Raw genomic sequence first — 267,965 nt, 5'->3', positions numbered from 1 at the left:
AAATTTTATAGGATATTTATGTTTAGTAACCAGTAATTCAGAGATTGGTATTCATGGTTACTATAACGAGGCTGTAGAAACGCACCCTTTCTTCTTTGCAAATGGTCCTGTATTTATGTCTAAGCCGAAACTGGAACCTCTGAATAATTTAGATTTATTCTTGTTATTTTCTAAAATACTTATCTACAGTATACCATAAGGAATGATACCATATCGCACCTAATCAAGTGCCTTAAGAAACATCAACAGGATATCACAGTAAGTAATCCCTTATCGACAGATATGTAAGTAAAAGTTATGTGTCATTGTTATACACAATTATGTGTTAGTGTTATACACAGTTATTTATCATTTTCTATTAATTCAGTTGTAGCCACTACAATATCTATGACACTGGTAGTAATTATAAGAACAATAATGATGTTCTATAAGAGGAAATGATGATTAGGAACAAAAACTTACAGGTAAGTCAAAGTATATGTTATTTGCCATTTGAAAAGAAAGTTACTAACTTGGAATTTTTTGATAAATAATAATTGTGCAAAATATATTGGATTTCAAATTTGTCAAAAATTGATATTTAAGAAGCATTGTAATAATATAACATTAATATTTTGATTTTTCAGAAGATATCATGCGGTGGATGGATAATATGCAAAAAATATTAAGCAGTATATGAATTTTCCTATTGCGTAGAGATAACAAAATGAATTTTAAAAAATGTCGACACGGTAATAAGAAATAGCATCGTGACAAAGAATATATAAAGACAGTTTCATTTTTTATAAATAAAAATTTGTTGTTCCAGATTTTGAAATACAGTGAAACGTTTAATTAGTATCTTAATATCTTTAAATAATTATTATTTTAGAATCAATTGTAATTGTATCATACGTACTTTTGAATTCGTGCAAGAACATATGTAATTTTGAAGTAGTTATTATTAGGAAACTGTTAGACGCGAACAGTATGCGAAAAGTTAGTATGCAGTGTAATAATTATCAATCAAAACACAAGAATTAAATTCTTGAGGAAAAAATTTCCGGAATTTCTTATTTACATGATTATAGAGAAATCCATAATAAAAAGGAGCTGCTTTCTAATACTTCGCTTCCTTGTAATGCCTACGTTAACAATAACGAGGTTCGACTTTTTGTTTTTAGAGGGATACTGGAAAATTTGAAAGTACAGTACCATTGGGAAGAAAATCACGATATTGAAAACGATATTTGCAAGTAAATTTCCAAAAAATCTGTTTTCAAATTTTCGCTTTCTATTTCACATTAAAAGAAAGGGAGGGCTGCCTTCTTTTTCTGCAAGACAAAACAAACATTCTGAATCTCGTATCAATGAATGATGTCAATAAGTTATTTTTCTTTTCAGATTGAACAATATTCCAGATTTATTCATAATTTCATACTACGCGAAGAATAGACTTTCATAGGTATATAAAGGAAATATTAAGTATAGGAAAACTCTTTTTCGTTGTAGGTGACATATGCTTCACGGTTGAACACATGTATTTTTGAACACATATAAATGAAAAAGTACTCTTATGGAGAAAAAGAATTGATACCTTCGATTGACATTAGATAATGTATATAAACTTATGAACAATCACTATCACTATCAGTTTGTATTTTAGGTGCACACGCAGATTTGTTGGAGTTCTTATAAAATGTACTTCCTGTACGAACGTTTTATTCTTCCAAATTTTACGATACTATGTCTCATATGATAACTATATGGATTAAACGTAATATAAATGATCCGAAAATAGACTCGAACGACATTAATTGTCTTTCTATTTATACCAATATCGAAAATACAAGTAAAGCTGGAGCAATAGTATGCAAGAATGGACTATTTATTATTTTAAACCAAATCATAGCATATTCAGAATGCACAGTATTATCATGAAATGTAAATGAATCAGTTGTAAACGAACGATTTTACTGTAAAATCGTTGCCGCCTTTTTTTCATCTGAAATATAGCAGCAATGAGTACATTCTTTTAATATATAATAAAACGAGATATCTTTATAAAGTTACATATGTCATCACTGGTAACTGTTATCTCGTATGACACCAAATATACCGTTAGTATGGAATGATATTTTTATGAAGATATACTTTAATGATAGATTTTATGAATGAAACGTTATATAAGAAAAATTATCTCTTGTTATTCTATGAAGTGTAGTAGCTAATGAAGATTAATTTTACGAAGTATTAGAGCAAAAGAGAATTAAAAAATTAAAAAGATCTAAATAAGATTGTTCGTGTGGCTTAATTATCTCAATTCTGGTACACCACTTGTTACATTTTAACTAATTAGCGCTAAACAATAACTTGCAAATATTAAAGATATTAACACCTAAAGGTTTTCAGGAAATTTTATAATATTTGATTATTGTATATCTAGTCATTGATTGATAAAATTTCTTGTATAAGCATAGATCGAGGTTGACGTCATACGCAGATTGCATATCATTGACAGGTATCGTTTTAATTTATTTTATGGCTAGAATCGTTTGAATATTATACGAATAATTATTTCCATTCGAACGATTAATAAATCACGTACCTATAAAAGATATATTACGAAAAAGAGGTGACGAAACAAAAAAATATTGGAAATTCCGTTGTCATTAGATCAATTACTTTTGCAATGATTTTTATTTCCATGTAATTACATATGAAATGGCTAATTCATTAACATCTCTTCGAATCGAATATAATTCGTTACACTTCACAACGATTCAAATAATGGACGGGAAATATATAATAACTTTCCTGTCCTTGCGTTAAAATAGTACTGTACAAATCAGATGATACAACCTAACCCCAACCTAACCCCAAAAAACCCAATTACATCCACATTGCATGACAGCACACTTGCAATGGATTTTTGTGATTTCAATGTCACAGACAATGACACAACTAATCAGAACACGTTCGAGGCTATAGACATTGAAATTACCGCGTGTTTAATACGTTTAAAGCATAAATCTAAATTTCACGCGATTATTTCTTTGTACATTGTGAAACTCTTAAATTATCTTAATCGAATAAATAATCCTAATGTAATAAAACATCTTGAAATAGACCTAGATATCTGAAACAGAAACTCGAAGGATAAGAAATCCTAAAAGGTACTAATCCTAAAATAACAAACTCCTAAATAATAAACAAGTGATAAAACCTGTTATAAATAATAAACCTTACCTGGAATAATCAAATCCTAACTAATCGAAAATAAAATAAGGCAAGCAATTCTTAATCTTTCAAGTAATTTTTCCGAAAACACAGAAAGATAGAGAAATTAAAAAGACGCAGCACAAATTGCAGCACAATGAAAGTTTCGGAGCGATGAATACGATCGTATTAAACTAAATAATTTTCAAAAGTGAAATTACACTGAAACGTATATCGATGATATTTGTCATTTCTACGATCTGTTTCGCTTGATCGTGCTTCTTTTCTGATGTAAATTCAATTTATAATACGAACTAAGTTTCCTTTATTATTATTAGTCCTGCGTCTTTTTAATTCGTCACTTCTTTTATTTCAGAACAATGACGGGCTCCAAGATGCTGTTCGGATGTTTGGCGTTAATTGCTTTTCTGCATCCATTAGTTCACGTTTGTACTTCGAGTAGTACAGCTCAAGGTTTGTACTTCGAGTTGTCTTTTTCCATGCACTTCAAATTCCAATACGATCTGGTCACGTGGCCTTCGTACAATTTCGAAATTTTACCTGTTTGGTAATCGTCAATGAAAAAAGAAGTTATGCGTGACCTCAACACATTGAAACAATTTTTATGATTTTTTATTTGCCGGTTGGTCAGCAAGTTAATGGAAAAATTTCACTTAACTATTCGCGTTAATCTCTTCGGTTTAACTTTTGGGAAATGCTTCGTTAGCTTCGGGAATATTCCAACGATTCGTTTTACGTACAAAATAAGCATGATAAATATTACATCACGGTAATGTAATATCGGAATATATTAAAGGTGTAATTTTGTTCGATTAATTATAATTTATTAATAATGGATTGAAAATACAGATATTAGTTAGACAGAGAAACGATGTTTGATTAACAGGAAAACTAAATGCAACGCTCGTATTTACAACAAATAACTTGACAACTATTTGGTAACTCTCTCTCTCTCTCTCTCTCTCTCTCTCTCTCTCACTAGCAACTCTAACACTCGACAACACTCGCAACTCAATTCTAACGACTCTATGCTTCGACGTCTCGATCAACTCTGATTCTCGCAACACGCACACTTTTCGATTCGCTTTGGATAGCGAAACCGTCCTTCTTCTAACGTTGTCTATTGTTTCCCTCATACCTATGTAAGAACTACCAACTACGTGCCTTTAGTCACGTAGGCACTCTTAAATGTAAACGAACCACAGAAACACGACGTACACGGTTTTTCTATTTTCAGCCGATCTCCAATCAAAGCTATTCTACGATATTACAATCGGCCTTTCCTGACAATCACATCTGCCCTCAGATGTGCTCATCATCGCCGCTCGCACTTACATCACTATCGTCAGCATTCCACCATTTCATGTGATCGGCTGCCGTGGAAGTTGTACGTGGCCCTTCGTGCTCCCCCTCTCGCTGCACTATGCATCGGTCATTTCGCAGGACTTTTATCACCCGATACGGTCCAAGAAACTTCGGATGCAGCTTTAGCCCGGGACCCCTCTGCATCCTCTCGATTGCCACTAGATCTCCCGTCCTGTATGCTGTCGCCTTCTTGCGTCTCCTGTTATACGCCCGCTTGTTTCGGATTTGGATCTCCTCAATCCGTCTCTTTGCGTCCGCACGCAGCTGATCTCGTTCCTCTTGGAACACCGCGGCCTGTTCGTCCTCGATGCTACTGCTCCTCTTTCGCTCTTCCTCTATCTTCCTCTCCGTTGTTTGTTTACCCATTTCACTCTTGTCAGGGGCTTTGATCGTCGTGGCAGCATCGTGACATTTTCGTAGGCTCGGTTCGTACATGGAAGACGTTAACAACTTACCATCTACCGAGACTATGATCTCTTCTTTTTCGAAGGTCTTCACGTTCATCGTGTCCTCGACAATCCCATCGTCGTCCTCGTCATCCACATCCTCTGTATATCGATATTATTGGAGGGATTCCGCACGTGCGACTTCCCTTGTCTTTTCGTTCGCCTTGCATTCACTCTCTTCGAGTCTATCCGAAAACTTGAAACAACCCTCACATCCGCAACGCTATCCTTCTCAGTAAATTCGCAAATATCATCAACAACATCCTGTTGCTGTTGTTTAGCCAGATTCTTCCTCCTCGTGATGTTCGCTAAGTCCTCCTGCTGGCCGCAAGAATCCGACGAGGACACCATCTCGTGGTCCACTTTACCAATCACCACGTGTCTTGCCACTATTCTCCGTTCCTCCGACACTTGCTGCACAGCTGCCCGATACTTCTTCAAAACTTCTGCTAACTCTTCTTTATTTTCTTCCAATTGCGACAGTAGCTCAGTTCGTTCGCGACTAGCTACATTAACACGATCTTCTGCTTCGGAACGTTGCCGCAGTACTTCCTGCAACGAAGCCTGCGTCTCATTCGGTTCTTGCTCCAGTGCCTGTTTCGCTTTAACTGCAACTGCTCTAGCGCATTCTGCATCTTCTAACTGGTTCTTCAGCTGTCGTAAAGCTGCTTTACCCGTCGAGTCACCTTTCGATCTCTCCAGCATCGTTTGAGCGTCTCTTAGCAATGCTTTGGTTCTCTTCAAATCTCTTTTTAGCCTATGTTGCATGTCCTTAACGTGTGACAAATCTATCTCACTCGCCTGTGTCTCTACATCTATCTTGAGGACTTCCGGACACTCATCGGGATTTTCGTCCTTTATTCTACTAATAAAAGATTCTCCCCCTTTTATACTTATTTCAACAGTGTCCAAAAAGTCTGCGCCAATAATAAGCGAATGTTGCATCACTGTGTCTGGAACTACGTGTATGGTTATACAGTACGACTCATTGTCTATAATAATGTTCGTGGAAAATTTCCCGAGCGTAAAATTCCTTCCGGAACCGACACCGCCAAATCCAACGATTTCCCGACTTAATCTGGGCGCTCCGATTTTCACATGCTGATCTGCTCGCATTAGAGTCAGCTCACTACCGGTGTCTATCAACGCGCTCAATTTGAAATTTTCCATCTTAACATCCTTACCACGCCTTGTTTGTAACGACCGAAACACGCTGTAAACTTTTTTTGAGGGCTCACCCAAATTGTCGCAACTTGATGCGATGTGTCCGTACTCCCTACATTTGAAGCAATTGTAGCATCGCGTCTTCCTCGCATCTCCAGATCGACCGGGTTCCTTGTTCCTCTCGGTTTCGGACAGCTTCGCCACCGGCTTTACCCTGTTACTCTTCGGCTCCTCAAATTTCGTCCTCATCTCCATATCTCTTTTTATCGCTTCGTAGCGCCTGAAACGCTCTTTTAATTGCTCGATATTCCTGGCTCCGTATAGCACAGTCTTGTTCGCGACCTCGTCGGGAATGCCTTGAATAATGTAGTCTATCAAGGATTGCGTATCAACCCTTCCTTGTTTTGCAATCCCGCACATGTGATACATATATTGTTGCAGACTCTCATCTGCTTTCTTCTTTCTATGGGATAACTCGCCATGTATCTGTTGGTCGCTTACTACATTTTCAAACTCATTCCTCAACGCCTTTTTTAGCTTTGCCCAGGACTTCGCGCATCGTTTTTGTCGTACGAAGGCCTGAGCGGAGCCTGCGAGTAATTTCTTAGCATAGGCCACCATGTGGGCGTCTGACCAACCCCACACTTCTGCCATTTCCTCGAAGTCTTCCACCCACTGATTTACCCTCAGCAGATCATCCCCGCTGAATTTCTCTAATGAGTCTTCCACGTCTTTAAGACTCAACATCGAACCGACGCATACCTTCTGCTGCTACTCATCGCGGTCCTGATACACCGCTCGCGTGCCTCTCCTGTATTCTCGCGCGCCTTGTTTATCGTCCTCGCCTTCACTTTCGTCGGAGCTCTCTTCTTCCGACGATACATCGTCTCCTTCTAGGGCCGCCTGTAGCCGCGCGCGTAGTTCGGATTTTCTTCCCGTTACCTTCAACCCCAAGCTAACGAGACGCGCTCTCAGCTCTTTCGTCCTCAGCTTCTCGAGGTCTTCCTCTCCCTCTTGACTGCGTTCGGCTCTCTGCTTGCTTCTTAGATCTCGCTGGTTTGTTGGTTCTTCGCCACGCTTCGAATCCTTAGGAGTAGATCGACCAGGTTTGCACGCTCTGTTCAACCTGGCAACCAGCACTGATCTCGCACCGGATATAGGCAGATTCATCTGTGCGAGCTTACTCCTCAGCTCCTCCAGCGTCAAATCCTCTTCACCCGACAATCGTTCGTCTTCAACGTTTGCCATTTTATTCTATTCTTTTCTACTCCCGCAGAAATAGCTCCGTTAAATCGTATCGTTTCTCTGTCTTATTCAATCCCGGACGAGCCCCCACTTGTAATATCGGAATATATTAATAATGGATTGAAAATACAGATATTAGTTAGACAGAGAAACGATGTTTGATTAACAGGAAAACTAAATGCAACGCTCGTATTTACAACAAATAACTTGACAACTATTTGGTAACTCTCTCTCTCTCTCTCTCTCTCTCTCTCTCACTAGCAACTCTAACACTCGACAACACTCGCAACTCAATTCTAACGACTCTATGCTTCGACGTCTCGATCAACTCTGATTCTCGCAACACGCACACTTTTCGATTCGCCTTGGATAGCGAAACCGTCCTTCTTCTAACGCGTTTTTAATACGCGATGACGCTATCACTTTCTAAAAGCGTCGTCTTTACATTTCCGATGGCCACGGGCACATCCGACTGCCAGATATACAATGTGTTATAAGAGTATCATTACCATACTTTTCATGAAAAGAGCAATTTTTCTTGATAACTATACTCTGTAACATAGATTGAAGTCGCTGATTTGATCCCTCTGATATCGTTGTCTTATGAGAGTCTCGTCTGGTCTTGATTGGTTCTGTTGACTCTTATCGTTGTGAAAAATCGATTCGTTGTGTACCTTTTTTGTATAGAGAATTATTTTGTGGTAGAATATAATGTTGTAATATTTGTGGTCTTTACTTTACTAATTTTGTCACTGAGCCGCTCTTTGGTTCGTTGAGCGATTCATATTCCGCATATATTCCGTACTTGCTTCGCTTGGTACTTTTATAATTTTCGCAGTTACAATAAAAAATTTAATTCTTAACAGATTAAAGATTTAACCTCTTGCTTTATAGTGTACAATAATTTTTTTTTTTTTTTTTTTTGTATAGGTTATGTGATCCATAGTTTGAGTAAGTAGTACAATATATATAATATATATATATATATATATATATATATATATATATATATATATATATATATATATATATATATTTAAGATTAATATTTTATCAGTTTCTGTTCGTAACAACATCGAAGTAGTCAATAAGTTTGAAGAGTATAATTAAGGAAGTTATGAAGCAAGAGGTTAAGAACAAATTCTGAAAGAGGTTATGTACAACTCAGTAGTACTGCTTTACATTACTTTGCGAATTACTTTTCAAGCATAAAAATAGTTTAACAGCCACTTATAGTTACTTCCTTACCATTACATTCATTAAATTCGTTTGATTTTGTAAACAAAATAACCACGCTGACCAGTCTCTTATTTAAAATAGAATTATTTTGTCATATATCCAACAGTTTACTTTCTCTTCGCTTTGTCTCGTATTACGACTTTATAACGGTGTTTCTTTAAACTTTAAACGATCGTAATAAATGTATTTACGGACGATGACTGATATCTGGTCTGTCTTAAAGTTGCAACTAATTAGTGCCCCGTTACTTTGGACGTTATGAAATGTTGTATAACCAAAGACTTATCTTCTCTTTTGGTAGTTGCATAAGAGAAGACTGAGCCGTTGAAACGCTCGAATAGATTAGCTGATTCGCTTAACGTATTTTTACTTCCGACGAGCTAAACACAAGAGCAGAAAGCACATAAGGAATAATACAGAAACGTCAAACGTATACAGAAATATATTTCGTAAAAGCATTAGTACGTAACATGTCTTTATAATTCTATTTATGTATAGTAAAATGGCTTGTATCCATTTTCATGAATTATAACTGACATTTCAAAGCATTCATGTAGATATGTAACTCTCGTTAATTAATAATTTAACAATGCGTCATGAAACGTATCATTTTCGTTTCTTCCTTTGTTTCGTTATACACAGGAACGAATTTGTAAATAAAGATGTATAATCAACGATAACATATGACAGCGAGTATAATAACTGTCAGCAAAGGAAGAGGTCGGTAAAATGATTGTGGTTGATTTCAGTGTATCGGTAAATAAGCTTTGACAGACGTTGCCGGGGGACTCGGTGTCGGTGAAACCGCGTCGATGAAATGATTGTCAGTAATTTAAAGATAACCCAATTTATTGATCTGTCTCCCCTTCATGGCGTTGTACGTCTCTCTATAAAACATATTCTACCTCGGAGGGCTGAAAAATTTAACTTGGTCTCACTGGACTGGACTGTAAGTAAGAAAATTGAAATGCAAAATCCACGTGTGAGCGCAACGGTTTAGATGGAAAGTTCGATAGGACAATTATGTATATTAGCCTGAAAGAAAGCTCGTGGCTTCGCACGCAACACGTAATTTCCCTCGCTGAAATAATCCTATTACAACGATACGATTTAAAATTTTCCTTAACAGACCTCGCAATGTAATTCTTCATCTACAATTTTTTATTCGGCCTGAAACAAGAGACTTTCGAAGCCTTATAGAGTCTCGCGAATCTAAAAGTCAGGTTTCAACGTATTTTCGCGTCTTATTCTATAATACTGAAGACATTAAAGGTGTTAACGATTATTGTCTCACTATGTACGTACATCAAACGAGTACTTACGTAAGAGACGAATGGAAATGGAAACAGCCGAGAATAATTGAAGATAATTTGAATACGTTCCAGGCTATAATACAATTTCTCGTGAACCGTAATTGATTCGCAGAAGGGAATTGCTGCTTCTCACGACTAGCAAAGTGTTTCGCAAAAAAAGAAAAAAAAGAAAAATGGTATCGGAAGGATAGAAAAAAAGCGGTGGCCTACATCAAGCAATCTTCATGCCGATAATGCATTTATTATTCAGTTCGTTCATTTTCTATCGCGTAACAGACACTGGGATAACTGACAGAACGAGCGTATAAATCTTGCATCTCTCAACCTGACTTCTCCCAATTCGCATACTTCCATCCTTCGTATAAGTGACAATGAATCAGAAGAGTTTCATAGCAATATTGAACAACATACAGTCAACTACAACACCATTAGATACATCCACCATACAGTCAACTACAACACCATTAGATAACAGCAATACAATAGATTATAATTTTCTACGTGTCATTGATTCATCATCATCATTTTCCATTTTTTTAGCATATGTAAAAACGTATCTGACGTAATCTTACCTCGCTCTTTGAGTAAAAAAATCCATTCAAATGAAACAAAGGGAAAAGAAATAAGAAAACAAACACTCACATATGAATCTTCATTACATAACTGTATGTACTCCTCGAGGTATAATTACTCAGACACGTTACAGCGTACCTTCTTCGTTCCCTGATGGCTGATGTTGATCGTTGACGTTTATAATGAAAGAATTTCGTCAACGGCGCCATCTGGATCCTTGTTGAAAAATTAAAATAGCCGCAACAGCACCATTAAGCTCATCACCCAGAGTAGCTTTTGTTGCTGAGTCGTGGAGGAATTATTATCATCAACGACATAAACTTTACCAGTTCCGGTAATGTTCTTCATGTGGTCCAGGCATTCGAACTCGCAACATCGCTCTCCAACACGGAATTTCTTGCATGTCTGTAGTAAAAAGAAATCAATGTCATTCCGACATATATATCCACCGAAAATGCGCTCTTGTAGACAAACGCTCGATTCGCGTCATAGCTTTTAAAGCTTGTCGCATCTCAATCCGTTGGAAAAAGTTTTTCCTGTAGCATATTTTATTTTTACGAACCAACAAGGTCTTTGTTTATTTCCTTCTGCTTTTGCTCCAATTTCCCCATTGTTTTTTCAAGGATAGTATTTCAGAGCCACTAGTCAAGTTTATTGTAACAATAAACGTACGTTTCGGAAACATTTTGTGCTGTGAAACAGAATACACTAAAGTTTGAAGGTCACATCGATTTTCGAAAGTTTATAAATGGAGGTGTATGACAGTATCACCAGCTGTTGCTGTCCAAGTAACTCCAACATCGAAATACTACAACGATTCCAATCGAAAACGCTAAGAGCCTTAATAGACGCACCTTGGTATGTTACCAACGAAACCATCCATCGCGACCTCAAGATACCTACAGTCAAAGAGGAAATAGCAAAATATAGCGACAGATATAGCAAAAGAGTCAACAAACACCGAAACCCCCTAATCACTGGACTACTCGATACGACGGACCAGATTCGATTTCTTTTTACTACAGACATGCAAAAAATTTCGTCTTGGAAAGCGATGTTGCGAGTTCGAATGCCTGGATCACATGAAGAACATTACCGGAACTGGTAAAGTTTATGTCGTTGATGATAATAATTCCTCCACGACTCAGCAACAAAAGCTACTCTGGGTGATGAGCTTAATGGTGCTGTTGCGGCTAGTTTAATTTTTCAACAGGGATCCAGATGGCGCCGTTGACGAAATTCTTTCACTATAAACGTCAACGATCAACATCAGCCATCAGGGAACGAAGAAGGTACGCTGTAACGTGTCTGAGTAATTATACCTCGAGGAGTACATACAGTTATGTAATGAAGATTCGTATGTGAGTGTTTGTTTTCTTATTTCTTTTCCCTTTGTTTCATTTGAATGGATTTTTGTACTCAAAGAGCGAGGTAAGATTACGTCAGATACGTTTTTACATATGCTAAAAAAATGGAAAATGATGATGATGAATCAATGACACGTAGAAAATAATAATCTATTGTATTGCTGTTATCTAATGGTGTTGTAGTTGACTGTATGGTGGATGTATCTAATGGTGCTGTAGTTGACTGTATGTTGTTCAATATTGCTATGAAGCTCTTCTGATTTATTGTCACTTATACGAAGGATGGAAGTATACGAAATTGATAAAATTATTAATAATATTTACGAAGAGAAAGTAAACTGTTGGATATATGACAAAATAATTCTATTTTAAATAAGAGACTGGTCAGCGTGGTTATTTAGTTTACAAAATCAAACGAATTTAATGAATGTAATGGTAAGGAAGTAACTATAAGTGGCTGTTAAACTATTTTTATGCTTGAAAAGTAATTCGCAAAGTAATGTAAAGCAGTACTACTGAGTTGTACATAACCTCTTTCAGAATTTGTTCTTAACCTCTTGCTTCATAGCTTCCTTAATTATACTCTTCAAACTTATTGACTACTTCGATGTTGTTACGAACAGAAACTGATAAAATATTAATCTTAAATATAGATTGAAATGAAAGCTTGTCACGTAAATGTGTGTGTGTGTGTGTGTGTGTGTGTGTGTGTGTGTGTGTGTGTGTGTGTGTGTGTGTGTGTGTGTGTGTGTGTGTGTGTGTGTGTGTGTGATTGTGTGTGTGTGTGTGTGTGTGTGTGTGTGTGTGTGTGTGTGTGTGTGTGTGTGTGTGTGTGTGTGTGTGTGTGTACTGCTTACTCAAACTATGGATCACATAACCTATACAAAAAAAAAAAAAAAAAAAATTATTGTACACTATAAAGCAAGAGGTTAAATCTTTAATCTGTTAAGAATTAAATTTTTTATTGTAACTGCGAAAATTATAAAAGTACCAAGCGAAGCAAGTACGGAATATAGGGATATAGGAAGCGATGGGGAACAGCAAGTAACTCCAACATCGAAATACTACAACGATTCCAATCGAAAACGCTAAGAGCCTTAATAGACGCACCTTGGTATGTTACCAACGAAACCATCCATCGCGACCTCAAGATACCTACAGTCAAAGAGGAAATAGCAAAATATAGCGACAGATATAGCAAAAGAGTCAAGAAACACCGAAACCCCCTAATCACTGGACTACTCGATACGACGGACCAGATTCGCAGGCTGAAGAGGCACTACCCGCTAGACCTAAACGTTAGATTCATTTAATTATCCAAATTAAGCTAATGCACTTACTTATAATACTTATAAATTATACCTATCTATAATAAGTATTAACTTATTGTAAATAAACAGCCATGTCACTGCGCCACGCCAGAAAAATTACTGAAAATTCTCAACGCGAGAATTGATTGTAATTCCAACAAATAAATAAAAAAAAAAAAAAGCTGTTGCTGTCCCCAAGCGCCAAAATACGTTCTGACTACTATTTTATGTATCTCACAGAAGTATGTCTTCATTCATCATCTCCCATGCCATCCACCAACGTGTTCTTAACATGTTATCTCCTAGTAAAATATTGATATTGAGTCAGATATCCAACTGAATAATCTTTTCGGTGTCTACTATAAGACATTTAAAACCAAGGCTCGTACACACGTGTGCTTATACGTCAGATGTAATACTTAACACGAAACCTGCTTATATTAATATTAAATTTATGCATAGTAGGATGTTCGACCTTTGTAAAAATGAAATTATAATACATACAGTTTCACCGTGGAAAAGTGAATCTTTCTAGCATGTCCACGCAAATGCAGCGGAGGGGAGGACTGTGCATGCACCAAACAACTTTACGTTCGTAATTTTTCACACAAATGTACAACTGTAGGGAAATAATTATCTCTGATTTTTCGGATGTTAGGAATCGACAATATCGCATAACGGAATGCTGTGTTCTACGTATTCTATTTTTGTTACGAAAGTGGTACAAACGAAGTCCACGTAAGAATAGTACAACAAAATCGGTTGAGGTTAGGTTATCGTGCAGATATCGCGGCTTTTGCATTGGAAATCACGCAACTGCCAGTCTCGTCGTTCCTTGTAAACGAAAGAAAGGTATTGTAATCGGTCGGAATTAACATAAAACTCGTCGCATGCGACCATATGGCCTGAATGTTGAATAAACGAGAGTAGAGCGCGAGCTATGTGATTCTAACCGTTTAGGCGGAAACTAATGATTGTAACCAGAGCCGAGATATATGCCAATATTACTTTGCTCGACAAAGCGTATAAGATGAGGAGAGAATCGCGATAAGGTAGAACAAGAGACAGATATTCTCTACGTAAAGCAAGTCTGTCAACTAGATTGAAATCCTATAGCTATAACTACAGTGAATCCATATTCTGGCGAATTGTCTTTTCACAAATGAAGCTTCTGAAGAACGGAATTGATACAATAACTACTGTTCATTCATAACTACTGTTGTAAGAATCTATATATTTGTCTATCTATATCTATATATATCGATCTATATATATTTGTCAGAATGTCATTTTATCAAAAAACCCATCCTCTGTAATCATAGTTTAACGAAGCATAATTAATAGAAGAGGTAGAGCGTTAAGTGGAGATGATTTAATCACAGTTAAGTAGATAAATCTCTATATTAGTCTCTTTAATTAAAATGTCCTACGTTTTATTTGCGTCATTTTTTTTCTTCATCCAATTTAAAATGTTTAAATAACAATAGCCTATACAATATAATTTTATGTAAAAAAATTGATTATACCATGTTTATTACAGATATTTAACATTTTTGTGTACATACAAAATTTAGATTATACCTCGCTTGAGAACAAAAATTCTATTTGTTTTCCTAACATGTACTAATAATTATTGATCAAACTAGAAAAAGCTGGAGGAGATTACTTAGGAAGATTACTTAGCATCTTATATTCCTGGCAAGAGAAAATGAAAAATTCGTTTCTTCTCTTTGCTTCCCTGTTCCTTCTTTCCTCCTTTTTCCCTTTTTACATCGCGTTGTTTTACATCGCAATTTACATTTATTTGTAAAGTTTGAATCTTCTCGATATTGAAGATGTTGAAGCTGCAAGTATGTATTTCATTTTAATCCATTCGAGACCGAGATTTAATTGTAAGACGATACCTAGGTGTCGGTACGATCTGAATGTTTAGTTAGAATGATTCTGTGTTTTACTCTCTCCAGGGTATCCTTTTCATACTTTGATTTTAAATCGATGACAATCTTAAATAGTATGCCTCATATTTTTAAAATATAAAATTATATACTATGTTATTCTATAATGTATTATGTACAGTCATATATATATATATATAATAATTCTATATTGAAAAAAATATGAAATTAACATGATATATACATTACTACATAAGTTATATATAAAATATGTATACTATACCCTTGCCTACTGACTGATATGAATTTCTTTCGGTCTCGAATGCGTTAAAAGAGAGCGCAAAGAAGGCGAAATTACTTATTGTAATTAGTAAAACGACCTGAGAGGCAGACAGATACAAGAAAGAAGGAATATTATATTAGCGGCATTATCATGTTTTTGCTCTCTTTAAGTCTTTCATCGAGACAGACAATCTACAGGTATTAATCGACCAATTTCTCCAAGCTGATAACTTCGAATTGATGTTTCTATATAAGAAGTGTTATGTGTTAATCTGTCTAAATGTTTAAAAGGTGTTATAAATTAAATGTTGTTAAACGATACGTAATTGCCTTTTGATCGTAAATTTTACTATCAAGGGGTCTTTTATGTATGCGTAATCATTGTGAATTATAACAATTTATGTGATCGATATTAAAGGTGTTTAAAAGCATGTAGTTTTTTTCTATATTACTATTCTCCTATATTATTATCCTATATTATTATAGCATTCCTATATTATTATAATATCCAATTACATGTTGATACACAAGATATACAGATTATTATTTATAACGTTTTGGTTTTCTTAATTGAGTCATTCATTTAGTACAAATGATAAGAAATTAGTAATAATTCACAAAAAAAGGATATCGTAGTAGAAATATTATAAAAAAACATTTTCTGTTTTAGTGTAGAGTTACTCCTTCTTACAGACAGTGTCGTACAAATCTGTACGTCTCTGAGAAAATGTAGGTATCTGAGCCCTTACTTCCTCAACAACTTTTAGATCTGATAGAAAAAAGAAACATACGAAGTAATAAGTAATGCTTACTAATAAATTCAACAAATACAGAGGAAGATGGCTAAATCGATAAATTAACGAGACTAAAAATTAATTACATCATGGATCTCTCGCTTTTAATTTTAAGCTGTAAATTACCGATATCGGTGACTGCCATATTCTCTTGAGTTTCCAAATCGTAAAGAATCTTTCCCCAGGGATTGGTCAACTGTGTATGTCCCCATGCGACGTAACTTGCTTAAGGAACACGAGCCGGTGATATGCAGGCAACGTATAATTGATTATCATTCGCTCTGAAACGCTGAAGTAATGACCAGTGCAGTGGTCCAGTGGTCATATTGAATGCCGCTGGATATATCAGCATTTGGCAACCTAACCCAGAGAAGCAGGAAATATGAAGCCACCGAATACCAATTAACTTCGTAGTTGCACGGTTCACATTCCATCATTTCTGAATATGCGAGGACAGTCCTCTTATTGTGCTTTTAATTCTTTTATTTGTTTCATTTTCAGCAAATATACTGGTTTTTTAAATTAAGCTTCTTTTTATACAGAGTTACAGATTATATTAATTTTATATAGAATATATTTAAGAAAGATATTTAATTTTTTGCTAGTTAAGTATTGATCGATTAAGTTACTGTACCTTTGTTCCGATAAATGCGTGCCATTTCCTCGAATCTAATATCATAGCAAATGCCAATACCTATTTTGCAGCCCTTCACATCGAACGTCGTTAGGGAGTTACCAGGACTGAGTGAATCACTCTCTCGAAAAGTAATCTTATTAGGAATGTCGATGTCGAATAGATGTACCTAATAACATAAAAATGTAGTCGCTAATTCTATTGCTGCAACTTTTGTAATTTAATATCAAAGTTACCAACTCCTAAACTTTAATTATTTTTTATTTAATAACTGACAGCGTTTTTATCACTTTCTTTTATTAAAAAATCCTATCATTTAATAATGTTTAAAAAGGAGAAAAAATAAGTATAATAATATTTTAAGTATGTGAAAAATTTATACAACACAAACACATTACAACAAAAATGGGCGTTTCCCGTATCATAACGTATTTTATAAACCGTAAATTATAGAATTGGTTATAGTATACGTATGTACATATGTATATTCCTAAATTATTCCTAGATAGAGTCACTTTCTTCGCCCCAATATTTTCAAATTCAAAGCCATAAAGGAATATATTACTTACCTTTCGGTGTTTTGCTATCAAAGTTCCATCGGGACCCCAAATAGTACAGGTATTGTACAATTTATCGCCCCCTATTTCAGGCATCGTACCACCAACTACATAGATGTTGTTTTCTTTAGCTGCGTTCGATGAAGCAACGCTCGTTTCACCATCAGGAATACTCTCGGCGTATTTTGGAAAGTACTCTGCATTGCAATATTTCAATTAATGAAAAATAACTGTCTTTTGTTCCAACCATAAATTAAATTGAAATGTTTGTCAGTTTTTTATTTTTTAAATTATTAAAATAACTAAGTTTTATATTTCGACTTAATTAAATATGCAATTACTTAGCTAATAGTATATATAATAAATTGTTTCTACAGGTTCAAAATGAAAAATGAATATTTAGAAATATTTAATTACGACAATGCTATTTGTGTTAGCATCAGTGGCTTGTTACTCAACGACTTTGCTAGTACTTTTTCAAACATAAAGTTAGTTTTCAATTAACACTTATACTAGAGGCGGAATTATAAATGCAAAATAATTGATAATACTAATTTATAAGTACCTAATTATTAGTATCTTAAAAAATATATTTATACAAAAATCACGATAATCATGAAAATGGGGAAATCCTATATTCTCGAATCAATTCACAATTTATTTTGCATATTAATTAGATTCCGCGCTCATCAGTACGTACTCACTGGCGACATCGAGAAAATTCCTGTATCGGCAATTCCTCGTACGACCAGAGGATCGGAAATATCAAAGGATATTATGGCGCAGCGCGAGTGGAGAAACAGAAACATATGAGCTTAACACCGTAATACTCTTATCATAGAAATAGAAGCAGTCCTCAATTCCCGCCCGCTAACTCCTATCTCCACCGATCCAAATGATCTCCTAGCCCTCACTCCCGGACATTTCCTCATTGGCGATTCATTAATGTGCTTACGTGATCGAGATTTCAGGGACATTCCATCGAACCGACTCTCCAAATGGCAGCATATCCAACAGCTTAAACAACATTTTTGGAACCGCTGGCATAAGGAGTATTTGAACGAGCTAACCAACCGCAATAAATGGAGCAAGGGTGGACACAGCATCCAAAAGGGCACAATCGTCATCCTCAGAGAGGACAACGTTCCCTCCATGCATTGGCCTCTGGGCCGAGTTATCAAGATTCATCCAGGCGCCGATGGTGTCATCCGGACAGCTACAGTTCAGACGGCAAAGAGCATTTTGGATCGGGGCGTCAAAAGGCTTGTCCCACTGCCAATTCAACCCGATCTCGAGAAACCCGAACAACTAGCCACCGAGACGAAATAAGATGGGAACTTCAACCACACCTCCCTAGTTTGATCGGTACCCTCTCAACGGGGGGAGAATGTTACGCCATGCGGCTTACCATAGGTCATATTCTTAACTATCGATCGCGGCACTATAATGTCGCAGACGGATCGTCGTGTCTGCCCGGCAAACAAACATTGTAGTGGCAAGCGCATGGTTCATTAAGCAGGGCGACTTCCAGAAACGTCGACTCGTGGCCCGTATTTTACCTCGCGTAAAAGAATGTGGCGTGATCCGAACGTAGTGGGGGTCGCCTTCCAGAAAAAACGAAAAAAATCGAAAGGCGTTCAGAACTTTTCGAGATGTCGAACCGTCAACACATGTGGTATGTCGCGCATTACTTATCAACCAAAACGCAGTTACATTTTTTTTGTTCCATTTATATCTTTCTAGTTAATAAGTTGTTGAAATAAACATTAATTTATTTGTGTTAATTCTGTGGAATTTCGTTGAACTACCCTTATTATCATAATCGAAATAAGGGGATCGATCAGTTCGTGGCGTCGATTATTTAATCGTAATGGGAACTTACAACTCTCGTTGACGTGCTATCTCGCGATCGCGTCTCTCCGCGAACGGTCGAAACAAAATGATTCACTAAAAACTGTCCTGAATTCCTAAGAATTTATTTACCGAAAAACTGACAAAGTGTTTATTTAAAAAATGAGGTTGAAGGTAGTCCTTTTCTTTCATTTCATTCATTTTCATTTTCTTTCTTAAGTATGGCTAACACAATATCTAATCAATTAAAATTTTATATTTTCACGTGAAAAGTTTCTTTAGATAATTATTATCAACATGATGACTCACTCTTACGGATTAATACGTGTCTGTAGGGCAATCCGGTGGACTTGATCGGCTTTTTACTTCGAAAGTTGAGTAATCGGTGTCGCTTTCTTACGCATCTTTGAACTGTATAAATGTTTTAAAATTGTTTGATCCAGAATGTACCACACCGAACAATCAAGAAGGCAGGTGCCTTGACTACAGAAAATGTAAACCTCTGCAAGAAATATGGCAGATACAGTACCGTACAGCCACCGATTTTTATAGACGATCAGTGTGCAGATACCAGGGCAATGTTACGATCGTTTGCTGTCCGAACGATCCAAACAAAGAGAAGAGAGAAATTTTAATAAAAACTGTGTATAAGTATAAGGCTTTGCGACCACCATACTGTGGTTTTAGCAACGTCTCTCATACCAGGGTGGTCGATGGTAAACCAGCTGAACTTGGTACGTTTTATGTCTTTCTTTCCGATTAATAATAAGCCATTTACTGCAAAGAATGAACTTTAAAGGCATTAAACAGCACATCAATGTACATTTCAATTAGACTAAATAATAATGCTATGATTTTATCGGTAGTAACTTTACTTATTAACTTGAATTATTTCTTTCTTTTACTTCATGTTAGGAAGAGTATCTTTTTGCTTGAAATAAAAAATTGATATAGGAGTAATAATATGGATAGAGATCAAAAACTGTTAGGGCAGAAATTACACGTTTGAACTTTATAGTTCAGTATAGTTCAAATAGAAATTATATAGAATTATTTAATAATTTGTATTCCACTGGAATAAAAATTTAATTTCTGTCTTTATCAAATCTCTATTTCAGAGTATTTGTACGTATGTACTTATCGTCTGCTGTATGATCGAATATCGAATAGGTAATAATCGTTGTTACCCGTTATGTGAGAAAAAATTATGTATATTCACAACTATGACTATTGCATTTTAGGCGCTTGGCCATGGATCGCTGCATTAGGTTTTCGTAATCCCCGAAACCCAGACAAACCACTATGGAAGTGCGGAGGTTCCCTGATATCGGCTAGGCATGTTTTGACCGCAGCACATTGTGCACATATGGATGGAATAGAAAACATACACAATCATAATATTGTCATTCTTAGATTGGTGGAGGAGGTGCCATTTTCGAGTAAGTCCTCAAATATATATATATATATATATATATATATATATATATATATATATATATATATATATATATATATATATATATATATATATATATATATATATATATATATATATATATATATATATATATATATATATATATATATATATGCTATTGAGTATTACTGAAGTATCATATCCTGAAATTTCTTACTGTACACATATATTGTGTCATAAAGCGTGTATAATTCTTTCTCATACTTTTGGTCATTCGTTTCCTGCATTTTCATTTATTTTTTTATTTTTCAGGGTACGTATATCCCATTTGTACGAAAGAGCCCCTACGAAAGAGCAACTTCGTCGGCTATAACCCCCTTGTTGCTGGATGGGGAGCATTAAGATATAGTAAGTGATATCAATTTTATAATAAAATTAAATAGTTCCAGTCTTAAATATCTTTCTTATTTTCTTCGTAGGACGACCACGACGTAATGCATTAATGGAAGTACAAATGCCAGTGATTAAGAACGCCGAATGCAAAATAGCTTATTCCAAATTTCCTAATGCACCTGATATCACTGATGGTATAATATGCGCCGAACATGCTCAGGGTGGAGAGGATTCTTGTACGGTAATTAAGTTACAGAGTTACTACAAACTATACGGTATCTGAAGACACGTCGATTCGAATTAACATCAAATCGACGTCTTAAACATTAAAAATAATAGATAAACACAATTTAATAGTTTTGCCCACTTCTCACACCTCGTTATGGTATTTAATCTAATTTCCTTCTAATCTTAGTTTTGCTCAAAATACATATAACATGTACGTTATAAATTGGAGTATTTCAATACACAAATCAATAGAAGATTATTACTGTATATAAGTATAATTTCAATACAATTCGATCGATATATTTCAGTATCTTTGATTAAAAATTTAACGATCCTTTCAGGCTGACCGCGGCGGACCACTGCTGATACAACATGAATTAACCTCGTATTTAATAGGTATTGTGTCTTATGCTTATAAGTGCGGCACAGCTGGGTATCCCAGCGTTTACACTAGGGTCACATCGTACCTTGACTTCATTCTCCAAGCGATGCAATAATATGATATTACTGTTCCATAAATATCATTGTGTAAAAAACGTAAAGTTGGATTTTCTTATTGTGGAGATAAGAAACAGCTCAAATTTACATTGTTTTGTACGTTACAAATTATAGGCTTAAAATGTACGAAATGTAACTTTGAAACGACACTAATTTTTTACGCACGATAAACCTCCACGACTTAGGTATGTAAAGATGATAAACGTGTATTAATTCTATTAATTTGGTAATAATAAACCAACTTTCTGAGAAGTTCTGTAAATTTCGTTTCTGTTGTATCAAGAGAATAATGGAATATTCCACTTAGATCGTATACTTCTTGTACGTACGTACAAAATTTTCCGGCTAATCTAAAACACTTCATAAGATAGAGAGCTTCTGGAAATTCGGACACAGAGAGTGCATAAAATACAAGATAAGTCTCGTGTCTTTCAAAATTATTTTTTATTCGCTAAAAACGTCCTGTGTACTCATGCAATCACATGCAACCTCGAAACTTCACTTATTTTTTATCACTTTCCAATTCAATACACAGTTTCAGCATTTTTGACTATATGTAAGAGAAATTTCCATTCAGCCAAAGGTGTACTTACAGATTATAGATTCCTATACGACTCTCAGTAAAAATTTATCCGCACTCCAGATAGTTAAAACTTCTGTCGACCGTATTGATCCATCTGCACTCTTCGTATGACGTCAATATCTGTTCAGTGCTGCTGCGCAGGTTTCTTTGTGTTACGTCAATTCGTTTGTGACCGTTGCGCGAGTAATGGCGCTTTGCAATGGTGATTTGCAGGAAAACAGTGCAGGATGCTGTGATTCGTTTCTTGTGGTCGGAGGTTATGTTTGATGCCTATATTTATCAAAGATTTAATGCACATTATGGAGAAAGTGTTTTGTCACGAAGTGTGTTTGAATGGGCACAAAAGTTCAAAGAAGATCGCACGAGTGTTATGAAAAAACAGCTGGACGCCCGTCCACATCCACGATGACAACATTGAACGTGCTCATGAACTTATGCTCTATGGAATAGACGAGTGACACTGGATAATGTGGCAAATCATTTGCAAATCAGCCACGGCTCTGCTTATGCAATAGTGCACGACAGATTTGGATTTTAAAAAGTTTGTGCGAGATGGATGCCGAAAAAGCTGATGAAAAGGTGAAGACGACGATGCATTCGTGGTTCGCAGCTCAGCCCAAAACATTTTTTAATGAGAAAATACAAAGGTCCTTCGGCAAATGGACAAAGTGTATACAGAAATCGAGTGATTATGTCAAAAAATGATGTATGTCTTTTTTGACAATTGCTTAAAATAAATTCTACACCGACAGAGCGGGTAACTTTTTACTCACCCTCGTAAGACACTTAAATTTCCAATCTATTATGATGAATAAAAGAGCTTATACTATTAAATCTAATTGTATTTTGTTGCATGAGAGTACACGTGTATGTGATGTACATTACCTTTATATCCCCTTGAACGCTTCAATATTGCGCATATATACTATATTTTGTACAGCTTCTATAAAATTTCGTATGTTTGTTTAGGCTGTTAATCTAGAGGCTGGAGTACAAAGAAGTGGCACAATGATGTGGGCTGATGACATTTATAATTATCAAGGAATCACCCCTACATTCGCTCAGGTATATATCGTTGACTATAACGTATTTAACATATATGATTGTTAGAATATTAATAATTAATTTTTAATTCTATCAGAATTTTAATGAAACTGTCCCTTGGGAAGGAAGAACTGATACCTTGATATCACGGTTTGTACATCCTATATATACGACAAATTTTAGAACATTATATAACGAAGAACCAGATCGTCGTGGCCATGTGATGTGAATAAAAGGACTTGAATTTGATGATATTTTTATAATGTTAGATAACATAACTAAGTATCTTCACAGTAAGATAGGATGACATGGTTTACATGATCTTAATGTTGTTCACTCGAGTGATGATATTATAAGGAAAAGCGTAATATCACAGGTAGGATGATTCATAATTTAGAACTACTAACTCATGTATGTATTAAAAATTAAAGAAATATATTAAATTTTATAGGATATTTATGTTTAGTAACCAGTAATTCAGAGATTGGTATTCATGGTTACTATAACGAGGCTGTAGAAACGCACCCTTTCTTCTTTGCAAATGGTCCTGTATTTATGTCTAAGCCGAAACTGGAACCTCTGAATAATTTAGATTTATTCTTGTTATTTTCTAAAATACTTATCTACAGTATACCATAAGGAATGATACCATATCGCACCTAATCAAGTGCCTTAAGAAACATCAACAGGATATCACAGTAAGTAATCCCTTATCGACAGATATGTAAGTAAAAGTTATGTGTCATTGTTATACACAATTATGTGTTAGTGTTATACACAGTTATTTATCATTTTCTATTAATTCAGTTGTAGCCACTACAATATCTATGACACTGGTAGTAATTATAAGAACAATAATGATGTTCTATAAGAGGAAATGATGATTAGGAACAAAAACTTACAGGTAAGTCAAAGTATATGTTATTTGCCATTTGAAAAGAAAGTTACTAACTTGGAATTTTTTGATAAATAATAATTGTGCAAAATATATTGGATTTCAAATTTGTCAAAAATTGATATTTAAGAAGCATTGTAATAATATAACATTAATATTTTGATTTTTCAGAAGATATCATGCGGTGGATGGATAATATGCAAAAAATATTAAGCAGTATATGAATTTTCCTATTGCGTAGAGATAACAAAATGAATTTTAAAAAATGTCGACACGGTAATAAGAAATAGCATCATGACAAAGAATATATAAAGACAGTTTCATTTTTTATAAATAAAAATTTGTTGTTCCAGATTTTGAAATACAGTGAAACGTTTAATTAGTATCTTAATATCTTTAAATAATTATTATTTTAGAATCAATTGTAATTGTATCATACGTACTTTTGAATTCGTGCAAGAACATATGTAATTTTGAAGTAGTTATTATTAGGAAACTGTTAGACGCGAACAGTATGCGAAAAGTTAGTATGCAGTGTAATAATTATCAATCAAAACACAAGAATTAAATTCTTGAGGAAAAAATTTCCGGAATTTCTTATTTACATGATTATAGAGAAATCCATAATAAAAAGGAGCTGCTTTCTAATACTTCGCTTCCTTGTAATGCCTACGTTAACAATAACGAGGTTCGACTTTTTGTTTTTAGAGGGATACTGGAAAATTTGAAAGTACAGTACCATTGGGAAGAAAATCACGATATTGAAAACGATATTTGCAAGTAAATTTCCAAAAAATCTGTTTTCAAATTTTCGCTTTCTATTTCACATTAAAAGAAAGGGAGGGCTGCCTTCTTTTTCTGCAAGACAAAACAAACATTCTGAATCTCGTATCAATGAATGATGTCAATAAGTTATTTTTCTTTTCAGATTGAACAATATTCCAGATTTATTCATAATTTCATACTACGCGAAGAATAGACTTTCATAGGTATATAAAGGAAATATTAAGTATAGGAAAACTCTTTTTCGTTGTAGGTGACATATGCTTCACGGTTGAACACATGTATTTTTGAACACATATAAATGAAAAAGTACTCTTATGGAGAAAAAGAATTGATACCTTCGATTGACATTAGATAATGTATATAAACTTATGAACAATCACTATCACTATCAGTTTGTATTTTAGGTGCACACGCAGATTTGTTGGAGTTCTTATAAAATGTACTTCCTGTACGAACGTTTTATTCTTCCAAATTTTACGATACTATGTCTCATATGATAACTATATGGATTAAACGTAATATAAATGATCCGAAAATAGACTCGAACGACATTAATTGTCTTTCTATTTATACCAATATCGAAAATACAAGTAAAGCTGGAGCAATAGTATGCAAGAATGGACTATTTATTATTTTAAACCAAATCATAGCATATTCAGAATGCACAGTATTATCATGAAATGTAAATGAATCAGTTGTAAACGAACGATTTTACTGTAAAATCGTTGCCGCCTTTTTTTCATCTGAAATATAGCAGCAATGAGTACATTCTTTTAATATATAATAAAACGAGATATCTTTATAAAGTTACATATGTCATCACTGGTAACTGTTATCTCGTATGACACCAAATATACCGTTAGTATGGAATGATATTTTTATGAAGATATACTTTAATGATAGATTTTATGAATGAAACGTTATATAAGAAAAATTATCTCTTGTTATTCTATGAAGTGTAGTAGCTAATGAAGATTAATTTTACGAAGTATTAGAGCAAAAGAGAATTAAAAAATTAAAAAGATCTAAATAAGATTGTTCGTGTGGCTTAATTATCTCAATTCTGGTACACCACTTGTTACATTCTAACTAATTAGCGCTAAACAATAACTTGCAAATATTAAAGATATTAACACCTAAAGGTTTTCAGGAAATTTTATAATATTTGATTATTGTATATCTAGTCATTGATTGATAAAATTTCTTGTATAAGCATAGATCGAGGTTGACGTCATACGCAGATTGCATATCATTGACAGGTATCGTTTTAATTTATTTTATGGCTAGAATCGTTTGAATATTATACGAATAATTATTTCCATTCGAACGATTAATAAATCACGTACCTATAAAAGATATATTACGAAAAAGAGGTGACGAAACAAAAAAATATTGGAAATTCCGTTGTCATTAGATCAATTACTTTTGCAATGATTTTTATTTCCATGTAATTACATATGAAATGGGTAATTCATTAACATCTCCTCGAATCGAATATAATTCGTTACACTTCACAACGATTCAAATAATGGACGGGAAATATATAATAACTTTCCTGTCCTTGCGTTAAAATAGTACTGTACAAATCAGATGATACAACCTAACCCCAACCTAACCCCAAAAAACCCAATTACATCCACATTGCATGACAGCACACTTGCAATGGATTTTTGTGATTTCAATGTCACAGACAATGACACAACTAATCAGAACACGTTCGAGGCTATAGACATTGAAATTACCGCGTGTTTAATACGTTTAAAGCATAAATCTAAATTTCACGCGATTATTTCTTTGTACATTGTGAAACTCTTAAATTATCTTAATCGAATAAATAATCCTAATGTAATAAAACATCTTGAAATAGACCTAGATATCTGAAACAGAAACTCGAAGGATAAGAAATCCTAAAAGGTACTAATCCTAAAATAACAAACTCCTAAATAATAAACAAGTGATAAAACCTGTTATAAATAATAAACCTTACCTGGAATAATCAAATCCTAACTAATCGAAAATAAAATAAGGCAAGCAATTCTTAATCTTTCAAGTAATTTTTCCGAAAACACAGAAAGATAGAGAAATTAAAAAGACGCAGCACAAATTGCAGCACAATGAAAGTTTCGGAGCGATGAATACGATCGTATTAAACTAAATAATTTTCAAAAGTGAAATTACACTGAAACGTATATCGATGATATTTGTCATTTCTACGATCTGTTTCGCTTGATCGTGCTTCTTTTCTGATGTAAATTCAATTTATAATACGAACTAAGTTTCCTTTATTATTATTAGTCCTGCGTCTTTTTAATTCGTCACTTCTTTTATTTCAGAACAATGACGGGCTCCAAGATGCTGTTCGGATGTTTGGCGTTAATTGCTTTTCTGCATCCATTAGTTCACGTTTGTACTTCGAGTAGTACAGCTCAAGGTTTGTACTTCGAGTTGTCTTTTTCCATGCACTTCAAATTCCAATACGATCTGGTCACGTGGCCTTCGTACAATTTCGAAATTTTACCTGTTTGGTAATCGTCAATGAAAAAAGAAGTTATGCGTGACCTCAACACATTGAAACAATTTTTATGATTTTTTATTTGCCGGTTGGTCAGCAAGTTAATGGAAAAATTTCACTTAACTATTCGCGTTAATCTCTTCGGTTTAACTTTTGGGAAATGCTTCGTTAGCTTCGGGAATATTCCAACGATTCGTTTTACGTACAAAATAAGCATGATAAATATTACATCACGGTAATGTAATATCGGAATATATTAAAGGTGTAATTTTGTTCGATTAATTATAATTTATTAATAATGGATTGAAAATACAGATATTAGTTAGACAGAGAAACGATGTTTGATTAACAGGAAAACTAAATGCAACGCTCGTATTTACAACAAATAACTTGACAACTATTTGGTAACTCTCTCTCTCTCTCTCTCTCTCTCTCTCTCTCTCTCTCTCTCTCTCTCTCTCTCACTAGCAACTCTAACACTCGACAACACTCGCAACTCAATTCTAACGACTCTATGCTTCGACGTCTCGATCAACTCTGATTCTCGCAACACGCACACTTTTCGATTCGCCTTGAATAGCGAAACCGTCCTTCTTCTAACGTTGTCTATTGTTTCCCTCATACCTATGTAAGAACTACCAACTACGTGCCTTTAGTCACGTAGGCACTCTTAAATGTAAACGAACCACAGAAACACGACGTACACGGTTTTTCTATTTTCAGCCGATCTCCAATCAAAGCTATTCTACGATATTACAATCGGCCTTTCCTGACAATCACATCTGCCCTCAGATGTGCTCATCATCGCCGCTCGCACTTACATCACTATCGTCAGCATTCCACCATTTTATGTGATCGGCTGCCGTGGAAGTTGTACGTGGCCCTTCGTGCTCCCCCTCTCGCTGCACTATGCATCGGTCATTTCGCAGGACTTTTATCACCCGATACGGTCCAAGAAACTTCGGATGCAGCTTTAGCCCGGGACCCCTCTGCATCCTCTCGATTGCCACTAGATCTCCCGTCCTGTATGCTGTCGCCTTCTTGCGTCTCCTGTTATACGCCCGCTTGTTTCGGATTTGGATCTCCTCAATCCGTCTCTTTGCGTCCGCACGCAGCTGATCTCGTTCCTCTTGGAACACCGCGGCCTGTTCGTCCTCGATGTTACTGCTCCTCTTTCGCTCTTCCTCTATCTTCCTCTCCGTTGTTTGTTTACCCATTTCACTCTTGTCAGGGGCTTTGATCGTCGTGGCAGCATCGTGACATTTTCGTAGGCTCGGTTCGTACATGGAAGACGTTAACAACTTACCATCTACCGAGACTATGATCTCTTCTTTTTCGAAGGTCTTCACGTTCATCGTGTCCTCGACAATCCCATCGTCGTCCTCGTCATCCACATCCTCTGTATATCGATATTATTGGAGGGATTCCGCACGTGCGACTTCCCTTGTCTTTTCGTTCGCCTTGCATTCACTCTCTTCGAGTCTATCCGAAAACTTGAAACAACCCTCACATCCGCAACGCTATCCTTCTCAGTAAATTCGCAAATATCATCAACAACATCCTGTTGCTGTTGTTTAGCCAGATTCTTCCTCCTCGTGATGTTCGCTAAGTCCTCCTGCTGGCCGCAAGAATCCGACGAGGACACCATCTCGTGGTCCACTTTACCAATCACCACGTGTCTTGCCACTATTCTCCGTTCCTCCGACACTTGCTGCACAGCTGCCCGATACTTCTTCAAAACTTCTGCTAACTCTTCTTTATTTTCTTCCAATTGCGACAGTAGCTCAGTTCGTTCGCGACTAGCTACATTAACACGATCTTCTGCTTCGGAACGTTGCCGCAGTACTTCCTGCAACGAAGCCAGCGTCTCATTCGGTTCTTGCTCCAGTGCCTGTTTCGCTTTAACTGCAACTGCTCTAGCGCATTCTGCATCTTCTAACTGGTTCTTCAGCTGTCGTAAAGCTGCTTTACCCGTCGAGTCACCTTTCGATCTCTCCAGCATCGTTTGAGCGTCTCTTAGCAATGCTTTGGTTCTCTTCAAATCTCTTTTTAGCCTATGTTGCATGTCCTTAACGTGTGACAAATCTATCTCACTCGCCTGTGTCTCTACATCTATCTTGAGGACTTCCGGACACTCATCGGGATTTTCGTCCTTTATTCTACTAATAAAAGATTCTCCCCCTTTTATACTTATTTCAACAGTGTCCAAAAAGTCTGCGCCAATAATAAGCGAATGTTGCATCACTGTGTCTGGAACTACGTGTATGGTTATACAGTACGACTCATTGTCTATAATAATGTTCGTGGAAAATTTCCCGAGCGTAAAATTCCTTCCGGAACCGACACCGCCAAATCCAACGATTTCCCGACTTAATCTGGGCGCTCCGATTTTCACATGCTGATCTGCTCGCATTAGAGTCAGCTCACTACCGGTGTCTATCAACGCGCTCAATTTGAAATTTTCCATCTTAACATCCTTACCACGCCTTGTTTGTAACGACCGAAACACGCTGTAAACTTTTTTTGAGGGCTCACCCAAATTGTCGCAACTTGATGCGATGTGTCCGTACTCCCTACATTTGAAGCAATTGTAGCATCGCGTCTTCCTCGCATCTCCAGATCGACCGGGTTCCTTGTTCCTCTCGGTTTCGGACAGCTTCGCCACCGGCTTTACCCTGTTACTCTTCGGCTCCTCAAATTTCGTCCTCATCTCCATATCTCTTTTTATCGCTTCGTAGCGCCTGAAACGCTCTTTTAATTGCTCGATATTCCTGGCTCCGTATAGCACAGTCTTGTTCGCGACCTCGTCGGGAATGCCTTGAATAATGTAGTCTATCAAGGATTGCGTATCAACCCTTCCTTGTTTTGCAATCCCGCACATGTGATACATATATTGTTGCAGACTCTCATCTGCTTTCTTCTTTCTATGGGATAACTCGCCATGTATCTGTTGGTCGCTTACTACATTTTCAAACTCATTCCTCAACGCCTTTTTTAGCTTTGCCCAGGACTTCGCGCATCGTTTTTGTCGTACGAAGGCCTGAGCGGAGCCTGCGAGTAATTTCTTAGCATAGGCCACCATGTGGGCGTCTGACCAACCCCACACTTCTGCCATTTCCTCGAAGTCTTCCACCCACTGATTTACCCTCAGCAGATCATCCCCGCTGAATTTCTCTAATGAGTCTTCCACGTCTTTAAGACTCAACATCGAACCGACGCATACCTTCTGCTGCTACTCATCGCGGTCCTGATACACCGCTCGCGTGCCTCTCCTGTATTCTCGCGCGCCTTGTTTATCGTCCTCGCCTTCACTTTCGTCGGAGCTCTCTTCTTCCGACGATACATCGTCTCCTTCTAGGGCCGCCTGTAGCCGCGCGCGTAGTTCGGATTTTCTTCCCGTTACCTTCAACCCCAAGCTAACGAGACGCGCTCTCAGCTCTTTCGTCCTCAGCTTCTCGAGGTCTTCCTCTCCCTCTTGACTGCGTTCGGCTCTCTGCTTGCTTCTTAGATCTCGCTGGTTTGTTGGTTCTTCGCCACGCTTCGAATCCTTAGGAGTAGATCGACCAGGTTTGCACGCTCTGTTCAACCTGGCAACCAGCACTGATCTCGCACCGGATATAGGCAGATTCATCTGTGCGAGCTTACTCCTCAGCTCCTCCAGCGTCAAATCCTCTTCACCCGACAATCGTTCGTCTTCAACGTTTGCCATTTTATTCTATTCTTTTCTACTCCCGCAGAAATAGCTCCGTTAAATCGTATCGTTTCTCTGTCTTATTCAATCCCGGACGAGCCCCCACTTGTAATATCGGAATATATTAATAATGGATTGAAAATACAGATATTAGTTAGACAGAGAAACGATGTTTGATTAACAGGAAAACTAAATGCAACGCTCGTATTTACAACAAATAACTTGACAACTATTTGGTAACTCTCTCTCTCTCTCTCTCTCTCTCTCTCTCTCACTAGCAACTCTAACACTCGACAACACTCGCAACTCAATTCTAACGGCTCTATGCTTCGACGTCTCGATCAACTCTGATTCTCGCAACACGCACACTTTTCGATTCGCCTTGGATAGCGAAACCGTCCTTCTTCTAACGCGTTTTTAATACGCGATGGCGCTATCACTTTCTAAAAGCGTCGTCTTTACATTTCCGATGGCCACGGGCACATCCGACTGCCAGATATACAATGTGTTATAAGAGTATCATTACCATACTTTTCATGAAAAGAGCAATTTTTCTTGATAACTATACTCTGTAACATAGATTGAAGTCGCTGATTTGATCCCTCTGATATCGTTGTCTTATGAGAGTCTCGTCTGGTCTTGATTGGTTCTGTTGACTCTTATCGTAGTGAAAAATCGATTCGTTGTGTACCTTTTTTGTATAGAGAATTATTTTGTGGTAGAATATAATGTTGTAATATTTGTGGTCTTTACTTTACTAATTTTGTCACTGAGCCGCTCTTTGGTTAGTTGAGCGATTCATATTCCGCATATATTCCGTACTTGCTTCGCTTGGTACTTTTATAATTTTCGCAGTTACAATAAAAAATTTAATTCTTAACAGATTAAAGATTTAACCTCTTGCTTTATAGTGTACAATAATTTTTTTTTTTTTTTTTTTTTGTATAGGTTATGTGATCCATAGTTTGAGTGAGTAGTACATATATATATATATATATATTTAAGATTAATATTTTATCAGTTTCTGTTCGTAACAACATCGAAGTAGTCAATAAGTTTGAAGAGTATAATTAAGGAAGTTATGAAGCAAGAGGTTAAGAACAAATTCTGAAAGAGGTTATGTACAACTCAGTAGTACTGCTTTACATTACTTTGCGAATTACTTTTCAAGCATAAAAATAGTTTAACAGCCATTTATAGTTACTTCCTTACCATTACATTCATTAAATTCGTTTGATTTTGTAAACAAAATAACCACGCTGACCAGTCTCTTATTTAAAATAGAATTATTTTGTCATATATCCAACAGTTTACTTTCTCTTCGTAAATATTATTAATAATTTTATCAATTTCGTATACTTCCATACTTCGTATAAGTGACAATGAATCAGAAGAGTTTCATGGCAATATTGAACAACATACAGTCAACTACAACACCATTAGATACATCCACCATACAGTCAATTACAACACCATTAGATAACAGCAATACAATAGATTATAATTTTCTACGTGTCATTGATTCATCATCATCATTTTCCGTTTTTTTAGCATATGTAAAAACCATCCAATTTAAAGTGTTTAAATAACAATAGCCTATACAATATAATTTTATGTAAAAGAATTGATTATACCGTGCTTTAAAACCGTGCTTTAAAATCGATATACGCTGAAACAATACATCCCTCTGCGCTTCCAATTTGTTTTCGCACGAAGAATCAGTCCACTCATTCAAGGACTACGAAAGTTCTACTGGGATGAATGAAAACTTTTGTCTGACCCGGTGTGTATACACAAGATGCGCGAATCTCGAGTACAGCTTGCATTAATTAAAGTAATTGGTTGGTTTGGCTCTATATATATTCTTACTCTATATATACTTATATGTACTCTATATATATTCTCTATCTTATATATACCATAAAATATTTCGTGAAATCGCGTATTCGTGTCTAATGTCAGGGATTCTCTTTCCATAAGTCTGCGTTTTCTATATTATCTTTCTTCCTTATCAGTAGGCATTCTCACAATTTGTGATTAATACTGCTCGTACAGGAATGTTAGGTTTTTGACGTTGTAAAATTTCACGTGAAATAATAATGCCTATATATTGACTAATTTATCAATTAATTAAATCCGTGTATATCAAGTTTTCTATAATTTAGTACTTTCGTGTAACTACAGAAATTTGATGCAATATAAAACTTGATTAAAACAGCGATTCATTGGGAAACGAGAATAATGATGCAAATATCTTTGTATAGTTTTTATATAGGATTTCGATCGCATAATTAATCAGTATCTACTTACCAATCTTTAACTGAAGAATGTGAAGAAGGGCTGGCGGTATATAGACCGCAATTACGATCGTTTTCATGTAAATTGCCAAGCTGCTGTACATGTTTGTTATTCGTAAAAAGTTGCTATGACAAGCGGAAAGAAATAGACAATCCAGAAGTATCTGCAATAGAAATCAGAATACACTCGTTTTCGCATGGTTGGATCAATTTCGCGTGGGACTAACCTGATTGAACCTAACGCGGGATAATTGTGTTAGGGAAGTGATACATTTACACTGTACATGAGAGTGTGTGTGTAAGGGCCAGAGGGCGTCAAGGTCTTAGTGGAGACAAAAGACTGTTGCCAGATGTTAGAAGAATCTAGGATAGTCGGTTGGCGACAAGCGTGCGTGCAAGACGTTCTTCAGAGTGTAATATAGATGTATAACTGTTGCGTGGGAAATATAGTCAATTATTTGTATTCCCAAATCCTCGAATTTCCTTAACATGGTAGCAGAGCGTGGTTACTAGTTTTGCAAGATATTTAGTGCGTGGTTACGATCTTGCGAGTGAGTTTTCAGTAAAGAAAAAAAAACTTTCAGAGGAACAAAATATACTTCGAGCACGTAGGAACGCTTGAGTAAGAAAAGAAAAAAAAAGAAGAATCAATTAAAATGGAGAGATCGGAAATCATGATACCTATATTCGATGGTGAGGATTATGGAATGTGGAAGCAAAGAATCACGATGTTTCTCAAATATAAGGAATGCGAGGTTGTTACAACTAGAATGAAGAACGAAAGAGACGATGAAGACTGGGACAAAAAGGATTTGAAGGCGATAAATATAATTTATAGTGCAATATCGAACAGACAATTGGAGTATGTTAGGGAAGGAAAAACGGCGTATGATATAATAAAAAGGTTCGATGAAATGTACTTGAAAGAGTCGACGGCACTGCAGATCGTATGCAGAAGGAGATTGGAAAACATAAGACTGGAGAACTACACTGATTCAGCATCATTCTTTAACGATTTCGAAAAATTAATAAATGAATTAAAAAGTGCGGGCGCACAAGTAAGTGAGAGGGAAAAGCTGAATTACATGCTGAATACGTTACCCGAAGAATACAGCTACATAGCGGACATAATAGACGCATTGAAAGAAGAGAATCAAACGGTAGCGTATGTGAAAAATAAAATAGAAATAGCAGAGAAGAAAAATAAATCCAATCGAGGAGAAAGGCAAACCAACGCCTTTTCTGCAAAAAAGGAAGGATGCTTCAGATGTGGAAGATTAGGACACTTTGCGAGAGAGTGTCAAAATGGCGTCCAAGCGGGAAGCAGTAACGGCTATTGGCATGGGCCAACACGTGGTCGAAACAGAGGAAGAGAGAACAAAGGCAATACGAGCAGAGGACGTGGAAACTTTCATCGTCAATCAAGAACCGGCACGGGCGAGCATGGAAACTCAAGAGCAGGCATATGGACAGCAACGGCGCACGCAGCAAACAGCAGTGAGACGAATGAAATAAGTAAGAACGAAATAGTGTGGCTATTAGATAGCGGTTGTACCGATCACATAATTAATAATATAAATTATTTCGATAAATCTATCGACCTAAAAGAACCGGTAAATATATATTTAGGCGATAATAGACCGATAAAAGCGACAAAAGTTGGGAATGTTATAAGTTATTTTGAAGCATTCGGAAAACAAAATAAAATAAATATGAGGAAAGTATTTTACGCGAAAGAAATGTCCGCAAATTTGATTAGTTTAGGTAAACTAACAGACAATAAGAATACGGTTATTTCCAAACGAAATATTGCGAAAGTAATAGATGAGGATAATATACTTACAGCTGTAGCGTTCAAAGAGAATGGGACATATAGAATAAAAAGTATATTGAAAGGGAAGAAGCACTTAGTAAACAGCGCCGAACGTAGTGGTATGAGTAAAAAGGAAAGATGGCATAGGATGCTAGGACACGTAAATTTTAAATATTTAGAGATTTTGGGTAAAGAGCAGCTAGTGACTGGCATACCGAATGAATTTGAAAAGGAACTTTTGAAATGTAGGGTGTGTATAGAAAGCAAAATGCATAACTTACCTTTCAAAAATAATCGAACTAAGGCTAGGGAAATAATGGAAATTATTCATACGGACGTATGTGGTCCCTTTAAGACTACCGGATTCAATGGAGAAAAATATTTCATTTCATTTATCGATGATTATAGTAAAATAGCTAGGATCTATTGTATAAAATCAAAAGATGAGGTCTTTGATTCTTTCGTACAGTTCGTAAATGAAGCCGAAAATTTAACGGGCAAGAGGTTAAAAATATTAAGATGCGATAATGGTAAAGAATATTTAAATAATCGAATTTATAAATTTGCTAGGGATAAAGGTATAAGAATAAATAATTGCCCAACATACGTACATGAATTAAACGGGACAGCGGAAAGGTATAATAGAACAGTGATGGACATGGCGCGTTGCTTGTTAGCGGAAGCGAAAGTACATAAAAGGTACTGGCCGGAAATAGTTTGTACAGCGGAATAACACCAGCTCAGATAAATGACCCTCTAACTTACCTTTGTCCTCGTCGACGTCAGTGATTTTAAAGCTAGTTATAAAGTGCACTTCTCAGCCAGCGTCCACGGCAGTCAATATTATTTAACGGGTCTTAACGCGATGTAAAAAGGGAAAAAGGAGGAAAGAAGGAACAGGGAAGCAAAGAGGAAAAACGAATTTTTCATTTTCTCGAAACTGGATCAAGTTTCAGGCTGCTCGCCAAAGAGTCTGTAGCTAACGAGACAAGATTAGACAAACCACGCTTTAAAATCCCCACAGAACTATAATAATCCTCGAAATCAATACGATTCGTCGATCCATCGCCTGATTAAAAAATGAGATAGGATGAAGCTCACTAGTCGGCCTTTGAACTTTCAATAGTGATTCTCTGTAAATGCTTGAAATTGACGCTTGGATTCTTTCCAGATTAACTAGCTTTGCCCCTCCCTCCCTTTATCTATTTTCTTAGATCGACTTAGACTGCCACAACATATTATCTTTCTTCTTTTCTTTTCTTTTCTTTTCTTTTCTTTTCTTTTCTTTTCTTTTCTTTTCTTTTCTTTTCTTTTCTTTTTAGTGGTTAGAGATAAATTTTTCATGTCCTGACTGATAGTTATTTAAAAATACGATATCGCGATTGCTCGTCAAATTTTAAGCCAAGATCTTGACGTAATATTACACAAACTAGCCTCGCTATGTGTAAAACAAAAATAATTCATGCCCGTAATAAAACCGCTGAAAACGAGATCGATGTCAATGAAGTTGACAATGAGGTACGTGGTAGTGATAAAAGTCGATTAATCTTTCTTTTCGAAAATTCAGAGATTCATCCGTTACGGGTTCCCTACGTACTCGTACAAAAAAAATACAGGACAGTTAGAAGTACAATTAATTGATCCTAACATCGCCGTACAAGGAGTCCTAATAGACTTCGCGAGCGCAGAGTAGTACGTGATAGAACAAGCGACTTAATTACAGCCAAAAATCATAAAGCCTAGTAATTCACCGTTCGCGAGCCCCGTGTTACTCGTGAAGACGAACAATGGTTCAGATAGATGATAGGTAGATTTTCGAGAACTAAATAAATATACGGTCGCGGATCGGTATCCTTTACCCCTCACTGCGGATCAAGTCGCGAGATTGCAAAAGCGAGATATTTTATTATTCTGGACATGGCCGGTGGGTTTCTCCAAATCCCTATTCATCCTAATTCTAGGAAGTATACAGCATTGATTACCCTCGATGAACAATTTGGATAATAAGTTGTTGTTTTCTTCGAATTCTTTTGTGCCTTTGTTCGATCCATTCTAAGTTGATCTAAGAAAATAGATAAAGGGAGGGAGGGGCAAAGCTAGTTAATCTGGAAAGAATCCAAGCGTCAATTTCAAGCATTTACAGAGAATCAAGCGGGCTGGTTAAGGTCGTGAGTTGAGCAATTATCCCGCGTTAGGTTCAATCAGGTTAGTCCCACGCGAAATTGATCCAACCATGCGAAAACGTGTATTCTGAGTGTATTCTGATTTCTGTTGCAGATACTTTTGGATTGTTTATTTCTTTCCGCTTGTCATCGCAACTTTTTACGAATAACAAACATGTACAGCAGCTTGGCAATTTACATGAAAACGATCATAATTGCGGTCTATATACCGCCAGCCCTTCTTCACATTCTTCAGTTAAAGATTGGTAAGTTGATACTGATTAATTATGCAATCGAAATCCTATATAATGGCTACAAAAAATATTTGCATCATTATTCTCGTTTCCTAATGAATCGCTGTTTTAATCAAGTTTTATATTGCATCAAATTTCTGTAGTTACACGAAAGTACTAAATTATAGAAAACTTGATATACACGGATTTAATTAATTGATAAATTAGTCAATATATAGGCATTATTATTTCACGTGAAATTTTACAACGTCAAAAACCTAACATTCCTGTACGAGCAGTATTAATCACAAATTGTGAGAATGCCTACTGATAAGGAAGAAAGATAATATAGAAAACGCAGACTTATGGAAAGAGAATCCCTGACATTAGACACGAATACGCGATTTCACGAAATATTTTATGGTATATATAAGATAGAGAATATACATAGAGTACATATAAGTATATATAGAGTAAGAATATATATAGAGTATATATAAGTACCAAAAATACATCCTAAGACGTGTATGCGATCTACGCTGTATGGGACGTGTTATAAATGGTTTCCGCTACTCAACCGCATTTGAATTTGTGAACACGATCGAACAATTGACACGAATTATTAATTCCCGTCTCTACTCTAGTAACGATTTGCTTTGGAACGAGGTCGAATCGTTCTGATTCCGCGCATGATTAACAAATAAGTACAGAGGACATCAATTACTTGGATGGCCTTCCTGAAACTTGATCCAGTTTCGAGAAAATGAAAAATTCGTTTCTTCTCTTTGCTTCCCTGTTCCTTCTTTCCTCCTTTTCCCTTTTTACATCGCTTTGTTTTACATCGCAATTTACATTTATTTGTAAAGTTTGAATCTCCTCGATATTGAAGATGTTGAAGCTGCAAGTATGTATTTCATTTTAATCCATTCGAGACCGAGATTTAATTGTAAGACGATACCTAGGTGTCGCTACGATTTGAATGTTTAGTTAGAATGATTCTGTGTTTTACTCTCTCCAGGGTATCCTTTTCATACTTTGATTTTAAATCGATGACAATCTTAAATAGTATGCCTCATATTTTTAAAATATAAAATTATATACTATGTTATTCTATAATGTATTATGTACAGTTAAATATATATATATAATAATTCTATATTGAAAAAAATATGAAATTAACATGATATATACATTACTACGTAAGTTATATATAAAATATGTATATTATACCCTTGCCTACTGACTGATATGAATTTCTTTCGGTCTCGAATGCGTTAAAAGAGAGCGCAAAGAAGGCGAAATTACTTATTGTAATTAGTAAAACGACCTGAGAGGCAGACAGATACAAGAAAGAAGGAATATTATATTAGCGGCATTATCATGTTTTTGCTCTCTTTAAGTCTTTCATCGAGACAGACAATCTACAGGTATTAATCGACCAATTTCTCCAAGCTGATAACTTCGAATTGATGTTTCTATATAAGAAGTGTTATGTGTTAATCTGTCTAAATGTTTAAAAGGTGTTATAAATTAAATGTTGTTAAACGATACGTAATTGCCTTTTGATCGTAAATTTTACTATCAAGGGGTCTTTTATGTATGCGTAATCATTGTGAATTATAACAATTTATGTGATCGATATTAAAGGTGTTTAAAAGCATGTAGTTTTTTTCTATATTACTATTCTCCTATATTATTATCCTATATTATTATAGCATTCCTATATTATTATAATATCCAATTACATGTTGATACACAAGATATACAGATTATTATTTATAACGTTTTGGTTTTCTTAATTGAGTCATTCATTTAGTACAAATGATAAGAAATTAGTAATAATTCACAAAAAAAGGATATCGTAGTAGAAATATTATAAAAAAACATTTTCTGTTTTAGTGTAGAGTTACTCCTTCTTACAGACAGTGTCGTACAAATCTGTACGTCTCTGAGAAAATGTAGGTATCTGAGCCCTTACTTCCTCAACAACTTTTAGATCTGATAGAAAAAAGAAACATACGAAGTAATAAGTAATGCTTACTAATAAATTCAACAAATACAGAGGAAGATGGCTAAATCGATAAATTAACGAGACTAAAAATTAATTACATCATGGATCTCTCGCTTTTAATTTTAAGCTGTAAATTACCGATATCGGTGACTGCCATATTCTCTTGAGTTTCCAAATCGTAAAGAATCTTTCCCCAGGGATTGGTCAACTGTGTATGTCCCCATGCGACGTAACTTGCTTAAGGAACACGAGCCGGTGATATGCAGGCAACGTATAATTGATTATCATTCGCTCTGAAACGCTGAAGTAATGACCAGTGCAGTGGTCCAGTGGTCATATTGAATGCCGCTGGATATATCAGCATTTGGCAACCTAACCCAGAGAAGCAGGAAATATGAAGCCACCGAATACCAATTAACTTCGTAGTTGCACGGTTCACATTCCATCATTTCTGAATATGCGAGGACAGTCCTCTTATTGTGCTTTTAATTCTTTTATTTGTTTCATTTTCAGCAAATATACTGGTTTTTTTAAATTAAGCTTCTTTTTATACAGAGTTACAGATTATATTAATTTTATATAGAATATATTTAAGAAAGATATTTAATTTTTTGCTAGTTAAGTATTGATCGATTAAGTTACTGTACCTTTGTTCCGATAAATGCGTGCCATTTCCTCGAATCTAATATCATAGCAAATGCCAATACCTATTTTGCAGCCCTTCACATCGAACGTCGTTAGGGAGTTACCAGGACTGAGTGAATCACTCTCTCGAAAAGTAATCTTATTAGGAATGTCGATGTCGAATAGATGTACCTAATAACATAAAAATGTGGTCGCTAATTCTATTGCTGCAACTTTTGTAATTTAATATCAAAGTTACCAACTCCTAAACTTTAATTATTTTTTATTTAATAACTGACAGCGTTTTTATCACTTTCTTTTATTAAAAAATCTTATCATTTAATAATGTTTAAAAAGGAGAAAAAATAAGTATAATAATATTTTAAGTATGTGAAAAATTTATACAACAACAAACACATTACAACAAAAATGGGCGTTTCCCGTATCATAACGTATTTTATAAACCGTAAATTATAGAATTGGTTATAGTATACGTATGTACATATGTATATTCCTAAATTATTCCTAGATAGAGTCACTTTCTTCACCCCAATATTTTCAAATTCAAAGCCATAAAGGAATATATTACTTACCTTTCGGTGTTTTGCTATCAAAGTTCCATCGGGACCCCAAATAGTACAGGTATTGTACAATTTAGCGCCCTCTATTTCAGGCATCGTACCACCAACTACATAGATGTTGTTTTCTTTAGCTGCGTTCGATGAAGCAACGCTCGTTTCACCATCAGGAATACTCTCGGCGTATTTTGGAAAGTACTCTGCATTGCAATATTTCAATTAATGAAGAATAACTGTCTTTTGTTCCAACCATAAATTAAATTGAAATGTTTGTCAGTTTTTTATTTTTTAAATTATTAAAATAACTAAGTTTTATATTTCGACTTAATTAAATATGCAATTACTTAGCTAATAGTATATATAATAAATTGTTTCTACAGGTTCAAAATGAAAAATGAATATTTAGAAATATTTAATTACGACAATGCTATTTGTGTTAGCATCAGTGGCTTGTTACTCAACGACTTTGCTAGTACTTTTTCAAACATAAAGTTAGTTTTCAATTAACACTTATACTAGAGGCGGAATTATAAATGCAAAATAATTGATAATACTAATTTATAAGTACCTAATTATTAGTATCTTAAAAAATATATTTATACAAAAATCACGATAATCATGAAAATGGGGAAATCCTATATTCTCGAATCAATTCACAATTTATTTTGTATATTAATTAGATTCCGCGCTCATCAGTACGTACTCACTGGCGACATCGAGAAAATTCCTGTATCGGCAATTCCTCGTACGACCAGAGGATCGGAAATATCAAAGGATATTATGGCGCAGCGCGAGTGGAGAAACAGAAACATATGAGCTTAACACCGTAATACTCTTATCATAGAAATAGAAGCAGTCCTCAATTCCCGCCCGCTAACTCCTATCTCCACCGATCCAAATGATCTCCTAGCCCTCACTCCCGGACATTTCCTCATTGGCGATTCATTAATGTGCTTACGTGATCGAGATTTCAGAGACATTCCATCGAACCGACTCTCCAAATGGCAGCATATCCAACAGCTTAAACAACATTTTTGGAACCGCTGGCATAAGGAGTATTTGAACGAGCTAACCAACCGCAATAAATGGAGCAAGGGTGGACACAGCATCCAAAAGGGCACAATCGTCATCCTCAGAGAGGACAACGTTCCCTCCATGCATTGGCCTCTGGGCCGAGTTATCAAGGTTCAACCAGGCGCCGATGGTGTCATCCGGACAGCTACAGTTCAGACGGCAAAGAGCATTTTGGATCGGGGCGTCAAAAGGCTTGTCCCACTGCCAATTCAACCCGATCTCGAGAAACCCGAACAACTAGCCACCGAGACGAAATAAGATGGGAACTTCAACCACACCTCGCTAGTTTGATCGGTACCCTCTCAACGGGGGGAGAATGTTACGCCATGCGGCTTACAATAGGTCATATTCTTAACTATCGATCGCGGCACTATAATGTCGCAGACGGATCGTCGCGTCTGCCCGGCAAACAAACATTGTAGTGGCAAGCGCATGGTTCATTAAGCAGGGCGACTTCCAGAAACGTCGACTCGTGGCCCGTATTTTACCTCGCAGTAAAAGAATGTGGCGTGATCCGAACGTAGTGGGGGTCGCCTTCCAGAAAAAACGAAAAAAATCGAAAGGCGTTCAGAACTTTTCGAGAAGTCGAACCGTCAACACATGTGGTATGTCGCGCATTACTTATCAACCAAAACGCAGTTACATTTTTTTTGTTCCATTTATATCTTTCTAGTTAATAAGTTGTTGAAATAAACATTAATTTATTTGTGTTAATTCTGTGGAATTTCATTGAACTACCCTTATTATCATAATCGAAATAAGGGGATCGATCAGTTCGTGGCGTCGATTATTTAATCGTAATGGGAACTTACAACTCTCGTTGACGTGCTATCTCGCGATCGCGTCTCTCCGCGAACGGTCGAAACAAAATGATTCACTAAAAACTGTCCTGAATTCCTAAGAATTTATTTACCGAAAAACTGACAAAGTGTTTATTTAAAAAATGAGGTTGAAGGTAGTCCTTTTCTTTCATTTCATTCATTTTCATTTTCTTTCTTAAGTATGGCTAACACAATATCTAATCAATTAAAATTTTATATTTTCACGTGAAAAGTTTCTTTAGATAATTATTATCAACATGATGACTCACTCTTACGGATTAATACGTGTCTGTAGGGCAATCCGGTGGACTTGATCGGCTTTTTACTTCGAAAGTTGAGTAATCGGTGTCGCTTTCTTACGCATCTTTGAACTGTATAAATGTTTTAAAATTGTTTGATCCAGAATGTACCACACCGAACAATCAAGAAGGCAGGTGCCTTGACTACAGAAAATGTAAACCTCTGCAAGAAATATGGCAGATACAGTACCGTACAGCCACCGATTTTTATAGACGATCAGTGTGCAGATACCAGGGCAATGTTACGATCGTTTGCTGTCCGAACGATCCAAACAAAGAGAAGAGAGAAATTTTAATAAAAACTGTGTATAAGTATAAGGCTTTGCGACCACCATACTGTGGTTTTAGCAACGTCTCTCATACCAGGGTGGTCGATGGTAAACCAGCTGAACTTGGTACGTTTTATGTCTTTCTTTCCGATTAATAATAAGCCATTTGCTGCAAAGAATGAACTTTAAAGGCATTAAACAGCACATCAATGTACATTTCAATTAGACTAAATAATAATGCTATGATTTTATCGGTAGTAACTTTACTTATTAACTTGAATTATTTCTTTCTTTTACTTCATGTTAGGAAGAGTATCTTTTTGCTTGAAATAAAAAATTGATATAGGAGTAATAATATGGATAGAGATCAAAAACTGTTAGGGCAGAAATTACACGTTTGAACTTTATAGTTCAGTATAGTTCAAATAGAAATTATATAGAATTATTTAATAATTTGTATTCCACTGGAATAAAAATTTAATTTCTGTCTTTATCAAATCTCTATTTCAGAGTATTTGTACGTATGTACTTATCGTCTGCTGTATGATCGAATATCGAATAGGTAATAATCGTTGTTACCCGTTATGTGAGAAAAAATTATGTATATTCACAACTATGACTATTGCATTTTAGGCGCTTGGCCATGGATCGTTGCATTAGGTTTTCGTAATCCCCGAAACCCAGACAAACCACTATGGAAGTGCGGAGGTTCCCTGATATCGGCTAGGCATGTTTTGACCGCAGCACATTGTGCACATATGGATGGAATAGAAAACATACACAATCATAATATTGTCATTCTTAGATTGGTGGAGGAGGTGCCATTTTCGAGTAAGTCCTCAAATATATATATATATATATGCTATTGAGTATTAATGAAGTATCATATCCTGAAATTTCTTACTGTACACATATATTGTGTCATAAAGCGTGTATAATTCTTTCTCATACTTTTGGTCATTCGTTTCCTGCATTTTCATTTATTTTTTTATTTTTCAGGGTACGTATATCCCATTTGTACGAAAGAGCCCCTACGAAAGAGCAACTTCGTCGGCTATAACCCCCTTGTTGCTGGATGGGGAGCATTAAGATATAGTAAGTGATATCAATTTTATAATAAAATTAAATAGTTCCAGTCTTAAATATCTTTCTTATTTTCTTCGTAGGACGACCACGACGTAATGCATTAATGGAAGTACAAATGCCAGTGATTAAGAACGCCGAATGCAAAATAGCTTATTCCAAATTTCCTAATGCACCTGATATCACTGATGGTATAATATGCGCCGAACATGCTCAGGGTGGAGAGGATTCTTGTACGGTAATTAAGTTACAGAGTTACTACAAACTATACGGTATCTGAAGACACGTCGATTCGAATTAACATCAAATCGACGTCTTAAACATTAAAAATAATAGATAAACACAATTTAATAGTTTTGCCCACTTCTCACACCTCGTTATGGTATTTAATCTAATTTCCTTCTAATCTTAGTTTTGCTCAAAATACATATAACATGTACGTTATAAATTGGAGTATTTCAATACACAAATCAATAGAAGATTATTACTGTATATAAGTATAATTTCAATACAATTCGATCGATATATTTCAGTATCTTTGATTAAAAATTTAACGATCCTTTCAGGCTGACCGCGGCGGACCACTGCTGATACAACATGAATTAACCTCGTATTTAATAGGTATTGTGTCTTATGCTTATAAGTGCGGCACAGCTGGGTATCCCAGCGTTTACACTAGGGTCACATCGTACCTTGACTTCATTCTCCAAGCGATGCAATAATATGATATTACTGTTCCATAAATATCATTGTGTAAAAAACGTAAAGTTGGATTTTCTTATTGTGGAGATAAGAAACAGCTCAAATTTACATTGTTTTGTACGTTACAAATTATAGGCTTAAAATGTACGAAATGTAACTTTGAAACGACACTAATTTTTTACGCACGATAAACCTCCACGACTTAGGTATGTAAAGATGATAAACGTATATTAATTCTATAAATTTGGTAATAATAAACCAACTTTCTGAGAAGTTCTGTAAATTTCGTTTCTGTTGTATCAAGAGAATAATGGAATATTCCACTTAGATCGTATACTTCTTGTACGTACGTACAAAATTTTCCGGCTAATCTAAAACACTTCATAAGATAGAGAGCTTCTGGAAATTCGGACACAGAGAGTGCATAAAATACAAGATAAGTCTCGTGTCTTTCAAAATTATTTTTTATTCGCTAAAAACGTCCTGTGTACTCATGCAATCACATGCAACCTCGAAACTTCACTTATTTTTTATCACTTTCCAATTCAATACACAGTTTCAGCATTTTTGACTATATGTAAGAGAAATTTCCATTCAGCCAAAGGTGTACTTACAGATTATAGATTCCTATACGACTCTCAGTAAAAATTTATCCGCACTCCAGATAGTTAAAACTTCTGTCGACCGTATTGATCCATCTGCACTCTTCGTATGACGTCAATATCTGTTCAGTGCTGCTGCGCAGGTTTCTTTGTGTTACGTCAATTCGTTTGTGACCGTTGCGCGAGTAATGGCGCTTTGCAATGGTGATTTGCAGGAAAACAGTGCAGGATGCTGTGATTCGTTTCTTGTGGTCGGAGGTTATGTTTGATGCCTATATTTATCAAAGATTTAATGCACATTATGGAGAAAGTGTTTTGTCACGAAGTGTGTTTGAATGGGCACAAAAGTTCAAAGAAGATCGCACGAGTGTTATGAAAAAACAGCTGGACGCCCGTCCACATCCACGATGACAACATTGAACGTGCTCATGAACTTATGCTCTATGGAATAGACGAGTGACACTGGATAATGTGGCAAATCATTTGCAAATCAGCCACGGCTCTGCTTATGCAATAGTGCACGACAGATTTGGATTTTAAAAAGTTTGTGCGAGATGGATGCCGAAAAAGCTGATGAAAAGGTGAAGACGACGATGCATTCGTGGTTCGCAGCTCAGCCCAAAACATTTTTTAATGAGAAAATACAAAGGTCCTTCGGCAAATGGACAAAGTGTATACAGAAATCGAGTGATTATGTCAAAAAATGATGTATGTCTTTTTTGACAATTGCTTAAAATAAATTCTACACCGACAGAGCGGGTAACTTTTTACTCACCCTCGTAAGACACTTAAATTTCCAATCTATTATGATGAATAAAAGAGCTTATACTATTAAATCTAATTGTATTTTGTTGCATGAGAGTACACGTGTATGTGATGTACATTACCTTTATATCCCCTTGAACGCTTCAATATTGCGCATATATACTATATTTTGTACAGCTTCTATAAAATTTCGTATGTTTGTTTAGGCTGTTAATCTAGAGGCTGGAGTACAAAGAAGTGGCACAATGATGTGGGCTGATGACATTTATAATTATCAAGGAATCACCCCTACATTCGCTCAGGTATATATCGTTGACTATAACGTATTTAACATATATGATTGTTAGAATATTAATAATTAATTTTTAATTCTATCAGAATTTTAATGAAACTGTCCCTTGGGAAGGAAGAACTGATACCTTGATATCACGGTTTGTACATCCTATATATACGACAAATTTTAGAACATTATATAACGAAGAACCAGATCGTCGTGGCCATGTGATGTGAATAAAAGGACTTGAATTTGATGATATTTTTATAATGTTAGATAACATAACTAAGTATCTTCACAGTAAGATAGGATGACATGGTTTACATGATCTTAATGTTGTTCACTCGAGTGATGATATTATAAGGAAAAGCGTAATATCACAGGTAGGATGATTCATAATTTAGAACTACTAACTCATGTATGTATTAAAAATTAAAGAAATATATTAAATTTTATAGGATATTTATGTTTAGTAACCAGTAATTCAGAGATTGGTATTCATGGTTACTATAACGAGGCTGTAGAAACGCACCCTTTCTTCTTTGCAAATGGTCCTGTATTTATGTCTAAGCCGAAACTGGAACCTCTGAATAATTTAGATTTATTCTTGTTATTTTCTAAAATACTTATCTACAGTATACCATAAGGAATGATACCGTATCGCACCTAATCGAGTGCCTTAAGAAACATCAACAGGATATCACAGTAAGTAATCCCTTATCGACAGATATGTAAGTAAAAGTTATGTGTCATTGTTATACACAATTATGTGTTAGTGTTATACACAGTTATTTATCATTTTCTATTAATTCAGTTGTAGCCACTACAATATCTATGACACTGGTAGTAATTATAAGAACAATAATGATGTTCTATAAGAGGAAATGATGATTAGGAACAAAAACTTACAGGTAAGTCAAAGTATATGTTATTTGCCATTTGAAAAGAAAGTTACTAACTTGGAATTTTTTGATAAATAATAATTGTGCAAAATATATTGGATTTCAAATTTGTCAAAAATTGATATTTAAGAAGCATTGTAATAATATAACATTAATATTTTGATTTTTCAGAAGATATCATGCGGTGGATGGATAATATGCAAAAAATATTAAGCAGTATATGAATTTTCCTATTGCGTAGAGATAACAAAATGAATTTTAAAAAATGTCGACACGGTAATAAGAAATAGCATCATGACAAAGAATATATAAAGACAGTTTCATTTTTTATAAATAAAAATTTGTTGTTCCAGATTTTGAAATACAGTGAAACGTTTAATTAGTATCTTAATATCTTTAAATAATTATTATTTTAGAATCAATTGTAATTGTATCATACGTACTTTTGAATTCGTGCAAGAACATATGTAATTTTGAAGTAGTTATTATTAGGAAACTGTTAGACGCGAACAGTATGCGAAAAGTTAGTATGCAGTGTAATAATTATCAATCAAAACACAAGAATTAAATTCTTGAGGAAAAAATTTCCGGAATTTCTTATTTACATGATTATAAAGAAATCCATAATAAAAAGGAGCTGCTTTCTAATACTTCTCTTCCTTGTAATGCCTACGTTAACAATAACGAGGTTCGACTTTTTGTTTTTAGAGGGATACTGGAAAATTTGAAAGTACAGTACCATTGGGAAGAAAATCACGATATTGAAAACGATATTTGCAAGTAAATTTCCAAAAAATCTGTTTTCAAATTTTCGCTTTCTATTTCACATTAAAAGAAAGGGAGGGCTGCCTTCTTTTTCTGCAAGACAAAACAAACATTCTGAATCTCGTATCAATGAATGATGTCAATAAGTTATTTTTCTTTTCAGATTGAACAATATTCCAGATTTATTCATAATTTCATACTACGCGAAGAATAGACTTTCATAGGTATATAAAGGAAATATTAAGTATAGGAAAACTCTTTTTCGTTGTAGGTGACATATGCTTCACGGTTGAACACATGTATTTTTGAACACATATAAATGAAAAAGTACTCTTATGGAGAAAAAGAATTGATACCTTCGATTGACATTAGATAATGTATATAAACTTATGAACAATCACTATCAGTTTGTATTTTAGGTGCACACGCAGATTTGTTGGAGTTCTTATAAAATGTACTTTCTGTACGAACGTTTTATTCTTCCAAATTTTACGATACTATGTCTCATATGATAACTATATGGATTAAACGTAATATAAATGATCCGAAAATAGACTCGAACGACATTAATTGTCTTTCTATTTATACCAATATCGAAAATACAAGTAAAGCTGGAACAATAGTATGCAAGAATGGACTATTTATTATTTTAAACCAAATCATAGCATATTCAGAATGCACAGTATTATCATGAAATGTAAATGAATCAGTTGTAAACGAACGATTTTACTGTAAAATCGTTGCCGCCTTTTTTTCATCTGAAATATAGCAGCAATGAGTACATTCTTTTAATATATAATAAAACGAGATATCTTTATAAAGTTACATATGTCATCACTGGTAACTGTTATCTCGTATGACACCAAATATACCGTTAGTATGGAATGATATTTTTATGAAGATATACTTTAATGATAGATTTTATGAATGAAACGTTATATAAGAAAAATTATCTCTTGTTATTCTATGAAGTGTAGTAGCTAATGAAGATTAATTTTACGAAGTATTAGAGCAAAAGAGAATTAAAAAATTAAAAAGATCTAAATAAGATTGTTCGTGTGGCTTAATTATCTCAATTCTGGTACACCACTTGTTACATTCTAACTAATTAGCGCTAAACAATAACTTGCAAATATTAAAGATATTAACACCTAAAGGTTTTCAGGAAATTTTATAATATTTGATTATTGTATATCTAGTCATTGATTGATAAAATTTCTTGTATAAGCATAGATCGAGGTTGACGTCATACGCAGATTGCATATCATTGACAGGTATCGTTTTAATTTATTTTATGGCTAGAATCGTTTGAATATTATACGAATAATTATTTCCATTCGAACGATTAATAAATCACGTACCTATAAAAGATATATTACGAAAAAGAGGTGACGAAACAAAAAAATATTGGAAATTCCGTTGTCATTAGATCAATTACTTTTGCAATGATTTTTATTTCCATGTAATTACATATGAAATGGGTAATTCATTAACATCTCCTCGAATCGAATATAATTCGTTACACTTCACAACGATTCAAATAATGGACGGGAAATATATAATAACTTTCCTGTCCTTGCGTTAAAATAGTACTGTACAAATCAGATGATACAACCTAACCCCAACCTAACCCCAAAAAACCCAATTACATCCACATTGCATGACAGCACACTTGCAATGGATTTTTGTGATTTCAATGTCACAGACAATGACACAACTAATCAGAACACGTTCGAGGCTATAGACATTGAAATTACCGCGTGTTTAATACGTTTAAAGCATAAATCTAAATTTCACGCGATTATTTCTTTGTACATTGTGAAACTCTTAAATTATCTTAATCGAATAAATAATCCTAATGTAATAAAACATCTTGAAATAGACCTAGATATCTGAAACAGAAACTCGAAGGATAAGAAATCCTAAAAGGTACTAATCCTAAAATAACAAACTCCTAAATAATAAACAAGTGATAAAACCTGTTATAAATAATAAACCTTACCTGGAATAATCAAATCCTAACTAATCGAAAATAAAATAAGGCAAGCAATTCTTAATCTTTCAAGTAATTTTTCCGAAAACACAGAAAGATAGAGAAATTAAAAAGACGCAGCACAAATTGCAGCACAATGAAAGTTTCGGAGCGATGAATACGATCGTATTAAACTAAATAATTTTCAAAAGTGAAATTACACTGAAACGTATATCGATGATATTTGTCATTTCTACGATCTGTTTCGCTTGATCGTGCTTCTTTTCTGATGTAAATTCAATTTATAATACGAACTAAGTTTCCTTTATTATTATTAGTCCTGCGTCTTTTTAATTCGTCACTTCTTTTATTTCAGAACAATGACGGGCTCCAAGATGCTGTTCGGATGTTTGGCGTTAATTGCTTTTCTGCATCCATTAGTTCACGTTTGTACTTCGAGTAGTACAGCTCAAGGTTTGTACTTCGAGTTGTCTTTTTCCATGCACTTCAAATTCCAATACGATCTGGTCACGTGGCCTTCGTACAATTTCGAAATTTTACCTGTTTGGTAATCGTCAATGAAAAAAGAAGTTATGCGTGACCTCAACACATTGAAACAATTTTTATGATTTTTTATTTGCCGGTTGGTCAGCAAGTTAATGGAAAAATTTCACTTAACTATTCGCGTTAATCTCTTCGGTTTAACTTTTGGGAAATGCTTCGTTAGCTTCGGGAATATTCCAACGATTCGTTTTACGTACAAAATAAGCATGATAAATATTACATCACGGTAATGTAATATCGGAATATATTAAAGGTGTAATTTTGTTCGATTAATTATAATTTATTAATAATGGATTGAAAATACAGATATTAGTTAGACAGAGAAACGATGTTTGATTAACAGGAAAACTAAATGCAACGCTCGTATTTACAACAAATAACTTGACAACTATTTGGTAACTCTCTCTCTCTCTCTCTCTCTCTCTCTCTCTCTCTCTCTCTCTCTCTCTCTCTCACTAGCAACTCTAACACTCGACAACACTCGCAACTCAATTCTAACGACTCTATGCTTCGACGTCTCGATCAACTCTGATTCTCGCAACACGCACACTTTTCGATTCGCCTTGAATAGCGAAACCGTCCTTCTTCTAACGTTGTCTATTGTTTCCCTCATACCTATGTAAGAACTACCAACTACGTGCCTTTAGTCACGTAGGCACTCTTAAATGTAAACGAACCACAGAAACACGACGTACACGGTTTTTCTATTTTCAGCCGATCTCCAATCAAAGCTATTCTACGATATTACAATCGGCCTTTCCTGACAATCACATCTGCCCTCAGATGTGCTCATCATCGCCGCTCGCACTTACATCACTATCGTCAGCATTCCACCATTTTATGTGATCGGCTGCCGTGGAAGTTGTACGTGGCCCTTCGTGCTCCCCCTCTCGCTGCACTATGCATCGGTCATTTCGCAGGACTTTTATCACCCGATACGGTCCAAGAAACTTCGGATGCAGCTTTAGCCCGGGACCCCTCTGCATCCTCTCGATTGCCACTAGATCTCCCGTCCTGTATGCTGTCGCCTTCTTGCGTCTCCTGTTATACGCCCGCTTGTTTCGGATTTGGATCTCCTCAATCCGTCTCTTTGCGTCCGCACGCAGCTGATCTCGTTCCTCTTGGAACACCGCGGCCTGTTCGTCCTCGATGTTACTGCTCCTCTTTCGCTCTTCCTCTATCTTCCTCTCCGTTGTTTGTTTACCCATTTCACTCTTGTCAGGGGCTTTGATCGTCGTGGCAGCATCGTGACATTTTCGTAGGCTCGGTTCGTACATGGAAGACGTTAACAACTTACCATCTACCGAGACTATGATCTCTTCTTTTTCGAAGGTCTTCACGTTCATCGTGTCCTCGACAATCCCATCGTCGTCCTCGTCATCCACATCCTCTGTATATCGATATTATTGGAGGGATTCCGCACGTGCGACTTCCCTTGTCTTTTCGTTCGCCTTGCATTCACTCTCTTCGAGTCTATCCGAAAACTTGAAACAACCCTCACATCCGCAACGCTATCCTTCTCAGTAAATTCGCAAATATCATCAACAACATCCTGTTGCTGTTGTTTAGCCAGATTCTTCCTCCTCGTGATGTTCGCTAAGTCCTCCTGCTGGCCGCAAGAATCCGACGAGGACACCATCTCGTGGTCCACTTTACCAATCACCACGTGTCTTGCCACTATTCTCCGTTCCTCCGACACTTGCTGCACAGCTGCCCGATACTTCTTCAAAACTTCTGCTAACTCTTCTTTATTTTCTTCCAATTGCGACAGTAGCTCAGTTCGTTCGCGACTAGCTACATTAACACGATCTTCTGCTTCGGAACGTTGCCGCAGTACTTCCTGCAACGAAGCCAGCGTCTCATTCGGTTCTTGCTCCAGTGCCTGTTTCGCTTTAACTGCAACTGCTCTAGCGCATTCTGCATCTTCTAACTGGTTCTTCAGCTGTCGTAAAGCTGCTTTACCCGTCGAGTCACCTTTCGATCTCTCCAGCATCGTTTGAGCGTCTCTTAGCAATGCTTTGGTTCTCTTCAAATCTCTTTTTAGCCTATGTTGCATGTCCTTAACGTGTGACAAATCTATCTCACTCGCCTGTGTCTCTACATCTATCTTGAGGACTTCCGGACACTCATCGGGATTTTCGTCCTTTATTCTACTAATAAAAGATTCTCCCCCTTTTATACTTATTTCAACAGTGTCCAAAAAGTCTGCGCCAATAATAAGCGAATGTTGCATCACTGTGTCTGGAACTACGTGTATGGTTATACAGTACGACTCATTGTCTATAATAATGTTCGTGGAAAATTTCCCGAGCGTAAAATTCCTTCCGGAACCGACACCGCCAAATCCAACGATTTCCCGACTTAATCTGGGCGCTCCGATTTTCACATGCTGATCTGCTCGCATTAGAGTCAGCTCACTACCGGTGTCTATCAACGCGCTCAATTTGAAATTTTCCATCTTAACATCCTTACCACGCCTTGTTTGTAACGACCGAAACACGCTGTAAACTTTTTTTGAGGGCTCACCCAAATTGTCGCAACTTGATGCGATGTGTCCGTACTCCCTACATTTGAAGCAATTGTAGCATCGCGTCTTCCTCGCATCTCCAGATCGACCGGGTTCCTTGTTCCTCTCGGTTTCGGACAGCTTCGCCACCGGCTTTACCCTGTTACTCTTCGGCTCCTCAAATTTCGTCCTCATCTCCATATCTCTTTTTATCGCTTCGTAGCGCCTGAAACGCTCTTTTAATTGCTCGATATTCCTGGCTCCGTATAGCACAGTCTTGTTCGCGACCTCGTCGGGAATGCCTTGAATAATGTAGTCTATCAAGGATTGCGTATCAACCCTTCCTTGTTTTGCAATCCCGCACATGTGATACATATATTGTTGCAGACTCTCATCTGCTTTCTTCTTTCTATGGGATAACTCGCCATGTATCTGTTGGTCGCTTACTACATTTTCAAACTCATTCCTCAACGCCTTTTTTAGCTTTGCCCAGGACTTCGCGCATCGTTTTTGTCGTACGAAGGCCTGAGCGGAGCCTGCGAGTAATTTCTTAGCATAGGCCACCATGTGGGCGTCTGACCAACCCCACACTTCTGCCATTTCCTCGAAGTCTTCCACCCACTGATTTACCCTCAGCAGATCATCCCCGCTGAATTTCTCTAATGAGTCTTCCACGTCTTTAAGACTCAACATCGAACCGACGCATACCTTCTGCTGCTACTCATCGCGGTCCTGATACACCGCTCGCGTGCCTCTCCTGTATTCTCGCGCGCCTTGTTTATCGTCCTCGCCTTCACTTTCGTCGGAGCTCTCTTCTTCCGACGATACATCGTCTCCTTCTAGGGCCGCCTGTAGCCGCGCGCGTAGTTCGGATTTTCTTCCCGTTACCTTCAACCCCAAGCTAACGAGACGCGCTCTCAGCTCTTTCGTCCTCAGCTTCTCGAGGTCTTCCTCTCCCTCTTGACTGCGTTCGGCTCTCTGCTTGCTTCTTAGATCTCGCTGGTTTGTTGGTTCTTCGCCACGCTTCGAATCCTTAGGAGTAGATCGACCAGGTTTGCACGCTCTGTTCAACCTGGCAACCAGCACTGATCTCGCACCGGATATAGGCAGATTCATCTGTGCGAGCTTACTCCTCAGCTCCTCCAGCGTCAAATCCTCTTCACCCGACAATCGTTCGTCTTCAACGTTTGCCATTTTATTCTATTCTTTTCTACTCCCGCAGAAATAGCTCCGTTAAATCGTATCGTTTCTCTGTCTTATTCAATCCCGGACGAGCCCCCACTTGTAATATCGGAATATATTAATAATGGATTGAAAATACAGATATTAGTTAGACAGAGAAACGATGTTTGATTAACAGGAAAACTAAATGCAACGCTCGTATTTACAACAAATAACTTGACAACTATTTGGTAACTCTCTCTCTCTCTCTCTCTCTCTCTCTCTCTCACTAGCAACTCTAACACTCGACAACACTCGCAACTCAATTCTAACGGCTCTATGCTTCGACGTCTCGATCAACTCTGATTCTCGCAACACGCACACTTTTCGATTCGCCTTGGATAGCGAAACCGTCCTTCTTCTAACGCGTTTTTAATACGCGATGGCGCTATCACTTTCTAAAAGCGTCGTCTTTACATTTCCGATGGCCACGGGCACATCCGACTGCCAGATATACAATGTGTTATAAGAGTATCATTACCATACTTTTCATGAAAAGAGCAATTTTTCTTGATAACTATACTCTGTAACATAGATTGAAGTCGCTGATTTGATCCCTCTGATATCGTTGTCTTATGAGAGTCTCGTCTGGTCTTGATTGGTTCTGTTGACTCTTATCGTAGTGAAAAATCGATTCGTTGTGTACCTTTTTTGTATAGAGAATTATTTTGTGGTAGAATATAATGTTGTAATATTTGTGGTCTTTACTTTACTAATTTTGTCACTGAGCCGCTCTTTGGTTAGTTGAGCGATTCATATTCCGCATATATTCCGTACTTGCTTCGCTTGGTACTTTTATAATTTTCGCAGTTACAATAAAAAATTTAATTCTTAACAGATTAAAGATTTAACCTCTTGCTTTATAGTGTACAATAATTTTTTTTTTTTTTTTTTTTTGTATAGGTTATGTGATCCATAGTTTGAGTGAGTAGTACATATATATATATATATATATTTAAGATTAATATTTTATCAGTTTCTGTTCGTAACAACATCGAAGTAGTCAATAAGTTTGAAGAGTATAATTAAGGAAGTTATGAAGCAAGAGGTTAAGAACAAATTCTGAAAGAGGTTATGTACAACTCAGTAGTACTGCTTTACATTACTTTGCGAATTACTTTTCAAGCATAAAAATAGTTTAACAGCCATTTATAGTTACTTCCTTACCATTACATTCATTAAATTCGTTTGATTTTGTAAACAAAATAACCACGCTGACCAGTCTCTTATTTAAAATAGAATTATTTTGTCATATATCCAACAGTTTACTTTCTCTTCGTAAATATTATTAATAATTTTATCAATTTCGTATACTTCCATACTTCGTATAAGTGACAATGAATCAGAAGAGTTTCATGGCAATATTGAACAACATACAGTCAACTACAACACCATTAGATACATCCACCATACAGTCAATTACAACACCATTAGATAACAGCAATACAATAGATTATAATTTTCTACGTGTCATTGATTCATCATCATCATTTTCCGTTTTTTTAGCATATGTAAAAACCATCCAATTTAAAGTGTTTAAATAACAATAGCCTATACAATATAATTTTATGTAAAAGAATTGATTATACCGTGCTTTAAAACCGTGCTTTAAAATCGATATACGCTGAAACAATACATCCCTCTGCGCTTCCAATTTGTTTTCGCACGAAGAATCAGTCCACTCATTCAAGGACTACGAAAGTTCTACTGGGATGAATGAAAACTTTTGTCTGACCCGGTGTGTATACACAAGATGCGCGAATCTCGAGTACAGCTTGCATTAATTAAAGTAATTGGTTGGTTTGGCTCTATATATATTCTTACTCTATATATACTTATATGTACTCTATATATATTCTCTATCTTATATATACCATAAAATATTTCGTGAAATCGCGTATTCGTGTCTAATGTCAGGGATTCTCTTTCCATAAGTCTGCGTTTTCTATATTATCTTTCTTCCTTATCAGTAGGCATTCTCACAATTTGTGATTAATACTGCTCGTACAGGAATGTTAGGTTTTTGACGTTGTAAAATTTCACGTGAAATAATAATGCCTATATATTGACTAATTTATCAATTAATTAAATCCGTGTATATCAAGTTTTCTATAATTTAGTACTTTCGTGTAACTACAGAAATTTGATGCAATATAAAACTTGATTAAAACAGCGATTCATTGGGAAACGAGAATAATGATGCAAATATCTTTGTATAGTTTTTATATAGGATTTCGATCGCATAATTAATCAGTATCTACTTACCAATCTTTAACTGAAGAATGTGAAGAAGGGCTGGCGGTATATAGACCGCAATTACGATCGTTTTCATGTAAATTGCCAAGCTGCTGTACATGTTTGTTATTCGTAAAAAGTTGCTATGACAAGCGGAAAGAAATAGACAATCCAGAAGTATCTGCAATAGAAATCAGAATACACTCGTTTTCGCATGGTTGGATCAATTTCGCGTGGGACTAACCTGATTGAACCTAACGCGGGATAATTGTGTTAGGGAAGTGATACATTTACACTGTACATGAGAGTGTGTGTGTAAGGGCCAGAGGGCGTCAAGGTCTTAGTGGAGACAAAAGACTGTTGCCAGATGTTAGAAGAATCTAGGATAGTCGGTTGGCGACAAGCGTGCGTGCAAGACGTTCTTCAGAGTGTAATATAGATGTATAACTGTTGCGTGGGAAATATAGTCAATTATTTGTATTCCCAAATCCTCGAATTTCCTTAACATGGTAGCAGAGCGTGGTTACTAGTTTTGCAAGATATTTAGTGCGTGGTTACGATCTTGCGAGTGAGTTTTCAGTAAAGAAAAAAAAACTTTCAGAGGAACAAAATATACTTCGAGCACGTAGGAACGCTTGAGTAAGAAAAGAAAAAAAAAGAAGAATCAATTAAAATGGAGAGATCGGAAATCATGATACCTATATTCGATGGTGAGGATTATGGAATGTGGAAGCAAAGAATCACGATGTTTCTCAAATATAAGGAATGCGAGGTTGTTACAACTAGAATGAAGAACGAAAGAGACGATGAAGACTGGGACAAAAAGGATTTGAAGGCGATAAATATAATTTATAGTGCAATATCGAACAGACAATTGGAGTATGTTAGGGAAGGAAAAACGGCGTATGATATAATAAAAAGGTTCGATGAAATGTACTTGAAAGAGTCGACGGCACTGCAGATCGTATGCAGAAGGAGATTGGAAAACATAAGACTGGAGAACTACACTGATTCAGCATCATTCTTTAACGATTTCGAAAAATTAATAAATGAATTAAAAAGTGCGGGCGCACAAGTAAGTGAGAGGGAAAAGCTGAATTACATGCTGAATACGTTACCCGAAGAATACAGCTACATAGCGGACATAATAGACGCATTGAAAGAAGAGAATCAAACGGTAGCGTATGTGAAAAATAAAATAGAAATAGCAGAGAAGAAAAATAAATCCAATCGAGGAGAAAGGCAAACCAACGCCTTTTCTGCAAAAAAGGAAGGATGCTTCAGATGTGGAAGATTAGGACACTTTGCGAGAGAGTGTCAAAATGGCGTCCAAGCGGGAAGCAGTAACGGCTATTGGCATGGGCCAACACGTGGTCGAAACAGAGGAAGAGAGAACAAAGGCAATACGAGCAGAGGACGTGGAAACTTTCATCGTCAATCAAGAACCGGCACGGGCGAGCATGGAAACTCAAGAGCAGGCATATGGACAGCAACGGCGCACGCAGCAAACAGCAGTGAGACGAATGAAATAAGTAAGAACGAAATAGTGTGGCTATTAGATAGCGGTTGTACCGATCACATAATTAATAATATAAATTATTTCGATAAATCTATCGACCTAAAAGAACCGGTAAATATATATTTAGGCGATAATAGACCGATAAAAGCGACAAAAGTTGGGAATGTTATAAGTTATTTTGAAGCATTCGGAAAACAAAATAAAATAAATATGAGGAAAGTATTTTACGCGAAAGAAATGTCCGCAAATTTGATTAGTTTAGGTAAACTAACAGACAATAAGAATACGGTTATTTCCAAACGAAATATTGCGAAAGTAATAGATGAGGATAATATACTTACAGCTGTAGCGTTCAAAGAGAATGGGACATATAGAATAAAAAGTATATTGAAAGGGAAGAAGCACTTAGTAAACAGCGCCGAACGTAGTGGTATGAGTAAAAAGGAAAGATGGCATAGGATGCTAGGACACGTAAATTTTAAATATTTAGAGATTTTGGGTAAAGAGCAGCTAGTGACTGGCATACCGAATGAATTTGAAAAGGAACTTTTGAAATGTAGGGTGTGTATAGAAAGCAAAATGCATAACTTACCTTTCAAAAATAATCGAACTAAGGCTAGGGAAATAATGGAAATTATTCATACGGACGTATGTGGTCCCTTTAAGACTACCGGATTCAATGGAGAAAAATATTTCATTTCATTTATCGATGATTATAGTAAAATAGCTAGGATCTATTGTATAAAATCAAAAGATGAGGTCTTTGATTCTTTCGTACAGTTCGTAAATGAAGCCGAAAATTTAACGGGCAAGAGGTTAAAAATATTAAGATGCGATAATGGTAAAGAATATTTAAATAATCGAATTTATAAATTTGCTAGGGATAAAGGTATAAGAATAAATAATTGCCCAACATACGTACATGAATTAAACGGGACAGCGGAAAGGTATAATAGAACAGTGATGGACATGGCGCGTTGCTTGTTAGCGGAAGCGAAAGTACATAAAAGGTACTGGCCGGAAATAGTTTGTACAGCGGCATACTTGAAAAATCGAATATTAGCGAATACTATAGAAAGAAAGACACCTTTTGAAATATTCTTCGGGAAAAAACCAAGTGTTAAAAATCTACATCTATATGGAAGTAAAGCTTTTGTAAGAAGGCCAGAACAAAAAAGAGTTTCCAAATGGGACAAGAAGGCAGATATGGGAATTCTATTAGGATATAGTGAAGTAGGATACAGAGTCTTATTAGGTGGGAAAATAACAATAGCTAGACATGTAGAGGTCATAGAGACAGACACTAAATGTATCGGTTTTGAGGAAAATTCATTAGAGGCAGATAGAAATGATAGCGAAGATAACTATTCATTGGATGGTATGGATAAGGAAGAGTTAGAAGGTAGGAAAGATGAAAATAATAGTAGTATTAAAAGCTCAAACACTCCTAGGAGATCTACACGTATTAAGAAAACTCCAGTAAGGTATCCAGAAAAGGAAAATATTTGCGAGATTCATGCAAATTATTGTAAAGTAGATATCCCTCGTACATTTGAGGAGGCGATTGTTTGCGAAAATAATGAAGTTTGGAAACAGGCTATGGATAAGGAAATAGAATGTCTCTATAAGAATAAAACTTGGAAATTGGTAGAAAGGGTAAAAGGCAAAGAAGTATTAGATGTAAAATGGGTTTACACGAAAAAAATCAGAGGACAGGTATAAGGCTAGATTAGTGGTAAGGGGATTTCAACAAAGAAACGTAGCCGATGACATATATTCTCCAGTGGCGAGTAATCAGACCTTTAAGATATTGCTATCATATTGTTGTCAAAATGGATTAATAATTGAGCAAATGGATGTAGAAACTGCCTTTTTAAATGGTGAAGTAAGCTCGGAGGTATATGTAAATCAACCAAAGGGATATGCGGACGGAACGAATAGAGTTTGTAAATTATCGAAAGCGCTTTATGGGTTAAAAGAAAGTCCGAGGGACTGGTATGAGTATTTTGATAAGTATGTGACGAGATTAGGTTTTAAAAAGAACAATATAGAGCTGTGCCTATATACTTATGGAGAGGGAGAAAATGTTGTTTATTTGTTAATATACGTAGACGATTTGTTGATTTGTAGTAAAAACAAAGGGAAGATACATAGTGTAAAAAAAATTATTAACTGATAAATTTGAAATGAAAGATTTAGGTGAAGTAAAAGAATATCTTGGAATAAATATAGAGTATGATTATTTAAAAAATGAAATGAGATTAAGCCAAAAGAAATACATAGAATCATTAGCAAACAAATATAAATTACATAACAGCAAATTGTACTGTACACCTATGGAGACCAACTTAAAAATTGAAAAAGCTGAGATAAATAGAGAGGACATTGGATACAAGAATTTAATTGGCGCATTGCTGTATATTAGTGTAAATACCAGACCCGATATAAGTTATAGTGTGAATTATCTGAGCAGATTTCAAGATTGTTGTAACGAGACACATTTTAAATATGCCTTGCGAATATTGAAATATTTGTACCGGACTAGAGATTTAGGGCTACATTATAAAAGAAATGAAAAGTGCGAAACGATAGATTGTTATGTGGACGCTGATTGGGCAGGAGATCATATAGATAGGAAATCGACTTCTGGGTATGTAATTAGATGGTATGGAAATGTAATTGGATGGAAGTCTAAAAAACAAAGGTGTGTGACAAAAGCCTCGACGTATGCAGAGTATGTTGCTCTATCGGAAGCGGTGAGCGAAGTAATGACTATCAGAGAACTAATGAAAATCTTCGATGTAAATGTAGACGATAACCCTGTAAAAATCTATGAGGATAACTCTGGAGTAATGAGTATAGCAAAATACGGAACTTTTACAAAAAATTCTAAACACATCGAAGTTCATTACCACTACGTTCACGAGTACGTAAAGGAAAATAAGATAAACATAATAAAAGTAAGTACAGAAGAAAACACTGCGGATATTTTTACGAAGGCACTGTGTAGAGAGAAATTTGAAAGGTTTAGGTCATGGATGAATGTAAAATAAGAGAAATGTAAATAAAGCGATAAATGTTAAATATTTTGTTAATTCGACAAGTATGTAAATAAAATTAAGTGTACAGTATAAATGTAAGGAGGCGTGTTAGGGAAGTGATACATTTACACTGTACATGAGAGTGTGTGTGTAAGGGTTAGAGGGCGTCAAGGTCTTAGTGGAGACAAAAGACTGTTGCCAGATGTTAGAAGAATCTAGGATAGTCGGTTGGCGACAAGCGTGCGTGCAAGACGTTCTTCAGAGTGTAATATAGATGTATAACTGTTGTGTGGGAAATGTAGTCAATAATTTGTATTTCCAAATCCTCGAATTTCCTTAACATTTACTTCATTTATTTTCCCTACGTATGGACAGTGTGTTGTTAAATGCTTCGTATCGTATCTTGTCATATTGCTTATTGCTCTTGTTTGGTGACCAATTTTTGCTAATTCGTCACTTAATTTTTTTTTGTGTTAGTTTTTGAATGTAGTCCTCTTATAACTATTTCGTAGCTCCTTTCCGTTTTCAGCTGGTATGTGTGGTACACAGCGTTTTTTCTTTTAATTCTTTTATCACTTTCCTATAATTTTCTGGGGTGTTTATTTGAATTTTTACTTGTTCTAATTTTGTTTGTTTTATTGTGTAGTTTTCCTTCCCAACTATATCGTTTAGTCGATCAATAAGCGGGTCTATTATCTGGGCGTCGACAAATATTGGTGGTGGTTTTGTAGTTTGCGTTGATTTAGTTGTGTTTTTGGTTGTTGGGTCGTCTATTTCTTCCGTAAGTGAGCTGAAGGAGTTTCTTAATGGTAATTCTTGCAGCCATCGCTGCTTTTCTGTATCTGAATTTCCTGTTATTTTTCGTTTCTTGTTATAACTTGCCACCTTCCAGCTTTCATCCTGTTGGGTTAATTCGTTATTGGTAATATTCTCTTCATTGTTTGGTATTGTTTCCATATCAACTTCGTTTGTAGCTGAGCATTCCTGTTCTTCGTTTATTGGTTGGCTTGGTTTTGATGTGTTTGTTGTTTTATTTATGTAGTATTGTTCGTCTTTGTTAATTATTTTTATCGGTGGGATGTGCTTTTTCATTTTAGTTTTGCTTGTAGTCTTCTTAGTAGAAGACACGAGTTTCCACCATTTAGCTATGGGCGTTGCCGTTCGTAACTTTCTCTTCCCCACTTGCCGCACTTTTTCTGAAGCACTGTTTTACACGTCCGTTTGGCTCGGTTGCTCTGGCAGAACTCGATTTACAACATTGAGAACATTTATATCGAAAATTCTTTCTCGCATGAAGCTTCTGTATTAATACAAAAGGCACAAATTAAGATATATGATTGTTCACAAGTATTAGAGCACTTGCTGATCTTATAGATTTTATAGAAAATGTGATACATGATTGACCAAGATTATTAAGAAAATGAAGTTTACATCCGTATGAGATTAACGATCCGAAATACACACTTTGTGAAAATTCGTGACAGTTGGAGGAAAAGTAATGAATTAACGATTATGTGACAGCAATTAAAATCCGTCGATCTAAGGTCTTTATTAAATTAAATAGTTCAAAATCGTTTACATATTAGGTGATCCCATAAGTTTTTGTGTATATATTTATACACTTTTGTGTATATATTTCATGTGTCGATTTCTAAACATACGGCGATACGGGACCAATGCACTTGAGCTTAGCTGATCGAGAACAGGCTAGAGTAGATCTTCGTGGGCATAAGATCGTAATATAGTGAACACAGTGACTTCTAACAGTAAAAAATCACGAGTGAAATGCGTATCCATTTTCGACATCTCATGTTATATGAATTTCGGAAAGAAAGTTCGGTAACAATTGCCAGGAAAAACATATGTGCTGTTTACAGAGAAAATACGCTTTCATCTCGCACCTGTAGGAAGTGGTTCCAACGTTTTAGAGCTGGGAATTTCTGTTTAGAAGAGGAGGTACGCTCCGGGCGTCCTCCTCAGACAGACGGAGATAAAATTCGGGATCTTGTTGAAAAATCACCAAGTTTGACAGTTCAAGAGATGTCAAATGTCCTGAAAATACCTAAGACAACGATTCATAGGTGTTTAAAAAAAATGGGGATGGTGTCAAAGTTGAACGTTTGGGTGCCCCATAAACTTACGGAACGGAACCGAAACGGAACGGAACGGTTCGTTGAACGAACGACAGCGTGCATGTCATTAATTGCACGTAATAAACGTGAACCATTCCTTAAACGCCCCTGGTAACTGGTGATGAAAAGTGGATACTTTTCGAAAACCCTGAACGGAAACGTAGCTGATCCCAACGAAATCAGCCACCTGAACGCTGTGCAAAACCAGGGTTACATCCACGTAAAGTTCTTTTGTGTGTATGGTGGGATTATAAAGGAATACTCTATTTTGAACTTTTATCTAGTGGTGATACCATTAATTCAAACAAATATTGCGCTCAGTTGGAAAAATTAAGAGAAGCACTAGCTGAAAAACGGCCAGGTTTAGTGAATAGGAACAACGTTATCTTCCATCACGACAATGCTAAACCGCATGTCGCGAAAAGCGTTACAAAAAAATTGTCTGAATTTAATTGAAAAATTTTACCACATCCCCCATATTCCCCAGACATTGCCTCATCTGATTACCACCTGTTCAGAGCATTACAACACTTTTTAGTAGCTAAAAAATTTGAAAATATTGACACTCTCAAAAATAGCATAGAAAATTATTTTAAAGAAAAACAAGAGAACTTTTATCGAGACGGAACCTACCAGAAAAATGGGAAGAAGTTGTACAACGAGAGGGGGATTACATTTTTTCATGAAACTGAAAGGTATGTAAACGATCTTAACATATATAACCTCTCGAAAAACGGCACGAACTTATGGGATGACCTAATAATTAAACAACTATAAATATATCAAAAGATTATAATAAAAGAATGTAATAGAATATCTAATGTCCGTACTTGTAAATACAACGAAAAACGTAACGTGTAGATTCCAGATGTTTATGAATGTAAAATTTGCGAAAAGCATATGAAAGTTATACACATAAAATATACAAATATTGATATATGCACGAAAACTATGCGTATATGCACAAAGATATGTACAATTTATGAGTAATATGTCTAATATTGATTTATTAACGTTATGTGAATTGATACAAAAGGATATTTAACAATTTCGTTTTAAATAAAAATCTATTTATGACGACGCGCCAAAATTCGCATTACGATAAATTACGATAAATTATAAATTGCTTTTCCGTATCTGCAGCACTCGAATTGTACAAGTAATGTGTGCGTTTGAGGGCCCGACCTTTTGGTCGACCGCGCCATACCTGCAGTAAAAACGCATACTGGCTTCGCATTTAGATGTTCGCGTTCGACTTGGGAATGGCGCGCATAGATGGTCGGCGCGCGACTTGCCCTCTCCTTGCGGATCATTGGACAAGTTAAACCTACCCTTTCGGGCGGCAGCTCGCTTAGCTGGCGCCACGCGATACCTGCCACCATATAGCTCGGTCCCAGCAGGTTGGCTCTCCAGCCGATTATTCCTGCTCGACAACCATTTTGTATGCTTACCGCTTGCACCGACGGTCACAGGTTTCCTCTCCAGCTCGCACGCTTCGTGCTTTTTTCTGCGCCCCGGTTCTTCGTTACTGTTGTTTTCTTGGTTCTATCTTGTTTATTGTTCTATCTTCGATCCAGTGTTCTGTTGTATCCGTTTATTTCTTCGTTGCGATTCTTTGTTTGGTTGTTGTTGTTGTCTCTATAAACTTGAAATATAAATGCAATTTCCTTTTAAATACAGTAACGAGGTTTATTCAATTTCGATAACATTGTATTAGTAAGATATCGAAGCTAGCAACTTTTCGTTGAAGTTTATTTTATATTTCTTAAATTATTCGGGTAAAGATAACTCCACACTGACGGCCTATTGTCCACAGACAGATGTCGTAGTAATCGGCGGACAATGTCTGCCAGTGAAACTTAAGGCGCGTACGGGCAGACTACAGGCGTCTGTAGACATTGCCTGCCGACAACACATGCCAAAACATGTATATAAACTGCCTGCAAGCAACGTCGCTTGTCCACTAGAAGTTTGCCAGGTATCACTGCGTATCGATGAGTCGAAGATGCCTTGGAGATGCAACACACGGATCGTTTAAATCTACCTGTAATCCAATCAAGCTAGCCTAAAAAAAAGACAAATTCAACATTAAATTGTATCGGACATTTTGCTACAACGCTCAACTGATAGAAATCATGCTCAGGAACAAATATATGTCTTTGCTAACTTTCTAAATATATGTAGACGACGTTTTAAATTGCTAGTAGTTGAAACAAACAATATGATATATTTTTGAGTGATTTATAAGGATTTACAGGCCCACTGGGAAATCTTATTAGTGTTCTCTTGCACTATGTATTAAAGCGCATCAACACCGATAGAAGCACTGTACACGCGATATCGTCGCAGTGTCTCCTGAAAATCGGCGATAAGTCGCTCGAAACTTTACTGGAAACATTTCTCCATGTTCTACTGACAATCACATAGCATGTGTCATTGCTGGAATTTGATAAATTTGGTTGAGAACACGAAAGAATTTTCCGTTTACAATAAAGCAAGGGACTATCGAGTTGGAACAGTTCGTGTTTGAAAATAGCGTTCTATGCTAAAATAGCGGTGGAAATTATACTACATGTAAAAGTGAGTCATAAAAACAAATACAATTTTCTTATTTTCTATCTTTTTTACTTTTATCGCAAGTTTGATTTCTATACATATAACTGTTTTCAATTTAAGGAGGAACTTATTTTCTTAAGGGCTTTTCATACAAATTTGAAAAATAACTGTTGTTTTTGATCCCTTATCTCTATCTTTATCCTTCTATTTTTGTGAGACTGTATCGGTTATTTATTCTTAACTTTTACAATCCGAAGTCTAATTTATGTGCCGTATTAATTTTCTGTGAATAATTTAGAGATATGTGAAATCTTGCTATATATATAACCTGTTTGGTACCTATTAGAAGTGCGTTCGATCTAATGTGGAAAATTCTTAATTTTAATAAAATAGTTTCAAATTGCTAAGGCTGGGGCAAACTAAGAAGTTTCTGGAATATACAGGGTAATAAGTTGCTTCGCAAATATGTGTACATCGGGACAATATGTTACATATGTAATCCCTTACACAGTTTCATATTATCTTGTAAAATAATCATTCTTCTTTTAATATCAGTTGGTTTTTGTATTTTTATTTCATTTATCTCATAGATTATAATTCCTTTAGGAAATTTTTGCAAAAATTTTCGCTGGAAATTTTCAGAAAACCTTATTCCTGAACAAAATTTGTTTTGTACTACGAACTGTCGCATTTAAATAAGAAAAATTCTATTTATGTAATTTTGTTATTAAGCTTGTTCATATCTAACTTCAAATTATCTGTAGCTTGTTTATAATTAATTAAGTTTGAAATGTTTGTTTGTTAGTTATTACAAAAGGGTCATAGCTAAGTTTTTGAGTTGTGCTCAGGTTATTATAACTTCAGTTATTATGCTCTGAGCGTCATGTTGTTTCTTAATAAAATTCTTTAGTCTCAATAATCAATTTTCTCTGTTCGTAAAGATGGTGGTTGTTTATTTTAAGAATTTTGTTCTTAATTCCAAATATTGCGGACATTCTTTTATTATGCATTAGTTGGTATCCAATCTTCTTGGATAGGACGTATTGCATATTCCATTTTTATTTGTTTTATATTTTATCCTGTTTCCTAGACTCACTGCACAATCACGTTTGTCTCTCTGCTAATCTAACTTGTACTATTATTCTTTTAGTTATTAACAATAATTTCATATCTAAGCAACTCACTTCAATTATGTTTTCTGAGTCGTTAGTATATTTATATACTTCACCGTTGATAATCCTGTAGATTATTCTATTCTCTCCGTTTATTACGCCCCAAGGCTTACTATAGGCCGTGTTCCTAACCGTCGCAAACAGATCGTCTTACATGACCGTCGAGATATACACAAAGTAGCGATAAACGCATAGTTGTCGTCAAGCAACGAGTTCCAGAAACATCTATTCGCCTTTGGTGCGTTATTTTATCCGCATAAAGAAAGAAGCTGGTATACGTGATCATAGGTGCGAACGGTGACGTGATCCGAGCGTAGTGGGGGTCGTCTTCCAGAGAAGACAACGAAAAGGATCGAAGAGTAATCGGTCCCTTCTGAAGAGTCAAACGTTATAAATTGCTTAGTCTAACGAATTCATTGAGAGATATCGCAAAGTCGGGTCGAATTCCTATAACATATCAACTGTATTTATCGCTAAATAATTCGTGACGTCTTTATTATTACATTCATTATTTTTAAATATACAAGCTATATTAACTTGTTAATACAGTGTTAAATTCATTGAACCACCCCTATTATCGTAACAGAAATCAGGGGATCGATCAGTTCGTGGCGTCGGTTATCTAATTGCAACGGGAATTTACTACTCCCGTTGACGTGCTTTCTCGCGATCGCGTCTCTTCGCGAATGCTCGAATAAACACGGATTGCTTTTTAACTAAACATATTCATACCCTGTTTTCTCAAAATCGAAAGCTTAAAACATCCGTTCTTACTGATGTTATTTCAATTATATTTATATCGCGTTATTTCAATTATCTAATATATTTTTTACTTTTTTCATGTAAAATCATCATTTTACCAATTGTACCATAATTATTAGGAAGCTCTGTTAGAATTTAATCTTGGAATTAAGATTAATAATCTGTGGAAGACACAATGTTTGTGTTGAAACAATATAATGTGATATTTATTAAACAATTATTACAGGAATTATAAGTGTGTGTGTTCTGGAATGTAGTCAGTTGGCTAGTTATTCACAGACTGACTGGCTTAGTGACCCATGGCCCTTGAAAAGGTTTTGAACCCCACTCTCTATGCAGTAATGAGTGTGACCTGTGTGGGTGTCTGTGTGGCGTCACATGTGCCACAGAACCTTCTAGTAGCTTCTCGACGTGCCCATCGGGAATGTTCCATCCATATTCCTACGCTTCTTCCGCCGAATTCTCGAAAGAGCATGCACGTGCTAGCCGCCGTGGTACATCTCACGAACGCACGCTAATGAGGATATCGCTGAACAACGAAGGAAAGAATCCGTTCGATCAATCACCTCATCTGTATGCGATTAATATCGTTGTATTCCAACAAACTCTGAACAATAACTTAAACACGAAACTGTAATTTGTGTCTTTATAATTTGCAACGTTGTTAAAATTTTGTATCTCCCTTTGCAAATGCAAATAATTTAAATGAAAAAATACATGGTTTTTAAATCGTTTCTCTTATATTCGTAATAATAATTTCGTTCTACAGTGAATGCATTTATTATTCAACGACGTGATTTTCGGTTGTTTATTGGAAAGTTATAATGCTGCTGATCTATAGAATTAGTACTGACTGTTATAGTAATATGCACAGCGAGTCATTTGTAATAAATTGTAATTACTTGTAATGTATATCGATTGTAATTACTTGTAAACCACTCAATTCATAAATGCATACATATATGGCGGCACTCGACAGCACAAATACGACAACTCGACACTAACTAATACCAGACAACGGCAGCGCAGTGGTTAGCGCCTCAAGTTACGAACGTTCGGGATCTGGGTTCTTAAATCCCGGCGACCGTAGTCCGATTTTTCTTCCACGATTCTTAAATGAAAAGAAAATACAGCAGTACCCTAGCAGCGACATCTACAGCCAGCAGCTACAATTATCATTTGTGTCTTTGTTCTCTCCTAAAGGCCGTCCAAGGCACTTGAGAATGCAAAGAAGAAGTGCTGCAAGAACATAACAAATATATTTACAAACCAAAACCAATTCATTACAACGCTCATCCTTCAATTACATCCTCCATCGCGAAAATCCTCCGCTTCCTTTCTGTCAATCCATCTTGCCCATATGTGGTTCCATAGCTGCTGAATCGTATATAGACAAACAACAACTTGAGTAAGCAAGGGGGATGGATGTAGAGCCGACAAATAAAGGAAAAGGAGAGAGAAGTGTTTCGTCCTTGAGTTTATCATATTGTGGTGGCCGGGGGATTCAACGCTATGTCCTCGATTCGCTCTAAGTACTCAGGTTCTAGACACCCTTGGAGGGCGGTAGATTTTTCTTCATCGCCCGCGATGCTCGCCGCCGCGAGCTATCTCTCTAGTAAGGAGAACCATAGCACTATTTTCTAGGGCATCGTCAAAGGCACGCGGACTCTTCACTGGTCGTAACTGTTTTATTCTTGTTTGACATATCGTTAGCGCGCCCGGAATCACTATAATTGAAATCTCATTAGCTCGATCACGTCGGGGTCACTTACACCTCACATATTTCAAATAAAATCTGCATAATTCTGAAGGAAACACAACTACATTTGGGTTATCTTGTTTTCACAGAAACCTGAGAATTGCTCAGAGTATTTTAATAAAATATTCAACTACTTTAAAACGCAAAAAATATTGCAGAGGAAAAATCGGATTCGTCGAGGACAATCTTCGTTCAGAAAGTAAGGGAAATTGGCATTGCTGCTAATTGGTCAATTTGTATATCGGTGGTTAGAAAAGGATGCTAGCCGCTCTCGAGAGAAAGTCTCTAGTGGGAGACGTCGTTCATTAAAAAATAGGCGTTTCGACCGTTCGCGGAGAGACGCGATCGCGAGATAGCACGTCAACGAGAGTTGTAAGTTCCCGTTACGATTAAATAATCGACGCCACGAACTAATCGATCCCCTTATTTCGATTATGATAATAAGGGTAGTTCAATGAAATTCCACAGAATTAACACAAATAAATTAATGTTTATTTCAACAACTTATTAACTAGAAAGATATAAATGGAACAAAAAAAATGTAACTGCGTTTTGGTTGATAAGTAATGCGCGACATACCACATGTGTTGACGGTTCGACTTCTCGAAAAGTTCTGAACGCCTTTCGATTTTTTTCGTTTTTTCTGGAAGGCGACCCCCACTACGTTCGGATCACGCCACATTCTTTTACAGCGAGGTAAAATACGGGCCACGAGTCGACGTTTCTGGAAGTCGCCCTGCTTAATGAACCATGCGCTTGCCACTACAATGTTTGTTTGCCGGGCAGACGCGACGATCCGTCTGCGACATTATAGTGCCGCGATCGATAGTTAAGAATATGACCTATGGTAAGCCGCATGGCGTAACATTCTCCCCCCGTTGAGAGGGTACCGATCAAACTAGCGAGGTGTGGTTGAGGTTCCCATCTTATTTCGTCTCGATGGCTAGTTGTTCGGGTTTCTCGAGATCGGGTTGAATTGGCAGTGGGACAAGCCTTTTGACGCCCCGATCCAAAATGCTCTTTGCCGTCTGAACTGTAGCTGTCCGGATGACACCATCGGCGCCTGGATGAACCTTGATAACTCGGCCCAGAAGCCAATGCATGGAGGGAACGTTGTCCTCTCTGAGGATGACGATTGTGCCCTTTTGGATGCTGTGTCCACCCTTGCTCCATTTATTGCGGTTGGTTAGCTCGTTCAAATACTCCTTATGCCAGCGGTTCCAAAAATGTTGTTTAAGCTGTTGGATATGCTGCCATTTGGAGAGTCGGTTCGATGGAATGTCCCTGAAATCTCGATCACGTAAGCACATTAATGAATCGCCAATGAGGAAATGTCCGGGAGTGAGGGCTAGGAGATCATTTGGATCGGTGGAGATAGAAGTTAGAGGGCGGGAATTGAGGACTGCTTCTATTTCTATGATAAGAGTATTACTGTGTTAAGCTCATATGTTTCTGTTTCTCCACTCGCGCTGCGCCATAATATCCTTTGATATTTCCGATCCTCTGGTCGTACGAGGAATTGCCGATACATTTTCTCGATGTCGCCAGTGAGTACGTACTGATGAGAGCGGAATCTAATTAATATACAAAATAAATTGTGAATTGATTCGAGAATATAGGATTTCCCCATTTTCATGATTATCGTGATTTTTGTATAAATATATTTTTTAAGATACTAATAATTAGGTACTTATAAATTAGTATTATCAATTATTTTGCATGTATAATTCCGCCTCTAGTATAAGTGTTAATTGAAAACTAACTTTATGTTTCAAAAAGTACTAGCAAAGTCGTTGAGTAACAAGCCACTGATGCTAACACAAATAGCATTGTCGTAATTAAATATTTCTAAATATTCATTTTTCATTTTGAACCTGTAGAAACAATTTATTATATATACTATTAGCTAAGTAATTGCATATTTAATTAAGTCGAAATATAAAACTTAGTTATTTTAATAATTTAAAAAATAAAAAACTGACAAACATTTCAATTTAATTTATGGTTGGAACAAAAGACAGTTATTTTTCATTAATTGAAATATTGCAATGCAGAGTACTTTCCAAAATACGCCGAGAGTATTCCTGATGGTGAAACGAGCGTTGCTTCATCGAACGCAGCTAAAGAAAACAACATCTATGTAGTTGGTGGTACGATGCCTGAAATAGGGGGCGATAAATTGTACAATACCTGTACTATTTGGGGTCCCGATGGAACTTTGATAGCAAAACACCGAAAGGTAAGTAATATATTCCTTTATGGCTTTGAATTTGAAAATATTGGGGCGAAGAAAGTGACTCTATCTAGGAATAATTTAGGAATATACATATGTACATACGTATACTATAACCAATTCTATAATTTACGGTTTATAAAATACGTTATGATACGGGAAACGCCCATTTTTGTTGTAATGTGTTTGTGTTGTATAAATTTTTCACATACTTAAAATATTATTATACTTATTTTTTCTCCTTTTTAAACATTATTAAATGATAGGATTTTTTAATAAAAGAAAGTGATAAAAACGCTGTCAGTTATTAAATAAAAAATAATTAAAGTTTAGGAGTTGGTAACTTTGATATTAAATTACAAAAGTTGCAGCAATAGAATTAGCGACCACATTTTTATGTTATTAGGTACATCTATTCGACATCGACATTCCTAATAAGATTACTTTTCGAGAGAGTGATTCACTCAGTCCTGGTAACTCCCTAACGACGTTCGATGTGAAGGGCTGCAAAATAGGTATTGGCATTTGCTATGATATTAGATTCGAGGAAATGGCACGCATTTATCGGAACAAAGGTACAGTAACTTAATCGATCAATACTTAACTAGCAAAAAACTAACATAATAACATTTCACTTTAACGCATTTAACCAATATTAACATTTAACATTTAACCAATATTATACGCATATGCACATAATGTTACTGTTACATATAATGATATATACGTAGATATACACGTTAATTAAATCCTCTATATGGTATTTTTACTTTGCTATCTTGAATAGATAAATAATCTCGAATATAGACATACTGGTACACTTACGTTGATATACACCTTTGTACATTTGTTTTGCCATTTTGTTTCGCCTTTCAGGAACGATATGTTTGGAAATGATATGATATTGAAAACAAATAGGCCATTAAACGAGAATGGATGGATTCAAACGGAATTAAGTGATCTCAATTCCACAGCTTTGGCGGCTGAACGTGTTTTCCTTTCGAACGGTTTGCTCGCGTCAAATGGTGCAAATTTCAACAAGTATCCACGTGTTTACTATTAAATTCATTTATTTCTTTTTTATTTATTTATTTATTATCTTTTTGGCTCGGTTACCTTCGACGCATTTTGCGTATTTCTTGAGCAATTTTTAAGGTATTATTTCCTATATTATTGAAGAAAGTAATGATTTTTAGATTACCAATAAAAGGTGGATTTAAATTTTATACAAATTGGCATACATTGGCAATTGGCATAATTTAAGGAAATTGGCATACTGAGATGACAAATTACTGACATTCCTTTAGTATGTTATGGAAAATTTGTAAAGGTTTAAAAATTGTTGGAACACTTTGCATGGAATATATATTCTATATAGAATACGAATTCTTTCTCTTTCCTAATTATCGTTTACGTGATAAAATAAGGCGTTTCAATTTGAATTCATTAAATGTTGTCTTAAATATTCAATTTGAAAATTCTTTGGAGAAAATCGAAGAAGATTTAGAACTATTTTTTAATCGATAAACGCTTCAAGAATTGAGAACCACTGACCTAGGGGAACTTGATTAATCGAGGGATACGAATAGTTCCATGATATTGCAGAAGCCATTTACTGCGTTCCCCTAATATGATTACATCGATAAAAGAGAGGTCACTACTTCTTCGCCATATTTCATACGTAAAAATAAAAATCTTATATCAAAGCAAAAAAAGGAGTCACTTTTTTTTTTTTTTTTTTGGACCAGATCGCCATGTCATTAAATCGAGCACAATAATTAAATTAGAAAATTGAGACACCGATTAACACGAAACAGCCACCGTCAACCGAATCTTATGGACGTCTTACAGATTAGAGCGTTTCATTTACTTGAAGCAAAACGAGGATTAACTCGTAGCAACTGAGCAGTAGCTCAGTGCCGAACATTTATCTTCGTTCTCGCCAGTACGGGGAGTGCAAAAAGGCGATTTGCGAAGTCAAATTTGTGCATCAATTTGAGCGGCTTTTTCAACAAATCGAAATTCGAAATGTTGTTAAATACGACTTATTCGGAGACAATGAGGCGAAGATGATTATAAGATTCCATGAAAATATTATGTTAGATGAAAGCTGTTGGTGCCTATTAGTATGGTCCTTCTGTAGTATACACACGTATAATAGAATAATAATAATTTACTACGAGTAAAAGAAACATTTATACGTATCCATAGGGCTTTCGATTTATGAAAATTGAAAAGAAGATATATTCCATTTGGTCGTCGATTCTATTTAAATTCGTTAGTATTCGTTCCAGTTACGTCATTAATAAAACATTTTTATTGATAAGCTACCTAACAAAAAGACCTTTTTGTCACCCCAAATTGCTTCAAAAGAAAATCCCTTGTCAAACAAACCATGTTCCTTGTACGAAAATCTAAAAAGGATTTTCCAAAAAGATGTATTCAGTAAACCGTGGCTTGTGACTGGTGAGTTTGAAAAGAGTTGTTGAAAGTTAATATTCGACCAAGCTCTTGTGACATCAATCACATCTCAACCTACATCAGTGATAATACATCGACACCCGACCTTCGGACACTTTTGGACACATCACCACCTTATCATCATAGCATACACCAAGGCTGTGACGCACCTCCGTCCACATCAGAGATAGGATATGGACCCCCGACCTTCGGACACTTTTCTACATCATAACCTACACCTTTTTTTTTTTTTTTTCGTGGAGAAATCCTCACGGACACCCGCTAGCGGGTAGTGTCGGACTCTTACCGACTAAAACTCCACGGTGGCCTGTCCTGACGCCTGAGTCGAGATGCACCCGGGATCTCTCCCGAATTACTACCGGTTACCCCCGGGCGTCTATCTCTCCTTTCCTCGAAGGGAGGCGTCCTGCTCTTCTTGGACCGCTAGGGGGGGGGGGGGGGACCACGCCCCCTAGCGCCTCGCTCCTGCTGCGTCATCCTGGGGACCCCGTCCCCTGACGCCTCTTCCTGGTTCTTCGCGCTTCTACGGTGGCCGCGGCGGCGCCGGTGGCGGCGTCGCGCCCCTGTGGCGCGTTGTGTTTCTCGGGTGCTGCGATGTCCTGGACGGATCGCGGGCTCGTTCCCGGTTTCTTTCTGCCCGCTCCTTCGCCAGCATGACCTGCTCGCAGTAAGTGCGGATGGCGGCGAACTCCTGGCGCCCTCTGAGCATGGCCGCGACGACCGCTTCGGGGGCTAAGCTCTCGCCGATTTCGAGTCGTAGGACGCGTCGTGGTTCCGCCCACGCCGGACAGAACTCCAGCGTGTGTTGCGCCGTGTCCTCCTCTTCCTCGCAGTGGTGACAGATGGACGTCGCCTCTCGCCGAATCCTTAGCAGGTACTCGCCGAATACTCCGTGGCCGGTGAGCACCTGCGTCATCCTGAAGGTCAGTGGCGCTCCGCCTCGATCCCTCCAGGCCTCCCAGTTGGGAAGCACGGCGCGAACGGCCCGGTGCGGCCGCACGGCGTCCTCCTGGATCAGCTGCGAGCGCCATCGTTCCCATGTCTCCTTCCTCGCTTCCTCCCGGATGTTCGGGGCCGGCTGGCTGGCGGTGGATGGCGTCGGGCTCCTCTGGTGTTCGTATACGCGTTCGAGCGCCAGGGCTTGCAGCTCGAACGGAGGGGACGCCGCCAGCACGGTCGCCGACGCGTACGACGTCGTCCTGTAGCCTCTCGCTATGCGGATGGCGGTCGTCCTCTGCAGCCTCCGCAGCAGTGTCAGGCTGCGGCGACTGGCCGTCAAGCTTCTGGCCCAGACGGGTGCCCCGTAGAGGACTCGGGACCGAACTACTCCCTCGTAGAGTCGGCGGACTCTCGATCCTGCTCCGCCGATGTTCGGTTGGAGGCCGCACAAGGCGTTGGCTGCGGCCGTCGCCTTCGGGACGAAGGTCCGCCTCTTCTCCGCCGATGTTCACCGACAGTCCGGGAGGAGATGTTCCTCTTCGTCGCTGGTCGAAGAACCACAGTGCCTCGCATTTGGCCGGCGACACCGTCAGGCCGAGCCTCCGAATTGCGCCCACCGCGCATGCCACGGCGTCCTCCGTGCGATTCGCCGCGTCGTGCCACCACCGTCCCCCGGCCAGGACCAGGGTATCGTCGGCGTAGCACACCATGCCTGCTCCCGGGGGCATCGGACATCGGAGGACGGAGTCGTAGGCCGTGATCCAGAGTATCGGTCCCAACACCGACCCCTGCGGAACGCCGCGCTCGATCCGTCTTCTTTCCTCCCCGTACTTCCCGGCGTAGACGATGTATCAGTCGGTCAGGTACGCTCGGATGATCCCTACTAGGTACGCCGGGACCTTGAAGTGTCGCAGGGCTTCCACGATCCTGGCTCAGGGGATCGAGTTGAAGGCGTTGGTGACGTCGAGCGATACCGCCACCGCCACCCCTTCTCGGGAGACTTTGTCCTCGGCCATGGTCTTCAGCCTCTTCACCGCGTCCACGGTCGAGCGGCCGCGGCGGAATCCGTATTGGCTGTCGTGCCATCCGGGCGTCCTCTCGGTCATGTGGGCCTCCAGCCGGGCGGCGATGATCCTTTCGAGCATCTTGCCCACCTCGTCCAGCAGGCATATCGGCCTGTACGCGGACGGCGAGTCCGGCGGGCGGCCCTCTTTCCGCAGCAGGACCAACCTGGTCGTCCGCCATGTCCGGGGGTAGGCGTCCTCCTCCAGGCATCTGGTGAACAGGTGTCGCAGGCGGGGAGCCATGGTGACGATCGACTCCACCCACGCCCTGCCAGGTATTCCGTCGGGGCCCGGCGCCACGTCGCGGGATGCCGTCATCCTGGCTGCTTCGAAGAGTTCTTCGTCGGTCACTTGCAGTTCTTCGCTCCATCCCGTTGCGGTCGTCGTCGTTGACGGAGGGGGAGGGTGGCGCCGGTTGGCTCGCGTCCGTGTCTTCCGGCGGGAACAACGTCCCGATGACGTTGTCCAACAACGCCGGATCCATGTCCGAGGTCAGCGGGGGCGCCGAAGGTCGTAGCTTCTTCGTGACTATTTTGTAGGGCCGTCCCCACGGGTCGGATTCGACCTCCTCGATCAGTTCCGTCCAGCACCGAGCTTTCGCGGTCTTGATGTCCCGCTGAAGCGTGCGTCTCGTCTCTCTGTACTCCTCGCAGCAGCTGGAGATCTCTTCCTCGTCGCGCGTCAGTCTGCGACGACGGGCCCTTAGGAATCTGCTGCGGGCCCGAACGCAGTTCTCTCGCATCTCCGCGATCTCCGGAGTCCACCAGTACGTTCCCTGGTCGCGTCCACCCCCCGGGACGGAGCGTGGCATCGAGGCGTCGCACGCCGCGGTCATGTATCTTCGGAGCTCCTCCGCCTCCTCGTCGATGCTTCCCTGCTCGGTCGTCCGTCGGGCGTCCCAGCTCCAGGCGGACACGATCGTGGCCGCCCGTAGCATCTCCTTGTCCCTCTCCTTGAGACGCCATCGCGGTGGCGGGCGGCGACGGTTTTCTCCCGGTCGTCGTCGTCTCCCGGCGTCGTCTTCGGCCCCCAGGGTCACCTCCATCAGTATGTAGAGGTGATCGGACAGCGTTTCCACCCCCTCGGCCACTCTCCAGTCGTGAATTCGCCTGAGCAGCTCCGGGGTAGCCCACGTGATGTCCACTACCGAGGATCCTCTCCACGCCACGCAGGTGCTCGCCGAGCCCCTGTTCGCCAGCAGGAGCCCCAGACCCGCTGCCCAATCGGTGAGCATCCTTCCTCGGGAGTTGGTCCTGGGATTTCCCCATTGCGTCGAGTGGGCGTTGAAGTCCCCGAGGACGAGTACCTGGCGGGGGAGGCATCTTCCGATGCACTCGCCGACTCGATCCAGGAAGTCCCCGTACGCGGCCAGGTCGATGTTCGGGGAGACGTATACCGCCACCACCGCTGCTCCCCGCCACTCGAGACGAAGCCGCTGCCACGGTCCAGCAGGACGCCCGAGGCTGACGTCCACGTTATCCCCGCGGATCCGTCCAGGTCCCCGATCCAGTTGGGCGAGTCGGGAATGCGATGCGGTTCGGCCACCGCCGCCAGGGTGACCTCGTTCTCCCGGATGGTCTGGAGGAGCAGATCTTGCGCTCTTCTCGACCTACCGAAGTTGCATTGCAGCAGGCGCTTGAATTATGCGGTCACCTCCATGGCCTCCTCCCGGCCATCCGCCGCTGCTGGTTCGGCGGCGCTTCCTGGCGTCCCTTCCGCGGCTGCTGCTGCTGCTGGTTGGCGGATCGGTCTCTTCCTCTTGACTTTGGGGGGGGGGGGGTGCATGCCTCTCCGCCCATCCTGTGATTCGCGGGCGCTCCGAGCGACTCGCACAGGGGGCACTTGGGAGCGGACGCGGGACAGTCTCTGGCGCGGTGTCCGCTCCCGCCGCACCTGTAGCACAGGTGTCCTCGGTCTTCGCCGGATACGCAGGTGGCGCGTACGTGCCCCAGTTCCAGGCACCTGAAGCACTGCAACGGCCGCTTCGGGATGGCCCTTATCCTCGCGGTTGACCAGCCCAGGGCTATCTTCTCCGCCTGGGCCAGCTTGCGGGCTCCTGCTGCCGGACACTTGATCCATGCCGACCCGAGGCCGCCTCTGGTGGCGCCGATCTCGCCCACCTGCACCTCCGCGCTGCCGCATCCTGCCGCTGAGGCCAATGCTCTTCGCAACTCCTCCTTCTTGACCGAGATGTCTATACCGGTCACGCGTAGCTCCACCATCCTGGTCGGTGTGGCGATTCTCACCGCCGTCGGGTCCAGCGTCTCGGGCAGACGCGTCGCCAGTAGCGTCGCCTTTCCCCTGTCCTTGTTTCCGGGGACTTGGATTATGATGGCACCCGTCATCGCCTTCTTCATCTCTAAGCGCTCCATGCCGAGCTCCGATAGCGGGATCCTCGTTCTGGCTGCTTCCAGGACGTCGGCGTACGACATTCTCGCTCCCTCGTTCAACGTCAGGGTCACCGCGGATGTTCGCGGTGCGCGAGGGGGCGTGACCGCCTTGGGTGTCCGCGGTGGTCCTTTCTGCGTTGCGGGGGCGCTCGCTTTCGGTGCGCCTGTAGTCCTGCCGGGCTGGGGCTGCTGCCGTTGTGCTCGCGTCGGTGGTAGCGCGGTCGATCCTTTCCTCGCCGCCTCTCCTCCGACGGCGGCGGCTGCTGTCTTCGTCCCGTTCGTCTTCTTCCCCCTTCTCCTTCTTTTCTTCTTCGTCTCTGCCAGTTCCCATCCCCCGTCCTCCTGCTCCCTTGGGGGACTCCGCAGGGAGGATTCGCTTTTGCGAGTCTATGGGGGCTGGCAAACCCACGGTCCCGCAGCCAGGGAGGACCGTCGGGACAAGCGTCCCGCTTACGTGAGTCCTCTATGTACACCGCAAGGAAGGTTGCTGTGGTGTAAGACAAAGATCTTCCCCACGGAGCCTTGGGTAGTAGCGCACCCACGATCCTGATGCCAAGGGTGAGACCGTCGGGAGAGCCGTCGAGGTACGTTTCCTCAACTCCCGCTTACGTGAGTCTCATCTGGGTCTGACTGCACGGTGTGCAAGTAAACCGTGCAGCAGAGACGTGGCGGTACATCCACACGCGCGGTCCCACCGTTGACATATGAACGGTACCACGGGCGGTCGAGTGTTAGCTCTGAGGGAGTAGCGAACCCTCGGCTCGACCAATTATGGGTATGGACTCGTGGTGGCAGTGGTTGTGGCCAAGTGCTGGCAAGAGGGCTGGTTTAAGGGGGACAAAGTCCTCCGAGTGGCCTTCGGCGTGTGAGCAGCGTCCCACCTGCTCCGGATACCGTCCCGGCAGACGGAAGGGCTTGGAAAGGGCCCCGTTCGACCTGAGACGAGAGTGCCTCCTGCGGGCGATTATTTGAGGTAACCGGTACTGTGTACCGAGTGCGCTGGTTGGGCGTATCCCAACTCCGATGGCTTCTAGGGTTGCCCGGGTGCTGTATACGATACTAAATCTCAGGAAAGTACCCGACACCAAGAACCAGACTACATGCTCCCTTGGGGGCGACGTTGTTTGGGCAGCGCGGGGATCGACGGAGCGGTCCTTGCTCGGTCGTCCTTCGGGGGTGTGTTGCAATCGCGTGCCCCCGAATCGTTCCTCCACGATCCTGAGAATGGAAGGTCCTAGTTCTCGGACTACTCTTTCCAGGGCGTCTAGACGCGTCCTGTCGTTTCCCCCTTCCCGCGGAGGACGGACGTATTCGGGCGTCGCGTCGGTGCATCGCGGGCACTCGTGGACGCGTGCAGCCAGTCTCCTCAGTTCCTGGCGGAGGGCTGCGTTCTCCTCTTCCAGCACGGACAGCCTCGTGTCGGTGTCTCGCGCTGGCCTCGTCCTCCTCGAGGATTCCGTGTTCCAGGCGGCGGTGATGTAGCTCGCCGCGTTCTTCAGGGATCTGATGTAGGTCCCCTTGAGGTTTGACGACGTCGTCGCGACGTGCATTATCTCGGACACGTGCATCGTCAGGCTCGCGCTGATGTCCGCCGGGGAGCTCGTCCTCATCTGCGCCTCCAACTCTTCGGACACCTCCGGGGTTGTTGCTGCTATTCTCCTCCTCTTACCCCTGGACGCCATCGAAGCCTGCGACGAGCGCGAGGCGATCGAGGCGACCGACTATCATAACCTACACCTAGCCCCTCAACATCCTAAAACCAAAACGTATATAAACCGAGACTTCACCCAGCTTGGACAGTTCTTGTTCCTCTTCTAGTTGCTGTGCTCATACAACCCCTATTCTCCGATTCGGTGTTATTTTGTGTTTATAATAAAGTTTTATAAAGGAAAATAAGTAGTTGGGTTACGACGCAGCCTTCTTACTACCACCCAAGTACCAACTTTACGTGACATTTTGGCGATCCGTGCCAGGATCCATCAACTTCAAGAAAGCGAAATTACGCATTTCGGCATACGTGCATCATTGAAGATTGAGGGATCAGCGGACCTCTGCAGATCAGCTCACTTTGCGTGAAAACGACTTCTACGGAAAGCGGACTACGGTCATCACCAAAATTGAAACTGGTCACGAAAAGAAGAATATTCAGGTAAAGAACTGGATTCTTTTAAATATTATCGTACTCGTCGCAATAGCTTCGCTAGTACAGACTCCAACAACAGTACAATAACCACTATGAGCAAAAAATCAGAAGACACATCTTCTGTTAGCCCTATGGCTACTGGTGTGGATCCAAGTATTCGGGCCATACTAGACGCTATGCAGAAGCAGAACGAAATCAAGTTAAGAAAACTGTTAAAGGAGACTATTAAAGCAGCGACTAGTCGGAGTTATCAGGGTAGTTTAGTTTCTAATAATTTGAACAAAAGCTTGGAGAAAACAGACGTTACTGTAGGAAATGAAGAAATGGTTTTGAAAGAATTTTCAAAAGAATTGCAGTCTAATGTAGAAAATTCTTATGAAAAGAAAGTATCAATTGACACCGCTTCACAGGATTATATTTTCATTAAAACAGACTTAATGTTTGATGTCAATAGCTCAACAGAATACCAGAAAGAGTCTGTGAAACGAAGGAAAGAAGATATTGCAGTATTGTATAATGATTTGTCACCATCTTCGTCACAAGATACTCAAAATTTACAAGAACGGTTCGACAAAAAAAGTAAAAGTTTAGGAGAAGCAGAAAAAGATCATAACAAGAAGGATAATATTTCAATGAGAAATATTTTGGACGGCGATACAAATAAAGAAAACCAAATTGAAACGAAGGAATTAGAAGCAGTTAGTAAATCAACTGCTGAAAATGATACAAAATCAATAGACAACGTTGAACAAAATATATCATTAGAATCCATACAAAAAGCAAGAGATAATGCTTACAATAATGAACATTTGCTTATAGAAGAAGACCAAATGATGACAGCGAAAAATGCGTGTGACACTACAGAATAAAAAACTTCAGCAGATCTTATGTCGAGAAATTTAGATGCTAATACACAAGAGAAGTCTTTAGAGAATAAAGATGACAAGAATCCATCTCCATCTATGTTAGATAGTAGTAAACGGAGCAGTCGTTATAATGTTGCTGCAAAGCCTGCTACTTCGCCAAAATTTGAAGAAATTGTTTATAATCAAACCAGACAATCAAACACAAATAAAATTTTGCGAAGCGCTTTAAAGACGAAATTAATCGAAGACAAGTCTGAAATAATTAATAAACAAAAGGCATCGGAAAATGTAGAAAATAAATTTGCCAAAGAAGAAAAAAGAGGTGTTAAACAAAAATCAATTTCAGATAGTGAAAACGAAACAACTGATAAGTTCGTCAACGAAGGGAAGTTCTTTTAACGAACACAGCTAGTGATAGCGATAGGTATAAATCTGTAGAAAATGATAATGCAGTAACGGGTGTAATAGCAACTGATGAAGCGAAACATAGAGGCAGACCTAGGAGATCGGATAAAGTCGAAGTTAAAGAAGATGAAAATACAAGTGTAAATTCCGACCAATTGCGGGGAGACGTAACCGCGAGGAGAGACGTCAACGGGGGTCGTACGATTATATCAATCGACACCACGAATTGATCGATCCCCTGATTTCCGTTGAGATAATAGGGGTGATTGAGTTTGTATAACACTGTGATTCACTGAATTATAAATTATATATTTCCAACACTTTACAGATTACACTGACGTAGAGAAATAAATAGTTAACAACTTGTCGCACGAAGATGTGATAGATATGTACGCTAGAGCAGGGCTCTTATAATGGAGATTAATGTATTAATGTACTTAGCACTATAATATATTTAGGAGAGAAGATGTATGTTCGACAACACCGAGAACCGACAAAAGATTTTCGTAAAGTATGCGACTCTCGCGCTATGTGTAGACTGCCGCGTTAGGCGTTAGTTTTTAGACTGACTGTCGCTCTTTTTCTAATACAGAAGAAAAGTTCGGTGTGGGTATGCCCCTGTGCCTAAAGAACGCGGATTCGTTGTCCCCACTTTCGTTAGGAAAAGTGAGGGTAACGAACCGCGGTGTCGATTGGTCATGACCTGCACTACTGCTCGAAGGGATGAGTAGGAAGTCTCCTACCATCGTGGTGGATAGATGACTGTGTGCGTGAGGAAAACATAGCTTGTTTTATTAGAGGGCTATTCGGATTTTCCTAATGGGTGCATACCCGTTTTCTCCGTGTTTTAAGTACGTCTAATAAACCCAAGGACCTCTCTAAAAACCGACTGTGTTTCGAGAATATTTTTAAGCTTTAGAAATTCTTCAAGACAAACGGATTGAAGACACATGGCGAAACACTACAGGGAAGTGAAAGTTATGGTGGGTCCTTAGGTTTATTGAGGGTCGAAGTGACGTTACGCAGGCTGGTTGTTGTCCGGTGGTGCGAGCTGACGCGGGCTGGCGTGCAGATGTTTTAGGCGGCGTAACAACAAGGAAGATCCTAGAAAATGAGAAAGGTGGATTAGAAGAACGAAGAAAACTCGAAGAAGATACAGAAGAAGAAACTACAGAGACAGAAGTCAATTCAAAAGGTATATTAAATAATAAGTGCGATTTACTTGATACCGAAAGAGCTATTGAAATTAATGATACGGTTCAAGATATTAAATTTACTGAAGGTAGAAGCCGCACTCAAAATGATATGGAAGATGTAGTAGAAGATTCACAAGAATTATCTAATAAAAGTAAGTTATCAGAAATAAGGATTGCACTTAACAAAATTGAATATACAAAAACTATTTTACGGAATAAAAAGAATTCATTAGAAAGAGAAAGAGGAGTAAGGGAAAAGAAGAAAATGTACAGACAGAAATTATTTAAAAAAATATATCAGATGATAAATGTGATTTGCTTTAGAAAAAAAAAAAAAAAGAAATATTATCCACAAACTACATTAGGAATTTATCTATTTTAGTGAGGAGAAAGAGAAAGGATAGAGGAGTTGATCAATAGACTGTGGATTTTGAAGCGTTTATGAAAAACTTACAATTTTAATAAAATATTCAATGTAAAGTCTTTGTTATAATATTCAGATAGATAGATGAAAAAAAAACTGAATTTGCATAATTACTCATGGCTTATTGATCAATCATGCGACTCGTTCAGAGGTAACTCGAGTTGTAAAGGCGACAATTTATTAAAAATGGTATATCTGACGTACGATGCATTTGTTCGTGTAAAACTATTTAAATAAGTATAAAAATCACGCGAAAAAAAATCTACTGAAAATAATGTTGAACTAGTTAATAATAATAAATCATATAGTGAAACACAAACCTTAAATCAAGATTTTAAGTTCAAGAAAAAAAAAAAAAGAAAAAAAAAGAAGAAAGAAGTTGATAAAATGACAGCAACATGTAGCAGCAGGCGAGAGAAAATAGGCCAAATTTCTAAAAGAAGAAACGATGCTCAAGAACTCGGAATTTCTCGAGTGGATATGCTAAACAACGAATTTAATGAACAGTTGAAAGAACGTGAAACAGCAATAGAAGGCTTACATCAAATGTTAAAGCATCAATCGGAAATTCATAAAGTTACCTTAAATGAAGCAAGTTTGAAAATAGGAGAACTGCAGAGTGCAGTGTATCAATGTGCACTAAAAATGCAAGTAACGTGACGATTACTTTTAGAACACCACAAGCACCACGAAAACACAATCAAGACCAAACAAGATCAAGTTCAAAAGTGAAGTTACGTGAGCTTATTACTGCTAACGACCAAAAATTGAATTACGATCCCGAGCATCAACTCGCTGATCTTCAAGTAGAATGTTCCGACAAAGACAGGACGACACAAGAGTTCGAGAAACACATAGAGGACATGAAGGAGGAAGTGCAAAAATTAGAATTGCAACTCGACGAGTTACAAAAAAAAGAAAAACACACACGCACGTAAAAAGAGTTCAATCTTTTGGAATACAAATTGAAGAACTAACAATAAAATTAGAAGAAATAACACAGAAGAAATAAGTCACAAATATGAAATTGCCTGATGGCTGATGTTGATCGTTGACGTTTATAGCGAAAGAATTCCGTCAACGGCGCCATCTGGATCCTTGTTGAAAAATTAAACAAGCCGCAATAGCACCATTACGCTCATCACCCAGAGTAGCGTTTGTCGCTGAGTCGAGGAGCTGGAGGATTTCTTATACTCAAGGACATAAATTTTACCACTTCCGGTAACGTTCTTCAGGTGATCCAGGCATTCGAAATCACAACATTCTTTTCCAAGGCGAAATTTTCTGCATGGCTGTAGTAAAAAGAAATCGATCAATTGTACAGATCAATCGTCACTCGACTGCTCGAGAATTCAGGTCATCCAGAGAATAGAATAGAGAAAAATGTAGAAAATGTGGAAAAATGTAGTGCGATCATCACGGTGGGAGGAAATAGGGGGATAGGGACCAAATGAATGAACGAGATGTTAAGGACAACTGACGATAAGTTCTTCTTTTGTCGAGAATTGCATGTTTGTGAATGGTTTGTGGGTGATTAGGTGGAGAGAATTGAAGAGTTTGGAGGTGACTGGAAGAGTGTTTTGGGCAAGGTAGATTGCAGAATGGTTGCGGTAGCATTGTGTTAATTATGGGTTTGTACATGTAATCTTTGTATGTATCACTACATACAACCTAACGTATATTTTTAATAATACATCAGAGTTTTAGTTATTTCATAGCTATGAATTTTATACTCTATAATCTTGACGTTTTATTTCACAGAAGCGTTTGAATATCCATAAAAATTAAATGAACCAATGTATTCATTATCTTATAGAGAAGATATATTATTTTTAATTATGTTCCAATTATTTATCATGATCCTGATTTCCTTATTCTGAAAATTTGAAAGGAAGTTTTGTAGTTTGATACTTTCAGCGACAAAGGGTCAATATTGCTTTAGTATATTTCGTCACATATACATGTATATCTATATATCCACCGAAAATGCGCTCTTGTAGACAAACGCTCGATTCGCGTCATAGCTTTTAAAGCTCGTCGCATCTCAATCCGTTGGAAAAAGTTTTTCCTGTAGCATATTTTATTTTTACGAACCAACAAGGTCTTTGTTTATTTCCTTCTTTTTTTTGCTCCAATTCCCCCATTGTTTTTTCAAGGATAGTATTTCAGAGCCATTAGTCAAGTTCATTGTAACAATAAACGTACGTTTCGGAAACATTTTGTGCTGTGAAACAGAATACACTAAAGTTTGAAGGTCACATCGATTTTCGAAAGTTTATAAATGGAGGTGTATGACAGTATCACCAGCTGTTGCTGTCCCCAAGCGCCAAAATACGTTCTGACTACTATTTTATGTATCTCACAGAAGTATGTCTTCATTCATCATCTCCCATGCCATCCACCAACGTGTTCTTAACATGTTATCTCCTAGTAAAATATTGATGTTGAGTCAGATATCCAACTGAATAATCTTTTCGGTGTCTACTATAAGACATTTAAAACCAAGGCTCGTACACACGTGTGCTTATACGTCAGATGTAATACTTAACACGAAACCTGCTTATATTAATATTAAATTTATGCATAGTAGGATGTTCGACCTTTGTAAAAATGAAATTATAATACATTTCATACAGTTTCACCGTGGAAAAGTGAATCTTTCTAGCATGTCCACGCAAATGCAGGGGAGGGGAGGACTGTGCATGCACCAAACAACTTTACGTTCGTAATTTTTCACACAAATGTACAACTGTAGGGAAAAAATTATCTCTGATTTTTCGGATGTTAGGAATCGACAATATCGCATAACGGAATGCCGTGTTCTACGTATTCTATTTTTGTTACGACGAAGTTGTGGTACAAACGAAGTCCACATAAGAATAGTACAACAAAATCGGTTGAGGTTAGGTTATCGTGCAGATATCGCGGCTTTTGCATTGGAAATCACGCAACTGCCAGTCTCGTCGTTCCTTGTAAACGAAAGAAAGGTATTGTAATCGGTCGGAATTAACATAAAACTCGTCGCATGCGACCATATGGCCTGAATGTTGAATAAACGAGAGTAGAGCGCGAGCTATGTGATTCTAACCGTTTAGGCGGAAACTAATGATTGTAACCAGAGCCGAGATATATGCCAATATTACTTTGCTCGACAAAGCGTATAAGATGAGGAGAGAATCGCGATAAGGTAGAACAAGAGACAGATATTCTCTACGTAAAGCAAGTCTGTCAACTAGATTGAAATCCTACAGCTATAACTACAGTGAATCCATATTCTGGCGAATTGTCTTTTCACAAATGAAGCTTCTGAAGAACGGAATTGATACAATAACTACTGTTCATTCATAACTACTGTTGTAAGAATCTATATATTTGTCTATCTATATCTATATATATATCGATCTATATATATTTGTCAGAATGTCATTTTATCAAAAAACCCATCCTCTGTAATCATAGTTTAACGAAGCATAATTAATAGAAGAGGTAGAGCGTTAAGTGGAGATGATTTAATCACAGTTAAGTAGATAAATCTCTATATTAGTCTCTTTAATTAAAATGTCCTACGTTTTATTTGCGTCATTTTTTTCCTTCATCCAATTTAAAATGTTTAAATAACAATAGCCTATACAATATAATTTTATGTAAAAAAATTGATTATACCATGTTTATTACAGATATTTAACATTTTTGTGTACATACAAAATTTAAATTATACCTCGCTTGAGAACAAAAATTCTATTTATTTTCCTAACATGTACTAATAATTATTGATCAAACTAGAAAAAGCTGGAGGAGATTACTTAGGAAGATTACTTAGCATCTTATATTCCTGGCAAGGCTCGAACGTTTTATCTTCCTTTAGATTTTCCTAAGTTTCCATTTCTCTGACTTGCTATTTTAGTTAGCTTAGTATACGTGCTATACATAGGTATGTATAGTGTCATGATCGCGACAGTCGTGAGTTACCCACGCTTTATCCTCCGTAAACTATTTATAAGAGAAGAACAAATTACATGTTAGAACTTTCATTCAATTTACCAATACAAATAATTTTAAACAAGAAAAAAGACCTAATGCAGTGGTTTCAACTTAAACATATCCAACAGTTATTTACGAATAAATAGTATAAATCTTTTAGCAACATGAAATTCGCGATATTTATTCAAATATTTATATTTACAGTGCGCCATCGGCAAAGAAAACGTGTTTATCGATTTTATGCTTTTGCCACGCAAACAGGGAAATTGCAACTCAAAATTGAATTCGCACTGCAAAGCGTCGACGTTACGACATCAATTACATACTTCAAAAACACCGAAGGTATCACACGGAATCAGAGAGATTCTATGAGAAGTTAAACGCATAGTCACCCTATTGGGAATAGGATTGCTTTGATTCGAGCTCAAACATAGGGAAAGCTGAAAGAATCTTTTGCGGATCTTCCTTCTTCTCTACGTTGGATTTTATACAAAACGACTTTAACCTTTTCAAGGAAATACGGAAATAAGGATTTTAGATAGAGAGAGATTTATCTGGAAGGAAATGGATAGAAAACGTAGAACCAGTTCTTGTTGGTTGAAAGATTTTTTCTCTTCGCAGAGATTCAAGCTTTAAAGAACGATCAAATATGTGCGCAGCTGACTTACGCGTGAAATTATTATTAAAAAAAATTGTTGCATTTAAAAGGATAAATATTAATTTAAATTTAAAAAAATTGTTAGTTCAATTATCATGTTTAATTTAAATTTAAAATAATTGTTAGTTCAATTATCATAAGTTTAAAGATATGTAGATATTGTATTTACATATCGAAAATCAGACAGCAATATTAATTAACACACCTAGTCAAACGCACACGTACTTTAAAACCGTGCTTTAAAATCGATATTCGCTGAAACAATACATCGCTCTGCGCTTCCAATTTGTTTTCGCACGAAGAATCAGTCCACTCATTGTTACCGTCACCATCTCTACCGTAATCTATATTACTCGAATAAATTCTATATCTTGATTGGAAAATCACATATTTTAACGAACTTCCTTATTTTTTGTTTTTTATGACTTTAATTGGCAATTTCCATAATGTTCTATAACTTGACAATAGACTGATAATATTTCAGGATATATATACATACATCATGTTTTTGAGGATTCTGTAGTAAAATATATTATAATAAATTATAGGAAAAACAAACTATTTAAGAAAAAATTACCACCTTCGAGTAATAAATTATAGAAGGTTACCAATGTAATTTAAAACTTAAAACTTAAAAATAATCTATTACACGTAACAAAGAAAAAGATTTCTTCGCAAACGGTAACTCGAAAATTACAGCCATTGCTGTAGAAACATAGTTTTACAGGGAGAAGAATTTCGCTAGAAACTCTCGACGATGTCACATCAAGCGAAAATTCAATAAAGCGATTACTAACCATACTACCAGCGGCAATCGTGTTACGGCAATTCGTAAATAAGTTAGTCTTCTATTTGCAGAAACGTCTCTGGCAATATCGTCACACTCTTGATTACGTCGGCGCTATCAAATGGTCTTTGGAAGAAAGTTTTCCATTATCTACTTTTGCCCATGGCGTCGTTCCAACAAATGAATTCGAGTTCTGAATCGCTTTGTCTCGTATTACCGCTCGTATTACCGCTCGTATTACCGAATTGCTGCTTCTCACGACTAGCAAAGTGTTTCGCAAAAAAAAAAAAAAAAAAAAAAAAAAAAGAAAAAAAAAGAAAAAAAAAAAGAAAAAAAAGAAGAAAAAAAAAGAAAAATGGTATCGGAAGGATAGAAAAAAAAGCGGTGGCCTACATCAAGCAATCTTCATGCCGATAATGCATTTATTATTCAGTTCGTTCATTTTCTATCGCGTAACAGACACTGGGATAACTGACAGAACGAGCGTATAAATCTTGCATCTCTCGACCTGACTTCTCCCGATGGAAAAATATTTACTGGTCTGGAATCGTGCATCGCTAATTAGTAAAAAGGTAATAAGCAAGAAAGCAATTATACTACCGGATTGGTATTTCTATTTTATTGGAGATTAATTAACCTGAGTAAACCAACAAAAACTTATCGAAAATCAATCGAAATTAAATCACCTTTTCAAACAGGCTATAAATAGCCAACTAATATTTGCAGTAATAAACTTCACTTTCGAATAAAGTATACGCTCTATAAATTGTAAATTGATAATTTCGTTATTATATCATTTTTCTTAGTCTAAACTGGATTCAGTGAAAAGAGCTTTCAATTGAATTACACACTTCATTAGTTTATGAATTATATTCGTTACCATACGTACAAAAGAAGGGTGACTGGTTTAAAAATTCAAAGGGTAGAACCTCCAAGCTCACGATTGGAAACAGATTCAGTTCAATGGTTTAATTTGCCATTTAATTGAATTCTCTGGCAATTTCAGCGAACTGTGGGCTTTAGAAGTGTCCAGCATTCAAAGGCAAGACCTCCTCCATCTTTCTCTTTCTTTCAGTTCCAACCTCAAGTAATTGACCTGTTAATTCGACGCTATATTTACATGCTCGCAAGGGATTCAGACGACTTCATTGCGTTAAATTCGCAATTTAGCAAACACGAATGTCTCAATCAATTTGTAGTTCGAAACAAATAAAAGATAATCAATTTTTCAAAATAACAATCGATATGTTCAATGCATTTGTCGATGCGTTTGATCGTTATGTTCATTTAGCATTTTTATAATAAAAGCGTAGAACACATGTACATACACATAATATTCCATGAAATGATTTATACAGACTATGAGTCTCGTTTTATCATATTATAAAAGAATGAATTTTTCCCAATAAATGTAACTTCATACAAAATCTCGTTTAAAAAATTCAGTTTTTATTCTCATCAAATTAATTTAATATCGGAATATGTCATTTTAGTCGTTATAAAAATTTTATGTCAAAAAGCGTTCACAGATACATATATAAATAAATGTCCAATCCTATGCATTTATTTAAGCTGAAATCTGAACTTAAATATTTATTAACAATATTCTGACGAATATATAATGAAAGATAAAAGCAGCTTTATTTTTTTTATAGGATGGCTCATGCTTTTTATTCATTTTATGTTTTTCGTTGTCAGCGCGTAACTACCTATCAACCGCATGAATGCCAGGTTTTACTACTCAGAATCGAAGAAGCGAAGAAGTAAATATACGTTAGCTTGCATGGAAAAACGTTAGATACATATAAAAGTCATAACGTAGCTATTTACACCTATTTACATGGGGAATATTTATTTTTGTATGAAATATTTTTGCTTCTGAATTCTCATTATAAATGTACGTCCATTTCCTACGTTAAAGTACGTCTCTGCTTTGAAAACCTTCATTTAAATATAACGGTTAACAAAATATTATTAGAGAAATATTAAAACGAGACGCTAAAAGAACATTTTAATAAAGTACAAATGATTATTTGTTCTTTATTAAATTGCACTGCTGTAACTCTAATTTTATTAAATTCAAAATGAATCATTTATAAACTGAACCGGAATATAAAATTTTATTCCGCAAAAATCATAAAGTTGAAAGTTAGGAACGAATAACAAATGAATAACCTAGTTTCATTAAAAGGCACGTATACGCCAATCCGCGTAATAACTTTGACACTCCAATTATTATAAAATATGTATCCTTAAGGGATTCTTTTGCGCGAATGCAAAATACTTTTCATACGTGCAACTGAATAAATGGCGCGTGATTTTCAATATTTCTTTTTGTAGAATTTATAACAAAGTAACTTTTTCACAAATGTTTTCGCTAACATTTTTACAACGTAAATGTCTTCTTTTGTAATTAATAATTTCAACATTTCTCTGAACAGTTTCGTTGCGATAAAAAAAATATACAAAGCTTATGACGTACTTGTTTAAAAATATTTATACGGAACAAGACTTTGAATTTGTCAGACCAATCGTTCTAACGAACGAATAAATTAAACGACTCGTAACAAAAAATTATTCCTGTCCATGTTTCTCTTTGTAAAAGTAATTCAAGGCAAGTTAGATGAATCGTTGTGTACCCTATTCGCGTAGCATGTGCTTTAACGACCAGCGTGCAAGCGTTAACGGTGTGCTTTAGTTTCTCTCTGGTTGTGTTAAGTGTTTAAGTAATGAGCATATACTCACTACGGGCGGGTCGCATACGATCGACTGGCACCACTTCAGCCTCGAATTATAGCAGGTGCAGAAACTGCAAACCGAAGGTCCCGGCTCAAACGTAAGATCATGTCGAATGGTTTCTCCTTGAAAGTCAACACAGCTGTTTGTAACATCTGAAAACGATTCTCAGCTTGAATATCTTTGCCATTCGACGGTCGTACGCGCAGTTACGTTAACCGTTTCAACGCCACTCAGCGTGATCATGCTGTACACGTAGTGTGGTGAACTGTGTCGCGATGTTTGGTTACGATTGTCAATTCACAACGCGCTCGGTTCCGAACGTAGCTTGCCGCTAGTCTATCAGAGTTTCCTCTCGTAATTACTTTTCTTTCAAATAATCGTAAACCAAATAAAGAAAAAACTAATGTATAAATTACCTCTTGAATTGGAAAACCAATTACAGAACGTCACACAAACAAAAGGTAAAGCACGAATATTTGGCAACCTTTTGACTCTTTAGTGTAACGTTTCTGATATAGCTGATGAAGTGAAGCGTGAACGCGTTGAACGGTATGTTTCGACAAAAAAAAAAGAGCAGTGCAATCGAGTTGATCGGCACTTCTCGTAAATAAATAAACGAAGCGCTATTGCGCTTCATGGTACAATGCTTCATGGTACAATCCGATACGGATTTTTAAAACATCCCTGATACTGAAACGGCTAATAGCGTTACGAAAACGATCGCGCCAGGAAATTTTTGTTCAACGGATCCGCATTGCGGCTGCCACGATGCTTTTACGTAGCATTGATGCTTCATCGATGAAGCACGATTGAAATTGGATATTCGATTTCTTACTGGGGAGAGAGTTTTCATATCGTGTTTACTGTTTCACTTCGCAAGTGTGCTTTACAGTATACGTTAGAACTTGAAATCGAGCTATTTGAGTTAAAGTAGCTTGTAGCTTGAAATCACGTTTAAAGGATATAAGAATAGAAGGCTAAGAAGGCTAAAATTCAAAAGTGTATATATACATTACTAATATATAATGCCTATAATATATAATATAATAAATAATAATGCCTATATATTGGCTAATTTATCAATTAATTAAATCCGTGTATATCAAGTTTTCTATAATTTAGTACTTTCGTGTAACTACAGAAATTTGATGCAATATAAAACTTGATTAAAACAGCGATTCATTAGGAAACGAGAATAATGATGCAAATATTTTTTGTAGCCATTATATAGGATTTCGATCGCATAATTAATCAGTATCAACTTACCAATCTTTACAAACTGGAAAATATAAAGAAGAACCGACACTATTATGATTACCGCAATTATGATTGCTTTCACGTACACGTTCATTGTTGGTAAAAAATTTCGATGACAAGCGGAAACAAATCAACAATCCAGAAATATCTGCAACAGAAATCAGAATACACTCGTTTTCGCATGGTTGGATCAATTTCGCGTGGGACTAACCTGATTGAACCTAACGCGGGATAATTGCTCAACTCACGACCTTAACCAGCCCGCTTGATTCTCTGTAAATGCTTGAAATTGACGCTTGGATTCTTTCCAGATTAACTAGCTTTGCCCTCCCCCCCCCCTCCCGTTATCTATTTTCTTAGATCGACTTAAACTGCCGCAACATATTATCTTTCTTCTTTTCTTTTCTTTTCTTTTCTTTTCTTTTCTTTTCTTTTCTTTTCTTTTCTTTTCTTTTCTTTTCTTTTCTTTTCTTTTCTTTTCTTTTCTTTTCTTTTCTTTTCTTTTCTTTTCTTTTCTTTTCTTTTCTTTTCTTTTCTTTTCTTTTCTTTTCTTTTCTTTTCTTTTCTTTTCTTTTCTTTTCTTTTCTTTTCTTTTCTTTTCTTTTCTTTTCTTTTCTTTTCTTTTCTTTTCTTTTCTTTTCTTTTCTTTTCTTTTCTTTTCTTTTCTTTTCTTTTCTTTTCTTTTCTTTTCTTTTCTTTTCTTTTCTTTTCTTTTCTTTTCTTTTCTTTTCTTTTCTTTTCTTTTCTTTTCTTTTCTTTTCTTTTCTTTTCTTTTCTTTTCTTTTCTTTTCTTTTCTTTTCTTTTCTTTTCTTTTCTTTTCTTTTCTTTTCTTTTCTTTTCTTTTCTTTTCTTTTCTTTTCTTTTCTTTTCTTTTCTTTTCTTTTCTTTTCTTTTCTTTTCTTTTCTTTTCTTTTCTTTTCTTTTCTTTTCTTTTCTTTTCTTTTCTTTTCTTTTCTTTTCTTTTCTTTTGATCTTTTAAAGCCCTAAATCGCTGGCTATTATATTTTGTACACTCAATTACTCTGTAAGTCATAAGTACATATGTTTTACAACGTTATTTGTCATATTTCAGTTAAACCCCAGAAAAGCCAGAAATATATTTGCAGCGTGTTTTAACGCATCCCTGGCAAAGATCTCAAAAACGAGTTGCGACACAATTTAAAGCGACAAATAGCACCGCGTGTCTCGTTGTGGTAACACACGGTTCGCCAGCTTTTTAAAAGCGCTCTCCGTTTGCTTTTTCCTCTCTTCCCTGTCTCTTCGTTTTTTTCTTCACGAGCAAAACCATTTTCGCGAGGACGAGAGTACGGAAATGACGTACTGGCAATTTTGTTTTGTGATAATACAAGCAGCTCGGTTTCAGTGAATTAAACTTGGCCCCAAGCTTCTACTTATCCCTACCTTCCTTTCCTTTATTTTCCCTTCTATATCGGTTTTGCGGTTTTCCACATTTCCATCACAATAAACCATGTTTTTTCTCGATTTTACATGTTAGCCAATGATTCACGGCAAAAGCGTCGACTGTAAAAATATTTGTAGTTGCAATAGCAACAAGTATGTTTTCTCAAATAGAAAATATTGGGAGCGTACACGCTGGCAAAACAATTCATGAATAGCTCGTCCTCTGCTTGTTATTTGTTTCGATACTGTTAGCAAACAAATTCATGAAACATACTGGTATAGCGTAAAATGAACATAAAAGTTTTGCGTACACTTGAGAGCTGAACTTTGGCTGTTATACGTATATTATATATATACGCACACAGTTATGTATATGTATATATATATAGAAAATTCCTTAGAACTTTGAGCTTAATAACATATTAAAATCATTAACATTAAGGAGGTGAACTTTACTTACTAATTACCAAAGTTTCTTCCGCCAAATAATACATAAAAATTGAAAAAGATAATGTAACTAGTTTTAACTTTTTTTTGTGTTATAATTTGAATCACTCGATTTATCCGACTGAGGATGGTCGATCGCAATCTCAATTTATACATATTCTCATCGCATGAAATAGATCACATGAGGGATTTTCAAAAGTCGATGGAATATTAATGGCGATTAATTATTTACAGGTGTATTCTGTGCGGCTAGAGCAGTCTCCTAATGAATGATTGAGTACCAGGAATGTTAGCGGTAAACAGGATTACGGCTATGAATGATTCTCTAATGTGTATATTAGAGATGAATTTGATAATTTATCCTCATAATATGCAATCCGCTTTTAAGTGGAAATCATAATTAACAATTTCTGTTTGATCAAATATGAAGAGCAGATAAATCGATACGCTTAAATCAATATCAGAATTTCTTAACATTTTTATCAAATATTTTAGCACTTTTCCAATTTAATATAAAATAATATAGAATAACATAACTGTCATTTCTTTATAAAGCGAAAGAAACTTGGGACAACCTAATAGGAATTTACTTTTATTATCCATTATAAAAATGGATTGTTAATCCTCTAGGAGATACGAACAATATAATTGCAATTAATAAGGAATAAGCTAGCATAACTTAAACCAGCTTTTGCAGAAAGCTATTAGCTGAAGATGTTTATTAAACAATGACAACATGAATTTTCTTAAGTACCCCATTTGCTACTTAATCTACTTCGTAAGTACTGTGTGTCCTAGCCTTCAAAGGATGCAATTTTAACCAGAATGTTTCACATTACCTACAATTACCGTATTGTTTCCTTGTAATATAATTTATATTTACATTATCTACGTTACGTTACATTCTACGCGTTAATGTAATGTGATTTTTATTTCTAATCGAAGTTATTTAAAATTTGTAGTATCTGAATAAAAAATTAACAGCCTGCAAAAACTTCACAGAAGCATTAGTATCTTCGAAACTATTGAATTCAAATGGCTAATATTCTTTAACAATATGCACTCGACGACGTTTATCGAGAGAAGTATGTGACGTAATAGTTAAACTTTCAATTCATATACATATATCGTTTATGAAAAAGTAGTCATTCTGCTTTTGTGATCTGTGACACACTATAAATTCTCATAAGCTAACTAACGCGTAATCTTCTGTAACGTATTAATATAATATAGGTATGTATATCTCGACTTTGAGCAACCAATTGGTGATAAATAAGCTTTAGTACATACACGTACTTTCTTACACGTAACAAGAGACCAGTTAACATCTCTGCTCTTAAAAGAAAAACGAAAGAAACTGTGAAAAGCTGCAGAGTTCAGGTCGAATAACACCAGCTCAGATAAATGACCCTCTAACTTACCTTTGTCCTCATCGACGTCAGTGATTTTAAAGCTAGTTATAAAGTGCACTTCTCAGCCAGCGTCCACGGCAGTCAATATTATTTAACGGGTCTTAACGCGATGTAAAAAGGGAAAAAGGAGGAAAGAAGGAACAGGGAAGCAAAGAGAAGAAACGAATTTTTCATTTTCTCGAAACTGGATCAAGTTTCAGGCTGCTCGCCAAAGAGTCTGTAGCTAACGAGACAAGATTAGACAAACCGCGCTTTAAAATTTCCACAGAACTATAATAATCCTCGAAATCAATACGATTCGTCGATCCATCGCCTGATTAAAAAATGAGATAGGATGAAGCTCACTAGTCGGCCTTTGAACTTTCAATAGTGCTTACGGCTCGTATACTCTAGTTTGAATGCTACAATGTAAGCCAAGTCAGCTGTAACTAGCGTTCGCGTGATTGTCGCTATCTATTATTCACGCGTTACACGTTCACCAGACAAACGCGTCTACCGGTTGACATTGTTTTCTGTCCTGAGTTTCAAAGCAATTATGTTGCTTCGTGTAATCAAATCTCGCCAAACTAACGATAAGTTCTTGTTTGATCTTACACAGTTACTAAAACTATACAAGTTAAACCAATCTAGCCTAAACAAGTAATGTCGTTATATATTCTTTTTTAAATCTATATATTGTTTAATAAATCGTGGTTAGGATATAGTAGCTGACAAAAATATTCGGACAAATATATTTGTAGAAACATTTTAGGAGTGTATTATGCATAGTGGCACCATTTAATACTGTACTGTGACTATCATGGTCGTGTTGGTATTATTCGAAACTAATCTGAAAATCTGTATGGAATTTGTAAGATATTTAGTACGAGTACTGTGCATTACTGATATGTACACAACCGAGACGAGATAACGAAGGTATTGCTCTCCATCGTTCATCGCTACGCGTTGCCAATAGCAACGTATAATGCATATATATCTCGCAAAGACCATAAAAGTACCCAATGGAACCACGTTTAATATTTGATAATAATGTCCCATTACAGTTTCGTCATTTTCAATTAATTAAACACGATCCTCTCTTTAAAAATTAGAAGATAAAATACGTAATACAAATCTACTCGAAATCTTTTAAACCTTACGGACGACTACTTATGGTCTTTAAAAGCAGCAGGGATTAGCAGAATATTAACTGCGGATTTTTCTTGGACCGCAGCATGCAATATGGAATATGGTTATTAAAATGTACACTGAAAATTTCATATCCATAAGATACTCGTGCTTGTAGAACCTTGAAAATGAATTCTTAACCCAAATAGTCGACCGCGATACTCGGGAAATTTTGTGAAGCTGACGTCAATACCAATATGTACCGTCGTTGTGCTATTATTTCGTGATAAGCCGTATTGATTGCACTTCCATTTCACGGAATTAATTTTTCCACACAAAAAGTGATAACGATAATCGAAAAAAGAAAAATATACTACCACTTTTCGTATCAGCATACACAAGCGCACTCGATTTTACACGAGTATACAATTTGCAAATTCGACGGAACGATCGGATTTAATTATTTTTTCGATATTTCAGGCATCAAGTTCTATTTACACATCGAACGTTGAAATACGGCGAAATACAAAATGTACAAACCACTCTGGACATTAATTAACTTTAAACGTTATTGATTAATTAAAGAAACCAACCATTGTGTTGATTTTTACATTTTGAAAAATTGTTATCCACTTTTGCTTTGTTTAAAAATTGAAAAAAAAATACGTTTATTGTAAGTCACGAGTATCTCTTTTATTTATTTAAACTTTAGATCAAATATTACAATTTATAAATATATCATTTATTTAGATATACTTGTAATATCTGTTTTATAAGTTTCTACAACCATTTATCTATTTATCTATTTTATTTGCACATAATCTTTAAAGACTGATTTTGTAAAGAATAAAAAATTGTGATTCTATTTAAAAACGATCGTGTCAGACTCAAGTGATAAGCGATATATATTTCAGCGATATATATATTCAGATTTCACCATCACATAAACGGTGCATAAACGGTGCTATTGGAAACGTTTCACAATGGACGTCTTACAAGCGCCTGCGATGTCCGTCATATGTAAAGCTATACCACTGAATCACGGCCGACATTTAGTGATTAAGGTCGATCACTTAGAGCTGTTAATCCGACATAATGGCGAGCAATACATCGAAGACATTATTGGAAACACAGTTACAGTTCAATTTCATTGAGCTTATTTGCAAATAAATGTGTACAATATATTTTAGAGGTTTTAAATATTATTGCTGACTAAACTTCGCGTCTGCGCATCATCTTTCTTTAACTTTTTTTGCATTTTCTTATCGACGCATGAAGACGAAATGCGTAAATTTTATTATTTATTTAAACATTACTATATTGTGCTCAAAGTAGCGGAATATCGTTTTATTATCAATATATGAAGAACTAAAAGAATTAAAAAAGAATTAAAAAAATATGTAGTTCAATCAATACTTCGTGTATTTTTCTATCTCCACAAGACAATATCCGGACGCTTACAGTTACGCTTACAGTATCAACAAAGATTTGTCCAGCCATACGGAATAAGTCGTACTCGGTAAAAGTTTAAAAGTATTAACCGCACGAACTCCAGAAACACTTTTCAAGTAACTTTCGAACCAATAAATCCCCGAACTAAGAACTGTCATATTTCGTCTCTATTTATCGAATATTGTTAGAAAATGCAACAAAAAAAAAAAAAGAAGTTAAATAGAAAAAGTACTTGGAAACTTAAAAGAAAAAATCTCGAAAAATCTCTTAATACTTTTTACTGTCGTCTTGAGACGCACCATATGTTAAGCTTCTTCGTAGTTACAACTTTTACCGCAGATGTAACGAACTGACAAATGCTTCGAATGGCGCGCGCGCGTCGACGCCTACACTTAAATTTTAAATAAATGTTTTTAAATAAATGTTTAAAATAATACATTAAATGTATCAACTTTGTTGCGCAGTTTCATTTAATTTCTTACGATATGGAGGGTTTAATTACGTTTAAGATATCTATTTGAATCTTTTAAATTCGAAGTTTTTTAAAAAATTACCCTAAACTTTATAAAATTAAATCGTCTTTCCACTTTGTTGTATCATAAAACAGTTACTTAAATTCAAACCTTACCGTCGTCTTAAAATATTCTATATTTTCCTCGTCTTAAAAAATCTCCCTACAGAAAGAATAAAGAAGAATAAATTCCCATACGTTAAATTTCGCGTGATTGATGGAATACATAACGATAACGAGAACTAACTAGCGACAACAAGCAACCATTAGCAAGGACAACTGGCGACTATAACTGACTATAACAGCGTTTTTATCACTTTCTTTTATTAAAAAATCCTATCATTTAATAATGTTTAAAAAGGAGAAAAAATAAGTATAATAATATTTTAAGTATGTGAAAAATTTATACAACACAAACACATTACAACAAAAATGGGCGTTTCCCGTATCATAACGTATTTTATAAACCGTAAATTATAGAATTGGTTATAGTATACGTATGTACATATGTATATTCCTAAATTATTCCTAGATAGAGTCACTTTCTTCGCCCCAATATTTTCAAATTCAAAGCCATAAAGGAATATATTACTTACCTTTCGGTGTTTTGCTATCAAAGTTCCATCGGGACCCCAAATAGTACAGGTATTGTACAATTTATCGCCCCCTATTTCAGGCATCGTACCACCAACTACATAGATGTTGTTTTCTTTAGCTGCGTTCGATGAAGCAACGCTCGTTTCACCATCAGGAATACTCTCGGCGTATTTTGGAAAGTACTCTGCATTGCAATATTTCAATTAATGAAAAATAACTGTCTTTTGTTCCAACCATAAATTAAATTGAAATGTTTGTCAGTTTTTTATTTTTTAAATTATTAAAATAACTAAGTTTTATATTTCGACTTAATTAAATATGCAATTACTTAGCTAATAGTATATATAATAAATTGTTTCTACAGGTTCAAAATGAAAAATGAATATTTAGAAATATTTAATTACGACAATGCTATTTGTGTTAGCATCAGTGGCTTGTTACTCAACGACTTTGCTAGTACTTTTTCAAACATAAAGTTAGTTTTCAATTAACACTTATACTAGAGGCGGAATTATAAATGCAAAATAATTGATAATACTAATTTATAAGTACCTAATTATTAGTATCTTAAAAAATATATTTATACAAAAATCACGATAATCATGAAAATGGGGAAATCCTATATTCTCGAATCAATTCACAATTTATTTTGCATATTAATTAGATTCCGCGCTCATCAGTACGTACTCACTGGCGACATCGAGAAAATGTATCGGCAATTCCTCGTACGACCAGAGGATCGGAAATATCAAAGGATATTATGGCGCAGCGCGAGTGGAGAAACAGAAACATATGAGCTTAACACCGTAATACTCTTATCATAGAAATAGAAGCAGTCCTCAATTCCCGCCCTCTAACTTCTATCTCCACCGATCCAAATGATCTCCTAGCCCTCACTCCCGGACATTTCCTCATTGGCGATTCATTAATGTGCTTACGTGATCGAGATTTCAAGGACATTCCATCGAACCGACTCTCCAAATGGCAGCATATCCAACAGCTTAAACAACATTTTTGGAACCGCTGGCATAAGGAGTATTTGAACGAGCTAACCAACCGCAATAAATGGAGCAAGGGTGGACACAGCATCCAAAAGGGCACAATCGTCATCCTCAGAGAGGACAACGTTCCCTCCATGCATTGGCCTCTGGGCCGAGTTATCAAGATTCATCCAGGCGCCGATGGTGTCATCCGGACAGCTACAGTTCAGACGGCAAAGAGCATTTTGGATCGGGGCGTCAAAAGGCTTGTCCCACTGCCAATTCAACCCGATCTCGAGAAACCCGAACAACTAGCCACCGAGACGAAATAAGATGGGAACTTCAACCACACCTCCCTAGTTTGATCGGTACCCTCTCAACGGGGGGAGAATGTTACGCCATGCGGCTTACCATAGGTCATATTCTTAACTATCGATCGCGGCACTATAATGTCGCAGACGGATCGTCGTGTCTGCCCGGCAAACAAACATTGTAGTGGCAAGCGCATGGTTCATTAAGCAGGGCGACTTCCAGAAACGTTGACTCGTGGCCCGTATTTTACCTCGCGTAAAAGAATGTGGCGTGATCCGAACGTAGTGGGGGTCGCCTTCCAGAAAAAACGAAAAAAATCGAAAGGCGTTCAGAACTTTTCGAGATGTCGAACCGTCAACACATGTGGTATGTCGCGCATTACTTATCAACCAAAACGCAGTTACATTTTTTTTGTTCCATTTATATCTTTCTAGTTAATAAGTTGTTGAAATAAACATTAATTTATTTGTGTTAATTCTGTGGAATTTCGTTGAACTACCCTTATTATCATAATCGAAATAAGGGGATCGATCAGTTCGTGGCGTCGATTATTTAATCGTAACGGGAACTTACAACTCTCGTTGACGTGCTATCTCGCGATCGCGTCTCTCCGCGAACGGTCGAAACAAAATGATTCACTAAAAACTGTCCTGAATTCCTAAGAATTTATTTACCGCAAAACTGACAAAGTGTTTATTTAAAACATGAGGTTGAAGGTAGTCCTTTTCTTTCATTTCATTCATTTTCATTTTCTTTCTTAAGTATGGCTAACACAATATCTAATCAATTAAAATTTTATATTTTCACGTGAAAAGTTTCTTTAGATAATTATTATCAACATGATGACTAACTCTTACGGATTAATACGTGTCTGTAGGGCAATCCGGTGGACTTGATCGGCCTTTTACTTCGAAAGTTGAGTAATCGGTGTCGCTTTCTTACGCATCTTTGAACTGTATAAATGTTTTAAAATTGTTTGATCCAGAATGTACCACACCGGACAATCAAGAAGGCAGGTGCCTTGACTACAGAAAATGTAAACCTCTGCAAGAAATATGGCAGATACAGTACCGTACAGCCACCGATTTTTATAGACGATCAGTGTGCAGATACCAGGGCAATGTTACGATCGTTTGCTGTCCGAACGATCCAAACAAAGAGAAGAGAGAAATTTTAATAAAAACTGTGTATAAGTATAAGGCTTTGCGACCACCATACTGTGGTTTTAGCAACGTCTCTCATACCAGGGTGGTCGATGGTAAACCAGCTGAACTTGGTACGTTTTATGTCTTTCTTTCCGATTAATAATAAGCCATTTACTGCAAAGAATGAACTTTAAAGGCATTAAACAGCACATCAATGTACATTTCAATTAGACTAAATAATAATGCTATGATTTTATCGGTAGTAACTTTACTTATTAACTTGAATTATTTCTTTCTTTTACTTCATGTTAGGAAGAGTATCTTTTTGCTTGAAATAAAAAATTGATATAGGAGTAATAATATGGATAGAGATCAAAAACTGTTAGGGCAGAAATTACACGTTTGAACTTTATAGTTCAGTATAGTTCAAATAGAAATTATATAGAATTATTTAATAATTTGTATTCCACTGGAATAAAAATTTAATTTCTGTCTTTATCAAATCTCTATTTCAGAGTATTTGTACGTATGTACTTATCGTCTGCTGTATGATCGAATATCGAATAGGTAATAATCGTTGTTACCCGTTATGTGAGAAAAAATTATGTATATTCACAACTATGACTATTGCATTTTAGGCGCTTGGCCATGGATCGTTGCATTAGGTTTTCGTAATCCCCGAAACCCAGACAAACCACTATGGAAGTGCGGAGGTTCCCTGATATCGGCTAGGCATGTTTTGACCGCAGCACATTGTGCACATATGGATGGAATAGAAAACATACACAATCATAATATTGTCATTCTTAGATTGGTGGAGGAGGTGCCATTTTCGAGTAAGTCCTCAAATATATATATATATATATGCTATTGAGTATTACTGAAGTATCATATCCTGAAATTTCTTACTGTACACATATATTGTGTCATAAAGCGTGTATAATTCTTTCTCATACTTTTGGTCATTCGTTTCCTGCATTTTCATTTATTTTTTTATTTTTCAGGGTACGTATATCCCATTTGTACGAAAGAGCCCCTACGAAAGAGCAACTTCGTCGGCTATAACCCCCTTGTTGCTGGATCGGGAGCATTAAGATATAGTAAGTGATATCAATTTTATAATAAAATTAAATAGTTCCAGTCTTAAATATCTTTCTTATTTTCTTCGTAGGACGACCACGACGTAATGCATTAATGGAAGTACAAATGCCAGTGATTAAGAACGCCGAATGCAAAATAGCTTATTCCAAATTTCCTAATGCACCTGATATCACTGATGGTATAATATGCGCCGAACATGCTCAGGGTGGAGAGGATTCTTGTACGGTAATTAAGTTACAGAGTTACTACAAACTATACGGTATCTGAAGACACGTCGATTCGAATTAACATCAAATCGACGTCTTAAACATTAAAAATAATAGATAAACACAATTTAATAGTTTTGCCCACTTCTCACACCTCGTTATGGTATTTAATCTAATTTCCTTCTAATCTTAGTTTTGCTCAAAATACATATAACATGTACGTTATAAATTGGAGTATTTCAATACACAAATCAATAGAAGATTATTACTGTATATAAGTATAATTTCAATACAATTCGATCGATATATTTCAGTATCTTTGATTAAAAATTTAACGATCCTTTCAGGCTGACCGCGGCGGACCACTGCTGATACAACATGAATTAACCTCGTATTTAATAGGTATTGTGTCTTATGCTTATAAGTGCGGCACAGCTGGGTATCCCAGCGTTTACACTAGGGTCACATCGTACCTTGACTTCATTCTCCAAGCGATGCAATAATATGATATTACTGTTCCATAAATATCATTGTGTAAAAAACGTAAAGTTGGATTTTCTTATTGTGGAGATAAGAAACAGCTCAAATTTACATTGTTTTGTACGTTACAAATTATAGGCTTAAAATGTACGAAATGTAACTTTGAAACGACACTAATTTTTTACGCACGATAAACCTCCACGACTTAGGTATGTAAAGATGATAAACGTATATTAATTCTATAAATTTGGTAATAATAAACCAACTTTCTGAGAAGTTCTGTAAATTTCGTTTCTGTTGTATCAAGAGAATAATGGAATATTCCACTTAGATCGTATACTTCTTGTACGTACGTACAAAATTTTCCGGCTAATCTAAAACACTTCATAAGATAGAGAGCTTCTGGAAATTCGGACACAGAGAGTGCATAAAATACAAGATAAGTCTCGTGTCTTTCAAAATTATTTTTTATTCGCTAAAAACGTCCTGTGTACTCATGCAATCACATGCAACCTCGAAACTTCACTTATTTTTTATCACTTTCCAATTCAATACACAGTTTCAGCATTTTTGACTATATGTAAGAGAAATTTCCATTCAGCCAAAGGTGTACTTACAGATTATAGATTCCTATACGACTCTCAGTAAAAATTTATCCGCACTCCAGATAGTTAAAACTTCTGTCGACCGTATTGATCCATCTGCACTCTTCGTATGACGTCAATATCTGTTCAGTGCTGCTGCGCAGGTTTCTTTGTGTTACGTCAATTCGTTTGTGACCGTTGCGCGAGTAATGGCGCTTTGCAATGGTGATTTGCAGGAAAACAGTGCAGGATGCTGTGATTCGTTTCTTGTGGTCGGAGGTTATGTTTGATGCCTATATTTATCAAAGATTTAATGCACATTATGGAGAAAGTGTTTTGTCACGAAGTGTGTTTGAATGGGCACAAAAGTTCAAAGAAGATCGCACGAGTGTTATGAAAAAACAGCTGGACGCCCGTCCACATCCACGATGACAACATTGAACGTGCTCATGAACTTATGCTCTATGGAATAGACGAGTGACACTGGATAATGTGGCAAATCATTTGCAAATCAGCCACGGCTCTGCTTATGCAATAGTGCACGACAGATTTGGATTTTAAAAAGTTTGTGCGAGATGGATGCCGAAAAAGCTGATGAAAAGGTGAAGACGACGATGCATTCGTGGTTCGCAGCTCAGCCCAAAACATTTTTTAATGAGAAAATACAAAGGTCCTTCGGCAAATGGACAAAGTGTATACAGAAATCGAGTGATTATGTCAAAAAATGATGTATGTCTTTTTTGACAATTGCTTAAAATAAATTCTACACCGACAGAGCGGGTAACTTTTTACTCACCCTCGTAAGACACTTAAATTTCCAATCTATTATGATGAATAAAAGAGCTTATACTATTAAATCTAATTGTATTTTGTTGCATGAGAGTACACGTGTATGTGATGTACATTACCTTTATATCCCCTTGAACGCTTCAATATTGCGCATATATACTATATTTTGTACAGCTTCTATAAAATTTCGTATGTTTGTTTAGGCTGTTAATCTAGAGGCTGGAGTACAAAGAAGTGGCACAATGATGTGGGCTGATGACATTTATAATTATCAAGGAATCACCCCTACATTCGCTCAGGTATATATCGTTGACTATAACGTATTTAACATATATGATTGTTAGAATATTAATAATTAATTTTTAATTCTATCAGAATTTTAATGAAACTGTCCCTTGGGAAGGAAGAACTGATACCTTGATATCACGGTTTGTACATCCTATATATACGACAAATTTTAGAACATTATATAACGAAGAACCAGATCGTCGTGGCCATGTGATGTGAATAAAAGGACTTGAATTTGATGATATTTTTATAATGTTAGATAACATAACTAAGTATCTTCACAGTAAGATAGGATGACATGGTTTACATGATCTTAATGTTGTTCACTCGAGTGATGATATTATAAGGAAAAGCGTAATATCACAGGTAGGATGATTCATAATTTAGAACTACTAACTCATGTATGTATTAAAAATTAAAGAAATATATTAAATTTTATAGGATATTTATGTTTAGTAACCAGTAATTCAGAGATTGGTATTCATGGTTACTATAACGAGGCTGTAGAAACGCACCCTTTCTTCTTTGCAAATGGTCCTGTATTTATGTCTAAGCCGAAACTGGAACCTCTGAATAATTTAGATTTATTCTTGTTATTTTCTAAAATACTTATCTACAGTATACCATAAGGAATGATACCATATCGCACCTAATCAAGTGCCTTAAGAAACATCAACAGGATATCACAGTAAGTAATCCCTTATCGACAGATATGTAAGTAAAAGTTATGTGTCATTGTTATACACAATTATGTGTTAGTGTTATACACAGTTATTTATCATTTTCTATTAATTCAGTTGTAGCCACTACAATATCTATGACACTGGTAGTAATTATAAGAACAATAATGATGTTCTATAAGAGGAAATGATGATTAGGAACAAAAACTTACAGGTAAGTCAAAGTATATGTTATTTGCCATTTGAAAAGAAAGTTACTAACTTGGAATTTTTTGATAAATAATAATTGTGCAAAATATATTGGATTTCAAATTTGTCAAAAATTGATATTTAAGAAGCATTGTAATAATATAACATTAATATTTTGATTTTTCAGAAGATATCATGCGGTGGATGGATAATATGCAAAAAATATTAAGCAGTATATGAATTTTCCTATTGCGTAGAGATAACAAAATGAATTTTAAAAAATGTCGACACGGTAATAAGAAATAGCATCGTGACAAAGAATATATAAAGACAGTTTCATTTTTTATAAATAAAAATTTGTTGTTCCAGATTTTGAAATACAGTGAAACGTTTAATTAGTATCTTAATATCTTTAAATAATTATTATTTTAGAATCAATTGTAATTGTATCATACGTACTTTTGAATTCGTGCAAGAACATATGTAATTTTGAAGTAGTTATTATTAGGAAACTGTTAGACGCGAACAGTATGCGAAAAGTTAGTATGCAGTGTAATAATTATCAATCAAAACACAAGAATTAAATTCTTGAGGAAAAAATTTCCGGAATTTCTTATTTACATGATTATAGAGAAATCCATAATAAAAAGGAGCTGCTTTCTAATACTTCGCTTCCTTGTAATGCCTACGTTAACAATAACGAGGTTCGACTTTTTGTTTTTAGAGGGATACTGGAAAATTTGAAAGTACAGTACCATTGGGAAGAAAATCACGATATTGAAAACGATATTTGCAAGTAAATTTCCAAAAAATCTGTTTTCAAATTTTCGCTTTCTATTTCACATTAAAAGAAAGGGAGGGCTGCCTTCTTTTTCTGCAAGACAAAACAAACATTCTGAATCTCGTATCAATGAATGATGTCAATAAGTTATTTTTCTTTTCAGATTGAACAATATTCCAGATTTATTCATAATTTCATACTACGCGAAGAATAGACTTTCATAGGTATATAAAGGAAATATTAAGTATAGGAAAACTCTTTTTCGTTGTAGGTGACATATGCTTCACGGTTGAACACATGTATTTTTGAACACATATAAATGAAAAAGTACTCTTATGGAGAAAAAGAATTGATACCTTCGATTGACATTAGATAATGTATATAAACTTATGAACAATCACTATCACTATCAGTTTGTATTTTAGGTGCACACGCAGATTTGTTGGAGTTCTTATAAAATGTACTTCCTGTACGAACGTTTTATTCTTCCAAATTTTACGATACTATGTCTCATATGATAACTATATGGATTAAACGTAATATAAATGATCCGAAAATAGACTCGAACGACATTAATTGTCTTTCTATTTATACCAATATCGAAAATACAAGTAAAGCTGGAGCAATAGTATGCAAGAATGGACTATTTATTATTTTAAACCAAATCATAGCATATTCAGAATGCACAGTATTATCATGAAATGTAAATGAATCAGTTGTAAACGAACGATTTTACTGTAAAATCGTTGCCGCCTTTTTTTCATCTGAAATATAGCAGCAATGAGTACATTCTTTTAATATATAATAAAACGAGATATCTTTATAAAGTTACATATGTCATCACTGGTAACTGTTATCTCGTATGACGCCAAATATACCGTTAGTATGGAATGATATTTTTATGAAGATATACTTTAATGATAGATTTTATGAATGAAACGTTATATAAGAAAAATTATCTCTTGTTATTCTATGAAGTGTAGTAGCTAATGAAGATTAATTTTACGAAGTATTAGAGCAAAAGAGAATTAAAAAATTAAAAAGATCTAAATAAGATTGTTCGTGTGGCTTAATTATCTCAATTCTGGTACACCACTTGTTACATTCTAACTAATTAGCGCTAAACAATAACTTGCAAATATTAAAGATATTAACACCTAAAGGTTTTCAGGAAATTTTATAATATTTGATTATTGTATATCTAGTCATTGATTGATAAAATTTCTTGTATAAGCATAGATCGAGGTTGACGTCATACGCAGATTGCATATCATTGACAGGTATCGTTTTAATTTATTTTATGGCTAGAATCGTTTGAATATTATACGAATAATTATTTCCATTCGAACGATTAATAAATCACGTACCTATAAAAGATATATTACGAAAAAGAGGTGACGAAACAAAAAAATATTGGAAATTCCGTTGTCATTAGATCAATTACTTTTGCAATGATTTTTATTTCCATGTAATTACATATGAAATGGGTAATTCATTAACATCTCCTCGAATCGAATATAATTCGTTACACTTCACAACGATTCAAATAATGGACGGGAAATATATAATAACTTTCCTGTCCTTGCGTTAAAATAGTACTGTACAAATCAGATGATACAACCTAACCCCAACCTAACCCCAAAAAACCCAATTACATCCACATTGCATGACAGCACACTTGCAATGGATTTTTGTGATTTCAATGTCACAGACAATGACACAACTAATCAGAACACGTTCGAGGCTATAGACATTGAAATTACCGCGTGTTTAATACGTTTAAAGCATAAATCTAAATTTCACGCGATTATTTCTTTGTACATTGTGAAACTCTTAAATTATCTTAATCGAATAAATAATCCTAATGTAATAAAACATCTTGAAATAGACCTAGATATCTGAAACAGAAACTCGAAGGATAAGAAATCCTAAAAGGTACTAATCCTAAAATAACAAACTCCTAAATAATAAACAAGTGATAAAACCTGTTATAAATAATAAACCTTACCTGGAATAATCAAATCCTAACTAATCGAAAATAAAATAAGGCAAGCAATTCTTAATCTTTCAAGTAATTTTTCCGAAAACACAGAAAGATAGAGAAATTAAAAAGACGCAGCACAAATTGCAGCACAATGAAAGTTTCGGAGCGATGAATACGATCGTATTAAACTAAATAATTTTCAAAAGTGAAATTACACTGAAACGTATATCGATGATATTTGTCATTTCTACGATCTGTTTCGCTTGACCGTGCTTCTTTTCTGATGTAAATTCAATTTATAATACGAACTAAGTTTCCTTTATTATTATTAGTCCTGCGTCTTTTTAATTCGTCACTTCTTTTATTTCAGAACAATGACGGGCTCCAAGATGCTGTTCGGATGTTTGGCGTTAATTGCTTTTCTGCATCCATTAGTTCACGTTTGTACTTCGAGTAGTACAGCTCAAGGTTTGTACTTCGAGTTGTCTTTTTCCATGCACTTCAAATTCCAATACGATCTGGTCACGTGGCCTTCGTACAATTTCGAAATTTTACCTGTTTGGTAATCGTCAATGAAAAAAGAAGTTATGCGTGACCTCAACACATTGAAACAATTTTTATGATTTTTTATTTGCCGGTTGGTCAGCAAGTTAATGGAAAAATTTCACTTAACTATTCGCGTTAATCTCTTCGGTTTAACTTTTGGGAAATGCTTCGTTAGCTTCGGGAATATTCCAACGATTCGTTTTACGTACAAAATAAGCATGATAAATATTACATCACGGTAATGTAATATCGGAATATATTAAAGGTGTAATTTTGTTCGATTAATTATAATTTATTAATAATGGATTGAAAATACAGATATTAGTTAGACAGAGAAACGATGTTTGATTAACAGGAAAACTAAATGCAACGCTCGTATTTACAACAAATAACTTGACAACTATTTGGTAACTCTCTCTCTCTCTCTCTCTCTCTCTCTCTCTCTCTCACTAGCAACTCTAACACTCGACAACACTCGCAACTCAATTCTAACGACTCTATGCTTCGACGTCTCGATCAACTCTGATTCTCGCAACACGCACACTTTTCGATTCGCCTTGAATAGCGAAACCGTCCTTCTTCTAACGTTGTCTATTGTTTCCCTCATACCTATGTAAGAACTACCAACTACGTGCCTTTAGTCACGTAGGCACTCTTAAATGTAAACGAACCACAGAAACACGACGTACACGGTTTTTCTATTTTCAGCCGATCTCCAATCAAAGCTATTCTACGATATTACAATCGGCCTTTCCTGACAATCACATCTGCCCTCAGATGTGCTCATCATCGCCGCTCGCACTTACATCACTATCGTCAGCATTCCACCATTTCATGTGATCGGCTGCCGTGGAAGTTGTACGTGGCCCTTCGTGCTCCCCCTCTCGCTGCACTATGCATCGGTCATTTCGCAGGACTTTTATCACCCGATACGGTCCAAGAAACTTCGGATGCAGCTTTAGCCCGGGACCCCTCTGCATCCTCTCGATTGCCACTAGATCTCCCGTCCTGTATGCTGTCGCCTTCTTGCGTCTCCTGTTATACGCCCGCTTGTTTCGGATTTGGATCTCCTCAATCCGTCTCTTTGCGTCCGCACGCAGCTGATCTCGTTCCTCTTGGAACACCGCGGCCTGTTCGTCCTCGATGCTACTGCTCCTCTTTCGCTCTTCCTCTATCTTCCTCTCCGTTGTTTGTTTACCCATTTCACTCTTGTCAGGGGCTTTGATCGTCGTGGCAGCATCGTGACATTTTCGTAGGCTCGGTTCGTACATGGAAGACGTTAACAACTTACCATCTACCGAGACTATGATCTCTTCTTTTTCGAAGGTCTTCACGTTCATCGTGTCCTCGACAATCCCATCGTCGTCCTCGTCATCCACATCCTCTGTATATCGATATTATTGGAGGGATTCCGCACGTGCGACTTCCCTTGTCTTTTCGTTCGCCTTGCATTCACTCTCTTCGAGTCTATCCGAAAACTTGAAACAACCCTCGCACCCGCAACGCTATCCTTCTCAGTAAATTCGCAAATATCATCAACAACATCCTTAGCCAGATTCTTCCTCCTCGTGATGTTCGCTAAGTCCTCCTGCTGGCCGCAAGAATCCGACGAGGACACCATCTCGTGGTCCACTTTACCAATCACCACGTGTCTTGCCACTATTCTCCGTTCCTCCGACACTTGCTGCACAGCTGCCCGATACTTCTTCAAAACTTCTGCTAACTCTTCTTTATTTTCTTCCAATTGCGACAGTAGCTCAGTTCGTTCGCGACTAGCTACATTAACACGATCTTCTGCTTCGGAACGTTGCCGCAGTACTTCCTGCAACGAAGCCTGCGTCTCATTCGGTTCTTGCTCCAGTGCCTGTTTCGCTTTAACTGCAACTGCTCTAGCGCATTCTGCATCTTCTAACTGGTTCTTCAGCTGTCGTAAAGCTGCTTTACCCGTCGAGTCACCTTTCGATCTCTCCAGCATCGTTTGAGCGTCTCTTAGCAATGCTTTGGTTCTCTTCAAATCTCTTTTTAGCCTATGTTGCATGTCCTTAACGTGTGACAAATCTATCTCACTCGCCTGTGTCTCTACATCTATCTTGAGGACTTCCGGACACTCATCGGGATTTTCGTCCTTTATTCTACTAATAAAAGATTCTCCCCCTTTTATACTTATTTCAACAGTGTCCAAAAAGTCTGCGTCAATAATAAGCGAATGTTGCATCACTGTGTCTGGAACTACGTGTATGGTTATACAGTACGACTCATTGTCTATAATAATGTTCGTGGAAAATTTCCCGAGCGTAAAATTCCTTCCGGAACCGACACCGCCAAATCCAACGATTTCCCGACTTAATCTGGGCGCTCCGATTTTCACATGCTGATCTGCTCGCATTAGAGTCAGCTCACTACCGGTGTCTATCAACGCGCTCAATTTGAAATTTTCCATCTTAACATCCTTACCACGCCTTGTTTGTAACGACCGAAACACGCTGTAAACTTTTTTTGAGGGCTCACCCAAATTGTCGCAACTTGATGCGATGTGTCCGTACTCCCTACATTTGAAGCAATTGTAGCATCGCGTCTTCCTCGCATCTCCAGATCGACCGGGTTCCTTGTTCCTCTCGGTTTCGGACAGCTTCGCCACCGGCTTTACCCTGTTACTCTTCGGCTCCTCAAATTTCGTCCTCATCTCCATATCTCTTTTTATCGCTTCGTAGCGCCTGAAACGCTCTTTTAATTGCTCGATATTCCTGGCTCCGTATAGCACAGTCTTGTTCGCGACCTCGTCGGGAATGCCTTGAATAATGTAGTCTATCAAGGATTGCGTATCAACCCTTCCTTGTTTTGCAATCCCGCACATGTGATACATATATTGTTGCAGACTCTCATCTGCTTTCTTCTTTCTATGGGATAACTCGCCATGTATCTGTTGGTCGCTTACTACATTTTCAAACTCATTCCTCAACGCCTTTTTTAGCTTTGCCCAGGACTTCGCGCATCGTTTTTGTCGTACGAAGGCCTGAGCGGAGCCTGCGAGTAATTTCTTAGCATAGGCCACCATGTGGGCGTCTGACCAACCCCACACTTCTGCCATTTCCTCGAAGTCTTCCACCCACTGATTTACCCTCAGCAGATCATCCCCGCTGAATTTCTCTAATGAGTCTTCCACGTCTTTAAGACTCAACATCGAACCGACGCATACCTTCTGCTGCTACTCATCGCGGTCCTGATACACCGCTCGCGTGCCTCTCCTGTATTCTCGCGCGCCTTGTTTATCGTCCTCGCCTTCACTTTCGTCGGAGCTCTCTTCTTCCGACGATACATCGTCTCCTTCTAGGGCCGCCTGTAGCCGCGCGCGTAGTTCGGATTTTCTTCCCGTTACCTTCAACCCCAAGCTAACGAGACGCGCTCTCAGCTCTTTCGTCCTCAGCTTCTCGAGGTCTTCCTCTCCCTCTTGACTGCGTTCGGCTCTCTGCTTGCTTCTTAGATCTCGCTGGTTTGTTGGTTCTTCGCCACGCTTCGAATCCTTAGGAGTAGATCGACCAGGTTTGCACGCTCTGTTCAACCTGGCAACCAGCACTGATCTCGCACCGGATATAGGCAGATTCATCTGTGCGAGCTTACTCCTCAGCTCCTCCAGCGTCAAATCCTCTTCACCCGACAATCGTTCGTCTTCAACGTTTGCCATTTTATTCTATTCTTTTCTACTCCCGCAGAAATAGCTCCGTTAAATCGTATCGTTTCTCTGTCTTATTCAATCCCGGACGAGCCCCCACTTGTAATATCGGAATATATTAATAATGGATTGAAAATACAGATATTAGTTAGACAGAGAAACGATGTTTGATTAACAGGAAAACTAAATGCAACGCTCGTATTTACAACAAATAACTTGACAACTATTTGGTAACTCTCTCTCTCTCTCTCTCTCTCTCTCTCTCTCTCTCTCACTAGCAACTCTAACACTCGACAACACTCGCAACTCAATTCTAACGGCTCTATGCTTCGACGTCTCGATCAACTCTGATTCTCGCAACACGCACACTTTTCGATTCGCCTTGGATAGCGAAACCGACCTTCTTCTAACGCGTTTTTAAAACGCGATGGCGCTATCACTTTCTAAAAGCGTCGTCTTTACATTTCCGATGGCCACGGGCACACCCGACTGCCAGATATACAATGTATTATAAGAGTATCATTACCATACTTTTCATGAAAAGAGCAATTTTTCTTGATAACTATACTCTGTAACATAGATTGAAGTCGCTGATTTGATCCCTCTGATATCGTTGTCTTATGAGAGTCTCGCCTGGTCTTGATTGGTTCTGTTGACTCTTATCGTTGTGAAAAATCGATTCGTTGTGTACCTTTTTTGTATAGAGAATTATTTTGTGGTAGAATATAATGTTGTAATATTTGTGGTCTTTACTTTACTAATTTTGTCACTGAGCCGCTCTTTGGTTCGTTGAGCGATTCATATTCCGCATATATTCCGTACTTGCTTCGCTTGGTACTTTTATAATTTTCGCAGTTACAATAAAAAATTTAATTCTTAACAGATTAAAGATTTAACCTCTTGCTTTATAGTGTACAATAATTTTTTTTTTTTTTTTTTTTTTTTTTTTTTTTTATAGGTTATGTGATCCATAGTTTGAGTAAGTAGTACATATATATATATATTTACGTGACAAGCTTTCATTTCAATCTATATTTAAGATTAATATTTTATCAGTTTCTGTTCGTAACAACATCGAAGTAGTCAATAAGTTTGAAGAGTATAATTAAGGAAGTTATGAAGCAAGAGGTTAAGAACAAATTCTGAAAGAGGTTATGTACAACTCAGTAGTACTGCTTTACATTACTTTGCGAATTACTTTTCAAGCATAAAAATAGTTTAACAGCCATTTATAGTTACTTCCTTACCATTACATTCATTAAATTCGTTTGATTTTGTAAACAAAATAACCACGCTGACCAGTCTCTTATTTAAAATAGAATTATTTTGTCATATATCCAACAGTTTACTTTCTCTTCGTAAATATTATTAATAATTTTATCAATTTCGTATACTTCCATACTTCGTATAAGTGACAATGAATCAGAAGAGTTTCATGGCAATATTGAACAACATACAGTCAACTACAACACCATTAGATACATCCACCATACAGTCAATTACAACACCATTAGATAACAGCAATACAATAGATTATAATTTTCTACGTGTCATTGATTCATCATCATCATTTTCCATTTTTTTAGCATATGTAAAAACCATCCAATTTAAAGTGTTTAAATAACAATAGCCTATACAATATAATTTTATGTAAAAGAATTGATTATACCGTGCTTTAAAACCGTGCTTTAAAATCGATATACGCTGAAACAATACATCCCTCTGCGCTTCCAATTTGTTTTCGCACGAAGAATCAGTCCACTCATTCAAGGACTACGAAAGTTCTACTGGGATGAATGAAAACTTTTGTCTGACCCGGTGTGTATACACAAGATGCGCGAATCTCGAGTACAGCTTGCATTAATTAAAGTAATTGGTTGGTTTGGCTCTATATATATTCTTACTCTATATATACTTATATGTACTCTATATATATTCTCTATCTTATATATACCATAAAATATTTCGTGAAATCGCGTATTCGTGTCTAATGTCAGGGATTCTCTTTCCATAAGTCTGCGTTTTCTATATTATCTTTCTTCCTTATCAGTAGGCATTCTCACAATTTGTGATTAATACTGCTCGTACAGGAATGTTAGGTTTTTGACGTTGTAAAATTTCACGTGAAATAATAATGCCTATATATTGACTAATTTATCAATTAATTAAATCCGTGTATATCAAGTTTTCTATAATTTAGTACTTTCGTGTAACTACAGAAATTTGATGCAATATAAAACTTGATTAAAACAGCGATTCATTGGGAAACGAGAATAATGATGCAAATATCTTTGTATAGTTTTTATATAGGATTTCGATCGCATAATTAATCAGTATCTACTTACCAATCTTTAACTGAAGAATGTGAAGAAGGGCTGGCGGTATATAGACCGCAATTACGATCGTTTTCATGTAAATTGCCAAGCTGCTGTACATGTTTGTTATTCGTAAAAAGTTGCTATGACAAGCGGAAAGAAATAGACAATCCAGAAGTATCTGCAATAGAAATCAGAATACACTCGTTTTCGCATGGTTGGATCAATTTCGCGTGGGACTAACCTGATTGAACCTAACGCGGGATAATTGTGTTAGGGAAGTGATACATTTACACTGTACATGAGAGTGTGTGTGTAAGGGCCAGAGGGCGTCAAGGTCTTAGTGGAGACAAAAGACTGTTGCCAGATGTTAGAAGAATCTAGGATAGTCGGTTGGCGACAAGCGTGCGTGCAAGACGTTCTTCAGAGTGTAATATAGATGTATAACTGTTGCGTGGGAAATATAGTCAATTATTTGTATTCCCAAATCCTCGAATTTCCTTAACATGGTAGCAGAGCGTGGTTACTAGTTTTGCAAGATATTTAGTGCGTGGTTACGATCTTGCGAGTGAGTTTTCAGTAAAGAAAAAAAAACTTTCAGAGGAACAAAATATACTTCGAGCACGTAGGAACGCTTGAGTAAGAAAAGAAAAAAAAAGAAGAATCAATTAAAATGGAGAGATCGGAAATCATGATACCTATATTCGATGGTGAGGATTATGGAATGTGGAAGCAAAGAATCACGATGTTTCTCAAATATAAGGAATGCGAGGTTGTTACAACTAGAATGAAGAACGAAAGAGACGATGAAGACTGGGACAAAAAGGATTTGAAGGCGATAAATATAATTTATAGTGCAATATCGAACAGACAATTGGAGTATGTTAGGGAAGGAAAAACGGCGTATGATATAATAAAAAGGTTCGATGAAATGTACTTGAAAGAGTCGACGGCACTGCAGATCGTATGCAGAAGGAGATTGGAAAACATAAGACTGGAGAACTACACTGATTCAGCATCATTCTTTAACGATTTCGAAAAATTAATAAATGAATTAAAAAGTGCGGGCGCACAAGTAAGTGAGAGGGAAAAGCTGAATTACATGCTGAATACGTTACCCGAAGAATACAGCTACATAGCGGACATAATAGACGCATTGAAAGAAGAGAATCAAACGGTAGCGTATGTGAAAAATAAAATAGAAATAGCAGAGAAGAAAAATAAATCCAATCGAGGAGAAAGGCAAACCAACGCCTTTTCTGCAAAAAAGGAAGGATGCTTCAGATGTGGAAGATTAGGACACTTTGCGAGAGAGTGTCAAAATGGCGTCCAAGCGGGAAGCAGTAACGGCTATTGGCATGGGCCAACACGTGGTCGAAACAGAGGAAGAGAGAACAAAGGCAATACGAGCAGAGGACGTGGAAACTTTCATCGTCAATCAAGAACCGGCACGGGCGAGCATGGAAACTCAAGAGCAGGCATATGGACAGCAACGGCGCACGCAGCAAACAGCAGTGAGACGAATGAAATAAGTAAGAACGAAATAGTGTGGCTATTAGATAGCGGTTGTACCGATCACATAATTAATAATATAAATTATTTCGATAAATCTATCGACCTAAAAGAACCGGTAAATATATATTTAGGCGATAATAGACCGATAAAAGCGACAAAAGTTGGGAATGTTATAAGTTATTTTGAAGCATTCGGAAAACAAAATAAAATAAATATGAGGAAAGTATTTTACGCGAAAGAAATGTCCGCAAATTTGATTAGTTTAGGTAAACTAACAGACAATAAGAATACGGTTATTTCCAAACGAAATATTGCGAAAGTAATAGATGAGGATAATATACTTACAGCTGTAGCGTTCAAAGAGAATGGGACATATAGAATAAAAAGTATATTGAAAGGGAAGAAGCACTTAGTAAACAGCGCCGAACGTAGTGGTATGAGTAAAAAGGAAAGATGGCATAGGATGCTAGGACACGTAAATTTTAAATATTTAGAGATTTTGGGTAAAGAGCAGCTAGTGACTGGCATACCGAATGAATTTGAAAAGGAACTTTTGAAATGTAGGGTGTGTATAGAAAGCAAAATGCATAACTTACCTTTCAAAAATAATCGAACTAAGGCTAGGGAAATAATGGAAATTATTCATACGGACGTATGTGGTCCCTTTAAGACTACCGGATTCAATGGAGAAAAATATTTCATTTCATTTATCGATGATTATAGTAAAATAGCTAGGATCTATTGTATAAAATCAAAAGATGAGGTCTTTGATTCTTTCGTACAGTTCGTAAATGAAGCCGAAAATTTAACGGGCAAGAGGTTAAAAATATTAAGATGCGATAATGGTAAAGAATATTTAAATAATCGAATTTATAAATTTGCTAGGGATAAAGGTATAAGAATAAATAATTGCCCAACATACGTACATGAATTAAACGGGACAGCGGAAAGGTATAATAGAACAGTGATGGACATGGCGCGTTGCTTGTTAGCGGAAGCGAAAGTACATAAAAGGTACTGGCCGGAAATAGTTTGTACAGCGGAATAACACCAGCTCAGATAAATGACCCTCTAACTTACCTTTGTCCTCGTCGACGTCAGTGATTTTAAAGCTAGTTATAAAGTGCACTTCTCAGCCAGCGTCCACGGCAGTCAATATTATTTAACGGGTCTTAACGCGATGTAAAAAGGGAAAAAGGAGGAAAGAAGGAACAGGGAAGCAAAGAGGAAAAACGAATTTTTCATTTTCTCGAAACTGGATCAAGTTTCAGGCTGCTCGCCAAAGAGTCTGTAGCTAACGAGACAAGATTAGACAAACCACGCTTTAAAATCCCCACAGAACTATAATAATCCTCGAAATCAATACGATTCGTCGATCCATCGCCTGATTAAAAAATGAGATAGGATGAAGCTCACTAGTCGGCCTTTGAACTTTCAATAGTGATTCTCTGTAAATGCTTGAAATTGACGCTTGGATTCTTTCCAGATTAACTAGCTTTGCCCCTCCCTCCCTTTATCTATTTTCTTAGATCGACTTAGACTGCCACAACATATTATCTTTCTTCTTTTCTTTTCTTTTCTTTTCTTTTCTTTTCTTTTCTTTTCTTTTCTTTTCTTTTCTTTTCTTTTTAGTGGTTAGAGATAAATTTTTCATGTCCTGACTGATAGTTATTTAAAAATACGATATCGCGATTGCTCGTCAAATTTTAAGCCAAGATCTTGACGTAATATTACACAAACTAGCCTCGCTATGTGTAAAACAAAAATAATTCATGCCCGTAATAAAACCGCTGAAAACGAGATCGATGTCAATGAAGTTGACAATGAGGTACGTGGTAGTGATAAAAGTCGATTAATCTTTCTTTTCGAAAATTCAGAGATTCATCCGTTACGGGTTCCCTACGTACTCGTACAAAAAAAATACAGGACAGTTAGAAGTACAATTAATTGATCCTAACATCGCCGTACAAGGAGTCCTAATAGACTTCGCGAGCGCAGAGTAGTACGTGATAGAACAAGCGACTTAATTACAGCCAAAAATCATAAAGCCTAGTAATTCACCGTTCGCGAGCCCCGTGTTACTCGTGAAGACGAACAATGGTTCAGATAGATGATAGGTAGATTTTCGAGAACTAAATAAATATACGGTCGCGGATCGGTATCCTTTACCCCTCACTGCGGATCAAGTCGCGAGATTGCAAAAGCGAGATATTTTATTATTCTGGACATGGCCGGTGGGTTTCTCCAAATCCCTATTCATCCTAATTCTAGGAAGTATACAGCATTGATTACCCTCGATGAACAATTTGGATAATAAGTTGTTGTTTTCTTCGAATTCTTTTGTGCCTTTGTTCGATCCATTCTAAGTTGATCTAAGAAAATAGATAAAGGGAGGGAGGGGCAAAGCTAGTTAATCTGGAAAGAATCCAAGCGTCAATTTCAAGCATTTACAGAGAATCAAGCGGGCTGGTTAAGGTCGTGAGTTGAGCAATTATCCCGCGTTAGGTTCAATCAGGTTAGTCCCACGCGAAATTGATCCAACCATGCGAAAACGTGTATTCTGAGTGTATTCTGATTTCTGTTGCAGATACTTTTGGATTGTTTATTTCTTTCCGCTTGTCATCGCAACTTTTTACGAATAACAAACATGTACAGCAGCTTGGCAATTTACATGAAAACGATCATAATTGCGGTCTATATACCGCCAGCCCTTCTTCACATTCTTCAGTTAAAGATTGGTAAGTTGATACTGATTAATTATGCAATCGAAATCCTATATAATGGCTACAAAAAATATTTGCATCATTATTCTCGTTTCCTAATGAATCGCTGTTTTAATCAAGTTTTATATTGCATCAAATTTCTGTAGTTACACGAAAGTACTAAATTATAGAAAACTTGATATACACGGATTTAATTAATTGATAAATTAGTCAATATATAGGCATTATTATTTCACGTGAAATTTTACAACGTCAAAAACCTAACATTCCTGTACGAGCAGTATTAATCACAAATTGTGAGAATGCCTACTGATAAGGAAGAAAGATAATATAGAAAACGCAGACTTATGGAAAGAGAATCCCTGACATTAGACACGAATACGCGATTTCACGAAATATTTTATGGTATATATAAGATAGAGAATATACATAGAGTACATATAAGTATATATAGAGTAAGAATATATATAGAGTATATATAAGTACCAAAAATACATCCTAAGACGTGTATGCGATCTACGCTGTATGGGACGTGTTATAAATGGTTTCCGCTACTCAACCGCATTTGAATTTGTGAACACGATCGAACAATTGACACGAATTATTAATTCCCGTCTCTACTCTAGTAACGATTTGCTTTGGAACGAGGTCGAATCGTTCTGATTCCGCGCATGATTAACAAATAAGTACAGAGGACATCAATTACTTGGATGGCCTTCCTGAAACTTGATCCAGTTTCGAGAAAATGAAAAATTCGTTTCTTCTCTTTGCTTCCCTGTTCCTTCTTTCCTCCTTTTCCCTTTTTACATCGCTTTGTTTTACATCGCAATTTACATTTATTTGTAAAGTTTGAATCTCCTCGATATTGAAGATGTTGAAGCTGCAAGTATGTATTTCATTTTAATCCATTCGAGACCGAGATTTAATTGTAAGACGATACCTAGGTGTCGCTACGATTTGAATGTTTAGTTAGAATGATTCTGTGTTTTACTCTCTCCAGGGTATCCTTTTCATACTTTGATTTTAAATCGATGACAATCTTAAATAGTATGCCTCATATTTTTAAAATATAAAATTATATACTATGTTATTCTATAATGTATTATGTACAGTTAAATATATATATATAATAATTCTATATTGAAAAAAATATGAAATTAACATGATATATACATTACTACGTAAGTTATATATAAAATATGTATATTATACCCTTGCCTACTGACTGATATGAATTTCTTTCGGTCTCGAATGCGTTAAAAGAGAGCGCAAAGAAGGCGAAATTACTTATTGTAATTAGTAAAACGACCTGAGAGGCAGACAGATACAAGAAAGAAGGAATATTATATTAGCGGCATTATCATGTTTTTGCTCTCTTTAAGTCTTTCATCGAGACAGACAATCTACAGGTATTAATCGACCAATTTCTCCAAGCTGATAACTTCGAATTGATGTTTCTATATAAGAAGTGTTATGTGTTAATCTGTCTAAATGTTTAAAAGGTGTTATAAATTAAATGTTGTTAAACGATACGTAATTGCCTTTTGATCGTAAATTTTACTATCAAGGGGTCTTTTATGTATGCGTAATCATTGTGAATTATAACAATTTATGTGATCGATATTAAAGGTGTTTAAAAGCATGTAGTTTTTTTCTATATTACTATTCTCCTATATTATTATCCTATATTATTATAGCATTCCTATATTATTATAATATCCAATTACATGTTGATACACAAGATATACAGATTATTATTTATAACGTTTTGGTTTTCTTAATTGAGTCATTCATTTAGTACAAATGATAAGAAATTAGTAATAATTCACAAAAAAAGGATATCGTAGTAGAAATATTATAAAAAAACATTTTCTGTTTTAGTGTAGAGTTACTCCTTCTTACAGACAGTGTCGTACAAATCTGTACGTCTCTGAGAAAATGTAGGTATCTGAGCCCTTACTTCCTCAACAACTTTTAGATCTGATAGAAAAAAGAAACATACGAAGTAATAAGTAATGCTTACTAATAAATTCAACAAATACAGAGGAAGATGGCTAAATCGATAAATTAACGAGACTAAAAATTAATTACATCATGGATCTCTCGCTTTTAATTTTAAGCTGTAAATTACCGATATCGGTGACTGCCATATTCTCTTGAGTTTCCAAATCGTAAAGAATCTTTCCCCAGGGATTGGTCAACTGTGTATGTCCCCATGCGACGTAACTTGCTTAAGGAACACGAGCCGGTGATATGCAGGCAACGTATAATTGATTATCATTCGCTCTGAAACGCTGAAGTAATGACCAGTGCAGTGGTCCAGTGGTCATATTGAATGCCGCTGGATATATCAGCATTTGGCAACCTAACCCAGAGAAGCAGGAAATATGAAGCCACCGAATACCAATTAACTTCGTAGTTGCACGGTTCACATTCCATCATTTCTGAATATGCGAGGACAGTCCTCTTATTGTGCTTTTAATTCTTTTATTTGTTTCATTTTCAGCAAATATACTGGTTTTTTTAAATTAAGCTTCTTTTTATACAGAGTTACAGATTATATTAATTTTATATAGAATATATTTAAGAAAGATATTTAATTTTTTGCTAGTTAAGTATTGATCGATTAAGTTACTGTACCTTTGTTCCGATAAATGCGTGCCATTTCCTCGAATCTAATATCATAGCAAATGCCAATACCTATTTTGCAGCCCTTCACATCGAACGTCGTTAGGGAGTTACCAGGACTGAGTGAATCACTCTCTCGAAAAGTAATCTTATTAGGAATGTCGATGTCGAATAGATGTACCTAATAACATAAAAATGTAGTCGCTAATTCTATTGCTGCAACTTTTGTAATTTAATATCAAAGTTACCAACTCCTAAACTTTAATTATTTTTTATTTAATAACTGACAGCGTTTTTATCACTTTCTTTTATTAAAAAATCCTATCATTTAATAATGTTTAAAAAGGAGAAAAAATAAGTATAATAATATTTTAAGTATGTGAAAAATTTATACAACACAAACACATTACAACAAAAATGGGCGTTTCCCGTATCATAACGTATTTTATAAACCGTAAATTATAGAATTGGTTATAGTATACGTATGTACATATGTATATTCCTAAATTATTCCTAGATAGAGTCACTTTCTTCGCCCCAATATTTTCAAATTCAAAGCCATAAAGGAATATATTACTTACCTTTCGGTGTTTTGCTATCAAAGTTCCATCGGGACCCCAAATAGTACAGGTATTGTACAATTTATCGCCCCCTATTTCAGGCATCGTACCACCAACTACATAGATGTTGTTTTCTTTAGCTGCGTTCGATGAAGCAACGCTCGTTTCACCATCAGGAATACTCTCGGCGTATTTTGGAAAGTACTCTGCATTGCAATATTTCAATTAATGAAAAATAACTGTCTTTTGTTCCAACCATAAATTAAATTGAAATGTTTGTCAGTTTTTTATTTTTTAAATTATTAAAATAACTAAGTTTTATATTTCGACTTAATTAAATATGCAATTACTTAGCTAATAGTATATATAATAAATTGTTTCTACAGGTTCAAAATGAAAAATGAATATTTAGAAATATTTAATTACGACAATGCTATTTGTGTTAGCATCAGTGGCTTGTTACTCAACGACTTTGCTAGTACTTTTTCAAACATAAAGTTAGTTTTCAATTAACACTTATACTAGAGGCGGAATTATAAATGCAAAATAATTGATAATACTAATTTATAAGTACCTAATTATTAGTATCTTAAAAAATATATTTATACAAAAATCACGATAATCATGAAAATGGGGAAATCCTATATTCTCGAATCAATTCACAATTTATTTTGCATATTAATTAGATTCCGCGCTCATCAGTACGTACTCACTGGCGACATCGAGAAAATGTATCGGCAATTCCTCGTACGACCAGAGGATCGGAAATATCAAAGGATATTATGGCGCAGCGCGAGTGGAGAAACAGAAACATATGAGCTTAACACCGTAATACTCTTATCATAGAAATAGAAGCAGTCCTCAATTCCCGCCCTCTAACTTCTATCTCCACCGATCCAAATGATCTCCTAGCCCTCACTCCCGGACATTTCCTCATTGGCGATTCATTAATGTGCTTACGTGATCGAGATTTCAAGGACATTCCATCGAACCGACTCTCCAAATGGCAGCATATCCAACAGCTTAAACAACATTTTTGGAACCGCTGGCATAAGGAGTATTTGAACGAGCTAACCAACCGCAATAAATGGAGCAAGGGTGGACACAGCATCCAAAAGGGCACAATCGTCATCCTCAGAGAGGACAACGTTCCCTCCATGCATTGGCCTCTGGGCCGAGTTATCAAGATTCATCCAGGCGCCGATGGTGTCATCCGGACAGCTACAGTTCAGACGGCAAAGAGCATTTTGGATCGGGGCGTCAAAAGGCTTGTCCCACTGCCAATTCAACCCGATCTCGAGAAACCCGAACAACTAGCCACCGAGACGAAATAAGATGGGAACTTCAACCACACCTCCCTAGTTTGATCGGTACCCTCTCAACGGGGGGAGAATGTTACGCCATGCGGCTTACCATAGGTCATATTCTTAACTATCGATCGCGGCACTATAATGTCGCAGACGGATCGTCGTGTCTGCCCGGCAAACAAACATTGTAGTGGCAAGCGCATGGTTCATTAAGCAGGGCGACTTCCAGAAACGTTGACTCGTGGCCCGTATTTTACCTCGCGTAAAAGAATGTGGCGTGATCCGAACGTAGTGGGGGTCGCCTTCCAGAAAAAACGAAAAAAATCGAAAGGCGTTCAGAACTTTTCGAGATGTCGAACCGTCAACACATGTGGTATGTCGCGCATTACTTATCAACCAAAACGCAGTTACATTTTTTTTGTTCCATTTATATCTTTCTAGTTAATAAGTTGTTGAAATAAACATTAATTTATTTGTGTTAATTCTGTGGAATTTCGTTGAACTACCCTTATTATCATAATCGAAATAAGGGGATCGATCAGTTCGTGGCGTCGATTATTTAATCGTAACGGGAACTTACAACTCTCGTTGACGTGCTATCTCGCGATCGCGTCTCTCCGCGAACGGTCGAAACAAAATGATTCACTAAAAACTGTCCTGAATTCCTAAGAATTTATTTACCGCAAAACTGACAAAGTGTTTATTTAAAACATGAGGTTGAAGGTAGTCCTTTTCTTTCATTTCATTCATTTTCATTTTCTTTCTTAAGTATGGCTAACACAATATCTAATCAATTAAAATTTTATATTTTCACGTGAAAAGTTTCTTTAGATAATTATTATCAACATGATGACTAACTCTTACGGATTAATACGTGTCTGTAGGGCAATCCGGTGGACTTGATCGGCCTTTTACTTCGAAAGTTGAGTAATCGGTGTCGCTTTCTTACGCATCTTTGAACTGTATAAATGTTTTAAAATTGTTTGATCCAGAATGTACCACACCGGACAATCAAGAAGGCAGGTGCCTTGACTACAGAAAATGTAAACCTCTGCAAGAAATATGGCAGATACAGTACCGTACAGCCACCGATTTTTATAGACGATCAGTGTGCAGATACCAGGGCAATGTTACGATCGTTTGCTGTCCGAACGATCCAAACAAAGAGAAGAGAGAAATTTTAATAAAAACTGTGTATAAGTATAAGGCTTTGCGACCACCATACTGTGGTTTTAGCAACGTCTCTCATACCAGGGTGGTCGATGGTAAACCAGCTGAACTTGGTACGTTTTATGTCTTTCTTTCCGATTAATAATAAGCCATTTACTGCAAAGAATGAACTTTAAAGGCATTAAACAGCACATCAATGTACATTTCAATTAGACTAAATAATAATGCTATGATTTTATCGGTAGTAACTTTACTTATTAACTTGAATTATTTCTTTCTTTTACTTCATGTTAGGAAGAGTATCTTTTTGCTTGAAATAAAAAATTGATATAGGAGTAATAATATGGATAGAGATCAAAAACTGTTAGGGCAGAAATTACACGTTTGAACTTTATAGTTCAGTATAGTTCAAATAGAAATTATATAGAATTATTTAATAATTTGTATTCCACTGGAATAAAAATTTAATTTCTGTCTTTATCAAATCTCTATTTCAGAGTATTTGTACGTATGTACTTATCGTCTGCTGTATGATCGAATATCGAATAGGTAATAATCGTTGTTACCCGTTATGTGAGAAAAAATTATGTATATTCACAACTATGACTATTGCATTTTAGGCGCTTGGCCATGGATCGTTGCATTAGGTTTTCGTAATCCCCGAAACCCAGACAAACCACTATGGAAGTGCGGAGGTTCCCTGATATCGGCTAGGCATGTTTTGACCGCAGCACATTGTGCACATATGGATGGAATAGAAAACATACACAATCATAATATTGTCATTCTTAGATTGGTGGAGGAGGTGCCATTTTCGAGTAAGTCCTCAAATATATATATATATATATGCTATTGAGTATTACTGAAGTATCATATCCTGAAATTTCTTACTGTACACATATATTGTGTCATAAAGCGTGTATAATTCTTTCTCATACTTTTGGTCATTCGTTTCCTGCATTTTCATTTATTTTTTTATTTTTCAGGGTACGTATATCCCATTTGTACGAAAGAGCCCCTACGAAAGAGCAACTTCGTCGGCTATAACCCCCTTGTTGCTGGATCGGGAGCATTAAGATATAGTAAGTGATATCAATTTTATAATAAAATTAAATAGTTCCAGTCTTAAATATCTTTCTTATTTTCTTCGTAGGACGACCACGACGTAATGCATTAATGGAAGTACAAATGCCAGTGATTAAGAACGCCGAATGCAAAATAGCTTATTCCAAATTTCCTAATGCACCTGATATCACTGATGGTATAATATGCGCCGAACATGCTCAGGGTGGAGAGGATTCTTGTACGGTAATTAAGTTACAGAGTTACTACAAACTATACGGTATCTGAAGACACGTCGATTCGAATTAACATCAAATCGACGTCTTAAACATTAAAAATAATAGATAAACACAATTTAATAGTTTTGCCCACTTCTCACACCTCGTTATGGTATTTAATCTAATTTCCTTCTAATCTTAGTTTTGCTCAAAATACATATAACATGTACGTTATAAATTGGAGTATTTCAATACACAAATCAATAGAAGATTATTACTGTATATAAGTATAATTTCAATACAATTCGATCGATATATTTCAGTATCTTTGATTAAAAATTTAACGATCCTTTCAGGCTGACCGCGGCGGACCACTGCTGATACAACATGAATTAACCTCGTATTTAATAGGTATTGTGTCTTATGCTTATAAGTGCGGCACAGCTGGGTATCCCAGCGTTTACACTAGGGTCACATCGTACCTTGACTTCATTCTCCAAGCGATGCAATAATATGATATTACTGTTCCATAAATATCATTGTGTAAAAAACGTAAAGTTGGATTTTCTTATTGTGGAGATAAGAAACAGCTCAAATTTACATTGTTTTGTACGTTACAAATTATAGGCTTAAAATGTACGAAATGTAACTTTGAAACGACACTAATTTTTTACGCACGATAAACCTCCACGACTTAGGTATGTAAAGATGATAAACGTGTATTAATTCTATTAATTTGGTAATAATAAACCAACTTTCTGAGAAGTTCTGTAAATTTCGTTTCTGTTGTATCAAGAGAATAATGGAATATTCCACTTAGATCGTATACTTCTTGTACGTACGTACAAAATTTTCCGGCTAATCTAAAACACTTCATAAGATAGAGAGCTTCTGGAAATTCGGACACAGAGAGTGCATAAAATACAAGATAAGTTTCGTGTCTTTCAAAATTATTTTTTATTCGCTAAAAACGTCCTGTGTACTCATGCAATCACATGCAATTCCAATTCAATACACAGTTTCAGCATTTTTGACTATATGTAAGAGAAATTTCCATTCAGCCAAAGGTGTACTTACAGATTATAGATTCCTATACGACTCTCAGTAAAAATTTATCCGCACTCCAGATAGTTAAAACTTCTGTCGACCGTATTGATCCATCTGCACTCTTCGTATGACGTCAATATCTGTTCAGTGCTGCTGCGCAGGTTTCTTTGTGTTACGTCAATTCGTTTGTGACCGTTGCGCGAGTAATGGCGCTTTGCAATGGTGATTTGCAGGAAAACAGTGCAGGATGCTGTGATTCGTTTCTTGTGGTCGGAGGTTATGTTTGATGCCTATATTTATCAAAGATTTAATGCACATTATGGAGAAAGTGTTTTGTCACGAAGTGTGTTTGAATGGGCACAAAAGTTCAAAGAAGATCGCACGAGTGTTATGAAAAAACAGCTGGACGCCCGTCCACATCCACGATGACAACATTGAACGTGCTCATGAACTTATGCTCTATGGAATAGACGAGTGACACTGGATAATGTGGCAAATCATTTGCAAATCAGCCACGGCTCTGCTTATGCAATAGTGCACGACAGATTTGGATTTTAAAAAGTTTGTGCGAGATGGATGCCGAAAAAGCTGATGAAAAGGTGAAGACGACGATGCATTCGTGGTTCGCAGCTCAGCCCAAAACATTTTTTAATGAGAAAATACAAAGGTCCTTCGGCAAATGGACAAAGTGTATACAGAAATCGAGTGATTATGTCAAAAAATGATGTATGTCTTTTTTGACAATTGCTTAAAATAAATTCTACACCGACAGAGCGGGTAACTTTTTACTCACCCTCGTAAGACACTTAAATTTCCAATCTATTATGATGAATAAAAGAGCTTATACTATTAAATCTAATTGTATTTTGTTGCATGAGAGTACACGTGTATGTGATGTACATTACCTTTATATCCCCTTGAACGCTTCAATATTGCGCATATATACTATATTTTGTACAGCTTCTATAAAATTTCGTATGTTTGTTTAGGCTGTTAATCTAGAGGCTGGAGTACAAAGAAGTGGCACAATGATGTGGGCTGATGACATTTATAATTATCAAGGAATCACCCCTACATTCGCTCAGGTATATATCGTTGACTATAACGTATTTAACATATATGATTGTTAGAATATTAATAATTAATTTTTAATTCTATCAGAATTTTAATGAAACTGTCCCTTGGGAAGGAAGAACTGATACCTTGATATCACGGTTTGTACATCCTATATATACGACAAATTTTAGAACATTATATAACGAAGAACCAGATCGTCGTGGCCATGTGATGTGAATAAAAGGACTTGAATTTGATGATATTTTTATAATGTTAGATAACATAACTAAGTATCTTCACAGTAAGATAGGATGACATGGTTTACATGATCTTAATGTTGTTCACTCGAGTGATGATATTATAAGGAAAAGCGTAATATCACAGGTAGGATGATTCATAATTTAGAACTACTAACTCATGTATGTATTAAAAATTAAAGAAATATATTAAATTTTATAGGATATTTATGTTTAGTAACCAGTAATTCAGAGATTGGTATTCATGGTTACTATAACGAGGCTGTAGAAACGCACCCTTTCTTCTTTGCAAATGGTCCTGTATTTATGTCTAAGCCGAAACTGGAACCTCTGAATAATTTAGATTTATTCTTGTTATTTTCTAAAATACTTATCTACAGTATACCATAAGGAATGATACCGTATCGCACCTAATCGAGTGCCTTAAGAAACATCAACAGGATATCACAGTAAGTAATCCCTTATCGACAGATATGTAAGTAAAAGTTATGTGTCATTGTTATACACAATTATGTGTTAGTGTTATACACAGTTATTTATCATTTTCTATTAATTCAGTTGTAGCCACTACAATATCTATGACACTGGTAGTAATTATAAGAACAATAATGATGTTCTATAAGAGGAAATGATGATTAGGAACAAAAACTTACAGGTAAGTCAAAGTATATGTTATTTGCCATTTGAAAAGAAAGTTACTAACTTGGAATTTTTTGATAAATAATAATTGTGCAAAATATATTGGATTTCAAATTTGTCAAAAATTGATATTTAAGAAGCATTGTAATAATATAACATTAATATTTTGATTTTTCAGAAGATATCATGCGGTGGATGGATAATATGCAAAAAATATTAAGCAGTATATGAATTTTCATATTGCGTAGAGATAACAAAATGAATTTTAAAAAATGTCGACACGGTAATAAGAAATAGCATCGTGACAAAGAATATATAAAGACAGTTTCATTTTTTATAAATAAAAATTTGTTGTTCCAGATTTTGAAATACAGTGAAACGTTTAATTAGTATCTTAATATCTTTAAATAATTATTATTTTAGAATCAATTGTAATTGTATCATACGTACTTTTGAATTCGTGCAAGAACATATGTAATTTTGAAGTAGTTATTATTAGGAAACTGTTAGACGCGAACAGTATGCGAAAAGTTAGTATGCAGTGTAATAATTATCAATCAAAACACAAGAATTAAATTCTTGAGGAAAAAATTTCCGGAATTTCTTATTTACATGATTATAAAGAAATCCATAATAAAAAGGAGCTGCTTTCTAATACTTCTCTTCCTTGTAATGCCTACGTTAACAATAACGAGGTTCGACTTTTTGTTTTTAGAGGGATACTGGAAAATTTGAAAGTACAGTACCATTGGGAAGAAAATCACGATATTGAAAACGATATTTGCAAGTAAATTTCCAAAAAATCTGTTTTCAAATTTTCGCTTTCTATTTCACATTAAAAGAAAGGGAGGGCTGCCTTCTTTTTCTGCAAGACAAAACAAACATTCTGAATCTCGTATCAATGAATGATGTCAATAAGTTATTTTTCTTTTCAGATTGAACAATATTCCAGATTTATTCATAATTTCATACTACGCGAAGAATAGACTTTCATAGGTATATAAAGGAAATATTAAGTATAGGAAAACTCTTTTTCGTTGTAGGTGACATATGCTTCACGGTTGAACACATGTATTTTTGAACACATATAAATGAAAAAGTACTCTTATGGAGAAAAAGAATTGATACCTTCGATTGACATTAGATAATGTATATAAACTTATGAACAATCACTATCAGTTTGTATTTTAGGTGCACACGCAGATTTGTTGGAGTTCTTATAAAATGTACTTCCTGTACGAACGTTTTATTCTTCCAAATTTTACGATACTATGTCTCATATGATAACTATATGGATTAAACGTAATATAAATGATCCGAAAATAGACTCGAACGACATTAATTGTCTTTCTATTTATACCAATATCGAAAATACAAGTAAAGCTGGAACAATAGTATGCAAGAATGGACTATTTATTATTTTAAACCAAATCATAGCATATTCAGAATGCACAGTATTATCATGAAATGTAAATGAATCAGTTGTAAACGAACGATTTTACTGTAAAATCGTTGCCGCCTTTTTTTCATCTGAAATATAGCAGCAATGAGTACATTCTTTTAATATATAATAAAACGAGATATCTTTATAAAGTTACATATGTCATCACTGGTAACTGTTATCTCGTATGACACCAAATATACCGTTAGTATGGAATGATATTTTTATGAAGATATACTTTAATGATAGATTTTATGAATGAAACGTTATATAAGAAAAATTATCTCTTGTTATTCTATGAAGTGTAGTAGCTAATGAAGATTAATTTTACGAAGTATTAGAGCAAAAGAGAATTAAAAAATTAAAAAGATCTAAATAAGATTGTTCGTGTGGCTTAATTATCTCAATTCTGGTACACCACTTGTTACATTCTAACTAATTAGCGCTAAACAATAACTTGCAAATATTAAAGATATTAACACCTAAAGGTTTTCAGGAAATTTTATAATATTTGATTATTGTATATCTAGTCATTGATTGATAAAATTTCTTGTATAAGCATAGATCGAGGTTGACGTCATACGCAGATTGCATATCATTGACAGGTATCGTTTTAATTTATTTTATGGCTAGAATCGTTTGAATATTATACGAATAATTATTTCCATTCGAACGATTAATAAATCACGTACCTATAAAAGATATATTACGAAAAAGAGGTGACGAAACAAAAAAATATTGGAAATTCCGTTGTCATTAGATCAATTATTTTTGCAATGATTTTTATTTCCATGTAATTACATATGAAATGGGTAATTCATTAACATCTCCTCGAATCGAATATAATTCGTTACACTTCACAACGATTCAAATAATGGACGGGAAATATATAATAACTTTCCTGTCCTTGCGTTAAAACAGTACTGTACAAATCAGATGATACAACCTAACCCCAACCTAACCCCAAAAAACCCAATTACATCCACATTGCATGACAGCACACTTGCAATGGATTTTTGTGATTTCAATGTCACAGACAATGACACAACTAATCAGAACACGTTCGAGGCTATAGACATTGAAATTACCGCGTGTTTAATACGTTTAAAGCATAAATCTAAATTTCACGCGATTATTTCTTTGTACATTGTGAAACTCTTAAATTATCTTAATCGAATAAATAATCCTAATGTAATAAAACATCTTGAAATAGACCTAGATATCTGAAACAGAAACTCGAAGGATAAGAAATCCTAAAAGGTACTAATCCTAAAATAACAAACTCCTAAATAATAAACAAGTGATAAAACCTGTTATAAATAATAAACCTTACCTGGAATAATCAAATCCTAACTAATCGAAAATAAAATAAGGCAAGCAATTCTTAATCTTTCAAGTAATTTTTCCGAAAACACAGAAAGATAGAGAAATTAAAAAGACGCAGCACAAATTGCAGCACAATGAAAGTTTCGGAGCGATGAATACGATCGTATTAAACTAAATAATTTTCAAAAGTGAAATTACACTGAAACGTATATCGATGATATTTGTCATTTCTACGATCTGTTTCGCTTGATCGTGCTTCTTTTCTGATGTAAATTCAATTTATAATACGAACTAAGTTTCCTTTATTATTATTAGTCCTGCGTCTTTTTAATTCGTCACTTCTTTTATTTCAGAACAATGACGGGCTCCAAGATGCTGTTCGGATGTTTGGCGTTAATTGCTTTTCTGCATCCATTAGTTCACGTTTGTACTTCGAGTAGTACAGCTCAAGGTTTGTACTTCGAGTTGTCTTTTTCCATGCACTTCAAATTCCAATACGATCTGGTCACGTGGCCTTCGTACAATTTCGAAATTTTACCTGTTTGGTAATCGTCAATGAAAAAAGAAGTTATGCGTGACCTCAACACATTGAAACAATTTTTATGATTTTTTATTTGCCGGTTGGTCAGCAAGTTAATGGAAAAATTTCACTTAACTATTCGCGTTAATCTCTTCGGTTTAACTTTTGGGAAATGCTTCGTTAGCTTCGGGAATATTCCAACGATTCGTTTTACGTACAAAATAAGCATGATAAATATTACATCACGGTAATGTAATATCGGAATATATTAAAGGTGTAATTTTGTTCGATTAATTATAATTTATTAATAATGGATTGAAAATACAGATATTAGTTAGACAGAGAAACGATGTTTGATTAACAGGAAAACTAAATGCAACGCTCGTATTTACAACAAATAACTTGACAACTATTTGGTAACTCTCTCTCTCTCTCTCTCTCTCTCTCTCTCTCTCTCTCTCTCTCACTAGCAACTCTAACACTCGACAACACTCGCAACTCAATTCTAACGACTCTATGCTTCGACGTCTCGATCAACTCTGATTCTCGCAACACGCACACTTTTCGATTCGCCTTGAATAGCGAAACCGTCCTTCTTCTAACGTTGTCTATTGTTTCCCTCATACCTATGTAAGAACTACCAACTACGTGCCTTTAGTCACGTAGGCACTCTTAAATGTAAACGAACCACAGAAACACGACGTACACGGTTTTTCTATTTTCAGCCGATCTCCAATCAAAGCTATTCTACGATATTACAATCGGCCTTTCCTGACAATCACATCTGCCCTCAGATGTGCTCATCAGCGCCGCTCGCACTTACATCACTATCGTCAGCATTCCACCATTTCATGTGATCGGCTGCCGTGGAAGTTGTACGTGGCCCTTCGTGCTCCCCCTCTCGCTGCACTATGCATCGGTCATTTCGCAGGACTTTTATCACCCGATACGGTCCAAGAAACTTCGGATGCAGCTTTAGCCCGGGACCCCTCTGCATCCTCTCGATTGCCACTAGATCTCCCGTCCTGTATGCTGTCGCCTTCTTGCGTCTCCTGTTATACGCCCGCTTGTTTCGGATTTGGATCTCCTCAATCCGTCTCTTTGCGTCCGCACGCAGCTGATCTCGTTCCTCTTGGAACACCGCGGCCTGTTCGTCCTCGATGCTACTGCTCCTCTTTCGCTCTTCCTCTATCTTCCTCTCCGTTGTTTGTTTACCCATTTCACTCTTGTCAGGGGCTTTGATCGTCGTGGCAGCATCGTGACATTTTCGTAGGCTCGGTTCGTACATGGAAGACGTTAACAACTTACCATCTACCGAGACTATGATCTCTTCTTTTTCGAAGGTCTTCACGTTCATCGTGTCCTCGACAATCCCATCGTCGTCCTCGTCATCCACATCCTCTGTATATCGATATTATTGGAGGGATTCCGCACGTGCGACTTCCCTTGTCTTTTCGTTCGCCTTGCATTCACTCTCTTCGAGTCTATCCGAAAACTTGAAACAACCCTTACATCCGCAACGCTATCCTTCTCAGTAAATTCGCAAATATCATCAACAACATCCTGTTGCTGTTGTTTAGCCAGATTCTTCCTCCTCGTGATGTTCGCTAAGTCCTCCTGCTGGCCGCAAGAATCCGACGAGGACACCATCTCGTGGTCCACTTTACCAATCACCACGTGTCTTGCCACTATTCTCCGTTCCTCCGACACTTGCTGCACAGCTGCCCGATACTTCTTCAAAACTTCTGCTAACTCTTCTTTATTTTCTTCCAATTGCGACAGTAGCTCAGTTCGTTCGCGACTAGCTACATTAACACGATCTTCTGCTTCGGAACGTTGCCGCAGTACTTCCTGCAACGAAGCCTGCGTCTCATTCGGTTCTTGCTCCAGTGCCTGTTTCGCTTTAACTGCAACTGCTCTAGCGCATTCTGCATCTTCTAACTGGTTCTTCAGCTGTCGTAAAGCTGCTTTACCCGTCGAGTCACCTTTCGATCTCTCCAGCATCGTTTGAGCGTCTCTTAGCAATGCTTTGGTTCTCTTCAAATCTCTTTTTAGCCTATGTTGCATGTCCTTAACGTGTGACAAATCTATCTCACTCGCCTGTGTCTCTACATCTATCTTGAGGACTTCCGGACACTCATCGGGATTTTCGTCCTTTATTCTACTAATAAAAGATTCTCCCCCTTTTATACTTATTTCAACAGTGTCCAAAAAGTCTGCGCCAATAATAAGCGAATGTTGCATCACTGTGTCTGGAACTACGTGTATGGTTATACAGTACGACTCATTGTCTATAATAATGTTCGTGGAAAATTTCCCGAGCGTAAAATTCCTTCCGGAACCGACACCGCCAAATCCAACGATTTCCCGACTTAATCTGGGCGCTCCGATTTTCACATGCTGATCTGCTCGCATTAGAGTCAGCTCACTACCGGTGTCTATCAACGCGCTCAATTTGAAATTTTCCATCTTAACATCCTTACCACGCCTTGTTTGTAACGACCGAAACACGCTGTAAACTTTTTTTGAGGGCTCACCCAAATTGTCGCAACTTGATGCGATGTGTCCGTACTCCCTACATTTGAAGCAATTGTAGCATCGCGTCTTCCTCGCATCTCCAGATCGACCGGGTTCCTTGTTCCTCTCGGTTTCGGACAGCTTCGCCACCGGCTTTACCCTGTTACTCTTCGGCTCCTCAAATTTCGTCCTCATCTCCATATCTCTTTTTATCGCTTCGTAGCGCCTGAAACGCTCTTTTAATTGCTCGATATTCCTGGCTCCGTATAGCACAGTCTTGTTCGCGACCTCGTCGGGAATGCCTTGAATAATGTAGTCTATCAAGGATTGCGTATCAACCCTTCCTTGTTTTGCAATCCCGCACATGTGATACATATATTGTTGCAGACTCTCATCTGCTTTCTTCTTTCTATGGGATAACTCGCCATGTATCTGTTGGTCGCTTACTACATTTTCAAACTCATTCCTCAACGCCTTTTTTAGCTTTGCCCAGGACTTCGCGCATCGTTTTTGTCGTACGAAGGCCTGAGCGGAGCCTGCGAGTAATTTCTTAGCATAGGCCACCATGTGGGCGTCTGACCAACCCCACACTTCTGCCATTTCCTCGAAGTCTTCCACCCACTGATTTACCCTCAGCAGATCATCCCCGCTGAATTTCTCTAATGAGTCTTCCACGTCTTTAAGACTCAACATCGAACCGACGCATACCTTCTGCTGCTACTCATCGCGGTCCTGATACACCGCTCGCGTGCCTCTCCTGTATTCTCGCGCGCCTTGTTTATCGTCCTCGCCTTCACTTTCGTCGGAGCTCTCTTCTTCCGACGATACATCGTCTCCTTCTAGGGCCGCCTGTAGCCGCGCGCGTAGTTCGGATTTTCTTCCCGTTACCTTCAACCCCAAGCTAACGAGACGCGCTCTCAGCTCTTTCGTCCTCAGCTTCTCGAGGTCTTCCTCTCCCTCTTGACTGCGTTCGGCTCTCTGCTTGCTTCTTAGATCTCGCTGGTTTGTTGGTTCTTCGCCACGCTTCGAATCCTTAGGAGTAGATCGACCAGGTTTGCACGCTCTGTTCAACCTGGCAACCAGCACTGATCTCGCACCGGATATAGGCAGATTCATCTGTGCGAGCTTACTCCTCAGCTCCTCCAGCGTCAAATCCTCTTCACCCGACAATCGTTCGTCTTCAACGTTTGCCATTTTATTCTATTCTTTTCTACTCCCGCAGAAATAGCTCCGTTAAATCGTATCGTTTCTCTGTCTTATTCAATCCCGGACGAGCCCCCACTTGTAATATCGGAATATATTAATAATGGATTGAAAATACAGATATTAGTTAGACAGAGAAACGATGTTTGATTAACAGGAAAACTAAATGCAACGCTCGTATTTACAACAAATAACTTGACAACTATTTGGTAACTCTCTCTCTCTCTCTCTCTCTCTCTCTCTCTCTCTCTCTCACTAGCAACTCTAACACTCGACAACACTCGCAACTCAATTCTAACGACTCTATGCTTCGACGTCTCGATCAACTCTGATTCTCGCAACACGCACACTTTTCGATTCGCCTTGGATAGCGAAACCGTCCTTCTTCTAACGCGTTTTTAATACGCGATGGCGCTATCACTTTCTAAAAGCGTCGTCTTTACATTTCCGATGGCCACGGGCACATCCGACTGTCAGATATACAATGTGTTATAAGAGTATCATTACCATACTTTTCATGAAAAGAGCAATTTTTCTTGATAACTATACTCTGTAACATAGATTGAAGTCGCTGATTTGATCCCTCTGATATCGTTGTCTTATGAGAGTCTCGTCTGGTCTTGATTGGTTCTGTTGACTCTTATCGTTGTGAAAAATCGATTCGTTGTGTACCTTTTTTGTATAGAGAATTATTTTGTGGTAGAATATAATGTTGTAATATTTGTGGTCTTTACTTTACTAATTTTGTCACTGAGCCGCTCTTTGGTTCGTTGAGCGATTCATATTCCGCATATATTCCGTACTTGCTTCGCTTGGTACTTTTATAATTTTCGCAGTTACAATAAAAAATTTAATTCTTAACAGATTAAAGATTTAACCTCTTGCTTTATAGTGTACAATAATTTTTTTTTTTTTTTTTTTTTTTTTATAGGTTATGTGATCCATAGTTTGAGTAAGTAGTACATATATATATATTTACGTGACAAGCTTTCATTTCAATCTATATTTAAGATTAATATTTTATCAGTTTCTGTTCGTAACAACATCGAAGTAGTCAATAAGTTTGAAGAGTATAATTAAGGAAGTTATGAAGCAAGAGGTTAAGAACAAATTCTGAAAGAGGTTATGTACAACTCAGTAGTACTGCTTTACATTACTTTGCGAATTACTTTTCAAGCATAAAAATAGTTTAACAGCCACTTATAGTTACTTCCTTACCATTACATTCATTAAATTCGTTTGATTTTGTAAACAAAATAACCACGCTGACCAGTCTCTTATTTAAAATAGAATTATTTTGTCATATATCCAACAGTTTACTTTCTCTTCGCTTTGTCTCGTATTACGACTTTATAACGGTGTTTCTTTAAACTTTAAACGATCGTAATAAATGTATTTACGGACGATGACTGATATCTGGTCTGTCTTAAAGTTGCAACTAATTAGTGCCCCGTTACTTTGGACGTTATGAAATGTTGTATAACCAAAGACTTATCTTCTCTTTTGGTAGTTGCATAAGAGAAGACTGAGCCGTTGAAACGCTCGAATAGATTAGCTGATTCGCTTAACGTATTTTTACTTCCGACGAGCTAAACACAAGAGCAGAAAGCACATAAGGAATAATACAGAAACGTCAAACGTATACAGAAATATATTTCGTAAAAGCATTAGTACGTAACATGTCTTTATAATTCTATTTATGTATAGTAAAATGGCTTGTATCCATTTTCATGAATTATAACTGACATTTCAAAGCATTCATGTAGATATGTAACTCTCGTTAATTAATAATTTAACAATGCGTCATGAAACGTATCATTTTCGTTTCTTCCTTTGTTTCGTTATACACAGGAACGAATTTGTAAATAAAGATGTATAATCAACGATAACATATGACAGCGAGTATAATAACTGTCAGCAAAGGAAGAGGTCGGTAAAATGATTGTGGTTGATTTCAGTGTATCGGTAAATAAGCTTTGACAGACGTTGCCGGGGGACTCGGTGTCGGTGAAACCGCGTCGATGAAATGATTGTCAGTAATTTAAAGATAACCCAATTTATTGATCTGTCTCCCCTTCATGGCGTTGTACGTCTCTCTATAAAACATATTCTACCTCGGAGGGCTGAAAAATTTAACTTGGTCTCACTGGACTGGACTGTAAGTAAGAAAATTGAAATGCAAAATCCACGTGTGAGCGCAACGGTTTAGATGGAAAGTTCGATAGGACAATTATGTATATTAGCCTGAAAGAAAGCTCGTGGCTTCGCACGCAACACGTAATTTCCCTCGCTGAAATAATCCTATTACAACGATACGATTTAAAATTTTCCTTAACAGACCTCGCAATGTAATTCTTCATCTACAATTTTTTATTCGGCCTGAAACAAGAGACTTTCGAAGCCTTATAGAGTCTCGCGAATCTAAAAGTCAGGTTTCAACGTATTTTCGCGTCTTATTCTATAATACTGAAGACATTAAAGGTGTTAACGATTATTGTCTCACTATGTACGTACATCAAACGAGTACTTACGTAAGAGACGAATGGAAATGGAAACAGCCGAGAATAATTGAAGATAATTTGAATACGTTCCAGGCTATAATACAATTTCTCGTGAACCGTAATTGATTCGCAGAAGGGAATTGCTGCTTCTCACGACTAGCAAAGTGTTTCGCAAAAAAAGAAAAAAAAGAAAAATGGTATCGGAAGGATAGAAAAAAAGCGGTGGCCTACATCAAGCAATCTTCATGCCGATAATGCATTTATTATTCAGTTCGTTCATTTTCTATCGCGTAACAGACACTGGGATAACTGACAGAACGAGCGTATAAATCTTGCATCTCTCAACCTGACTTCTCCCAATTCGCATACTTCCATCCTTCGTATAAGTGACAATGAATCAGAAGAGTTTCATAGCAATATTGAACAACATACAGTCAACTACAACACCATTAGATACATCCACCATACAGTCAACTACAACACCATTAGATAACAGCAATACAATAGATTATAATTTTCTACGTGTCATTGATTCATCATCATCATTTTCCATTTTTTTAGCATATGTAAAAACGTATCTGACGTAATCTTACCTCGCTCTTTGAGTACAAAAATCCATTCAAATGAAACAAAGGGAAAAGAAATAAGAAAACAAACACTCACATATGAATCTTCATTACATAACTGTATGTACTCCTCGAGGTATAATTACTCAGACACGTTACAGCGTACCTTCTTCGTTCCCTGATGGCTGATGTTGATCGTTGACGTTTATAATGAAAGAATTTCGTCAACGGCGCCATCTGGATCCTTGTTGAAAAATTAAAATAGCCGCAACAGCACCATTAAGCTCATTACCCAGAGTAGCTCTTGTTGCTGAGTCGTGGAGGAATTCTTATCATCAACGACATAAACTATACCAGTTCTGGTAACGTTCTTCAGATGGTCCAGGCACTCGAACTCGCAATATCGCTCTCCAACACGGAATTTCTTGCATGTCTGTAGTAAAAAGAAATCGATCAATTGTACAGATCAATCGTCACTCGACTGCTCGAGAATTCAGATCATCCAAAGAATAGAATAGAGACGTGGAAAAATGTAGTGCGATCATCGCAGTGGGAGGAAATAGGGGGATAGGGACCAAATGAATGAACGAGATGTTAAGGACAACTGACGATAAGTTCTTCTTTTGTCGGGAATTGCATGTTTGTGAATGGTTTGTGGGTGGTTAGGTGGAGAGAATTGAAGAGTTTGGAGGTGACTGGAAGAGTGTTTTGGGCAAGGTAGATTGCAGAATGGTTGCGGTAGCATTGTGTTAATTATGGGTTTGTACATGTAATCTTTGTATGTATCACTACATACAACCTAACGTATATTTTTAATAATACATCAGAGTTTTAGTTATTTCATAGCTATGAATTTTATACTCTATAATCTTGACGTTTTATTTCACAGAAGCGTTTGAATATCCATAAAAATTAAATGAACCAATGTATTCATTATCTTATAGAGAAGATATATTATTTTTAATTATGTTCCAATTATTTATCATGATCCTGATTTCCTTATTCTGAAAATTTGAAAGGAAGTTTTGTAGTTTGATACTTTCAGCGACAAAGGGTCAATATTGCTTTAGTATATTTCGTCACATATACATGTATATCTATATGTCGGAGATGAAAGGACACCGGAACCTTTGGATAGCCCCGCAACATTGCAATCTAAAGTCTACTATAACTGTAACTAAACTATTGTAGTTATTCAATCCGATTGTAATTGTTCGAGATTAGTGACGGTGAGCTTTGGCTCGAGGTGACAGTCTGTCGCCCAACGTAGCCGCGGTCAAGGGATGAACGCTTTGCCTAACAAAGGTATGGAGTAATTCTATAGCTCTCCTTAAAAGAAATATTCGTGGCGACACGCGACAGTAAACATTCCCACGGTTTCTGTCCCGTGGCTCGCCACACGCAGACCCTATTCTTCGAGTAAGATGATTGCCAGATGTCGATGCGTCTCCGCAGTACATGTTCGGCTAGCCCGAGGGCCCGTTATAAATCTTAAGGTTTAGTTAACTAAAGTCCTTCAAACAGACAAACAGTCTTTGTCCCAACTACGGGAAGATAGGGGAGACATATTTTTCAACGAGCGGCGTCTCCCACTAGCAACTTTCCCTCGAGGGCGGCTACCATCTTTTTCTAACCACCGATATGGAGATTGACCAATTAGCAGCAACGTCAATTTCCCTTACTTCCTAAACGAAGGCTTTCCTCGACGAATCCGATGATCTCGTGTCCTTAGACACACCCCATTATAGTTTTCCTCTGTGGCATCATCGGGACGGGACGGGCATTCTTTTACGCGCTCCCGTCGACCAAAGAGTAACGTCTTTACGCTCAGCAATTATTTTTACGAATCAGACTTAGATTCAGCGAGAACGCCCATCTGTCATCCCGTTGGCCGCGGATTCGTTATCGAACCGGAGACCATTGTCACTAGTGTCGCGGACGTCTCACCGCCGTGGTAGATTGTCAAACCTGTGTTATTCATACCTGTGTCAATAAATCGTATCTTCGTTACACCGCAACGATGGCTACCTTCAATGAAGACTCCTCAAACACCGACAACCCTATCCCCAATGTCATTCCGACATATATATCCACCGAAAATGCGCTCTTGTAGACAAACGCTCGATTCGCGTCATAGCTTTTAAAGCTTGTCGCATCTCAATCCGTTGGAAAAAGTTTTTCCTGTAGCATATTTTATTTTTACGAACCAACAAGGTCTTTGTTTATTTCCTTCTGCTTTTGCTCCAATTTCCCCATTGTTTTTTCAAGGATAGTATTTCAGAGCCACTAGTCAAGTTTATTGTAACAATAAACGTACGTTTCGGAAACATTTTGTGCTGTGAAACAGAATACACTAAAGTTTGAAGGTCACATCGATTTTCGAAAGTTTATAAATGGAGGTGTATGACAGTATCACCAGCTGTTGCTGTCCAAGTAACTCCAACATCGAAATACTACAACGATTCCAATCGAAAACGCTAAGAGCCTTAATAGACGCACCTTGGTATGTTACCAACGAAACCATCCATCGCGACCTCAAGATACCTACAGTCAAAGAGGAAATAGCAAAATATAGCGACAGATATAGCAAAAGAGTCAACAAACACCGAAACCCCCTAATCACTGGACTACTCGATACGACGGACCAGATTCGATTTCTTTTTACTACAGACATGCAAAAAATTTCGTCTTGGAAAGCGATGTTGCGAGTTCGAATGCCTGGATCACATGAAGAACATTACCGGAACTGGTAAAGTTTATGTCGTTGATGATAATAATTCCTCCACGACTCAGCAACAAAAGCTACTCTGGGTGATGAGCTTAATGGTGCTGTTGCGGCTAGTTTAATTTTTCAACAGGGATCCAGATGGCGCCGTTGACGAAATTCTTTCACTATAAACGTCAACGATCAACATCAGCCATCAGGGAACGAAGAAGGTACGCTGTAACGTGTCTGAGTAATTATACCTCGAGGAGTACATACAGTTATGTAATGAAGATTCGTATGTGAGTGTTTGTTTTCTTATTTCTTTTCCCTTTGTTTCATTTGAATGGATTTTTGTACTCAAAGAGCGAGGTAAGATTACGTCAGATACGTTTTTACATATGCTAAAAAAATGGAAAATGATGATGATGAATCAATGACACGTAGAAAATAATAATCTATTGTATTGCTGTTATCTAATGGTGTTGTAGTTGACTGTATGGTGGATGTATCTAATGGTGCTGTAGTTGACTGTATGTTGTTCAATATTGCTATGAAGCTCTTCTGATTTATTGTCACTTATACGAAGGATGGAAGTATACGAAATTGATAAAATTATTAATAATATTTACGAAGAGAAAGTAAACTGTTGGATATATGACAAAATAATTCTATTTTAAATAAGAGACTGGTCAGCGTGGTTATTTAGTTTACAAAATCAAACGAATTTAATGAATGTAATGGTAAGGAAGTAACTATAAGTGGCTGTTAAACTATTTTTATGCTTGAAAAGTAATTCGCAAAGTAATGTAAAGCAGTACTACTGAGTTGTACATAAACTCTTTCAGAATTTGTTCTTAACCTCTTGCTTCATAGCTTCCTTAATTATACTCCTCAAACTTATTGACTACTTCGATGTTGTTACGAACAGAAACTGATAAAATATTAATCTTAAATATAGATTGAAATGAAAGCTTGTCACGTAAATGTGTGTGTGTGTGTGTGTGTGTGTGTGTGTGTGTGTGTGTGTGTGTGTGTGTGTGTGTGTGTGTGTGTGTGTGTGTGTGTGTGTGTGTGTGTGTGTGTGTGTGTGTGTGTGTGTGTGTGTGTGTGTACTGCTTACTCAAACTATGGATCACATAACCTATACAAAAAAAAAAAAAAAAAAAAAAAAAAAAAAAAAAAAAAAAAAAAAAAAAAAAAAAAAAAAAAAAAAAAAAAAAAAAAAAAATTATTGTACACTATAAAGCAAGAGGTTAAATCTTTAATCTGTTAAGAATTAAATTTTTTATTGTAACTGCGAAAATTATAAAAGTACCAAGCGAAGCAAGTACGGAATATAGGGATATAGGAAGCGATGGGGAACAGCAAGTAACTCCAACATCGAAATACTACAACGATTCCAATCGAAAACGCTAAGAGCCTTAATAGACGCACCTTGGTATGTTACCAACGAAACCATCCATCGCGACCTCAAGATACCTACAGTCAAAGAGGAAATAGCAAAATATAGCGACAGATATAGCAAAAGAGTCAAGAAACACCGAAACCCCCTAATCACTGGACTACTCGATACGACGGACCAGATTCGCAGGCTGAAGAGGCACTACCCGCTAGACCTAAACGTTAGATTCATTTAATTATCCAAATTAAGCTAATGCACTTACTTATAATACTTATAAATTATACCTATCTATAATAAGTATTAACTTATTGTAAATAAACAGCCATGTCACTGCGCCACGCCAGAAAAATTACTGAAAATTCTCAACGCGAGAATTGATTGTAATTCCAACAAATAAATAAAAAAAAAAAAAAAGCTGTTGCTGTCCCCAAGCGCCAAAATACGTTCTGACTACTATTTTATGTATCTCACAGAAGTATGTCTTCATTCATCATCTCCCATGCCATCCACCAACGTGTTCTTAACATGTTATCTCCTAGTAAAATATTGATATTGAGTCAGATATCCAACTGAATAATCTTTTCGGTGTCTACTATAAGACATTTAAAACCAAGGCTCGTACACACGTGTGCTTATACGTCAGATGTAATACTTAACACGAAACCTGCTTATATTAATATTAAATTTATGCATAGTAGGATGTTCGACCTTTGTAAAAATGAAATTATAATACATACAGTTTCACCGTGGAAAAGTGAATCTTTCTAGCATGTCCACGCAAATGCAGCGGAGGGGAGGACTGTGCATGCACCAAACAACTTTACGTTCGTAATTTTTCACACAAATGTACAACTGTAGGGAAATAATTATCTCTGATTTTTCGGATGTTAGGAATCGACAATATCGCATAACGGAATGCTGTGTTCTACGTATTCTATTTTTGTTACGAAAGTGGTACAAACGAAGTCCACGTAAGAATAGTACAACAAAATCGGTTGAGGTTAGGTTATCGTGCAGATATCGCGGCTTTTGCATTGGAAATCACGCAACTGCCAGTCTCGTCGTTCCTTGTAAACGAAAGAAAGGTATTGTAATCGGTCGGAATTAACATAAAACTCGTCGCATGCGACCATATGGCCTGAATGTTGAATAAACGAGAGTAGAGCGCGAGCTATGTGATTCTAACCGTTTAGGCGGAAACTAATGATTGTAACCAGAGCCGAGATATATGCCAATATTACTTTGCTCGACAAAGCGTATAAGATGAGGAGAGAATCGCGATAAGGTAGAACAAGAGACAGATATTCTCTACGTAAAGCAAGTCTGTCAACTAGATTGAAATCCTATAGCTATAACTACAGTGAATCCATATTCTGGCGAATTGTCTTTTCACAAATGAAGCTTCTGAAGAACGGAATTGATACAATAACTACTGTTCATTCATAACTACTGTTGTAAGAATCTATATATTTGTCTATCTATATCTATATATATCGATCTATATATATTTGTCAGAATGTCATTTTATCAAAAAACCCATCCTCTGTAATCATAGTTTAACGAAGCATAATTAATAGAAGAGGTAGAGCGTTAAGTGGAGATGATTTAATCACAGTTAAGTAGATAAATCTCTATATTAGTCTCTTTAATTAAAATGTCCTACGTTTTATTTGCGTCATTTTTTTTCTTCATCCAATTTAAAATGTTTAAATAACAATAGCCTATACAATATAATTTTATGTAAAAAAATTGATTATACCATGTTTATTACAGATATTTAACATTTTTGTGTACATACAAAATTTAGATTATACCTCGCTTGAGAACAAAAATTCTATTTGTTTTCCTAACATGTACTAATAATTATTGATCAAACTAGAAAAAGCTGGAGGAGATTACTTAGGAAGATTACTTGGCATCTTATATTCCTGGCAAGAGAAAATGAAAAATTCGTTTCTTCTCTTTGCTTCCCTGTTCCTTCTTTCCTCCTTTTTCCCTTTTTACATCGCGTTGTTTTACATCGCAATTTACATTTATTTGTAAAGTTTGAATCTTCTCGATATTGAAGATGTTGAAGCTGCAAGTATGTATTTCATTTTAATCCATTCGAGACCGAGATTTAATTGTAAGACGATACCTAGGTGTCGGTACGATCTGAATGTTTAGTTAGAATGATTCTGTGTTTTACTCTCTCCAGGGTATTCTTTTCATACTTTGATTTTAAATCGATGACAATCTTAAATAGTATGCCTCATATTTTTAAAATATAAAATTATATACTATGTTATTCTATAATGTATTATGTACAGTCATATATATATATATATATATATATATATATATATATATATAATAATTCTATATTGAAAAAAATATGAAATTAACATGATATATACATTACTACATAAGTTATATATAAAATATGTATACTATACCCTTGCCTACTGACTGATATGAATTTCTTTCGGTCTCGAATGCGTTAAAAGAGAGCGCAAAGAAGGCGAAATTACTTATTGTAATTAGTAAAACGACCTGAGAGGCAGACAGATACAAGAAAGAAGGAATATTATATTAGCGGCATTATCATGTTTTTGCTCTCTTTAAGTCTTTCATCGAGACAGACAATCTACAGGTATTAATCGACCAATTTCTCCAAGCTGATAACTTCGAATTGATGTTTATATATAAGAAGTGTTATGTGTTAATCTGTCTAAATGTTTAAAAGGTGTTATAAATTAAATGTTGTTAAACGATACGTAATTGCCTTTTGATCGTAAATTTTACTATCAAGGGGTCTTTTATGTATGCGTAATCATTGTGAATTATAACAATTTATGTGATCGATATTAAAGGTGTTTAAAAGCATGTAGTTTTTTTCTATATTACTATTCTCCTATATTATTATCCTATATTATTATAGCATTCCTATATTATTATAATATCCAATTACATGTTGATACACAAGATATACAGATTATTATTTATAACGTTTTGGTTTTCTTAATTGAGTCATTCATTTAGTACAAATGATAAGAAATTAGTAATAATTCACAAAAAAAAGGATATCGTAGTAGAAATATTATAAAAAAACATTTTCTGTTTTAGTGTAGAGTTACTCCTTCTTACGGACAGTGTCGTACAAATCTGTACGTCTCTGAGAAAATGTAGGTATCTGAGCCCTTACTTCCTCAACAACTTTTAGATCTGATAGAAAAAAGAAACATACGAAGTAATAAGTAATGCTTACTAATAAATTCAACAAATACAGAGGAAGATGGCTAAATCGATAAATTAACGAGACTAAAAATTAATTACATCATGGATCTCTCGCTTTTAATTTTAAGCTGTAAATTACCGATATCGGTGACTGCCATATTCTCTTGAGTTTCCAAATCGTAAAGAATCTTTCCCCAGGGATTGGTCAACTGTGTATGTCCCCATGCGACGTAACTTGCTTAAGGAACACGAGCCGGTGATATGCAGGCAACGTATAATTGATTATCATTCGCTCTGAAACGCTGAAGTAATGACCAGTGCAGTGGTCCAGTGGTCATATTGAATGCCGCTGGATATATCAGCATTTGGCAACCTAACCCAGAGAAGCAGGAAATATGAAGCCACCGAATACCAATTAACTTCGTAGTTGCACGGTTCACATTCCATCATTTCTGAATATGCGAGGACAGTCCTCTTATTGTGCTTTTAATTCTTTTATTTGTTTCATTTTCAGCAAATATACTGGTTTTTTAAATTAAGCTTCTTTTTATACAGAGTTACAGATTATATTAATTTTATATAGAATATATTTAAGAAAGATATTTAATTTTTTGCTAGTTAAGTATTGATCGATTAAGTTACTGTACCTTTGTTCCGATAAATGCGTGCCATTTCCTCGAATCTAATATCATAGCAAATGCCAATACCTATTTTGCAGCCCTTCACATCGAACGTCGTTAGGGAGTTACCAGGACTGAGTGAATCACTCTCTCGAAAAGTAATCTTATTAGGAATGTCGATGTCGAATAGATGTACCTAATAACATAAAAATGTAGTCGCTAATTCTATTGCTGCAACTTTTGTAATTTAATATCAAAGTTACCAACTCCTAAACTTTAATTATTTTTTATTTAATAACTGACAGCGTTTTTATCACTTTCTTTTATTAAAAAATCCTATCATTTAATAATGTTTAAAAAGGAGAAAAAATAAGTATAATAATATTTTAAGTATGTGAAAAATTTATACAACACAAACACATTACAACAAAAATGGGCGTTTCCCGTATCATAACGTATTTTATAAACCGTAAATTATAGAATTGGTTATAGTATACGTATGTACATATGTATATTCCTAAATTATTCCTAGATAGAGTCACTTTCTTCGCCCCAATATTTTCAAATTCAAAGCCATAAAGGAATATATTACTTACCTTTCGGTGTTTTGCTATCAAAGTTCCATCGGGACCCCAAATAGTACAGGTATTGTACAATTTAGCGCCCTCTATTTCAGGCATCGTACCACCAACTACATAGATGTTGTTTTCTTTAGCTGCGTTCGATGAAGCAACGCTCGTTTCACCATCAGGAATACTCTCGGCGTATTTTGGAAAGTACTCTGCATTGCAATATTTCAATTAATGAAAAATAACTGTCTTTTGTTCCAACCATAAATTAAATTGAAATGTTTGTCAGTTTTTTATTTTTTAAATTATTAAAATAACTAAGTTTTATATTTCGACTTAATTAAATATGCAATTACTTAGCTAATAGTATATATAATAAATTGTTTCTACAGGTTCAAAATGAAAAATGAATATTTAGAAATATTTAATTACGACAATGCTATTTGTGTTAGCATCAGTGGCTTGTTACTCAACGACTTTGCTAGTACTTTTTCAAACATAAAGTTAGTTTTCAATTAACACTTATACTAGAGGCGGAATTATAAATGCAAAATAATTGATAATACTAATTTATAAGTACCTAATTATTAGTATCTTAAAAAATATATTTATACAAAAATCACGATAATCATGAAAATGGGGAAATCTTATATTCTCGAATCAATTCACAATTTATTTTGCATATTAATTAGATTCCGCGCTCATCAGTACGTACTCACTGGCGACATCGAGAAAATTCCTGTATCGGCAATTCCTCGTACGACCAGAGGATCGGAAATATCAAAGGATATTATGGCGCAGCGCGAGTGGAGAAACAGAAACATATGAGCTTAACACCGTAATACTCTTATCATAGAAATAGAAGCAGTCCTCAATTCCCGCCCTCTAACTTCTATCTCCACCGATCCAAATGATCTCCTAGCCCTCACTCCCGGACATTTCCTCATTGGCGATTCATTAATGTGCTTACGTGATCGAGATTTCAAGGACATTCCATCGAACCGACTCTCCAAATGGCAGCATATCCAACAGCTTAAACAACATTTTTGGAACCGCTGGCATAAGGAGTATTTGAACGAGCTAACCAACCGCAATAAATGGAGCAAGGGTGGACACAGCATCCAAAAGGGCACAATCGTCATCCTCAGAGAGGACAACGTTCCCTCCATGCATTGGCCTCTGGGCCGAGTTATCAAGATTCATCCAGGCGCCGATGGTGTCATCCGGACAGCTACAGTTCAGACGGCAAAGAGCATTTTGGATCGGGGCGTCAAAAGGCTTGTCCCACTGCCAATTCAACCCGATCTCGAGAAACCCGAACAACTAGCCACCGAGACGAAATAAGATGGGAACTTCAACCACACCTCCCTAGTTTGATCGGTACCCTCTCAACGGGGGGAGAATGTTACGCCATGCGGCTTACCATAGGTCATATTCTTAACTATCGATCGCGGCACTATAATGTCGCAGACGGATCGTCGTGTCTGCCCGGCAAACAAACATTGTAGTGGCAAGCGCATGGTTCATTAAGCAGGGCGACTTCCAGAAACGTCGACTCGTGGCCCGTATTTTACCTCGCGTAAAAGAATGTGGCGTGATCCGAACGTAGTGGGGGTCGCCTTCCAGAAAAAACGAAAAAAATCGAAAGGCGTTCAGAACTTTTCGAGATGTCGAACCGTCAACACATGTGGTATGTCGCGCATTACTTATCAACCAAAACGCAGTTACATTTTTTTTGTTCCATTTATATCTTTCTAGTTAATAAGTTGTTGAAATAAACATTAATTTATTTGTGTTAATTCTGTGGAATTTCGTTGAACTACCCTTATTATCATAATCGAAATAAGGGGATCGATCAGTTCGTGGCGTCGATTATTTAATCGTAACGGGAACTTACAACTCTCGTTGACGTGCTATCTCGCGATCGCGTCTCTCCGCGAACGGTCGAAACAAAATGATTCACTAAAAACTGTCCTGAATTCCTAAGAATTTATTTACCGCAAAACTGACAAAGTGTTTATTTAAAACATGAGGTTGAAGGTAGTCCTTTTCTTTCATTTCATTCATTTTCATTTTCTTTCTTAAGTATGGCTAACACAATATCTAATCAATTAAAATTTTATATTTTCACGTGAAAAGTTTCTTTAGATAATTATTATCAACATGATGACTAACTCTTACGGATTAATACGTGTCTGTAGGGCAATCCGGTGGACTTGATCGGCCTTTTACTTCGAAAGTTGAGTAATCGGTGTCGCTTTCTTACGCATCTTTGAACTGTATAAATGTTTTAAAATTGTTTGATCCAGAATGTACCACACCGGACAATCAAGAAGGCAGGTGCCTTGACTACAGAAAATGTAAACCTCTGCAAGAAATATGGCAGATACAGTACCGTACAGCCACCGATTTTTATAGACGATCAGTGTGCAGATACCAGGGCAATGTTACGATCGTTTGCTGTCCGAACGATCCAAACAAAGAGAAGAGAGAAATTTTAATAAAAACTGTGTATAAGTATAAGGCTTTGCGACCACCATACTGTGGTTTTAGCAACGTCTCTCATACCAGGGTGGTCGATGGTAAACCAGCTGAACTTGGTACGTTTTATGTCTTTCTTTCCGATTAATAATAAGCCATTTACTGCAAAGAATGAACTTTAAAGGCATTAAACAGCACATCAATGTACATTTCAATTAGACTAAATAATAATGCTATGATTTTATCGGTAGTAACTTTACTTATTAACTTGAATTATTTCTTTCTTTTACTTCATGTTAGGAAGAGTATCTTTTTGCTTGAAATAAAAAATTGATATAGGAGTAATAATATGGATAGAGATCAAAAACTGTTAGGGCAGAAATTACACGTTTGAACTTTATAGTTCAGTATAGTTCAAATAGAAATTATATAGAATTATTTAATAATTTGTATTCCACTGGAATAAAAATTTAATTTCTGTCTTTATCAAATCTCTATTTCAGAGTATTTGTACGTATGTACTTATCGTCTGCTGTATGATCGAATATCGAATAGGTAATAATCGTTGTTACCCGTTATGTGAGAAAAAATTATGTATATTCACAACTATGACTATTGCATTTTAGGCGCTTGGCCATGGATCGTTGCATTAGGTTTTCGTAATCCCCGAAACCCAGACAAACCACTATGGAAGTGCGGAGGTTCCCTGATATCGGCTAGGCATGTTTTGACCGCAGCACATTGTGCACATATGGATGGAATAGAAAACATACACAATCATAATATTGTCATTCTTAGATTGGTGGAGGAGGTGCCATTTTCGAGTAAGTCCTCAAATATATATATATATATATGCTATTGAGTATTACTGAAGTATCATATCCTGAAATTTCTTACTGTACACATATATTGTGTCATAAAGCGTGTATAATTCTTTCTCATACTTTTGGTCATTCGTTTCCTGCATTTTCATTTATTTTTTTATTTTTCAGGGTACGTATATCCCATTTGTACGAAAGAGCCCCTACGAAAGAGCAACTTCGTCGGCTATAACCCCCTTGTTGCTGGATCGGGAGCATTAAGATATAGTAAGTGATATCAATTTTATAATAAAATTAAATAGTTCCAGTCTTAAATATCTTTCTTATTTTCTTCGTAGGACGACCACGACGTAATGCATTAATGGAAGTACAAATGCCAGTGATTAAGAACGCCGAATGCAAAATAGCTTATTCCAAATTTCCTAATGCACCTGATATCACTGATGGTATAATATGCGCCGAACATGCTCAGGGTGGAGAGGATTCTTGTACGGTAATTAAGTTACAGAGTTACTACAAACTATACGGTATCTGAAGACACGTCGATTCGAATTAACATCAAATCGACGTCTTAAACATTAAAAATAATAGATAAACACAATTTAATAGTTTTGCCCACTTCTCACACCTCGTTATGGTATTTAATCTAATTTCCTTCTAATCTTAGTTTTGCTCAAAATACATATAACATGTACGTTATAAATTGGAGTATTTCAATACACAAATCAATAGAAGATTATTACTGTATATAAGTATAATTTCAATACAATTCGATCGATATATTTCAGTATCTTTGATTAAAAATTTAACGATCCTTTCAGGCTGACCGCGGCGGACCACTGCTGATACAACATGAATTAACCTCGTATTTAATAGGTATTGTGTCTTATGCTTATAAGTGCGGCACAGCTGGGTATCCCAGCGTTTACACTAGGGTCACATCGTACCTTGACTTCATTCTCCAAGCGATGCAATAATATGATATTACTGTTCCATAAATATCATTGTGTAAAAAACGTAAAGTTGGATTTTCTTATTGTGGAGATAAGAAACAGCTCAAATTTACATTGTTTTGTACGTTACAAATTATAGGCTTAAAATGTACGAAATGTAACTTTGAAACGACACTAATTTTTTACGCACGATAAACCTCCACGACTTAGGTATGTAAAGATGATAAACGTATATTAATTCTATAAATTTGGTAATAATAAACCAACTTTCTGAGAAGTTCTGTAAATTTCGTTTCTGTTGTATCAAGAGAATAATGGAATATTCCACTTAGATCGTATACTTCTTGTACGTACGTACAAAATTTTCCGGCTAATCTAAAACACTTCATAAGATAGAGAGCTTCTGGAAATTCGGACACAGAGAGTGCATAAAATACAAGATAAGTCTCGTGTCTTTCAAAATTATTTTTTATTCGCTAAAAACGTCCTGTGTACTCATGCAATCACATGCAACCTCGAAACTTCACTTATTTTTTATCACTTTCCAATTCAATACACAGTTTCAGCATTTTTGACTATATGTAAGAGAAATTTCCATTCAGCCAAAGGTGTACTTACAGATTATAGATTCCTATACGACTCTCAGTAAAAATTTATCCGCACTCCAGATAGTTAAAACTTCTGTCGACCGTATTGATCCATCTGCACTCTTCGTATGACGTCAATATCTGTTCAGTGCTGCTGCGCAGGTTTCTGTGTGTTACGTCAATTCGTTTGTGACCGTTGCGCGAGTAATGGCGCTTTGCAATGGTGATTTGCAGGAAAACAGTGCAGGATGCTGTGATTCGTTTCTTGTGGTCGGAGGTTATGTTTGATGCCTATATTTATCAAAGATTTAATGCACATTATGGAGAAAGTGTTTTGTCACGAAGTGTGTTTGAATGGGCACAAAAGTTCAAAGAAGATCGCACGAGTGTTATGAAAAAACAGCTGGACGCCCGTCCACATCCACGATGACAACATTGAACGTGCTCATGAACTTATGCTCTATGGAATAGACGAGTGACACTGGATAATGTGGCAAATCATTTGCAAATCAGCCACGGCTCTGCTTATGCAATAGTGCACGACAGATTTGGATTTTAAAAAGTTTGTGCGAGATGGATGCCGAAAAAGCTGATGAAAAGGTGAAGACGACGATGCATTCGTGGTTCGCAGCTCAGCCCAAAACATTTTTTAATGAGAAAATACAAAGGTCCTTCGGCAAATGGACAAAGTGTATACAGAAATCGAGAAAGAAATGGTTTTGAAAGAATTTTCAAAAGAATTGCAGTCTAATGTAGAAAATTCTTATGAAAAGAAAGTATCAATTGACACCGCTTCACAGGATTATATTTTCATTAAAACAGACTTAATGTTTGATGTCAATAGCTCAACAGAATACCAGAAAGAGTCTGTGAAACGAAGGAAAGAAGATATTGCAGTATTGTATAATGATTTGTCACCATCTTCGTCACAAGATACTCAAAATTTACAAGAACGGTTCGACAAAAAAAGTAAAAGTTTAGGAGAAGCAGAAAAAGATCATAACAAGAAGGATAATATTTCAATGAGAAATATTTTGGACGGCGATACAAATAAAGAAAACCAAATTGAAACGAAGGAATTAGAAGCAGTTAGTAAATCAACTGCTGAAAATGATACAAAATCAATAGACAACGTTGAACAAAATATATCATTAGAATCCATACAAAAAGCAAGAGATAATGCTTACAATAATGAACATTTGCTTATAGAAGAAGACCAAATGATGACAGCGAAAAATGCGTGTGACACTACAGAATAAAAAACTTCAGCAGATCTTATGTCGAGAAATTTTAGATGCTAATACACAAGAGAAGTCTTTAGAGAATAAAGATGACAAGAATCCATCTCCATCTATGTTAGATAGTAGTAAACGGAGCAGTCGTTATAATGTTGCTGCAAAGCCTGCTACTTCGCCAAAATTTGAAGAAATTGTTTATAATCAAACCAGACAATCAAACACAAATAAAATTTTGCGAAGCGCTTTAAAGACGAAATTAATCGAAGACAAGTCTGAAATAATTAATAAACAAAAGGCATCGGAAAATGTAGAAAATAAATTTGCCAAAGAAGAAAAAAGAGGTGTTAAACAAAAATCAATTTCAGATAGTGAAAACGAAACAACTGATAAGTTCGTCAACGAAGGCAAGTTCTTTTAACGAACACAGCTAGTGATAGCGATAGGTATAAATCTGTAGAAAATGATAATGCAGTAACGGGTGTAATAGCAACTGATGAAGCGAAACATAGAGGCAGACCTAGGAGATCGGATAAAGTCGAAGTTAAAGAAGATGAAAATACAAGTGTAAATTCCGACCAATTGCGGGGAGACGTAACCGCGAGGAGAGACGTCAACGGGGGTCGTACGATTATATCAATCGACACCACGAATTGATCGATCCCCTGATTTCCGTTGAGATAATAGGGGTGATTGAGTTTGTATAACACTGTGATTCACTGAATTATAAATTATATATTTCCAACACTTTACAGATTACACTGACGTAGAGAAATAAATAGTTAACAACTTGTCGCACGAAGATGTGATAGATATGTACGCTAGAGCAGGGCTCTTATAATGGAGATTAATGTATTAATGTACTTAGCACTATAATATATTTAGGAGAGAAGATGTATGTTCGACAACACCGAGAACCGACAAAAGATTTTCGTAAAGTATGCGACTCTCGCGCTATGTGTAGACTGCCGCGTTAGGCGTTAGTTTTTAGACTGACTGTCGCTCTTTTTCTAATACAGAAGAAAAGTTCGGTGTGGGTATGCCCCTGTGCCTAAAGAACGCGGATTCGTTGTCCCCACTTTCGTTAGGAAAAGTGAGGGTAACGAACCGTGGTGTCGATTGGTCATGACCTGCACTACTGCTCGAAGGGATGAGTAGGAAGTCTCCTACCATCGTGGTGGATAGATGACTGTGTGCGTGAGGAAAACATAGCTTGTTTTATTAGAGGGCTATTCGGATTTTCCTAATGGGTGCATACCCGCTTTCTCCGTGTTTTAAGTACGTCTAATAAACCCAAGGACCTCTCTAAAAACCGACTGTGTTTCGAGAATATTTTTAAGCTTTAGAAATTCTTCAAGACAAACGGATTGAAGACACATGGCGAAACACTACAGGGAAGTGAAAGTTATGGTGGGTCCTTAGGTTTATTGAGGGTCGAAGTGACGTTACGCAGGCTGGTTGTTGTCCGGTGGTGCGAGCTGGCGCGGGCTGGCGTGCAGATGTTTTAGGCGGCGTAACACCAAGGAAGATCCTAGAAAATGAGAAGGGTGGATTAGAAGAACGAAGAAAACTCGAAGAAGATACAGAAGAAGAAACTACAGAGACAGAAGTCAATTCAAAAGGTATATTAAATAATAAGTGCGATTTACTTGATACCGAACTTATAATACTTATAAATTATACCTATCTATAATAAGTATTAACTTATTGTAAATAAACAGCCATGTCACTGCGCCACGCCAGAAAAATTACTGAAAATTCCCAACGCGAGAATTGATTGTAATTTCAACAAATAAATAAAAAAAAAAAAAAAAAAACTTGATACCGAAAGAGCTATTGAAATTAATGATACGGTTCAAGATATTAAATTTACTGAAGGTAGAAGCCGAACTCAAAATGATATGGAAGATGTAGTAGAAGATTCACAAGAATTATCTAATAAAAGTAAGTTATCAGAAATAAGGATTGCACTTAACAAAATTGAATATACAAAAACTATTTTACGGAATAAAAAGAATTCATTAGAAAGAGAAAGAGGAGTAAGGGAAAAGAAGAAAATGTACAGACAGAAATTATTTCAAAAAATATATCAGATGATAAATGTGATTTGCTTTAGAAAAAAAAAAAAAAAAAAAAAAATATTATCCACAAACTACATTAGGAATTTATCTATTTTAGTGAGGAGAAAGAGAAAGGATAGAGGAGTTGATCAATAGACTGTGGATTTTGAAGCGTTTATGAAAAACTTACAATTTTAATAAAATATTCAATGTAAAGTCTTTGTTATAATATTCAGATAGATAGATGAAAAAAAAACTGAATTTGCATAATTACTCATGGCTTATTGATCAATCATGCGACTCGTTCAGAGGTAACTCGAGTTGTAAAGGCGACAATTTATTAAAAATGGTATATCTGACGTACGATGCATTTGTTCGTGTAAAACTATTTAAATAAGTATAAAAATCACGCGAAAAAAAATCTACTGAAAATAATGTTGAACTAGTTAATAATAATAAATCATATAGTGAAACACAAACCTTAAATCAAGATTTTAAGTTCAAGAAAAAAAAAAAAAGAAAAAAAAAGAAGAAAGAAGTTGATAAAATGACAGCAACATGTAGCAGCAGGCGAGAGAAAATAGGCCAAATTTCTAAAAGAAGAAACGATGCTCAAGAACTCGGAATTTCTCGAGTGGATATGCTAAACAACGAATTTAATGAACAGTTGAAAGAACGTGAAACAGCAATAGAAGGCTTACATCAAATGTTAAAGCATCAATCGGAAATTCATAAAGTTACCTTAAATGAAGCAAGTTTGAAAATAGGAGAACTGCAGAGTGCAGTGTATCAATGTGCACTAAAAATGCAAGTAACGTGACGATTACTTTTAGAACACCACAAGCACCACGAAAACACAATCAAGACCAAACAAGATCAAGTTCAAAAGTGAAGTTACGTGAGCTTATTACTGCTAACGACCAAAAATTGAATTACGATCCCGAGCATCAACTCGCTGATCTTCAAGTAGAATGTTCCGACAAAGACAGGACGACACAAGAGTTCGAGAAACACATAGAGGACATGAAGGAGGAAGTGCAAAAATTAGAATTGCAACTCGACGAGTTACAAAAAAAAGAAAAACACACACGCACGTAAAAAGAGTTCAATCTTTTGGAATACAAATTGAAGAACTAACAATAAAATTAGAAGAAATAACACAGAAGAAATAAGTCACAAATATGAAATTGCCTGATGGCTGATGTTGATCGTTGACGTTTATAGCGAAAGAATTCCGTCAACGGCGCCATCTGGATCCTTGTTGAAAAATTAAACAAGCCGCAATAGCACCATTACGCTCATCACCCAGAGTAGCGTTTGTCGCTGAGTCGAGGAGCTGGAGGATTTCTTATACTCAAGGACATAAATTTTACCACTTCCGGTAACGTTCTTCAGGTGATCCAGGCATTCGAAATCACAACATTCTTTTCCAAGGCGAAATTTTCTGCATGGCTGTAGTAAAAAGAAATCGATCAATTGTACAGATCAATCGTCACTCGACTGCTCGAGAATTCAGGTCATCCAGAGAATAGAATAGAGAAAAATGTAGAAAATGTGGAAAAATGTAGTGCGATCATCACGGTGGGAGGAAATAGGGGGATAGGGACCAAATGAATGAACGAGATGTTAAGGACAACTGACGATAAGTTCTTCTTTTGTCGAGAATTGCATGTTTGTGAATGGTTTGTGGGTGATTAGGTGGAGAGAATTGAAGAGTTTGGAGGTGACTGGAAGAGTGTTTTGGGCAAGGTAGATTGCAGAATGGTTGCGGTAGCATTGTGTTAATTATGGGTTTGTACATGTAATCTTTGTATGTATCACTACATACAACCTAACGTATATTTTTAATAATACATCAGAGTTTTAGTTATTTCATAGCTATGAATTTTATACTCTATAATCTTGACGTTTTATTTCACAGAAGCGTTTGAATATCCATAAAAATTAAATGAACCAATGTATTCATTATCTTATAGAGAAGATATATTATTTTTAATTATGTTCCAATTATTTATCATGATCCTGATTTCCTTATTCTGAAAATTTGAAAGGAAGTTTTGTAGTTTGATACTTTCAGCGACAAAGGGTCAATATTGCTTTAGTATATTTCGTCACATATACATGTATATCTATATATCCACCGAAAATGCGCTCTTGTAGACAAACGCTCGATTCGCGTCATAGCTTTTAAAGCTCGTCGCATCTCAATCCGTTGGAAAAAGTTTTTCCTGTAGCATATTTTATTTTTACGAACCAACAAGGTCTTTGTTTATTTCCTTCTTTTTTTTGCTCCAATTCCCCCATTGTTTTTTCAAGGATAGTATTTCAGAGCCATTAGTCAAGTTCATTGTAACAATAAACGTACGTTTCGGAAACATTTTGTGCTGTGAAACAGAATACACTAAAGTTTGAAGGTCACATCGATTTTCGAAAGTTTATAAATGGAGGTGTATGACAGTATCACCAGCTGTTGCTGTCCCCAAGCGCCAAAATACGTTCTGACTACTATTTTATGTATCTCACAGAAGTATGTCTTCATTCATCATCTCCCATGCCATCCACCAACGTGTTCTTAACATGTTATCTCCTAGTAAAATATTGATGTTGAGTCAGATATCCAACTGAATAATCTTTTCGGTGTCTACTATAAGACATTTAAAACCAAGGCTCGTACACACGTGTGCTTATACGTCAGATGTAATACTTAACACGAAACCTGCTTATATTAATATTAAATTTATGCATAGTAGGATGTTCGACCTTTGTAAAAATGAAATTATAATACATTTCATACAGTTTCACCGTGGAAAAGTGAATCTTTCTAGCATGTCCACGCAAATGCAGGGGAGGGGAGGACTGTGCATGCACCAAACAACTTTACGTTCGTAATTTTTCACACAAATGTACAACTGTAGGGAAAAAATTATCTCTGATTTTTCGGATGTTAGGAATCGACAATATCGCATAACGGAATGCCGTGTTCTACGTATTCTATTTTTGTTACGACGAAGTTGTGGTACAAACGAAGTCCACATAAGAATAGTACAACAAAATCGGTTGAGGTTAGGTTATCGTGCAGATATCGCGGCTTTTGCATTGGAAATCACGCAACTGCCAGTCTCGTCGTTCCTTGTAAACGAAAGAAAGGTATTGTAATCGGTCGGAATTAACATAAAACTCGTCGCATGCGACCATATGGCCTGAATGTTGAATAAACGAGAGTAGAGCGCGAGCTATGTGATTCTAACCGTTTAGGCGGAAACTAATGATTGTAACCAGAGCCGAGATATATGCCAATATTACTTTGCTCGACAAAGCGTATAAGATGAGGAGAGAATCGCGATAAGGTAGAACAAGAGACAGATATTCTCTACGTAAAGCAAGTCTGTCAACTAGATTGAAATCCTACAGCTATAACTACAGTGAATCCATATTCTGGCGAATTGTCTTTTCACAAATGAAGCTTCTGAAGAACGGAATTGATACAATAACTACTGTTCATTCATAACTACTGTTGTAAGAATCTATATATTTGTCTATCTATATCTATATATATATCGATCTATATATATTTGTCAGAATGTCATTTTATCAAAAAACCCATCCTCTGTAATCATAGTTTAACGAAGCATAATTAATAGAAGAGGTAGAGCGTTAAGTGGAGATGATTTAATCACAGTTAAGTAGATAAATCTCTATATTAGTCTCTTTAATTAAAATGTCCTACGTTTTATTTGCGTCATTTTTTTCCTTCATCCAATTTAAAATGTTTAAATAACAATAGCCTATACAATATAATTTTATGTAAAAAAATTGATTATACCATGTTTATTACAGATATTTAACATTTTTGTGTACATACAAAATTTAAATTATACCTCGCTTGAGAACAAAAATTCTATTTATTTTCCTAACATGTACTAATAATTATTGATCAAACTAGAAAAAGCTGGAGGAGATTACTTAGGAAGATTACTTAGCATCTTATATTCCTGGCAAGGCTCGAACGTTTTATCTTCCTTTAGATTTTCCTAAGTTTCCATTTCTCTGACTTGCTATTTTAGTTAGCTTAGTATACGTGCTATACATAGGTATGTATAGTGTCATGATCGCGACAGTCGTGAGTTACCCACGCTTTATCCTCCGTAAACTATTTATAAGAGAAGAACAAATTACATGTTAGAACTTTCATTCAATTTACCAATACAAATAATTTTAAACAAGAAAAAAGACCTAATGCAGTGGTTTCAACTTAAACATATCCAACAGTTATTTACGAATAAATAGTATAAATCTTTTAGCAACATGAAATTCGCGATATTTATTCAAATATTTATATTTACAGTGCGCCATCGGCAAAGAAAACGTGTTTATCGATTTTATGCTTTTGCCACGCAAACAGGGAAATTGCAACTCAAAATTGAATTCGCACTGCAAAGCGTCGACGTTACGACATCAATTACATACTTCAAAAACACCGAAGGTATCACACGGAATCAGAGAGATTCTATGAGAAGTTAAACGCATAGTCACCCTATTGGGAATAGGATTGCTTTGATTCGAGCTCAAACATAGGGAAAGCTGAAAGAATCTTTTGCGGATCTTCCTTCTTCTCTACGTTGGATTTTATACAAAACGACTTTAACCTTTTCAAGGAAATACGGAAATAAGGATTTTAGATAGAGAGAGATTTATCTGGAAGGAAATGGATAGAAAACGTAGAACCAGTTCTTGTTGGTTGAAAGATTTTTTCTCTTCGCAGAGATTCAAGCTTTAAAGAACGATCAAATATGTGCGCAGCTGACTTACGCGTGAAATTATTATTAAAAAAAATTGTTGCATTTAAAAGGATAAATATTAATTTAAATTTAAAAAAATTGTTAGTTCAATTATCATGTTTAATTTAAATTTAAAATAATTGTTAGTTCAATTATCATAAGTTTAAAGATATGTAGATATTGTATTTACATATCGAAAATCAGACAGCAATATTAATTAACACACCTAGTCAAACGCACACGTACTTTAAAACCGTGCTTTAAAATCGATATTCGCTGAAACAATACATCGCTCTGCGCTTCCAATTTGTTTTCGCACGAAGAATCAGTCCACTCATTGTTACCGTCACCATCTCTACCGTAATCTATATTACTCGAATAAATTCTATATCTTGATTGGAAAATCACATATTTTAACGAACTTCCTTATTTTTTGTTTTTTATGACTTTAATTGGCAATTTCCATAATGTTCTATAACTTGACAATAGACTGATAATATTTCAGGATATATATACATACATCATGTTTTTGAGGATTCTGTAGTAAAATATATTATAATAAATTATAGGAAAAACAAACTATTTAAGAAAAAATTACCACCTTCGAGTAATAAATTATAGAAGGTTACCAATGTAATTTAAAACTTAAAACTTAAAAATAATCTATTACACGTAACAAAGAAAAAGATTTCTTCGCAAACGGTAACTCGAAAATTACAGCCATTGCTGTAGAAACATAGTTTTACAGGGAGAAGAATTTCGCTAGAAACTCTCGACGATGTCACATCAAGCGAAAATTCAATAAAGCGATTACTAACCATACTACCAGCGGCAATCGTGTTACGGCAATTCGTAAATAAGTTAGTCTTCTATTTGCAGAAACGTCTCTGGCAATATCGTCACACTCTTGATTACGTCGGCGCTATCAAATGGTCTTTGGAAGAAAGTTTTCCATTATCTACTTTTGCCCATGGCGTCGTTCCAACAAATGAATTCGAGTTCTGAATCGCTTTGTCTCGTATTACCGCTCGTATTACCGCTCGTATTACCGAATTGCTGCTTCTCACGACTAGCAAAGTGTTTCGCAAAAAAAAAAAAAAAAAAAAAAAAAAAGAAAAAAAAAGAAAAAAAAAAAGAAAAAAAAGAAGAAAAAAAAAGAAAAATGGTATCGGAAGGATAGAAAAAAAAGCGGTGGCCTACATCAAGCAATCTTCATGCCGATAATGCATTTATTATTCAGTTCGTTCATTTTCTATCGCGTAACAGACACTGGGATAACTGACAGAACGAGCGTATAAATCTTGCATCTCTCGACCTGACTTCTCCCGATGGAAAAATATTTACTGGTCTGGAATCGTGCATCGCTAATTAGTAAAAAGGTAATAAGCAAGAAAGCAATTATACTACCGGATTGGTATTTCTATTTTATTGGAGATTAATTAACCTGAGTAAACCAACAAAAACTTATCGAAAATCAATCGAAATTAAATCACCTTTTCAAACAGGCTATAAATAGCCAACTAATATTTGCAGTAATAAACTTCACTTTCGAATAAAGTATACGCTCTATAAATTGTAAATTGATAATTTCGTTATTATATCATTTTTCTTAGTCTAAACTGGATTCAGTGAAAAGAGCTTTCAATTGAATTACACACTTCATTAGTTTATGAATTATATTCGTTACCATACGTACAAAAGAAGGGTGACTGGTTTAAAAATTCAAAGGGTAGAACCTCCAAGCTCACGATTGGAAACAGATTCAGTTCAATGGTTTAATTTGCCATTTAATTGAATTCTCTGGCAATTTCAGCGAACTGTGGGCTTTAGAAGTGTCCAGCATTCAAAGGCAAGACCTCCTCCATCTTTCTCTTTCTTTCAGTTCCAACCTCAAGTAATTGACCTGTTAATTCGACGCTATATTTACATGCTCGCAAGGGATTCAGACGACTTCATTGCGTTAAATTCGCAATTTAGCAAACACGAATGTCTCAATCAATTTGTAGTTCGAAACAAATAAAAGATAATCAATTTTTCAAAATAACAATCGATATGTTCAATGCATTTGTCGATGCGTTTGATCGTTATGTTCATTTAGCATTTTTATAATAAAAGCGTAGAACACATGTACATACACATAATATTCCATGAAATGATTTATACAGACTATGAGTCTCGTTTTATCATATTATAAAAGAATGAATTTTTCCCAATAAATGTAACTTCATACAAAATCTCGTTTAAAAAATTCAGTTTTTATTCTCATCAAATTAATTTAATATCGGAATATGTCATTTTAGTCGTTATAAAAATTTTATGTCAAAAAGCGTTCACAGATACATATATAAATAAATGTCCAATCCTATGCATTTATTTAAGCTGAAATCTGAACTTAAATATTTATTAACAATATTCTGACGAATATATAATGAAAGATAAAAGCAGCTTTATTTTTTTTATAGGATGGCTCATGCTTTTTATTCATTTTATGTTTTTCGTTGTCAGCGCGTAACTACCTATCAACCGCATGAATGCCAGGTTTTACTACTCAGAATCGAAGAAGCGAAGAAGTAAATATACGTTAGCTTGCATGGAAAAACGTTAGATACATATAAAAGTCATAACGTAGCTATTTACACCTATTTACATGGGGAATATTTATTTTTGTATGAAATATTTTTGCTTCTGAATTCTCATTATAAATGTACGTCCATTTCCTACGTTAAAGTACGTCTCTGCTTTGAAAACCTTCATTTAAATATAACGGTTAACAAAATATTATTAGAGAAATATTAAAACGAGACGCTAAAAGAACATTTTAATAAAGTACAAATGATTATTTGTTCTTTATTAAATTGCACTGCTGTAACTCTAATTTTATTAAATTCAAAATGAATCATTTATAAACTGAACCGGAATATAAAATTTTATTCCGCAAAAATCATAAAGTTGAAAGTTAGGAACGAATAACAAATGAATAACCTAGTTTCATTAAAAGGCACGTATACGCCAATCCGCGTAATAACTTTGACACTCCAATTATTATAAAATATGTATCCTTAAGGGATTCTTTTGCGCGAATGCAAAATACTTTTCATACGTGCAACTGAATAAATGGCGCGTGATTTTCAATATTTCTTTTTGTAGAATTTATAACAAAGTAACTTTTTCACAAATGTTTTCGCTAACATTTTTACAACGTAAATGTCTTCTTTTGTAATTAATAATTTCAACATTTCTCTGAACAGTTTCGTTGCGATAAAAAAAATATACAAAGCTTATGACGTACTTGTTTAAAAATATTTATACGGAACAAGACTTTGAATTTGTCAGACCAATCGTTCTAACGAACGAATAAATTAAACGACTCGTAACAAAAAATTATTCCTGTCCATGTTTCTCTTTGTAAAAGTAATTCAAGGCAAGTTAGATGAATCGTTGTGTACCCTATTCGCGTAGCATGTGCTTTAACGACCAGCGTGCAAGCGTTAACGGTGTGCTTTAGTTTCTCTCTGGTTGTGTTAAGTGTTTAAGTAATGAGCATATACTCACTACGGGCGGGTCGCATACGATCGACTGGCACCACTTCAGCCTCGAATTATAGCAGGTGCAGAAACTGCAAACCGAAGGTCCCGGCTCAAACGTAAGATCATGTCGAATGGTTTCTCCTTGAAAGTCAACACAGCTGTTTGTAACATCTGAAAACGATTCTCAGCTTGAATATCTTTGCCATTCGACGGTCGTACGCGCAGTTACGTTAACCGTTTCAACGCCACTCAGCGTGATCATGCTGTACACGTAGTGTGGTGAACTGTGTCGCGATGTTTGGTTACGATTGTCAATTCACAACGCGCTCGGTTCCGAACGTAGCTTGCCGCTAGTCTATCAGAGTTTCCTCTCGTAATTACTTTTCTTTCAAATAATCGTAAACCAAATAAAGAAAAAACTAATGTATAAATTACCTCTTGAATTGGAAAACCAATTACAGAACGTCACACAAACAAAAGGTAAAGCACGAATATTTGGCAACCTTTTGACTCTTTAGTGTAACGTTTCTGATATAGCTGATGAAGTGAAGCGTGAACGCGTTGAACGGTATGTTTCGACAAAAAAAAAAGAGCAGTGCAATCGAGTTGATCGGCACTTCTCGTAAATAAATAAACGAAGCGCTATTGCGCTTCATGGTACAATCCGATACGGATTTTTAAAACATCCCTGATACTGAAACGGCTAATAGCGTTACGAAAACGATCGCGCCAGGAAATTTTTGTTCAACGGATCCGCATTGCGGCTGCCACGATGCTTTTACGTAGCATTGATGCTTCATCGATGAAGCACGATTGAAATTGGATATTCGATTTCTTACTGGGGAGAGAGTTTTCATATCGTGTTTACTGTTTCACTTCGCAAGTGTGCTTTACAGTATACGTTAGAACTTGAAATCGAGCTATTTGAGTTAAAGTAGCTTGTAGCTTGAAATCACGTTTAAAGGATATAAGAATAGAAGGCTAAGAAGGCTAAAATTCAAAAGTGTATATATACATTACTAATATATAATGCCTATAATATATAATATAATAAATAATAATGCCTATATATTGGCTAATTTATCAATTAATTAAATCCGTGTATATCAAGTTTTCTATAATTTAGTACTTTCGTGTAACTACAGAAATTTGATGCAATATAAAACTTGATTAAAACAGCGATTCATTAGGAAACGAGAATAATGATGCAAATATTTTTTGTAGCCATTATATAGGATTTCGATCGCATAATTAATCAGTATCAACTTACCAATCTTTACAAACTGGAAAATATAAAGAAGAACCGACACTATTATGATTACCGCAATTATGATTGCTTTCACGTACACGTTCATTGTTGGTAAAAAATTTCGATGACAAGCGGAAACAAATCAACAATCCAGAAATATCTGCAACAGAAATCAGAATACACTCGTTTTCGCATGGTTGGATCAATTTCGCGTGGGACTAACCTGATTGAACCTAACGCGGGATAATTGCTCAACTCACGACCTTAACCAGCCCGCTTGATTCTCTGTAAATGCTTGAAATTGACGCTTGGATTCTTTCCAGATTAACTAGCTTTGCCCTCCCCCCCCCCCTCCCGTTATCTATTTTCTTAGATCGACTTAAACTGCCGCAACATATTATCTTTCTTCTTTTCTTTTCTTTTCTTTTCTTTTCTTTTCTTTTCTTTTCTTTTCTTTTCTTTTCTTTTCTTTTCTTTTCTTTTCTTTTCTTTTCTTTTCTTTTCTTTTCTTTTCTTTTCTTTTCTTTTCTTTTCTTTTCTTTTCTTTTCTTTTCTTTTCTTTTCTTTTCTTTTCTTTTCTTTTCTTTTCTTTTCTTTTCTTTTCTTTTCTTTTCTTTTCTTTTCTTTTCTTTTCTTTTCTTTTCTTTTCTTTTCTTTTCTTTTCTTTTCTTTTCTTTTGATCTTTTAAAGCCCTAAATCGCTGGCTATTATATTTTGTACACTCAATTACTCTGTAAGTCATAAGTACATATGTTTTACAACGTTATTTGTCATATTTCAGTTAAACCCCAGAAAAGCCAGAAATATATTTGCAGCGTGTTTTAACGCATCCCTGGCAAAGATCTCAAAAACGAGTTGCGACACAATTTAAAGCGACAAATAGCACCGCGTGTCTCGTTGTGGTAACACACGGTTCGCCAGCTTTTTAAAAGCGCTCTCCGTTTGCTTTTTCCTCTCTTCCCTGTCTCTTCGTTTTTTTCTTCACGAGCAAAACCATTTTCGCGAGGACGAGAGTACGGAAATGACGTACTGGCAATTTTGTTTTGTGATAATACAAGCAGCTCGGTTTCAGTGAATTAAACTTGGCCCCAAGCTTCTACTTATCCCTACCTTCCTTTCCTTTATTTTCCCTTCTATATCGGTTTTGCGGTTTTCCACATTTCCATCACAATAAACCATGTTTTTTCTCGATTTTACATGTTAGCCAATGATTCACGGCAAAAGCGTCGACTGTAAAAATATTTGTAGTTGCAATAGCAACAAGTATGTTTTCTCAAATAGAAAATATTGGGAGCGTACACGCTGGCAAAACAATTCATGAATAGCTCGTCCTCTGCTTGTTATTTGTTTCGATACTGTTAGCAAACAAATTCATGAAACATACTGGTATAGCGTAAAATGAACATAAAAGTTTTGCGTACACTTGAGAGCTGAACTTTGGCTGTTATACGTATATTATATATATACGCACACAGTTATGTATATGTATATATATATAGAAAATTCCTTAGAACTTTGAGCTTAATAACATATTAAAATCATTAACATTAAGGAGGTGAACTTTACTTACTAATTACCAAAGTTTCTTCCGCCAAATAATACATAAAAATTGAAAAAGATAATGTAACTAGTTTTAACTTTTTTTTGTGTTATAATTTGAATCACTCGATTTATCCGACTGAGGATGGTCGATCGCAATCTCAATTTATACATATTCTCATCGCATGAAATAGATCACATGAGGGATTTTCAAAAGTCGATTGAATATTAATGGCGATTAATTATTTACAGGTGTATTCTGTGCGGCTAGAGCAGTCTCCTAATGAATGATTGAGTACCAGGAATGTTAGCGGTAAACAGGATTACGGCTATGAATGATTCTCTAATGTGTATATTAGAGATGAATTTGATAATTTATCCTCATAATATGCAATCCGCTTTTAAGTGGAAATCATAATTAACAATTTCTGTTTGATCAAATATGAAGAGCAGATAAATCGATACGCTTAAATCAATATCAGAATTTCTTAACATTTTTATCAAATATTTTAGCACTTTTCCAATTTAATATAAAATAATATAGAATAACATAACTGTCATTTCTTTATAAAGCGAAAGAAACTTGGGACAACCTAATAGGAATTTACTTTTATTATCCATTATAAAAATGGATTGTTAATCCTCTAGGAGATACGAACAATATAATTGCAATTAATAAGGAATAAGCTAGCATAACTTAAACCAGCTTTTGCAGAAAGCTATTAGCTGAAGATGTTTATTAAACAATGACAACATGAATTTTCTTAAGTACCCCATTTGCTACTTAATCTACTTCGTAAGTACTGTGTGTCCTAGCCTTCAAAGGATGCAATTTTAACCAGAATGTTTCACATTACCTACAATTACCGTATTGTTTCCTTGTAATATAATTTATATTTACATTATCTACGTTACGTTACATTCTACGCGTTAATGTAATGTGATTTTTATTTCTAATCGAAGTTATTTAAAATTTGTAGTATCTGAATAAAAAATTAACAGCCTGCAAAAACTTCACAGAAGCATTAGTATCTTCGAAACTATTGAATTCAAATGGCTAATATTCTTTAACAATATGCACTCGACGACGTTTATCGAGAGAAGTATGTGACGTAATAGTTAAACTTTCAATTCATATACATATATCGTTTATGAAAAAGTAGTCATTCTGCTTTTGTGATCTGTGACACACTATAAATTCTCATAAGCTAACTAACGCGTAATCTTCTGTAACGTATTAATATAATATAGGTATGTATATCTCGACTTTGAGCAACCAATTGGTGATAAATAAGCTTTAGTACATACACGTACTTTCTTACACGTAACAAGAGACCAGTTAACATCTCTGCTCTTAAAAGAAAAACGAAAGAAACTGTGAAAAGCTGCAGAGTTCAGGTCGAATAACACCAGCTCAGATAAATGACCCTCTAACTTACCTTTGTCCTCATCGACGTCAGTGATTTTAAAGCTAGTTATAAAGTGCACTTCTCAGCCAGCGTCCACGGCAGTCAATATTATTTAACGGGTCTTAACGCGATGTAAAAAGGGAAAAAGGAGGAAAGAAGGAACAGGGAAGCAAAGAGAAGAAACGAATTTTTCATTTTCTCGAAACTGGATCAAGTTTCAGGCTGCTCGCCAAAGAGTCTGTAGCTAACGAGACAAGATTAGACAAACCGCGCTTTAAAATTTCCACAGAACTATAATAATCCTCGAAATCAATACGATTCGTCGATCCATCGCCTGATTAAAAAATGAGATAGGATGAAGCTCACTAGTCGGCCTTTGAACTTTCAATAGTGCTTACGGCTCGTATATTCTAGTTTGAATGCTACAATGTAAGCCAAGTCAGCTGTAACTAGCGTTCGCGTGATTGTCGCTATCTATTATTCACGCGTTACACGTTCACCAGACAAACGCGTCTACCGGTTGACATTGTTTTCTGTCCTGAGTTTCAAAGCAATTATGTTGCTTCGTGTAATCAAATCTCGCCAAACTAACGATAAGTTCTTGTTTGATCTTACACAGTTACTAAAACTATACAAGTTAAACCAATCTAGCCTAAACAAGTAATATCGTTATATATTCTTTTTTAAATCTATATATTGTTTAATAAATCGTGGTTAGGATATAGTAGCTGACAAAAATATTCGGACAAATATATTTGTAGAAACATTTTAGGAGTGTATTATGCATAGTGTTGACTATCATGGGCGTGTTGGTATTATTCGAAACTAATCTGAAAATCTGTATGGAATTTGTAAGATATTTAGTACGAGTACTGTGCATTACTGATATGTACACAACCGAGACGAGATAACGAAGGTATTGCTCTCCATCGTTCATCGCTACGCGTTGCCAATAGCAACGTATAATGCATATATATCTCGCAAAGACCATAAAAGTACCCAATGGAACCACGTTTAATATTTGATAATAATGTCCCATTACAGTTTCGTCATTTTCAATTAATTAAACACGATCCTCTCTTTAAAAATTAGAAGATAAAATACGTAATACAAATCTACTCGAAATCTTTTAAACCTTACGGACGACTACTTATGGTCTTTAAAAGCAGCAGGGATTAGCAGAATATTAACTGCGGATTTTTCTTGGACCGCAGCATGCAATATGGAATATGGTTATTAAAATGTACACTGAAAATTTCATATCCATAAGATACTCGTGCTTGTAGAACCTTGAAAATGAATTCTTAACCCAAATAGTCGACCGCGATACTCGAGAAATTTTGTGAAGCTGACGTCAATACCAATATGTACCGTCGTTGTGCTATTATTTCGTGATAAGCCGTATTGATTGCACTTCCATTTCACGGAATTAATTTTTCCACACAAAAAGTGATAACGATAATCGAAAAAAGAAAAATATACTACCACTTTTCGTATCAGCATACACAAGCGCACTCGATTTTACACGAGTATACAATTTGCAAATTCGACGGAACGATCGGATTTAATTATTTTTTCGATATTTCAGGCATCAAGTTCTATTTACACATCGAACGTTGAAATACGGCGAAATACAAAATGTACAAACCACTCTGGACATTAATTAACTTTAAACGTTATTGATTAATTAAAGAAACCAACCATTGTGTTGATTTTTACATTTTGAAAAATTGTTATCCACTTTTGCTTTGTTTAAAAATTGAAAAAAAAATACGTTTATTGTAAGTCACGAGTATCTCTTTTATTTATTTAAACTTTAGATCAAATATTACAATTTATAAATATATCATTTATTTAGATATACTTGTAATATCTGTTTTATAAGTTTCTACAACCATTTATCTATTTATCTATTTTATTTGCACATAATCTTTAAAGACTGATTTTGTAAAGAATAAAAAATTGTGATTCTATTTAAAAACGATCGTGTCAGACTCAAGTGATAAGCGATATATATTTCAGCGATATATATATTCAGATTTCACCATCACATAAACGGTGCATAAACGGTGCTATTGGAAACGTTTCACAATGGACGTCTTACAAGCGCCTGCGATGTCCGTCATATGTAAAGCTATACCACTGAATCACGGCCGACATTTAGTGATTAAGGTCGATCACTTAGAGCTGTTAATCCGACATAATGGCGAGCAATACATCGAAGACATTATTGGAAACACAGTTACAGTTCAATTTCATTGAGCTTATTTGCAAATAAATGTGTACAATATATTTTAGAGGTTTTAAATATTATTGCTGACTAAACTTCGCGTCTGCGCATCATCTTTCTTTAACTTTTTTTGCATTTTCTTATCGACGCATGAAGACGAAATGCGTAAATTTTATTATTTATTTAAACATTACTATATTGTGCTCAAAGTAGCGGAATATCGTTTTATTATCAATATATGAAGAACTAAAAGAATTAAAAAAGAATTAAAAAAATATGTAGTTCAATCAATACTTCGTGTATTTTTCTATCTCCACAAGACAATATCCGGACGCTTACAGTTACGCTTACAGTATCAACAAAGATTTGTCCAGCCATACGGAATAAGTCGTACTCGGTAAAAGTTTAAAAGTATTAACCGCACGAACTCCAGAAACACTTTTCAAGTAACTTTCGAACCAATAAATCCCCGAACTAAGAACTGTCATATTTCGTCTCTATTTATCGAATATTGTTAGAAAATGCAACAAAAAAAAAAAAAAAAAAGAAGTTAAATAGAAAAAGTACTTGGAAACTTAAAAGAAAAAATCTCGAAAAATCTCTTAATACTTTTTACTGTCGTCTTGAGACGCACCATATGTTAAGCTTCTTCGTAGTTACAACTTTTACCGCAGATGTAACGAACTGACAAATGCTTCGAATGGCGCGCGCGCGTCGACGCCTACACTTAAATTTTAAATAAATGTTTTTAAATAAATGTTTAAAATAATACATTAAATGTATCAACTTTGTTGCGCAGTTTCATTTAATTTCTTACGATATGGAGGGTTTAATTACGTTTAAGATATCTATTTGAATCTTTTAAATTCGAAGTTTTTTAAAAAATTACCCTAAACTTTATAAAATTAAATCGTCTTTCCACTTTGTTGTATCATAAAACAGTTACTTAAATTCAAACCTTACCGTCGTCTTAAAATATTCTATATTTTCCTCGTCTTAAAAAATCTCCCTACAGAAAGAATAAAGAAGAATAAATTCCCATACGTTAAATTTCGCGTGATTGATGGAATACATAACGATAACGAGAACTAACTAGCGACAACAAGCAACCATTAGCAAGGACAACTGGCGACTATAACTGTCGTCTCTATGATGTATGGCGACTAAGGAGAACAGCCAGCAACTACGGATTACATGTAACAACCAACTGCCCCACTTCTAAAAGGCAACTAACTTGCAAACCCTTTGATGGTTTCTGTAGCGTGATATACCCCTTGAACGTGGTTAAAGAATGTGGTCGCCGCTGGACGGCCGTTTGACAGCAGAGCGATCTCGCCAATTCAAAGCTTGACATTACAAACTACCGAGAATCATTAGGCTCGTTATCGAGCATCTAGCTTTCAGAAGGTGCTTTATCATATGATACGACTTCACGATATTCTTATAGCAAGAAGAATAGCCAACCTCTAACAAAACAAATTTTTACTAAGTGCTGCATGTGAGCTGCAGGCCGGCCTACTAGGGAAATTTGACGAATGAATAAACTAAAATATATACGAATATATTCGTTATATCATAAAATGCCCGCATTGTGTTCTCTAACACCATAGAGGAAACTAAATTTATATATTAAAAAATTGGAATACCTGTTATAAGAGAGTTAATTAAATTCTAACCTATCGATGACTCCATAAAAACCTTTATTTCCTAAAAATGTATATCTTTCAAATTCTCCTTAGAAAGTATCATAGAGAAAATATGAAACCTGAAAAGTACATCACGCTGATGCCTCGATCAACCCTCGTGCTTCGCAGTCCATGTGTCCGAGCGATGAATTCCCTCCAAACAAGGAAAAACCAAAGGGTGGTCTTCTTCGAAGGACGTGAGAGGGTAAGGGAAGCAACGGGAACGATGATCACGCGATATACTGGCGGCGTACGTATAGAACGGCTGTTGCGAGAGAGTTCGCAAGAAACAAGAAGAAAAAAGGAATCGTAGGCCGACGCGACTATACGCTGTCGACGGACAAACAGCGACTGAGCCTAACTGAAACGAACTCTGTCGCAGTATGAGCACGGGCTACGTTCGCGGGTCGATCGAACACGTTCTGCGTCTCTCCTCGGCACCGGCGTCAAAACCACCCCCGACGAGCGCAACGCACTGGTGCACCTGCAATATTAACCACTGGTCTTTCCTTTTTCGCGCGATATTATATCAGCACCTATGATACCATTTCAAAGACCGCAATCAAAACATTAAATACCGCATTAAAGCCATACAATAATTCGCAATATTCATTCGTAAACGTTATTGTATATGTGCTTAATTAATCGTTATTATGTTTCGAATGATTTACTACCTCGTATTCCATAAGCAGATATATGGTTCATTTTCACCTCAAGTACGATATAATTTGTAACAAATATTTATAATTCACAATGTAAAATATTTATAATTCATTGGAAATATTTTTCTATCACGGTATAGTGGTCAAATTTCACAAGTGGTTAAATCACAAACATGTGGTAGTCAGAAGCTATACTCACGACATGACAAATCATGAAGATGTCATGAAAAATGGCGTCCGTCCATATATATTCAAACGCAACGAACAAGTTCGAACTTTTCGAGAAGAAACGATTTGTTCGATAACATCTGTCGCGAGCTTCTCTTCCTTTAACGATAACAATTGACAACTAAAGCTCGAGAGGCTCGTAAGGATGAACAGCGACGAGTATCTAGAAGCTATGTACTCACCTGGACAAGGAGACTCCAACACCAAGGACGTTGGAAGTTTCGAGAAGCGAAGATGGAAACTGAAGTAGCACGTCAGGTCAACTCCGGCGAAAACTGCTAAAGAAAGAAAAATCCAACTAATTTGTTTCCAACAATAAAATGAAATTAATTTGTTTCACAAATTATTAACTGGATATTATTCAAAAATTATTCAAAATTCGCTTGATTGATTCACGGCCCGGGACATTTGGGTCATACCATTTTGGTAATGGACGAAAATGGCAGAAGGAAGAACGACCGTTTTTTTCATATTTCTCTTTCCCCGGGAAACGATGGAATGCCCGAGCACCTTGTTTCATTTCTTCTCGACATCAATTTCAATCTTTTTAAACGAAATATAATCTGAACGATGAAAAGTTCATTCAAATAATGCTCCGCACCAGACACTCACGAAAATTAAGAAGAAACACGGAAAATTCGCGAATAAAACGGATTTCTTTGTTCCAGTGAGATAATAAACCTCGTTCACGTATTGGTTTTTAAAATCAATATATCCACCAATGTGCACTCGTTTAACAAGGGTGATGGAACGTGCCAAAAATCTCTCAAGGGGGTCTTGGCAACGGAAGAGTCGAAAACGTCACAATTATGAATGAAAAATTCGAATAGTTGCTGATTTTACAGTCGAAACCGATAAAGAACTCCAGATATTCCCCCAATTAATTTACAATAAATTCGCGAAAATGATCGATTGCTGACGTCATTGTATTCTAGAAAGATTGTAAAACGATAAGAATTTATTGAAAAAACTTATATTCGATGATAACACTTCTAATAAGAGTACTAAGAGGAGCGATTCTGTACTCACCTTCCTGTCTCGAAGTACCGAACGCAATTAACCGTCCGCCCAGGATGGAACCGTTCGGAACTTTTGTAAGTCACTGCACGGCCGCTGCTTATGGTGGAAATGTAATAGATATAAGTACAGAGCGCGTGAGCGAACTAAAAACGCGATAGAGAAGTAGAGAGAGGATGTTCCGTCCTTGTCTAACGACGCGCGCTTGTACAGGAAATATGTAACAGCGGTATACGAGCAGCGTCAGTGTCCACTAGTGTGCATGCCTGATTAAACAAGGACAGGAAGTATCTATACATGGTGTTCTCTTTCTATTTCCATGTTGCATCCATCTTACTATACAGTACACACACTCAGCTATTCTATCATTATATTTGTGCGTTGCTTATGTGTGAACCAAACATTTCCATGGCAACAAATCGTTTGTCTCTTGTTTGATGCACGGTTTTCAACGGAGTTGAAAGAATTTTTTAAGAGAAACGTAATGGACGGGTTGTTTTTAAAGTAATAAACGGAAATTCTCGTATCCATTGAGAAACGATAGGCGATTTGAAAGTGTCACTATGAACGGTGATTTATCGATGCAAGGTAGTATGAATAAGATATTTTATAATCTGCGAAAAAAGGTAAGGAATATTCTAGATTTTAGATTTTAGATTTTAGATTTTAGATTTTAGATTTTAGATTTTAGATTTTAGATTTTAGATTTTAGATTTTAGATTTTAGATTTTAGATTTTAGAATTTCCACGTCACAGACGTGTGTGTTTTGTTATTTGATTTGTAATATTGCTGCAGTTCTCTTAATAGCTGTTCGTTTCATGCGATACTCGCACATAGTATCTATGACTTTTGCTTCTAACAATTTTTATAATTAGGCTGTATCAAATATTTTTAACGTTCGTGTTTCATGAAAAATCATGTGTAACTCGTTGAATTCGCAAATGTAACAAAAAATTACATGAAAAAACTTATATTATTGTAATGAAAAAATAATTATATTAGGAGGAGAGTCGTATTTCGGAACGTCATCGCAACATATTATACCTTGTATGTGATTATTTGGAACACAATGGGTGAGTATATTATAATTAAAATATATTCCTAGTTCCAATTCTCTTGAATAGTGTCAGTGACCAATCGAAATAGAAATCAGTGGACATCGTGGAAAGAGAAGGCGAAACCAAATTTGAAAATTCGACATCGGTAATTCAGTAGTTAAGAATAACTCAATCGATAATGTAGATTAACTAGTTATAAACAAATATATGAAATATAAATTCAAATTATTCTTATCCATCTAAAAATTGGAAATTAAAGAGCAGAAGACAAGAAATTATCTTCGAGGATTTATATAGTAAATACATTCTTTTGCCCGTCTTACCTAGAGATAAAACAGTTGTTTGATGGTTATCTTATAGTGTTCAGTCATTGCGAAAAATATTTTTAATCAGTTAAAAACTATAATTAATTAAAAACTACATTTTTTTAGGTATATAGACATTAGCGATGTATTATTCCGGGAAGCTCGTCTGTCTCCCGAACATCGGGTCTGCGACAACATCGATTTGGAAATTATCGTTGCAGAGTATGAAAATTATTACAAGATGAAATTTCAAAAATATCCCATATTGTGTAAGAAAATAACTGGAAGGGAAATGACGAGGGAAGTGACAAATGCAAGCAAAACGTAAGAATTTAAATTATTTAACGATATTAAACTTAAACGGTATTCAACGTGTATCCTATTCAACGGTATCGTATTCAACAACGTATCAAATTCAACGTATCGTATTACAATATGATCCAGTGTTTGTAGAAGTATTGAGACAAAAGCCAAATCTTTTAGTAAACAAGCGAGAAGTGAGCCTGTGAAAGAGACGAATCTACAGCAGAAGATAACTGATGACAATACGAATCATATTAATCTCGCAATGACAGTGACGTCAATATTCCCCAATGGAACAATCCATGCAATCGAAGATATTGAAATGCATTGAAAAGCTTTATTCAGATAATACGGAATTACGAAAGATTGCTGAGGACGTCTCATGCGTAAGTTATTTTCGATTAATATACGTATCGTAAAGCTTTTAAACGATAAAATTCCCGTCGATAAATCGTCCAACGTATATCGACGATGACGTGATTTCGGTAACGCTTCAAATATCAAATTACGTAACGCTTACTTAATATAGAGAAGACGCCATTTTATCTTTGTATATCTTTGTATCGTCACAGGAGATCGTAGTAAACAAATTAAATGTACATTGGGATGACGTTATAGGCCTAGAAGAATGTAAAACCGCTGTTAAGGAGGCCGTTGTGTATCCCCTTAAGTATCCTATCTCTTTTGATGGCCCGTTTTCCCCATGGAAAGGTATTTTGCTGTACGGCCCACCTGGTACAGGTAAGATACTCGTATTCTTTTCATTTCTGTACGTGTTTACAAGAAATATACAAAACAGGGAAAACGAAGTTAGCGAAGGCAGTCGCGACAGAATGCCATTGCACCTTTTTTAACATAACTGCCAGCTTGATTGGTCAGCAAATGGAGAGGCGATTCCGAGAAGTATATACGTGTAAGTTGCTTTGTCTATGTAAGTTTCTTTGTTCCTTTGTCTATGAAGGAGAGATTCTAGGTATAAAATTTTTATTTTTCGTCATTTATATATAAATAGAATAGTTGTTTGGAAAACGAAATGATATCATATTCGCGATGAGGCAATGAATTTAAGGAATTTCGAATATAATATTTAATGAATAATACATTTGTTAAACTGAACAGGTTTTATTTGAACTTGCCTATAGTCATTCGCCTACAATTATTTTTATCGACGAGATTGACTGGATCGCCACAAATAAAGGAGACTGTATATTGTCTGAACCTGCAAAGAGATTCAGATCAGAACTTCTTTCTAGATTGGATGGATTAGTGTCTAATGAGAATTCTAATGTAGTTCTTCTGGCTACAACTAATTCCCCTTGGTACGTATATCACGTTATTTCAATGTTTTCTAAGTAGAAAATATCGTAATATTTCTCCAAATTCCAAATATGTTATTGTGTTGTTTGAAGTATTCCTTCATTATTATTAGTATAATAGAACGATAATATTTATTGTAAATATGTTATTAGGGGCATTGATGCAGCTTTACTCAGGCGTCTCGAAAAGCAAATATACGTATCATTACCCAATGAAGTTGCTCGACTTGGTATATTCAAATTATACCTTAGCAACCACTTATTAGAAAATACAGATATTGTAAACCACATAGTAAAATGTACTGAAAGATATTCTTGTGCAGATATAAAATTGCTTTGTAAGCAAGCGTGGCTACTAGAAATAAGCCCGATATGGAGGAGACTTGAAAAGAAAGAAACACCTGTTACCACTTTGAAATATGAATTAAAAAGTTATGAAATATTAGCAAAATTGTTAAAAAAAATGTCACCTACAGTTATGCAAATAGATAAATATGATACGCGGAACAAATAAATACGCAATCGTAATGACAGATATTGAAAAATATAAATAAATGGATTATCGTTCGAGAAATCATTCGCATGTGTGTGCATGTGTGTATGCGCGCATGTGTGTGCGCGCATGTGTGTCGTGTGTGTCATGTGTGTGTGCGTGTGTGTGCGCGCACACGCTATAGGCTAAGTTTAAAATGTTCGGTTGTATTATATCCTTGTATTATATATGTCGGAGATGAAAGGAAAACCGGAGCCTTCCCTTTGCAATTTTGAGGAAGCCTTCTAATGCTTTAGCCTAGATTTTATCATAACTGTAATTAAGCAATTGTCATTTGTAATTGTTTGATATTTGTGAAAGCGAAAGTGAGTTCGAGGTGACAACTGGTCGCCGAACGTAGCCACGGTCACGGGATAAACGTTTTGCCTGACGAAGGTGTGGATCGGTTGTATTGTTCTCCCTAGAAATCGCATAGAATTGTACTTTAGAGATGTCGATATAATGGGACACACGTTGTATTAGGAATCAATCTCCAGACAGAAACTGCCTAGTAACGGCGTTTGAATCTTTCTCGATGTTTCCAAAGAGTATACAACAAACTTTTGACAGAAATTGCCTAGCAACAACGATTGGAACCTTCTCGATGTTTCCAGCGAGCATATAACAAACAAATGCAGTCGGATAGCGAAAAAGATTTTCATCAGATATTCATTCGTGTGATCGCCTTGGAAAGTGATACATCGAGCAATTTACCGAGTGTCTCAGCAATTGTATTCTGTGTTTAAAATTATTCTACACATAGTAAAGAGTTATCCCGTTGACCGTGGATTCGTTTGAACCCCGGAACATTGTTAATAGCGTTAATTAAATTCATTATTCGTGAAACCTATCGATCGTTAATCTCATTATACGTTAAATTCATTATTCGTAAGACATATTATTCGTTCCTCTTATTGTTCGTTAAACTTATTAATCTTTAATCTAATTATTAGTTAAACTTATCGTTTGTTAATCTTATTATTTATTAAACTCATTATTCATAATATTTTGTAAAATCTTGTTTATTCGCGTAAATATATTCTCTGTTTCGTAAAACAATGGCTAATTCAAACGAAGGATCATTACGCGCCTTAAATCCTAATGATAACCCGACATATATATGTGAGTGTATTTTATCAAAAATATGTTTTTTAGTTTTTCTTATCTTAGTAATTATTTTTAAAAAAATAAAGTCTTATATGAAAATAAAGCTGTTCTTTATTTCAAATAATTGAAGTAAATAAATACAATGAGTTTTATATTTTATTATATCTTATATTATCGTTATATTGTTATTGAAAAAATTGATATAATCAACACTTCTTCCTGTTCTCTTGATTGTTTCTTGCTTGTTTCAAACCATGATAATAACCTACAAAAGAAATAACATAGTCCATTGAAAATTTAATATACAATAAAATACTTATATGAAATAATTACCTGTGTGAAAACCACTAATATACCATGACATCAACATACTTGAAAGTGCGTCTGTATCATTATCTGGTAATCTAGTACATTTTATTAAAATTTCGTATTTTTTTTTTCCAAATAAAATGTTAAACTTATTCCAAATTACTTATTAATATTAGAAGTATTCAGCATTTCATTAGAATTTTTAAATTGTACTTACTCGGCCATTAATTGTGGTGGTAAAGGAGGTGCAGGTGGCATTATATCAGTCATCGAATTGAAAGATGGTCCCGATATGAAGTGATGTGCACAATCCATTTTTTCTACATTATATTTTTTCGAATTTACATTCGTAGAAAAATTAGTCTCACAAGTCTCGTCGTTCTCTTCATTGAATTTCTCTTCCAAAGCTTTCTTTTGTTGTGCTATTTGACTTTGCAAACCTTCTGATTCTAAAAGAGAACTCAACTCGACTTTCTCTGTATTACCATAGCCTAAACACAGAGTAAAAGAAATTTTTGTCATTTAATAGAATGGCTGAGTGACATTCAGTTACTGTCCTTACAGGCAATGTACTAGAATTTCCCATGCATAAATGTATATGTATAAATGTTTGCCTTGATATATGTAGTAATAATCACTCGTCTAATGAGGAGAATTATATTCCAAGCAGCTAATAATGAACAATAAGTAACATGCATGTTTATGGTTCATGACCCTATATCCCACGGGTCTCTCCATAGACATTGACAGGTACTCCTGCCGAGTTAAGAACCTGCTGAATGACACTGTGATAGACTATGCGAAAGCCTTTACTTCATATATATATATATGTATTTTTAGTACATTTCTTAATTGACATAACCATCATGCTAAAGGTATTACCTACAAATTTTACAACACACGTGCCATTGTTTTCGTAAATTTTTGATATTATAGCTTCATAAATTTCTCCATCCTCTGAGTATATTGCACGACAAGGTGCTCCTATGATCCATTTCTATAGAGAAAAGATGTGTATACAAATAAATATAAGTAAATAGCAAAATAAAATAATTTGCTTCTTAATCAATATATTTAATAATATTCTGTATCAAATTTGTAATATTCTATCAAAATCACAACCTTGTGTAATTTACTTGCGTGTTTAGGCTGCTTAAGATTTTGTAGGTTTTCTTTCGGTTGAGAATTTCCAACATCCATTCCCATTCGCTTGATAACTTCTTCTTTTGCTAAATTTATTGCTTTATCATATGCTTCTATTAATGCACTATCGTCTCAAACATTATCATTGGCTGTGTCTGTATCCTTTTGAGATAGCAAATTATACGTTATTAATATCGATACAAGTATTTTATTATCAAACTATTGCAAATTATCATATATGTCATTTTTCAAAAATTGACTAAAAGGTAATGGATACTGTTAATTACTATTATGCTAAGATCTTGTACTAAAATAATGTTAAAACCATTACGTTTCCATTACCATACATACGTTTCCATTTCCTCGTATAAAAAGAACATTCATATCATCTGCCATTTTAAAATAACATCATTTAAATATTGAATTTGCTTCTGAAATATTAATTTGTCTCATTTCTTTAACTCTAACACATTGTAAACAATGATGACATTATACCAACTATAATACTAAAAATCTATTCCCCATTCATTCGAAAGATTATTTTTTGAAGCAAGGTTAACATTGAATGTTCCCACACTTCAATAACTGTATTTTACTTTCTTTACAATATCTAACAATATATTAGAATACTATAAAAAAATATTGTATGCACAAAAAACTGTTTATAGCGAAATAGCAAAAGAATTAATCACATATTATAACTAAAACGAGATTGTTAAGTAGATTATATTATACTGCATATGCGTTAGTGTTTCAGCTGGTAAATATAGTTTTTATATCTGAAGATAAATAAGATTTAATTCTATAAAATTGCATAATGAATTATACATCTATTTATTACTATTCGTATTTCCCCTTAGTTGTATGTTGTCAATAGCATCAATCACGAACATATAAATAAATATAGAAGAAACCTCTATATGGTTTCTTCTATATGGAAATGAAAAGGGAAAAATGAACATGGAAGACAAGAAAGTTTTCTTCAGGTTTAGCGTATGCGTGATACGCTTTGAATGTCTCAGATAAAGATAAAGATACTCTGCTCATTTCTATTTGTTCCGCAGAACGAGAAATTTGTTGTCTTTCATATTGGTTTTTACGATTCAATTTTTGGGCAGTTTTCCCTAGCGAGTGTCGGTCCCTGTTTGATATAACCAGACCGTAATTTATACAGATATGTATTATAGATATATATTTGTAAAACTGAAATCAGATGAAATAAATGTTGCCTGAGGTTTTAAACGTTTAATAAAAACAATATTTCATTTGGAAAAAATGTAAGATATGTAAAATTACATATTGATCATTTTGCTGGTCTTGTATCATAAAACGTGTGGCCCGAAGAGCACGTGTCCGGTAGAGATACGTCACTTGTGTTAGGAACCGTTTTATAACCTATCACAGTAAAGGAACGTCGGCAGTATAGCAGCCGAAGAATGCCGTGAAAGTTTCTGTACAAAGTACAATTGATCTACAATTGATATTTTCCGCAATACTTATCTGATGTTCGGTCAGGGTGTCCCATACTCATGATATTTATGACAGTGGAATGGCGTTAGTAAATCAATTACAAAAATTTTCGAGATCAATTCTCGGTATTGCATCAAATTATTCAAAATATACAAGCAACACAACGTTACCCTTTTTGCAGGCAACAAGAGGAATATCGACCACGCAACCACTTTCAGAAAAACAAGAGTAAGTGATACAAATTTTCTTGTGCTTTCCTTCTTTTTTTAATAGAATTTCAGTACTTACCTTCCAATATAAAATTGGTGTCAAAATAATAATGCTAATAATAATGTCTAAGAAATTTTTCTCTTTGTAGGAGTATAACATCTAGAAAAATAACATAGTATTAATAAGAACAACATTGACAGTGAACAACTAAAAATATAACACTGTTATAAATATATGATATACGAATTTTATTTATGTATTATTAAGACAAGTATATCTTATTTTTAAATTATTTCTATTATCATAAGTGATACATATAATTAAGGTATAATTAAGAGAAGATTAATTGAAGAAACACAAAAAATAAGGAAAATAATTATATTGAGATAATTTTTATCTTTCATAAATATTATTTTCAGAGTAAATATAACGTTTGTTAAAGCAAGTGGAGAGAGAATCAAAGCAACAGGGAAAGTTGGAGATACTATATTAGACATAGTAGTAAATAATGAAATTGATTTAGATGGATATGGTATGTTTTAAAGAAGCATAATTTACTTAATTTAAAATAAATAATTTTGAGGTAGAAAATATTTGAAAATTTTCATTTTTATCGAGTTTAATATTCTTATTATTTTTAACTTTTGATACTTTATTATATAAGTATGTTGTAATATTAAAATATAATTGATATAGGTGCTTGTGAAGGAACATTAACTTGTAGTACGTGCCATTTAATATTTTCGAAAGAAGTTTATGATGCACTTCCTGACAAACCAACAGATGAAGAATTAGACATGTTGGATTTAGCATATGAATTAACAGATACGTGAGTTCATAATAATCAGTATCAAATCATTCACATTATTAATTCTATTACCTTTTAATATTTTATAAAGTGAATTTTTCTTTGTAAATTTATGTAAAAACAGGTTAGTATTGGGTATTTCGAAATCTGCATCTCAATGTAGAATTTCAAATCGCTATCTCTGAATACTACGAAACTGAAATTATAATAAATTTTCATAGTTTTTTATTTATGACCCTATAATCATTACGAATCTATGTTGGAATTAGCATATTTACAATGTTGATTTTCAAATGGATAAATAGAAATCTTATTGTGTATTAGTATTAATTTGTATAGCAATAAATATATTTATTGACATATTCAGTTATATAATATTTAATTTCAGGTCACGGCTAGGCTGTCAAATAGTAATGTCTAAGGAACTAGATGGAATTGAGGTAAGAGTTCCATCAACAATTAATGATGCAAGAGCATAACTGAAATTATCTATAGGTTTTTGAAAATTTGTATACAATGTTATACATCTCTTGTTAAAAAACCCTTGTTATAATTATTAAAATATTGGTATTAAAAAAATATAATAAAGAATCTTGTGTTTAAATGTGAAGCTTATATATATACATATGTTATATAGTATAATTGCAATTTTGATATTTGTACATTGCCATTGTAAAAAGCCTATCCAATTATGAAGAAAATATATCTTTTATTTTTAATATACAGGGTGTCAATTTTAAAACGTTCATCTAAATTATTTTCGTTACTATTAAAGATAAGAAGAAATTACTAAGGAAGACTTAAATGGTTTTAAGATGTGTACTTGGTTATGATAAAAAAGACTCTTGTGGAATAAATTTTGCAACTTCTGAAAGATTAGATAAAAGCTTAGAACCTAAAAAATAATTTGAAATTAATTTCGTTTAGATATACTGTTTGATTTCTTAGCTGTGGGCAAGTTTAAAAGATCATCAAACTCATGGTCAACAAAACAACAGAAATGTACATGCAATGCTTTTTCGTTTCACAACAAGTTATCTGACACTATCATCATTTTCGTGGCACATGCAACATTATCGATTCAGTATAGTAATGTTTTGGATTGAAACAAGTGTCTCGACATTGGGGCAAAATATTTCAACCTTTAAGGACTAAAATTAAAACTTATGAGTTTGTTTATAATTTTAATAGATTTTATTAATATTGTTTTTACTGGTTTATTAATTACAAGAAAGTTTGTAAAAGACTGAAGTTTTACGTAAAAAGTACAAATATTCTTTCAACAAAATTAGTCAAATCACATCATTATTTATACATATTGTATATAAATAAAATATGCGGATATATTACTTTACCCTAGAATTAAAATTCAATAATATTGAGGAATCTTATTTATTCAGATTTTGTACATTATCGCTTCTAACCTCGGATAATAGAACAACAAATTAAATATTTTTAAACAAAAAAACTTTGTTCCTTTGTTTGATTTCCCTTGCTCGCGTTTCTTAACTACTTAGATATAAAATACTTACGTTTTCGAAAGTTCATACTTTACAAGCTACTAAACGCTTTATCTGTTCAGAATAATTTATTGTTTTCTTAACTAGGTACATACCAAATACATCTATTAAGTTGGTATTTCTCATAATTACCAGTACATAAAGCTAAAACACTTTTGTACTATGCTTGTTATACATGGATCTAACAAATAATTTAACTTGTGTATTGTCGTTTGTATATTTTGTTACGTGTAAAATATTCTATTTCTACACTACTTACAAGTTCGATAAAGTGTACATTACACATCGTGAAATTTACATATTTTCACTTGGTTACCCTGCCCAATTCGAATATAATTCAGAACGTATGTGCTATATTTATATATTCTGCATTTGTTTTGTATATTATGTACACTGATCTGATCTTTGTAAACGCGAGTTTTACGATATTAATGAGAAATTTGCCAATTTAATGGAAGTTGTTAATTTTTTCTGGCACGTTTCACGTTAGCAGACATTTTTCTTAAGTTACAGTCGAAAAATGTTTTTATGTAAAAGAATAGGAATGATTATTAGGAAGTTATTTTAAGATGACAAGATATTTCACGTCTTCTATTTAAATATAGCGTTAAATTTTAATTCCGTCAATTCGTATATACTCGTACATCGAATTTCCTTTTCTCATGTCATTTCTTTTCTTTCATTTCACATTTAATTACAAAGATAAAGTGTAAGTACGTTGCTCATAAAATTAATATCAAATGTCGCAAAATATACAAAAGTAAACTAAGAAGAGGGGTACATATTATTACACAAACTGTCGTTCATATTGCATATGTACATATGCAGTAAAAAAAGAATACTTTTTAGTTTTTAATCTCTTGTTTAAATAATCCTAATATCTAAATTTGTATCGGTCATTGATTCGATATAACTGCGTTTATTGGAAGTAATTAAGCTATAGCCTGCGCACAAGAGAAGAAGGAACAAACACGTATAGTATACACGCTTAAATAACAAAATTAAGTCAGTTTACGTTCAATGTGAACTTGATCAAAGTTCCAGTCTCGAATTATAGAGTTTCTTACTATCAGTTTACAAAATTCGATATTACGATTATGTACCGTATTTGAAAAACATAAAATGCTTTGTTCAATTTTAAATAAAACTAATATTTACCAAAGCGAATACGAAAAAAATGTTATCATCAAACTCAATTTTCAATTATCAAACTTAATCCAGCACAAATACAAATGTTCTTCGTGCTTTTTTACTTTTACTACTTTTCAACTCTCTATAGTTCGAGATTTGAGTTCCGCTAACTTTCTTTCTACTGCGCATGCGCAACAGGAAAACTTGAATTACACGTAATAGTAAAAAGTTCGAAAATCTTATCCTTTCGTGGCAGCGAAAGTAACCTAGGACTAGAGGTTCCATAACATTAATAATAATAAGGCAATAATATTAATATTAATAATAATGTAATCGAGTACTACTAACAATATTAATAATAATAATAATAATAATAATAATAGTATGGTAATGGCAAGATACACGCGGGTATAAATTAATCATTCCTTTCGTAATATCTACGACGTCTTCGGGATATTCTTTAGAAATTACTTTATTTCTGGTCAATATTCATTAACGAGCAACTTTTCTCTCTGTTTCTTATCACGATTTTTTTCACTTCATCACAATTGTACCGTTAGAAATTATTCAAAACATTGTTAAAATGTCCATGAAATATATGCAATTGCCGTATTGAATAAGCGAGTAATGAAGTTGCTGTTTCACTGAATAAAAGTGAAATCTCCAATGCGTGTGCTCAAGTATATAAGTTAAAAAAAGATTGGTACATCAATGCCTATTATTCTTAATCAATATTCATCATTTAACAATTAGGACCGAATTTTTACAAACCAACTCTAAACCACGACCCAATTTACAAATAAAAAGATCGATGTGTAAATTAACTATCAACTATTAATCTCCAATCCTATGTGAAGATATAATGTTCGGACCAAATTTCTAAACTAACGTGGACAATTCATGCGGACTATTGGTGGTTGCTGCGCTACTTAGATCCAATGTGGCAGCCGGAAGACCAGGACTGACGCTGCCGGTTGCTTCCCGTGGCAAATGCTGCGATCTATTTAGCTTATTTCCAGGACTCGGTGGCGATCTATCTGCTGGTGTATCCGGTGGCGTAACCACGTTTCTGTGTCCGCTCACGTTCAGATGATTGTGCGTCGCCGCGATCGGAGCTGGCGATGAGAGCAACAAGGGCGGTGGGGACATTGACACGTGTCGATGATGATGATGGTGATGATAGTGTTGGTACTGTGCAGCTCGGCCGTGCGTTGCGTGGCTGGTATTTAGTTGGTTCGTCACGGGCCCGACTTTCGTTGGGCAGCCAGCATGGTGGATGGTTAACGGGCCACGTAGTTGTTGTTGCTGTTGTAGCTGGGGCTGGTTCTGGTGCTGTTGCAGCTGCTGCTGACGCTGCAGCTGTACCGCCGCTTCGCACTGTTCGCGCGCTAACGCCTTCACGGCATTCGTCTTCTCCTACGAAATAAGAATGATAGGTTAGGTTGTAGTCAGGGGCCATAACAAATTAAAAAAGTTATAATATAAGAATTTACATTTTAGTTGAAATGATTCTAGTTACGAATAAGTATTAAAGATGATTCAAATCTTTTTCGTTACCGATAACCATGGTGAAAACTCTTTTGGATTACTTTCAGCCATTGTCAATCTTATTGTCTTATTATACTACATGCTTGAAGTAGAAGGAGGGGTACAGAGAAAAAGACTTTTTCTCGGCAAATATAATCGTTACTCAATTATTTTGTTCAACAGTTTTACAAATCTCCCCAAAATAAACGAGAATACGAAAATACACTGAATATCGTGTGTATGGTTATTTATAAAATCCCCTTGAAATAGTTGCGATCGCGGATCACATAAACAAACGAACCTGTCATTCTACAGAGTATCTTTTTCGGTGAAATTATGCAAACGTAAATGTAACTTCGGTAGAACTCCTCGAGAACTTGTAAGCTTATATGACTCTGACCCAACCAGTTCATTCTAAAGTGTATAATTTATAAAAGGGGATTATATTAATACGCGGAGGATGTGGTAGGTGGTAAGTTTTGCATATGAATGTTTGTTGATACAACGAATGGTTAAATGGAGGTTTTCATGAATGTGATAAGGACTAGATCGAATGTTTTAACATTTATAACTAGAATGCGTATTTTTATACAAGTTTGTAGTTTTACGAACATAATCAAAGAAATAAAATTTTAATAGAGATTTGTTTTCTTATATACGTATATTTTAGCGCATTTTATGCATTTTGCGCCATTTGCGTACTTTTCAATTTCGCACGAACGTATAAAGATCCGCAATATAATTATAACGCTTCTTAAAAATGTGAAAAATCCTGGTTTCCTAAAAGCTTGCAATTGATTTCAGAAAAATTTTTATGAACTCTACCAGATAAATTATGGTAACTCTGAAAAACAAAATTTCACGATAAAATGATTTCCGGGTAAAATACACATAAAAGATGATTTAGACGTGTTTGAACGTGTTCGTTTTCTTTTTTAATAGCGATATGTTCTTACCCTCTGCCACACGAAGACGTTATGGACCATTGCGCATCCACAAAACACGATGCCAAGGCCTATGAAAACCGACGTAACGATTGCCGGCGTCGAATGAAACTGGATGAATGTATACAATATCATACCTGAAAGCATTGTTAGAGGATCATTATAACACGTATGCCATAACAAGCGGGACAAAGAATCGGCGCAAATACATATTCTCAATACATATAATTCTCGAAGCGTAAACTATATACATATGCTTTTAATTGAAATTTTCAATACTAGTTGCAAATTATTTTTCAATTAATTTATTATTTAAGTCTTTATATATCAATTCTCGACGAATAAATTACTTAAATTATAGAGAATCTATCTTCAGACAATAGAGAATTCAATATTTTTGGTCGTTAAGTAATTTACAAATTTCTAAAACGATTACGTTCGAAGTTTTGGACAGTATTTGAAGTTTCTAACATGACATTAAAAAAAAATAAATAAATTTTATGATATAATTAAAAAAACATTGTAGTCTATCATAATTTCTATTCCGTCAAATTTATTAAAACGCAGTTTTCTTCTGAACAGAGTCAAAATGTCCGTCTTGAATCGAGTTCAACAGCTTAACGATCGATCGAGCGAATGATAGCTGTGTAAACTAGCATGACACAACGTAAACTTTAGATTAGATCTCGATCCATCCACCAGCCGTATTCATGCATGACATGAATATTCTGTTTCAGCTCTTTATAAATTAATCTGTTAAAACTTCTCTAAAAGACGATCATTTTTTATTTTTCTAAGAAAAATAATGACTATTCGGCGTTAAAATTAACTTTATTTCCATTGGATTTCTAAACTGATTTCATACACTCAGAGATAGTTCACAGTATCTTTTAGATTCATGCCTGAATTCAAGAAAAATTAAACGTATAACTTATGTACTAGTATCTTTCAAAAGGTTAAAGTTGACAGAATTGAAGGAATTGGTTCTTACCAGTTAGAAAGACGGGAATGCTAATGAAAAACCCTCCGACAGCACATATCCGGCTGATGGATGATTTTTGCAGGTACTTGTTACTCCTGAAACAGACAAAATTTGAAGTGAAAGTCAGTTTCACGATTCTATGATAATTGAGCGAAATATAAAGGAACCAGTTTTTTGTTTAACAGCCAAGAATCTTTCAAAAATTCTACTGTAATTGATACTTCAAATATATTTAGTCAGACAAAGGATAATCATAATCGCAACGTTAATCTTAACTTTAATTCAAGGATCAAACAGTATCATTATACATATAAAAGTAAACATAAAGTCTATCCACATTGTTGTTGTTGTTGTTGTTGTTGTTGTTGTTGTTGTTGTTGTCGTTGTCGTTGTCGTTGTCGTTGTCGTTGTCGTTGTCGTTGTCGTTGTCGTTGTCGTTGTCGTTGTTGTTGTTGTTGTTGTTGTTATTATTATTATTATTATTATTATTATATGTTATTCTATAATTGATTTTTATTTCTTTATTATCAATATTATTCTATTTTCTATAATGATTCAATTATAGATCTTATTTTTTGTCAATCATATTTCACTGAAATGATCACTTTGAAAATAATCTAATAGTAAAAAATGAAAAATAATCTTTTTCTACCTTGTCTTCATTTTTTACAAACTCTGTCCACCGCCGCAAACCTATTAAATGCATGAAACGACAAAGCAAAGCTGCTTCACATAATTCCCCGCTCACGCAGTGTCAATCAGCTCACGACCGCAAACGATACTGCTAATTTCCAGCGACCACGAACGATTTCACCGTAATTGCCGGTGTGAAATTTACCAATACGTGCTCGAATTGGTCAATAATGGATAGAGCGCTCTTGCACACACTAATCTACCAACAAATAATATTGACTCAATTGAACAACAGCGCCTAGATTAACGGACAAACCGCATGTTCCAAACAGATTTACAATCACGGCAGAAAATACATGCCGTTATAGATGTTTCCTGGTCAAGACTAATTTCCACGCGTTAAGAACATTGTAACCGGAATCTAGGAAGAACTAGCACTTCCTGGAATAATACTATTGTGTCCTCGATGAATGTCTCTCCGCAATGCCCTCGAGTGAGTTGTTTTTGTCTTTGGTCGTACGACGTCCGGGATGAGAATTCGGGGAACGGTTTTGCGCTGCTTTAATACTCGCACAACCATCCATCCATGGGACTGCATCTTTTTAGGAGGACCAGTGATTAATCTTTTCCCTTTAATCTTTAATTTTCATCTCTAATTTCTCATGAGGCTAAGATTCCTGCATCTTTTATCATAATAATTTATTAATACTATTAATAAATTGAGACAATTTTACACGTCGTATTTTGCGTTATAAGATGACTTGTAATTTGTAAAATTTACCTGTAAAATTCCTTTGTTTGTTTTACCGAAGCAATAGTTGGCATTTCTATACGACAATAAGAATTTGTTAATACTAATAATTTGTAAGGTTATCATGTTATCATTCTTCTAATGGATAGTATATTATTGAAACTTTTTTTAATATTGAAACGCGATATTTTTTTGGAGAAGAAGTGCATAGTAGTAAAGAGTTGAATTCTACGGACGTAAAAAGTGGACATAACATTTTCTGTACATGGAGTCGCCTGGCCTAAACATTTTATGATTTCCGGGCAAAAAACAGACGAATCCAGCGCTGATTTTAAAGCAGCTTCATCCAAATAAGCCACAATAAGAAATTCCCACGAAACAGTTGCGTTCATCCCCTTTCGAGGTCGCCGACCTCTTTGAATGCGTTTCAAGTGCGTCGTACCAATGAAACTTCGAGTTCTAGACTAATTTCTCGGCCTTTTGCGTTAAATTTAACCTTCCGCGTTAGTGTATTTCGGACGAGCTCCTATTTTACGCTTTCGTCGACTTCACCAACGTAACACGCAGCATCCGCAAGTAAAACTGTCTCTTAAATTTGATGTGACACCGATACACGACGAGAAGAATCACAATGCCATTTTTATTCCACTTCGTTAATTTTTCGTCGTAAGGTTTAGCTGTAAATAGGATTAAAAAAATTTAGATTAACGAGGAATTTAAAATTGATCTGTTAAATCAACAATTTCCATTAGTTGTCGATAGATTTTATAAACCTCAGATTACTGAGAAATTATACACATTGCAAAATATTTACCATTGGTTACCCACGCTACACGTAAATTTGATCAATCTACCAATGCACTAACACTGCAATAAATTTCTATTGCAACATTCCACGCTCCTTTGCCGCACCTTAAACTCCTCGCTAGATTTATTCCACCTTAAAGTGTCACATAACTCCTACGACACCGATATCAAATCTTAAACTCCACCAAATTCCAGAGAAACTTGATTTCGTCGAGAGTAAGAGATTAAACTTAAAAAGCAATTTATTTCATCTTTAAACTATCCCAAACTTCTTAAATATAATTTATATATATATATATATATATATATATATATATATATATATATATATATAAAATATTATACACTTATTGTGTGCATTATATATTTCAAGAACTTTGCAATAAAAAATAAAACTTATTACATTTAAGATATGGTTATATCGCACAGGCTCGAATATGATAAAGAAGTTAAATAAATGTCTCGAATCTCCGCAACAAACTCACACAAACCACCTAAAACACGTATACACAATGTGCATTCACTACGAACTCGACTCCCATTCCCTGCCAAAATCACAGGCATGCAGAGTCAATTTCACTGCTCGAGCTAGTTGAATAGGGAAGAAGGTCGAGAGCTGGAGTTAAGGAGCATAGTTGGTAAAGAATCGCGTGCCGCCGCGCCATTAAGATCAAGCCCACGATCTCAACAATAAATATTAGACGGTTCTCTGACCTGCATTTCGCGTGCGACTCGGAACGATTCAAAAACGCGTAAATTTCCCATGAGTCGAATCAAACGTTCGCGATTTATCGCATTTAGGTTATATCGATATTGTCCACGAGTGGAGGCATTCAAACACAGATTGCTTTGTGTCACTCTATCGTAACTGCCCGTAATACATGATAATTTAATTTCGAATATATGCACGTAACGAAAAATTTGTATTGGTTCGTCAATTGCAGACCAACCAGTTGTTAGCCAGTGAAAATAATGTAGATAATAATAGTGAAGAATTAGCTCGAGAAGAGTAAACAAACAAGGCGCCTTGATAAAAGGCACAATGTGGGTCCGCAAAGTGGTGGGATTTCGGCGCATGCGCATTGTTTCGCATCAACTTACAATTAGACATGCACGAAAGCTTCATTTCTGCCGCATACATACTTGGATTCGCGTGCATGAAATTCACAAAGTAGGTTATTGCTTGAAAAACAGCTTTAATCGAGCGAAGCTTTTAACCAGACTGAAATCAAGTCTTGGTTTCTTTAGAAATTCAGATGGAATAAGAGAAACCTATTTTATCTAGGTTAGGCTAGGATAAAGGTTAGGCTGCATCGGTTGGCTTATATGACTTTCCGGTGACTTTGAAGGGTAATACGGCGCCGGCGGTCGAGAAGGTAACTTCTCTATTGAACGAGATCTCGTTGATCTCGTCTAAGCAGGAAGAGTCTGTCGGCCCTTTGATTTTATACGAGTCTTTCCATTCACGATCGTGCGAGCTGACTACAGGCGACGACACGGACCCCCGACAAAACTGTCTGAGCCTATTCAAGGCGACGTCAAATAGTTTCACTCGGAGAGATGAATGGAGATAAGAATCACCGGAGCGTCTCTGCGCTTCGATGACAATGATATTTGGTCAATCCTCTTCTTGTTTCTCGTTTTGAAAGAAGGTTGTAAAAAAGAGTGCTACTAGATCGTCTAGGGAAATCACACGGTATATATTGCGTAATGCTATTGATTTATCAAAAATAACAAGAGGTTAAGGAGCTTTGGGGAGGTTGATTCAATTTTTTATAACCTGACATCTCTTTGAACAAATGTCTTAAGAAACGCTTGAATAAAATGTTAAAAAAAATAATAATTATGAAATCTTTTCCTGTATTTTTAGACAATAAGATTTACTATATCCTACGCCATAATAAGAATCAATTTGCTATGAACTGGTATCTCGGAAATTGTAAGAATTCAGAAAATATAAGGAGGCCGGAAGAGGTAAATGAAATCCACAGAAACATTGACCCAACCTCAGCCCAGTTAGCCAACAAACTAAAATATCTCGCTGCCTTTTCTATATTTACGACCAGAACGTGGTCATTAATTGAGTCTAGCGACTGCACCGTAGACGAGTCACTGACCGATGTTGCTTTAATGGATATGCGGAAAATCACGTGTTCCAGGTTCCAGGGATGTAGTTGTTTTCATTTCCGGAGAATACGGTCGACTCGCGTGTGTATACCAATCTATCTGAGGATAGGTGTTCCTTAGAATTACCAACTATATTACTTTCAACCTTGTGATTAAAATTTTTAAACGTCACTTAATAGCAATTCAGTCGAGTAAGCACAAACTTTCAAATGTCCTAATTTTCAAATCTTTATATTTTTTAATCTCAAAGATATTTTATTATTTGCCGTAGATCAAGCTTCGTGTTACCGGTACTGTAACATTACAATCCTACGAGAAGCAGAAAATAGTGAAAAAATTTGACCTAATAGATAGTAGTCAATATTCCTTTGACGCGTCTTATGCGAACCGCAGTTAGAGGAAATGCAAATAAGCTCTTGCGAAACGGTTTGCCGCACGACAAGCCTGCGAACAACGCCCAATGCAAGTTCGGTGGGAGTTACAGGAAGAGGGACGTCTAAAATCAACTAGGAATCCCTATTCAATCGTCTAATTTTCGATTCCGGCATCGAACTTCCCGAAGAAAATTAAATACAATTCCGACTCGAGATTTAATTTCAGTCTCGTAGCTAATGCAATCTAATCGCGTTTGCAAGGCTACGCTTCCGGTCAGAAGCCACGCGCTTCGATCGCGTACTTTCCGCATCGGAAGCGTACGCTTCGGTACGAACCGCGTCGATTTTCAAAGGAATCATTGGACACCGGAAGAAGAAGAAGGAGGAAGAATAAAAGCACGTAAACCGGCAGGAGGTCAATCGAGACAAAATCGATATCGTTGAAAGCCGAAAAAAGACCCGAATTTAGGCTACAGTACATATTCGAATTGAATATATTCAAGGTTTAGATTTTCTTCTCCTGAAAATTATAAACATAAATGAGTCGACAAGCGATCTTGAAAAGCGTCTGTTCCATCTAGATTATGTAAATTGCGTGAATTACCGTTAGCCATAATTCATAATTTATCGAAAAAGCGCGCTTCTTCTCAACTACGCTTTCCCCTACCAGCACCGACATTATCGGCAGATCGATAAGTATCAAAATACCACAAAGATATTAATCTCATCTTTCTTCTAACCGCGAAAAAATGCCGCGCAAATGATAAAACAACAGATCAGCCAGAAACATCGAATTCTCCACGCTTCCGACTGCAAGAAGAAAAACAAAGTTATTTGTGTATGATGGAAACGTCTCTGGACGATGCTCTTAAGCGGTCGAGTGCGCGCGAGAATAGCATCGCGGATCGGCATTTCCACGGTGAGGATTGTAAAACGGTTACGCAGATGATGGATCATACGCATGGACCGTAGAGACTATCGTGAATGATGGATCAGACACACATACGCGTTCTTCGCTCTTCCGATATTTTTCGTAACAACTGCTGCGATCTCGTCATTGGAAACGATCTCGGGAAATTCAATCGAATATCGAGGAAATTTATAGAAAGCTACAGCTGTGTTCGAGCATTATTCTAGAGAAAAGTGATTAACTCTATGAGACTAACGATACAATACGTCTCAAGATAACTTTTAGGAAAATGATTGTAAAATTCTTTAAAATTCTTTCGACACTTTTCGGTATATTCTTGTCATTGATTCTGAAAGTATTTGATTAATTTGCTGGTTAATAGGAAGTTGGTTAAAACCGAAGTTAGTTAAAGAAATAAGTAAACACGAAACCCGTGGATACTCTAGACATATGATTCTACCTGCACGCGACAAAAATATTCATGATCTGAACAAGGAAAGAAGTGTTGTTAGATTCGCGTCATGCTGCAAATGAAAGATTTACAGCTCGAACCCAATTATCTGTTACATTACATTCTCGGGCACGTGTAGGCTGAACGTCATGATATATGAACACAAGTATAGAAAGAACAACATGGATATTTCGCGCGAAGAAAACGAAGCTTCACATATACAGTGTATAACCACTCGACAGTATTTGCTCACGAAAAATACGAGTTGTTAAAGTCTAACAAAAATTACGTATACAGTGGCAAAGAAGAAAACTGTTATGCCGTTTACTCTTATTTCTAATTGACAGAAAGTCGTCAACGAACAAAGAGCGCTTTTTCTTATCCTCTGTACCTTCGCGAAGCAATCACAGAAATTCTCCAAAATGCTTCGTGTCGACTAAACAAAGAAAAAAAAAAAAATGACAGCTGCTAAGAGCAAACTACCTCCGGAATTTTCTTCGTTTCTAAGTGAACCAGGAAGAAAGAAGGGAAGGGTTAATGACGCCGAAACTGAAGAGTGGCCACGGATCGTTTGAAAGGGGCCACGACAACCGTTACGATTCAGTCGCACCTGTTCCTCTTCCTAGGTTACCACGCCGAACCATTGCGCGCTTTTACGAGCGTTCCCGCGATAGTTTCCTGGCACTTGCTCGCCCTTTCATCGAAGGGTCGATCGGTTAATTTAAACTCTCGAAGGCTTTGTCCAGTCGGTAACATCGATAAGCTTAAGTCGAAATACGGATTTCTCGTAAATTCAGAATTTTATTGCCACCAGGATGTATATGGAGGCGACAGATGAAGAACACGATGTAAATTAGATTTCTTGCTTTTATAGAGAAGCAATTTTTAAATTGAACACCAGTCGTCGATCGGTTCTGTAGATCGTTTTTAATAACAAAATAAATTTGGTTAGTCCATAAAGGTTTGTTCGTGTAAATCTTCCCATAGATCATCCGTAACGTAAATACCGCTATAACCGGCTGCAGATACATTTTCCTTGAACATGTGGCGGCACTTGACAGTAAACTTCCCAACAGTTTACGTCGCGTGACGCACGACACAAAGACCCTATACCTGCGGACAAGATGATTGCCAGATGTCGATACATTCGTACCGAATATTTCCAGCTAGCCAAGGGACCGCTATAAATCTTAGGATTTATTTTAGCTAAGGTCCTCCAAAGAGACAAACAGTCTTTGTTTATCAGTCTCGAAGTCGACCACCTACCACGGGGACACACGAGAAATCTGCTATCTCTCACGTACGACGCTGCCCGCTAGCAACACCCTCTCAAAGCTTTTCTCAACGAATCCGATGCCTTCGCATCCTTAGACACATCCCAACGAGTCTTCCTCCGCAGCAGCATCGCGACAAAAATGTCAGTCTATTACCGCGAGTTACCGCAGTATATCACGATCGTTATACTTACACGGTTCGAGCCGAATAATTATCTAAGCTCTCGACATCTCGTGCAATCATTGTCCGCACTCGCAGCGTATCTCGAATCGTAGCTATCCAAGCTCTATCTTATAACCGCGCATTCGCGAACCGAATACAATCGCGAATCCTGTATCAAGTGTACTCATTGACATTAGAGTGAATAAACATTTATCGTTCAAGAAATCTGAGAAATCTGAGTCGAAAGAGAACACAGCTAAGTGTCCCTTACCCTTTAGGGAGAAGAAAATCCCACGCACCTAACCCCAACCCGAATACTAGCCTCACAGCCTCACGACTAGTTGTTCATTCCGAATTAACTAGCTCGATGATGGCCCAGCAACCGCGACCAGGCTCTCCGGAGCAGACTCGCAGCTACCCCGTTCTACCCCCCCCCCCCCGTGGCAGAAGTGTAGCAGAACTCTCCGCACTAACGACGCTAACACTACAAAGAAAAGGAAAATAGAAACAGCAACGCAAATAAACACACACAACAGGTTCGCCGTATTGGAATCCTCAAACGACGCCATGGAAATCGTAGAACCGCCACCAAACCAACACTCACAGAGAATCCCCCCTCCCCCACCAATATTTGTGGACGACGTCATTGACATACAGACAATGATCAAGTCCCTAGAGAGAGATATCAGCAAGGAGGAATATAACCTTAAGATAAGCAACAACAAAGTAAAAATACTACCGACGAACCCAGAAGCTTACAGAAAACTCACCAAGACACTCAGGACCCTGAACGCCAACTTCCACACCTACCAGCTCAAACAGGAAAGGCCTTTCCGGGTGGTCCTACGAAACATACACCACTCAGCAGACATAGACGAACTAAAATACGAACTCTCAAAACTCGGCCACGAAGTCATCAACGTAAGTAATATAAGGCATAGAGTCTCGAAAGACCCGTTATCCTTATTCTTCCTAGACATTAAACAAAAGCCGAACAATAAGGAAATCTACAACATCAGTCGCCTAATGAACGCGATAGTAAAGATCGAACCACCGCTCGTGAAAAAAGAAATAGTGCAGTGCAAAAGGTGCCAAAGGTACGGTCATACGCAGAAATACTGCAACCATACTTTCCGCTGCGTTAAATGCGCAGGCACTCACTCCACTGACCAGTGCGCCAAATCACCGGAAACCCCAGCGAAATGCATCCACTGCCAAGGGGACCACCCTGCCAACTACAAAGGCTGCCCAGCATATAAAACACTATACACGAACAGGTACCCTAAGCTCAGAGCAAAAGAGGTATCCAACCAAACACCCAGCCCGCCGAAATTCACGACTACCCCAACCCCCTCAACCAACCAAACACCCAGTCCTACCATCTCCAAATTCATCTCCACCTCAACCTCCTATGCCCAAGCAGTACAAGGCATCCAAAATAACCCGAACAGCCAAAGGAACCTTCCCCAAAACAGTGTCCCCAACCCACCTAACACAGACAACTCCTCAAGGCTTGAAAAGCTAATAGAGAAACAATCGGAGCAAATAAATCACTTGCTATCGCTACTAACACTCATCGTGGAAAAATTAGCACGCCCCGACTCAAAATAAAACCAAGGCGCATAGCACTCTGGAACGCCAACGGTCTAGCGCAACACAAACTTGAACTAGAACTCTTCTTAAAACACCAGCAAATCGACGTAATGCTCGTATCGGAAACCCACTTCACCGACAAGAGCTACCTGAAAATAAATGGTTACAAATTCTACCATACCCAACACCCCAGCGGAAAGGCCCACGGTGGCACCGGAATAATAATCAAAGCAAGTATTAAGCACTACGAACTTCCATCATTCCAGAAAGACTACCTCCAAGCAACAAACGTAGCAATAGAAGACTGTCATGGCTCAATCACCACCTCAGCAGTATACTGCCCTCCCAGACACTCCATCGCCAAAGAAGACTTTGATAACTTCCTGGACACCCTGGGCAATAGATTCATAGTTGGAGGAGACTATAACGCCAAGCACATCCAATGGGGCAGCAGACTGGTTACAGCAAGAGGCAAAAACCTCTTAAACAGCATAATAAACAACAACCTCAACTACCTCACCACATACGAACCCACATACTGGCCCACTGACACCAACAAAATACCCGACCTTCTCGACTTCTTCATAACTAAAAATATCCCATCAAGACACGTCCAGATCAACTCCTCGGCTGATCTCTCCTCTGATCATTCTCCCGTGATAGCAACAGTCAGTTCAACAATCATCGAGAATACACCTAATGGCTCCATTCACAACCAACACACCAACTGGCAGCTCTTCAGAGAAGTCTTTACACACTCGACCTCAGAGCCTTCACCCCACTAAAAACAAAGGAAGATATCGAAGCAGCCACGGAATACTTAAACACGAGCATAATAAACGCAATCCGCCTCTCCACACCGACAAAGCCATCTAACAGCAAACAAGAATATCCCCAATACATACTAAAAAAAAAATAGCAGAAAAACGTAGACTAAGAAGAGTATGGCAGACCCATAGAACACCGGAGGACAAACGCAAACTTAACAACGCAACTAGAAAGCTATCCAGAACCTTAAGAAACTATAAAAACGACTGTTTCCATAAATACCTCGCCAGCTTATCCCCCACAGCCGACGCCAACTACTCACTATGGAAGGCCTCCAGGAAACTCACACGCCCCCCACAAATAATCCCACCTATCCGCCGTCCGCAAGGTGGATGGGCGCGAAGCCCTATAGAAAAAGCCGACCTGTTTGCAAAACACTTGTCAAAAGTATTCAAACCCCATTCCCCCAAAGCCGCCGCGGACGTTACTGAATACCTGCACACCCCCTTCCAAATGTCCCCTCCTATCGAACCCTTCTCCTCTGCAGAGACTATAGAAACAATCAGTCGCCTAAACCCCAAGAAAGCAGCAGGACACGACCTAATAGGCAATAGAGCAATCAAGGAACTTCCCACAAAAGGGATAGCACTCATCACATCGATTTTTAATGCTATCCTTCGCCTGGAACACTATCCTAAGGCTTGGAAAATCTCATTGATTACCCTCATCCCTAAACCCGGTAAACCGATATACGAAACCTGCTCCTATCGCCCAATCAGTCTTTTACCTACCCTGTCCAAACTATTCGAGAAGATGCTCACGAACCGACTCCTTCCAATCCTAGAGAACTTGAAAACACTCCCAGATCACCAATTCGGCTTCCGAAAACATCATTCTACAGTAGAGCAAATCCACCGCTTAACTCATACGATCAGCCAAACACTCGAAAAGAAAAAATATTGCTCAGCGGTTTTCCCAGACATCCAACAGGCATTCGATAAAGTATGGCATGAAGGGCTACTATACAAACTTAAAAAGATCCTACCCCACCCCTACTACTCCATCCTAAAATCTTACCTAACCAATAGACAATTCATGGTTAAATGCCTAGACGCCACTTCCGCAACATTCCCAATAGAAGCCGGCATACCCCAAGGTAGTGTCCTCGGACCCCTACTGTACTCCATCTACACTGCCGACCTACCTATATCAAACGATATAACAATAGCGACATTTGCAGACGACACAGCGCTATTGGCTACCCACGCAGACCCGGTAATAGCCTCATCCACTCTCCAGCGAAGTCTCGACTCCATGGAAAAGTGGTTTCACAAATGGGGCTTCAAAGTCAACGAAAAGAAATCCTCACATGTAACCTTCACGCTCCGAAAACAAACCTGCCCCCAGGTCACCATCAACAATGCAACAGTTCCTAGCAGGGACACAGTCCGATACCTGGGCATGGACAGGAGACTAACGTGGAAGACACACATCTCAGATAAAAGGAAGCAACTAAAGGACAAACTAAAAAAACTCTATTGGCTCACGGGCCGACGCTCCAAACTAAATATACAGAATAAAATTACCCTCTACAAGACCGTAATAAAACCTGTCTGGACCTACGGAATCCAACTATGGGGAACAGCAAGTAACTCCAACATTGAAATACTCCAACGCTTTCAATCGAAAACGCTAAGATCCCTAATTGACGCACCTTGGTATGTAACCAATGAAACAATACACCGCGACCTCAAGATACCCACCGTCAAAGAGGAAATAGCAAAATATAGCGACAGATATAGCAAAAGAATCAACAAACACCGAAACCCCCTAATCACTGGACTACTCGATACGACGGACCAGATTCGCAGGCTGAAGAGGCACTACCCGCTAGACCTAAACGTTAGATTCATTTAATTATCCAAATTAAGCATATGCACTTACTTATATTACTTATAAATTATACCTATCTATAATAAGTATTAACTTATTGTAAATAAACAGCCATGTCACTGCGCCACGCCAGAAAAATTACTGAAAATTCTCAACGCGAGAATTGATTGTAATCTCAACAAATAAATAAAAAAAAAAAAATACAATAACACATTTCATTTTAAATTAAAACGAGAATAAATACTATTGTGTATAAATTTAATAGAACGACACACGTGATTTGTAGTCAACACTGTGACAGTTTGTGCAATTACCTTTTAATCGAGTGGAAACGAGAGCATTTTCAAATTTCTATTAACCAACGGTATTATCAATCAATTTTAACAATGATTGAAGGTTGCAAAATTAAATATAAAATGATTTATTAATAGCATACGTAGTGTTAAATTTGCAAACAAGCAGCGTATCTTTTAAGAATAATAAAGACACCAGAAAATAAAGATAATATTCTAATTACATTGCAAATTAATGAATAATTTAAGAAATGTATTTTTGTTATATTAATGTATCACAGATTCTAGGTAAAGTATTAATTTAATTTACTTATTATTTAGGAGATTGTATTTGAAATATAATTACAATTTGTAAGGTGTAATCAGCACACCTTTAAGCTAGTAGATATTTGGTAGCAGTTCTCAAGTCTTTGTGCAATATAGCACAATTGAGTTTAACCGAGTTTAATCCCTTTGACCAGCCAGCTTCCAATTTCATTTATGGCATAATCTCCTGACAATTTCATGCCCTTCAGAAGAAACACAATATCCTATTATCGTTTTGTGATCGTTGAATATGATCCGTTTTCTGTTGTTTTTAGATTCAAGTGACGAAAACTTATGAAATGATATTTTAAGTTTAAACTGATCAATTAATTTAATTAATTGATTTATTGTAGCAACAATGGTAAATTGTTTAAATAGAGAAAGAAATTTACAACGAAAAATGTATGAATGTAATATTTGAAATCTAAAATGATAAATTATTGTGCGAAAATAATAAAACTCGCAATGTCAGCACATGGTCTCATTAGAACGTGTTTAACGAGCGTAGCGTAAGCGTGAAAATGAAAACGTTGAGGCTCTCGTGGTGTAAAAAGGCTAAATTCCTCATAAAAATACAAGAAATGAGAGGGAACGTTCGCCCTTGAACACATAAAACCAAAAAAAAAAAAAAAAAAAAAAAAATAGAAAAGGAAAAAAACCACAAATTTTAGTGAAGCTATTTTACTGAAACTTATATCATTTTAACAGCTATATATAAAACGTTGAATTATTTCCTTTCGCGCAGAGCAATTTTACTTCAAATTTCTAGCTTCAGAATGATAATTACGTATTTGTAATTATCAACAAGCTTTAAAAATATGGAATATTCAGCCAGATGAAATATAGGTAAAGTATTTAGAAGAAAAAAGATTGAAATGTTTTATGTAAAACGATTAAATTAAGTGGTTGAGTTTGAAAATTTGACTCGGTTTAATAATTCAATGGAAAAAATATTCGCCCTATGAAAAAAAATTCATGTTCCTGTCGATATATCGGCGAGGTGCTCCTCTACTTTCGACTGCTCTGCAATTCAAATGCAATACTCGAATATACATGGCGAAAGAAATGGAAATTGAGGAATTTAAGGGAACCAATTACTCTCGCGTCGACGTAACTTCAAAATGTTTCACGTGTCGGTGTTTGCGAAATGAAGTTCGTCGTTATCCGATTAACACGCTTGCAGATGCGTTCTTTTTGTTGCAAAGTAAATGGACAAATTGTGAACAAATAATGTTTACAATTACATCAAAATTAATGTCCTAAACTTTACCAAGAATTATTAAAAATCCCTGCGTATTGCTTACGTAATGTTGATATTGAGTAGTACCATACATAACCTCAACATTATGATACTTACAAACATCGCTAAACAAGTAGTGCGAACGATGTCGAGTAAGTATTCACTATGTAAAAAGTATTTATAGATAAAAAGTATGGGAAATATATAACCGAATGTATTTAACTTTTCCAACATTTTAGCATTTCGCTTGGCGTTGGTACAACTTGAAGTAAATGAAGTAAAACGCAAAAATGTAGAGCGGGCAGTTTCCTACATTTCTAGCGCAAAAGAGCGCAATGCTGATATTATAGCTCTTCCTGAATGCTTTAATTCACCATATGGAATACGTAATAATTTGTTTTTTTTTTTCAATAATTTACCATGTGTGTAACAACTATATAGAAAAAAGTAAAAGTAGACAAATTACCTTACCGTTTATACTTCCATAAAGATTGTGAATTGAGTCGAGAATATAGGATTTCCCCATTTTCATGATTATCGTGATTTTTGTATAAATATATTTTTTAAGATACTAATAATTAGGTACTTATAAATTGGTATTATCAATTATTTTGCATTTATAATTCCGCCTCTAGTATAAGTGTTAATTGAAAACTAACTTTATGTTTCAAAAAGTACTAGCAAAGTCGTAGAGTAACAAGCCACTGATGCTAACACAAATAGCATTGTCGTAATTAAATATTTCTAAATATTCATTTTTCATTTTGAACCTGTAGAAACAATTTATTATATATACTGTTAGCTAAGTAATTGCATATTTAATTAAGTCGAGATATAAAACTTAGTTATTTTAATAATTTAAAAAATAAAAAACTGACAAAAATTTCAATTTAATTTATGGTTGGAACAAAAGACAGTTATTTTTCATTAATTGAAATATTGCAATGCAGAGTACTTTCGAAAATACGCCGAGAGTATTCCTGATGGTGAAACGAGCGTTGCTTTATCGAATGCAGCTAAAGAAAACAACATCTATGTAGTTGGTGGTACGATGCCTGAAATAGAGGGCGATAAATTGTACAATACCTGTACTATTTGGGGTCCCGATGGAACTTTGATAGCAAAACACCGAAAGGTAAGTAATATATTCCTTTATGGCTTTGAATTTGAAAATATTGGGGTGAAGAAAGTGACTCTATCTAGGAATAATTTAGGAATATACATATGTACATACGTATACTATAACCAATTCTATAATTTACGGTTTATAAAATACGTTATGATACGGAAAACGCCCATTTTTGTTGTAATGTGTAATATAAATTTTTCACATACGAAAATACTTATTTTTTCTCCTTTTTAAACATTATTAAATGATAAGATTTTTTAATAAAAGAAAGTGATAAAAACGCTGTCAGTTATTAAATAAAAAATAATTAAAGTTTAGGAGTTGGTAACTTTGATATTAAATTACAAAAGTTGCAGCAATAGAATTAGCGACTACATTTTTATGTTATTAGGTACATCTATTCGACATCGACATTCCTAATAAGATTACTTTTCGAGAGAGTGATTCACTCAGTCCTGGTAACTCCCTAACGACGTTCGATGTGAAGGGCTGCAAAATAGGTATTGGCATATGCTATGATATTAGATTCGAGGAAATGGCACGCATTTATCGGAACAAAGGTACAGTAACTTAATCGATCAATACTTAACTAGCAAAAAATTAAATATCTGTATAAAAAGAAGCTTAATTTAAAAAACCAGTATATTTGCTGAAAATGAAACAAATAAAAGAATTAAAAGCACAATAAGAGGACTGTCCTCGCATATTCAGAAATGATGGAATGTGAACCGTGCAACTACGAAGTTAATTGGTATTCGGTGGCTTCATATTTCCTGCTTCTCTGGGTTAGGTTGCCAAATGCTGATATATCCAGCGGCATTCAATATGACCACTGGACCACTGCACTGGTCATTACTTCAGCGTTCCAGAGCGAATGATAATCAATTATACGTTGCTTGCATATCACCGGCTCGTGTTCCTTCAGCAAGTTACGTCGCATGGGGGCATACACAGTTGACCAATCCCTGGGGAGAGATTCTTTACGATTTGGAAACTCAAGAGAATATGGCAGTCACCGATATCGGTAATTTACAGCTTAAAATTAAAAGCGAGAGATCCATGATGTAATTAATTTTTAGTCTCGCTAATTTATCGATTTAGCCATCTTCCTCTGTATTTGTTGAATTTATTAGTAAGCATTACTTATTACTTCGTATGTTTCTTTTTTCTAACAGATCTAAAAGTTGTTGAGGAAGTAAGGGCTCAGATACCTACATTTTCTCAGAGACGTACAGATTTGTACGACACTGTCTGTAAGAAGGAGTAACTCTACACTAAAACAGAAAATGTTTTTTTATAATATTTCTACTACAATATCCTTTTTTTGCGAATTATTACTAATTTCTTATCATTTGTACTAAATGAATGACTCAATTAAGAAAACCAAAACGTTATAAATAATAATCTGTATATCTTGTGTATCAACATGTAATTGGATATTATAATAATATAGGAATGCTATAATAATATAGGATAATAATATAGGAGAATAGAATAATAATATATAATAATAATATGCTTTTAAACACCTTTAATATCGATCACATAAATTGTTATAATTCACAATGATTACGCATACATAAAAGACCCCTTGATAGTAAAATTTACGATCAAAAGGCAATTACGTATCGTTTAACAACATTTAATTTATAACACCTTTTAAACATTTAGACAGATTAACACATAACACTTCTTATATATAAACATCAATTCGAAGTTATCAGCTTGGAGAAATTGGTCGATTAATACCTGTAGATTGTCTGTCTCGATGAAAGACTTAAAGAGAGCAAAAACATGATAATGCCGCTAATATAATATTCCTTCTTTCTTGTACCTGTCTGCCTCTCAGGTCGTTTTACTAATTACAATAAGTAATTTCGTCTTCTTTGCGCTCTCTTTTAACGCATTCGAGACCGAAAGAAATTCATATCAGTCAGTAGGCAAGGGTATAGTATACATATTTTATATATAACTTATGTAGTAATGTATATATCATGTTAATTTCATATTTTTTTCAATATAGAATTATTATATATATATATATATGACTGTACATAATACATTATAGAATAACATAGTATATAATTTTATATTTTAAAAATATGAGGCATACTATTTAAGATTGTCATCGATTTAAAATCAAAGTATGAAAAGGATACCCTGGAGAGAGTAAAACACAGAATCATTCTAACTAAACATTCAGATCGTACCGACACCTAGGTATCGTTTTACAATTAAATCTCGGTCTCGAATGGATTAAAATGAAATACATACTTGCAGCTTCAACATCTTCAATATCGAGGAGATTCAAACTTTACAAATAAAAGCGGCCTGTTCCCCTTTCCACGACAGACTCTCATACCATATCCGCTCTTATCCAGGCTTTTACTTGAAACCAGCAATGCGTTCATTTACAATTTAAATTTACCCGGACCATCCACTGAATCGTCAGCCCTTTATAAATATATAATGAACCCAGAACATGTGCCTGTGCCCCTGGTATCGATGTTCGGCTTGTGATGTTCGTACCGGAACCTTCGCACAATTTCAATTTGTCACGCGTGAACATCGATTCTTCCAAGGGTCACAGCTTTATGCGGCTAAATCCTTTAGAACGATTAAAATGATACTAATGATATGGTATTTTTTACAAAGATTTAACATATCCATAAAATAGGAAGTTTCGTGCTCTCCTATTTTATATTAATTATAAATTAATAAGTTTTATATGTGTTATTTATAGATCTAATAAATTTTGTATTGGTTTACAGCAGGTGCTCCGGGTATAAACAGACGACAAACGAACAAATAGAAATTCAAACTATTGTCGTTGTTTAACTCGCATGGGACTATAAGCTCGAATTGGACTTAAACGTTACGATCGTCGAGAATAATTACTATATGTACCCTGTACGACGGGCAGAGAATCTTAAGTTATTAACGGCAATTCCTTTGTGCATAATTCAGGTTTATTAACAACCTGTAATGGATAATCATCGATGAACTCTTTTTGAATAAAGTTCACATTTATAAAGCAAACACTATAAAATACGACAGGACAATTGTAATCGATAAATAACATTTTATTAGGATATTATAAGAAGCTAAGATATCGAGGTACATTAAAATTGAGTCCGCTGCAACCCTCATGACATTTAAAATGCTACGCGTATATTGAGTAAAGTTGTTATATTAAATATAATCATATTAAATACAAGCTCGTCCGCTGGATTCCCAAATTATTTGGTTAAATACTTTGAATACGAGAATACCGAGTGTTAACAGTAGTAAATCCTCTATATGGTATGTTTACTTTGCTATCTTGAATAGGTAAATAACATTTCACTTTAACGCATTTAACCAATATTAACATTTAACATTTAACATTTAACCAATATTATACGCATATGCACATAATGTTACTGTTACATATAATGATATATACGTAGATATACACGTTAATTAAATCCTCTATATGGTATTTTTATATCAGTATCGTAAACATTGTAAACCGGAAATCTTTTATTACACACGTACATATACAGTCAATATTATTGTTACATATAGTGATACATACGTTGATCCACACATTAATTAAATCCTCTATATAGTATTTTTACTTTGCTATCTTGAATAGATAAATAATCTCGAATATAGACATACAGGTACACTTACGTTGATATACACCTTTGTACAAGGTGTCAAAAAATTTTTTATCACAGCGTTTTTTTAAGACGATTTTATAGCTTCGAAATTGATCTTGACACGATTTTCAATGTCAAATTATTTTTCTATTGCATCATGTGATACTCATTAGGAGGAACGAAACTTCTGTTTTCTTAGAAAAAATGTTTGAAATTTCATTAATTCCTAGATTGATTTTATTTATACTTTAAGGTCAGATATGACATCAAATAATGTCAATACTAATATCTAGTTATTTGTCAATTTACAGCATCTGAAAAACAAGACATCTTCGAGACAGCGTGGGTTTTCTTTCCAACTTTCTTAACTTTCAACAATAAAATTTTCGTCAAACGATACAATCTATCCAACAAAGTTCTTGTAGACAGCCAATCTCGTAAGAACATAGATCTTCTTCAAGTATTATTCTTCACAATGCTTCGTGTGGAATTTCTACTTGACGAGTTATTATTAAACGATTAAAAGCTTATTATTATACGATAATGTAATATCGTAGAATAGCTTTGATTGGAGATCGGCTGAAATTAGAAAACACCGTGTACGCCGTCTTTTTGTGGTTTGTTTACATCCAAGAGCGCCTAGTAACAGTGACGCGAGAAAAGATAAGCAGCGTCAAAACAGAAGTACGGTTTCATATTTCAAGGAGTGGCAATCGAGAGGCCAGAGTATGTGAGCCGAAAAGTGTGTGTGTGTGTGTGTGTGTGTGTGTGTGTGTGTGTGTGTGTGTGTGTGTGTGTGTGTGTGTGTGTGTGTGTGTGTGTGTGTGTGTGTGTGTGTGTGTGTGTGTGTGCGTGCGCGTGCGTGTGTGTGCGTGCAGGACCGAGCAGGAATGCATTGGCGAGGTTCAGAGTTGATCGAGACGTCGAAGCATAGAGTCGTTAGAATTGAGTTGCGAGTGTTGTCGAGTGTTAGAGTTGCTAGTGAGAGAGAGAGAGAGAGAGAGAGAGAGAGAGAGAGAGAGAGAGAGAGAGTTACCAAATAGTTGTCAAGTTATTTGATGTAAATACGAGCGTTGCATTTAGTTTTCCTGTTAATCAAACATCGTTTCTCTGTCTGTATTTTCTGTCTGTAATATCTGTATTTTCAATCCATTATTAATAAATTATAATTAATCGGACAAAATTACACCTTTAATATATTCCGATATTACAATAACTTACTTTTTTCTACGTCAATGGACACGAAAGACGTTGAGTGAGGAATTAGAACAAGTGTGGATCGTTGGAAACCACTATGCTGCGGTCTACCATTCGTTTTACCCTATATATACCACGGAACAAAGGATAATTTTCACCGGCTTGGCTATGGCTACTGGTGTGGATCCAAGTATTCGGGCCATACTAGACGCTATGCAGAAGCAGAACGAAATCAAGTTAAGAAAACTGTTAAAGGAGACTATTAAAGCAGCGACTAGTCGGAGTTATCAGGGTAGTTTAGTTTCTAATAATTTGAACAAAAGCTTGGAGAAAACAGACGTTACTGTAGGAAATGAAGAAATGGTTTTGAAAGAATTTTCAAAAGAATTGCAGTCTAATGTAGAAAATTCTTATGAAAAGAAAGTATCAATTGACACCGCTTCACAGGATTATATTTTCATTAAAACAGACTTAATGTTTGATGTCAATAGCTCAACAGAATACCAGAAAGAGTCTGTGAAACGAAGGAAAGAAGATATTGCAGTATTGTATAATGATTTGTCACCATCTTCGTCACAAGATACTCAAAATTTACAAGAACGGTTCGACAAAAAAAGTAAAAGTTTAGGAGAAGCAGAAAAAGATCATAACAAGAAGGATAATATTTCAATGAGAAATATTTTGGACGGCGATACAAATAAAGAAAACCAAATTGAAACGAAGGAATTAGAAGCAGTTAGTAAATCAACTGCTGAAAATGATACAAAATCAATAGACAACGTTGAACAAAATATATCATTAGAATCCATACAAAAAGCAAGAGATAATGCTTACAATAATGAACATTTGCTTATAGAAGAAGACCAAATGATGACAGCGAAAAATGCGTGTGACACTACAGAATAAAAAACTTCAGCAGATCTTATGTCGAGAAATTTAGATGCTAATACACAAGAGAAGTCTTTAGAGAATAAAGATGACAAGAATCCATCTCCATCTATGTTAGATAGTAGTAAACGGAGCAGACGTTATAATGTTGCTGCAAAGCCTGCTACTTCGCCAAAATTTGAAGAAATTGTTTATAATCAAACCAGACAATCAAACACAAATAAAATTTTGCGAAGCGCTTTAAAGACGAAATTAATCGAAGACAAGTCTGAAATAATTAATAAACAAAAGGCATCGGAAAATGTAGAAAATAAATTTGCCAAAGAAGAAAAAAGAGGTGTTAAACAAAAATCAATTTCAGATAGTGAAAACGAAACAACTGATAAGTTCGTCAACGAAGGCAAGTTCTTTTAACGAACACAGCTAGTGATAGCGATAGGTATAAATCTGTAGAAAATGATAATGCAGTAACGGGTGTAATAGCAACTGATGAAGCGAAACATAGAGGCAGACCTAGGAGATCGGATAAAGTCGAAGTTAAAGAAGATGAAAATACAAGTGTAAATTCCGACCAATTGCGGGGAGACGTAACCGCGAGGAGAGACGTCAACGGGGGTCGTACGATTATATCAATCGACACCACGAATTGATCGATCCCCTGATTTCCGTTGAGATAATAGGGGTGATTGAGTTTGTATAACACTGTGATTCACTGAATTATAAATTATATATTTCCAACACTTTACAGATTACACTGACGTAGAGAAATAAATAGTTAACAACTTGTCGCACGAAGATGTGATAGATATGTACGCTAGAGCAGGGCTCTTATAATGGAGATTAATGTATTAATGTACTTAGCACTATAATATATTTAGGAGAGAAGATGTATGTTCGACAACACCGAGAACCGACAAAAGATTTTCGTAAAGTATGCGACTCTCGCGCTATGTGTAGACTGCCGCGTTAGGCGTTAGTTTTTAGACTGACTGTCGCTCTTTTTCTAATACAGAAGAAAAGTTCGGTGTGGGTATGCCCCTGTGCCTAAAGAACGCGGATTCGTTGTCCCCACTTTCGTTAGGAAAAGTGAGGGTAACGAACCGCGGTGTCGATTGGTCATGACCTGCACTACTGCTCGAAGGGATGAGTAGGAAGTCTCCTACCATCGTGGTGGATAGATGACTGTGTGCGTGAGGAAAACATAGCTTGTTTTATTAGAGGGCTATTCGGATTTTCCTAATGGGTGCATACCCGCTTTCTCCGTGTTTTAAGTACGTCTAATAAACCCAAGGACCTCTCTAAAAACCGACTGTGTTTCGAGAATATTTTTAAGCTTTAGAAATTCTTCAAGACAAACGGATTGAAGACACATGGCGAAACACTACAGGGAAGTGAAAGTTATGGTGGGTCCTTAGGTTTATTGAGGGTCGAAGTGACGTTACGCAGGCTGGTTGTTGTCCGGTGGTGCGAGCTGGCGCGGGCTGGCGTGCAGATGTTTTAGGCGGCGTAACACCAAGGAAGATCCTAGAAAATGAGAAGGGTGGATTAGAAGAACGAAGAAAACTCGAAGAAGATACAGAAGAAGAAACTACAGAGACAGAAGTCAATTCAAAAGGTATATTAAATAATAAGTGCGATTTACTTGATACCGAACTTATAATACTTATAAATTATACCTATCTATAATAAGTATTAACTTATTGTAAATAAACAGCCATGTCACTGCGCCACGCCAGAAAAATTACTGAAAATTCCCAACGCGAGAATTGATTGTAATTTCAACAAATAAATAAATAAAAAAAAAAAAAACTTGATACCGAAAGAGCTATTGAAATTAATGATACGGTTCAAGATATTAAATTTACTGAAGGTAGAAGCCGAACTCAAAATGATATGGAAGATGTAGTAGAAGATTCACAAGAATTATCTAATAAAAGTAAGTTATCAGAAATAAGGATTGCACTTAACAAAATTGAATATACAAAAACTATTTTACGGAATAAAAAGAATTCATTAGAAAGAGAAAGAGGAGTAAGGGAAAAGAAGAAAATGTACAGACAGAAATTATTTCAAAAAATATATCAGATGATAAATGTGATTTGCTTTAGAAAAAAAAAAAAAAAGAAATATTATCCACAAACTACATTAGGAATTTATCTATTTTAGTGAGGAGAAAGAGAAAGGATAGAGGAGTTGATCAATAGACTGTGGATTTTGAAGCGTTTATGAAAAACTTACAATTTTAATAAAATATTCAATGTAAAGTCTTTGTTATAATATTCAGATAGATAGATGAAAAAAAAACTGAATTTGCATAATTACTCATGGCTTATTGATCAATCATGCGACTCGTTCAGAGGTAACTCGAGTTGTAAAGGCGACAATTTATTAAAAATGGTATATCTGACGTACGATGCATTTGTTCGTGTAAAACTATTTAAATAAGTATAAAAATCACGCGAAAAAAAATCTACTGAAAATAATGTTGAACTAGTTAATAATAATAAATCATATAGTGAAACACAAACCTTAAATCAAGATTTTAAGTTCAAGAAAAAAAAAAAAAGAAAAAAAAAGAAGAAAGAAGTTGATAAAATGACAGCAACATGTAGCAGCAGGCGAGAGAAAATAGGCCAAATTTCTAAAAGAAGAAACGATGCTCAAGAACTCGGAATTTCTCGAGTGGATATGCTAAACAACGAATTTAATGAACAGTTGAAAGAACGTGAAACAGCAATAGAAGGCTTACATCAAATGTTAAAGCATCAATCGGAAATTCATAAAGTTACCTTAAATGAAGCAAGTTTGAAAATAGGAGAACTGCAGAGTGCAGTGTATCAATGTGCACTAAAAATGCAAGTAACGTGACGATTACTTTTAGAACACCACAAGCACCACGAAAACACAATCAAGACCAAACAAGATCAAGTTCAAAAGTGAAGTTACGTGAGCTTATTACTGCTAACGACCAAAAATTGAATTACGATCCCGAGCATCAACTCGCTGATCTTCAAGTAGAATGTTCCGACAAAGACAGGACGACACAAGAGTTCGAGAAACACATAGAGGACATGAAGGAGGAAGTGCAAAAATTAGAATTGCAACTCGACGAGTTACAAAAAAAAGAAAAACACACACGCACGTAAAAAGAGTTCAATCTTTTGGAATACAAATTGAAGAACTAACAATAAAATTAGAAGAAATAACACAGAAGAAATAAGTCACAAATATGAAATTGCCTGATGGCTGATGTTGATCGTTGACGTTTATAGCGAAAGAATTCCGTCAACGGCGCCATCTGGATCCTTGTTGAAAAATTAAACAAGCCGCAATAGCACCATTACGCTCATCACCCAGAGTAGCGTTTGTCGCTGAGTCGAGGAGCTGGAGGATTTCTTATACTCAAGGACATAAATTTTACCACTTCCGGTAACGTTCTTCAGGTGATCCAGGCATTCGAAATCACAACATTCTTTTCCAAGGCGAAATTTTCTGCATGGCTGTAGTAAAAAGAAATCGATCAATTGTACAGATCAATCGTCACTCGACTGCTCGAGAATTCAGGTCATCCAGAGAATAGAATAGAGAAAAATGTAGAAAATGTGGAAAAATGTAGTGCGATCATCACGGTGGGAGGAAATAGGGGGATAGGGACCAAATGAATGAACGAGATGTTAAGGACAACTGACGATAAGTTCTTCTTTTGTCGAGAATTGCATGTTTGTGAATGGTTTGTGGGTGATTAGGTGGAGAGAATTGAAGAGTTTGGAGGTGACTGGAAGAGTGTTTTGGGCAAGGTAGATTGCAGAATGGTTGCGGTAGCATTGTGTTAATTATGGGTTTGTACATGTAATCTTTGTATGTATCACTACATACAACCTAACGTATATTTTTAATAATACATCAGAGTTTTAGTTATTTCATAGCTATGAATTTTATACTCTATAATCTTGACGTTTTATTTCACAGAAGCGTTTGAATATCCATAAAAATTAAATGAACCAATGTATTCATTATCTTATAGAGAAGATATATTATTTTTAATTATGTTCCAATTATTTATCATGATCCTGATTTCCTTATTCTGAAAATTTGAAAGGAAGTTTTGTAGTTTGATACTTTCAGCGACAAAGGGTCAATATTGCTTTAGTATATTTCGTCACATATACATGTATATCTATATATCCACCGAAAATGCGCTCTTGTAGACAAACGCTCGATTCGCGTCATAGCTTTTAAAGCTCGTCGCATCTCAATCCGTTGGAAAAAGTTTTTCCTGTAGCATATTTTATTTTTACGAACCAACAAGGTCTTTGTTTATTTCCTTCTTTTTTTTGCTCCAATTCCCCCATTGTTTTTTCAAGGATAGTATTTCAGAGCCATTAGTCAAGTTCATTGTAACAATAAACGTACGTTTCGGAAACATTTTGTGCTGTGAAACAGAATACACTAAAGTTTGAAGGTCACATCGATTTTCGAAAGTTTATAAATGGAGGTGTATGACAGTATCACCAGCTGTTGCTGTCCCCAAGCGCCAAAATACGTTCTGACTACTATTTTATGTATCTCACAGAAGTATGTCTTCATTCATCATCTCCCATGCCATCCACCAACGTGTTCTTAACATGTTATCTCCTAGTAAAATATTGATGTTGAGTCAGATATCCAACTGAATAATCTTTTCGGTGTCTACTATAAGACATTTAAAACCAAGGCTCGTACACACGTGTGCTTATACGTCAGATGTAATACTTAACACGAAACCTGCTTATATTAATATTAAATTTATGCATAGTAGGATGTTCGACCTTTGTAAAAATGAAATTATAATACATTTCATACAGTTTCACCGTGGAAAAGTGAATCTTTCTAGCATGTCCACGCAAATGCAGGGGAGGGGAGGACTGTGCATGCACCAAACAACTTTACGTTCGTAATTTTTCACACAAATGTACAACTGTAGGGAAAAAATTATCTCTGATTTTTCGGATGTTAGGAATCGACAATATCGCATAACGGAATGCCGTGTTCTACGTATTCTATTTTTGTTACGACGAAGTTGTGGTACAAACGAAGTCCACATAAGAATAGTACAACAAAATCGGTTGAGGTTAGGTTATCGTGCAGATATCGCGGCTTTTGCATTGGAAATCACGCAACTGCCAGTCTCGTCGTTCCTTGTAAACGAAAGAAAGGTATTGTAATCGGTCGGAATTAACATAAAACTCGTCGCATGCGACCATATGGCCTGAATGTTGAATAAACGAGAGTAGAGCGCGAGCTATGTGATTCTAACCGTTTAGGCGGAAACTAATGATTGTAACCAGAGCCGAGATATATGCCAATATTACTTTGCTCGACAAAGCGTATAAGATGAGGAGAGAATCGCGATAAGGTAGAACAAGAGACAGATATTCTCTACGTAAAGCAAGTCTGTCAACTAGATTGAAATCCTACAGCTATAACTACAGTGAATCCATATTCTGGCGAATTGTCTTTTCACAAATGAAGCTTCTGAAGAACGGAATTGATACAATAACTACTGTTCATTCATAACTACTGTTGTAAGAATCTATATATTTGTCTATCTATATCTATATATATATCGATCTATATATATTTGTCAGAATGTCATTTTATCAAAAAACCCATCCTCTGTAATCATAGTTTAACGAAGCATAATTAATAGAAGAGGTAGAGCGTTAAGTGGAGATGATTTAATCACAGTTAAGTAGATAAATCTCTATATTAGTCTCTTTAATTAAAATGTCCTACGTTTTATTTGCGTCATTTTTTTCCTTCATCCAATTTAAAATGTTTAAATAACAATAGCCTATACAATATAATTTTATGTAAAAAAATTGATTATACCATGTTTATTACAGATATTTAACATTTTTGTGTACATACAAAATTTAAATTATACCTCGCTTGAGAACAAAAATTCTATTTATTTTCCTAACATGTACTAATAATTATTGATCAAACTAGAAAAAGCTGGAGGAGATTACTTAGGAAGATTACTTAGCATCTTATATTCCTGGCAAGGCTCGAACGTTTTATCTTCCTTTAGATTTTCCTAAGTTTCCATTTCTCTGACTTGCTATTTTAGTTAGCTTAGTATACGTGCTATACATAGGTATGTATAGTGTCATGATCGCGACAGTCGTGAGTTACCCACGCTTTATCCTCCGTAAACTATTTATAAGAGAAGAACAAATTACATGTTAGAACTTTCATTCAATTTACCAATACAAATAATTTTAAACAAGAAAAAAGACCTAATGCAGTGGTTTCAACTTAAACATATCCAACAGTTATTTACGAATAAATAGTATAAATCTTTTAGCAACATGAAATTCGCGATATTTATTCAAATATTTATATTTACAGTGCGCCATCGGCAAAGAAAACGTGTTTATCGATTTTATGCTTTTGCCACGCAAACAGGGAAATTGCAACTCAAAATTGAATTCGCACTGCAAAGCGTCGACGTTACGACATCAATTACATACTTCAAAAACACCGAAGGTATCACACGGAATCAGAGAGATTCTATGAGAAGTTAAACGCATAGTCACCCTATTGGGAATAGGATTGCTTTGATTCGAGCTCAAACATAGGTAAAGCTGAAAGAATCTTTTGCGGATCTTCCTTCTTCTCTACGTTGGATTTTATACAAAACGACTTTAACCTTTTCAAGGAAATACGGAAATAAGGATTTTAGATAGAGAGATTTATCTGGAAGGAAATGGATAGAAAACGTAGAACCAGTTCTTGTTGGTTGAAAGATTTTTTCTCTTCGCAGAGATTCAAGCTTTAAAGAACGATCAAATATGTGCGCAGCTGACTTACGCGTGAAGTTATTATTAAAAAAAATTGTTGCATTTAAAAGGATAAATATTAATTTAAATTTAAAAAAATTGTTAGTTCAATTATCATGTTTAATTTAAATTTAAAATAATTGTTAGTTCAATTATCATAAGTTTAAAGATATGTAGATATTGTATTTACATATCGAAAATCAGACAGCAATATTAATTAACACACCTAGTCAAACGCACACGTACTTTAAAACCGTGCTTTAAAATCGATATTCGCTGAAACAATACATCGCTCTGCGCTTCCAATTTGTTTTCGCACGAAGAATCAGTCCACTCATTGTTACCGTCACCATCTCTACCGTAATCTATATTACTCGAATAAATTCTATATCTTGATTGGAAAATCACATATTTTAACGAACTTCCTTATTTTTTGTTTTTTATGACTTTAATTGGCAATTTCCATAATGTTCTATAACTTGACAATAGACTGATAATATTTCAGGATATATATACATACATCATGTTTTTGAGGATTCTGTAGTAAAATATATTATAATAAATTATAGGAAAAACAAACTATTTAAGAAAAAATTACCACCTTCGAGTAATAAATTATAGAAGGTTACCAATGTAATTTAAAACTTAAAACTTAAAAATAATCTATTACACGTAACAAAGAAAAAGATTTCTTCGCAAACGGTAACTCGAAAATTACAGCCATTGCTGTAGAAACATAGTTTTACAGGGAGAAGAATTTCGCTAGAAACTCTCGACGATGTCACATCAAGCGAAAATTCAATAAAGCGATTACTAACCATACTACCAGCGGCAATCGTGTTACGGCAATTCGTAAATAAGTTAGTCTTCTATTTGCAGAAACGTCTCTGGCAATATCGTCACACTCTTGATTACGTCGGCGCTATCAAATGGTCTTTGGAAGAAAGTTTTCCATTATCTACTTTTGCCCATGGCGTCGTTCCAACAAATGAATTCGAGTTCTGAATCGCTTTGTCTCGTATTACCGCTCGTATTACCGCTCGTATTACCGAATTGCTGCTTCTCACGACTAGCAAAGTGTTTCGCAAAAAAAAAAAAAAAAAGAAAAAAAAAGAAAAAAAAAAGAAAAAAGAAAAGAAAAAAAAGAAGAAAAAAAAAGAAAAATGGTATCGGAAGGATAGAAAAAAAAGCGGTGGCCTACATCAAGCAATCTTCATGCCGATAATGCATTTATTATTCAGTTCGTTCATTTTCTATCGCGTAACAGACACTGGGATAACTGACAGAACGAGCGTATAAATCTTGCATCTCTCGACCTGACTTCTCCCGATGGAAAAATATTTACTAGTCTGGAATCGTGCATCGCTAATTAGTAAAAAGGTAATAAGCAAGAAAGCAATTATACTACCGGATTGGTATTTCTATTTTATTGGAGATTAATTAACCTGAGTAAACCAACAAAAACTTATCGAAAATCAATCGAAATTAAATCACCTTTTCAAACAGGCTATAAATAGCCAACTAATATTTGCAGTAATAAACTTCACTTTCGAATAAAGTATACGCTCTATAAATTGTAAATTGATAATTTCGTTATTATATCATTTTTCTTAGTCTAAACTGGATTCAGTGAAAAGAGCTTTCAATTGAATTACACACTTCATTAGTTTATGAATTATATTCGTTACCATACGTACAAAAGAAGGGTGACTGGTTTAAAAATTCAAAGGGTAGAACCTCCAAGCTCACGATTGGAAACAAATTCAGTTCAATGGTTTAATTTGCCATTTAATTGAATTCTCTGGCAATTTCAGCGAACTGTGGGCTTTAGAAGTGTCCAGCATTCAAAGGCAAGACCTCCTCCATCTTTCTCTTTCTTTCAGTTCCAACCTCAAGTAATTGACCTGTTAATTCGACGCTATATTTACATGCTCGCAAGGGATTCAGACGACTTCATTGCGTTAAATTCGCAATTTAGCAAACACGAATGTCTCAATCAATTTGTAGTTCGAAACAAATAAAAGATAATCAATTTTTCAAAATAACAATCGATATGTTCAATGCATTTGTCGATGCGTTTGATCGTTATGTTCATTTAGCATTTTTATAATAAAAGCGTAGAACACATGTACATACACATAATATTCCATGAAATGATTTATACAGACTATGAGTCTCGTTTTATCATATTATAAAAGAATGAATTTTTCCCAATAAATGTAACTTCATACAAAATCTCGTTTAAAAAATTCAGTTTTTATTCTCATCAAATTAATTTAATATCGGAATATGTCATTTTAGTCGTTATAAAAATTTTATGTCAAAAAGCGTTCACAGATACATATATAAATAAATGTCCAATCCTATGCATTTATTTAAGCTGAAATCTGAACTTAAATATTTATTAACAATATTCTGACGAATATATAATGAAAGATAAAAGCAGCTTTATTTTTTTTATAGGATGGCTCATGCTTTTTATTCATTTTATGTTTTTCGTTGTCAGCGCGTAACTACCTATCAACCGCATGAATGCCAGGTTTTACTACTCAGAAGCGAAGAAGCGAAGAAGCAAATATACGTTAGCTTGCATGGAAAAACGTTAGATACATATAAAAGTCATAACGTAGCTATTTACACCTATTTACATGGGGAATATTTATTTTTGTATGAAATATTTTTGCTTCTGAACTCTCATTATAAATGTACGTCCATTTCCTACGTTAAAGTACGTCTCTGCTTTGAAAACCTTCATTTAAATATAACGGTTAACAAAATATTATTAGAGAAATATTAAAACGAGACGCTAAAAGAACATTTTAATAAAGTACAAATGATTATTTGTTCTTTATTAAATTGCACTGCTGTAACTCTAATTTTATTAAATTCAAAATGAATCATTTATAAACTGAACCGGAATATAAAATTTTATTCCGCAAAAATCATAAAGTTGAAAGTTAGGAACGAATAACAAATGAATAACCTAGTTTCATTAAAAGGCACGTATACGCCAATCCGCGTAATAACTTTGACACTCCAATTATTATAAAATATGTATCCTTAAGGGATTCTTTTGCGCGAATGCAAAATACTTTTCATACGTGCAACTGAATAAATGGCGCGTGATTTTCAATATTTCTTTTTGTAGAATTTATAACAAAGTAACTTTTTCACAAATGTTTTCGCTAACATTTTTACAACGTAAATGTCTTCTTTTGTAATTAATAATTTCAACATTTCTCTGAACAGTTTCGTTGCGATAAAAAAAATATACAAAGCTTATGACGTACTTGTTTAAAAATATTTATACGGAACAAGACTTTGAATTTGTCAGACCAATCGTTCTAACGAACGAATAAATTAAACGACTCGTAACAAAAAATTATTCCTGTCCATGTTTCTCTTTGTAAAAGTAATTCAAGGCAAGTTAGATGAATCGTTGTGTACCCTATTCGCGTAGCATGTGCTTTAACGACCAGCGTGCAAGCGTTAACGGTGTGCTTTAGTTTCTCTCTGGTTGTGTTAAGTGTTTAAGTAATGAGCATATACTCACTACGGGCGGGTCGCATACGATCGACTGGCACCACTTCAGCCTCGAATTATAGCAGGTGCAGAAACTGCAAACCGAAGGTCCCGGCTCAAACGTAAGATCATGTCGAATGGTTTCTCCTTGAAAGTCAACACAGCTGTTTGTAACATCTGAAAACGATTCTCAGCTTCAATATCTTTGCCATTCGGCGGTCGTACGCGCAGTTACGTTAACCGTTTCAACGCCACTCAGCGTGATCATGCTGTACACGTAGTGTGGTGAACTGTGTCGCGATGTTTGGTTACGATTGTCAATTCACAACGCGCTCGGTTCCGAACGTAGCTTGCCGCTAGTCTATCAGAGTTTCCTCTCGTAATTACTTTTCTTTCAAATAATCGTAAACCAAATAAAGAAAAAACTAATGTATAAATTACCTCTTGAATTGGAAAACCAATTACAGAACGTCACACAAACAAAAGGTAAAGCACGAATATTTGGCAACCTTTTGACTCTTTAGTGTAACGTTTCTGATATAGCTGATGAAGTGAAGCGTGAACGCGTTGAACGGTATGTTTCGACAAAAAAAAAAGAGCAGTGCAATCGAGTTGATCGGCACTTCTCGTAAATAAATAAACGAAGCGCTATTGCGCTTCATGGTACAATCCGATACGGATTTTTAAAACATCCCTGATACTGAAACGGCTAATAGCGTTACGAAAACGATCGCGCCAGGAAATTTTTGTTCAACGGATCCGCATTGCGGCTGCCACGATGCTTTTACGTAGCATTGATGCTTCATCGATGAAGCACGATTGAAATTGGATATTCGATTTCTTACTGGGGAGAGAGTTTTCATATCGTGTTTACTGTTTCACTTCGCAAGTGTGCTTTACAGTATACGTTAGAACTTGAAATCGAGCTATTTGAGTTAAAGTAGCTTGTAGCTTGAAATCACGTTTAAAGGATATAAGAATAGAAGGCTAAGAAGGCTAAAATTCAAAAGTGTATATATACATTACTAATATATAATGCCTATAATATATAATATAATAAATAATAATGCCTATATATTGGCTAATTTATCAATTAATTAAATCCGTGTATATCAAGTTTTCTATAATTTAGTACTTTCGTGTAACTACAGAAATTTGATGCAATATAAAACTTGATTAAAACAGCGATTCATTAGGAAACGAGAATAATGATGCAAATATTTTTTGTAGCCATTATATAGGATTTCGATCGCATAATTAATCAGTATCAACTTACCAATCTTTACAAACTGGAAAATATAAAGAAGAACCGACACTATTATGATTGCCGCAATTATGAGTGCTTTCACGTACACGTTCATTGTTGGTAAAAAATTTCGATGACAAGCGGAAACAAATGAACAATCCAAAAGTATCTGCAACAGAAATCAGAATACACTCGTTTTCGCATGGTTGGATCAATTTCGCGTGGGACTAACCTGATTGAACCTAACGCGGGATAATTGCTCAACTCACGACCTTAACCAGCCCGCTTGATTCTCTGTAAATGCTTGAAATTGACGCTTGGATTCTTTCCAGATTAACTAGCTTTGCCCTCCCCCCCCCCCTCCCGTTATCTATTTTCTTAGATCGACTTAAACTGCCGCAACATATTATCTTTCTTCTTTTCTTTTCTTTTCTTTTCTTTTCTTTTCTTTTCTTTTCTTTTCTTTTCTTTTCTTTTCTTTTCTTTTCTTTTCTTTTCTTTTCTTTTCTTTTCTTTTCTTTTCTTTTCTTTTCTTTTCTTTTCTTTTCTTTTCTTTTCTTTTCTTTTCTTTTCTTTTCTTTTCTTTTCTTTTCTTTTCTTTTCTTTTCTTTTCTTTTCTTTTCTTTTCTTTTCTTTTCTTTTCTTTTCTTTTCTTTTCTTTTCTTTTCTTTTCTTTTCTTTTCTTTTCTTTTCTTTTCTTTTCTTTTCTTTTCTTTTCTTTTCTTTTCTTTTCTTTTCTTTTCTTTTCTTTTCTTTTGATCTTTTAAAGCCCTAAATCGCTGGCTATTATATTTTGTACACTCAATTACTCTGTAAGTCATAAGTACATATGTTTTACAACGTTATTTGTCATATTTCAGTTAAACCCCAGAAAAGCCAGAAATATATTTGCAGCGTGTTTTAACGCATCCCTGGCAAAGATCTCAAAAACGAGTTGCGACACAATTTAAAGCGACAAATAGCACCGCGTGTCTCGTTGTGGTAACACACGGTTCGCCAGCTTTTTAAAAGCGCTCTCCGTTTGCTTTTTCCTCTCTTCCCTGTCTCTTCGTTTTTTTCTTCACGAGCAAAACCATTTTCGCGAGGACGAGAGTACGGAAATGACGTACTGGCAATTTTGTTTTGTGATAATACAAGCAGCTCGGTTTCAGTGAATTAAACTTGGCCCCAAGCTTCTACTTATCCCTACCTTCCTTTCCTTTATTTTCCCTTCTATATCGGTTTTGCGGTTTTCCACATTTCCATCACAATAAACCATGTTTTTTCTCGATTTTACATGTTAGCCAATGATTCACGGCAAAAGCGTCGACTGTAAAAATATTTGTAGTTGCAATAGCAACAAGTATGTTTTCTCAAATAGAAAATATTGGGAGCGTACACGCTGGCAAAACAATTCATGAATAGCTCGTCCTCTGCTTGTTATTTGTTTCGATACTGTTAGCAAACAAATTCATGAAACATACTGGTATAGCGTAAAATGAACATAAAAGTTTTGCGTACACTTGAGAGCTGAACTTTGGCTGTTATACGTATATTATATATATACGCACACAGTTATGTATATGTATATATATATAGAAAATTCCTTAGAACTTTGAGCTTAATAACATATTAAAATCATTAACATTAAGGAGGTGAACTTTACTTACTAATTACCAAAGTTTCTTCCGCCAAATAATACATAAAAATTGAAAAAGATAATGTAACTAGTTTTAACTTTTTTTTGTGTTATAATTTGAATCACTCGATTTATCCGACTGAGGATGGTCGATCGCAATCTCAATTTATACATATTCTCATCGCATGAAATAGATCACATGAGGGATTTTCAAAAGTCGATTGAATATTAATGGCGATTAATTATTTACAGGTGTATTCTGTGCGGCTAGAGCAGTCTCCTAATGAATGATTGAGTACCAGGAATGTTAGCGGTAAACAGGATTACGGCTATGAATGATTCTCTAATGTGTATATTAGAGATGAATTTGATAATTTATCCTCATAATATGCAATCCGCTTTTAAGTGGAAATCATAATTAACAATTTCTGTTTGATCAAATATGAAGAGCAGATAAATCGATACGCTTAAATCAATATCAGAATTTCTTAACATTTTTATCAAATATTTTAGCACTTTTCCAATTTAATATAAAATAATATAGAATAACATAACTGTCATTTCTTTATAAAGCGAAAGAAACTTGGGACAACCTAATAGGAATTTACTTTTATTATCCATTATAAAAATGGATTGTTAATCCTCTAGGAGATACGAACAATATAATTGCAATTAATAAGGAATAAGCTAGCATAACTTAAACCAGCTTTTGCAGAAAGCTATTAGCTGAAGATGTTTATTAAACAATGACAACATGAATTTTCTTAAGTACCCCATTTGCTACTTAATCTACTTCGTAAGTACTGTGTGTCCTAGCCTTCAAAGGATGCAATTTTAACCAGAATGTTTCACATTACCTACAATTACCGTATTGTTTCCTTGTAATATAATTTATATTTACATTATCTACGTTACGTTACATTCTACGCGTTAATGTAATGTGATTTTTATTTCTAATCGAAGTTATTTAAAATTTGTAGTATCTGAATAAAAAATTAACAGCCTGCAAAAACTTCACAGAAGCATTAGTATCTTCGAAACTATTGAATTCAAATGGCTAATATTCTTTAACAATATGCACTCGACGACGTTTATCGAGAGAAGTATGTGACGTAATAGTTAAACTTTCAATTCATATACATATATCGTTTATGAAAAAGTAGTCATTCTGCTTTTGTGATCTGTGACACACTATAAATTCTCATAAGCTAACTAACGCGTAATCTTCTGTAACGTATTAATATAATATAGGTATGTATATCTCGACTTTGAGCAACCAATTGGTGATAAATAAGCTTTAGTACATACACGTACTTTCTTACACGTAACAAGAGACCAGTTAACATCTCTGCTCTTAAAAGAAAAACGAAAGAAACTGTGAAAAGCTGCAGAGTTCAGGTCGAATAACACCAGCTCAGATAAATGACCCTCTAACTTACCTTTGTCCTCATCGACGTCAGTGATTTTAAAGCTAGTTATAAAGTGCACTTCTCAGCCAGCGTCCACGGCAGTCAATATTATTTAACGGGTCTTAACGCGATGTAAAAAGGGAAAAAGGAGGAAAGAAGGAACAGGGAAGCAAAGAGAAGAAACGAATTTTTCATTTTCTCGAAACTGGATCAAGTTTCAGGCTGCTCGCCAAAGAGTCTGTAGCTAACGAGACAAGATTAGACAAACCGCGCTTTAAAATTTCCACAGAACTATAATAATCCTCGAAATCAATACGATTCGTCGATCCATCGCCTGATTAAAAAATGAGATAGGATGAAGCTCACTAGTCGGCCTTTGAACTTTCAATAGTGCTTACGGCTCGTATACTCTAGTTTGAATGCTACAATGTAAGCCAAGTCAGCTGTAACTAGCGTTCGCGTGATTGTCGCTATCTATTATTCACGCGTTACACGTTCACCAGACAAACGCGTCTACCGGTTGACATTGTTTTCTGTCCTGAGTTTCAAAGCAATTATGTTGCTTCGTGTAATCAAATCTCGCCAAACTAACGATAAGTTCTTGTTTGATCTTACACAGTTACTAAAACTATACAAGTTAAACCAATCTAGCCTAAACAAGTAATATCGTTATATATTCTTTTTTAAATCTATATATTGTTTAATAAATCGTGGTTAGGATATAGTAGCTGACAAAAATATTCGGACAAATATATTTGTAGAAACATTTTAGGAGTGTATTATGCATAGTGTTGACTATCATGGGCGTGTTGGTATTATTCGAAACTAATCTGAAAATCTGTATGGAATTTGTAAGATATTTAGTACGAGTACTGTGCATTACTGATATGTACACAACCGAGACGAGATAACGAAGGTATTGCTCTCCATCGTTCATCGCTACGCGTTGCCAATAGCAACGTATAATGCATATATATCTCGCAAAGACCATAAAAGTACCCAATGGAACCACGTTTAATATTTGATAATAATGTCCCATTACAGTTTCGTCATTTTCAATTAATTAAACACGATCCTCTCTTTAAAAATTAGAAGATAAAATACGTAATACAAATCTACTCGAAATCTTTTAAACCTTACGGACGACTACTTATGGTCTTTAAAAGCAGCAGGGATTAGCAGAATATTAACTGCGGATTTTTCTTGGACCGCAGCATGCAATATGGAATATGGTTATTAAAATGTACACTGAAAATTTCATATCCATAAGATACTCGTGCTTGTAGAACCTTGAAAATGAATTCTTAACCCAAATAGTCGACCGCGATACTCGAGAAATTTTGTGAAGCTGACGTCAATACCAATATGTACCGTCGTTGTGCTATTATTTCGTGATAAGCCGTATTGATTGCACTTCCATTTCACGGAATTAATTTTTCCACACAAAAAGTGATAACGATAATCGAAAAAAGAAAAATATACTACCACTTTTCGTATCAGCATACACAAGCGCACTCGATTTTACACGAGTATACAATTTGCAAATTCGACGGAACGATCGGATTTAATTATTTTTTCGATATTTCAGGCATCAAGTTCTATTTACACATCGAACGTTGAAATACGGCGAAATACAAAATGTACAAACCACTCTGGACATTAATTAACTTTAAACGTTATTGATTAATTAAAGAAACCAACCATTGTGTTGATTTTTACATTTTGAAAAATTGTTATCCACTTTTGCTTTGTTTAAAAATTGAAAAAAAAATACGTTTATTGTAAGTCACGAGTATCTCTTTTATTTATTTAAACTTTAGATCAAATATTACAATTTATAAATATATCATTTATTTAGATATACTTGTAATATCTGTTTTATAAGTTTCTACAACCATTTATCTATTTATCTATTTTATTTGCACATAATCTTTAAAGACTGATTTTGTAAAGAATAAAAAATTGTGATTCTATTTAAAAACGATCGTGTCAGACTCAAGTGATAAGCGATATATATTTCAGCGATATATATATTCAGATTTCACCATCACATAAACGGTGCATAAACGGTGCTATTGGAAACGTTTCACAATGGACGTCTTACAAGCGCCTGCGATGTCCGTCATATGTAAAGCTATACCACTGAATCACGGCCGACATTTAGTGATTAAGGTCGATCACTTAGAGCTGTTAATCCGACATAATGGCGAGCAATACATCGAAGACATTATTGGAAACACAGTTACAGTTCAATTTCATTGAGCTTATTTGCAAATAAATGTGTACAATATATTTTAGAGGTTTTAAATATTATTGCTGACTAAACTTCGCGTCTGCGCATCATCTTTCTTTAACTTTTTTTGCATTTTCTTATCGACGCATGAAGACGAAATGCGTAAATTTTATTATTTATTTAAACATTACTATATTGTGCTCAAAGTAGCGGAATATCGTTTTATTATCAATATATGAAGAACTAAAAGAATTAAAAAAGAATTAAAAAAATATGTAGTTCAATCAATACTTCGTGTATTTTTCTATCTCCACAAGACAATATCCGGACGCTTACAGTTACGCTTACAGTATCAACAAAGATTTGTCCAGCCATACGGAATAAGTCGTACTCGGTAAAAGTTTAAAAGTATTAACCGCACGAACTCCAGAAACACTTTTCAAGTAACTTTCGAACCAATAAATCCCCGAACTAAGAACTGTCATATTTCGTCTCTATTTATCGAATATTGTTAGAAAATGCAACAAAAAAAAAAAAAAAAAAGAAGTTAAATAGAAAAAGTACTTGGAAACTTAAAAGAAAAAATCTCGAAAAATCTCTTAATACTTTTTACTGTCGTCTTGAGACGCACCATATGTTAAGCTTCTTCGTAGTTACAACTTTTACCGCAGATGTAACGAACTGACAAATGCTTCGAATGGCGCGCGCGCGTCGACGCCTACACTTAAATTTTAAATAAATGTTTTTAAATAAATGTTTAAAATAATACATTAAATGTATCAACTTTGTTGCGCAGTTTCATTTAATTTCTTACGATATGGAGGGTTTAATTACGTTTAAGATATCTATTTGAATCTTTTAAATTCGAAGTTTTTTAAAAAATTACCCTAAACTTTATAAAATTAAATCGTCTTTCCACTTTGTTGTATCATAAAACAGTTACTTAAATTCAAACCTTACCGTCGTCTTAAAATATTCTATATTTTCCTCGTCTTAAAAAATCTCCCTACAGAAAGAATAAAGAAGAATAAATTCCCATACGTTAAATTTCGCGTGATTGATGGAATACATAACGATAACGAGAACTAACTAGCGACAACAAGCAACCATTAGCAAGGACAACTGGCGACTATAACTGTCGTCTCTATGATGTATGGCGACTAAGGAGAACAGCCAGCAACTACGGATTACATGTAACAACCAACTGCCCCACTTCTAAAAGGCAACTAACTTGCAAACCCTTTGATGGTTTCTGTAGCGTGATATACCCCTTGAACGTGGTTAAAGAATGTGGTCGCCGCTGGACGGCCGTTTGACAGCAGAGCGATCTCGCCAATTCAAAGCTTGACATTACAAACTACCGAGAATCATTAGGCTCGTTATCGAGCATCTAGCTTTCAGAAGGTGCTTTATCATATGATACGACTTCACGATATTCTTATAGCAAGAAGAATAGCCAACCTCTAACAAAACAAATTTTTACTAAGTGCTGCATGTGAGCTGCAGGCCGGCCTACTAGGGAAATTTGACGAATGAATAAACTAAAATATATACGAATATATTCGTTATATCATAAAATGCCCGCATTGTGTTCTCTAACACCATAGAGGAAACTAAATTTATATATTAAAAAATTGGAATACCTGTTATAAGAGAGTTAATTAAATTCTAACCTATCGATGACTCCATAAAAACCTTTATTTCCTAAAAATGTATATCTTTCAAATTCTCCTTAGAAAGTATCATAGAGAAAATATGAAACCTGAAAAGTACATCACGCTGATGCCTCGATCAACCCTCGTGCTTCGCAGTCCATGTGTCCGAGCGATGAATTCCCTCCAAACAAGGAAAAACCAAAGGGTGGTCTTCTTCGAAGGACGTGAGAGGGTAAGGGAAGCAACGGGAACGATGATCACGCGATATACTGGCGGCGTACGTATAGAACGGCTGTTGCGAGAGAGTTCGCAAGAAACAAGAAGAAAAAAGGAATCGTAGGCCGACGCGACTATACGCTGTCGACGGACAAACAGCGACTGAGCCTAACTGAAACGAACTCTGTCGCAGTATGAGCACGGGCTACGTTCGCGGGTCGATCGAACACGTTCTGCGTCTCTCCTCGGCACCGGCGTCAAAACCACCCCCGACGAGCGCAACGCACTGGTGCACCTGCAATATTAACCACTGGTCTTTCCTTTTTCGCGCGATATTATATCAGCACCTATGATACCATTTCAAAGACCGCAATCAAAACATTAAATACCGCATTAAAGCCATACAATAATTCGCAATATTCATTCGTAAACGTTATTGTATATGTGCTTAATTAATCGTTATTATGTTTCGAATGATTTACTACCTCGTATTCCATAAGCAGATATATGGTTCATTTTCACCTCAAGTACGATATAATTTGTAACAAATATTTATAATTCACAATGTAAAATATTTATAATTCATTGGAAATATTTTTCTATCACGGTATAGTGGTCAAATTTCACAAGTGGTTAAATCACAAACATGTGGTAGTCAGAAGCTATACTCACGACATGACAAATCATGAAGATGTCATGAAAAATGGCGTCCGTCCATATATATTCAAACGCAACGAACAAGTTCGAACTTTTCGAGAAGAAACGATTTGTTCGATAACATCTGTCGCGAGCTTCTCTTCCTTTAACGATAACAATTGACAACTAAAGCTCGAGAGGCTCGTAAGGATGAACAGCGACGAGTATCTAGAAGCTATGTACTCACCTGGACAAGGAGACTCCAACACCAAGGACGTTGGAAGTTTCGAGAAGCGAAGATGGAAACTGAAGTAGCACGTCAGGTCAACTCCGGCGAAAACTGCTAAAGAAAGAAAAATCCAACTAATTTGTTTCCAACAATAAAATGAAATTAATTTGTTTCACAAATTATTAACTGGATATTATTCAAAAATTATTCAAAATTCGCTTGATTGATTCACGGCCCGGGACATTTGGGTCATACCATTTTGGTAATGGACGAAAATGGCAGAAGGAAGAACGACCGTTTTTTTCATATTTCTCTTTCCCCGGGAAACGATGGAATGCCCGAGCACCTTGTTTCATTTCTTCTCGACATCAATTTCAATCTTTTTAAACGAAATATAATCTGAACGATGAAAAGTTCATTCAAATAATGCTCCGCACCAGACACTCACGAAAATTAAGAAGAAACACGGAAAATTCGCGAATAAAACGGATTTCTTTGTTCCAGTGAGATAATAAACCTCGTTCACGTATTGGTTTTTAAAATCAATATATCCACCAATGTGCACTCGTTTAACAAGGGTGATGGAACGTGCCAAAAATCTCTCAAGGGGGTCTTGGCAACGGAAGAGTCGAAAACGTCACAATTATGAATGAAAAATTCGAATAGTTGCTGATTTTACAGTCGAAACCGATAAAGAACTCCAGATATTCCCCCAATTAATTTACAATAAATTCGCGAAAATGATCGATTGCTGACGTCATTGTATTCTAGAAAGATTGTAAAACGATAAGAATTTATTGAAAAAACTTATATTCGATGATAACACTTCTAATAAGAGTACTAAGAGGAGCGATTCTGTACTCACCTTCCTGTCTCGAAGTACCGAACGCAATTAACCGTCCGCCCAGGATGGAACCGTTCGGAACTTTTGTAAGTCACTGCACGGCCGCTGCTTATGGTGGAAATGTAATAGATATAAGTACAGAGCGCGTGAGCGAACTAAAAACGCGATAGAGAAGTAGAGAGAGGATGTTCCGTCCTTGTCTAACGACGCGCGCTTGTACAGGAAATATGTAACAGCGGTATACGAGCAGCGTCAGTGTCCACTAGTGTGCATGCCTGATTAAACAAGGACAGGAAGTATCTATACATGGTGTTCTCTTTCTATTTCCATGTTGCATCCATCTTACTATACAGTACACACACTCAGCTATTCTATCATTATATTTGTGCGTTGCTTATGTGTGAACCAAACATTTCCATGGCAACAAATCGTTTGTCTCTTGTTTGATGCACGGTTTTCAACGGAGTTGAAAGAATTTTTTAAGAGAAACGTAATGGACGGGTTGTTTTTAAAGTAATAAACGGAAATTCTCGTATCCATTGAGAAACGATAGGCGATTTGAAAGTGTCACTATGAACGGTGATTTATCGATGCAAGGTAGTATGAATAAGATATTTTATAATCTGCGAAAAAAGGTAAGGAATATTCTAGATTTTAGATTTTAGATTTTAGATTTTAGATTTTAGATTTTAGATTTTAGATTTTAGATTTTAGATTTTAGATTTTAGATTTTAGATTTTAGATTTTAGAATTTCCACGTCACAGACGTGTGTGTTTTGTTATTTGATTTGTAATATTGCTGCAGTTCTCTTAATAGCTGTTCGTTTCATGCGATACTCGCACATAGTATCTATGACTTTTGCTTCTAACAATTTTTATAATTAGGCTGTATCAAATATTTTTAACGTTCGTGTTTCATGAAAAATCATGTGTAACTCGTTGAATTCGCAAATGTAACAAAAAATTACATGAAAAAACTTATATTATTGTAATGAAAAAATAATTATATTAGGAGGAGAGTCGTATTTCGGAACGTCATCGCAACATATTATACCTTGTATGTGATTATTTGGAACACAATGGGTGAGTATATTATAATTAAAATATATTCCTAGTTCCAATTCTCTTGAATAGTGTCAGTGACCAATCGAAATAGAAATCAGTGGACATCGTGGAAAGAGAAGGCGAAACCAAATTTGAAAATTCGACATCGGTAATTCAGTAGTTAAGAATAACTCAATCGATAATGTAGATTAACTAGTTATAAACAAATATATGAAATATAAATTCAAATTATTCTTATCCATCTAAAAATTGGAAATTAAAGAGCAGAAGACAAGAAATTATCTTCGAGGATTTATATAGTAAATACATTCTTTTGCCCGTCTTACCTAGAGATAAAACAGTTGTTTGATGGTTATCTTATAGTGTTCAGTCATTGCGAAAAATATTTTTAATCAGTTAAAAACTATAATTAATTAAAAACTACATTTTTTTAGGTATATAGACATTAGCGATGTATTATTCCGGGAAGCTCGTCTGTCTCCCGAACATCGGGTCTGCGACAACATCGATTTGGAAATTATCGTTGCAGAGTATGAAAATTATTACAAGATGAAATTTCAAAAATATCCCATATTGTGTAAGAAAATAACTGGAAGGGAAATGACGAGGGAAGTGACAAATGCAAGCAAAACGTAAGAATTTAAATTATTTAACGATATTAAACTTAAACGGTATTCAACGTGTATCCTATTCAACGGTATCGTATTCAACAACGTATCAAATTCAACGTATCGTATTACAATATGATCCAGTGTTTGTAGAAGTATTGAGACAAAAGCCAAATCTTTTAGTAAACAAGCGAGAAGTGAGCCTGTGAAAGAGACGAATCTACAGCAGAAGATAACTGATGACAATACGAATCATATTAATCTCGCAATGACAGTGACGTCAATATTCCCCAATGGAACAATCCATGCAATCGAAGATATTGAAATGCATTGAAAAGCTTTATTCAGATAATACGGAATTACGAAAGATTGCTGAGGACGTCTCATGCGTAAGTTATTTTCGATTAATATACGTATCGTAAAGCTTTTAAACGATAAAATTCCCGTCGATAAATCGTCCAACGTATATCGACGATGACGTGATTTCGGTAACGCTTCAAATATCAAATTACGTAACGCTTACTTAATATAGAGAAGACGCCATTTTATCTTTGTATATCTTTGTATCGTCACAGGAGATCGTAGTAAACAAATTAAATGTACATTGGGATGACGTTATAGGCCTAGAAGAATGTAAAACCGCTGTTAAGGAGGCCGTTGTGTATCCCCTTAAGTATCCTATCTCTTTTGATGGCCCGTTTTCCCCATGGAAAGGTATTTTGCTGTACGGCCCACCTGGTACAGGTAAGATACTCGTATTCTTTTCATTTCTGTACGTGTTTACAAGAAATATACAAAACAGGGAAAACGAAGTTAGCGAAGGCAGTCGCGACAGAATGCCATTGCACCTTTTTTAACATAACTGCCAGCTTGATTGGTCAGCAAATGGAGAGGCGATTCCGAGAAGTATATACGTGTAAGTTGCTTTGTCTATGTAAGTTTCTTTGTTCCTTTGTCTATGAAGGAGAGATTCTAGGTATAAAATTTTTATTTTTCGTCATTTATATATAAATAGAATAGTTGTTTGGAAAACGAAATGATATCATATTCGCGATGAGGCAATGAATTTAAGGAATTTCGAATATAATATTTAATGAATAATACATTTGTTAAACTGAACAGGTTTTATTTGAACTTGCCTATAGTCATTCGCCTACAATTATTTTTATCGACGAGATTGACTGGATCGCCACAAATAAAGGAGACTGTATATTGTCTGAACCTGCAAAGAGATTCAGATCAGAACTTCTTTCTAGATTGGATGGATTAGTGTCTAATGAGAATTCTAATGTAGTTCTTCTGGCTACAACTAATTCCCCTTGGTACGTATATCACGTTATTTCAATGTTTTCTAAGTAGAAAATATCGTAATATTTCTCCAAATTCCAAATATGTTATTGTGTTGTTTGAAGTATTCCTTCATTATTATTAGTATAATAGAACGATAATATTTATTGTAAATATGTTATTAGGGGCATTGATGCAGCTTTACTCAGGCGTCTCGAAAAGCAAATATACGTATCATTACCCAATGAAGTTGCTCGACTTGGTATATTCAAATTATACCTTAGCAACCACTTATTAGAAAATACAGATATTGTAAACCACATAGTAAAATGTACTGAAAGATATTCTTGTGCAGATATAAAATTGCTTTGTAAGCAAGCGTGGCTACTAGAAATAAGCCCGATATGGAGGAGACTTGAAAAGAAAGAAACACCTGTTACCACTTTGAAATATGAATTAAAAAGTTATGAAATATTAGCAAAATTGTTAAAAAAAATGTCACCTACAGTTATGCAAATAGATAAATATGATACGCGGAACAAATAAATACGCAATCGTAATGACAGATATTGAAAAATATAAATAAATGGATTATCGTTCGAGAAATCATTCGCATGTGTGTGCATGTGTGTATGCGCGCATGTGTGTGCGCGCATGTGTGTCGTGTGTGTCATGTGTGTGTGCGTGTGTGTGCGCGCACACGCTATAGGCTAAGTTTAAAATGTTCGGTTGTATTATATCCTTGTATTATATATGTCGGAGATGAAAGGAAAACCGGAGCCTTCCCTTTGCAATTTTGAGGAAGCCTTCTAATGCTTTAGCCTAGATTTTATCATAACTGTAATTAAGCAATTGTCATTTGTAATTGTTTGATATTTGTGAAAGCGAAAGTGAGTTCGAGGTGACAACTGGTCGCCGAACGTAGCCACGGTCACGGGATAAACGTTTTGCCTGACGAAGGTGTGGATCGGTTGTATTGTTCTCCCTAGAAATCGCATAGAATTGTACTTTAGAGATGTCGATATAATGGGACACACGTTGTATTAGGAATCAATCTCCAGACAGAAACTGCCTAGTAACGGCGTTTGAATCTTTCTCGATGTTTCCAAAGAGTATACAACAAACTTTTGACAGAAATTGCCTAGCAACAACGATTGGAACCTTCTCGATGTTTCCAGCGAGCATATAACAAACAAATGCAGTCGGATAGCGAAAAAGATTTTCATCAGATATTCATTCGTGTGATCGCCTTGGAAAGTGATACATCGAGCAATTTACCGAGTGTCTCAGCAATTGTATTCTGTGTTTAAAATTATTCTACACATAGTAAAGAGTTATCCCGTTGACCGTGGATTCGTTTGAACCCCGGAACATTGTTAATAGCGTTAATTAAATTCATTATTCGTGAAACCTATCGATCGTTAATCTCATTATACGTTAAATTCATTATTCGTAAGACATATTATTCGTTCCTCTTATTGTTCGTTAAACTTATTAATCTTTAATCTAATTATTAGTTAAACTTATCGTTTGTTAATCTTATTATTTATTAAACTCATTATTCATAATATTTTGTAAAATCTTGTTTATTCGCGTAAATATATTCTCTGTTTCGTAAAACAATGGCTAATTCAAACGAAGGATCATTACGCGCCTTAAATCCTAATGATAACCCGACATATATATGTGAGTGTATTTTATCAAAAATATGTTTTTTAGTTTTTCTTATCTTAGTAATTATTTTTAAAAAAATAAAGTCTTATATGAAAATAAAGCTGTTCTTTATTTCAAATAATTGAAGTAAATAAATACAATGAGTTTTATATTTTATTATATCTTATATTATCGTTATATTGTTATTGAAAAAATTGATATAATCAACACTTCTTCCTGTTCTCTTGATTGTTTCTTGCTTGTTTCAAACCATGATAATAACCTACAAAAGAAATAACATAGTCCATTGAAAATTTAATATACAATAAAATACTTATATGAAATAATTACCTGTGTGAAAACCACTAATATACCATGACATCAACATACTTGAAAGTGCGTCTGTATCATTATCTGGTAATCTAGTACATTTTATTAAAATTTCGTATTTTTTTTTTCCAAATAAAATGTTAAACTTATTCCAAATTACTTATTAATATTAGAAGTATTCAGCATTTCATTAGAATTTTTAAATTGTACTTACTCGGCCATTAATTGTGGTGGTAAAGGAGGTGCAGGTGGCATTATATCAGTCATCGAATTGAAAGATGGTCCCGATATGAAGTGATGTGCACAATCCATTTTTTCTACATTATATTTTTTCGAATTTACATTCGTAGAAAAATTAGTCTCACAAGTCTCGTCGTTCTCTTCATTGAATTTCTCTTCCAAAGCTTTCTTTTGTTGTGCTATTTGACTTTGCAAACCTTCTGATTCTAAAAGAGAACTCAACTCGACTTTCTCTGTATTACCATAGCCTAAACACAGAGTAAAAGAAATTTTTGTCATTTAATAGAATGGCTGAGTGACATTCAGTTACTGTCCTTACAGGCAATGTACTAGAATTTCCCATGCATAAATGTATATGTATAAATGTTTGCCTTGATATATGTAGTAATAATCACTCGTCTAATGAGGAGAATTATATTCCAAGCAGCTAATAATGAACAATAAGTAACATGCATGTTTATGGTTCATGACCCTATATCCCACGGGTCTCTCCATAGACATTGACAGGTACTCCTGCCGAGTTAAGAACCTGCTGAATGACACTGTGATAGACTATGCGAAAGCCTTTACTTCATATATATATATATGTATTTTTAGTACATTTCTTAATTGACATAACCATCATGCTAAAGGTATTACCTACAAATTTTACAACACACGTGCCATTGTTTTCGTAAATTTTTGATATTATAGCTTCATAAATTTCTCCATCCTCTGAGTATATTGCACGACAAGGTGCTCCTATGATCCATTTCTATAGAGAAAAGATGTGTATACAAATAAATATAAGTAAATAGCAAAATAAAATAATTTGCTTCTTAATCAATATATTTAATAATATTCTGTATCAAATTTGTAATATTCTATCAAAATCACAACCTTGTGTAATTTACTTGCGTGTTTAGGCTGCTTAAGATTTTGTAGGTTTTCTTTCGGTTGAGAATTTCCAACATCCATTCCCATTCGCTTGATAACTTCTTCTTTTGCTAAATTTATTGCTTTATCATATGCTTCTATTAATGCACTATCGTCTCAAACATTATCATTGGCTGTGTCTGTATCCTTTTGAGATAGCAAATTATACGTTATTAATATCGATACAAGTATTTTATTATCAAACTATTGCAAATTATCATATATGTCATTTTTCAAAAATTGACTAAAAGGTAATGGATACTGTTAATTACTATTATGCTAAGATCTTGTACTAAAATAATGTTAAAACCATTACGTTTCCATTACCATACATACGTTTCCATTTCCTCGTATAAAAAGAACATTCATATCATCTGCCATTTTAAAATAACATCATTTAAATATTGAATTTGCTTCTGAAATATTAATTTGTCTCATTTCTTTAACTCTAACACATTGTAAACAATGATGACATTATACCAACTATAATACTAAAAATCTATTCCCCATTCATTCGAAAGATTATTTTTTGAAGCAAGGTTAACATTGAATGTTCCCACACTTCAATAACTGTATTTTACTTTCTTTACAATATCTAACAATATATTAGAATACTATAAAAAAATATTGTATGCACAAAAAACTGTTTATAGCGAAATAGCAAAAGAATTAATCACATATTATAACTAAAACGAGATTGTTAAGTAGATTATATTATACTGCATATGCGTTAGTGTTTCAGCTGGTAAATATAGTTTTTATATCTGAAGATAAATAAGATTTAATTCTATAAAATTGCATAATGAATTATACATCTATTTATTACTATTCGTATTTCCCCTTAGTTGTATGTTGTCAATAGCATCAATCACGAACATATAAATAAATATAGAAGAAACCTCTATATGGTTTCTTCTATATGGAAATGAAAAGGGAAAAATGAACATGGAAGACAAGAAAGTTTTCTTCAGGTTTAGCGTATGCGTGATACGCTTTGAATGTCTCAGATAAAGATAAAGATACTCTGCTCATTTCTATTTGTTCCGCAGAACGAGAAATTTGTTGTCTTTCATATTGGTTTTTACGATTCAATTTTTGGGCAGTTTTCCCTAGCGAGTGTCGGTCCCTGTTTGATATAACCAGACCGTAATTTATACAGATATGTATTATAGATATATATTTGTAAAACTGAAATCAGATGAAATAAATGTTGCCTGAGGTTTTAAACGTTTAATAAAAACAATATTTCATTTGGAAAAAATGTAAGATATGTAAAATTACATATTGATCATTTTGCTGGTCTTGTATCATAAAACGTGTGGCCCGAAGAGCACGTGTCCGGTAGAGATACGTCACTTGTGTTAGGAACCGTTTTATAACCTATCACAGTAAAGGAACGTCGGCAGTATAGCAGCCGAAGAATGCCGTGAAAGTTTCTGTACAAAGTACAATTGATCTACAATTGATATTTTCCGCAATACTTATCTGATGTTCGGTCAGGGTGTCCCATACTCATGATATTTATGACAGTGGAATGGCGTTAGTAAATCAATTACAAAAATTTTCGAGATCAATTCTCGGTATTGCATCAAATTATTCAAAATATACAAGCAACACAACGTTACCCTTTTTGCAGGCAACAAGAGGAATATCGACCACGCAACCACTTTCAGAAAAACAAGAGTAAGTGATACAAATTTTCTTGTGCTTTCCTTCTTTTTTTAATAGAATTTCAGTACTTACCTTCCAATATAAAATTGGTGTCAAAATAATAATGCTAATAATAATGTCTAAGAAATTTTTCTCTTTGTAGGAGTATAACATCTAGAAAAATAACATAGTATTAATAAGAACAACATTGACAGTGAACAACTAAAAATATAACACTGTTATAAATATATGATATACGAATTTTATTTATGTATTATTAAGACAAGTATATCTTATTTTTAAATTATTTCTATTATCATAAGTGATACATATAATTAAGGTATAATTAAGAGAAGATTAATTGAAGAAACACAAAAAATAAGGAAAATAATTATATTGAGATAATTTTTATCTTTCATAAATATTATTTTCAGAGTAAATATAACGTTTGTTAAAGCAAGTGGAGAGAGAATCAAAGCAACAGGGAAAGTTGGAGATACTATATTAGACATAGTAGTAAATAATGAAATTGATTTAGATGGATATGGTATGTTTTAAAGAAGCATAATTTACTTAATTTAAAATAAATAATTTTGAGGTAGAAAATATTTGAAAATTTTCATTTTTATCGAGTTTAATATTCTTATTATTTTTAACTTTTGATACTTTATTATATAAGTATGTTGTAATATTAAAATATAATTGATATAGGTGCTTGTGAAGGAACATTAACTTGTAGTACGTGCCATTTAATATTTTCGAAAGAAGTTTATGATGCACTTCCTGACAAACCAACAGATGAAGAATTAGACATGTTGGATTTAGCATATGAATTAACAGATACGTGAGTTCATAATAATCAGTATCAAATCATTCACATTATTAATTCTATTACCTTTTAATATTTTATAAAGTGAATTTTTCTTTGTAAATTTATGTAAAAACAGGTTAGTATTGGGTATTTCGAAATCTGCATCTCAATGTAGAATTTCAAATCGCTATCTCTGAATACTACGAAACTGAAATTATAATAAATTTTCATAGTTTTTTATTTATGACCCTATAATCATTACGAATCTATGTTGGAATTAGCATATTTACAATGTTGATTTTCAAATGGATAAATAGAAATCTTATTGTGTATTAGTATTAATTTGTATAGCAATAAATATATTTATTGACATATTCAGTTATATAATATTTAATTTCAGGTCACGGCTAGGCTGTCAAATAGTAATGTCTAAGGAACTAGATGGAATTGAGGTAAGAGTTCCATCAACAATTAATGATGCAAGAGCATAACTGAAATTATCTATAGGTTTTTGAAAATTTGTATACAATGTTATACATCTCTTGTTAAAAAACCCTTGTTATAATTATTAAAATATTGGTATTAAAAAAATATAATAAAGAATCTTGTGTTTAAATGTGAAGCTTATATATATACATATGTTATATAGTATAATTGCAATTTTGATATTTGTACATTGCCATTGTAAAAAGCCTATCCAATTATGAAGAAAATATATCTTTTATTTTTAATATACAGGGTGTCAATTTTAAAACGTTCATCTAAATTATTTTCGTTACTATTAAAGATAAGAAGAAATTACTAAGGAAGACTTAAATGGTTTTAAGATGTGTACTTGGTTATGATAAAAAAGACTCTTGTGGAATAAATTTTGCAACTTCTGAAAGATTAGATAAAAGCTTAGAACCTAAAAAATAATTTGAAATTAATTTCGTTTAGATATACTGTTTGATTTCTTAGCTGTGGGCAAGTTTAAAAGATCATCAAACTCATGGTCAACAAAACAACAGAAATGTACATGCAATGCTTTTTCGTTTCACAACAAGTTATCTGACACTATCATCATTTTCGTGGCACATGCAACATTATCGATTCAGTATAGTAATGTTTTGGATTGAAACAAGTGTCTCGACATTGGGGCAAAATATTTCAACCTTTAAGGACTAAAATTAAAACTTATGAGTTTGTTTATAATTTTAATAGATTTTATTAATATTGTTTTTACTGGTTTATTAATTACAAGAAAGTTTGTAAAAGACTGAAGTTTTACGTAAAAAGTACAAATATTCTTTCAACAAAATTAGTCAAATCACATCATTATTTATACATATTGTATATAAATAAAATATGCGGATATATTACTTTACCCTAGAATTAAAATTCAATAATATTGAGGAATCTTATTTATTCAGATTTTGTACATTATCGCTTCTAACCTCGGATAATAGAACAACAAATTAAATATTTTTAAACAAAAAAACTTTGTTCCTTTGTTTGATTTCCCTTGCTCGCGTTTCTTAACTACTTAGATATAAAATACTTACGTTTTCGAAAGTTCATACTTTACAAGCTACTAAACGCTTTATCTGTTCAGAATAATTTATTGTTTTCTTAACTAGGTACATACCAAATACATCTATTAAGTTGGTATTTCTCATAATTACCAGTACATAAAGCTAAAACACTTTTGTACTATGCTTGTTATACATGGATCTAACAAATAATTTAACTTGTGTATTGTCGTTTGTATATTTTGTTACGTGTAAAATATTCTATTTCTACACTACTTACAAGTTCGATAAAGTGTACATTACACATCGTGAAATTTACATATTTTCACTTGGTTACCCTGCCCAATTCGAATATAATTCAGAACGTATGTGCTATATTTATATATTCTGCATTTGTTTTGTATATTATGTACACTGATCTGATCTTTGTAAACGCGAGTTTTACGATATTAATGAGAAATTTGCCAATTTAATGGAAGTTGTTAATTTTTTCTGGCACGTTTCACGTTAGCAGACATTTTTCTTAAGTTACAGTCGAAAAATGTTTTTATGTAAAAGAATAGGAATGATTATTAGGAAGTTATTTTAAGATGACAAGATATTTCACGTCTTCTATTTAAATATAGCGTTAAATTTTAATTCCGTCAATTCGTATATACTCGTACATCGAATTTCCTTTTCTCATGTCATTTCTTTTCTTTCATTTCACATTTAATTACAAAGATAAAGTGTAAGTACGTTGCTCATAAAATTAATATCAAATGTCGCAAAATATACAAAAGTAAACTAAGAAGAGGGGTACATATTATTACACAAACTGTCGTTCATATTGCATATGTACATATGCAGTAAAAAAAGAATACTTTTTAGTTTTTAATCTCTTGTTTAAATAATCCTAATATCTAAATTTGTATCGGTCATTGATTCGATATAACTGCGTTTATTGGAAGTAATTAAGCTATAGCCTGCGCACAAGAGAAGAAGGAACAAACACGTATAGTATACACGCTTAAATAACAAAATTAAGTCAGTTTACGTTCAATGTGAACTTGATCAAAGTTCCAGTCTCGAATTATAGAGTTTCTTACTATCAGTTTACAAAATTCGATATTACGATTATGTACCGTATTTGAAAAACATAAAATGCTTTGTTCAATTTTAAATAAAACTAATATTTACCAAAGCGAATACGAAAAAAATGTTATCATCAAACTCAATTTTCAATTATCAAACTTAATCCAGCACAAATACAAATGTTCTTCGTGCTTTTTTACTTTTACTACTTTTCAACTCTCTATAGTTCGAGATTTGAGTTCCGCTAACTTTCTTTCTACTGCGCATGCGCAACAGGAAAACTTGAATTACACGTAATAGTAAAAAGTTCGAAAATCTTATCCTTTCGTGGCAGCGAAAGTAACCTAGGACTAGAGGTTCCATAACATTAATAATAATAAGGCAATAATATTAATATTAATAATAATGTAATCGAGTACTACTAACAATATTAATAATAATAATAATAATAATAATAATAGTATGGTAATGGCAAGATACACGCGGGTATAAATTAATCATTCCTTTCGTAATATCTACGACGTCTTCGGGATATTCTTTAGAAATTACTTTATTTCTGGTCAATATTCATTAACGAGCAACTTTTCTCTCTGTTTCTTATCACGATTTTTTTCACTTCATCACAATTGTACCGTTAGAAATTATTCAAAACATTGTTAAAATGTCCATGAAATATATGCAATTGCCGTATTGAATAAGCGAGTAATGAAGTTGCTGTTTCACTGAATAAAAGTGAAATCTCCAATGCGTGTGCTCAAGTATATAAGTTAAAAAAAGATTGGTACATCAATGCCTATTATTCTTAATCAATATTCATCATTTAACAATTAGGACCGAATTTTTACAAACCAACTCTAAACCACGACCCAATTTACAAATAAAAAGATCGATGTGTAAATTAACTATCAACTATTAATCTCCAATCCTATGTGAAGATATAATGTTCGGACCAAATTTCTAAACTAACGTGGACAATTCATGCGGACTATTGGTGGTTGCTGCGCTACTTAGATCCAATGTGGCAGCCGGAAGACCAGGACTGACGCTGCCGGTTGCTTCCCGTGGCAAATGCTGCGATCTATTTAGCTTATTTCCAGGACTCGGTGGCGATCTATCTGCTGGTGTATCCGGTGGCGTAACCACGTTTCTGTGTCCGCTCACGTTCAGATGATTGTGCGTCGCCGCGATCGGAGCTGGCGATGAGAGCAACAAGGGCGGTGGGGACATTGACACGTGTCGATGATGATGATGGTGATGATAGTGTTGGTACTGTGCAGCTCGGCCGTGCGTTGCGTGGCTGGTATTTAGTTGGTTCGTCACGGGCCCGACTTTCGTTGGGCAGCCAGCATGGTGGATGGTTAACGGGCCACGTAGTTGTTGTTGCTGTTGTAGCTGGGGCTGGTTCTGGTGCTGTTGCAGCTGCTGCTGACGCTGCAGCTGTACCGCCGCTTCGCACTGTTCGCGCGCTAACGCCTTCACGGCATTCGTCTTCTCCTACGAAATAAGAATGATAGGTTAGGTTGTAGTCAGGGGCCATAACAAATTAAAAAAGTTATAATATAAGAATTTACATTTTAGTTGAAATGATTCTAGTTACGAATAAGTATTAAAGATGATTCAAATCTTTTTCGTTACCGATAACCATGGTGAAAACTCTTTTGGATTACTTTCAGCCATTGTCAATCTTATTGTCTTATTATACTACATGCTTGAAGTAGAAGGAGGGGTACAGAGAAAAAGACTTTTTCTCGGCAAATATAATCGTTACTCAATTATTTTGTTCAACAGTTTTACAAATCTCCCCAAAATAAACGAGAATACGAAAATACACTGAATATCGTGTGTATGGTTATTTATAAAATCCCCTTGAAATAGTTGCGATCGCGGATCACATAAACAAACGAACCTGTCATTCTACAGAGTATCTTTTTCGGTGAAATTATGCAAACGTAAATGTAACTTCGGTAGAACTCCTCGAGAACTTGTAAGCTTATATGACTCTGACCCAACCAGTCCATTCTAAAGTGTATAATTTATAAAAGGGGATTATATTAATACGCGGAGGATGTGGTAGGTGGTAAGTTTTGCATATGAATGTTTGTTGATACAACGAATGGTTAAATGGAGGTTTTCATGAATGTGATAAGGACTAGATCGAATGTTTTAACATTTATAACTAGAATGCGTATTTTTATACAAGTTTGTAGTTTTACGAACATAATCAAAGAAATAAAATTTTAATAGAGATTTGTTTTCTTATATACGTATATTTTAGCGCATTTTATGCATTTTGCGCCATTTGCGTACTTTTCAATTTCGCACGAACGTATAAAGATCCGCAATATAATTATAACGCTTCTTAAAAATGTGAAAAATCCTGGTTTCCTAAAAGCTTGCAATTGATTTCAGAAAAATTTTTATGAACTCTACCAGATAAATTATGGTAACTCTGAAAAACAAAATTTCACGATAAAATGATTTCCGGGTAAAATACACATAAAAGATGATTTAGACGTGTTTGAACGTGTTCGTTTTCTTTTTTAATAGCGATATGTTCTTACCCTCTGCCACACGAAGACGTTATGGACCATTGCGCATCCACAAAACACGATGCCAAGGCCTATGAAAACCGACGTAACGATTGCCGGCGTCGAATGAAACTGGATGAATGTATACAATATCATACCTGAAAGCATTGTTAGAGGATCATTATAACACGTATGCCATAACAAGCGGGACAAAGAATCGGCGCAAATACATATTCTCAATACATATAATTCTCGAAGCGTAAACTATATACATATGCTTTTAATTGAAATTTTCAATACTAGTTGCAAATTATTTTTCAATTAATTTATTATTTAAGTCTTTATATATCAATTCTCGACGAATAAATTACTTAAATTATAGAGAATCTATCTTCAGACAATAGAGAATTCAATATTTTTGGTCGTTAAGTAATTTACAAATTTCTAAAACGATTACGTTCGAAGTTTTGGACAGTATTTGAAGTTTCTAACATGACATTAAAAAAAAATAAATAAATTTTATGATATAATTAAAAAAACATTGTAGTCTATCATAATTTCTATTCCGTCAAATTTATTAAAACGCAGTTTTCTTCTGAACAGAGTCAAAATGTCCGTCTTGAATCGAGTTCAACAGCTTAACGATCGATCGAGCGAATGATAGCTGTGTAAACTAGCATGACACAACGTAAACTTTAGATTAGATCTCGATCCATCCACCAGCCGTATTCATGCATGACATGAATATTCTGTTTCAGCTCTTTATAAATTAATCTGTTAAAACTTCTCTAAAAGACGATCATTTTTTATTTTTCTAAGAAAAATAATGACTATTCGGCGTTAAAATTAACTTTATTTCCATTGGATTTCTAAACTGATTTCATACACTCAGAGATAGTTCACAGTATCTTTTAGATTCATGCCTGAATTCAAGAAAAATTAAACGTATAACTTATGTACTAGTATCTTTCAAAAGGTTAAAGTTGACAGAATTGAAGGAATTGGTTCTTACCAGTTAGAAAGACGGGAATGCTAATGAAAAACCCTCCGACAGCACATATCCGGCTGATGGATGATTTTTGCAGGTACTTGTTACTCCTGAAACAGACAAAATTTGAAGTGAAAGTCAGTTTCACGATTCTATGATAATTGAGCGAAATATAAAGGAACCAGTTTTTTGTTTAACAGCCAAGAATCTTTCAAAAATTCTACTGTAATTGATACTTCAAATATATTTAGTCAGACAAAGGATAATCATAATCGCAACGTTAATCTTAACTTTAATTCAAGGATCAAACAGTATCATTATACATATAAAAGTAAACATAAAGTCTATCCACATTGTTGTTGTTGTTGTTGTTGTTGTTGTTGTTGTTGTTGTTGTCGTTGTCGTTGTCGTTGTCGTTGTCGTTGTCGTTGTCGTTGTTGTTGTTGTTGTTGTTGTTGTTGTTGTTGTTGTTATTATTATTATTATTATTATATGTTATTCTATAATTGATTTTTATTTCTTTATTATCAATATTATTCTATTTTCTATAATGATTCAATTATAGATCTTATTTTTTGTCAATCATATTTCACTGAAATGATCACTTTGAAAATAATCTAATAGTAAAAAATGAAAAATAATCTTTTTCTACCTTGTCTTCATTTTTTACAAACTCTGTCCACCGCCGCAAACCTATTAAATGCATGAAACGACAAAGCAAAGCTGCTTCACATAATTCCCCGCTCACGCAGTGTCAATCAGCTCACGACCGCAAACGATACTGCTAATTTCCAGCGACCACGAACGATTTCACCGTAATTGCCGGTGTGAAATTTACCAATACGTGCTCGAATTGGTCAATAATGGATAGAGCGCTCTTGCACACACTAATCTACCAACAAATAATATTGACTCAATTGAACAACAGCGCCTAGATTAACGGACAAACCGCATGTTCCAAACAGATTTACAATCACGGCAGAAAATACATGCCGTTATAGATGTTTCCTGGTCAAGACTAATTTCCACGCGTTAAGAACATTGTAACCGGAATCTAGGAAGAACTAGCACTTCCTGGAATAATACTATTGTGTCCTCGATGAATGTCTCTCCGCAATGCCCTCGAGTGAGTTGTTTTTGTCTTTGGTCGTACGACGTCCGGGATGAGAATTCGGGGAACGGTTTTGCGCTGCTTTAATACTCGCACAACCATCCATCCATGGGACTGCATCTTTTTAGGAGGACCAGTGATTAATCTTTTCCCTTTAATCTTTAATTTTCATCTCTAATTTCTCATGAGGCTAAGATTCCTGCATCTTTTATCATAATAATTTATTAATACTATTAATAAATTGAGACAATTTTACACGTCGTATTTTGCGTTATAAGATGACTTGTAATTTGTAAAATTTACCTGTAAAATTCCTTTGTTTGTTTTACCGAAGCAATAGTTGGCATTTCTATACGACAATAAGAATTTGTTAATACTAATAATTTGTAAGGTTATCATGTTATCATTCTTCTAATGGATAGTATATTATTGAAACTTTTTTTAATATTGAAACGCGATATTTTTTTGGAGAAGAAGTGCATAGTAGTAAAGAGTTGAATTCTACGGACGTAAAAAGTGGACATAACATTTTCTGTACATGGAGTCGCCTGGCCTAAACATTTTATGATTTCCGGGCAAAAAACAGACGAATCCAGCGCTGATTTTAAAGCAGCTTCATCCAAATAAGCCACAATAAGAAATTCCCACGAAACAGTTGCGTTCATCCCCTTTCGAGGTCGCCGACCTCTTTGAATGCGTTTCAAGTGCGTCGTACCAATGAAACTTCGAGTTCTAGACTAATTTCTCGGCCTTTTGCGTTAAATTTAACCTTCCGCGTTAGTGTATTTCGGACGAGCTCCTATTTTACGCTTTCGTCGACTTCACCAACGTAACACGCAGCATCCGCAAGTAAAACTGTCTCTTAAATTTGATGTGACACCGATACACGACGAGAAGAATCACAATGCCATTTTTATTCCACTTCGTTAATTTTTCGTCGTAAGGTTTAGCTGTAAATAGGATTAAAAAAATTTAGATTAACGAGGAATTTAAAATTGATCTGTTAAATCAACAATTTCCATTAGTTGTCGATAGATTTTATAAACCTCAGATTACTGAGAAATTATACACATTGCAAAATATTTACCATTGGTTACCCACGCTACACGTAAATTTGATCAATCTACCAATGCACTAACACTGCAATAAATTTCTATTGCAACATTCCACGCTCCTTTGCCGCACCTTAAACTCCTCGCTAGATTTATTCCACCTTAAAGTGTCACATAACTCCTACGACACCGATATCAAATCTTAAACTCCACCAAATTCCAGAGAAACTTGATTTCGTCGAGAGTAAGAGATTAAACTTAAAAAGCAATTTATTTCATCTTTAAACTATCCCAAACTTCTTAAATATAATTTATATATATATATATATATATATAAAATATTATACACTTATTGTGTGCATTATATATTTCAAGAACTTTGCAATAAAAAATAAAACTTATTACATTTAAGATATGGTTATATCGCACAGGCTCGAATATGATAAAGAAGTTAAATAAATGTCTCGAATCTCCGCAACAAACTCACACAAACCACCTAAAACACGTATACACAATGTGCATTCACTACGAACTCGACTCCCATTCCCTGCCAAAATCACAGGCATGCAGAGTCAATTTCACTGCTCGAGCTAGTTGAATAGGGAAGAAGGTCGAGAGCTGGAGTTAAGGAGCATAGTTGGTAAAGAATCGCGTGCCGCCGCGCCATTAAGATCAAGCCCACGATCTCAACAATAAATATTAGACGGTTCTCTGACCTGCATTTCGCGTGCGACTCGGAACGATTCAAAAACGCGTAAATTTCCCATGAGTCGAATCAAACGTTCGCGATTTATCGCATTTAGGTTATATCGATATTGTCCACGAGTGGAGGCATTCAAACACAGATTGCTTTGTGTCACTCTATCGTAACTGCCCGTAATACATGATAATTTAATTTCGAATTCTTTCGAATATATGCACGTAACGAAAAATTTGTATTGGTTCGTCAATTGCAGACCAACCAGTTGTTAGCCAGTGAAAATAATGTAGATAATAATAGTGAAGAATTAGCTCGAGAAGAGTAAACAAACAAGGCGCCTTGATAAAAGGCACAATGTGGGTCCGCAAAGTGGTGGGATTTCGGCGCATGCGCATTGTTTCGCATCAACTTACAATTAGACATGCACGAAAGCTTCATTTCTGCCGCATACATACTTGGATTCGCGTGCATGAAATTCACAAAGTAGGTTATTGCTTGAAAAACAGCTTTAATCGAGCGAAGCTTTTAACCAGACTGAAATCAAGTCTTGGTTTCTTTAGAAATTCAGATGGAATAAGAGAAACCTATTTTATCTAGGTTAGGCTAGGATAAAGGTTAGGCTGCATCGGTTGGCTTATATGACTTTCCGGTGACTTTGAAGGGTAATACGGCGCCGGCGGTCGAGAAGGTAACTTCTCTATTGAACGAGATCTCGTTGATCTCGTCTAAGCAGGAAGAGTCTGTCGGCCCTTTGATTTTATACGAGTCTTTCCATTCACGATCGTGCGAGCTGACTACAGGCGACGACACGGACCCCCGACAAAACTGTCTGAGCCTATTCAAGGCGACGTCAAATAGTTTCACTCGGAGAGATGAATGGAGATAAGAATCACCGGAGCGTCTCTGCGCTTCGATGACAATGATATTTGGTCAATCCTCTTCTTGTTTCTCGTTTTGAAAGAAGGTTGTAAAAAAGAGTGCTACTAGATCGTCTAGGGAAATCACACGGTATATATTGCGTAATGCTATTGATTTATCAAAAATAACAAGAGGTTAAGGAGCTTTGGGGAGGTTGATTCAATTTTTTATAACCTGACATCTCTTTGAACAAATGTCTTAAGAAACGCTTGAATAAAATGTTAAAAAAAATAATAATTATGAAATCTTTTCCTGTATTTTTAGACAATAAGATTTACTATATCCTACGCCATAATAAGAATCAATTTGCTATGAACTGGTATCTCGGAAATTGTAAGAATTCAGAAAATATAAGGAGGCCGGAAGAGGTAAATGAAATCCACAGAAACATTGACCCAACCTCAGCCCAGTTAGCCAACAAACTAAAATATCTCGCTGCCTTTTCTATATTTACGACCAGAACGTGGTCATTAATTGAGTCTAGCGACTGCACCGTAGACGAGTCACTGACCGATGTTGCTTTAATGGATATGCGGAAAATCACGTGTTCCAGGTTCCAGGGATGTAGTTGTTTTCATTTCCGGAGAATACGGTCGACTCGCGTGTGTATACCAATCTATCTGAGGATAGGTGTTCCTTAGAATTACCAACTATATTACTTTCAACCTTGTGATTAAAATTTTTAAACGTCACTTAATAGCAATTCAGTCGAGTAAGCACAAACTTTCAAATGTCCTAATTTTCAAATCTTTATATTTTTTAATCTCAAAGATATTTTATTATTTGCCGTAGATCAAGCTTCGTGTTACCGGTACTGTAACATTACAATCCTACGAGAAGCAGAAAATAGTGAAAAAATCTGACCTAATAGATAGTAGTCAATATTCCTTTGACGCGTCTTATGCGAACCGCAGTTAGAGGAAATGCAAATAAGCTCTTGCGAAACGGTTTGCCGCACGACAAGCCTGCGAACAACGCCCAATGCAAGTTCGGTGGGAGTTACAGGAAGAGGGACGTCTAAAATCAACTAGGAATCCCTATTCAATCGTCTAATTTTCGATTCCGGCATCGAACTTCCCGAAGAAAATTAAATACAATTCCGACTCGAGATTTAATTTCAGTCTCGTAGCTAATGCAATCTAATCGCGTTTGCAAGGCTACGCTTCCGGTCAGAAGCCACGCGCTTCGATCGCGTACTTTCCGCATCGGAAGCGTACGCTTCGGTACGAACCGCGTCGATTTTCAAAGGAATCATTGGACACCGGAAGAAGAAGAAGGAGGAAGAATAAAAGCACGTAAACCGGCAGGAGGTCAATCGAGACAAAATCGATATCGTTGAAAGCCGAAAAAAGACCCGAATTTAGGCTACAGTACATATTCGAATTGAATATATTCAAGGTTTAGATTTTCTTCTCCTGAAAATTATAAACATAAATGAGTCGACAAGCGATCTTGAAAAGCGTCTGTTCCATCTAGATTATGTAAATTGCGTGAATTACCGTTAGCCATAATTCATAATTTATCGAAAAAGCGCGCTTCTTCTCAACTACGCTTTCCCCTACCAGCACCGACATTATCGGCAGATCGATAAGTATCAAAATACCACAAAGATATTAATCTCATCTTTCTTCTAACCGCGAAAAAATGCCGCGCAAATGATAAAACAACAGATCAGCCAGAAACATCGAATTCTCCACGCTTCCGACTGCAAGAAGAAAAACAAAGTTATTTGTGTATGATGGAAACGTCTCTGGACGATGCTCTTAAGCGGTCGAGTGCGCGCGAGAATAGCATCGCGGATCGGCATTTCCACGGTGAGGATTGTAAAACGGTTACGCAGATGATGGATCATACGCATGGACCGTAGAGACTATCGTGAATGATGGATCAGACACACATACGCGTTCTTCGCTCTTCCGATATTTTTCGTAACAACTGCTGCGATCTCGTCATTGGAAACGATCTCGGAAAATTCAATCGAATATCGAGGAAATTTATAGAAAGCTACAGCTGTGTTCGAGCATTATTCTAGAGAAAAGTGATTAACTCTATGAGACTAACGATACAATACGTCTCAAGATAACTTTTAGGAAAATGATTGTAAAATTCTTTAAAATTCTTTCGACACTTTTCGGTATATTCTTGTCATTGATTCTGAAAGTATTTGATTAATTTGCTGGTTAATAGGAAGTTGGTTAAAACCGAAGTTAGTTAAAGAAATAAGTAAACACGAAACCCGTGGATACTCTAGACATATGATTCTACCTGCACGCGACAAAAATATTCATGATCTGAACAAGGAAAGAAGTGTTGTTAGATTCGCGTCATGCTGCAAATGAAAGATTTACAGCTCGAACCCAATTATCTGTTACATTACATTCTCGGGCACGTGTAGGCTGAACGTCATGATATATGAACACAAGTATAGAAAGAACAACATGGATATTTCGCGCGAAGAAAACGAAGCTTCACATATACAGTGTATAACCACTCGACAGTATTTGCTCACGAAAAATACGAGTTGTTAAAGTCTAACAAAAATTACGTATACAGTGGCAAAGAAGAAAACTGTTATGCCGTTTACTCTTATTTCTAATTGACAGAAAGTCGTCAACGAACAAAGAGCGCTTTTTCTTATCCTCTGTACCTTCGCGAAGCAATCACAGAAATTCTCCAAAATGCTTCGTGTCGACTAAACAAAGAAAAAAAAAAAAAAATGACAGCTGCTAAGAGCAAACTACCTCCGGAATTTTCTTCGTTTCTAAGTGAACCAGGAAGAAAGAAGGGAAGGGTTAATGACGCCGAAACTGAAGAGTGGCCACGGATCGTTTGAAAGGGGCCACGACAACCGTTACGATTCAGTCGCACCTGTTCCTCTTCCTAGGTTACCACGCCGAACCATTGCGCGCTTTTACGAGCGTTCCCGCGATAGTTTCCTGGCACTTGCTCGCCCTTTCATCGAAGGGTCGATCGGTTAATTTAAACTCTCGAAGGCTTTGTCCAGTCGGTAACATCGATAAGCTTAAGTCGAAATACGGATTTCTCGTAAATTCAGAATTTTATTGCCACCAGGATGTATATGGAGGCGACAGATGAAGAACACGATGTAAATTAGATTTCTTGCTTTTATAGAGAAGCAATTTTTAAATTGAACACCAGTCGTCGATCGGTTCTGTAGATCGTTTTTAATAACAAAATAAATTTGGTTAGTCCATAAAGGTTTGTTCGTGTAAATCTTCCCATAGATCATCCGTAACGTAAATACCGCTATAACCGGCTGCAGATACATTTTCCTTGAACATGTGGCGGCACTTGACAGTAAACTTCCCAACAGTTTACGTCGCGTGACGCACGACACAAAGACCCTATACCTGCGGACAAGATGATTGCCAGATGTCGATACATTCGTACCGAATATTTCCAGCTAGCCAAGGGACCGCTATAAATCTTAGGATTTATTTTAGCTAAGGTCCTCCAAAGAGACAAACAGTCTTTGTTTATCAGTCTCGAAGTCGACCACCTACCACGGGGACACACGAGAAATCTGCTATCTCTCACGTACGACGCTGCCCGCTAGCAACACCCTCTCAAAGCTTTTCTCAACGAATCCGATGCCTTCGCATCCTTAGACACATCCCAACGAGTCTTCCTCCGCAGCAGCATCGCGACAAAAATGTCAGTCTATTACCGCGAGTTACCGCAGTATATCACGATCGTTATACTTACACGGTTCGAGCCGAATAATTATCTAAGCTCTCGACATCTCGTGCAATCATTGTCCGCACTCGCAGCGTATCTCGAATCGTAGCTATCCAAGCTCTATCTTATAACCGCGCATTCGCGAACCGAATACAATCGCGAATCCTGTATCAAGTGTACTCATTGACATTAGAGTGAATAAACATTTATCGTTCAAGAAATCTGAGAAATCTGAGTCGAAAGAGAACACAGCTAAGTGTCCCTTACCCTTTAGGGAGAAGAAAATCCCACGCACCTAACCCCAACCCGAATACTAGCCTCACAGCCTCACGACTAGTTGTTCATTCCGAATTAACTAGCTCGATGATGGCCCAGCAACCGCGACCAGGCTCTCCGGAGCAGACTCGCAGCTACCCCGTTCTACCCCCCCCCCCCCCCCCGTGGCAGAAGTGTAGCAGAACTCTCCGCACTAACGACGCTAACACTACAAAGAAAAGGAAAATAGAAACAGCAACGCAAATAAACACACACAACAGGTTCGCCGTATTGGAATCCTCAAACGACGCCATGGAAATCGTAGAACCGCCACCAAACCAACACTCACAGAGAATCCCCCCTCCCCCACCAATATTTGTGGACGACGTCATTGACATACAGACAATGATCAAGTCCCTAGAGAGAGATATCAGCAAGGAGGAATATAACCTTAAGATAAGCAACAACAAAGTAAAAATACTACCGACGAACCCAGAAGCTTACAGAAAACTCACCAAGACACTCAGGACCCTGAACGCCAACTTCCACACCTACCAGCTCAAACAGGAAAGGCCTTTCCGGGTGGTCCTACGAAACATACACCACTCAGCAGACATAGACGAACTAAAATACGAACTCTCAAAACTCGGCCACGAAGTCATCAACGTAAGTAATATAAGGCATAGAGTCTCGAAAGACCCGTTATCCTTATTCTTCCTAGACATTAAACAAAAGCCGAACAATAAGGAAATCTACAACATCAGTCGCCTAATGAACGCGATAGTAAAGATCGAACCACCGCTCGTGAAAAAAGAAATAGTGCAGTGCAAAAGGTGCCAAAGGTACGGTCATACGCAGAAATACTGCAACCATACTTTCCGCTGCGTTAAATGCGCAGGCACTCACTCCACTGACCAGTGCGCCAAATCACCGGAAACCCCAGCGAAATGCATCCACTGCCAAGGGGACCACCCTGCCAACTACAAAGGCTGCCCAGCATATAAAACACTATACACGAACAGGTACCCTAAGCTCAGAGCAAAAGAGGTATCCAACCAAACACCCAGCCCGCCGAAATTCACGACTACCCCAACCCCCTCAACCAACCAAACACCCAGTCCTACCATCTCCAAATTCATCTCCACCTCAACCTCCTATGCCCAAGCAGTACAAGGCATCCAAAATAACCCGAACAGCCAAAGGAACCTTCCCCAAAACAGTGTCCCCAACCCACCTAACACAGACAACTCCTCAAGGCTTGAAAAGCTAATAGAGAAACAATCGGAGCAAATAAATCACTTGCTATCGCTACTAACACTCATCGTGGAAAAATTAGCACGCCCCGACTCAAAATAAAACCAAGGCGCATAGCACTCTGGAACGCCAACGGTCTAGCGCAACACAAACTTGAACTAGAACTCTTCTTAAAACACCAGCAAATCGACGTAATGCTCGTATCGGAAACCCACTTCACCGACAAGAGCTACCTGAAAATAAATGGTTACAAATTCTACCATACCCAACACCCCAGCGGAAAGGCCCACGGTGGCACCGGAATAATAATCAAAGCAAGTATTAAGCACTACGAACTTCCATCATTCCAGAAAGACTACCTCCAAGCAACAAACGTAGCAATAGAAGACTGTCATGGCTCAATCACCACCTCAGCAGTATACTGCCCTCCCAGACACTCCATCGCCAAAGAAGACTTTGATAACTTCCTGGACACCCTGGGCAATAGATTCATAGTTGGAGGAGACTATAACGCCAAGCACATCCAATGGGGCAGCAGACTGGTTACAGCAAGAGGCAAAAACCTCTTAAACAGCATAATAAACAACAACCTCAACTACCTCACCACATACGAACCCACATACTGGCCCACTGACACCAACAAAATACCCGACCTTCTCGACTTCTTCATAACTAAAAATATCCCATCAAGACACGTCCAGATCAACTCCTCGGCTGATCTCTCCTCTGATCATTCTCCCGTGATAGCAACAGTCAGTTCAACAATCATCGAGAATACACCTAATGGCTCCATTCACAACCAACACACCAACTGGCAGCTCTTCAGAGAAGTCTTTACACACTCGACCTCAGAGCCTTCACCCCACTAAAAACAAAGGAAGATATCGAAGCAGCCACGGAATACTTAAACACGAGCATAATAAACGCAATCCGCCTCTCCACACCGACAAAGCCATCTAACAGCAAACAAGAATATCCCCAATACATACTAAAAAAAAAATAGCAGAAAAACGTAGACTAAGAAGAGTATGGCAGACCCATAGAACACCGGAGGACAAACGCAAACTTAACAACGCAACTAGAAAGCTATCCAGAACCTTAAGAAACTATAAAAACGACTGTTTCCATAAATACCTCGCCAGCTTATCCCCCACAGCCGACGCCAACTACTCACTATGGAAGGCCTCCAGGAAACTCACACGCCCCCCACAAATAATCCCACCTATCCGCCGTCCGCAAGGTGGATGGGCGCGAAGCCCTATAGAAAAAGCCGACCTGTTTGCAAAACACTTGTCAAAAGTATTCAAACCCCATTCCCCCAAAGCCGCCGCGGACGTTACTGAATACCTGCACACCCCCTTCCAAATGTCCCCTCCTATCGAACCCTTCTCCTCTGCAGAGACTATAGAAACAATCAGTCGCCTAAACCCCAAGAAAGCAGCAGGACACGACCTAATAGGCAATAGAGCAATCAAGGAACTTCCCACAAAAGGGATAGCACTCATCACATCGATTTTTAATGCTATCCTTCGCCTGGAACACTATCCTAAGGCTTGGAAAATCTCATTGATTACCCTCATCCCTAAACCCGGTAAACCGATATACGAAACCTGCTCCTATCGCCCAATCAGTCTTTTACCTACCCTGTCCAAACTATTCGAGAAGATGCTCACGAACCGACTCCTTCCAATCCTAGAGAACTTGAAAACACTCCCAGATCACCAATTCGGCTTCCGAAAACATCATTCTACAGTAGAGCAAATCCACCGCTTAACTCATACGATCAGCCAAACACTCGAAAAGAAAAAATATTGCTCAGCGGTTTTCCCAGACATCCAACAGGCATTCGATAAAGTATGGCATGAAGGGCTACTATACAAACTTAAAAAGATCCTACCCCACCCCTACTACTCCATCCTAAAATCTTACCTAACCAATAGACAATTCATGGTTAAATGCCTAGACGCCACTTCCGCAACATTCCCAATAGAAGCCGGCATACCCCAAGGTAGTGTCCTCGGACCCCTACTGTACTCCATCTACACTGCCGACCTACCTATATCAAACGATATAACAATAGCGACATTTGCAGACGACACAGCGCTATTGGCTACCCACGCAGACCCGGTAATAGCCTCATCCACTCTCCAGCGAAGTCTCGACTCCATGGAAAAGTGGTTTCACAAATGGGGCTTCAAAGTCAACGAAAAGAAATCCTCACATGTAACCTTCACGCTCCGAAAACAAACCTGCCCCCAGGTCACCATCAACAATGCAACAGTTCCTAGCAGGGACACAGTCCGATACCTGGGCATGGACAGGAGACTAACGTGGAAGACACACATCTCAGATAAAAGGAAGCAACTAAAGGACAAACTAAAAAAACTCTATTGGCTCACGGGCCGACGCTCCAAACTAAATATACAGAATAAAATTACCCTCTACAAGACCGTAATAAAACCTGTCTGGACCTACGGAATCCAACTATGGGGAACAGCAAGTAACTCCAACATTGAAATACTCCAACGCTTTCAATCGAAAACGCTAAGATCCCTAATTGACGCACCTTGGTATGTAACCAATGAAACAATACACCGCGACCTCAAGATACCCACCGTCAAAGAGGAAATAGCAAAATATAGCGACAGATATAGCAAAAGAATCAACAAACACCGAAACCCCCTAATCACTGGACTACTCGATACGACGGACCAGATTCGCAGGCTGAAGAGGCACTACCCGCTAGACCTAAACGTTAGATTCATTTAATTATCCAAATTAAGCATATGCACTTACTTATATTACTTATAAATTATACCTATCTATAATAAGTATTAACTTATTGTAAATAAACAGCCATGTCACTGCGCCACGCCAGAAAAATTACTGAAAATTCTCAACGCGAGAATTGATTGTAATCTCAACAAATAAATAAAAAAAAAAAAATACAATAACACATTTCATTTTAAATTAAAACGAGAATAAATACTATTGTGTATAAATTTAATAGAACGACACACGTGATTTGTAGTCAACACTGTGACAGTTTGTGCAATTACCTTTTAATCGAGTGGAAACGAGAGCATTTTCAAATTTCTATTAACCAACGGTATTATCAATCAATTTTAACAATGATTGAAGGTTGCAAAATTAAATATAAAATGATTTATTAATAGCATACGTAGTGTTAAATTTGCAAACAAGCAGCGTATCTTTTAAGAATAATAAAGACACCAGAAAATAAAGATAATATTCTAATTACATTGCAAATTAATGAATAATTTAAGAAATGTATTTTTGTTATATTAATGTATCACAGATTCTAGGTAAAGTATTAATTTAATTTACTTATTATTTAGGAGATTGTATTTGAAATATAATTACAATTTGTAAGGTGTAATCAGCACACCTTTAAGCTAGTAGATATTTGGTAGCAGTTCTCAAGTCTTTGTGCAATATAGCACAATTGAGTTTAACCGAGTTTAATCCCTTTGACCAGCCAGCTTCCAATTTCATTTATGGCATAATCTCCTGACAATTTCATGCCCTTCAGAAGAAACACAATGTCCTATTATCGTTTTGTGATCGTTGAATATGATCCGTTTTCTGTTGTTTTTAGATTCAAGTGACGAAAACTTATGAAATGATATTTTAAGTTTAAACTGATCAATTAATTTAATTAATTGATTTATTGTAGCAACAATGGTAAATTGTTTAAATAGAGAAAGAAATTTACAACGAAAAATGTATGAATGTAATATTTGAAATCTAAAATGATAAATTATTGTGCGAAAATAATAAAACTCGCAATGTCAGCACATGGTCTCATTAGAACGTGTTTAACGAGCGTAGCGTAAGCGTGAAAATGAAAACGTTGAGGCTCTCGTGGTGTAAAAAGGCTAAATTCCTCATAAAAATACAAGAAATGAGAGGGAACGTTCGCCCTTGAACACATAAAACCAAAAAAAAAAAAAATAGAAAAGGAAAAAAACCACAAATTTTAGTGAAGCTATTTTACTGAAACTTATATCATTTTAACAGCTATATATAAAACGTTGAATTATTTCCTTTCGCGCAGAGCAATTTTACTTCAAATTTCTAGCTTCAGAATGATAATTACGTATTTGTAATTATCAACAAGCTTTAAAAATATGGAATATTCAGCCAGATGAAATATAGGTAAAGTATTTAGAAGAAAAAAGATTGAAATGTTTTATGTAAAACGATTAAATTAAGTGGTTGAGTTTGAAAATTTGACTCGGTTTAATAATTCAATGGAAAAAATATTCGCCCTATGAAAAAAAATTCATGTTCCTGTCGATATATCGGCGAGGTGCTCCTCTACTTTCGACTGCTCTGCAATTCAAATGCAATACTCGAATATACATGGCGAAAGAAATGGAAATTGAGGAATTTAAGGGAACCAATTACTCTCGCGTCGACGTAACTTCAAAATGTTTCACGTGTCGGTGTTTGCGAAATGAAGTTCGTCGTTATCCGATTAACACGCTTGCAGATGCGTTCTTTTTGTTGCAAAGTAAATGGACAAATTGTGAACAAATAATGTTTACAATTACATCAAAATTAATGTCCTAAACTTTACCAAGAATTATTAAAAATCCCTGCGTATTGCTTACGTAATGTTGATATTGAGTAGTACCATACATAACCTCAACATTATGATACTTACAAACATCGCTAAACAAGTAGTGCGAACGATGTCGAGTAAGTATTCACTATGTAAAAAGTATTTATAGATAAAAAGTATGGGAAATATATAACCGAATGTATTTAACTTTTCCAACATTTTAGCATTTCGCTTGGCGTTGGTACAACTTGAAGTAAATGAAGTAAAACGCAAAAATGTAGAGCGGGCAGTTTCCTACATTTCTAGCGCAAAAGAGCGCAATGCTGATATTATAGCTCTTCCTGAATGCTTTAATTCACCATATGGAATACGTAATAATTTGTTTTTTTTTTCAATAATTTACCATGTGTGTAACAACTATATAGAAAAAAGTAAAAGTAGACAAATTACCTTACCGTTTATACTTCCATAAAGATTGTGAATTGAGTCGAGAATATAGGATTTCCCCATTTTCATGATTATCGTGATTTTTGTATAAATATATTTTTTAAGATACTAATAATTAGGTACTTATAAATTGGTATTATCAATTACTTTGCATTTATAATTCCGCCTCTAGTATAAGTGTTAATTGAAAACTAACTTTATGTTTCAAAAAGTACTAGCAAAGTCGTAGAGTAACAAGCCACTGATGCTAACACAAATAGCATTGTCGTAATTAAATATTTCTAAATATTCATTTTTCATTTTGAACCTGTAGAAACAATTTATTATATATACTGTTAGCTAAGTAATTGCATATTTAATTAAGTCGAGATATAAAACTTAGTTATTTTAATAATTTAAAAAATAAAAAACTGACAAAAATTTCAATTTAATTTATGGTTGGAACAAAAGACAGTTATTTTTCATTAATTGAAATATTGCAATGCAGAGTACTTTCGAAAATACGCCGAGAGTATTCCTGATGGTGAAACGAGCGTTGCTTTATCGAATGCAGCTAAAGAAAACAACATCTATGTAGTTGGTGGTACGATGCCTGAAATAGAGGGCGATAAATTGTACAATACCTGTACTATTTGGGGTCCCGATGGAACTTTGATAGCAAAACACCGAAAGGTAAGTAATATATTCCTTTATGGCTTTGAATTTGAAAATATTGGGGTGAAGAAAGTGACTCTATCTAGGAATAATTTAGGAATATACATATGTACATACGTATACTATAACCAATTCTATAATTTACGGTTTATAAAATACGTTATGATACGGAAAACGCCCATTTTTGTTGTAATGTGTAATATAAATTTTTCACATACGAAAATACTTATTTTTTCTCCTTTTTAAACATTATTAAATGATAAGATTTTTTAATAAAAGAAAGTGATAAAAACGCTGTCAGTTATTAAATAAAAAATAATTAAAGTTTAGGAGTTGGTAACTTTGATATTAAATTACAAAAGTTGCAGCAATAGAATTAGCGACTACATTTTTATGTTATTAGGTACATCTATTCGACATCGACATTCCTAATAAGATTACTTTTCGAGAGAGTGATTCACTCAGTCCTGGTAACTCCCTAACGACGTTCGATGTGAAGGGCTGCAAAATAGGTATTGGCATATGCTATGATATTAGATTCGAGGAAATGGCACGCATTTATCGGAACAAAGGTACAGTAACTTAATCGATCAATACTTAACTAGCAAAAAATTAAATATCTGTATAAAAAGAAGCTTAATTTAAAAAACCAGTATATTTGCTGAAAATGAAACAAATAAAAGAATTAAAAGCACAATAAGAGGACTGTCCTCGCATATTCAGAAATGATGGAATGTGAACCGTGCAACTACGAAGTTAATTGGTATTCGGTGGCTTCATATTTCCTGCTTCTCTGGGTTAGGTTGCCAAATGCTGATATATCCAGCGGCATTCAATATGACCACTGGACCACTGCACTGGTCATTACTTCAGCGTTCCAGAGCGAATGATAATCAATTATACGTTGCTTGCATATCACCGGCTCGTGTTCCTTCAGCAAGTTACGTCGCATGGGGGCATACACAGTTGACCAATCCCTGGGGAGAGATTCTTTACGATTTGGAAACTCAAGAGAATATGGCAGTCACCGATATCGGTAATTTACAGCTTAAAATTAAAAGCGAGAGATCCATGATGTAATTAATTTTTAGTCTCGTTAATTTATCGATTTAGCCATCTTCCTCTGTATTTGTTGAATTTATTAGTAAGCATTACTTATTACTTCGTATGTTTCTTTTTTCTAACAGATCTAAAAGTTGTTGAGGAAGTAAGGGCTCAGATACCTACATTTTCTCAGAGACGTACAGATTTGTACGACACTGTCTGTAAGAAGGAGTAACTCTACACTAAAACAGAAAATGTTTTTTTATAATATTTCTACTACAATATCCTTTTTTTGCGAATTATTACTAATTTCTTATCATTTGTACTAAATGAATGACTCAATTAAGAAAACCAAAACGTTATAAATAATAATCTGTATATCTTGTGTATCAACATGTAATTGGATATTATAATAATATAGGAATGCTATAATAATATAGGATAATAATATAGGAGAATAGTAATATAGAAAAAAACTACATGCTTTTAAACACCTTTAATATCGATCACATAAATTGTTATAATTCACAATGATTACGCATACATAAAAGACCCCTTGATAGTAAAATTTACGATCAAAAGGCAATTACGTATCGTTTAACAACATTTAATTTATAACACCTTTTAAACATTTAGACAGATTAACACATAACACTTCTTATATAGAAACATCAATTCGAAGTTATCAGCTTGGAGAAATTGGTCGATTAATACCTGTAGATTGTCTGTCTCGATGAAAGACTTAAAGAGAGCAAAAACATGATAATGCCGCTAATATAATATTCCTTCTTTCTTGTATCTGTCTGCCTCTCAGGTCGATTTACTAATTACAATAAGTAATTTCGCCTTCTTTGCGCTCTCTTTTAACGCATTCGAGACCGAAAGAAATTCATATCAGTCAGTAGGCAAGGGTATAATATACATATTTTATATATAACTTACGATGTAATGTATATATCATGTTAATTTCATATTTTTTTCAATATAGAATTATTATATATATATATATATATATATATAATAATATAATATATATATGTAATAAATAATATAATATATATATATATATATATATATATTATATATATAACTGTACATAATACATTATAGAATAACATAGTATATAATTTTATATTTTAAAAATATGAGGCATACTATTTAAGATTGTCATCGATTTAAAATCAAAGTATGAAAAGGATACCCTGGAGAGAGTAAAACACAGAATCATTCTAACTAAACATTCAGATCGTACCGACACCTAGGTATCGTTTTACAATTAAATCTCGGTCTCGAATGGATTAAAATGAAATACATACTTGCAGCTTCAACATCTTCAATATCGAGGAGATTCAAACTTTACAAATAAAAGCGGCCTGTTCCCCTTTCCACGACAGACTCTCATACCATATCCGCTCTTATCCAGGCTTTTACTTGAAACCAGCAATGCGTTCATTTACAATTTAAATTTACCCGGACCATCCACTGAATCGTCAGCCCTTTATAAATATATAATGAACCCAGAACATGTGCCTGTGCCCCTGGTATCGATGTTCGGCTTGTGATGTTCGTACCGGAACCTTCGCACAATTTCAATTTGTCACGCGTGAACATCGATTCTTCCAAGGGTCACAGCTTTATGCGGCTAAATCCTTTAGAACGATTAAAATGATACTAATGATATGGTATTTTTTACAAAGATTTAACATATCCATAAAATAGGAAGTTTCGTGCTCTCCTATTTTATATTAATTATAAATTAATAAGTTTTATATGTGTTATTTATAGATCTAATAAATTTTGTATTGGTTTACAGCAGGTGCTCCGGGTATAAACAGACGACAAACGAACAAATAGAAATTCAAACTATTGTCGTTGTTTAACTCGCATGGGACTATAAGCTCGAATTGGACTTAAACGTTACGATCGTCGAGAATAATTACTATATGTACCCTGTACGACGGGCAGAGAATCTTAAGTTATTAACGGCAATTCCTTTGTGCATAATTCAGGTTTATTAACAACCTGTAATGGATAATCATCGATGAACTCTTTTTGAATAAAGTTCACATTTATAAAGCAAACACTATAAAATACGACAGGACAATTGTAATCGATAAATAACATTTTATTAGGATATTATAAGAAGCTAAGATATCGAGGTACATTAAAATTGAGTCCGCTGCAACCCTCATGACATTTAAAATGCTACGCGTATATTGAGTAAAGTTGTTATATTAAATATAATCATATTAAATACAAGCTCGTCCGCTGGATTCCCAAATTATTTGGTTAAATACTTTGAATACGAGAATACCGAGTGTTAACAGTAGTAAATCCTCTATATGGTATGTTTACTTTGCTATCTTGAATAGGTAAATAACATTTCACTTTAACGCATTTAACCAATATTAACATTTAACATTTAACATTTAACCAATATTATACGCATATGCACATAATGTTACTGTTACATATAATGATATATACGTAGATATACACGTTAATTAAATCCTCTATATGGTATTTTTATATCAGTATCGTAAACATTGTAAACCGGAAATCTTTTATTACACACGTACATATACAGTCAATATTATTGTTACATATAGTGATACATACGTTGATCCACACATTAATTAAATCCTCTATATAGTATTTTTACTTTGCTATCTTGAATAGATAAATAATCTCGAATATAGACATACAGGTACACTTACGTTGATATACACCTTTGTACAAGGTGTCAAAAAATTTTTTATCACAGCGTTTTTTTAAGACGATTTTATAGCTTCGAAATTGATCTTGACACGATTTTCAATGTCAAATTATTTTTCTATTGCATCATGTGATACTCATTAGGAGGAACGAAACTTCTGTTTTCTTAGAAAAAATGTTTGAAATTTCATTAATTCCTAGATTGATTTTATTTATACTTTAAGGTCAGATATGACATCAAATAATGTCAATACTAATATCTAGTTATTTGTCAATTTACAGCATCTGAAAAACAAGACATCTTCGAGACAGCGTGGGTTTTCTTTCCAACTTTCTTAACTTTCAACAATAAAATTTTCGTCAAACGATACAATCTATCCAACAAAGTTCTTGTAGACAGCCAATCTCGTAAGAACATAGATCTTCTTCAAGTATTATTCTTCACAATGCTTCGTGTGGAATTTCTACTTGACGAGTTATTATTAAACGATTAAAAGCTTATTATTATACGATAATGTAATATCGTAGAATAGCTTTGATTGGAGATCGGCTGAAATTAGAAAACACCGTGTACGCCGTCTTTTTGTGGTTTGTTTACATCCAAGAGCGCCTAGTAACAGTGACGCGAGAAAAGATAAGCAGCGTCAAAACAGAAGTACGGTTTCATATTTCAAGGAGTGGCAATCGAGAGGCCAGAGTATGTGAGCCGAAAAGTGTGTGTGTGTGTGTGTGTGTGTGTGTGTGTGTGTGTGTGTGTGTGTGTGTGTGTGTGTGTGTGTGTGTGTGTGTGTGTGTGTGTGTGCGTGCGCGTGCGTGTGTGTGCGTGCAGGACCGAGCAGGAATGCATTGGCGAGGTTCAGAGTTGATCGAGACGTCGAAGCATAGAGTCGTTAGAATTGAGTTGCGAGTGTTGTCGAGTGTTAGAGTTGCTAGTGAGAGAGAGAGAGAGAGAGAGAGAGAGAGTTACCAAATAGTTGTCAAGTTATTTGATGTAAATACGAGCGTTGCATTTAGTTTTCCTGTTAATCAAACATCGTTTCTCTGTCTGTATTTTCTGTCTGTAATATCTGTATTTTCAATCCATTATTAATAAATTATAATTAATCGGACAAAATTACACCTTTAATATATTCCGATATTACAATAACTTACTTTTTTCTACGTCAATGGACACGAAAGACGTTGAGTGAGGAATTAGAACAAGTGTGGATCGTTGGAAACCACTATGCTGCGGTCTACCATTCGTTTTACCCTATATATACCACGGAACAAAGGATAATTTTCACCGGCTTGGCTATGGCTACTGGTGTGGATCCAAGTATTCGGGCCATACTAGACGCTATGCAGAAGCAGAACGAAATCAAGTTAAGAAAACTGTTAAAGGAGACTATTAAAGCAGCGACTAGTCGGAGTTATCAGGGTAGTTTAGTTTCTAATAATTTGAACAAAAGCTTGGAGAAAACAGACGTTACTGTAGGAAATGAAGAAATGGTTTTGAAAGAATTTTCAAAAGAATTGCAGTCTAATGTAGAAAATTCTTATGAAAAGAAAGTATCAATTGACACCGCTTCACAGGATTATATTTTCATTAAAACAGACTTAATGTTTGATGTCAATAGCTCAACAGAATACCAGAAAGAGTCTGTGAAACGAAGGAAAGAAGATATTGCAGTATTGTATAATGATTTGTCACCATCTTCATCACAAGATACTCAAAATTTACAAGAACGGTTCGACAAAAAAAGTAAAAGTTTAGGAGAAGCAGAAAAAGATCATAACAAGAAGGATAATATTTCAATGAGAAATATTTTGGACGGCGATACAAATAAAGAAAACCAAATTGAAACGAAGGAATTAGAAGCAGTTAGTAAATCAACTGCTGAAAATGATACAAAATCAATAGACAACGTTGAACAAAATATATCATTAGAATCCATACAAAAAGCAAGAGATAATGCTTACAATAATGAACATTTGCTTATAGAAGAAGACCAAATGATGACAGCGAAAAATGCGTGTGACACTACAGAATAAAAAACTTCAGCAGATCTTATGTCGAGAAATTTAGATGCTAATACACAAGAGAAGTCTTTAGAGAATAAAGATGACAAGAATCCATCTCCATCTATGTTAGATAGTAGTAAACGGAGCAGACGTTATAATGTTGCTGCAAAGCCTGCTACTTCGCCAAAATTTGAAGAAATTGTTTATAATCAAACCAGACAATCAAACACAAATAAAATTTTGCGAAGCGCTTTAAAGACGAAATTAATCGAAGACAAGTCTGAAATAATTAATAAACAAAAGGCATCGGAAAATGTAGAAAATAAATTTGCCAAAGAAGAAAAAAGAGGTGTTAAACAAAAATCAATTTCAGATAGTGAAAACGAAACAACTGATAAGTTCGTCAACGAAGGCAAGTTCTTTTAACGAACACAGCTAGTGATAGCGATAGGTATAAATCTGTAGAAAATGATAATGCAGTAACGGGTGTAATAGCAACTGATGAAGCGAAACATAGAGGCAGACCTAGGAGATCGGATAAAGTCGAAGTTAAAGAAGATGAAAATACAAGTGTAAATTCCGACCAATTGCGGGGAGACGTAACCGCGAGGAGAGACGTCAACGGGGGTCGTACGATTATATCAATCGACACCACGAATTGATCGATCCCCTGATTTCCGTTGAGATAATAGGGGTGATTGAGTTTGTATAACACTGTGATTCACTGAATTATAAATTATATATTTCCAACACTTTACAGATTACACTGACGTAGAGAAATAAATAGTTAACAACTTGTCGCACGAAGATGTGATAGATATGTACGCTAGAGCAGGGCTCTTATAATGGAGATTAATGTATTAATGTACTTAGCACTATAATATATTTAGGAGAGAAGATGTATGTTCGACAACACCGAGAACCGACAAAAGATTTTCGTAAAGTATGCGACTCTCGCGCTATGTGTAGACTGCCGCGTTAGGCGTTAGTTTTTAGACTGACTGTCGCTCTTTTTCTAATACAGAAGAAAAGTTCGGTGTGGGTATGCCCCTGTGCCTAAAGAACGCGGATTCGTTGTCCCCACTTTCGTTAGGAAAAGTGAGGGTAACGAACCGCGGTGTCGATTGGTCATGACCTGCACTACTGCTCGAAGGGATGAGTAGGAAGTCTCCTACCATCGTGGTGGATAGATGACTGTGTGCGTGAGGAAAACATAGCTTGTTTTATTAGAGGGCTATTCGGATTTTCCTAATGGGTGCATACCCGCTTTCTCCGTGTTTTAAGTACGTCTAATAAACCCAAGGACCTCTCTAAAAACCGACTGTGTTTCGAGAATATTTTTAAGCTTTAGAAATTCTTCAAGACAAACGGATTGAAGACACATGGCGAAACACTACAGGGAAGTGAAAGTTATGGTGGGTCCTTAGGTTTATTGAGGGTCGAAGTGACGTTACGCAGGCTGGTTGTTGTCCGGTGGTGCGAGCTGGCGCGGGCTGGCGTGCAGATGTTTTAGGCGGCGTAACACCAAGGAAGATCCTA

The 267,965-nt window shown here is 35.8% G+C and overlaps 14 protein-coding genes, 13 long non-coding RNA genes and 2 pseudogenes across 42 annotated transcripts; 16 read left to right on the top strand and 13 right to left on the bottom strand.

Moving 5' to 3' along the window:
• Positions 1–14,742: 14,742 nt before the first annotated feature.
• Positions 14,743–17,041, bottom strand: LOC126865883 (uncharacterized). Its single transcript, XR_007689708.1, has 3 exons — positions 16,847–17,041; positions 16,339–16,572; positions 14,743–16,187 (listed from the first exon to the last, which is right to left on the bottom strand). It is a non-coding gene; the product is annotated as an uncharacterized LOC126865883 (long non-coding RNA).
• A 1,129-nt stretch (positions 17,042–18,170) lies between these two features.
• On the top strand, positions 18,171–23,127 carry LOC126865526 (venom serine protease Bi-VSP-like). 3 transcript variants are annotated; one of them, XM_050618162.1, is made up of 6 exons: positions 18,171–19,078; positions 20,496–20,693; positions 20,984–21,079; positions 21,151–21,305; positions 21,634–21,975; positions 22,587–23,127. In XM_050618162.1, exons 1-5 carry the CDS (start codon positions 18,976–18,978, stop codon positions 21,787–21,789), a joined length of 708 nt encoding a protein of 235 aa, XP_050474119.1. In that variant the 5' UTR covers positions 18,171–18,975; the 3' UTR covers positions 21,790–21,975; positions 22,587–23,127. The 3 variants fall into 3 exon arrangements, with proteins under 3 accessions (XP_050474119.1, XP_050474110.1, XP_050474128.1); XM_050618153.1 differs by lacking the exon at positions 22,587–23,127 and adding an exon at positions 22,386–22,580; XM_050618171.1 differs by lacking the exons at positions 18,171–19,078; positions 22,587–23,127 and adding exons at positions 19,583–20,424; positions 22,386–22,580.
• A 1,015-nt stretch (positions 23,128–24,142) lies between these two features.
• Positions 24,143–24,674, top strand: LOC126865955 (uncharacterized). Its single transcript, XR_007689738.1, has 2 exons — positions 24,143–24,321; positions 24,484–24,674. It is a non-coding gene; the product is annotated as an uncharacterized LOC126865955 (long non-coding RNA).
• Positions 24,675–39,951: 15,277 nt separating this feature from the next.
• LOC126865710 (omega-amidase NIT2-A-like) lies at positions 39,952–41,213 on the bottom strand. Its single transcript, XM_050618542.1, has 3 exons — positions 41,035–41,213; positions 40,465–40,633; positions 39,952–40,189 (listed from the first exon to the last, which is right to left on the bottom strand). The coding sequence occupies exons 1-3, from the start codon at positions 41,116–41,118 to the stop codon at positions 40,056–40,058; spliced, it is 387 nt and encodes a 128-aa protein (XP_050474499.1). The 5' UTR covers positions 41,119–41,213; the 3' UTR covers positions 39,952–40,055.
• Positions 41,214–41,753: 540 nt separating this feature from the next.
• On the top strand, positions 41,754–46,625 carry LOC126865550 (venom serine protease Bi-VSP-like). 2 transcript variants are annotated; one of them, XM_050618204.1, is made up of 6 exons: positions 41,754–42,698; positions 44,116–44,313; positions 44,482–44,577; positions 44,649–44,803; positions 45,132–45,473; positions 46,085–46,625. In XM_050618204.1, the coding sequence occupies exons 1-5, from the start codon at positions 42,596–42,598 to the stop codon at positions 45,285–45,287; spliced, it is 708 nt and encodes a 235-aa protein (XP_050474161.1). In that variant the 5' UTR covers positions 41,754–42,595; the 3' UTR covers positions 45,288–45,473; positions 46,085–46,625. The 2 variants fall into 2 exon arrangements, with proteins under 2 accessions (XP_050474161.1, XP_050474151.1); XM_050618194.1 differs by lacking the exon at positions 46,085–46,625 and adding an exon at positions 45,884–46,078.
• Positions 46,626–47,672: 1,047 nt separating this feature from the next.
• Positions 47,673–108,633, top strand: LOC126865949 (uncharacterized). Its single transcript, XR_007689737.1, has 3 exons — positions 47,673–47,819; positions 47,982–48,994; positions 108,466–108,633. It is a non-coding gene; the product is annotated as an uncharacterized LOC126865949 (long non-coding RNA).
• Positions 71,671–98,622, top strand: LOC126865730 (omega-amidase NIT2-A-like). The gene is made up of 3 exons (XM_050618579.1): positions 71,671–72,253; positions 72,654–72,822; positions 98,426–98,622. The coding sequence occupies exons 1-3, from the start codon at positions 72,170–72,172 to the stop codon at positions 98,455–98,457; spliced, it is 285 nt and encodes a 94-aa protein (XP_050474536.1). The 5' UTR covers positions 71,671–72,169; the 3' UTR covers positions 98,458–98,622.
• On the bottom strand, positions 74,003–80,946 carry LOC126865937 (uncharacterized). Its single transcript, XR_007689734.1, has 2 exons — positions 80,859–80,946; positions 74,003–74,946 (listed from the first exon to the last, which is right to left on the bottom strand). It is a non-coding gene; the product is annotated as an uncharacterized LOC126865937 (long non-coding RNA).
• Positions 104,026–107,076, top strand: LOC126865786 (uncharacterized). 2 transcript variants are annotated; one of them, XR_007689679.1, is made up of 7 exons: positions 104,026–104,042; positions 104,114–104,268; positions 104,597–104,938; positions 105,550–106,093; positions 106,306–106,401; positions 106,478–106,756; positions 106,832–107,076. It is a non-coding gene; the product is annotated as an uncharacterized LOC126865786 (long non-coding RNA). The 2 variants fall into 2 exon arrangements; XR_007689678.1 differs by lacking the exons at positions 105,550–106,093; positions 106,306–106,401; positions 106,478–106,756; positions 106,832–107,076 and adding an exon at positions 105,349–105,541.
• A 12,616-nt stretch (positions 108,634–121,249) lies between the features above and the next one.
• Positions 121,250–123,629, bottom strand: LOC126865842 (uncharacterized). 2 transcript variants are annotated; one of them, XR_007689698.1, is made up of 3 exons: positions 123,434–123,628; positions 122,925–123,158; positions 121,250–122,773 (listed from the first exon to the last, which is right to left on the bottom strand). It is a non-coding gene; the product is annotated as an uncharacterized LOC126865842 (long non-coding RNA). The 2 variants fall into 2 exon arrangements; XR_007689697.1 differs by having other exon boundaries at positions 121,250–123,158; positions 123,434–123,629.
• Positions 123,630–127,523: 3,894 nt separating this feature from the next.
• LOC126865781 (uncharacterized) lies at positions 127,524–130,542 on the top strand. Of its 2 annotated transcripts, XR_007689677.1 has the most exons (7): positions 127,524–127,540; positions 127,612–127,766; positions 128,095–128,436; positions 129,019–129,562; positions 129,775–129,870; positions 129,947–130,225; positions 130,301–130,542. It is a non-coding gene; the product is annotated as an uncharacterized LOC126865781 (long non-coding RNA). The 2 variants fall into 2 exon arrangements; XR_007689676.1 differs by lacking the exons at positions 129,019–129,562; positions 129,775–129,870; positions 129,947–130,225; positions 130,301–130,542 and adding an exon at positions 128,818–129,010.
• A 32-nt stretch (positions 130,543–130,574) lies between these two features.
• LOC126865819 (uncharacterized) lies at positions 130,575–131,394 on the top strand. Its single transcript, XR_007689684.1, has 2 exons — positions 130,575–130,753; positions 130,916–131,394. It is a non-coding gene; the product is annotated as an uncharacterized LOC126865819 (long non-coding RNA).
• A 15,260-nt stretch (positions 131,395–146,654) lies between these two features.
• LOC126865687 (omega-amidase NIT2-A-like) lies at positions 146,655–149,684 on the bottom strand. Of its 2 annotated transcripts, XR_007689640.1 has the most exons (4): positions 149,353–149,654; positions 148,784–148,952; positions 148,276–148,509; positions 146,655–148,124 (listed from the first exon to the last, which is right to left on the bottom strand). XR_007689640.1 is itself a non-coding variant. In XM_050618498.1 (3 exons), the coding sequence occupies exons 1-3, from the start codon at positions 149,434–149,436 to the stop codon at positions 148,376–148,378; spliced, it is 387 nt and encodes a 128-aa protein (XP_050474455.1). In that variant the 5' UTR covers positions 149,437–149,684; the 3' UTR covers positions 146,655–148,375. The 2 variants fall into 2 exon arrangements, 1 of the variants encoding a protein (XP_050474455.1); XM_050618498.1 differs by having other exon boundaries at positions 146,655–148,509; positions 149,353–149,684.
• Positions 149,685–152,877: 3,193 nt separating this feature from the next.
• On the top strand, positions 152,878–154,393 carry LOC126865776 (uncharacterized). Its single transcript, XR_007689670.1, has 4 exons — positions 152,878–152,894; positions 152,966–153,120; positions 153,449–153,790; positions 154,201–154,393. It is a non-coding gene; the product is annotated as an uncharacterized LOC126865776 (long non-coding RNA).
• Positions 154,394–173,658: 19,265 nt separating this feature from the next.
• On the bottom strand, positions 173,659–178,002 carry LOC126865814 (uncharacterized). Its single transcript, XR_007689683.1, has 3 exons — positions 177,974–178,002; positions 175,799–175,885; positions 173,659–175,047 (listed from the first exon to the last, which is right to left on the bottom strand). It is a non-coding gene; the product is annotated as an uncharacterized LOC126865814 (long non-coding RNA).
• On the top strand, positions 176,006–233,289 carry LOC126865603 (katanin p60 ATPase-containing subunit A-like 2). 6 transcript variants are annotated; one of them, XM_050618344.1, is made up of 6 exons: positions 176,006–176,412; positions 176,790–176,860; positions 176,934–176,990; positions 177,277–177,474; positions 177,604–177,683; positions 233,242–233,289. In XM_050618344.1, exons 1-6 carry the CDS (start codon positions 176,350–176,352, stop codon positions 233,268–233,270), a joined length of 498 nt encoding a protein of 165 aa, XP_050474301.1. In that variant the 5' UTR covers positions 176,006–176,349; the 3' UTR covers positions 233,271–233,289. The 6 variants fall into 6 exon arrangements, 1 of the variants encoding a protein (XP_050474301.1); XR_007689600.1 differs by lacking the exon at positions 233,242–233,289 and having other exon boundaries at positions 176,015–176,374; positions 176,790–177,141; positions 177,595–177,741; XR_007689604.1 differs by lacking the exon at positions 233,242–233,289 and having other exon boundaries at positions 176,015–176,412; positions 176,790–176,990; positions 177,595–177,741.
• Positions 177,745–180,511, top strand: LOC126865595 (vacuolar protein sorting-associated protein 4-like). Its single transcript, XM_050618332.1, has 4 exons — positions 177,745–177,839; positions 178,026–178,194; positions 178,573–178,772; positions 178,923–180,511. Exons 2-4 carry the CDS (start codon positions 178,141–178,143, stop codon positions 179,281–179,283), a joined length of 615 nt encoding a protein of 204 aa, XP_050474289.1. The 5' UTR covers positions 177,745–177,839; positions 178,026–178,140; the 3' UTR covers positions 179,284–180,511.
• Positions 180,497–182,695, bottom strand: LOC126865743 (survival of motor neuron protein-like; annotated as a pseudogene).
• LOC126865627 (adrenodoxin-like protein 2, mitochondrial) lies at positions 183,054–185,071 on the top strand. The gene is made up of 4 exons (XM_050618390.1): positions 183,054–183,558; positions 183,960–184,072; positions 184,237–184,369; positions 184,737–185,071. The coding sequence occupies exons 1-4, from the start codon at positions 183,410–183,412 to the stop codon at positions 184,825–184,827; spliced, it is 486 nt and encodes a 161-aa protein (XP_050474347.1). The 5' UTR covers positions 183,054–183,409; the 3' UTR covers positions 184,828–185,071.
• On the bottom strand, positions 187,520–191,152 carry LOC126865490 (dual specificity tyrosine-phosphorylation-regulated kinase 1A-like). The gene is made up of 4 exons (XM_050618064.1): positions 191,105–191,152; positions 190,462–190,547; positions 189,483–189,607; positions 187,520–188,415 (listed from the first exon to the last, which is right to left on the bottom strand). Exons 1-4 carry the CDS (start codon positions 191,113–191,115, stop codon positions 187,879–187,881), a joined length of 759 nt encoding a protein of 252 aa, XP_050474021.1. The 5' UTR covers positions 191,116–191,152; the 3' UTR covers positions 187,520–187,878.
• LOC126865930 (uncharacterized) lies at positions 191,734–192,931 on the bottom strand. Its single transcript, XR_007689732.1, has 3 exons — positions 192,651–192,931; positions 191,867–192,513; positions 191,734–191,768 (listed from the first exon to the last, which is right to left on the bottom strand). It is a non-coding gene; the product is annotated as an uncharacterized LOC126865930 (long non-coding RNA).
• On the top strand, positions 203,054–209,663 carry LOC126865482 (omega-amidase NIT2-like). Of its 2 annotated transcripts, none has more exons than XM_050618029.1 (6): positions 203,054–204,187; positions 204,275–204,421; positions 204,986–205,170; positions 205,556–205,724; positions 205,955–206,188; positions 209,120–209,663. In XM_050618029.1, the coding sequence occupies exons 1-6, from the start codon at positions 204,103–204,105 to the stop codon at positions 209,329–209,331; spliced, it is 1,032 nt and encodes a 343-aa protein (XP_050473986.1). In that variant the 5' UTR covers positions 203,054–204,102; the 3' UTR covers positions 209,332–209,663. The 2 variants fall into 2 exon arrangements, with proteins under 2 accessions (XP_050473986.1, XP_050473993.1); XM_050618036.1 differs by lacking the exon at positions 209,120–209,663 and adding an exon at positions 206,340–206,699.
• On the bottom strand, positions 230,253–233,550 carry LOC126865809 (uncharacterized). The gene is made up of 3 exons (XR_007689682.1): positions 233,522–233,550; positions 231,347–231,433; positions 230,253–230,595 (listed from the first exon to the last, which is right to left on the bottom strand). It is a non-coding gene; the product is annotated as an uncharacterized LOC126865809 (long non-coding RNA).
• LOC126865589 (vacuolar protein sorting-associated protein 4-like) lies at positions 233,293–236,059 on the top strand. 2 transcript variants are annotated; one of them, XM_050618318.1, is made up of 4 exons: positions 233,293–233,387; positions 233,620–233,742; positions 234,121–234,320; positions 234,471–236,059. In XM_050618318.1, exons 2-4 carry the CDS (start codon positions 233,689–233,691, stop codon positions 234,829–234,831), a joined length of 615 nt encoding a protein of 204 aa, XP_050474275.1. In that variant the 5' UTR covers positions 233,293–233,387; positions 233,620–233,688; the 3' UTR covers positions 234,832–236,059. The 2 variants fall into 2 exon arrangements, with proteins under 2 accessions (XP_050474275.1, XP_050474266.1); XM_050618309.1 differs by having other exon boundaries at positions 233,574–233,742.
• Positions 236,045–238,243, bottom strand: LOC126865749 (survival of motor neuron protein-like; annotated as a pseudogene).
• A 359-nt stretch (positions 238,244–238,602) lies between these two features.
• Positions 238,603–240,619, top strand: LOC126865624 (adrenodoxin-like protein 2, mitochondrial). The gene is made up of 4 exons (XM_050618374.1): positions 238,603–239,106; positions 239,508–239,620; positions 239,785–239,917; positions 240,285–240,619. Exons 1-4 carry the CDS (start codon positions 238,958–238,960, stop codon positions 240,373–240,375), a joined length of 486 nt encoding a protein of 161 aa, XP_050474331.1. The 5' UTR covers positions 238,603–238,957; the 3' UTR covers positions 240,376–240,619.
• A 2,448-nt stretch (positions 240,620–243,067) lies between these two features.
• On the bottom strand, positions 243,068–246,685 carry LOC126865484 (dual specificity tyrosine-phosphorylation-regulated kinase 1A-like). The gene is made up of 4 exons (XM_050618051.1): positions 246,638–246,685; positions 246,010–246,095; positions 245,031–245,155; positions 243,068–243,963 (listed from the first exon to the last, which is right to left on the bottom strand). The coding sequence occupies exons 1-4, from the start codon at positions 246,646–246,648 to the stop codon at positions 243,427–243,429; spliced, it is 759 nt and encodes a 252-aa protein (XP_050474008.1). The 5' UTR covers positions 246,649–246,685; the 3' UTR covers positions 243,068–243,426.
• A 581-nt stretch (positions 246,686–247,266) lies between these two features.
• On the bottom strand, positions 247,267–248,445 carry LOC126865924 (uncharacterized). Its single transcript, XR_007689729.1, has 3 exons — positions 248,184–248,445; positions 247,400–248,046; positions 247,267–247,301 (listed from the first exon to the last, which is right to left on the bottom strand). It is a non-coding gene; the product is annotated as an uncharacterized LOC126865924 (long non-coding RNA).
• A 10,572-nt stretch (positions 248,446–259,017) lies between these two features.
• On the top strand, positions 259,018–265,228 carry LOC126865474 (omega-amidase NIT2-like). Of its 2 annotated transcripts, none has more exons than XM_050618018.1 (6): positions 259,018–259,699; positions 259,787–259,933; positions 260,497–260,681; positions 261,067–261,235; positions 261,466–261,699; positions 264,705–265,228. In XM_050618018.1, exons 1-6 carry the CDS (start codon positions 259,615–259,617, stop codon positions 264,914–264,916), a joined length of 1,032 nt encoding a protein of 343 aa, XP_050473975.1. In that variant the 5' UTR covers positions 259,018–259,614; the 3' UTR covers positions 264,917–265,228. The 2 variants fall into 2 exon arrangements, with proteins under 2 accessions (XP_050473975.1, XP_050473981.1); XM_050618024.1 differs by lacking the exon at positions 264,705–265,228 and adding an exon at positions 261,851–262,130 and having other exon boundaries at positions 259,022–259,699.
• Positions 265,229–267,965: the final 2,737 nt, after the last annotated feature.

The sequence above is a fragment of the Bombus huntii genome, chromosome 1 (genome assembly GCF_024542735.1).
Source record: "Bombus huntii isolate Logan2020A chromosome 1, iyBomHunt1.1, whole genome shotgun sequence".
Classification (NCBI taxonomy): domain Eukaryota; kingdom Metazoa; phylum Arthropoda; class Insecta; order Hymenoptera; family Apidae; genus Bombus; species Bombus huntii.
This window is presented reverse-complemented; position numbering and strand designations above follow the sequence as displayed.

Excerpts from the sequence above, each read along its gene's own strand:
- LOC126865687 (XM_050618498.1), bottom strand. The coding sequence starts at position 149,436 with ATGCCTGAAATAGAGGGCGCTAAATTGTACAATACCTGTACTATTTGG. Across the intron at positions 148,953-149,352 it reads TGATAGCAAAACACCGAAAG|GTACATCTATTCGACATCGA; the intron begins GTAAGTAATATA and ends TTATGTTATTAG. Across the intron at positions 148,510-148,783 it reads ACGCATTTATCGGAACAAAG|GTTGCCAAATGCTGATATAT; the intron begins GTACAGTAACTT and ends TCTCTGGGTTAG.
- LOC126865474 (XM_050618018.1), top strand. The coding sequence starts at position 259,615 with ATGTTGATATTGAGTAGTACCATACATAACCTCAACATTATGATACTT. Across the intron at positions 259,700-259,786 it reads AGTAGTGCGAACGATGTCGA|CATTTCGCTTGGCGTTGGTA; the intron begins GTAAGTATTCAC and ends CCAACATTTTAG. Across the intron at positions 260,682-261,066 it reads TGATAGCAAAACACCGAAAG|GTACATCTATTCGACATCGA; the intron begins GTAAGTAATATA and ends TTATGTTATTAG.
- LOC126865624 (XM_050618374.1), top strand. The coding sequence starts at position 238,958 with ATGGCGTTAGTAAATCAATTACAAAAATTTTCGAGATCAATTCTCGGT. Across the intron at positions 239,621-239,784 it reads AATTGATTTAGATGGATATG|GTGCTTGTGAAGGAACATTA; the intron begins GTATGTTTTAAA and ends TAATTGATATAG. Across the intron at positions 239,918-240,284 it reads GCATATGAATTAACAGATAC|GTCACGGCTAGGCTGTCAAA; the intron begins GTGAGTTCATAA and ends ATTTAATTTCAG.
- LOC126865730 (XM_050618579.1), top strand. The coding sequence starts at position 72,170 with ATGCCTGAAATAGGGGGCGATAAATTGTACAATACCTGTACTATTTGG. Across the intron at positions 72,254-72,653 it reads TGATAGCAAAACACCGAAAG|GTACATCTATTCGACATCGA; the intron begins GTAAGTAATATA and ends TTATGTTATTAG. Across the intron at positions 72,823-98,425 it reads ACGCATTTATCGGAACAAAG|GCATCAAGTTCTATTTACAC; the intron begins GTACAGTAACTT and ends TCGATATTTCAG.
- LOC126865595 (XM_050618332.1), top strand. The coding sequence starts at position 178,141 with ATGGCCCGTTTTCCCCATGGAAAGGTATTTTGCTGTACGGCCCACCTG. Across the intron at positions 178,195-178,572 it reads GTACGGCCCACCTGGTACAG|GTTTTATTTGAACTTGCCTA; the intron begins GTAAGATACTCG and ends TAAACTGAACAG. Across the intron at positions 178,773-178,922 it reads GCTACAACTAATTCCCCTTG|GGGCATTGATGCAGCTTTAC; the intron begins GTACGTATATCA and ends ATATGTTATTAG.
- LOC126865603 (XM_050618344.1), top strand. The coding sequence starts at position 176,350 with ATGAACGGTGATTTATCGATGCAAGGTAGTATGAATAAGATATTTTAT. Across the intron at positions 176,413-176,789 it reads TTTATAATCTGCGAAAAAAG|GAGGAGAGTCGTATTTCGGA; the intron begins GTAAGGAATATT and ends TAATTATATTAG. Across the intron at positions 176,861-176,933 it reads GATTATTTGGAACACAATGG|AAATCAGTGGACATCGTGGA; the intron begins GTGAGTATATTA and ends CAATCGAAATAG.
- LOC126865526 (XM_050618162.1), top strand. The coding sequence starts at position 18,976 with ATGTGGCGTGATCCGAACGTAGTGGGGGTCGCCTTCCAGAAAAAACGA. Across the intron at positions 19,079-20,495 it reads TCGAACCGTCAACACATGTG|GCGCTTGGCCATGGATCGCT; the intron begins GTATGTCGCGCA and ends ATTGCATTTTAG. Across the intron at positions 21,080-21,150 it reads ATGGGGAGCATTAAGATATA|GACGACCACGACGTAATGCA; the intron begins GTAAGTGATATC and ends TTTTCTTCGTAG.
- LOC126865550 (XM_050618204.1), top strand. The coding sequence starts at position 42,596 with ATGTGGCGTGATCCGAACGTAGTGGGGGTCGCCTTCCAGAAAAAACGA. Across the intron at positions 42,699-44,115 it reads TCGAACCGTCAACACATGTG|GCGCTTGGCCATGGATCGTT; the intron begins GTATGTCGCGCA and ends ATTGCATTTTAG. Across the intron at positions 44,804-45,131 it reads GTGGAGAGGATTCTTGTACG|GCTGACCGCGGCGGACCACT; the intron begins GTAATTAAGTTA and ends CGATCCTTTCAG.
- LOC126865710 (XM_050618542.1), bottom strand. The coding sequence starts at position 41,118 with ATGCCTGAAATAGAGGGCGCTAAATTGTACAATACCTGTACTATTTGG. Across the intron at positions 40,634-41,034 it reads TGATAGCAAAACACCGAAAG|GTACATCTATTCGACATCGA; the intron begins GTAAGTAATATA and ends TTATGTTATTAG. Across the intron at positions 40,190-40,464 it reads ACGCATTTATCGGAACAAAG|GTTGCCAAATGCTGATATAT; the intron begins GTACAGTAACTT and ends TCTCTGGGTTAG.
- LOC126865484 (XM_050618051.1), bottom strand. Across the intron at positions 245,156-246,009 it reads CATTCCCGTCTTTCTAACTG|GTATGATATTGTATACATTC; the intron begins GTAAGAACCAAT and ends CAATGCTTTCAG. Across the intron at positions 243,964-245,030 it reads ACGTCTTCGTGTGGCAGAGG|GAGAAGACGAATGCCGTGAA; the intron begins GTAAGAACATAT and ends CTTATTTCGTAG.
- LOC126865482 (XM_050618029.1), top strand. The coding sequence starts at position 204,103 with ATGTTGATATTGAGTAGTACCATACATAACCTCAACATTATGATACTT. Across the intron at positions 204,422-204,985 it reads TAATTCACCATATGGAATAC|AGTACTTTCGAAAATACGCC; the intron begins GTAATAATTTGT and ends ATTGCAATGCAG. Across the intron at positions 205,171-205,555 it reads TGATAGCAAAACACCGAAAG|GTACATCTATTCGACATCGA; the intron begins GTAAGTAATATA and ends TTATGTTATTAG.
- LOC126865589 (XM_050618318.1), top strand. The coding sequence starts at position 233,689 with ATGGCCCGTTTTCCCCATGGAAAGGTATTTTGCTGTACGGCCCACCTG. Across the intron at positions 233,743-234,120 it reads GTACGGCCCACCTGGTACAG|GTTTTATTTGAACTTGCCTA; the intron begins GTAAGATACTCG and ends TAAACTGAACAG. Across the intron at positions 234,321-234,470 it reads GCTACAACTAATTCCCCTTG|GGGCATTGATGCAGCTTTAC; the intron begins GTACGTATATCA and ends ATATGTTATTAG.
- LOC126865627 (XM_050618390.1), top strand. The coding sequence starts at position 183,410 with ATGGCGTTAGTAAATCAATTACAAAAATTTTCGAGATCAATTCTCGGT. Across the intron at positions 184,073-184,236 it reads AATTGATTTAGATGGATATG|GTGCTTGTGAAGGAACATTA; the intron begins GTATGTTTTAAA and ends TAATTGATATAG. Across the intron at positions 184,370-184,736 it reads GCATATGAATTAACAGATAC|GTCACGGCTAGGCTGTCAAA; the intron begins GTGAGTTCATAA and ends ATTTAATTTCAG.
- LOC126865490 (XM_050618064.1), bottom strand. Across the intron at positions 189,608-190,461 it reads CATTCCCGTCTTTCTAACTG|GTATGATATTGTATACATTC; the intron begins GTAAGAACCAAT and ends CAATGCTTTCAG. Across the intron at positions 188,416-189,482 it reads ACGTCTTCGTGTGGCAGAGG|GAGAAGACGAATGCCGTGAA; the intron begins GTAAGAACATAT and ends CTTATTTCGTAG.